This window comes from Mesoplodon mirus, assembly GCF_964341445.2.
Source record: "Mesoplodon mirus genome assembly, chromosome: 4".
Taxonomy (NCBI): Eukaryota; Metazoa; Chordata; class Mammalia; order Artiodactyla; family Ziphiidae; genus Mesoplodon; species Mesoplodon mirus.
Window position 1 is genome coordinate 53,627,249 of NC_138979.1, and position 236,357 is coordinate 53,863,605.

The window sequence follows — 236,357 nt, forward strand, 5'->3', positions numbered from 1 at the left end:
TTTGTGGTAATTTGTTTACAGCAACGATAGGAAACTAATACAGTTTTCACATTTGTATCTCTAGCCCCAGCCTCTTTCCAGAGGGCCAGACTTCAGTTGATCCGCCTACTGGACACCTCCCCTTGAATCTGCTACAGGTACATCAAACAACATGTCTGAAACTCCAACTCAACTCTCCATCTTTCCTCCTTCTCCAGCAATTCCCACCAACAACTCTAAATCCCAAGAGGAGAAACCTATTCTTTCTCTTCTTCTCTCCATCTTGATAGCACCATCATCTACCCAGATCCCCAAACAGTTAATCAACCTCCTAACTCCTTACTCTCTAATCTATCTCCTTGCCCATTATTTTTGCCTCTTTGTTCAGGCCTCCTTATCTTTTGCCTAGATTTCTGCAACCTCTCCTAACCAGTCTTCCAGTCTCTAATCTTATTTTCCTCCAATACAGTTTTCACAGTGCTGACAGGTTTTTAAAACTGAAGTCTTACACCCCTGCCAAATTTAATCCTCATAACCTTGGGAAAAAAAAAAACTAAACTCTGTAGCCTGGCAAAGTCCTTTGCGATCCCCACATCTTTCTTTCCTGCCTTAGATTTTGTCACTCTTTAACTCATATGTACCTTTTGAACCGCGCCAGTAATTGCATTTCCTGGAACATAACATGCTTTGTCATTCCTTTCCTTATGCTGCTTCTTCTGCGGACTCCCTGCCCCTTGTCTAACTTCTCCTTATCTTTCAGTAACTTCTACTTATCTTCATTCAGTAAGGGTTTCTCTGGAAAGACTTCAGCCACAACCCATCCCTGGTTAGGAACGCCCTCCTGTGTCTGCCCAAAGTGTCACTCACTACCCTGGATTCAAATCATCTGTTTACTTTCCTTCCCCACTAGACTCTAAGCTCTTGTAAGGTGGGGAGTCTTTGGTTTTTGTAATCACAGTATCAGGCAAAGAGCCTGGCACATAGTATGTGTTTAATAAATGTCGAAAGAATCAGTGAACTTCAGTAGTCATCACAATCAACACGTTGCTGAAGAAAGCTAAGTGTAATTTAGGAGCTGTTTGGTTCTCCATTTACTTGTAATTTGAAGAAAGAATGGAAGTAAATTCATCAGTGCCTCGGTAAGTTTGGCAATAAAAAGAGAAGCTTCATTATCTGGTTTTTATTCTAGCCTTCATCTTACACTATTTTAGTCTTTGTTATATATCTTACACTCTTTTATCCTTTATTAAATACAGAAGAATTTTCTTTTAATAAGATAAATCACCCAGAATGCTCTTTATGTATTGATAAATTGAGTAAACCCTCTCTTCCCCTTTCTTCATGTTTTCTACTCTCAAAATTTAGGTTTTTCAATATAGTTCCAGGGATATATGAGGATGCCCCCATAGCAAGTGTGGATGAAAAATGTCACATGCCATATCAGTAAACAAAGGATGCTGCGACCATCAAGCCCTCAGCCACTGCAGCTGCCCCCCAAAACTGCACCCAGACGGGACTCAGGATGAAGAAAAGCAGGATCCTGACTCTAGATAGCTAAGGTGCATATCAAAGGAATGTTTTCAATGAGCCAAGACTCTTGCATCTTCCCACACATAGAAGAGTGCTAAATTCATTAACTTGAGATGTCTGGTTTTTCTTTAATTAACCCAGTAATCATCAGCGCTTCTAACCGCTGGGTTTTGTTTTTGTTTTCAAAACTCCTGTATATCTGGCTCCTCCCTTTGGCTCTTTAGAGCAGTCCCGAGCCCTCAGCAAGTCGGCCGAATAAAACATAATTCTCAACTTTTAGGTTGTGCATTTTTTTCAGTCAGTACAAGTAAAATTAATTAATATTAATTAATTTTAGAATATATATACCTTTCCAGAAGTCATCACCCTTGATTTTTTCCCTCCCTCACTCCATGTAGCTCATCATGTCATTAAATTTTGTTTGCACAGTTCCTAAATCTCTTCAGTCTTTCTGCTTCTCTCCAGACTCCTGCTGTTTCCCTGATTCATCTGCAGATGCCAAAGACCTCTTATCTGAAATCCCATTTTCCATTTTCTTTACAAAGGAGATCTGAGCCTGTCACTCCCTTGGATAAACTCAGGACTTGAGGTAAACTCTAACCTGCTGGCCTTTTCTGTCTTATCTCTCCTCACACTGAGAGGACATCCTGAACTACTTTCTGTCCCTCAGAAATGCCCTGCTTTCTTTCACTTTGAGGCCTTTCCACTTGTCCTTCCATTTCTCCCCTACTTCCTAGCTTTGCTAACTCCAAAGCTGAGACCTGAATGAGTGGGTGTCATCTTTTTTAGCAACAGCTCACAAGTTTGGATTGGCTGTCCTTCCCCCTTCCTGTATATCCTCATAACCCCTCTGCTTGCCTGTCTGGCTTCTCCACTAGACTGTAAGCTCAGTGGAGACAGGAGCACAACTGTTTCATTGGTGTACTCCCAATCCCTAGCATCTTGCCTGATACTTCACACTCACGCAGCATGCATTTTGAATGAATGAATAAATGGTTGAGTATAAATCTATCAGCACTATCAGAAAATAAAGCTCAAGTGAATTCATTAGTATATTGTGAATTACTGGTAGGCATGTCCAAGCCTTATTGGATAAATTGCTAAAATGTGGTATTGCTTTTTGCACCCTCCCACTCCTCCAGGTGCATACCCAGCAGTCGATATCCTTATCCATAGTGTGTGCCAGCCTCTTTCCCCCAGGCACCTTTTAGAGATTTAACTCCCACCCTCACTTAGTATGTTTTCAAGTCTTTGGAGAAAACTCATAGTAAGTTCATAAAAACTTAAGGAGTCAATGGCACTGCTTCTTAGCCTCACATCCCTCACTTGTAAAAGAATTGTGGAAATCAGTGTAAAAGTGCTTTTTAAACAGCCATACATCATATAAATGTAATTCAGAGAAAACTTGAAATAAGTGTTTCTAGTAAATAACCATGAATGCTGAAGAAGTCTACCTTATTGGTGATTTTGACAGTTTGGTCTAGTTATTTCCTTTTCTATTTTATTCCAACAGACATCAGTTAAAGATGTCTTCATAGATAGGGGGGCAGAGTCATTACATTTTGCATTGCCGTCCCATTTTTTAACTGGACTTGGGGACTAAAATTGAACTGAGATATGGTCAAGATAACATAAGTGCAAATTCCCCCAATTTATAGCTCTGCATGTTGAGTTGTCTACTTCCAAAGTATTTGAGGCACCTTTAATGGAGACACAGATCTTGGTTAAAATCAGGATAGTCAAATCAAAATAGGGATAAAAGAATAAGCCATATTCTGAAGTCATGGCAGTAATTGTAATTTAAAAAAAGAATAGTTGCTACAACTGACTATTAAATTTAGCTCCAAGCTTCCTGGGAATTAAGATAAAGCCTGAATATGATGAGTTAGCTCTTCAAGCTGAGCATATGCATTTGTCAGGAGAAACAAAACTTTTTTCTAGCCCTGAACTCAAACAGTAAATTAGAGATATTGAATAATGATGATGAAATAGTTTATGAAATATGCAAGAAAAAATGTAGATGGCCATTTTGCTACCCAAAAAATGGGGTTCGCCTCTTGGTGGGTGTCGAGCCAAAAGACACAACCAAGCCAAAGATCAGGAGAAGGAAGGATTTATTACTTGCAGCAAGTAAGGAGCACACTGGGGATCTTTCCCAAAGAAGTGTCTCCCCAAACAGCAAAACTGGGGAAGTTTTAAGCTAAGGGTACATGCATATTTATGTAGGCGCTTGAGCAGAGGAGAATTCAGCATAGGATTGAGGCAAAGGTTGACAGAGTCCAAGCTTTAGTTGATTGAAGTCACAAGGGTCAGAAAAGGTCAACATCATCACCCCTTAGGTTCCAGTTGATGTGGTGGTTGAGGCTTCAGGCTAATCTTTACCATTGAAACAGAGCTGGGAGTCTTTATTACTGATATATTATCTTTGCTATTGTCACTTCTCTTGCCCAACAACAGTCCTACATTCTTTTGTTCCCGTAAGACTATTAATTACTAAGCCCTGTTCAAGGACAAGCATTGTGTCTAGGCTTAGATGACAAAATAGCTTAGGCCAGAAACAGGTTTTCTTATGTCAATGAAGCCATGCCTGGTTCTCTTTCTCTGGGGACCCCCTGTCCTATCTGCTTACAATTTCTTGTATTAAAAAAGCTTAATTTACACCAAGGATGTGAGTAAGATATGCCTCTGTGATGGCATTTCTGCATGGAGCTGAAGTAATATAATTGTATTTGACAAATTTGATTCAGGATAAAACCAGAAGAGTCTGTCTAATGGTGAGTCACTCTATCAGTTTCAACTGTTGTCTCAACCTGAGTTTTAACAGGTGATGGACAAGACATTTCAAAATGAAGAAAAATTCTGTGGAGTAATAGGAGAATATATATGTCTGTTTCAAATGGACAAAGGTGACATTTTACCATAAAAATTAAATACTTGTATTATCTGAAGGCCCATTTTTCAGAGGTGAGCTGCAAAAACATCTTCAGTCAGGTCCCAACTTTTGTCTTTTCAGTGTTGATTTCCAAGAGCTTTATTCACGATAGACATTAAAGAATAAGTAGGAATGGCTAACACTTACATAGGACTTACTGTGCAGGCACAATCCTCAAAATAACCCATGACGTATTATTATCCCCATTAGACATGGAGATAAATCTTAGATGTGAATGATTACGGAAATTAACCTTCTGGTTTTAACTTGTAAACCTTTCAGAAATTGTTTAATTAATATAAAATAGCAAATGTTCGTAAGTTCCACTTTTAAAATTATTTCATTCATTGAACAGATATTTAGTTCAGCACCTTCTTGCTGCTGCAAAAACAACAAAGAACAAAAAACAAAGACCCTGCCCTCCAGAAGTTTACATTTTAATGGGGGAGACAAATGAGCAAGTAAAAACTGAGCAGGGAGATGTTACTGTTATTACGGGGTGATCAAAGAATGCCTTCAAAAACAACTTTTAAAGACTTGGCGGGAGTGGGGTACAAATAAAACCAGCTCGCCAAAACAACCCCGAGATGGACAGCTTCTACTGTGAGTTATCGCCTGGGTCACTGCTCTCCCAGCTAGGGTTTTGTACATAGTTTCACGAAGTTCCCGCAACTATACAAATGGCATAATGTGCTTCAAAAAAAGACTCCTTTGTTTAGAAATGGAATCCTGCCTATGTCCTGCGCGGAGTTTTTCGTTAGCTGATCTGGACTCTTCCCCAGTTCTGGCTCCAAAGCGGGTTAGGGACCTCCCCTTCTCTTAGCCACCTCGTGGGCGGTGTCGTTGGCCTGATGGATGCGTACCAGTGGTGGTGGCGGGTGGGGGGGGGGCGGGGCGGCGCCAAAGCTCCTACCCTAAAGTCTCTAGCTACCGCCGCCTCTTTATCAGAAGCTGCTAAGTCTCCCGGGCTGAAGGCCCGGAGGTGAGCCCCGCCCCTCCCGCCCCTCCCGCCCCTCTCGCCCCTCCCGCCCCTCCCGCCCCTCCCGCCCCTCTCGCCCCTCCCGCCCCTCTCGCCCCTTCCGCCGCCGCCTCCTCCTCCCCACCTCCTCCCCCTCCCCCCTCCTCCTCCCCCCTCCTCCCCCCTCCTCCCCCCTCCTCCTCCTCCTCCTCCCCCCGCCCCCTCCGCCGCGCCCCGCCTCGCCCCCGCCTCCTCCGCCGCGCCCCGCCTCCTCCGCCGCGCCCCGCCTCTAGCCCCTCGGCCTGCCCCGCCCTCGCCGCGCGCTCTTCTCCGTTGTCGATCTGAGCCCCCGCGTCCCCGCTAGGCCCCCGCGCCGGCTTCTGCGGTAGCCATGACGGCGGCCGTTTTCTTCGGCTGCGCCTTCGTTGCCTTCGGGCCTGCGCTCGCCCTCTACATCTTTACCATCGCCACCGAGCCGTTGCGCATCATCTTCCTCATCATCGGGTAAGGCGGTTGCGCCGGGAAACCCGGACCTGGGCTCCCCTCCCCCGCCGGGGGTACCGGCGATACCTGGCGTCCTCACCAAACGGCTCGTCCTCGTTGGGCTTTGGAGCGGAGAACGGTTAGGAGGGGGGAGAGCGGAGACCCTACTCCCCTGGGACTCCTCGCCCTCCTCCGACGGTCGGCGAGAAAAGAACAAGAGCCCAGCGACCCCAGAGGGCGAGCTCTAGGGAAAGAGAGAACATCGTGGGTCTCAGAAAACCCTGACTCTTGGCTCCCGAGTTTTGCCTAGGGTCCGTGGGTGGGCGTTAGTGAGTCATACATTAAAACTGTATTTAAAAAATTGTGGATAACTTCAAATATCTATCTTTTATTTTTTTGGAGGGGGAGGTCCCTAGTTTCCCTCAGATTCTGATAGGCATCTGTAATCCCAAGCGAGTTAAGAGCCTTTAAGCACCTGGGGATCAGGTGCTTTAAAACATACCGATGCCCAACACCTACCCCTCCCTGAATCAACTGAATAGGAATGTCTAGGGGGTGGAATTCGGACTTTTTAAGAGCGTCCCAGGTGATTCAGGTGTGCGGCCAAACGGTAGAAACCTGTGAAAACTCCGCAGCACCTGTAGTACGTATCCTTGCAGGAGCTTGGTCAATACCGAACTCTGGTGGCGAATGAGATCATAATCCGTTTTCACCTGTCTGGCAGCTCTTATTGGAGCTCCCCTACGACCTTCTCCGCCACTGAGTCTCACTTGGCACCAAGAGAAACAGCCAGGCGAGGCCAGGCTGTTTTTTTGAGCTTCTCATCTCTCACAACTGTATTGAAAATGCTGCATCACACGTGTCATTTAAAAAACAATAGAGATTTGGGCAAGAGGTCTGTAAAGCTTGTTATAATCATTAAAATCCACAGGAATGTTGTAAAAACCAGGCCTGGAAGACTGATGTAGATCAGAGCACAAGCTTTCAACCTCTGGATTTTAAACCAATCGCTCTGTTAATAGAGATGTAGACATTTTCCTGGAAAAGACATTTGCACATCAATGGGCAAAGCTTTAATTAGGAAGCTTAGCAAATAACCAAGTTTCCAGACAGACAGTCTTTGGCAATTAGTCTGCAGATGTACTTACAAACAGCAGGGTCACTGAAAAAAGTGATTTTAAAGAAAAATCTCAAATTCTTCTTGGCCTGCATGTTTATTTCACCAGGGAAACTGCACCATTGATTAGGACCAGTTGGTTAAGAGCATCACTTCATGAACACTTTTTTTGTCAGGAAATCTCTTCCTTTGCAAGCAGGATTTTTTCTGCTTTTAAATCATTATTAGTCCTGTTCACTTGTAACTCCCCCCCCTCCCCAATTTTCAGAGCTTTCTTCTGGCTGGTGTCGCTGCTGCTTTCTTCCTTCATTTGGTTCATGGCAGCAACCCTTACTGATAACAAAGATGAACCAAGACAGAGAGATCTGCTGATCTTTGGAGTGTTAATCTCAGTCCTTATCCAAGAAATGTTCCGGTTTGCATATTATAAACTTTTAAAGTAAGTTAAATGCTTTACCTTTTTTCCCAGTTTTATTTGAATTATGATTTAGTAGTTTGAAACATTAATGTATTATTGTATTTGAAGATCCATGTCTTCCTACATAGTTCCAAGCCAAGGGATTGTACATTTCCAGCCTGAAAATATTGAGTATTTTAACTTGTGGACATTCATTCCTTCCTTCACTCGTTCAAAAAAATATGTCTTGAGAATTTGCTCAATGCCGTGCATACCCTAGGTACTGGGGATACATCATAATTAAAAGATAGCCTCATGGTGGTAATATTATAGTGGGAAGACATAGACAACAAATGAATAAACAAGAAAAGACATTGTATATTAAAAGATAGTAAGTGCCATGGAGAAAAATAAGCTAGAGAAATAGTCATTGGAACAAGAAGAACAAAAACTGTTACAGATCAGAATTTATACGCACTTCTCTTTGACATCACCTAAAATAGATAATTCTTATGGTGATTATGCCTGCCATTATTTTGACTGTATTAGGGAGGAACAGGGGTTCATTTTGTGATATGTCATTTGATTTCATGTCCAGAATAGAAAAATACATTAAAAAAAAAAAAAAGCCGTGGGCATGAGTTCCCTTTTTAGGCCAGAAAGTAGGTCATCTGTAGGATCCATCAGGATCTCACATGAAACCACTGTTTTGAAACACAGCTTGAGCTTGGAACCATATTTTCTTTCAGGTAGTCATGAGATTGGCTTTGATTATGTAGTAAGGCTTAGTTAAGGTGATAGAGTGATAAATAGAGTGCTATGTCTTCTCATCTCTGCAAATGAGATAATTAAAGCACTTTATGAATTTCATGGATGCAACCAAGACAGAACCTCAATAATATCTCTTATAATAGGCTTCTGATAATTTGTTCTTGCCAATATGCCAGGCCTTGTGTATTTTTTACTTGTTGCTTTTAATAACAGATATTGAAATTTAATAATGAAGCAATGTAAATCACAAGTAGAAAACCAGGAAGCCGTTGCTTAGAAGCAAAAGTCATATCTGAGAAAAAGTTTAAAAACGAAATTTCCATTAGTTCCTGGAAATATTAAGGAACAACAAATAAAAATCAAACATAACATTTCAGGTTCCATGGGAATACAATACCCTTAACAGATGGACATTCAGCTGTGGTTGAATGTTTCTGGTATGCAGCAGTTACTACTATTCCAAAATTTAATTTTAACTGTAGAATATATTAAGGTAATAAAAATCTCCTTCTTTCTGACCTCTGCCTTGCACAGGCAAATGCAGTCTCTGTCACACGGTTGTCATCTTGTCTCTTTCAAGGCTAAACATTCCTCATTTCTTCAGCTGGCCCTCAGGAGAGATGGATGTGGCTTCCAAACCTTTTCCCATCTCTGTTCTTTTATGTCAGTGGACACCCCTTTTTGTTGGTGCCTGGGATTTACCTGTGCCTGGAACCCAGCACAGTACCCTGCTGTGGTCGAAGCAGTGCAGAGAGCAGGGTCCTTCCCACCCTTGACAGGGCACTGTTCTCTTAACTCAGCCTCGGGTTGCACTGGATTTTCCTGTCTCCAACATCACTGGCTCATGTTGGTTTTGCATTTACTAATTTCAGTAGTTTTTCATAGATCAGGACGTGACTTTAATAACCCCTTAGGACTTGAGGTTGTAAAACCTCACTTACCTGGAGTGACTAAATGGGTATCTGCTGTTCTTCACTATTGTGTTTCTTCACGGTTTCCACCTGAAAAGCAACCCTTTATTGGCACTAACCTAAGGTTCCAAAGGACTACAAGCTGAACATGGGTTGCCTTTTTTTTTTTTGACTACGGCTGTGTGTCTGGTGGGATCTTAGTTCCTCCACCAGGGATTGAACCCGCGCCTTCGGCAGTGAAAGCACGGAGTCCTAACCACTGGACCACCTGGGAATTCCCCATGGGTGGCCTTTTTTTTTTTTTTTTTTTTTGGCTGCACCGAGAGGCATGTGGGATCTTAGTTCCCGACCAGGGATCGAACCTGCGCCTCTTGGAGTCTTAACTACTGGACCTCCAGGGAAGTCCCAGAGTTGCCATTTTCAATAGGGCAGTGAGGGCATAGGGCCACATGCAGGAGGAATTATGGCTATCAGTCTGCAGGCTCTCATGCCAGGAAGTTCACAGACGCCTCTTTGGCCTTCTGGGGAAACCATGTTTGCTTCTCTGAAAGGACATTTGGAGATTTGCAAACAAATAATAGGACAAACCTGTATTAACAGTTGCCTTTGTTTGCCTTTACAAAATGCATCTGCTACAAACCTTTGGAATATGGTACAGTATTTTCCTAGCACATTTTAGAATATTGGATGTTATGTAGTTACATGTTAAAACAAGTTTGAGAATTATTATGATATTTTATTCATGACTAACATTTATATAGATATATTTAAGTTGCTCTCTTAGGCTTTACTACATTCAAATATAGGAACTTCAGTTTAATCAATATTTTAACTATCTCCACTGCCAAAGTAGGTTTTGAACTTTTAAGTTTAAAGTACTGCCTCAGTCAGATTTTCACTATCTGAATTTGGTGCCAAGATTAAAAAGTGGAGAGCTTGCACCAGTTTTTTTACATATATGGAATTGAATCAAAGTATTTATCATTGTAGTCCAATATAAATTTATTTCATGGCTTAGGTCTTAGGACCAGTACTTCATCTTGAATGAATGAATTGTCACTTTCAGCCTAGCAAAGAGTTGCACTGTGAGAAATTGACATGTGGCCACATGTGATAGCCCTTTCTACGTTAATCAGAAGGAAAAAGAAAAATCCAAGTTATGGTCCTGCACATTGCCTAAAACATACATTAGAATTTTTTGGCTTGGATTGAAGCTTTTGTAATTTAGTTCAATTGTCTTATAATGCTGATACCATAAATATTTGGTAATTTGAGAAAATCATTTATAGAAAAAATAATAAGATAATCATTGCTATAATGTCTTAAAAGGCATAAGTCTATTTTAAAAATTTTCTAAAGTGGTGTATTTACTTTATATGCATATTCCTTGGTACTTTCTCTCTCTTACACACACGTATAAAGTGAATCAGAACAAACGAAAGCTGGTATGATTTATCATTTGTTTTTCAAAGTTTATATTTAAAAAATTGAGCTTTTTCTTTTTTGTTCTTGGAAACAATAATAAATGCAAACAAAGAATTTTCCACTTCAGTAAAATGGTCAGATTAAAATCACCGTCCCCCCCAAAAAAAATCACCGTCACTTACATTATCAGTTGTGTGATGTATCCGTCAGGAACACGGAAACTGATGGTGTTTTTTACTTTTTCACTTCCTAATGTTGGCCCTAGACCTTAAATTTATATCTTTAATATATTTGTGATAGCAGTACTTTGTTATACTAAATAGCAAAAATCTTTTATTCATTGCTGAGCAATTTATATAAAACAGAAATCCTCCAAAATTTATTGATTCTATTATACCATTATATCTGTTTGTTTATGGAAGTTATTGCTATTGTATAGGTCTCTAAGCATTCATTAGCCTTTAACAACATTCCTGTGACAGGTAAGTTTATTTAGGAAAATTGCACATTTCAGGTGGTTACTGCTCCAGAGAAAGAAGATGACAGTCACTTAAATTTTGGCTCATGTCCCTGCTACCAAATGATGCTTCCAAACGGAGAGCACTGAAATGGCAAATTGTTTCTTTTGAGTAAGACCTTTTTTTTTTTTTTTTGGCCGCATCGGGGATCTTAGTTCCCCGACCAGGGATTGAATCTGTGCCCCCTGCATTGGAAGCATGGAGTCTTAACTGCTGGACCGCCAGGGAAGTCCCAAAGACCTTCTTATGTTTATTACTATTTTGGTTGAATTCTGTGTTGCCTTAATGTAGTCAATAGTTATATTTATGTCATGAGATAGGCTCACTGTAGTGAATATACATACCTTAAAATTTAATTAACACAATACCCAGAATATAATTTCCATGTCCCGGTTAATTTTCTACTCTTAGAGTTAATTGAACTCATTTTTGTTTCAGCACTTGTTGAAAAATTCTTGTAAAATGTTTGGTTCCTTTATTGCTTTAATAAATATACTTTAAATATAATTTAAATATCCTTTGCATCAGGATTGTTGTTGCAGACTTTCTAGCCAACAAGGGGTAGCAATAGTGACAAGAGTGGAGCCGACCTGCCACAGTCCTCACACATTTGTGTGGGGTGCAGGGGCTCATAGTCAGCTGGCGAATTGTCCACGACAGAAGCATAGATATGATCACTCTGAAGATCATTTCTTATTGAGCAGTAGTCTAATGTTTCATTCAGGTATTCATTTATCTTCTTTTCTGAGGATAGCATTTTATTCTCCCCTGATTACTTCTCCCCTGAGGCCTGACTGGGGTTATGAAACAAATAATGTTTTCGAATCAGAAGACCATTTGATTAGGTATCCATATGAGAGTTCACACTGTCAGTGTTGTAGGATTTAAGAGTAAGGAGAGATGGGATGAATAATTATCAATCACTGGTAAAGGTGGCTTCTTTGAGCAATTGTTGCATGAACTAGACTTTGAAGAGTGAGCACCACTTACGTTCTAACGAGTGGAAGGTAGAAGGGAGAGTGGCAGAATAAGTCTAACCCAGGCGGAAATACAACAAAGTACCAAAGAAGTGGAATAGAAGATACAGTACTTTGGGAAGAGGAAAAATGCAGAGTGGTAGATGCCATATGATGTTGAATTAAATACTTCCTAAGCTTAGTCATAAGTATTGCTTTGTTTTGTATTATTAAACTCAATCCCTGATGGCTTGTTTATTATATTCTTCTTATTTTTCCTCCTCTTTGTGAATGTCAGATAAAAGGCAAAAGTTGGTTGGAAGTTTTGGTTGACTTTAGTTAATTGAAAACTTGCTGTGTTTGTTTAAATGGATTTTAGATTTAGAGTAAAATATCTTATGTGTTTTTCTGATATACTACTTAAAAAAATTATCTGTGTGGTTTTATTTTAGAAAATCCAGTGAGGGTTTGAAGAGTATAAACCCAGGTGAGAAAGCACCCTCTATGCGATTGCTGGCTTATGGTAAGTTAGAACTGCATAGCGTCTTAAAGATAAAAGATCAGACTTGACATAAAAGCCATCTTTATCTTTTAAATCTTTGTAGGTTTCAAGTAGTATTTTACTACCTCATTGGCCTATTGGTGTACATTGTTTATTTTTCTAGCTTTCCAGGGCCCTTATGTAAAGGAAAGTGATTGCAGGTGACCCTTATCTGTGTGTCCATTAAATATTAACCAGATTTGACAGTTAGGTTTTTTAACATGTATACCCTCTAGTTAACAATTTCTAAGTGATGTTATTGTTACCTTCTCTGGGTTGTTTCCATGACTTTGTCTGTACTGAGAGGACTCTTCATATTAATACAGTTAATACATCTTTGTATTTTTCTTTCAGAATTATGGTTTAAAGGTTGGATCCGGGTCCCTAAATTGAGTCACCCAGCTTGACCCAGGGATCCCTCTTTACAATACAGTCACCCCTCAAGCTCAGTTCCATCAAACTTAATTCTACAGATTCTGTTGTCATGAATTAAAGTCAGAGCTTCAGTATCGTATCCTTCTGTCTCGCCTGTCCCTTTGGAGCCTTGCTGGATCTCTTTCTCTCCTTTTTCCTTTCTCTGCTACATTTCACTGACCACTTCCTTTCCTCTTTTCTCCCCACTTCTCTCTCGGTTCATCATTTAGCCAAGTGCTTGCCTTTTCTGAGCCAGCTTTCTACTGCTTCTAACAGCATGTGCACCCTTTTTCCTTCAACAAAATAGTGTTCCTTAGACCTTGGGAATTTGATTTGAAGAGAAATCACAGCATGAGTAAGGTTTAACAGTGTTTTCCTTCCTCTTTAGTTTCTGGCTTGGGCTTTGGAATCATGAGTGGAGTATTTTCCTTTGTAAATACCCTGTCTGACTCCTTGGGACCGGGCACAGTGGGCATTCATGGAGACCCTCCCCAGTTCTTTCTGAATTCAGGTATGTGTCTGGTAGCTGTGAATGTTCAGATTTATGATCTAAATGATCATCCTTAGTGGAGTTCCCTGGCTTAGGAAATGAAGCGTATAGAAATTTATATCTTCTAAAGGCAAGATTCTGTTAGACACTGTGATGGAAAGGACCTAGGAAAATAAAAATTACAGTTAGAGGGGGCTTCTCTGGTGGCGCAGTGGTTGAGAGTCCGCCTGCCAATGCAGGGGACATGGGTTCGTGCCCCGGTCCGGGAAGATCCCACATGCCGCGGAGTGGCTGGGCCCGTGAGCCATGGCCACTGGGCCTGCGCGTCCGGAGCCTGTGCTCTGCAATGGGAGAGGCCACAACAGTGAGAGGCCCGCGTACCGAAAAAAAAAAAAAAGACAGTTAGAGCATTGTCGAATTTTAGAGTGGAACTAAGCTTGCATAAAATTTATTTTTCTGTTACTATACTAACAGTGTTGCTGTATAGCTGATATATTGTAAGTGAATTTTTATAGGCTATATGCTTTTTTTGTTTTTGTTTTTATTAGTTTATATTTCTCTTCACTGTAGCCCTAATCTTTAGTTCATTTGTCATCTTGGCCTCTTTTGGGAATGGGAAGTATAATTTAATCTTGAAATTGAGAGGAGAGAAAATAGTTCTTATTTAATGTGAGGTAATGTCATATATCTAAAAACATATATTTAAACATAAATATATTTAATTTTAACTGTAACAGTCCATCTTCCCTGTTCCTTAAGAACTGGGACTCCAGCAGGAACTTAGTCCCTTGTTCCTCCTCACTCCTCCCCCACAGGTAACTGTTGCCCTGATTTTGTGTTATAAAGTCCCTGGGTTAACCAGGTCTGAAAGTTAGGTTTTTAACATGTATCGATGTTTTACTTTGAAAGTAAAACCTGAAAGTTTTACCTTCATGTGTGTATCTGAAAAAAAAAGAAAATTTAATATTCTTGCTTTTGAACATTTAAAAATAAATTGTACTATATTTTTTTAAAAAAAGAAATTGAGAGGAAAAAAATAATAGATGAGTTGACCTTTATCCAAAGATGCAGGTAAAAGGACCAACCCATTTCAAACCGCTTTTCATCCACCAGATGAAAATTGTCCCCATGATGCAGTGGTTACACATTTGAGAGTTGGTAATATACATAATTAATATAAGATCTCTCCTAAATTACACAAGAAGAATCTTTTAAAAAATAGTTTCTAAAAACCCCACTGTATTTTTTTGTCTCCACAAGTTGTATTGTTGAAGTAAGTGACCCTATGCACAGATTCTTTTAATTAAATCATTATTAATTTATCATCTTATTAAGAATAAATAGAATCCTTTCAAAAAAATTTATCATCTTTACTAAAGTAATTTCTGTCTTCAAGGAGCTTATCTTGTAGAGGGAATAAGACCAAAAAAGTGATTAAGCATTTCAATGCAGTTTAACATAATAGAAAAGATATAAGGAGGTATGACCAAATTAAAAAAACAAATTGCTGCAGTAAAAACTTGAGAGACATGCTGCATGTTATCGTGATCCCCAATCCCAGTGGACCCTTGTTCATCATTTCAGTTCAGACCTTGGTATCTCCTGTCTAGATTACTACCATTAACTCCCACCCGGTTAGTCTTTCCTCAACACATTTTTCATGGGAATCCATCCTGTATACAGCCCCCCAAATGACTCGTCCCTGTACAAAAATGTATAAGGGCTTTTCAAGGCCTGCAAGTTATTCAGGGCCCTTCACGGCCGGCTACAAGTTAGAGGACAGGAAAGTATGTCAGTGGAATGGGTCCTACTTATTTAGTTGTGCCCCCAACATAGCAAATTATCTTCCTTTTAAACATTCCATAATTAGAATATTTCTGACAGTCTTAAAAAATGAACATAATAATGAGTATTCGATTTTTAGAACAACTGTAATATTAATGCTAAAATCTGTTAGCATCCAATATAAGTTAATAAAACATAACCAGGAGGGGGTGTTACTGCAGCAGTTTTCTATATTTTCTTAAATCAGTCTATTAGACTGCTACGTAAGCTTTTTTTTTTTTTGGTTCTCAAGTCTCCTAGTGGAACTTATTTTTCTACCAGATTCTGTCACTAGATGGCGCTAATTCCCTTTTGTGAGCTAGGCTGTTTTCATAAGATTGGCTTAAAATGATTCTTTTGGAAGAAAGTAAAAAATGTGCTAGCAATTTGGGGATTGTATTGTGATGTCTATAAATTCAAAGAAAATAAAGTGTTTTAATATCTTTAGCTAAGTTAGGAAGGCAGGCTGACCATGCTGTGGATGTGTACCTATAGAGTCAAGAATAGCTGTTACTTTATCATGTGCTAGAGTTTATTTGTTATAACATCATTCTTTGGAGCATAACCTTTGAATTAAACACTTAAGAAACTACTTATTGGGCCTCCCTGGTGGCGCAGTGGTTGAGAGTCCGCCTGCCGATGCAGGGGATACGGGTTCGTGCCCCGGTCTGGGAGGATCCCATATGCCGCGGAGCGGCTGGGCCCGTGAGCCATGGCCGCTGAGCCTGCGCGTCCGGAGCCTGTGCTCTGCAACGGGAGAGGCCACAACAGTGAGAGGCCCGCGTACGGAAAAAAAAAAAAAAAAAAAGAAACTACTTATTGCATTTAAAAATAATAACCCCAAATTTGCGTGTATTTGTGTTTATTGCATATATTATTTGTAACTGCTGCTGTTACCATGTACTTAGGCATGAGCTTCTTTTTAATTTTTCAGTTAAATAGTTTAACATACTCCATTATAAATGCCTAAGTAATAATCAGGAATATGGGGTATAATTAGTATGTCTATGTTAGTACAAGATGTACACTATATGATACCTGTATGTACATAGGTTTTCATGTGACAAGTCAGCATAGTTTACAAATTAAATGTATTATAAGTTAATTCTTTTTGTTTGTAGTTGTGTAGTAGGCTAACGTTAACTTTTATTAGAATCATTACTGTATCTTGGTTATTCTGTATAGAGGCAAGTTATAGGAATTGGAGTCTTAATTTTAAGTCTTACCCTGGCTCATTAATTTAGTATTTTGGGCAAGTCCATTTGATCATTTAATCACTCATTCCACAAATAATTAAGTATTTTTATTTAACAGCCCAGTTAATGTTTATATGTTCCACTCATAGCAGGGAATAAAGACAAACAGCTGATTACAACAAAGTGTGATAAATACTATGATGAGGAAGAGCCATGAGTGCACAAAAAAGCTGTAACCCCCTCGGGTGGTATTGTACTTCTCCTTTGGAGTACTTACCACATTTGGAATTAATTGATCAACTGTGTAGTTATTTGTTTATGTCTTTCTCCCCAGCTGGATGCTCAGCCATATAAGTGCAAGGACTGTCTGTCTTGTTCACTGCAGTATCCCCAGCACCTTGTGGAGTTCTTTGTTTCTAGATGAACTCATAAATATTTATTGAAAAAAAATGAAAGGCAGGGCTTCCCTGGTGGCACAGTGGTTGAGAGTCCGCCTGTCAATGCAGGGGACACGGGTTCGTGTCCCGGTCTGGGAAGATCCCACATGCCGCGGAGCAGCTGGGCCCGTGAGCCATGGCCGATGAGCCTGCGCGTCCAGAGCCTGTGCTCCGCAACGGGAGAGGCCACAGCAGTGAGAGGCCCGCATACTGCAAAAAAAAAAAAAAAAAGAAAGAAAAAGAAAGGCAATGCTTATGGAGGAAGAGCTATCTGAGTAGAGATTTAAAGGATGAATGGTAGGTGGCAGGCCAAGCAAGGTGGTTGTCAGGGAAGAATGTTCCAGGTAGAGGGAAGCAGTCTTCCTTGTAGTCCTGGAGGTTAGAAAGACATTGTTCACGGGGCACAGGAAATACTGGACTTCCATCTAACCCCTCAATTTCCTCATCTTTCAGCAGAGGCAAAAATAATACCTAGCTCAAGGTCGTAGAGAATGAAATGAAATTAGAGAGTATATATTTAAGTGCTCTATAAACTGTAAAATAGCCCAGGGGTAGAGAATTTGGTTCTCGAAATGAAGAATAGAATTTGGAGAAAGGATAGTTTCTCTAATTTATGTGGTATCTGGATTTATCACTCTGAATTGCCTCCCTTATGCTTTAGAAGAAAAATGTCTTTAGTACTCAGTAAGGATAGCTGATATTTTATTTTTAAAACTTCCCCAAACCATTCATTTGTATTGGGTTGGCCAAGAAGTTCGCTCGGTTAATGAATACATTGTTCAATGAAGTTCTTGGTGAAAATGAAAAATGTGTCTTTTATTTTTACTTGAAACTGAATGAACTCTTTGGCTAACCCAGTATTTTATTTTCTTAGCAGTGCTCTTATCTAGGTAAGGTTTTCAACTTTTCAGCCACTAAACCTTTTACTAGGAGAAATCAGTATGGGTCAGATCACATGTAGAGTATCGTGTTCAATTCTGAGCATTGTGATTTAATAGGAATACTGAAGAACTAAAGTTGGTATAGAAGAACATCGTTAGTATGGTGAAAGATCTACAAGCTGTATGATTGAAGGGAAGAGGAATATTGAGCTTGAAGAAAAATAAAAGTAAGGGGAATGTGGGAGATTTCATTTTTGTCCAAATTTGTCATTCTCCTGTAATAGAAGTATACATCCACACCCTTGCATTGACCTCATGCTGACTAGAACGTACTTCCCTACCCCTGACTTTGAGCTCAGCCCTGTGACACGAATTGGCCAAATAGTGAACGTAAGTCACTAATTGGATGTAAGTGGATGTAAGTCAGAGACATAAAAAGCACTTGCATGGTTGGTTCTGCCCTCTTGGGCTCTGATTATGTGCCAGAGAACATGCCCCCATAGTTAATGCCCCCTTAGCCTGGACCACCGAATGAACAAGTATAGAGCAGACCTGGGCCCAACCTGAAATGACAAGGCAAACCCAGCTGTACCAGCAGCCTGTAGCAGAGCTGTCCAGCTGACCCCAGCCTCACTTAATCAGCCAAAGCACAGTCAACCTCTAGACCAGTGAGCATGAGAATAAATCCTTGTTGTTGTAACCCAGTGAGTTTTTTTCATTCACTCATTATTTTCCCATAGTGTTTTAAGTATTGATATAATTTCTATAATACAATGTGGCAATTTGTTAAATGTTTAAACTTTTAAGTGAAAGCACTTTTCATGCAAGACTGTCTCAAATAGCTACCAATTCCAGAGAGGTAGAGAAACTATAGCATTGTTAATGATACAGAGAAAATGATCTGCAATAGAGCTTAATCTGCAATTCTTATCCTTTTCTGAATTTGTTAGAATCTTAATTTCTTATAATTATCACAACTGTCACTGCTTATGACACAAGGATGCTCCATATACTGTGTCATTGGTTTTGTCACCAAATATATATTTTCATTATATGTTTTCATTACATCAGTAGTGTAATAGTCTTTCCTTCAAGCTTCTCAAATAACTGAGAATGGAAAATTATACTTTTGGAATGTCTTTTCCCCAAACCTTGGCCTGTTACAGGCTCTAGTAGCCTATGATACATTATCAAGTGTACAGAGCCCAGGTAGCCATCTTTAGGCAGAGTGCAAACAGGCAGCTCATTGAATTGCTTCACAGAGTGACTGAAAGAATGACACAGGCTGTGGCTCTTCCACATGTGTTCTAGGTCACCTTCTGTGACACTGACATCTCTTTGCTCACATGGCTGGGTGGAGAGCCCCTGCTGACCCCTTTTCAGTTCAGGCAGCCTAATGCCTTGTGCTTCTCTCTCCCTTCAGGCCTTGTGTCATCTTCACATGTGAATTGGTCCTTATTTTCTTCATCCACTGCTGCCTTTAATTTTTGGTGGTTTCTTTTGTGTGTGTGTGTGTGTGTTTTCAGTGAATCTTACAGAGATTTTTTTCATAGTGTGATGAACAGGATAGTACCCTATAAAGATGATTTGCATTGGGAAAAGGTAATATTTTTTGAATACCATTCAGCATAGCATCTTCCTTCATTTAGCCCCATAGGAATATATGTTTACTCACTATACCCAACATTTATAATTTGAAAGGAGAAAAAATCCTGTCTTCAACTTTATTGATGAGCCTAGCCTTGCTCAGCAACCTCAGCTTGATCCTCTGCAGCTCCATGGCTGTGCTAGGAGGATGTGCTGGAGTCCCAGCATTTACTGAGTTGCTCCATGCGCGCTTCTCACCAAGGATGCTCGTCACTACTGGGGCCGCTCGTACCAGCTCACTCTTCTACCTCCCCTCAGCTCTGCTAAAGAGAATCACAGTGTGCACGTCAGTGCTGTGCATTGCACAATTTCTGGGGGAATCATTCATATTGTAACATGTTTCATTGGTGTACTCTGAGGTTTTCCAACACTATTCCTGGAACAGGTTTTAACTAAATTTCCCAAAACCACTTTTCTTACATGCATAGAAGTTTGGAAATCTTCATGGTTCTATGAAGGGATTAATCAAGGTTGAGGTTTATTTTAAGGCAGCGGTCCCCAACCTTTTTGGCACCAGGGACCGGTTTCAATCTTGAGAATGAAGTGCCTTGTTTCAGATGGTAGGCTGCTTTTCCATCTCTCAGGAGACTTTCTCCTTACATTCAGTGGAACAGTGATTTGCAATACTGCTGATTTACCAGCATTTCTGGAGGACAGAAGGCATGGATGGCATCTTTAAAGCAGGGTATCTCTGTGGTCTCCCTCATCTCAGTTGAAGCACTTCCATCCTTCCTGTTGCTCAGGCCCAAAACCTTGGGAGTAATTCCTGATTCTTCTGTTTTTCTCGTTACTCACATCTAATCCAACTGCAAATCTTACCTCCCACTTCCGTTTAAATCTCCATCCAAGTTCTTATGGGCTACCTTTTGCTTTATATATGGAGTCAGGCATGGATGTTTGAGAGACGCTTTGGAGCAAACTTTTAAAGAAAAGGTAAACCTGTTGGTGCTGAAACTACTCCAGGGCAGAGACAGACATGAGAAGGTCCTAGTTAATTTCGTGAAGTCTGTGAAGCATTAATACAAAGTAATAGAATCCTGAGAGCCCACACTCACTGAATTAGGGAATTGCACCCTAGGTTCCTGTGAGCACTGCCTTAGACCCCATGCTCCCAATGGCAGCTCTGGCCAGTGAGTTTGGCTTGGTTTGTTATGCAGCATTTTTGGGATAATAATTGACCTATAGAGAGAGTTTCAAGTATTTCTTAATGTGCCACTATGGAAAAAAAGAGTTGACTTTTGCTTCTTCCAAGGGCCTTCCTAGGCTTAATAATCAGGAGCTGGAGCAGGGTTCTCAACCTCGTTACTGTTGACTTTTGGGGTTCTTTTTTCGGGGGGGATCGTCTTGTGTACTGTAGGGTGTTCAGCAGCGTCCCTGGCTTCTATCCACCAGATGCCAGAAGCAGCCCACCCCCAGTGTGGCAACCAAAAATGTCTACAGACATTGACAAGTGACCTCTGGGGGCAAAATCCCCCCACTTGAGAATCACCGAGTTGAAAGACCAGATTTGGGTTCGCTTTTAGAGGGAACTTTCCCACAGTGACTGTTTTGATGAAATAAGCTCCTAAACTGGAAGTATTTGAAGTGGACCCTGTGGGATCTGCTTTTTCATTGCACAGGGGACTAGATCAGCAACTTCTAAGGGGCTTCCCAACACTGACTCTCCACACTGATGGGCTAATTGGGGGAGAGAATTTCATCATTCTTCACCATCTGCTAGGGGGACTGTAAATGTAACATTGCTTCCTTGGCAGTCTGTTCAGCTCATGAACATCCTTCAGGAGCATTTTCATAAATCTGAAATGATATTTTATATCATTATATTTGTTTATATTCAGATTGCTTTCAGGACATTTTCTTTTTGATCTGGTTGGTATTAAGGGACAGTACTATGCCTTTCTTATGGCTGTGTCATATGAGATGGTTTTCAAAATGTCTTATGTTATCTGGAGAATGTTACTTGCTTAGTAATATATGTACATCTACATTACAATAAACTAGGTCACAGAATCCTGTTACATTTTTTAAAGCAAAAATGTAAAGTTAAATCTTTATTGCAGGAAAGGCATTTTTAAAAACACTGGTTTAGTTCTGGGTCCTGAATTGGGCTAGGTCATTGGAGATCTCTCCAGAATTTGGTGAGTTTCTGCAACCAAGAGGGATGGAGGAGAGTCTGTCACTTCGCAGAACCTTGAAGTCCCAGACCCTTCTCTTCCTCGGAAAAAGCATCCAGAAGCCCTTTGGTAATCACATCCTATCTCTGGGCAGCTGAGGCTAAGCCTCGGCTTTGGGAAGTCCTCCTCTGTCGTTGCCACCATCCAGCAGCAGGCCTTGGAGCTCTCTGGCCTGGTTATAGAGATGCTCTGAAGTTGTCAGGGGAAGCCAGATGACAGCAGTTTCCATGCTGGCTGGATCCAGTATTAGGATCTGTAGCTATATTAGGCCATTGTCTTTGCAAGAACAGAAAAGTAGATATCAGGAATGAGGGAGAGAGGGACAAGCATGAAAATGAAGATATTTATGAATCTGTGTGCTAGAGTGTTTGGGCTATGTTCAGGAAAGGATTAAAGAACCAAATAGTAAATGTAGCATCTTAAAGATAACACTGAAACATTTTGCTTAGAAGTAGGTTGGATTGAAACATTCTCTACCAAGAGAATGTGTAAAAGATTATTAGAAAAGGAAGTCCATTAGCAAAGTATTGAAATATAATTTCACAAACAGATGTAAAATACTTGTTAGAACTCTTCAGCTTTCTGATTAATGTTCCAAAACATTAAAATTATGGGAGCTCTTTTTATTAATCTGGACTATAAAAGGGTATAATTTTGATATTCTCATGGTTAACTCAGAAAAGTGTTTTTGTTTTTTCTACTTTTAAGAATATTAGAACAAAGCAATGGGAATTCCCTGGTGGTCCAGTGGTTAGCACTCCGCGCTTCCACTTCAGGGCACATGGGTTCGATCCCTTGTTGGGGAACTGAGATCCAGCATGCTGCATAGTGTGGCCAAAAAAATAAAAATAAAAAATAAAAAAGAACAAAGCATATTTTAGGGTTAAACTCACTGAAGGACTTTGAGAATTTTATATATTTAGGAACATGACATGAGAAAGGTTTAGTAATTGAAAGATAGTACCCTAGAGATACTATTAACAAATCTTCATTTCTAGCTGCAGTTAATTCCATTTATTAGAGAGAAGTTTCAAAATAGTATGTGTGTAGCTCTAGCTACATGTATGTGACAGAATAGTTTAGATATCCAGGGCTCAGTTTCTGTTGGACCTCTAACCAGTTGCAGAGGAAACAAACAATAAATCCCAGTAATCTAAATAGCACATTGTAATAGTAAAGACTTACGACTATAGAAGCTAGCCAGAAAGTAGTGCTAGCTGAATATATAAGCAGTCAAGTAGGAATATACAATGTTTTAATAAATGTCTTGAGAGATCCTTTTTAGATATTGTGTTAATAAAACAGTAAACTGAAACGACGCGCTTCTTTTCTGAAAAGGAAGTTCCATGGGACTGTATTTTGTTCACCGTGATAGCCTTATTGCCTGGCCCATAGTGGGTGCTAATAAATCTTTGTATGGATTAATAAAAGAGGGGAGGAAGAAAGTAAATGTGCAAGTAATACAATGTCAGAGGAAGAAATAATCTATAAGAGTGAACAAGAGTGCATTTTAAAACATAGTCAAGTGCCCAGGAAGCTTGGATGAATGTGGTAATTGCGTGCTGCTTTGCTTCACTTTCCCGCCTGTTAGTACAGACTCACTAAATTCAAGGTCCTGGCTTACGTTCATCTTTGAATCTGGAGACCACAGCACATAGTAATTGTCATTTATTGAAAAACTGTGGTTTGCAAAGCACTGTTCTTCCCTGCACAGCAACCCAGGGGCATTATTTGCATTTTAGAAATAAAGGAAACAGAAGCTCAGAGGGGTTGGAATAGCTTGCCCAAAGCCGTACCATGGAGCTAGGATTCCAGCTCAGGAGTGTGTGACTCATAGCTCATAGGCATCATCTTCAGGCCAGACTCTCTAGGTTCTCAGTAAATGTGTGTGGAGTGTTTAAAAAAAAAAAAAAAAGTACGTATCAGGATGAATTCACCAAGGAGATGGCACTGAGCTAGATGTTAAATAAAAGTAAGATTTGGATGGAGTGAAATGGGTAGGCTGGTGGTGAGGGGTAGAGCATTCAGGCAAAAGGGGTAATCAGTTAAAAAACAAAAAGTGAAAGCATAGAGGCATAGACAGAGTATAAGTAAGAGTTCTGGTTTTCTTCCATGTAGGATATGTTTGAAGATTAGTAAAGGATAGTAATTTGGGTCTAGGTTGTAGAGGGCCTTCGATGCTAACCTGAGATGCTTGGACTTTACTTTGGAGACAGGGTCAATCCATCAGAGATAATTTTTAGCAGGAAAGAGCCTTGCAAACAGAAATATCCACCTAGAATTTGAAAGAAAGTTGAGGGCTAATGATATCTTGAGAATGTTTGTCTGAAACAGAGTAATGCTCTTTTGGATGAGAATGAACTGAAAAGTCCATAAGTAAGAGCATTTTCCAAGTAGCTGAACTCTAGGACTTGATCACAGGAGGATAATTGGCTGGCTTCAATATATGTGATAATGCATAGAAGAAAGGGCAGATATAGCTGTCAAACAAAAGATAATGCAGGAGGCTGCAAATAAGAAAAGAGTTTATTTGGGGTCTTAAGAATTGCAAGTCAGGGACTTCCCTGGTGGCTCAGTGGTTAAGAATCCGCCTGCCAATGCAGGGGACACGGGTTCGAGCCCTGGTCTGGGAAGATCCCACATGCCGCGGAGCAACTAAGCCCGTGCGCCACAACTACTGAGCTTGAGCTCTAGAGCCCGTGAGCCACAACTACTGAGCCCGCATGCCACAACTACTGAAGCCCGTGCCTAGAGCCTGTGCTCCACAGCAAGAGAAGCCACCGCAATGAGAAGCCTGCACACCACAAGGAAGAGTAGCCCCCACTCACTGAAACTAGAGAAAGCCCACGCTCAGCAATGAAGACCCAATGCAGCCAATTATAATTAATTAATTAATTTTTAAAAAAAGAATTGCAAGTCAGGAGACAGTTTCGTGTAATCTTGAAAGAGTGTTCCAAGGAAGAAATAGACTCGGGCTTGTAAAGACAAAAGGCGATGAGGTTGTTAAAAGTTGCCTGGTGAGAATTGTGATTGACCTAAGTTGGAAAATATTTGTCCTTAAGGAATCACAAGTTGTTTTAGAGTAGGGGTCCAATAAGTGGATAGACTGTCATGAGTTATTTTAGGGTAAAGGTTCAATAAGTGTCTTGAGTTTCTGGCAGGTGTCCTGGATGACTTCATCAGGTCAAAATGTCAGACTCCATCTCGGCTGAGCCATGCCTAAGTTACACTTCCTTAATGGCCACCGGGCTCCATTTGGAGAGTTCTCTTAGCAATACTAACTCCATTTTGATCTTCCTTTCACATAGCTCATGAACAGATGACTCATTAATGATGTCATTTCTTTCTCTTGACATGTAATTGACGTGTAGGCTTTAGAAAAACCTTAGAGTTTGAACATCTGTGTCTATAGATCACAATTTCTACTCTGGTCTTTTGTGACATAAAATTAACTCCTGGGTGTTTTCAGTTGTCTCACCTCTACACCATCACATAAACAGGCATCTGTCTTCAGGGAAACTGACCTTTGAGGGATCATCAATGGAATTAAAATGCATCGTTTTAGTTTCGTCTACCATTGTCCCAAAGTTTTTTCTTTTTTAAAATCCCTCCTCTGCTTTAAAGAATTTACCATCATTTTCTGAAACACTATCACTAGATGTAACAACTTGCTTTCCTCCAGCCTCAACAGTTACGTCTTTAATAGTTTGTTTTTGACTTTATATAACTGAAATAATGGTCATTTTCCCACAATATGCTTTTCCCTGACTCAACGTTATATTCTTAAGACCATTTATATTATAGAACATATAAGCATTCCATAGTGTGAATACACCACAGTTTATCCATTCTGGTAATGATGAACATCTTTTGTTATTACAAACAGTGCTGCCATTAATATTCTTGTATATATCTCCTTGTACAAATATACTAAAGTTTCTTTCTCTACAGCAGTGGTTCTCAAACTTGACCATGCATTAGAATCACCTGGAGGGCTATTTAAACATAGATTGCTGGGTGTATTGTGTCAGATTCAGGAGGTCTGAGGTGGGTCCCAAGAATTTGCATTTCTAACAAGTGCTCAAGTGCTAGTGATCTATTGATTCAAAAATTGCTTCAGAGTCCATACAGTGAGCCCTCCATATCTGTGGGTTTTGCATTCACAGATTCAGCCAACCATGGATCAAAAATATTCAGGAAAAGAAAATTCCCCAAAGCAAAACTTGTACTTGCCTGGCTCCAGCTACTATTTACATAGAATTTACACTGTGTTTACAACTATTCTCATAACATTTACATTATATTAGGTATTATAAGTAATCTAGAGATGATTTAAGGTATACGGTGGAGGATGTGCTGTGCATAGGTTATATGCAAATATTATGCCATTTTATATAAGGGACTTAAGCATCTGCAGGTTTTGGTATCCATGGGGGGTCCTGGACCCAATCCTCCACGGATACCAAGGGAGAACTGTATAGGTCTAGCTGTGGAATTGCTAGAGTGTGATAGAGAATGCAAATTTTCAACTTCGCTAGGTAATGCTAGATTGTTTGCCTACCAGCAGTGTGAAAGAGAATGGTCAGACTTAACTTTTTGCCAGATTGGTGGGTGTTAATAGTGGAAAAGGAAAATCTGTGTGCCTTTTTTCATGTTGAAACTTTCAGAATATGGGGAACCTCGTCTTTCCTTTTTTTTTTTCCCGCCACACCTTGTGGCTTGTGGGATTTTAGTTCCCCGACCAGGGATTGAAGCTGGGCCCTCAGCACTGAGAGCGCAGAGTCCTAACTACTAGACCGCCAGGGAATTCTGAAACTTGCTCACTTTAAGTAAGGAATGTTGTCCAGGATGCAGGACACACGCACACACATGCACACACACAGTATTCCATAGAAAAACCTGTGTGTGCCGATCAAGTTCAGTTTCAGTTGCTTAAGAATCTTGGATAAAAAATGGGCAGAAGACCTAAACAGACATTTCTTCAAAGAAGATATACAGATTGCCAACAAACACATGAAGGGATGCTCAACATCACTAATCATTAGAGAAATGCAAATCAAAACTACAATGAGGTATCACCTCACACCAGTCAGAATGGCCATCATCAAAAAATCTACAAACAATAAATGCTGGAGAGGGAGTGGAGAAAAGGGAACCCTCCTGCACTGTTGGTGGGAATGTAAATTGATACAGCCACTATGGAGAACAGTATGGAGGTTCCTTAAAAAACTACAAATAGAACTACCACACGACCCAGCAGTCCCACTACTGGGCATATACCCTGAGAAAACCATAATTCAAAAAGAATCATGTACCACAGTGTTCACTGCAGCACTATTTACAATAGCCAGGACATGGAAGCAACCTAAGTGTCTGTCGACAGATGAATGGCTAAAGAAGATGTGGCACATATATACAATGGAATATTACTCAGCCATAAAAAGAAACGAAATTGAGGGGGCTTCCCTGGTGGCGCAGTGGTTGAGAATCTGCCTGCCAATGCAGGGGACACGGGTTCGAGCCCTGGTTTGGGAAGATCCCACATGCCATGGAGCAACTAGGCCCATGAGCCACAATTACTGACCCTGCACGTCTGGAGCTTGTGCTCTGCAACAAGAGAGGCCACGATAGTGAGAGGCCCGCGCACCGCGATGAAGAGTGGCCCCCGCTTGCCGCAACTGGAGAAAGCCCTCGCACAGAAATGAAGACCCAACACAGCCAAAAATAAAATAAATGAATAAATTAATTAATTGAAAAAAAGAAAAAAAGAAACAAAATTGAATTATGTGTAGCGAGTTAAAAAACAAATGGTTCTGAAGAACCTAGGGGCAGGACAGGAATAAAGACACAGACGTAAAGAATGGACTTGAGGATACGGGGAGGGGGAAGGGTAAGCTGGGATGAAGTGAGAGAGTGGCGTGGACATATATACACTACCAAATGTAGAATAGATAGCTAGTGGGAAGCAGCCCACTAGTGGGAAGCAGGGAGACCAGCTCATGCTTTGTGTCCACCTAGAGGGGTGGGATAGGGAGGGTGGGAGGGAGACGCAAGAGGGAGGAGATATGGGGACATGTGTATATGTATACCTGATTCACTTTGTTATAAAGCAGAAACTAACACACGATTGTAAAGCAATTATGCTCCAATAAAGATGTTAAAAAAAGAAAGAATCTTGGATAATTACTGCAATTTCTAATATTTTTATCTTCCATTGTTCTTAAAAAATCCAAGGAGAAATTTCACTTTAATAAGAAGGCTTGCTTAAATTGAAGACACTTTTTTAAAAACAATTAATTAATTAATTAATTAATGGCTGTGTTGGGTCTTCGTTTCTGTGCGAGGGTTTTCTCTAGTTGTGGCAAGTGGGGGCCCCTCTTCATCGCGGTGCGCGGGCCTCTCACTATCGCGGCCTCTCTTGTTGCGGAGCACGGGCTCCAGATGTGCAGGCTCAGTAATTGTGGCTCATGGGCCCAGTTGCTCTGCGGCATGTGGGATCTTCCCAAACCAGGGCTTGAACCCGTGTCCCCTGCATTGGCAGGCAGATTCTCAACCACTGCGCCACCAGGGAAGCCCGAAGACACTTCTTTTAATTGAGAAAAGTTTCTCAGGGACCTCCCTGGCAGTCCGTTGGTTAAGAGTTTCCAATGTGGGGTTGGGAGTGTGCTGGTTTGATCCCTGGTCAGGGAACTAAGATCCCACATGCTGTGTGGTGCGGTGTCGGGGGAGGGTGGGAGTTTCGCAATTAGTGCAGAAGGCTAATTTGGAGAAAAGCTGATTAGATATCACAGTAATTTTATTGCATTCCTAAGAGAAACTCCTTGAAAGCCAGATCCAAGTTGACTTTTTTTTTTTTTTTTTTTTTTTGCGGTATGCGGGCCTCTCACTGTTGTGGCCTCTCACACTGCAGAGCACAGGCTCTGGACCCGCAGGCCCAGCGGCCACGGCTCACGGGCCCAGCCGCTCTGCGGCATGTGGGATCCTCCCAGACCGGGGCACGAACCCGTGTCCCCTGCATCGGCAGGTGGACCCCCAACCACTGCGCCACCAGGGAAGCCCCCAAGTTGACTTTTTGTTTCACAAGTTCACATTCTAGATGAGAAGCTGCTTCAGAGTTGGCCCCCTGGTTCAGGAATGCTGCTCTCACAGTTACTATTCAAGCAAATATGTGTCAGGGTCCCGCTTCTGTCAGATAGGGTTGAACCCTCACAGTAGTGTGGGGTACCCCAAGAGCGTTGTCCCAGGACTAGGTGTTTAGTGGGCTTTGGGGTTTGTTGTCCTGTGACTGGGCACTAATGGTTGCCTGTCTTTCAGCTTTCATGACTCTGGTGATCATATTGCTGCACACGTTCTGGGGCATTGTGTTTTTTGATGGCTGTGAGAAGAAAAAGTGGTACACCCTGCTTGTAGTTCTTCTGATCCATCTACTGGTGTCAGCCCTGGTGAGTATTGCTACCATGCTCAAACTGGTTTTTGGAGCTCAAGTCTGCATATCTAAAGTGGTAGATTCCACTCTGAATGAAATACATGCTCATAGGAAAATGAGGAAATTCAGAAAAGTCATTTAAAAGAAAGAATGAATGAATGATAGATAAATCATCTATTTCTTACCATAGAAAGATAACTATTAATTTGTTGGTTGGTCTCATAAAAGTTTTTTGGGTCTTTTTTTGGTATGTGTCTTTTAATGGGTAGAGTCAAACTGAAATAGGCTTGCATTATGCTTACGTTATGTAACACATCTTAAACAATTTCCATGTTATTATAAATCCTTTTAATATTTAAGTTTTAGTGGCTTTAGATCATTACATAAAGTTATAGTTTGCTTAACTGATTGATAACTTGTTTTTCTACTTTTGGTTATTATAATGCTGTCTGGAACAACTTTGTGTGTGAAACTTTTTCAATTCATTGTTTAGATTCCAAGGAATGGATTTTTGAAGTCAAATGGTGTGAATATTTTTAAAGCCCCTGATGCAAATTGCTAAAATACTCTGGACAAGGGTTGTACTATTTTTACGCATTCTGATCAATGTCAAGAGTGCCCATCTTACTCTCTCCTCACTGACATTATAATGCCAGTTTTCAAAAGTAATTTAAAAAGAATACTTGATGTATTGTTTAAGCACTGTTTAATGCTTTGGTCTTAGTTTAATTGTAATGTGTCATATACTTACATCAGAATTATCCCAGCCACTGCTTTGTCCAGACCTTTATCATTTCTGACCTACAGTATTGAAAAGCTTCCTTCTGATGGTGGCCTGCCTCATGTTTCTCTCCTCTCCATCCATTTAGAGTTCATATCAGGTTTTCTTATACTGGGCTTCTTGTTCTCTGTTCCATCTAAAAAACAATCTTATTGCCTTTCTTACCTAAAACCTTTCAGTCATACAGGATACTAAAGTTACCCTTAATATGACGGCAGCTATGTAAAGTCAAATCTTTTTTTTTAATTTTTTTATTTTATTTTATATATTTTTTTATATAGCAGGTTCTTATTAGTCATCCTTTTTTTTTTTTTTTTTTTTTTGGCGGTACGCGGGCCTCTCTCCCTGTTGTGCCCTCTCCCGTTGCGGAGCACAGGCTCCGGACGCGCAGGCTCAGTGGCCATGGCTCATGGGCCCAGCCGCTCCGCGGCATGTGGGATCTTCCTGGACCAGGGCACGAACCCGTGTCCCGTGCATCGGCAGGCGGACTCTCAACCACTGCGCCACCAGGGAAGCCCTAGTCATCCATTTTATACACATCAGTGTGTACATGTGAACCCCAATCTCCCAATTCATCACCACCACCCCCACCTGCCGCTGCTTTTCCCCCTTGGTGTGCATACATTTGTTCTCTACATCTGTGTCTCAATTTCTGCCCTGCAAACTGGTTCATCATCTGTACCATTTTTCTAGGTTCCGCATATATGTGTTAATATATTTGTTGTTCTCTTTCTGACTTACTTCACTCTGTATGACAGTCTCTAGTTCCATCCACGTCCCAACAAATGACCCAATTTTGTTCCGTTTTATGGCTGAGTAGTATTCCATTGTATATATGTACCACATCTTCTTTATCCATTCGTCTGTCGATAGGCATTTAGGTTGCTTCCATGTCCTGGCTATTGTAAATAGTGCTGCAGTGAACATTGGGGTGCATGTGTCTTTTTGAATTATGGTTTTCTCAGGGTATATGCCCAGTAGTGAGATTGCTGGATCATATGGTAATTCGATTTTTAGTTTTTTAAGGAACCTCCATACTGTTCTCCATAGTGGCTGTATCAATTTACATTCCCACCAACAGTGCAAGAAGGTTACCTTTTCTCCACACCCTCTCCAGCATTTATTGTTTGTAGATTTTCTGATGACGCCCATTCTAACTGGTGTGAGGTGGTACCTCATTGTAGTTTTGATTTGCATTTCTCTAATAATTAGTAATGTTGAGCAGCTTTTCATGTGCTTCTTGGTCATCTGTATGTCTTCTTTGGAGAAATGTCTATTTAGGTCTTCTGCCCATTTTTGGATTGGGTTGTTTGTTTTTTTAATATTGAGCTCCATGAGCTGTTTATATATTTTGGAGATTAATCCTTTGTCCATTGATTTGTTTGCAAATATTTTCTCCCATTTTGAGGATTGTCTTTTCGTCTTGTTTATGGTTTCTTTTGCTGTGAAAATGCTTTTATGTTTCATTAGGTCCCATTTGTTGATTTTTCTTTTTATTTGCGTTCCTCTAGGAGATGGATCAGAAAAGGTCCTGCTGTGATTTATGTCAAAGAGTGTTCTTCCTATGTTTTCCTCTAAGAGTTTTATAGTGTCTGGTCTTACATTTAGGTCTCTAATCCATTTTGAGTTTATTTTTGTGTATGGTGTTAGGGAGTGTTCTAATTTCATTCTTTTACATGTAACTGTCCAGTTTTCCCAGCACCACTTATTGAGGAGACTGTCTTTTCTCCATTGTATATCCTTGCCTCCTTTGTCATAGACTAGTTGACCATAGGTGCATGGGTTTATCTCTGGGTTTTCTATCTTGTTCCATTGATCTATGTTTCTGTTTTTGTGTCAGTACCATATTGCCTTGATTACTGTAGCTTTGTAATATAGTCTGAAGTCAGGAAGTCTGATTCCTCCAGCTCCGTTTTTTTCCCTCAAGAGTGCTTTGGCTATTCGGGGTCTTTAGTGTCTCCATACAAATTTTAAGATTTTTTTGTTCTAGCTCTATAAAAAATGCCATTGGTAATTTGATAGGGGTTGAATGGAATCTGTAGATTGCTTTGGGTAGTGTAGTCATTTTCACAATATTGATTCTTCCAATCCAAGAACATGGTATATCTCTCCATCTGTTGGTATCATCTTTAATTTCTTTCATCAGTGTCTTATAGTTTTCTGCATACAGGTCTTTTGTCTCCCTAGGTATTTTATTCTTTTTGTTGCAGTGGTAAATGGGAGTGTTTCCTTAATTTCTCCTTCAGATTTTTCATCATTAGTGTGTAGGAATGCAAAAGATTTCTGTGCATTAATTTTGTATCCTGCAACTTTATCAAATTTATTGATTAGCTCTAGTAGTTTTCTGGTGGCATCTTTAGGATCTCTATGTACAGTATCATGTCATCTGCAAACAGTGACAGTTTTACTTCTTCTTTTCCAATTTGTATTCCTTTTATCTCTTTTTCTTCTCTGATTGCCGTGGCTAGGACTTCCAAAACTATGTTGAATAAGAGTGGTGAGAGTAGACATCCTTGTCTTCCTCCTGATCTTAGAGAAAATGCTTTCAGTTTTTCACCATTGAGAATGATGTTTGCTATGGGTTTCTTGTATATGGCCTTTATTATGTTGAGGTAGGTTCCCTCTGCCCACTTTCTGGAGAGTTTATATCATAAATGGGTGTTGAATTTTGTCAAAAGCTTTTTCTGCATCTGTTGAGTTGATCATATGGTTTTTATTCTTCAGTTTGTTAATATGGTGTACCACATTGATTGATTTGCATATATAGAAGAATCCTTGCATCCCTGGGATAAATCCCACTTGATCATGGTGTATGATCCTTTTAATGTGATGTTGGATTCTGTTTGCTAGTATTTTCTTGAGGATTTTTGCATCTATATTCATCAGTGATATTGGTCTATAATTTTCTTTTTTTGTAGTATCCTTGTCTGGTTTTGGTATCAGGGTGATGGTGGCCTCATAGAATGAGTTTGGGAGTATTCCTTCCTTTGTAATTTTTTGGAAGAGTTTGAGAAGGATGGGTGTTAGCTTGTCTCTAAATGTTTGATAGAATTCACCTGTGAAGCCATCTGGTCCTGGACTTTTGTTTGCTGGAAGATTTTTAATCACAGTTTCAATTTCATTATTTGTGACTAGTTTGTTCATATTTTCTATTTCTTCCTGGTCCAGCCTTGGAAGGTTATACCTTTCTAAGAATTTGTCCATTTCTTCCAGGTTGTCCATTTTATTGGCATTGGCATAGAGTTGCTTGTAGTAGTCTCTTAGGATGCTTTGTATTTCTGCGGTGTCTGTTGTAACTTCTCCTTTTTCATTTCTAATTTTATTGATTTGAGTCCTCTCCCTCTTTTTCTTGATGAGTCTGGCTCATGGTTTATCAATTTTGTTTATCTTCTCAAAGAACCAGCTTTTAGTTTTATTGATCTTTGCTATTGTTTTCTTTGTTTCTGTTTCATTTATTTCTGCTATGATCTTTATGATTTCTTTCCTTCTGCTAACTTTGGGTCTTTGTTCTTCTTTCTCTAGTTCCTTTAGGTGTAAGTTTAGATTGTTTATTTGAGATTTTTCTTGTTTCTTGAGGTAGGCTTGTATAGCTATAAACTTCTCTCTTAGAACTGCTTTTGCTTCATCCCATAGGTTTGGGATCGTCGTGTTTTCATTGTCATTTGTCTCTAGGTATTTTTTGATTTCCTCTTTGATTTCTTCAGTGATCTCTTGGTTATTTAGTAACGTATTATATAGCCTCCATGTGTTTGTGTTTTTTTACGTTTTTTTCCCCTGTAATTGATTTCTAATCTCATAGTGTTATAATTAGAAAAGATGCTTGATATGATTTCAATTTTCTTAAATTGGCTGAGGCTTGATTTGCGACCCAAGATGTGATCTATTCTGGAGAATGTTCTGTGTGCACTTGAGAAGAAAGTGTAATCTGCTGTTTTTGGATGGAATGTCCTATAAATATCAATTAAACCTATCTGGTCTGTTGTGTCATTTAAAGCTTCTGTTTCCTTATTTATTTTCATTTTGGATGATCTGTCCATTGGTGTAAGTGAGGTGTTAAAGTCCCCCACTCTTATTGTGTTACTGTCGATTTCCTCTTTTATAGCTGTTAGCAGTTGGCCTTATGTATTGAGGTACTCCTATGTTGGGTGCGTATGTATTTATAATTGTTCTATCTTCTTCTTGGATTGATCCCTTGATCATTATGTAGTGTCTTTCCTTGTCTCTTGTAACATTCTGTATTTTAAAGTCTATTTTATCTGATGTGAGTATTGCTACTCCAGCTTTTTGTTGATTTCCATTTGCATGGAGTATGTTTTTCCATCCCCTCACTTTCAGTCTGTACGTGTCCCTAGGTCTGAAGTGGGTCTCTTGTAGACAGCATATAGATGGGTCTTATTTTTGTATCCATTCAGCCAGTCTGTGTCTTTTGGTTGGAGCATTTAATCCATTCACGTTTAAGGTAATTATCGATATGTATGTTCCTATGACCATTTTCTTAATTGTTTTGGGTTTGTTTTTTTTGTTTGTTTGTTTGTTTTTTTAATTAATTTATTTATTTATGTTTTGTGGTACACAGGCTTCTCACTGTTGTGGCCTCTCCCGTTGTGGAGCACAGGCTCCGGACGCGCAGGCTCAGCGGCCATGGCTCACGGGCCCAGCCGCTCCGCGGCATGTGGGATCTTCCCCGATCGGGGCGCGAACCCGTGTCCCCTGCATCGGCAGGCGGACTCTCAACCACTGCGCCACCAGGGAAGCCCTGGGTTTGTTTTTGTAGGTCCTTTTTTTCCTCTTGTGTTTCCCACTTAGAGAAGTTCCTTTAGCATTTGTGGTAGAGCTGGTTTGGTGGTGCTGAATTCTCTTAGCTTTTGCTTGTCTGTAAAGCTTTTGATTTTTCCATCGAATCTGAATGAGATCCTTGCTGAGTAGCGTAATCTTGGTTGTAGGTTCTTCCCTTTCATCACTTTAAGTATATCATGCCACTCCCTTCTGCTTTGTAGAGTTTCTGCTGAGAAATCATCTGTTAACCTTATGGGAGTTCCCTTGTATGTTATTCGTTGTTTTTCCCTTGCTGCTTTCAATAATTTTTCTTTGTGTTTAATTTTTGCCAATTTGATTACTATGTGTCTTGGCGTGTTTCTCCTTGGGTGTATCCTGTATGGGACTCTCTGCGCTTCCTGGACTTGGGTGACTATTTCCTTTCCCATGTTAGTTAAGTTTTCGAGTGTAATCTCTTCACATATTTTCTCTGGTCCTTTCTCTCTGTTTTCTCCTTCTGGGACCCCTCTAATGTGAATGTTGTTGTGTTTAATGTTGTCCCAGAGGTCTCTTAGGCTGTTTTCATTTCTTTTCATTCTTTTTTCTTTATTCTGTTCTGCAGCAGTGAATTCCACCATTCTGTCTTCCAGGTCACTTATCCATTCTTCTGCCTCAGTTATTCTGCTATTGATTCCTTCTAGTGTATTTTTCATTTCAGTTATTGTATTGTTCATCTCTGTTTGTTCTTTAATTCTTCTAGGTCTTTGTTAAACGTTTCTTGCATTGGTCTCGGTCTTTGCCTCCATTCTTTTTCCAAGGTCCTGGATCATCTTCACTATCATTATTCTGAGTTCTTTTTCTGGAAAGTTGCCTATCTCCATTTCATTTAGTTGTTTTTCTGGGGTTTTATCTTGTCCCTTCATCTGGTACATAGCCCTCTGCCTTTTCATCTTGTCTATCTTTCTGTGAATGTGTTTTTTTTTTCCACAGGCTGTAGTTCTTCTTGCTTCTACTGTCTGCCCTCTGGTGGAGATGGCTATCTAAGAGGCTTGTGCAAGTTTCCTGATGGGAGGGACTGATGGTGGATAGAGCTGACTGTTGCTCTGGTGGGCAGAGCTCAACTTTAGTCTGCTTGACTGCTGATGGGTGGGGCTGGGTTTCCTCCCTGTTGGTTGTTTGGCCTGAGGCAATCCAACACAAGCCTAGCTGACTTTTTGATGGGGCTAATGTCGGACTCTGGGAGAGCTGGTTTATCTGCAATGACTGCTAACCTAGGTCAGTTTGGAAAACTCCTGAGCGTTTCACCTGAGGCCTCCCTGGAAAAGGTGCACATTTCTGACTCAGCACTATCACTAGCCCTTATTTATAGCTGTGTTATAACCCCTCTCCCCAGCCAGCATTATTTTATTTGATACAGTTTTTACATCTACCTCTCTAATTAGAGTTTGATCATCAGTAATGGGACCTTATCTTGTCACTCTTTGTATCCTGAATCCAAGGGCATGTGCAGGCAGGGTGAGGGTGAGGACGGTGAGGTGCCTTGGAGGCACTCCCCCTGCTACCCCTGCTGGGCAGAGGTGACAGACTGACCCAGTCAGAGCCTCTTGTTTGTTAAGAAGAACCCATCTCCCCACCTTACCCTGGCCCAGCACAGGAAGTATCCTTTCTTCTATCAAAGGCCAGTCAAAAAACAAAAAGGCCAGTCAGTCCCTCCACTTGGGCTTCAGACCTAATTCCTTCCTACTTAAGGACTTTACTCCTTTGACTGTGCCCTCTCTCCTACATCACCAGCCTGTCCCTTTCTTCACCAGCATATAGACATATCTGAAATAAAACTCTTCATTATTGCCTGTTCTCCTTCGAGCTATGACTTTTTTTTCTGGTTCCCATCGCAGCAAAATTTCTCAAAGCGTTATCTCCGCAAACTCTGTCTCTGCTTCTTCTCTCATGCTTCTAGCGCATTTTGCCTTCTGTCCAACCACGCTTCTAAGACTGCTTTATTTTTTTTATACAGCAGGTTCTTATTAAGTCCAAGTCTTTTAAGCTTGGTCTTCCTCAAGTCTTTTTGTATCTCATTAAATAGCACCGCCATTTGCCTAAAGCCAGAAACATGGAAGTCATTCTTGGCCTCTCCCTTTCCCTCACATTCCATCCACCAGCAACTCCCATCACTTCCTATCATCTGCTCTCTCCATCTCTACCACCATTACCCCGGACTAAGTCACCAACCTGTACCCTCCTCATTCAGCGCAGAGTCTTCCTAACTAGTCTCCCTGCTTTCACCATAGCCTCCTTGAATCCATTATCTGCAGTTTAAAAAATCTAAAATCATGGGAATTCCTCGGTGGTCCAGTGGTTAGGACTTGGCGCTTTCACTTCCATGGCCCGGGTTCAATCCCTGGTCGGGGAACTAAGATCCCACAAGTGCAGGGCGGCCAAAAAATAAACAAATAAATAATCTAAAATCATTCAGCTCCCCGACCTAAAACCCTTCCGTGCACCTCCACTGCACTGAGGATAAAACTCACCCTCCTCACCAACATGCTGTGTAGCTGGCCCCTGCCTTCCTCTCCTGTCTCAGCGCTTGCCCTTCCATCCCTACACATCATTTATATCAACTCTCAGGTTCTCAGCTGCAATGAACTCTTTGCCCTCCTTTGGTTCCCTCCCTTGGTCTACACCAGGCTGGCTCCCTCCTCCTCCTGTAAGTCTCAGATTACATGCTGCTTCCTCAGCGCCTTCCTTGACCCCCCTAGGTAGATCGCCTTGTTCTTACCTATGCTAGCGCCATCTCAGTGGTAGTTATTCTGTCCTGGCACTCATCACAATTTGGAATTATTTGTTTCTTCATTCATCACCTGTCTCCCTTACTGGCATATAAGCTCCATTAGGGTGGGCACTGTGGTCTGCACTGGTACCTCACAGCATCGCATCAGCAGTGTTTAAATGAACGTTTGGAACCCTCAGCGATTGTGCAGCTGAAAAGGATGCTATTCCCTCACGTTCCCTTAATACTAAGGATGTTTACTAAAGTAACCTGGACTTGTCTCACTTTCTTGCTAGCTCTAAGAGCCAGTTAACACAGAAATGGTTAAAAACTGGGCCCTGGTTATGTAACATCTATCTTCTGTTGGGTATTTCATTAGGTCTGTCTGCTGATTACCTTCTAGGGTTGCCATTTGAATATATTGGATTGGCCAAAAAGTTCCTTCGGGTTTTTAAGTCAAAATACACATATTTCATTTTCACCGAGAACTTTATTGAACAGCGTATTCACTGTTTTGTTCCACTACCTTTTGCTATTTTTCAGGCAACTTTGTAATTCTGTCTTCCTAAAACTGATTATCTTTTTGAGCAAAGAACTGTTCCAGGTGCCTTTTACAGTCTTCCAGGGAATTGAAATTTTTTCCATTAAGAGAATTTTGTGAAGACCGAAATAAATGGAAATCCGAAGCTGCAATGTGTGGTGAATATGGTGGATGAATCAGAACTTCCCAGCCAAGCTGTAACAGCTTTTTGCCTGGTCATCAAAGAAACATGTTGTCTTGCATTATCCTGATGGAAGATTATGCTTTTTCTGTTGACTATTCTGGCCGCTTTTCGTTGAGTGCGGCTTTCAGTTGGTCTAATTGGGAGCGGTACTTGTTGGAATTAATCGTTTGGTTTTCCGGAAGGAGCTCGTAATAAAGGACTCCCTTCCAGTCCCACCATCTACACAACGTCACCTTCTTTGGATGAAGACCAGCCTTTGGTGTGGTCGGTGGTGGTTCATTTTGCTTGCCCCACCATCTCTTCCATTCCATACTGTTGTACAGTATCCACTTTTCACTGCCCATCACAATTGGTTTTAAAAACGGAACGTTTTCATTACGTTTAAGTAGAGAATCGCATGCGGAAATACGGTCAAGAAGGTTTTTTTCACTTATGTGGAACCCAAACATCAAAGCGATTAACATAACCAAGCTGGTGCAAATGATTTTCAATGCTTGATTTTGATATTTTGAGTATGTCAGCTATCTGCTGCGTGGTATAAAATTGATTGTTCTCAGTTAATGTCTTGATTTGATTGCTATCGACTTCAACTGGTCTACCCAACTGTGGAGCATGGTCCAGTGAGAAATCTCCAGAACGAAACTTTGCCCACCACTTTTGACACGTTCGATCAGTCACAGCACCTTTGCCATACACTGCACAATCTTTTTTGCATTTCGGTTGTGTTTTTACCTTTCTTGAAATAATAAAGCATAATATGCTGAAAATGTTGCCTTTTTTCTCCATCTTCAATATTAAGATGGCTACACAAAAAGTCACCAATTTTGATAAGTCTTTTTTTAAACGCATGCTGATATGACAGCTGTCACATACAATCTAACAAAATTGTTTTGAATGAAGTGAAAGACAACTAAGTGCTACTACAGCCAGCTTACGGAAAAAAAACGAATGAACCTTTGGCCAACCCAATATTTTCTCTCCACAGACCCAAAGAGAAGCTTGGCGGCCAGGTTACAGTTCCCACCTCTAAAAAGCTGTCCTTTTGCTCAAGGCAAATAAACTCTCCGCGTCTCAGCCTTCCTGCATCTTCACCAGCCGTGGGCACTTTCCTGCCCATCCTCAACTAGATAGAGATGCCCCCTGCCTCACTCTAGTCAAAAGCTCTCCTACACCCAGCATCTTTTCACTTTGGGAGCCAGATCTGGCTTCACTTTTCCTGGCTGCCTAGCCTGTCAGGTTCTTAAATCTGAGATTGTTCTTCTATGAAATGGGCCCTTAACTCACAGGTTATCATCGTGGGACTGGAATGTGTGACCCAGGTGATAAGTACACAGCACAGCACCTCAGGCACGCTCGCTGGCCCTTCCTGCTGCTGCCCTCAACGTGCCGCGTGTGCCGTGGAGACCAACACGGAAGACTTGGGGAAGCTGGGACAACACTAACTCTGCCGCACGTGGCAATGATTGTTATCAGGACTATTCTCAGATACCCTGTGCCAGAACCTGTCATAAGCGCCTTACTGGTGTTATTTTAGTTTTACCTCAGTCCCTTTTCACTTACACAGAAACAGACTTACGGGCTAGTGTCTGTTGACTAGGTTAGTCCTATGTGTCTTTGTGGGTGCATGACGTACATCGCATGTTTGGTGAAACACACCTCAGCTATTGAAAGTATTTCATATTTTCCTTTTTCTTTGGTTACTCCACATGTTTAATAAGCTTGCTGTTATTTTCCCCTTGCAGACCTTCATAAGTCCTTATTCTGGATTAAATCTGGTGTTGGCATACATCATCCTGGTGCTCACGGGCATCTGGGCTTTCTTTGTCTCTGGAGGCAGCTGCCGAAGCCTGAAACTCTGCCTGCTTTGCCAAGACAAGGACTCCCTCCTCTTCAACCAGCGCTCCAGATAACCTCCAAGGACCAGCGCTTCTCAAACAGTAAGCTGCCTCTTTAGAGGAAGCGCAACGGTGCCTTTTTCTAAAAATCCCTTTTCCTGGTGGAATTAGAAAAAAACAAACTATCTAGTTACAGCATGGCTTTCATGCAACAGCTTTCTGAAAGGGATTCATCAGTGGTGTGCAGCCAGGCTGCACATCAGAAAGAACTACCTGGGAAAGCATAAAGAATACTGATTTCTGGACTCCACCCTCCAGATTTAATTGGTCTGGGCATTTGGTGATTTTTTAAAGCTTCCCAGATGACTCTGATGTGCAGCCAGGTTGAGAACCATCGGTGTCCAAACAGGAACTTCCTGAGAACACCGTAAGTGAATAAGAATCAGATGTTTAGCTGTCTCTTAACTCGGCCTGTGTTGGGCAAGTAAGTATCTGAAGGTCAAATCCTGGTTAGCCTTTGTCTTTTCGAGTTTTGAAGTCACAGAAGGCTAAAGGGCTATTATCTCTGTGAACCAGTTTCACATCCTTCACTGGTACCCTGTTTTATGAGAACATGGTAGGCCGTGCTTCTAACTATAATAATACATTGCACTGACTAACTATGGTCATTTAACCAAAGTAAGCTATTGATTAATAGACTGTATTTTCCTCTAGTTTTTTCATTCGCGATTTTGCTTGTTTGAAGCATTACATTACATCACATTTTTGAGCATAGATTATGTTTCTTTAACTAAAAACCAATTATTTTCCAACTTCCTGGGAAGATGATATAAAACCAAGAATTTTTGTGCAACTTCTGTAAGTCTTTCCTGGGCTCAAGGCTTTCCATGGGCTCTGCCCCAAGGCAGTGTTTACCAGCTGAGTGCTTGCTGCTGGATTAGTTGAGGTGAAGCCTGTTGTTCTATCTCTGAGCAGCTCTGCAGGTTGCTGAGTGATGTACCCTGGAATAGGCTTCACTGGAGCTGGCAGAAGTTTACGAAAAGCAGGAGGAAAACAAGCTAGTAGGGAGGTGTTGACACTTATAATTTGCTCCTGTGATATTAACTAGTACTTCTCCCCAAATGGTGTAGTGAAAAATTGGACTTAAACTGCCAAATTCACACTTTTAACATAGCCCATATAATCTTTAGATCTTGTAAATGTCTCTGGGTTTTGCTGACAGAGCATTCCCTTTATAGGAATATCTAAGATGTTTGTTCAGCTTCCAAACAACGCTTTTGGTTTCCTTTGTAAAGAGCAATTGTTCCCAGTTGATGGCTTTTAGGAAGCTGATAGTGTGAAATGTAAATTCCCTACACATTTAAGTGAGAAGCTCAGTGAATCCCGTATGTGCAGTAGAACAGCCAAAAGAAATAGAAGCAGCAAATGAGAGGACTCACTAGTGATGTGACAGATGGGAGAATTTGACAGTACTGTGGTGGGGAAGAATAACAGACATGTTTAAAATGGAAACGCAGCCAGTATTTTGGGTTAGCCACACATCATTCCAGGGACCAGAACCTTACACGTGAACTAGACCTTTATCAGAGAAATCCCCTCTCATGTTTAAATTATTTGAATTTTTCAATCTAGGGATTCAGGAGGAATAGGGTTTCTAGCAAGGCTGTAAACAGTCCCATAAGCAATTATAGTTATTCCGCTAAAGCTTACTTCAGCACTAATACCAATGTTTTTGCTGGGGTTTACAATTTTCCACCTTTTTACAAGATTTTTTTTAAACTAGGTGAGTCATAGAAGAGCCAAGGACATAGAGACTGAATAGTGAAATCTATTGTGCAGAGTTGAGGGGGACAAGATACCCACTGAACTGGGCTTCATTCCTATTGGAGCATGGTATTCTTTGATGAACAGGTTAAGAAAAGTATAGAGTTGGTTATTACTGTTGACATACACATCTCTTAAACGGATAGTCTGGTTAAATATTTGCTGATCTGTAAAGTATAGAAATATCTGAGAATATTAATATTACTCATGCTTGAGCTCTGAGGATGTCCTGTGTGCATTAATAGTTTAATATTAAGTAAGGAATCTGGGATATTGTGACATCTCATTTATAAAAGCATCTCGGGCAGGAAGAAAATTGCCTTTGATGGTGAGACTGCTGTCTTAGTTTTATTTAATAGTTCATTTAATAATCCTTGATTACCTATGAATAGAGGAACTTTGTAATTCCTTATTTCTCTTGTGAGCATTGCCATAGTCAGCTTAGGCACTGTTACTGCAAGTAGCCTTGCTTGCCTAATGCCAAGGAAGCCCAGGGGGGGAGTAGTCTTCCTCTGTTGTGTGTATATATTGAGATGTGCTTTATTTTTTTAATTTTTATTTTTTGCGTTTGTTATCTCTCCTGAGCTTTCTGAGCCCTGATAGTATTTGGAGAGGAGCTGGTGGTGGTAGTCTTGTATGTTTTCCTCCACACGGGGCTTTCTCAGTTTGGAGGGAAGTGTGGCTATAGTTAAAGCTGACCTTGGAATGTGAATGCTGTTGCAGCACCTGACTCTGTTGCCATGTGAATAATTGAGATCGATTTTGGTTCTCTAATAAATTTGTGTTTAGTCTTTTTTTTTTTAATATAAATTTTATTTATTTATTTTTGGTTGCGTTGGGTCTTTGTTGCTGCACGCAGGCTTTCTCTAGTTGCAGCGAGCGGGGGCTACTCTTCGTTGCGGTGCACAGGCTTCTCATTGCGGTGGCTTCTCTTGCTGTGGAGCACGGGCTCTAGGAGCGCAGGCTTCAGTAGTTGTGGCACGGGCTCAGTAGTTGTGGCTCGCAGGCTCTAGAGCGCAGGCTCCGTAGCTGTGGCACACGGGCTTAGTTGCTCCGCGGCATGTGGGATCTTCCCGGACCAGGGCTCAAACCCTTGTCCCCTGCATTGGCAGGGGGATTCTTAACCACTGCGCCACCAGGGAAGTCCCTGTGTTTAGTTTTAACTCATCTGAATTAGCAGTTGTAATGGGAGGAGTTTTGTTACCCTTGATCCTAGCCTGTGTGACTGGCAATATAGTAGCAGCCTCTTTTCAAGCAGCTTAGTGAAAACATGGCTGAAAGGAATCTGAAGACTGTATAGAAGATGGCTTTTGTTCCCAATGTTAGTATTTTTCTTCTCAAGCACATTTCATTGTTTACTGAGAGTGGCAGGTACACGTCAAAAATGCTAGGTGTCCTTATCCTGTAGAGTTGGTACAGGATAAGGAGTCACGACAGAAGCTTCCTCTTACCTGGTCCTCTTCCCACTCGCCTCAAACTAGCCCCAAGACATGGATTAATGGTCAGAGTGGACCTGAGGGCTCCGCAGAAGCCAGGGTGGCAGCCTGTCTCAGGCATCAGCAGCCCACTCCCCGGGACGAGCTTCTTGAGATTGCTAGCTTTCTATTTGGCTAAGTTTTTCCTAGGCCACACCATTCCTAACTCCAGGTAGATAGATGTCACAACAAAACAATCTCAAAGTTCTTTGCTTAGAGCACTTTGTTTATGGTTGCGATGTTTACATTTCTCATTTAATAAAAGACTTTACTTCATTCCATTAAATTTTAGTGTTTAGAGGGGTGGGCACCGTCTCTATGTACAATATGTATCGTTTTATATAAGTTATACTGTTACGTCATGTATACTTGCAATGTCAGACCTTGTGTTCAATACACAATGCAATAGACTCTTTCCAGAGCTGTATTTTTCAGTAAACAATAAAAAGATTGTCACTACTTGTTTCTCATGTTTCCTCTTCTTTGGAATAGTGTATCCTGCAGTATTTGTTTTACAATTTTTGTCTCTTATAAAACTTGGCTGTACATTATGTTATTTGTCACTGGTCAACTCGGAGACTCTTTTCAAAGAGAAATCTTTGTTATCTGATTTAAAATTTATAAGGCCTGTTTCGTTCCTGTGTGTTCAGAAGCAGTTTGGTGCAGAGAAGTTCCTTGAGGTGTCATAAACCAAATGGAGGAGAATCCTCAAAGGTCCTGAAAGCCCTTGAAAAGTCTCCTAAGTAATCGTAAAATAGTGAATGTATAAACCATCATGGAATACTGGCTAAAGGTGGGAGTTGGTTGACTAGGAGAGTACAATTTAGTTTCTACCCAGTGACCCTGAGCAGCCTGTAGAGTCGTTTTGTTTTTTCTTCCCTTGGTGAGGAGTCAGTGCAACTAAGGGGCTGAGCTTGGCCTTCACCATCAGACATGCTACACAGAGAATTGTTAGGGCCTGAAACGCAAAACCATGTGATGCCTTTTCACTCTGGTTTGAAATGAGGCTGTTCCAGGTTTATGTTAATTGTATTATTAGATGAAATATCCTCAGGAATCAAGGACTCTTTGGTCTAACTTGTAATGGAAAAGGTGCACATTCCTCAGGTAACAGCCCAGATTCACGTACAATTTCTTTGGCCGTTCCACACTGAAATCGTGACTCTAGTTTAATTGTTATTTGTTTGATATTTAGTTGGAACAGGGATTTCCCTGTGACCAGCCTCAACATATGAGAAACCCCCAATGGAAAGAACTACATATTTTACCTTCGCCTTATTGAAAATGCTGAATAGAAGGAACCACTCACCTGGCTTATGGTCTCAGCCTTAGTAAAAGAATTGGGGATTTGACACATTCTAAGGGGACGACAGTAGATTATGAGCCCTGAGTGGGTCCTGGCTTTAAGGTTCAATAATTAGTAGGTGGTACTTGTTGCTTAAGTGTGGGTCACTGTAAATCCTGCTTATACCTAATAGTAAATCCATACATATTTTCTGTGCTTGAGCAAAATCAGAGGTGGAGTCTACAGCATTTAATCAGGGCTTACCATGCACAGAACATTGTGTTAGATACTTTATCTTGTGTGTGTGTGTGTGTGTGTGTGTGTGTATGTGTGTGTGTGAGAGAGAGAGAGAGAAAGAGAGATACTTTAAAAGGATGGAAAAGAAGAAGATGGTGGAGATCTTTGTTTTTAGGAAATATATAAGGCAGCTACAAAGGCACTACAAATTAGGAAAAAATATAGAATAGTTCGAATACATAAGATGATACTTAAAATTTTTGGAGTGGATGAAGGGCAGGTGGGTCATGGAGTTATGTTGAAAGGAAAAGGTGGGGACTGAGGGCTGAACCCTGAGGCACTCCACTTGACAGGTAGGAAAGGGCAGGTGGGGTCATCACTGAGGAAAGGAGGAAAACCAGGGGAGTGTGGTGGCCTGAGAGCCAGGGGGAAGTATGTCAACTGCTGCTGAGCAATGAGTAAGATGAGGAGTAGGAACTGATTGCTGCACATGGAGAGATGGAATTTTCTGGTGACTTTGATAAAAGCAATTTTAGTGTAGGGGTCAACATCTAAGTGGAGTGGGTTATAGAGATTGGGAGATAAGGAAGTAGCCACAGCATGTAGAGTACAGATAACCATATAACTAAGGGGAATGGGATGATAGCCTGAGGAGGATGTGAGGGCAAGAGACGGCATTCTTCTTTTCTTTTCTTTTTTCTCTGTAACAGCATGTTTATATGAAGATGGGGATGATTCAGTGGAAAGGGAAACATTGATGCAAGAGAGGGGATAGTTGCCAAAGCAAAGTCCCTAAGGAGAGAATAGAGTGGGAAGTTTTTTAGCATTAAATGCTTACATTAGATAAGTTAAAATGTTTAAAAGCAAGAGCTTAAACTTCTACTTAAGAAACTAGAAACAGAGGAACAAACTAAAGCTAGAATAAGCCGAAGAAAGGAAGTAATGAAGAGAATAGCAGAAGTCAGATAGAAGGCAGAAAAAACAATGGAGCAGTCAATAAAAGGAAACTCTGGTTCTTTGAGAAAATCAATACAATTGGTAAAGCTGTGTCCAGATTGATAAGGAAAAAAAGAGGGCACAAATTATGAGTATCAGGAATAAGTGGAGACATCAATACAGCCTCTACATTATTAAGTAAAAAGGGAATATTATGAATAGCTTAAAGGCAGTAAATTAAAAATTTAAATGAAGTAGACAAATTCCTTTTTAAAAAAGCTCACTCAAGAAGAACTAGAAAATCTGACTATCGCTATATTGCTTCAGAGTGTTTTTTCTTGCCTTGTAATATGCCTTGTGATTATTTATTGCAAGCTGTACATCATATATTAGGTAATAGGAACTGAAGTAAATAGGCCTTTAGTGTAAGTTTTATGTCACTCTGGGCAAAACCTGGACTGTATTTAATGTTTGCTGCAGCTCTAAGTACCAGAGGCTTCAAGTTCCTCTAGTGTCCTTGTTGTTGTCTCCCCTCTTGACTTTGGGCTTCCCCTGTGCTCCTTCTCAAAGAAAGTCTATGTCTTGCAGATCTTTGAACTGTAACCCACTGTTTTTATACTGGAGCCCTACTGAGGTGGCAATAAGGTTGGTGTGGGAGAGGGGCCATGTCCTATAATCTTAAGACTAAATCTCAGTTTTTTGGTGGGGCTACATCTCTTAAGTAAGTGTCTCTTAGTTCTATTCCTCCCCTTAGGTGAGACAGGAAGGCTAAAGTGGGCTGGAGTGGGAGAAATGCCCTTCTTCTAGGTGGGATAAGGCTCTTGTACTGTCTTTTCTCCTGGAAAGTAGGCCTTTGTTATGGAGAACGCTCTGGGCATATTTTACTTTTTTTTTCTTTTTTTAAAAATAAATTTACTTATTTAATTTTGGCTGTGTTGGGTCTTCGTTGCTGCGTGCAGGCTTTCTCTAGTTGCGGCAAGCGGGGGCTCATTGCGGTGCTCGGGCTTCTCATTGCAGCGGCTTCTCTTGTGGAGCACGGGCTCTAAGCGTGCGGGCTTCAGTAGTTGTGGCACACAGGCTCAGTAGTTGTGGCTCACGGGCTCTAGAGCACAGGCTCAGTAGTTGTGGCACATGGGCTTATTTGCCCCACGGCATGTGGGATCTTCCCAGACCGGGGATCGAACCTGTGTCCCCTGCATTTGCAGGAGGATTCTTAACCACTGAGACACCAGGGAAGTCCCTCTGGGCATATTTTACAATGATTATCCTTACCCTCTCCCTGCCAGAGCCACAGAGGGCTCTTCACTGAGAATTTGGCAGGGCTCCTGGAGGTAAAACCCTCAAAAGTGTGGGGTTCTTAAGACTCTGTTCTAGTCTTAGGAATTTCTCACTTTTAAGCTATTCTATCCTTAGGCTCTAGCAATTTGTCAAAATTAGCATTTAAGTGTCCCTACCTGTTTATGGCTCCACCAACTTCTGCTCTAGGTAAGCAAATCTCAGCTGTGGCTCTCTGGATTCATCTGTCTCTCCAGATTTCAGGATGATGGCTTGTCTTGAGACCTCAGTTCTCTAATGGGGGTGAGAAATATTACTGATTTTCTGTTTGTTTAGTGTTTTCTTTTTCTTTTTTTTTGACATCTTTATTGGAGTATAATTGCTTTACAATGTGTTTAGTGTTTTCTTATTGTAAGTGTGAGAGTGACAGCTTTCAAGCTCTTTACATGTTGGAGCTAACCAGAAATCCCCAAAATCTATTAAAGACATCGAATTTGCAGTTTATGTAAAGAAATTCCTAGAAGGCTTCACTGAAGAATTCTACCAAACTTTAATAAAACAAACGAAAAAAAAGGAGATATGTTATAAAATTGTAGTAATCAAAACAGTATGGTATTGGCATAAAAACAGACACATAGAACCATAAAACTTCTAGAAGAAAACATAGGCAGTACTCTCTTTGACATCAGTTTTAGTAGTAGTTTTTGGGATATGTCTCAAGGGAGACAAAAGCAAAAATAAACAGGACCACATCAAACTAAAAAGCTTTTGCACAGCAAAGGAAACTATCAACAAAATGAAAAGGCCACTTACTGAATGGGAGAAGATATTTGCAAATAATATATCTGATAAAGGGTTCATATCCAAAATATATAAAGAACTCATAAAACTCAACATCAACATATGTATATGTGTGTGTGTGTTTGTGTGTGTGTATGTATGTATGTATCACATCTTCTTTGCCCATTCATCTACTGATAGGCACTTGGGTTGCTTCCATATCTGGGCTATTATAAATGCTGCAATGAAAAAAGAAAAAGGAACCCCCCGCCAAACAATCCAATTAAAAAAACAGGCAGAGGATCTGAAAAGACATTTTTCCAAAGAAGGCATTCAGCTGGCCAACAGGCACATGAAAAGATGCTCAACATCACTAATCACCAGGGAAATGCAAATCAAAACCACAGTGATATATCACCTTACACCTGTCAGAATGGCTGTCGTCAAAAAGACCTCAAATAACTAGTGTTGGCAAGGATGTGGAGAAAAGGGAACCCTTCTGCATGGTTGGTGAGTGTAAATTGGTGCAGCCACTATGGAAAACAGGATGGAGGTTCCTCAAAAAATTAGAAATAGAACTACCATATGATCCAGCAGTTCTACTCCTTGGTATTTATCCAAAGAAAACAAAAACACTAATTAGAAAAGATATATGCACCCCTGTGTTCATTGCAGCATTTACAATAGCCAAGATACGGAAGCAACCCAAGTGCCTATCAGTAGATGAATGGGTGAAGAAGATGTGATACACACACACACACACACACACACACACACACCATGGAATATTACTCAGCAATAAAAAGAATGAAATCTTGCCATAACAGAGTTATAGATACAGAGAACAAAACAGGTGGTTAGAGGAGAGGGGGGTGGGGAGAGGAAGGAAATAGGTGAGGGAGAGTAAGGTATAAACTTCCAGTTTCAAAATAAATGAGTCATGGATATGAAATGTACAGTGTGAGGAATATAGTCAATAACTATGTAATATCTTTGGGTGGTGACACATTGTAACTAGATTTATTGTGGTGATTATTTTGAAGTGTATAGAAATAACAAATCACTACATTGTGTAACAGGAACTAACATAGTGTTATAGGTCAGCTATACTTCAAAAACAAGCAAACAAACATACAAACAAATGGAAAAAGATCAGATGTATGGTTATCAGAGGTGGGCAGTGGGGGGAGGGGGAATTGGATGAAAGCAGTCAAAAAGTACTACAGACTTGCAGTTTTAAGATAAATAAGTGCTAGGGATATAATGTACAACATGATAAATATAATTAACATTGCTGTACATTATATATGAAAGTTAAGAGAGTAAATCCTAAGAGTTCTCATCACACACAAATTTTTTTGTTTCTGTAATTTTGTGTCTGTATGAGATGATGGATGTTCACTAAACTTACTGTGATAATCATTTTCATGATATATATATCACATCATTATACCGTACATATTAAATTTATACAGTGCTGTATGTCAGTTAATCTCAATAAAATGAAAAAAAAGAATTGTTTAGCATATGGTAGAAACAGCATGTTGCTGTTTGTCATGTTTAGCATGTTGTAAGCAGACAAATCAGTACAGTCCTTTTGGGTGGTAATTTAGCAAAATTTATAAAATATCTATAAGATTTTGAGATGTGCGTTTTGTGAACCAGCAGTTCCTCTTCTAGGAATTTATCTTCCAGAAATACATCTGAATACATAGGATCTTGTAATAGTCTTGTAACTGTAAGGAATTTGCAATGAATGTCTTTCAACCGAGCTTGGCGTCCAATTGCAGAACGCTTTATAGCCATTAGAAAGAATGAGGATATTTGGAATATGTTAGAAAACAAAAGCAAGGTATAGACCATTCTTCCATTCAATAAATATTTTTTATGCCAGATATTGTGCTAGATACCAAGAATACAATAGTGAAAGTAGGTAAGATCCATTTATTAAATATTTAACAGTGAATGTTAACACACAGACATACATAACTATGACTATTTTGGGAGTTAGGATTATGGGGGACTTTTGGCTTTATTCATAATTAAATATTTGTATTTTTTAATGAGCATATATTATTTTTTTAATATGAAAACCTCTTATTTAAAAAAATATTGGTCACAGCATTATTTATAGTAGCAAAAAGCTAGAATAAAAATATTAATGTTTAACACTAAGGAAAAGTTTAGACCAACAAATCCATCCAAAGAAACATTATCCAGCAAATAAAAATTAGGTTTATAAATAATAAATAACAATATGCTATCATGTTAATTACTTAAAGACTTTTAAAAAGTATCAATACATAGAAAAAATATCTGAGAGAAAAACACAAAAACATTAGTAGAATCTGCATTAGAGAAGAGGTGACTTTAAATACACTTTCCATTTCTCTGCATTTCCGAGTTTCCTTTTTTTTTCTTCCACACACACACACTGTATTTTATTTTTACAAGAGATAAATAAACTGACACCAAGCATTGTAAATGGATGACCACAACAAAAGCAGCAATGATTGCAATTACCAAACATGAAACACACTCACACTAGGTCATAATATTGACATTCAGTCCAGTAATCCTCCACTGTAACAGCTCCTTTACTTTGCAGTGAAAATTGATGTGTATATTTTTTGCCTCTGAGTCCTTGTGGGATTTTTTTTTTATTCAAACAGAAAGTCACAAAAATTATAATCATCCTCATCAGTTCACTCAGTCACATGTAATTAATTTTTTTATCTTGATCTTTTGTTAGCATTTTTATGAATTCATCAGTTTTCCATTAGAGTTCTGAAAAGGCTTATGCATTCAGTTCAGCAGTATAGTTGGTTCCCAGAAACCTGTACTTGTCAGTCTTTTCCATGAATTCCTTGAAGATGAAACCCTTTTATAGGAACATTTTTGCAAAAGCATTAGAATACACCCAGAACTGTCTGTAAATGACAAAAGACTTAAAAATGACCACAGTTAAAGATTTGATGAAAGTTCACAATAATGCAATTGACAAGGAAATTTAGTTATTTCTGAGATGTACATTTTAAAGTAATAACTAGAATTATGACTTATAACATTATACCAGTACGTATAAGATTTTTAGAAATTTCATGTAATGTCTGAAACATTTATATTAACATATTTCCATACAAATAACCCAAAGAAAGTTTAGTATTAGTTGTTTTGTTGGTTTGTTTGTTTTTTTATACTGCAGGTTCTTATTAGTCATCTGTTTTATATACATCAGTGTATATATGTCAATCCCAATCGCACAATTCAGCACACCACCACCACCACCCCACCGTGGTTTTCCCCCCTTGGTATCCATACGTTTGTTCTCTACATCTGCGTCTCAACTTCTGCCCTGCAAACCGGTTCATCTGTACCATTTTTCTAGGTTCCACATACAGAGCATATATTATTTATGTAGTCAGACAAAACCATAATCTAACCACTTCTAGGATTTCTTATTGTCCTTATTAGAAAGTGTATATCATAAAAGCCCTTTCACACTCTGATCCCAACCACTTTCCTGCCCCCCACCATTCCCTGTCTTCCCTTCCCAGACATTTTCAAACACATCCCTGAGGCCTCTGTTGACGACGCACCATGAGCTCTCAAACCTCCACATCTTTGTTCTTGTTTTTCGCTCCAGATAGAAAACATCGTATTCCTCCTTCAAGGTTCTGCTCAAGTGTCAGTCTTTGTGAAGTCTTTCCTGATTAGACTTAGAAAAACAAGTGGCTTTTTCCACTGTGATTCCTTAACACATATATATTTTTAAATCAAGGAATAATTTACATACAGTAAAATGCACCGATCTGAAGCATACAATTGGGTGAGTCTTGACAAATGTGTACGCCTGTGTAACCACCACCCCAGCAAGCTATAGAACGTTTCCTGTTCCCCAGGTGGTTCCCTTGCTTCCTTCCTAGTCAATCCACGTACCTTCCACAGAGGCAGCTGCTGGTTCCAACTTCTATCACTGTGGATTAGTTTCACTTCTGAACTTCATAAAAATGGAATACCACAAAGTGTACTCTTTTGTATCTGACTTCTTTCCTCAGCATAATTTTCTGAGATTCATGTCTTGGGGTATATCAATAAGTTGTAACTTTTTGCTGAATGGTAATCCATCTAATGGACGTACAGTTTGTTTAGTCCTTCTTCTGTTAATAGACATATAGCATCTTTTCATACCACTCTTCTATATATTATGGTTAACGTTTTCTGTCTGTCTCCCTAAATGAGATTGTGATACCAATTATCTATCTGAATCATGGTTGCACTTAATTTGTGCTTAGCAAACAGTGGTTGCTCATTAAATCTTTGCTTTTGAATAAGGAGGTATGAGAAAGAAAGTCAATTGGAAATTACTTTGAATGACAGAAGAGAGATAAAGGAAAACGCTGTTTCCTTATAACACTTTTGACACCAGAAGTGTGGGTTTCTCCACACCAAGCAATTCTCCAGTCCTCAGTGGACACCAACTGGCTGTTCTACAATTTAACTCAATTCTGACACTAACTGTCCAGAAATATTGCAGATCCCACAGGTTAGGACTCAATCCCACAAGCCTGCCCCCACTTTAGACATCACTTGCAAGTCCCAGGTTGTTACTTGTACTTCTGACTGTAAATTACAGGTTCCCATGACTCCCTCCTCAGGTCTGATAATTTGCTAGAAAACTCAGGTAAACATTTACTTACATTTGCCAGTTTATTATAAAGGATATTAACAAGGAATATATTAACAAGGGATTATTATAAAGGATATTATAAAAGATATTAACAAAGGATATTAACATCCAGATAAAGAGGTCCATAGGTCAAGGTATGAAGAAAGGACACAGGGCTTCCATGCCCTCTCTGGGTGCACCACTATCCCAGCACCTGTGTGTTGGGAGCATTCTGAATCCCATTGTTTAGGGTTTTTATGGAGGTCCCATTATGCAGATGTGATTGATTAAATCATTCCCCATTGGTGATTTTTTTTTAAATAGATTTATTTATTTATTTATTTATTGGCTGTGTTGGGTCTTCGTTGCTGCTTACAGGCTTTCTCTAGTTGCGGCAAACGGGGGCTACTTTTTGTTGTGGTGCGCGGGCTTCTCATTGCAGTGGCTTCTCTTTGTTGCGGAGCACAGGCTCTAGGCATGCGGGCTTCAGTAGTTGTGGCACGCGGGCTCAGTAGTTGTGGCTTGCAGGCTCTAGAGCGCAGGCTCAGTAGTTGTGGCGCATGGGCTTAGTTGCTCCACGGCATGTGGGATCTTTCCAGACCAGGGCTTGAACCCTTGTCCCCTGCATTGGCAGGTAGATTCTTAACCATTGTGCCACCAGGGAAGTCCCACCCCCCCACACACACTGGTGATTGAGCTCAATTCCCAGCCTCTCTCCCCTCCCTGGAGGCTGGGGGTGGGGCTGAAAATTCTAACCCTCTAGTCACATGGTTGGTTCCTCAGCCCCCATCCTCCAAGCTTCATCACCTCTTTAGCATCAGCTGAGGTGTGCCTTAAAAGGGCTTCTTATGAATAACATTTAGGAGCTTTGTGCCAGGAACCAAAGACAAAGACCAAGTACATATTTCGTATTATATCCCAGTATCACAGGAGATTAATCCAGATTTCACCCAGTGGCTAAGAGGGAGTGATGAGCTCCTGACCATGCTTGTTCTCCATGAAAAGGATGTACCATATTCAGGAAAACTTTTCAAATGGTTATGTGTCGAGTGGTTGGGAAGGAGAGAAACTAAGATGCATGAGACCTGTTGTTGGATGTCTAGGTAGCTTGGGAAACTAGTTTCAGCAGATGAACTAACTGGTTACGTTACCTGCCTCACCAGAAGAGTCTTTGCTTCTTTCAGAGAAGCTGGTCAACTCTGTCATCACCAGCACAGAGTTGCTATAGAGGTCTCAGTGTGCCCTTGAACCCGTAGGCCCTGTGTTTATTGTCTTCATAGCAGGTGATTAAAAGTTAATATTTGAAACAAGTGAACTCGAGCAGAAATAATGACTTTGACTTACAGTGTGGAGAGGTCATAGTGGCTATGTGAGTAGAGATCACGCGCCTTCTTGGGCTTTCACCCACAGGACAAGTCCCAGAGAAGTGTGCCAGGCCTGGCAAGGCTTCTCCTTCTTGATGGACCAAGGGGATAAGCTCTGAATGAAAATGCCAGGATGGGGCAGGATGTTATTTGGCTGTGTGGTTCTTCTTCTTCTCCTTCTTCTCTCCCTCCCCCTCCTCCCTTTCTTCTTCTTCTTTTTTTTTTTTTTAAGGGCTTCAAATGCTTGGGGTTTTATTTATTTATTTATTTGCTTATTTATTTATTTGTTTGTTTATTTTTAGCTGTGTTCGGTCTTCATTTCTGTGCGAGGGCTTTCTCTAGTTGTGGCAAGCGGGGGCCACTCTTCATCGCGATGCGTGGGCCTCTCACTATCGCGGCCTCTCTTGTTGCGAAGCACAGGCTCCAGATGCGCAGGCTCAGTAGTTGTGGCTCACGGGCCCAGTTGCTCTGTGGCATGTGGGATCCTCCCAGACCAGGGCTCGAACCTGTGTGCCCTGCATTAGCAGGCAGACCCCCAACCACTGCGCCACCAGGGAAGCCCTTCTTCTTTATTGAGGTATAATTAATGTAAGATAAATGGCACCTATTTAAAGTATAAAATTTCAGCCGTTTTGACATATGAAGAGAAACCATCACCACAAGCAAGATAATGTACATATCCATCACCTCAACAATTTTCCATACCCCTTCGTAATCCCTTCAGCCACCACCTCATCCCCAGGCAACCGCTGATCTGCTTTCTGTCACTATAGTTTAGTTGGCATTTTAAAGAATTTTATACAAATGGAATTTTTATATGTGTGTGTTTGTTTATATTTGTGTGTGTATTTATTCCTTGTCCTCAGTTCAGCTTCAGGGAGAAAGTTCAGTGCACGTGTCCCTAGGAATTTGGTTCGCTGAATTAGAGGTGAGGGTAACATCCCAGGAGTTAAGCTGACTCCTTTGTCTGCTGGTAGTTAGCAGAACTTGCTCAGACTTTTCCTGAGCAGATGGCAGAGTTTAATGTTATGAAGCAGATTGGAGGCGGGAGGTTGTCGTTGATTTTCCAGAAATTGTTGGCACAAATGCCTTTAGGGCCTTTATCCTGTGGGGGTTTATGATGTTGTGGCATGATTATGATAAGCATATGGCAAATTCTATTACAAGAAGGTGTTTCCGTGGCAACGGAGCTGTGGAGGGCGGACCCTGCACTGCCGCTGGAGATCAGAGCACTGCGGGAGCTGTGTGGCCTTGGCTCAGCCCAGAGCTCCAGCCCGTGTTTCCTTTTCCACTTATAAGATATAGGGGCAGCGCTCCCTCTTTCCCTGGGTTGTTGCATAAAGGCGAGAAGGTGCGTCGAAACAGTCAAGGGTATACAAGCGGGAGGCATTACTGAATCCCTGGTTGACCTGCAGTCATGATGATATGCTGACCTGCAATAATTTTTTTTTTTGGTGAATAATTCCATACCACAGAGCGCTTTGGCCCTTGTGTCTGCCATCATTCTATAGTGACAGGGCATATGGGTGGGGCAGAGGGACCCTCCCCTGCAGTGTTGTCTCGGCCTCGCACCTTTCCCCTACACCCTGCGGCAGTTGAATCCCAGCCAGAGGACCACGTAGGGCCAGGCGTGCCTGCCCGCCGTGTCCAATGTGGATATGCATGGTGATGCCAAAATGGTACCCACTGCCCAGGAGGCACCTCTGCTGCCCGGCAGGTGGCCTGGCAGGTCTCATTTCCTCCTGTAAGTGGGTCTCGAGCTTCTCCCCACATCTCGAAGGAAGGTGGCTCCTTCTAACGTGAGGGACAGGGCACAGCTAACAAGTCAAGAGACTCGGGTTTCAGGCGTTCGCCCCCTTCAGGATGGCAGGTTCCAGTAGAGAATGTGTTCGCACCGCATTGTCCGGCGCGGGAATGTTCAGACTCCGAGGAGATTAGGAGGGGGTGTTGGGGGCACAGGGGGCAGGTAGCACCTTGGACCTGGCCAGGGTCCTGCAGCGAGGTCCCCGGAAGTTAACCAGGCGCCCTCATGCCCGCAGCGGGAGCTCCTGCAAAGGCAAGGACACCCTAGGCCGGGTCGCTGCTGAGCACCTGGACCCCAGGGCGTGGCTGAAGGGTGTGGCCAGGGCAGGGAGGGCTGGGGACCCCCGGAAGGGGCGAGGGGAAGGGGAGCCATGCCTAAGGGCTGCTGGCCTGCTTCCCTTGGGCCTGATTTTCCGTATGCCCTCTTTTCTCCCATCCTCCATATCCCCCCTCTCTGGATTCCCCCATCTCTGTATCCTGTCCCCCATCCTCACCTTCCAGAGCTTTCTTCCAGGGTTTATTTTGTGTGAAAGTCATCTAGGTTTAACCCTTCCAAAGGATATGTCAAAGGAGGTTAGGGTTCCATATCTGCACAGTGGCTGTACTGGCCACTGGCCACGCGTGGCTGCTGAGTACTTTGAATGTGGCTACTGAAACTGAGAAACTCCATTTATTTTATTTTATTTTATTTTAATAAATTTAAAAGCTGATAATTCAGTTATTTGGAAAACTTTGTGTTTGGAGCAACTTGGGTACGTGAATATGCGTTTTCAAAGGTAAATTTTTATGAAATCTAAATATAGATCAAATATTTTCAATGATAATTTAGAGAGTTGAGTGAAGGGGAAAAGAATTTAAGGTGGAACCTAAAATGGGATTAATAGACAATGCAGCAAAGTCCTAGAATGTTTATTAAGGAAATAAGTATAGGTTTTTACCATTTGACACTAACGAAACAGAGCGAAGAGACTGAAGACCTGCCCTTCGTGAGAGGCAAAGAAGCCAGGGCCTTCCCTGTGTCCCTGCCCCAGCCGGGGCCTCGTCTTTGTTACCTTCACCTGCCATGCGCCCAGCACAGCACCTGGCCCCTCCCAGGGGTCAGTGGGAAGCAGAGAAGCTTCAGCAGTGCTTTCCTGTAGAGGCAGCCAGTGTCAGGGAATGAGTGAGAACCTGAGGAAAGCTTTCCCAGCTGCAGGGCTGGGTCCTCAGGAGTCCCACACGGAGTAGCAAGGAGGGTGACAGTGTTGATCCTTGGAGCCCTCTCCCTGGCTTTGTTTCATCTGAGCCAAGAGGGCCGAGAGCCCAGGCTGTGCTGAGGAGGGAGAGGGCAGGAAAACTCACTGTTTTCACCTCCCCCATAACTCTCCCTTTTTATGAATAGCCATTGTGCCAGGTACGATGCTCTCTCTGTGCTCTCACAAAATCTGTCCCTAAAAGCTGTAGAGAGCTCTTTGAAAGACAGCCTCACAGCTCTGGAGTGGTTTTTGTTGGTTTCTGATTGGCAACTTTGGGACGAGGCCAAGAAAGCATCGTCTGATTCCCACTGCTCAGTCCTGAGGGCTGTCGCTGCTGTCATTTGATCAGCATCAGGCTGGTGTGCTAATGGCAAGGCCGGATGCCACCCCTGGCTCCAGGGCGGTCAGAGGTCTCATGCACGTGCACGCACGCGCACACACACACACACACACACACACACACAAGTCTCCATCTGTAACTCTGCCTAGCAAACAAGCTACAAAGACATAGAGCTTGCCACCACTAGAAAAAGTTAAGACAGTAGAGAAGAGAGAAGACTTCTCAGAGTCAAGGGAGGAGGAGAGGGAAAAAGACGATCTAAAGAAACCTTTGCTTCAGGAGGACATCTCATGCTGTCAAAATGAGAGTGGGAATCAGAAGGTTCTCTGTGAACTGCAAGATGTCAGCCAGGAGAGGTTGGTGGTGGGGGCCTCCTTCTCAGGCATGGAACTAACTGGTCTCTGCTGGGCTTACATCGGTGGGTGGAGAATAAAGGAGTTACGTCATCCCAGAAACTGTCTTTGTCACTTGGAGGGAAGACCATGAAGGATCTTTGTAACATTCCATTATTTCTGGTCCCTGAATACCATGATGCCAGCCCCTGCACGGATAACTTCCTGCTTTCATAGTTTGAAAATATACTTTAACTCAGCCATGGCTCTATATCTTCTTCCAAGTCAGAGAAGTTGGTAGGTCCCAATTCCAGGTTGACAGTAGGGACACAGACCGCAAAGGTGGTAGAGATAAAATTTGGGCAAGAGAGACAAAGCCCTTCAACCATTTTGCTTCTGCTTCCTTTAGACACAAAAGCAGCTTAGGTCACCTCAGAGTTCACGTCTCCTCAAGGAGAGAGAAGGCAACAACACATCTCCAAGGAATAGCCAAATTATTTATAAAATCTGTAAAGTATGAAACATAACGACACCCCTGACAGGAGGTTGGGTCAGGCTTAATATTCCGTCCTCACACTTAGGGCTTGACAAGCAACTTCTGATTCCAGTTCTCATTCCAAAGTGAGACTTTTCCAGATCTTACGTGTCTTCTCTCTCTCTGAGGTCCATTCAGTGCGTCTGATTCAGATGTAAAGCAATTATACTCCAATAAAGAAGTTAAACAGACATGCAAAGAAACAAACAAACAAACAAAGGGCAGGACTTGGAAAATGCCTCTACTATATTACAAAGAATATCTCTTATTTTCTTTTTGTCTCAGACACCTTGACCCTTCGTGTTACCCCTGTCCCCCCAGCTGTAAGGTCAGACTAAAGGTTTTGTCATAGCAGAAGGAAAGCAGACAACAAACCCTTCCCTGAGGAAGGAAACTGAATTTCAAGAGCAGAGCCTAAGTCTGAGTGCAGAGAGAGTCCGTGTTCTGGTCTGAAAGCATGGATAAGAAGCAGAATTCCCAGGACACTTGAAACCACATTCAAGTGAAGCCCTGGATGAGAGTGTTTTCTAACCATTAAGAGCCCGCAGCGGGCGACGTGGTTTGTGCTCCCCGAATCCGGACCACTTCATGGTCTCACACTCAGGAAGCAGACAGCTCAGACTTCCTACCTCCTAGGCAAGCTCTCCCCATCCATGCTCCCACTGGGGGTGGCATGGCATCAGATGGTGGGGTCCCCCAAGGGTCTGGGGTGCTTGTGGGTGGAACTCCAGAGAACCCTCAGGTATTTCAAGTGTCCAGGGAGCCACAGCAGGTTGTGTCCAAAGCCAGGTCCTTCCTTGGACACGCCTGGGCATGCCAGGGCCTCAGGCATGGGCCTCAGTCTCCTGCTTGATGGCCGGTTTGTAGATGACTCCTTTGTTGGCAACTTTTTTGCTGCTGGAACAGCAAGGACACATGAGTATTGTCAGTCAAAGTGGAAAGAGAGGCAAGAGCAGCCCAACTCAGCTATGGAATGAGGCAAGTCAGATTCCTCCCTTGGAGACCTTTCTCCAATTCTGTTGGTCTTGGGAGGAAACGCCCCCCAATAAAGCATTAACCAAAAGGGAACCTGTTCATATTTCAACTATTCTCTTTTAACGCTTGACGATACTAGACCTGCATTTTGACGAAGGTCTCATTACCACCCTGCTTCAAATCTCTGATTCCTACAGGGTTTCTGACAACCTCTTTTTTTCATACCAGGAAAAATAAATTAGTTTTTAGAAAAAACTAAACGTGACAATAAAAACACAAGCAAAGGGCATCAATGTGAATAAGAAATCAAAAAATTTCCCTCAGTTTTCTTCTGGGTTTAGGGAAGAAAAACCGGATGTCAAGATCTTAGAAAGAAGACAGCCTTGGTGCTTGTGTGTAGGTAAATGGGACCTCCCTTCCAAATCAAGAGGCTTGTCCAAGGTCTTAGCAGTGGCAGCAAAGCTGGCAGACACACCTCCAACTCTGAGTGCAATGACTCTTGAACCACCAGCATCCAGTGTCTCACTGGATCAGTGGTGTTTGGGAAATGGCACTCCTAGGATAAGTGTTGGTACAGGTGACAGGGCTCTTCGTTCTGCAGGCTGCCTTCCCGAACAGATCAATCCTCATGGACACAAAGCCGCCCACTCCCATCTTGGGCCCAAATCAACTCACCTCCTCTTCCTTCTGAAAAGCCAAATGGATACTACCAGGACAATACAGATGCCCAGAACGCCAGCCAGGGCCACAGAAAGGGCGATGCCTGTTGAGGGGTAGTGCACACTCATTACAATCCTCCCTTCCCCTTCATCTCATCCCCATAGCACATGTGTGCGCAGTCAAGTGACAGCTGCAGAATCATCCACAGAAAGGTGTAATTTCCCCATCTCTGTTCTTAGGTTCTGGTCTTTGGCCTAGCAGGATTGGCTGGAGTACTCACAGGGGGCCATTTGCAAACTGTAGCGATTCTCCAGCAGGGGTTCTCAAACTTGCACCAGCATCATCTGAAGAGCTTGTGTCTAATGTAGACTTTTTTTGAGCCCAACCCTCAGAGACTCTGATTCAATCTAGAGTTAGGCCCAGGAATCTGCATTTTAACCAAACACCTCTAGCTGATGCTGATGTATGTGGTCCATGAACCACACTTTGAGAAACCCTGGGCTACAGAATAAGAACTTATTCCATTTTTGCTTGCTGGATTTAAGCCCCCTTGAGATGCCTCTTTATCAGCTTTGGCCCCAAGTTCCATTACACAGTCCTAAGCAGTCCGAAACAACCAGGGCCCATTGCCAAGGTCCCTGGCTGGTCACCCAACCTCCATACTGGGCTTAGGCCTAGTTTTTAGGCAATGGCTTCCCATCCTGGCAAACAGAAGGTCTTGGATAGGCTTTTTGAATGTACACATGCTATAAAGTGATTAGGTTGTTCATTAGGGGAGCATTTGATTCGCAGCTCATCTTTGAATCAGAGAGTGACTTGAGGGAAAGACACACAGTGAGGGAGGGGGTCAGGAGTCAGAGTGATAGCACAGAGAAGCAGAGAGGATGGGCTTGAAGAATCACAGGCCCAGATCACACCGAGAATCACAGTGATCACCCAGCTGCAGCATGCACGGCCGGTTGGCCACATACCCAGACTCAGTCCTGTGTAGGTAGGGTCTGGCACTTCAAAGGGGAGAGGAAAAGACAGGAAATTAACCAAGTCAAACCCTGGCAGATTTGACCAGTGTGTTGAGCAAAGCTCTACCTTTTGTTTGGGTGGAGGTACAGGGCTGATGCAGCCCTTCTGGGGATGTTCACTTGGCTCAGGTGCCCCATGGGGTAGAGGGAATTGCACACCCAGGGAATTCACGCCGTGGTCCCTCCCTCTGGTGCTCCTTTAATCATAGCAGTCTCTTTGCGTGGCTAAGACTTCAGTTTTTGATACAATATGGCCAACTTGGAGGGTGAGGAAGGGTAAGAATCAGAGTCTACCTTGGTGAGCTGTCATCTGCTTCTCTGGCACCTACCTCTCTTCCTCAGCAAGGAAGCTGGCTGGGGCCAGCAGAGTTTGGTTGGAACCTGTCACCAGCCTTCTACACCCATCCCTATCCAGTACTGTTGTCATGGTTTTGTTCTGTTTTTGCTTTGGCCCCGGTGGACAAACTGGAGAAACCCCTCCACCATACCAGCCTCTCTTCCCTGCTACATGGAAACAGAGGAGTGTGGCTTCTTCAGCAAGTTATTGTTGGAGATGAATGGGGTGAGTTAGTGGGGTCCTCAGTGGGGCTGAAATAGTGCCCAGTGATCTAAGGTGAAATCCCATGGTCAGCCTGCTAGGAACCTCTCTGGGGAGGGCCCTGAGTGAGCCTGTCCTCCCGAGTAACACAGAGGAGCCCAGTCACAAAGCCCCCAGGTCACCCCAGCTGCTTCCAGGTTCTCAGAACTACTCCTCATTCTTCCAGTCAGATTCTCCATCTAAAGAAAGTCTCTGCTTACACACACCCGCCTGTCTGGTGCTTTTCTGATCTCAGTAGAAACTTCTAGCTTGTGGTGCGGGGGAGGGGATGGGGGGGTCGTTCCAGTTCACACTGGAAGCCAGAGTTGTGCAGATGGTGGCCACCCAGCCAGACACTCAGGAGACCCTGTGCCCATAGAGCCCACCATGGTGACGGAGACCCTGGGAGAGCCCTGATCAAATGTGAGATGCAGGCAGAGGGCCAAGGACCACCTCCCTTTGGGGCACTTGATACCCTGGGGAACCAGACCTGAGACTGCAGGGTGAGGTTTTGCTCAGCCCCTTCTCCTGCCATCCGGCCCCAGTCTGGCTGATTCCCTGGGGCCATCAGCCCCGAGTTCTTTCCCTACTGTCTTCCTTCACAGTCTAATATTGAGCCAGTAGCCTCCGTGGTCCACAGCTGGGCCCTAGTTGTCCCTGGTCTGGCTTCCCGGGTGGCCCCAGACTGTTGAAAGGATAAGCAGGGCAGGTATGGATAGGAGCCATCCACAAAGGGCAGGGTGGCCTGTTCTCTTGGCTGTTGCCGGCCACCACTGGCAGCCCACAGCCTCCCAGGTGGCAGAGAGCGTGGCTCCCCTCATCCGATTCCCTGCCCTGAACACAGGGACCAGTCTGTGGCTTGGGGAGATTCTCAGGACGTTAGTCTCCCCCTGGGGAAAGCATCAAGTGTTTGTACAGCACATGTTCTGTTCCCTGCATGGCCTGTGGCCTCTGCACACTATAATTTGTTTTGTTTTGTTTCTTAAGGTACCTAGAGGTAACCAAGGCCTCTAGGATCTTAAAAACAACAACCACTGAAGAAAAACCCGACTAGTCGTGATTTCTTTTCCAAGCCTTTTTGATGAAATACACTTTTTTGTTGTTGTTCCTAAAGCTCCAGATGCTTGTGGTACTAAACTAGTTCTCGCCACATAAGACTGTTACTGGTAAGCCTAACCACTTGACTAAGCCGTCCAAACTGGACGGTTTCTAAAGTCGCTTTCACAGTCACCTCAAACATCCTGAGAGCCACACAGGCCCCCAGACAACTGACAGCCCTGCTCTGGGGCTGGAGGAGGTGCCCTCAGGCCATGGGCTTAGGGAGCAGAGTGAAGGCTTGGAAGCAAGGCCCCAGGCATGAGACTTTTCTCATGCGCACGTGGAGCAGCTGGGTGGCCGATCTGGAGGGAGAGTCTGGCTTTCCTGTGTCACTGAGCAGTGTCCTTGGCTGTATTAGGCCCTACAAACAACAGCCTAAGTTAAGGCTCTAATGTGGGTTCCTTGCTCCCGAATGATGACTTCTTAGGGCCTAAGTTGCCTCTTCTTGGAAACAATGAAACAAGACCAAGCAGGTATGAAGACAAGGAAGTCCCCAGAGACTGGGACAGATGCTTTACAGCCCAGTGTTTGATGCAACAAAAAACAAAGCAGCTTGACTGAGCGAGCGAAGAGCATAAGCCCCTTGGGAAGAGGAATGGCAGCGAGGGCGGCGCCTCGTGGGACTTCTACCCGCCAGGAAGCCCAGGGCAGGAAGATGAGGTTGGGATGCAGGTGAGACGGCACCAAGCACCAAGGAGAAGAGCTCCTCTGCCGAGCTGGGTAAAGCGCAGGGCTTGGGCCCCACTGGAGGCGGATGCCAGAGCACCTGCTAACTAAAGGGAGAGGGCAGGTCACAAAAGGCATCAGGAGACCTGTTGGGGCGACGAGAGAACTAGTGCCCAGAGAGAGAAGCCGAAGCCTGCATTCCCACAGCGCCTCTGGGCTGTTGCAGAGAACAGGCATCAAAGATGGTGCAGGGAGGGGCAAAGATTCACTTGCAGATTAAACACAGAAATGGTTTCTGAATGGCAAATGAGACAGGGAGTTCCCACTGAAGCACAGTGGGCCAGACAGGAGAAACGAGACAGGCTGGTTGACAGAGACGGCCCATGAGAGGCACGGGGTGAGAACGCAACAAAGGGGCCCCTGAGCTGGCAGGTACGAGGGCACGTGCCACACAGACGCGGGAGAGCTGCCTGCTCTCCATACAAGGCTCCGGTGCAAGTCAGGGTCAACAGAAGGAGGGCAGTACGACGCACAGAAGGAAATCACACAGGTAGGGAACAACTCCAGTACCGCATGCCTCACCCGGGAAGGTACAGACCTGCGAGAAGATCAGCAAGCTGCTCGCCACAGGGCACTGCTACCTGTCTGGCTGGCTCAGGTGCTGCGTCTTCCACGGGCGTCTTGCTGGACCCGAGGGATGCTGGTTAACTGTGTCTGAGGTCTTCTGAAGCCTCAGGTGCACACACAGAAAAGTCCAGTGGGAGGAGCAAGCACCTCATTTACACAGCTTGCAGTTCCTGAAACAAGTCTAGCATTTTCTAGGTCGATTTGCAGTTCTGTTTATTCAAACAGAGTTTTGAATGAAAGGAATACAATCCTTTTCCTTTCAGTGTATTATTTTAAAGTATGGACTGTTTTAGTAGGTGACATGTTCCACAGTGATTAGATACGTATACATATAGGTGTTTGTCTTTAGCAGCCTCCAGTCTTATAAAAGTGGCAGGGAGAGTTTTGGTTTAGCAGGGATTTGAGAGTTTAAATATATAAAATCCAGTTTCAGATGGTAAAACTCTTGTTATTATGCTTAATACAAGTCATAGACTCAAGTAACTGAAATGCTGGTCCTCTCTTTGGATGATGCTTTGGTAAGAAAAGCAAGGAAGATGCCCTCCGTAACCACAGAGCATAACTATCTTTTTTTTGCGGGGGTGGGGGCTCCTGGGGGTCTTTATTAAGTGATGCTTTAGTCTCAGTCTCTGCCAGGGACTGGAAGTGGGGGTGATCCCACTCCCCCCAGGTTGTCCCAGACTTGCTGTCTTAGAGGAAGGAGGCAGGAAGCCTGTTCTCCTCCGAGAACAGTCTGGGAAGCTAGGCTATCGCTGGGGTGGGGAACAGCAGAGCTGAGATCCCCGACCCTCCACCCCCAGCCCGAGCTGTATGTGCAGCCCGAGGGGGAGGGGCCGAGGCAATCCTGGCCAAAGCCTCCCACACTCAGCCCCACTCTTGCTGCTCCACTCACTGCCCTGAGCTATTCACGATCTCTGCTCTCACATTCACCTCAACACTCCAGAAGCTAGCCCCATGCTCAGCTCCTCCAGGCCTTTAGTCCTGGGGAAGGATAAAAGTAGGGAAGCCCATCAGGGCAGAGGGTCCCTGGCCAGGCAGCTTCAAGGGGCCTCTCCTTTCTGCTGTCCAGCCGAACACAGGCCCCTCCCTAGATAGTAAGGGGGGTCGTGGCCTCAAACTTCACCCCCCTCTCCTCTTACTGGCATCCCACTCTGTCCCAGCACAGCAGCCCAGAGCACAAAGCGCAGTGACCATGGGGCTGGTGGGCACAGAAGCCCTCATTGGCGTACAGGCCAGACTGTCTGCAGCCGTCGTGGGCCTGCTCCCTGCCCTGGAAGCTGGACGAAGGGAGACAGAAAGCAGACGCGGGGCACGGGGTGTGCAGCCCCTGCAGCAGGCGGAGGGGCTCTAACCCCTGCCCTGCTGTTGGTGCAGGCAGCTCCAGGCCCCTCTTCCTCAAGAGCCCCCAGGGCTCCAGAGCTGCGCAGCCCCTGCAAAGGGAGATGAGAGGGGGATGGGTGATCCTCGAGGACAGGAAGGGTCTGCAGAGAACCACCCAGACACCTGGTGTTACCCAACTCCACCCCCAGGCCCAGAGGGCCCAAACTCCTGGCACCAACCACCCTGCGTCTTGGGTGAGGAAGAAGGGCCCCTTCTGCTGTCCCTTCCCCTCAGAGGTCCAGGAACCACTCCAACGAAACGCAGACACCCGTGCCTGCCACCTGCCCCTGGGGAAAGCAGGGGGGCTGAGACAGGAAGGTTGGCTAGGGGCCCACAGGCCTCTCCTGCTCCAAGCACTTTCCTTCCTTTCCTGACGTCGTCTTGGCAACAGGGGGACCCCGCCCTCCCAGCTGCCTCCTGGGCCCTCCCCGCAGCCTGTGTGCAACTGGGCTTCCTTCCTATGTGCGTGCGTGAGTCTGCGTGTGGTGGGGTGACTACAGGTGGTGGTCCTGGCTGCCAGGGAGGGCAGGAGAGATCTGGAGTCAGCCCCGCTGCAGGGCCTGGGGGTCGGTCTCAACCAATCTCCTTCCACTGCTTGTAGAAGTCCAGAACATTCTTGATGTCCACACTGGCATGTGCAGCGGCCTGCAAGGCTACCTGCATAGGGCCTGAGAGTATGCTGGGGTTGTCCAGTGGAAGGCCTGTGATGATGGTCACCGTGCCGCTCGGGTCCTCCTCACCTGCCCCCTGGGCCCGAGTCAGCTGTTTGCAGCTGTCCAGGATCTTGTAGAGCGTCCAGGCATCTGCATCCTGCCTCTTCAGCTTATGCCGCTCAGAGCTCTTCCCCACCTCTTTCTGGCAGCGAATGTACCTGTTCCCTTTTTTAAACTCTGCCTCCAGGTATCGGATCCCATCCCGGGCCCCGGGGTGTTCCTTCTTCAGCAAATCCAGGCCATCGATCACTGTCCTTGGGATGATGACAATGAAGCGGCCACTGGTGGCCAGCTGGCGGATGACAGGGAGGTGGTGGCAAAGGGCTTGGGTGTCAGGGACGAGGTAGGGAGACATTGCTGACTGGGCCTTGGGCTGCTGCAGGCTCCCTTCCAGCTGAGAAACCTCAAGCTGAAGTTGTAGCTGGGCCATGTCTCTCATTAGCCTGTTCCGCCGAGCTTCCTCCTGTGCCATGCGGAACTGGGCCTGGGCCTGCTGCAGCAGGCTCTCCTGCTCAGACTGGGCGATGCTGACGAAGATGCCGACCTCTGGGTTGAACTGCAGGATGCTGCCTTGCAGGCGGGCAACGAAGTGGCCAAAGCTGCGGATGCAGCAGATGCACACGACCATCTCCTCTGAGGTGCTGAGCAAGAGCCGATCCGTGTCAAAGTTAAAGCGTCTGTGGGCAGCCTGGAGGGGAGGCAAGTTGTGAAGTGCCATGTCCTCTGGGAGCAGCAAGCTAGACGGGAGGTCAAGCAGTTCACAACCTTCAAGAAGATCCTGGACCTCAGGACACAGGACCAGGCCAGACTCTTGGAGTTCGCCAGCAGCTGGCAACAGATTAAGCAACACAGACAGGCGGTTCCACAGACTTTGAGAGCTCTGCGCATACACAATGATGAGGTCGGGGTTAGTCCGTAGCCAGTCCAGAAAGACTTTCACAGCAGGAAGCAGGCCTTCGGCCATAAGGACTTGCAGCTTCTCCTGGATGCTGCACTCATTCCGACAGGAGCGCCCACTAAAAACTCACTTCCCTCCGACTCAGAGCCCTCTTCAGAGGCTGGCTCTGAGGGCTTGTCCATATCCCCATTGACACAGGGCCTGCGGCTGGCCAAGGTGGGAGCTTCGGTGGTGGGCTGGAGGAGCAGGTTGCTAAAGGTGGGGGCCAGTCGGAAGCAGCGTTTAGTCTGGAACATCTGGGTGGACATGGCTTGTAGATTGCTGGCAATGCTGGCCTCACTGGGGCCCAGTGGGCCGTTGAGGGATTCAGGAGCTTCTCACCTGGCCCGAGGTGGCTCCAGGGCTGGGGACCGTGTCCCTTCCTCGTCCTCCATGTCTTCCAGGTCTGATCGGGACTCTTGGCTGTTCATTTCTGAATCTGTCTCGGCATCAAAGGCCGTTCCCCCACCTTCAAGCCTCTTGTCGGAGCCACTGTCTGAGCCCTCACTGGCCCGGGCTGAGTCATGGCTCGAGTCTGAGTCAAAGCCTTCACTCAGGTCACTGTCATCACCAGCTTTGGGTGGGTGGCGCCGGTGGCGGAGGCAGGAGAGGCGGGAGAACTTCCGGCTCTTTCTGACCTCGCCATCTTGAGATGCTGCAAGAGGAGGCTCAGGACCCGGCTCCTCCGCCTTCTCCAAGGGTTCCTTGGACTCTGGTTCATCTGTGCCATCACTCTGGAATGCGAGGACGGGATTCTCGCCCTCTTCCAGCTCAGCTTGCAGCCATATGTTGACACGATTGACAAGGTGGGAGAAGAGGGCCAGGGTGAAGGCAATGGCTGCACTGTACTGCTTGGATCCTGCTCTCTTCAAGCTGTGCACACCCATAAGGCAGATGATGACCATTTGAAAGATGAGAAAGTCCGGGAGGAAAGCATATCCACTCTCATACTCCTCATCCTCACCGGCCAGGCTGAGGTTGGGTGAGGAGGGCAGGTAGAAGAGACAGAGGTTGAAATCCTCCAGGACTGACTGGCAAAGTGATGTCAGCTCTGAGTCAGTCCACAGAGCTGCTTTTGGGCTGCAGGAGGCTTTGCAGATACATAAAGTTCACCAGCAACCTCTTAATGTCTTTACATTGCTTCTTGCTGGGAGAGAGCTTCCGAGTCTCGCACTTCTTCAGCTGGTGGTACATTTTGGCTGCCTTGTCATACAGCTGCTTGAGGTTCCCATAGGCCCCCTCAAAGGGCACTTCTGACTAGATGCCGCGCAGGTAGCAATACATGGCTTCCACATTATAGTACTTGCTGCCGGCAAGGGTGCCCAGCTGGTTGAAGGGCATTCCGACCTGGGGAGCCACTGACAGGGCTTGGTAGTAAAACCTCTCAGCTAGCAGCTCAGTGTCTACGCCAGCTAATTCATTCTGAGATCGTGGCAAATCCCCCAGGTACACTAGACATCGGTGGCATGCCATCTGTGCCCAGTCCATCTCCTTCCCTGAGGCAGACACTGGTTTCTTGCATCCTGAGGACTGGTGGTGGCCAGAGCCAAATATGCATGGGCTGTCTCTTCTCCCTTCACCCAGGCAGCCTTGTAAGTTCAGAGAGCTTCAGCTACTTGGCAGGCAGTTTTCCCATGTGCCAGGTACTGTTCTATGAGGGGGTCAGTGACATGGGTCCAGTCGATGCCGCACTGCCATTCTAGCTGGTAGTGGGACTGGATATAAAGAAGGAGATGCTGGTAGAAGCCAATACCAGCAACCAGGTGTGTCCTGTTAGCACATTCCAAGGTGCTCCGGCTGTGGATATGCTTTTTGTTAGTCTTGATAAGCTGGATAACTTCGTAGTATACCTTTCTCCACAGCAGCTCCTCAGCTTCCCTCCCATAGTCCACCGGGTGCAGGAACATAAGCTTGACGCAGAGCTCACGCAGCTTGTTCCTCAGGCTAATGTTCTCTGGTTTGAACACTTCTTGATAAGCGGTTTTGTTGCAAAGGATGAGGTCAAGTCGATGCGCAGCCTCCACCACAGCCCGGTAAAGCCACTTAGTTTGGAGGACCTTTGCTTTGGGCTCGCTGCTCTCCCCTGTGCGGGGGGCCTTGGCTCATGGTGCCCGGGCCCGGGGGCGGATCCCGGTCATAGACCCCCGCCACCTACCGCTACCGCCACCACTACCGTCTCCGGCTGTAGCCGCAGCCGCCACCGCCGCCGGCCCTGCTTGGCCGCCATAGCTGCGAGGCGGCTCGAGCATAACTATCTTAAGAGGACATATTTTACTGGAGTTTTTCTTAACACTGTGGAACCCCGATGAAGAAATAATTTCTACAAATAAGTCTGCCCAAAAAATGCCACCAGATTACATGTGGAAACTGGTTTTCTATGACCGTGCTAGCGCCTGAGGGCTTTGCCTTCCAGATTGCAGGAATGCAGGCCCAGAAGAGAGAGCCGAGCTGCTCTGGGGCGGGGGGGGGCCTAAACCCTGGGACAGTGGGCGAGGGTTATTATGCAGCACTGGGTGCTTCATGCTCTCAGTTCCCTTTGGGGGTCAGGCTGTTTGTGCTGCAGGAATGACAGGTGGTGGGACCGGGGCTCTTACCCCTGTCAGGCCAGATGACAGAAGGCCTGATGGCATCCCTCAGCACCCCCATCCCATCCCAGACCTTTAACACTTGACAGCTACGTTCTGATCTTTACGTTTTCCTCAACAAATAGATTGATTTGAATGCTGTTGGCAAATTGATAACAAAGCAAAATAAGACTTAATAAAACTAAAACTTGACAACCGGTCAGGCTTCTGTTTAGATCGTTCTGCAGGGAAGACACTGGTCGGGAGAGGGGAAGGGAGACGGGTCGGCTCCATTCCTTCAGACTTGTAATGAGCACCAGACACGGTGCCAGGCACAAAAGGCTACTAAGATGCCCACAGCCCCTGCTTTAAGGGGCTCGTGGTGTGTGGGTAATAGAGGCATATTTTTTCTTTTTCTTTTTTCTGTGTGGGAATACATCATTACCCCGTGGTGTGCTAAAAACTATAACACAAATGAACAAGTTCAGCTGCACTGAAGCAGGAGACTGTAAATCACCCTCGGGGGGATGGGGAAGACTTTGGCAGGATATGGTTGGAGTTGGGTCTTGAAAATTTTTCCTGGTGGAAGAGGTGAGGGGCATCCCAGACAAAGGGACTCGTGTGTGCAAAAGTCAATAGCATGCACACATGAAAGCACCTGCCATGTTGAAGGAGGCCCCACAGGGCAGGATGGGAGCAGGGGAGACATGCTGGAAGGATCAGCTTTCCGCCTGACCCCTTCTCCCGCTGTCTGGCCCAGAGGCTTATTGCTGGGAGCAAGAGAACATCGCTGGTGGGCTTTTCTGTTCCCCGCAGTGGCTAACGTGGAGCGTGCTCAGTAACACTCAGTGTGTTGAACTGCATTAGGTGTGACTAGGACTCCACTTCTTAGCACATTTGACGATCATTCCTGACTATTCAGACTCTGTATCCGGGTAGGGGATTTTAAGGGGAACTCCTCTGGTCTTTCACTTGGATCCTTTGGAAGAATTAATCTTTTTCCCTCTAATAGACTTTATTTATAAATAGGGACTTTTAGAAAGTTGACAAGGTCAATAACCACAAAGCATACATTCTAGTCTCAAAAAATTAGATAATTAGCCATCTTAGCTTTGCAAGGTTTTTTCTCTCTCTTTTTTAAACATTTTATGAAACTACCCAGGTCCCTCAGGGTCAAGCAGATTCTAATCAGGCTACTCCACAGCTCTGCTGAGGGGGAAAGCCCTACCCCTAGACTGCCCAGCATTCTTGTCTAAGTGTCACCTCAGCTGGCTCCAGGCTCTGAGGCATGTGACATGCACTTGCTCAGAGCAAGCGCACTGAAGACACGACTATAGAAACTTTTTGGCTTCCTCTTGGCCTTCAAGTTTTCCTTGCCCTGACATGTTGAAAATAGAACTTGATAACATTAGCATTTGGGTTTTATTGGTCTGGCTTTATTACCCTTTGCCATCTGGACCCAGTGTTGGTGTCTTTGGCTGGGAAGAGGTCAACTTTGGGGAACCGAGAATTGGGCCCCTGAACTATATAGATGTGTCTCTACTGTCTTTCTCCTTCCTCACATCGGTCAGCTGACTCCAATGAGATCTGGACTGCTCCCAGGATGTGTTCCTCCTCTCCAAGACCCCACCTGGAGGACGTGAGTCTTGTTTCCTCTCTTCACCTCAAGACTTCCATTTGTGCCAGTTGGGAGAGGCACTGTTTTTTTTGTTTTTTTTTTTTTGTGGTACGCGGACCTCTCACTGTTGTGGCCTCTCCCGTTGCGGAGCACAGGCTCCGGACGCGCAGGCTCAGCAGCCATGGCTCACGGGCCCAGCCGCTCTGCAGCATGTGGGATCTTCCTGGACCCGGGCACGAACACGTGTCCCCCCGGATCGGCAGGCGGACTCTCAACCACTGCGCCACCAGGGAAGCCCTGGAAGAGGCACTTTTTGAGAGCTGAAAAAAAAGTGCCTGGCGTGACTTTCATCTCGCCACAAGGAGAGGGCATTTTAACCAAAGGCAACAAGAAACAACATACACAAGAGAAAAAAAGAAATCATACGAAAGGGAAGGAACAGAACGATGAGGGGATTCTGAAGAAAGTTGCTACCTCAGAGGCACCTGGACCCCTGTGAAGGAATTGGTATGCTTCTTTGCAGGGTGAATAGTTCTCTCTCGTCTGCTTCTCTTAGCCTTGGCCCTACCCAATTATACAAGAAGAGTACCTACTCAAATCCTAAAGGAAGATGGGAAACAGGGATAGAATAGCATAAAGACCAGGGCATGTGATATAAAACCCTAGAATCCTGTGATAGGAGTGGGAAAAAATAGTTCTGGGCCTAGGAAAGTCATCGTACAATCCGTAGGGCAGCGGTTCTCCATCAGGGGCAACTTTGCCCCTCCTCCCCCAGAGACACTTGACAATGTCTAGAGATGTTTTGGCTGTCACAAGGCGGGGATGCTGCTGGCATCTAGAGGGTAGAGTTCAAGGACACTGCTAAACATCCTGCAGTGCAAAGGGCAGCCCTCACAGTGAGAATTATCCAGCTCCAAATGTCAGTATTGACGTGCTGATGCCAAGGCTGAGAAACCCTGCCATCATAGACTCTATACCTCTTAAGGACAGAAACCAAGCTCTGTGTTCCTTTTCTAGCACAGTTGAAGAAAATACAGGGTCCAGTTAAGTGATTCAGTCCCAGTTGTTCCAATTTGGTTAAACCTCAGATGCCCCTCTCAAGGTCCGTGCACTTTCTTTCATAAAGAATTTCCTTAACATTACTTTTTTCCTGGCAGAAAACTCCAGAATTTTCATTTTTCAACCCCATAGTTCCTGTTAACTTTCAGAGAAGACCCTGAATTAAACCAGCCCCTAATTACACACATGCCTCAGTGGAAGAGCGTGCAAACAATTGAGTCCAAATTGCTCAAGGTTCCCACTGACAAACAAGCTGAAAGGGCATGTTACAGTCTGAGATCCGCTTCGCGTTGGTGTGAGAAGGCCCTTGTGAATTGCAGGCGCCCCTGGGGGGATGAGGCTTGGGGCTTCACTCCTTTGGGGCTGCCTCCTCCTTGTTTCTTAGGGGACAGCCCCATTTGCTGCCCGAGTCTTTGGGAAATGAGGGGAAGGGGAAAATTCTGGCCAAGTTTCTATAATCAGCCTCCAAATGAACAGGTTTGCCTTGGACTGCCACAGATTCTTACTCCAGGGAGAAAGCCCAGCCCAGCCTTCGGAAGCAGCAGCTCTGGGTAAGCCGTGCAGGAGGGGCAGCGGCAAAGCTGCATCTGGGCTGTGATCTCCACGTCCTGAGCTGGAGCCGGTCTGGGGGCTTCTGCTTAGAGGCCCCTCAAGTTCCCCCAGCCAGACTGGGAGGGTCTACTGAAGCGCTCTGTTACCAGCCTGACTGCACCGCCTGCTCTCCAGGTGCCAGCTTAGACCTGAACTGGTCTAAGAAGATGGCTAATTATCCCCGAGGCTACAGTTCATTGTACACGTGGGGGTTACTTTTGGATTTCAAGTTCCTGCATGCTTTCTTCTGCTCCTCTGTAACCGCCCTCACACACTGTCCCTGCAACGTAAACTCAGGATGGACAGTTGTTAGTGTCCACTTAGAATCAGAACATGTTAGCACCGAAAGGACGTTAACTCACCTAGTCCAACCCATCATTTTATGGCTGAGGAAACCAAGGCCAAAGAAGGGACATGATTTGCCTGCGTCATATAGCCAGGAGGAAACAAGGTGAGGCCTTGAACCCGGGTCTACTGACTGTTGGGGAGTATCTGTCACACCATCCCTGGTGACTTGTAGAGACTTAGCCCAGAGAACAGAGCTGACTATTATCCTTGAATCACAAGCAAAATTCTACCTGATCTGTGTGGGCAGAGTCCCTTATCTCCAGGAGGAGTTTTATTTTATTTAAGAGTTGAAGTATTTCTGTTTAACCCTTGACTACTATATACTTCATTTATATCCAGAATAGAACACCAGGGGATAATTCTATGCATTTGAGGTATTTCCTGGAAAAGGAGTTGGTATAGTTATCATCATGTACATCCTCAATTTTTAGGAGGGGCCATTGTTTATAGATTCAGTTTGCAGACCAAGAAACTGGTGAAAAGAGGAAAATGACCTTAACTAGTGACATCTGGAGAGGAGAACACAAAAGATAAATTCTTGGATGGTTCTTGATTAAGTAACTGACAGAGAAGGACCTAATTCTGACCATATGTGTGGGTCAGTTCAGAAGGGCATGTTTCTGGCAAGGGCCTTGAAATTCAATCTTCATGTGGTCCACTAAGCTTAGCAGGTGATAGTTATAATCTCACACACTATGAAAGGAACAACAACAGAACAAGGTGCCCCATGTGAGACGAGGAGAGCCGATTCTCTGACAAGTGGGTTAATGGTCATCCTTAAATATGAACCCTTGGCCCAGCTTGGCCACAAGTGATGTGAGAAAGTGAACTTAGCGATCTGAAGAGTGTGGGCCCCTCACCCCTTTCCCCGGGCCCCCAGCTTCCAGCTGGCTTGATGTAGATACCGAGCAAGTCAAGATGTTAACTGTCCATCTGGGGAGTTATGGTTACGGATTTAAAAGGAAGAACTGAGCTTCCATAACTCAGGAAGAAACCGAACTATTAAGCTTCATTCCGTATAGATCTCGGATGCCTGTGCAAGCTTCAAGGAGATGAGACAAAAGGCAGTTCTGAAGATACTTTTCTTTGTCCAACGGGCCCCGCCACATTAGACCGTGAGCTGCGTGTGGCTCGGATGTGGGCTATGCCCGCTTCCTAAAACCTTACAAAGGAGCGTCCCTGGACCTTGGTGGTGCTCATGGTGCCAGGACTCACCTGGCAAGGCCAAAGATGGGCCTTGATGCCAAGAAAGCCTGTAAGAAGTTAGAAGGTTTGATCTCATGAAAAGGGCCCTATCATGTATCTTAGGAGAAGGGGTAGGTAGTTCTTAAGGGCAGAGAGGCCCCCAGAGCATCCTCTCTTCCCCATCTGTGGGAGACTCCCAGACTTAATGATTGTTCTGGTCCATGTGCCTGGAGGCCCTGGCTCGTGCTTCTCTACCAAGGCTCAGGGAAGTCAAGGTCAGTGGAGGGAGACCTCAGTAAACCCACACACAGTAGCTCCTCATGCATCTGGTTCTCTTGGCAGCCAGAGTGCTCTTAACCCATCTCCTAAGGGTATCAGTGACAGTGCCCAAGAGCAGGGCACCCGATTTCATACAAAACAGACATCTCAGCGCCACACTCGGCACACACTGCATCTCCTCACCTTCACGTCGGAAGGAGACGTACACCAGCCTCTCACCAAATTTCTGGACCTGCCGGAAGTTGTTGATCATCTCTATAGGGGACGGGTCCTCCACCTGTGTGCAGTACAGGGCTGTCTCCAAATCCATCAGCTGCGGGGGAAGAGCAGAAACACCCCCCACGGGCAGAGTGACGCCCCCTTGCCTGACCTCGAGGGAAAGGACCACCAGATCTCACCTCCGAGGCCTGGCGGGAGACCCTTGAGCAAGCAGTGGGGAAGCCAGAAGCTGCCCCTCCCCTGCGGGTGTCTGAGTGATGGGGCTCGGGCGAGCCCGTGTGTCTTCCCACTGTCTTCCCACTTCCCGGGGCTGCCGGAAGGGTTCGTGCTGTCAGCTCCTGATTGAGCCTGAAATCTGCCCTGCAGGGAGGGAAACCTGGGGTGGTGAGGGGTTCCTCAGCCTCCCACGGAGACTGCATTCCTCTCCTGAGCCTCATTCAGGACCCAGTTCTGAATCAGAGGGGCCCGGGCCTTAGTCTGATGGTCCCGTCAAAAAGGAACCAAAAGAGGGAGGCAAGAGTCTCACAGGTCATCTGACTTCTAGTTCCATGGTATTTTCATACACCCACATAGGTCATGTAACTGTTTCCAAGGCAGTTTCTGGGTTAGGACATACTACTGCCTTTCTGATCATTGTATCTCTTGATTCATCATGTCTTTATTCCTGTCAGCCTACTTGCTGCCGTTTATCGAGGTTACTCAGATCAATAGCTCATAGTAGAAGGGAAGGAGCAGCAGTGAAAGCTGTGCTGGCTCATGAAGCAGGTGGGGGCCATGAACCAGTGTGCAGCGGCCCCTGGCCCCGTCTCCTGGGCAGCCATGTTTCCTCCTGATGAAATTCAGCTGCAGGGTAGAGACACCGGCAGGGACCTGGAACTCAGCTCTATCTTTGGGTCTTAGCTCTGTCACTAACCAGCTGGTGATCCCCGTTTCCTCAACTCTCTAACCCTTGCTTTCATCACCTAAGAAATGAGAGGGTTAGAGATGATTCCTAAGGACTCTGTCCCCCCCGTTTTACACTAGACTGTGAGCTGCTTGAGGGCAGAGATCCTCACTTCCTCATTGCTGTAATCCCCATCCCCCCGGCTTTGTTAAACAGTCTAACCTGATCCTATCTTTATTCTGCCCCTGTGAAGGAGCCATGCTCTTTCCTGCCTGGGAGGTAGACACTATCCACTGAGGGATATATTAGAAAACGCAGCTTAACAGCTCTTATTTAAAGAACTGTGGAGACAGATTCATTTTCCCCACTTGACTTGATAGCTCCACTTTTGAAGCTCAGCCTGTAATTTCTGAAGTGCTTCCAAGCCCCTGTGGTATTTGGAGAGGTTTTGAATAGCCGCCAGTGAAACTCTAAGCGAGGAAATCAAGTCGTTGATTATGATATGGGTGGTGGTAGGGTCTGAGGTACCACGTGCTCTCTGACAAGGAAGAGCATGACAGTTACCTGCTGCTGGGAAATTTCCACAGGGTTCCGGAAAACCGTCCAGAGCACGGTCGGGTAGCAAGGAGGTGTGGTCAGGGACCCTCGGTAGCGGTAGTACTCCTCAGGCCTCTTCGGCAGCAGCTCTTCAATGCTGAAACCCGGAATGGACACTTCTTGGCCTGGAGAGACATGTTGGGGGATGATGTCACCTTGCTCCCCAAGGCAGAGGTGCACCTGAGCATATGACAGACTAGGAAGGTGAACTAGCCCCATTCTGAGCCATCTGATCCTAGGACTTGGTCACAGACAGTACCCGGCCCCCTGCATGTGTTCTTCTTCAGATCACACAAGGGTGAATACACTCTTCTCCAACAGAGGGTGAATAAGCATCCAAGGACCTCTCACCTTTGTACTTTACATCTTTAAGGTGACTGAAGATCTTCTCATATGATGGATTGAAGGAGCCCATCTGCAATAAAGATGGGGCAGGTTGAACAGGGACAGAATTCAATAGGCTGAGCTTGGCTTGACAATTGTAAATGGAAGGGCTCTGCTGAGGGTGTGTAATCACCACTGCTGAGATCCTCCCCAAAGGATGCACTTTACTAGGACAGTTATGATGCATCACTAGGCTGTTGGGGGTTGGCGGAATGGTCCTGCCCTCTTGCATCTCGGGACATCCTATTTCCAGCTCAAGGCACTGGGGCTGGGGTGTCCCAGAGCAATAGGTATAGCTTGTGCTCCTGATTATCTGGCTGTGAGCTTGAAGGCCACAAATAGCATGTTCTCTAACCAGAACTTAAGGGAGCTTGAGTTCATGCAAGCCAAATCAGGCAAGTAAGCATGTTGAGAAACGACATACGTGCTGTCTCCTTAGGGGGAAATATGCAAGCAAATCAGGAGATGTTCCCATGCTCTGGGATTAAGGAAAGAACTTATGCTGGGGTTCCTATAAAGGATGGAGCTTGGATACTGGAAATTGTATCAGGCATGTGATGGGGCAGCAGTGAATGATTCCCCCACTCCCGACAGGTCCTGTCCAACTTGGCAATTCCTTGATTATGCAGTAGGGCTGGGGACTAGGACTCATTTTTCCAGTGTCACCTAGGACATGCCCATTCCTGCTGTCCAGCCACAGAAAGTGCTGCCTCCAGGCCAAGAGAGCAGGAACCCTTTGGGGAAATAGCCCCTGTTCTAGAGTCAAGACACAGCCGAAACAGAACAGACAGGTGTGCATGGAACCAAATGCCAAGTCTGATGTCATCCTGACTTCAAATTTCATGTAAAATGCCTCTCAACATCTCTTACCTCTATGAGAACAGCTAGGACCGCGAGGCCTTCTGGCTTGTCACTGGCGATCTTGGCATTGGGGTACAGGTCCGAGTTATAATAGACCATATGCAGCTGCAGTGGGAGAGGGGAGATGAGGTGCTGTCCATCAGGGGATAGGGACCCATGGGAAGCTTTCACTTTTGCAGGAGACTGGAATCCAATGGGAGGGACAGACCACCCCCATCCCCAGCTAGATTTGGCCTCTCAGACCCTTGCCTCATGGCCACCCCAGTGTTCCCTTTTCTCTCAGTCCTCTAGACTGCAAACTCCACCAGGCCAGTCTGTCCATCTTATTCACTCATGGTATCCCAGTGTCTGATATGGTGCTTGAAAGGTACCAGGTACACAATAGATATTGAATGAATGAATGAACAAATTGGCTTTTATACTAGCTGTGAAAAAGTTTGGTTACTTTGGAACACTTCTCCCTTCTGATTTGTCCTACTTATTCTGGAGCCTGGGGCAAAATGGACCCATGTGGCTTGCCCAGCTACTCTGCATTTGATCTGGGGGCCGGGGCAGTAAACCTCCAACTGTAACTTAATCATACTTGTACCCAGAGCAGGTCATGCATTTATCTCTCAGGTGGAGACAATCACAACGTGACTTTTTTTTTTTTTTTTTTGCGGTACGCGGGCCTCTCACTGTTGTGGCCTCTCCCGTTGCGGAGCACAGGCTGCGGACGTGCAGGCTCAGCGGTCATGGCTCACGGGCCCAGCCGCTCCGCGGCATGTGGGATCTTCCCAGACCGGGGCACGAACCCGTGTCCCCTGCATCAGCAGGCGGACTCTCAACCACTGCCCCACCAGGGAAGCCCACAACGTGACTTTTATAAAGGTTTTATCAACTATATTTTAAGAGACCATGAAACAAAAATGCTACTCCATGAATGTGACTCCAAAACACCATTCTAAACTCATTTTTTTTCAAAGCAGAAATTACTTATCATTATTAAAGTGAGGAAAAGAGAAGTTTTGAGAAATCTTGGGTTTAAAAAGTCTAGGTAAACTCTGATGAGTGATGTTGATAATGAGGGAGGCTATGCACGTGTGAGGGCAAAGGGTATATGGGAAATCTCTGTATCTTCCTCTGCATTTTGCTGTGAACCTAAAATGCTCTAAAAAAAAAAGTCTTAAAAAATTAAAAAAAACAGTCTAGGTAAGCATTAAGACATTGTTATGACAAGCTCTGACAGTGTTTAACCTGATTTTGTTTTTTCTTAAGCAAAAAAAATGTTTATTTGGATCAAAGAATGCGATTTGGGGCACACAGATTTGGGTAGCTTCCCAAACAGTGTCCTGCTAGGGAGTAAAAGGGGCTTTTAAAGGCAAAGAAGGGAGGTTTGCATTACAAAGAATTTTGTGATTTTCAAGTTGGAGGCAGAAGCTAGTCTTGGCTAAACATGGTTGAATACTAAGGCTGTTCCTAGAGGGAGGGAAGAACAGAGAAGAATGGTCGTGTCATTGTTTACCATGGGCTCCATTAGCTGATCAGTAGCGTTTATCCCTTTGTATTTATTGTCCTTTAAACATTCAGAACCACACCCCCAAGTGCAATCCCACGGGAACTCTGAAAAGGAGCAACTCAATCCCCCAGCCTCCACTGAACATTTGTAGTGCAGGAACAAAGCTCTGCGCCTCTTCCTGTTTTCTTCGGTATTTGGGGTAGCATCTCAGAGCAACGTAACGCTGTGATGATGTCCCAAGCTATCCTCAGTGAGTCTCTGATTGCCACAATGCCCTACGCGTTATAATGCCAGTCATCCCTTGATTTGTGGCCAAATAGAAGAGTGACCCTGGACCCGGGTCCCCAAGCTCCAAGCACAACCCATGCCCAGGGAAAGGAAAGATGGGATGGGAAAAACTTATGCAAGCAGCATGGCATATGAAGAAAACTGAAAAGTTGGGGGAGCATTTAGCCTTGTATGATTTGGCAGGGGGATGGGTCAGCCACACAAGCTGGTGGGATATTAATCTGTGCAAACAGAAGGGCGATGTGTGTCCCACTGTGCCCCCCTGGGAGCACTCACTGCCTTCTGAGCAGCATCACTCAGTAAAAGACATGGAAACAAACTCAGCAAGTTCAGGAGAGGAAGGGAAGCGGGATGCCACGGATGAGCTGCAGCGTGGCCGGAGTGGCCGTACCTTCCTGTGCTGCCAGCGGGGCTGGGGTGGGTGTGTAGAGCAAGACGGCACCCTCCACCTCACCCCCTGTGCTCTGATCTTATGTGCACACCAGCCAAGTGGAAGGGTGCCAGACCACCCACCCCCGGGAATCCTCTGCCAGCCGGGCCGCCCCACTCACCTCGGCAGCAAAGTGCTTCCCACCCACAGTGTGCTCCGAGCCGTGAGGTTCATTCTGGTCCCCCCAATGCAGGTGCAGCTGCGAGGCATTGTAGCGGGCCCCAAGGCCCTGGATGTGCATGTCCTTGGACAGCTTCAGCTTCACTGCAGGGAGAGGAGGGGCAGTCTTCAGAGCCCTGGCCAGCTGAGTGTTGCCTGAGAGCGGGTAGGCATCACCTGCCCAGGGCCTAGACAGGGGCGAGTGGATACAGCGAGGTGGGGACCAGAGAGATGCAGCCTGTAGGTCAGAAATCTGGGCTCTTTCTCTGAGAATGTCCCCCTTTCACTAAAGCTATTCCAGGCACAAGCACCTTCTTGGTTCCCCTTGGAAAATGATGGCAGGAACTAATTTAGACCAATGGATGAACGTTTGTTTATATATCCATGTATTACACACTTGGCTACGAAGATAGAACCTGTCATGAAGTATCTGCCAAGCTGTAGAATTATATACCAACAACAACAATAATAATCGCTATTTATTAAGCCCCGCTCTATTCTGGCTATTAACGTACATAATCTCTAGTCTTTACAGTACCCATCAATATGCCCATTTTCCAGATGAAACCTCAAGGAGTTTAAAATTCTTATCCAGAGTCTCATGACTCATAAGTAGTCAAGCCACGATTCAAATTCGGGTTGGTCTGACTCCAAAGACTGGGCAAGCCCCCCCTAGTAAACTGCATGGCCCCTTGAGTTGTTCCTGGTGCCCCAGTATTCACTCCTGCACCATATCCAATAGGCCAAGGGGCTCAGGCCTGTCCCCTCTCCCATCCCAAGAGATGTGCCGCTTCTGAGAGGTACCACCCCGGCAGAACCAGCCGAGCCCAGGACCTGCAGCATCCCCTGGAGAGAGTGGTCCAAGCATCCCTCAAGGCTCCCCTTTGCCCTCCTTCCTGGGTGCCTCAGTAGAACCCATCCTACCCCCTGCCCCGGCAGACAGAAGAGGCCAGGGAGCTGAGGAAAGCTCAAACACTCCTTCAGGTCTTGGGGGTCGCTCCCTCACCTGAATGGCCATTGTTGGTCAGGACAAATTGCTGGTTGGCAGACTCATTGTAGCCTTGGAAGCCAAGGGGCACAAGGCTGGCGTTGTACTGGAGGATGTCATTCTGCAGGTCTATTGGGGACTGCATCAGGCCCCCACATGATGGGTAGCTCTTGGACCAGCTCTTCTCCCCGTCGGGACCTGGAAGGAGAGATTCAGGTTGATGACTTAATCCGTTTTCCAGTAAAGTTTTTTCCTCACCTTCTAATTCTGTGTGCAATACAATTACTCCTTTTCTATTCTTTTCTTAATCCCCAGAGGTATACTCTTAAGGCCCAGAGACCCCAGCGTACAGAATCAGGTCATGCAAATGCCTCCAGACCATTTGCTTTTGAAGTGATGTGGGGAAAGAGGGACCAGAGCAGTACTGTGTCAGGGACTCTGCATTATTCTGTCCATTGTTCATATTTCGACCCGACGCACATCCATTCCACACAAAGACCTTGTGACTCTCAGCGATTTAGCATCTATGCATTGAACACCTACTATGAGCAGGAATTGCTCTGGGTCTTGGGGCTGCCCAAGCATACATTCTAGTGGGAAAGATTTTTTTTTTAATTTTATAGTTTTTGTGTGTTTTTGGAAGCTAAGGACATTTGTTGTTGTTGTTGTCCAAGTTCAGTTTAAAACCTATGGCTCTCTTTCCTTTGGTACTTTTTTAAAATTGAAGTATAGTTGCTGTACAATATTATATGTTACAGGTGTATAATATAGTGATTCACAATTTTTAAAGGTTATACTCCACATAGAGTTATTTTAAAATATGGAATATATTCCCCACGTTGTACAATATATCCTTGTAGCTTATTTTATACCTAATAGTTTGTACCTCTTACTCCCCTACTCCTATATTGCCCCTCCACCCTTCCCTCTCCTAGTGGGGAAGAATTTATTTAATCCACTGGGATGTCCCACATTGGAAAAATTGGAGTCTGTCTCCAACTCCAGGTAGGTCTTTGAGGTTGGTGATTTACAGGTATGATCTTCCTGATAGGAAACCCTTGAGGACATTGACTCTGAATACCCACATCTAGAGCAAGTAAAAACCCCCAACCTGATAGGGAAGCTTGGAAAATATCAAGTAATTATAAGCCCGGAATCACGGAGCTAAATGCAGTGTTTACACTGGGGAAAAGTATGACAATATTACAAACTAATTATTACAATATAAATGATAAACTAGCAGTGAGGAGGAGCAGACTTATCAAATAAAACCTCCAGGGCTCAGGCTTCTTGCTAACTACCAGGTGGTAGTCCTTCCCCTGGAAATGAAAATAAACAATCCAATCCCATGTTCACTTTGTTACTCCCACAGGGAAAAGTCTTTCAGGGATGTAAGGCTATGTTTAAAAGATTATCTCCCATGGTAATTAAGTGGATTTTCAAGCTGAGGTTTCTCCAGAAGAGCAAATAATTGGCAGGTCACGGCTCGTTAGAGTAGAACCATGGTGCCCTGTGGGCTCTCTAGGAGTTGGGAACCAAGGTTTGCCACCTGGAGTTCATTCATCAGTATTTCAGCACACGGAAAGGTGTCACCTAGTGCAGAAGGGGAAGGAATACCACGTCTTCTGGGCACCCTTGCCATAGACCATGGCACCATTTCACAGGAGTGCATGTGTGTACACCGGCCTCACAGAATCCCCATCCCCTACACCTTGTTCTCTAACTAGGGGACCTCACCTGAGAGTAGGGAGAGTCAGAAGCAAAACTTGGTGCCCACATTCATTTGAAATGCTATGACGAGTTGGACCTAGGTCTGGACACACACAGGAGAACCCTCTAACATTTCAGGCTGTCAACCTTCGGGTACACCTTTTCAGAAATGTTGGAGCTGGAAGGGATTTCAGACTCTCCAGACCAACCTCTCACTGGACACCAGTTTTCCCAACTCTCACATGTCAGAGTTTCCACTGAACTGTGTTGTTTTTCTTTCCACGGCCTCAAAGCCCTGGACTCAAGGCAACTAAACTACACCAAGATGGCGACTGGTGGAGAGGCAGGCTGGAGGACACCAAGGCAGTCACTCCAGGGGGCAGACTGGATTAGGGCAGTTACTCAGCTGAGGGCAAAACTGAATTCCTTAGAGACCACAGGGTTCAGTGATGAAGCAGTCAAGAGGTATCATGCCAACCCTGAGGGTTAGGAAGCAGCGCAGCTCCTAGGTGGCAGCCCTTCCAGAGTGAGGCTGCCAGCCTTTTCTCTGCTCACTACAGCATCTGGGCCCATAGCCAGGGTGGCAGAAGCTGCCAGACAGGCATGAATGGAAAAACTCAGGACGTGAAGAGGCGTGGCAAAGAGATCTCCCCCTGAACACATAGCTAAAGGGAACTGAGTAAGAAGAACTTTCTTTTCCCAGAGCCAGAGCTCCTCTGAAGGTTTCATGAAGAGGGGACTGGGCCATCCCATTTCATCTCTGTGAACCCATGTCGTGCTTAGGATCACATGCATAACAGGCACTGAGTAAACATCTTCCCCAAAGAATGAAAGACCCCCAAAGAACAGAGAGCTTGGGGAAGGGTTATGAGGAGGAATTTTCCTTTTGCCCTAAATACTTTCTTGGAAGTTGGCCAAATTAGGTATTTGGGAGCAGAAAAGACTAAGAATATAAAAGGCAACAGAGGGCTTCCCTGGTGGCGCGGTGGTTGAGAGTCTCTCTGCCGGTGCAGGGGACATGGGTTCGAGCCCTGGTCTGAGAAGATCCCACATGCTGCGGAGCAACTGGGCCCGTGAGCTACAACTACTGAGCCTGCGCGTCTGGAGCCTGTGCTCCGCAACAAGAGAGGCCGCGACAGTGAGGCCCGCGCACTGCAATGAAGAGTGGTCCCCGCTTGCCTCAACTAGAGAAAGCCCTCGCACAGAAACGAAGACCCAACACAGCAAAAATAAATATATAAATAAAATTAAAAAAAAAAAAAAGGCAACAGAGTCAGTGGTGGCAAAACCTTCCTAGGAAAGAGAAGCAGCTGTATTGGACCCGGAGACTCCAGATTCCGGCACCAGCCATCCCCCACCTCCACCTCCGTGAGTGACCTCAAGCCGGTCACCTTCCCTGCCTTAGTCTCCTTTGCCCTTTATGCAAATGGGAGGGGTGGACACTGTGTTCTGGAAGGTCCCTTCTGACTCTCAAGCTCTGAGATTTATTAAGATTACTAGGACTAAGCACCTTCGCCTCTGTATCAGGCCGGCTGGAACGGGTTGGAGAGAACTGCTCATCCAAAGGCAGCTCCTGGGCATGTGAGGAGGTGTCCGGTGGGAACCAGCTGTGGGAACGAGGGCACAGGGTGCTGCTGCTCCTGGGGCTGGCGGGAGAGTGGGCAGTGCTGCCGGTTTGGGCTGCTGACCACTGGAAGCACTCGTCCTGAGTGCCCATCCCAGGCCCTTTGGGCAGCAGGATCTAGGAAGCCTTTTTTATCCCTCCTCCTCCTCCTCATGATGGTGATGGTGATGATGGTGATGTTAGTAGTTTGGGTCCTTACACCTCTACAACTCCATGGGGTCAACAAGGCAAGAATTGCCCCATTCTGTAGACGAAAAATTGAGATGAAGTGATTTGCCCAAAGACAGACTTTGGCTTAGTAACAGAGTTACCTTGCCTGGGTCATAGGACCTCCATGCTTCTATTTCATTATTTATCCAGGAGATTTCGTGCACGCTTGTATCCTCCTTCTCATATGACCTCCTTGAAGGCAAGGACCATGTCTCATTCACCCCTGACTTGTCCACAATGCCTGGCATAGAGCAGGCCCTCACATGTTTACTGAGCTGGATTCTCCTACTAATTTTGTGCTTGTTCCTCTCCAGGGAAGCATGCACCTATATTAAACCCCCCAGTTTCTCTCTCTATTCCCCCACATAACTTTCTTTTTCCTATAAAAAGTAAAGAAAAATTATGTTACTTGCTCAGGTTCAAAAGTTACCCTCCTAGCTTTCTAGTGTACCTGCATGAGGTTTTGTTCTGTTTGGGGCCACTCATTGAAAAAGAAATCCGGTTGCTGGCCGGTAGCCTGGGAGACGATCTGCTGAGTATGGGGTTTCATTGCAGTTCACAGGACCCTCCGCCAGCATGTGATGACTGTGTCCCCTTCTTACATGGCTAGAGACATTGTCAGAGCAGCCTCTGATCTCTGTGGCTTGTGAGTGAGAAAGAGATGTGCCATGTGGCTAGGCACCAGGACACCCAGTATCAGGCACGTAGGCAGCAGGCTCCCTTCTGCCTTGCAGCCTCTGTGTGAGCAACGTGTGACTCATTGCTGCTCTAACACTGCACTTTCTTTCGCTGACAGCTACTGCCCAGGCTGTAATTTTTCAACTTGTTCTCAGCTTTCACACTCATGCCAAGCACTCTGCTGCCAGAAAACCTCTCCTGGGACTGACTCTTCCAAAAGAAGCATTTATTTCCAGCTACCGTCAACATGTGACTTTTCTCTTGGGCTGTGACTTTGCTTCTTCTGTGGATTAGATTCCTCGCATGATCATGATAAAGGAGATCATGTGTGTCTCCCAGTTTGTTTTTCCAACTAAAATCAAGGCATTATTTCTTTCCAGTTCATGAATTTTTCTGTTTGAGGCAAAACAGAAGTGGACCAAGTTTTTGTTTTGAATTGTAACAAGAGATTAACGTGGCACGGCTCAAAATGCCTCTCATGCCTTCCAGCTGGGCATTATTGAGGCCCAGAGTACAAGACTTGCATTACCAGAGGACCAGGATTCCTTTCAGGGAAAATGTCAAATGCGTGCAACCGTAGAGAGAGGAGCAAAATGAACCCCCCATCCCCGAGCTTCAACAACTAACAATCCACAGCCTATCCGCCTTCATCTCTACCACACCTGCTCTCCCCTATCCCTGGATAATTTTGAAACAAATCCAAATATATTTCATCTGCGTGTATTTCAGTATGTCTCTAAAACATAAGGGCTCTTAGAACGAAAGCACAATACCATTACCACACTTAAAAAGTTAACAATTCCTTAATGTTATTAAATCTAGTCAGAATTCAGAATTTTCCAATTATCTCATATCTTTTTAAAACATTTCTTTTTACAAACAATAAATGCTGGAGAGGGTCTGGAGAAAAGGGAACCCTCTTGCACTGATAGTGGGAATGTAAATTGATACAGCGACTATGGAGAACAGTATGGAGGTTCCTTAAAAAACTACAAATAGAACTACCATACGACCCAGCAATCCCACTACTGGGCACGTACCCTGAGAAAACCATAATTCAAAAAGAGTCATGTACCATGATGTTCATTGCAGCACTATTTACAATAGCCAGGTCATGGAAGCAACCTAAGTGTCCATCGACAGATGAATGGATAAAGAAGGTGTGGCACATATGTACAATGGAATATTACTCAGCCATAAAAAGGAATGAAACTGAGTTATTTGTAATGAGGTGGATGGACCTAGAGACTGTCATACAGAGTGAAGTAAGTCAGAAAGAGAAAAACAAATACTGTATGCTAACACATATATATGGGCTCTAAAAAAAAAAAAGAAAAAAGAAAAAAAATGGTCAGAAGAACCTAGGGGCAGGACCGGAATAAAGACACAGACCTACTAGAGAATGGACTTGAGGATATGGGGAGGGGGAAGGGTAAGCTGTGACAAAGTGAGAGAGTGGCACGGACATATATACACTACCAAATGTAAAATAGATAGCTAGTGGGAAGCAGCCACATAGCACAGGGAGATCAGCTTGGTGCTTTGTGACCACGTAGAGGGGTGGGATAGGGAGGGTGAGAGGGAGGGAGATGCAAGAGGGAAGAGATATGGGGACATATGTATATGTATAGTTGATTCACTTTGTTATAAAGCAGAAAGTAACACACCATTGTAAAGCAATTATGCTCCAATAAAGATGTTAAAAAAATAAAATAGGAATTTCAGAGTTAAAAAAACATTTCTTTTATTGAAGTATAGTTGATTTACAATGTTGCATTAATTTCTGCTGTACAGCAAAGTGATTCAGTTATGCATATATCTATACATTCTTTTTCGTATTCTTTTCTGTTATGGTTTATCACAGGATATTGAATATAGTTCCCTGTGCTTTACAGTAGGACCTTGTTGTTTTCATATCTTTTTAATGGTTGTTTGTAAAATTCGGGATTCGGAGAAGGTCCACATAGTGAAGCTGGTTGATGTGTTATGGCCTAGATCTCAATTTGATGGCACTAAGCCTTGTCAGAGGACAAATGGCCCCGCTCTTCCAAGGCTCAAAATCTCAGAGCCAGGCTGGCTTAGCCCATCCTTTGCCCTCGGGGTGGGTCATGGGGTCCCAAGTTTCCACCATCACCACCACCACCCCGTTTAGGCCTTTACCAGGTCACACTGCAGAGGCTTCACGCAGGGGTCCCCGCCCCAGCCTTTCCTGTTGCAGCCAGAACCAGGTGTAGCCCTGCTCCTGTTGTACCACCCATCCGTCCACTCCCTTTCTCCATAGCATGCCCTGCCCTGCCCTGCCCCCGCCCCCAATAAAACAAATCAGAACCGCAGCCACACCCACCGCAGTTCGCCCCCAAGGTCAGGCCAGCTCCCCATCCTCAGACCAACCTTCACAAATGTTCTTATGCTAAAAATCTGCTTACAATGCTGCCTTCTTTCCTCTCTACCTTTCCAAATCTTGTCCATCTCCAAAATCCAGCTCAAGTCCTGGGCAAGCTACTCCAGCACTTTCTTCCTGCCTTGAACTCCTAGGCCAGATTACCCAGCTTCCTACAGTGGTACAGTGCCTTGAATTGTCATTTAGCCATCTCACCTGTGACTGTTACTCTAAACCCGTTCCAGACTAGAACTCTGTAAGTTTTGAAGACCTTTGGAAGCCTAGAACTCTTGTCACGTCCCTCCCCCCGTGTCTGAGCATATAGTGGCATTTCCTAGACACTTAATGAATTGATTTGGAGGGTTTCTTAAGCTCATTTCAGAAATCTAGCCATAAAGGGATGGGAGAAGGGTGTGTGTGGGGGTGTGTGTGTGGTGTTTATAGGAAGATGAGGGTGACGAGAAGCATTTTTTATTCTTTAATGAAGAGACTTGAGCACACTTCCACGTAGAAGGAAAGGGGAATAGAGAAGGAAGGATGGTTCCAGGAGAAGGAGGGGCTGATTCATGGAGTGTGGCCCTTAGAAGACAGTGGGGGAGGGGTGGATCCAGCCAGCAGAAATTACCTCTGGGCTCAAGGAGGCACTCAGTAAGTGTTTGCTGAATGGATCAGACCAGAACACTGAAGCCTTCCTGGAAAGGAAGCCCATAGAGTAAAAAAACCCAGTCAGAAATCCTAGAATTCAGCAGGCCTGCAGAGGTGATCAGAGAAGAGGATGGGCCATGGGATGACAGACAGTCTCAGTTCCTCACATTCTGAGATGCGCACAGCCCAAGTACACCCATGAGCCTAAAAGAGTCAATGTGATTTTTAAAGTGAACCTATATTTGGCTATTTTCTTACTACGCCTTGTGTCTTGTTTTAAAATTGAATACAATTTCAAAGCAGGTACAACAGTAAAGAGCATAGTAGCATGGCCCTGTGTACCCATCTCTCCATGACTAATCTAGTTTCATCCATACCCCCCGCCCTATCCATTCCCCCTCCACTGGATTCCTTTGAAGAAAATCTATGGATGCTTATAGATAACTATAGGTAAGAACGCTGTAAAAATAACCACAATATCATCTTCACATCTAAAAACTGTTAACAATGATTTCTTTTTTTTTTTAATCTTTATTGGAGTATAATTGCTTTACAATGGTGTGTTAGTTTCTGCTTTATAACAAAGGGAATCAGCTGTACATATACCTATATCCCTATATCTCCTCCCTCTTGTGTCTCCCAATGGTTTCTTTTTTGTTGTTGTTGTTGGGGGTAGGAGTTTATTAATTTATTTTATTTATTTTTGCTGTGTTGGGTCTTCGTTTCTGTGCAAGGGCTTTCTCTAGTTGCGGCGAGCGGGGGCCACTCATTATCGCAGTGTGTGGGCCTCTCACTACTGTGGCCTCTCTTGTTGCAGAGCACAGGCTCTAGACGCGCAGGCTCAGTAGTTATGGCCCACAGGCCTAGTTGCTCCGTGGCACGTGGGATCTTCCCAGACCAGGGCTCGAACCCGTGTCTCCCGCATTAGCAGGCAGGTTCTCAACCACTGCGCCACCAGGGAAGCCCCCAGTGGTTTCTTAATGTCATCAAATATCCAGTGCAAATTCAGATTTTCCCAATTGTCTCATAAATCTTTTTGGGTTTTTTTTCCTATTTTTTAATTGAAGTATAGTTGATTTACAATGTGTCAGATATATAGCAAAGTGAATCAGTTATATATGTATATATATATATATATATATCTCTTTTTCAGATTCTTTTCCATTGTCGGTTATTATAAGATATTGAATGTAGTTCCCTGTGCTGTATAGTCTCATATATTTATGCAATAGTTTGTTTGGATCAGGGTCCAAATAAGGTCCATGTATGATGACTGGTTAATATGTCCCTTGAGTTTCTTTTAATCTACAGGTCCTCCTTTCATTTTTCTCCAACATGGGTGTATTTGCTCTGTACATACATACGTAGAGATTCACTACTGCCTTGGGCAAATAACAATTCATGCAAGTAACTGAAGGATAATTTTATTATTTTATAATCTGTTTGCAGACATGGTAATGGGGTAAGTAAAACACTTTATGGGTTGAGTAATTACTTATATTTATACATTTACTACATATACGTTACAGCATGTGTTGTAATAATAAAAGCACATAGGGCTCCTTAGAAGATCAGAACTACGTAATTACTGGTATAGTTTGATTGCTGTTTCTCACTGATTACTCTTTCTCACTGACTGCATCCTATGTGCTTAAGAATAACAAAAATTCTAGTGAAAATAAATATTGTTTGTAACTTGAATATATCTGACGAGTCTGGACAAAAAAAAAAAAGTATTCATTATTATCCTATTATGACGTTTACCTTTTTGGGCCTTTCTAAGTCTGTCCATCAGACCTACCTGGCGCCCCTGACATTTGTGGTAGCCACACTCTTGGGGTAGAGCCCTCAGTGTCTGTGTGAACGCCTGGGCAGCCCGTCCTGGGCCACCATCCCCAGGGCCTGTCTCTTTGGACTGGCTACCAAAACGCAGTCAGATCAAAACTTGCCTCAGTGGATAAAACTACAGTGGCAAGGTTTTACACATTCTAGATGTTGACACACCTTTTTTTAACCAACAGCCAAAATTTTCGTATAATAAAAGCTTTTGGTCAGTCCCCAAGGTTTGTTTTGTAAGGGGATCTGACTCTAGTAAAAATGCCCCCAGTCTGGGCCTGTATATTTATATGAAAATGATCACAGATTGTGTATCAGATTTGAATACACAATTAAATAGATTATATTTGCAATTTAAAAATGAGTATTCAAATGTTGAATAAAAGAGAAAATTGCTAAATACCCTCCTTGGAGTGCTATTTAATTTTGAAGTTAATTCATTCATTTCTTCAATAGATGTGCCTCCTGTGATCCAGGCACTGTATTTAGTATTGAAGATACAGTGGAGAACACAACAGATCTGGTCTCTGTCTTCATGAAACTTACATTCCAGTGGAAAAGACTGATACTAAATTACAGATAAGCAAACCAATACATAAGTAAAATAATTCCAGTCTGCAGTCAATGCTATGAAGGAAATAAGCAAGGGCTATGATGGAGAAAAATCGAGGGACCACTATGGACCAGGTGGTGCAGGCAGGCTTCTCAGAGGAGGCACCATTAACGTTGAGACTTAAAGGATGGGACTGAGCCCACCATGAGTCAAACCTGGGGAATGGCATTCCAAAGGGAGTGCACAGAGCACCCAGAGACCCTGCTGCAGCAGAGAGCTTGTATACTTTATGTGCATGTGATGTAAAGGCTGAGAATGAACCTAGGGTTCATCTGGCTTCCCCCTGGCCAGGCTGGGTGCTGCCCTACGACAAGGCTGAGTGGGAGTCATTCAGCACCCGCTCAGGTACACTCCTCCATCTGTTAGAAAGGTCCTCCTTTCAGGGGGCTGGGACCCAGCTCTCTCTGGGGGTCACCCATCCTTCGTGGTCCTGTGGCTGGAGCCATAGAGAACACAGCTAAGCCACAGGACCCCATGCAGAAGGGAAGGCAGCCTCTGTATCCTCTCTAAATCCATCTCAATACCACACATTCTCAGGATGTTGTTAGGATGCAGAAGTCACATTTTTAAAATATGTTTTATATATATTTGACAGCTCCTGCAGTTCACTTCTGAAGTTGATTAAAAGGTACATGGCTTCCCATAAAAGTCCAGTGGGTTCAGCTGATCAGCAATATGGGGTTCCCACAGCATCTGCCTTGGCTGGATTCTTGCCCCCTGAGCCCAAGGCCACATTGTGCTGACTCTGCCTGTTTCCCTGCCAGTCAAGTGGAGAGGCATGGCCATAAAGCCCAAGATCCTGCCCAAAAGGAGAGGAGGCTAGCAGAGGGGTGGGTTGATGATTGACAGGTGATGTCTCATGGTTTTATTATAAACAAACAGAGGTCAAGGAACCAAACTGGCGTTGAAGCCTTTTCTTTGTTAGTATTACAAGTGAACCAGAGACAGGGCAGAGCAAGGGCTGGAGAGTCAGTGTCACTTATTATTTAGAAAGCTTAAAGCTGGACTGCCATAGCAGGCCCATTCTGCTTCCATAGCAGGCCCATTCTGCTTCCTTGGTTTTTATTGTGACAGGTCAATAAAAATAGGAATGTTTTCTAAAGATGCTGTTAAGCCATCCTTTATATCGAACTTTTCTCTTTATTGTTTCAATTTTTGTTTGGGTCGACTTGAGAAGGAGGAGACTGGGAAAGGGTAAATTCCTCCCAAGCCACTCTTTGGCATCCTTTCTGCTTTAGCCATGGCAGTGGGGCCCGTAGTGCAGGCTGGGGAGCGAGAAGAGGTGAGCTGCAGGACTGGGGCCGCCAGCTCAGCTCTCTGCTAAACCTTGCGAAGTCCTTCCCCTCCATCTTGCCATACTTAGAGGGCCCCTCCCTCTCCAGTAATCCCCTTCCAATATTGCTGGGGTGGAGAGGAGAGGAGAGGTATGGGTGTAGCTAGAAGAAAAGGCTTTTCGGTCGTTTACCCTTTGCTTCCAGGCATTTGTCAGGTCCTTTCTGGAGGGAAGGCTTTTATAGGGAGGAGGGTGAGGTTTCCAGGATGCCAAAGATAAATGGTGACAACTGTTTGCTTTTGCTTCTGCATCTCTGGCACCCTCTTAGGTTCTGTTGCCTTAGAGAGCGTTCCTTGTGGTGAAGCTCTGCCCACCACTTTGGACTCCTGAGCCTGCTCTCCCCTCCCCTTTTTATTGCAGCAATGGTGAGACACACCAAGCTGCATCCCAGCTCCCAGAAACACCCTCTCCCTGCCCCTCTCACCCCCAAAAGGCAGGACCAAGTGTTTCCCCACCCTCGATGCTCCTGTGGAGCCCTTTACACTTCTCTTTCCTAGAGGCACCTACACTTATCAAAATAACATTTTATACTTTTCTACCCCAGTAGACCAGTGGTTCTCAAAGCGTGGTTCCTGGACAAGCATCACCACCACCATCATCACCTAGGAACCTGTTAGAAATGCAGATTCTTGGGCCTCCCCCCACCCCCAGACACCCTGGGGGTGGTGCCCAGCATCTGTCATTGAACAAGCCCAGTGGGTGACTCATCGCTCGCTGACGCTGATGCTGACGGTTGGGAAGCACCGCACTGGGCTCTCGGCTCGTCCCATTCATTCCTGTATCCCTGACTCCTCCCACTGAGCCTGCACATCAACGTGCTCAGCAAAGGGTTCCTGAACAACAACAGGCCACCAATAAGGTAGACAAGTTGCTAAGGGGGTAATGGCCTAACCCCAGTAGGGAAACCAAGCCAGGCCCATCACCTGTCAGTGCTCAGTACATGTTATTCTCTTTGATCTTCTTTGACTTGTTCACAAAGGAATTTTGGTCGATGTAAACACACGAAGGCCCCAGAAGAACCCGACATCCTGCCCTACCCTCCTAAAAAAAGAATATTAAAAATATTCTTTCTCCATGCTCAGGCAAAGACCACCTCTGAATAGTAAGAACTGCAGATACCATCTTTTTTTTTTTTTTTTTTTTTTTTTTAGCGGTATGCGGGCCTCTCACTGTTGTGGCCTCTCCTGTTGCAGAGCACAGGCTCCGGACGCGCAGGCTCAGCGGCCATGGCTCATGGGCCCAGCCGCTCCATGGCATGTGGGATCTTCCCGGACCGGGGCACGAACCCGTGTCCCCTGCATCGGCAGGCAGACTCTCAACCACTGCGCCACCAGGGAAGCCCGATACCATCTTTTTAATGCACTGTTACATGTGTAATTATGGAAACATAATTACGGTGTTTGAGGTCATTTTTCTTCAGTGTTGACCATTAGGAACATAACTTCCTTTTCTAAATCTGTTTTCATGGCTCATTTCATGTCTTTAATGTTATGTGTGTGTGTGTGTGTGTGTATGTGGTAAAATATACATAACATAAAATTTACCATTTTTAACCATTTTAAAGTGAATTCAGTGGTGTTATTACAGTCACGATGTTGTGCAAACGTCATCACTAGCCCTTTCCAGAACTCTTTCCATCATCCCAAACGTACATGCCTGGTGGTGCAGCCGCTGTGGAAAACACTTTGGTGATTCCTTAAAAAGTTAAACATAGCATTGTCATATGACCTGACAATTCTACTCCTAGAGTAGAATTTTGAGGTATATACTCAAAGGGATTGAAAGCAGAGACTCAAACAGATACTTGTACACCAATGTTCATAGCAGAATTATTCATAATAGCCAAAAGGTGGAAATAACTCATGTGCCCATCAAGACATGAAGGGATAAATAAAATGTGGTATACACCTACGGTGGAATACTGTTCAGCCATAAAAAAAAGCTCAGCTCATTTTAACATACAAATTCTTCTCCAGGAATCTAACAAACTAGATGTTTGAGGAGACCTGAGGTGACTTTCTGTATTTTCACATCTATCACAGAAGCAAACTTACAGTAGACGCTCAGTAAACACTCATTTGTTGAGGAAAACTCTCTGTATCTTACTTGGTCTAGACTCAGAACAGTTGGTGTCAGACTTTGGTGTGTATCAGAATCCCCTGGAGGACTTGTTAAAACACGAATTTCTTGTTAAAACACTCTTAGGGTTTCTACTTCAGAAGGTTTGGGGTGCAGTCCCAGAATGTGCCTTTCTAATGAAATTCCCAGGCGCTGCTGGTCTGGGGACCACACTCTGAGGACCACTGGTCTAGCTCAGTATTTCTCAACCCTAACTGCACATTGGAGCTTCCTAGAGCTTCTAAGTTTGCCCCTGGCCCCCGCCCCAGAGATCAGGTTTAATGGGTCTTGGGTGGTGTCCAGATACAGGAGGCTTTAAGAGGCTGCTCAGGTGATTCTAATGTGCATCTGAAGTTAAGAAGAGCTGGTAGAAAGCCTTCATTACATCACCGTTGGGGCTGGAGCCAGGGCTTTTTGTTCTCTGGTGTCAAGGTAGGGTTTTCTTTTTTCCAAAGTACTTAATGTTTTATTGTGGCAGAATATATATAACATAAATTTACCATTAATTACATTTAGTATATTCACAGTGTTGTACAACTGTCACCACTGTTTAGTTCCGGGACATTTTCATCATCCCAAAGGAAACGCCACACTCACTAAGCAGTCATTTCCCCTCTTCCCCCCAGCCCTTGGCAACCACTAATCTACTTGCTGTCTCTATAGGTTTGTCTCTTCTGGGTATTTCTTATAAATGGAATCATACAATTTGTGTCTGGCTTCACACAGTACAATGTTTTCAAGGTTTGTCCATGATGTAGCATGTATCAGTACTTCATTCCTTTTTTATGGCTGAAGAGTATCCCATTGTATGGATGTATCACACGTGTTTCTCATTTCATAGGGTTGCTTTTTGTTGTAGTTTAAATATTTGACTGCAGTTAACTTGCTATTCTCTGCTATAAAATAGCTGTTGACTGAAATAAAGCATTCACGTTCCTCTTGTGTGGGTTTTAGAAAGTAAACTGTGAACAGAGCTCACACGAAAGGAAGCTGGAGATAATACAGCCTGGTTTCCTGGAGACGAGGGTCTGGGGGCCAATGAGGCTATTATTTGTAACGAGCTTCTGAATGAAGAGATAAAACTTCAAATAATCATGATAATAAAGGCGTGTTCCATGCAAGGTGATGAAGCAATGTTCCCTGGCAGCAAAAGGAAACTGATGGGAGAGCAAATAATGTGAGGAGAGGCTGCCTTAGTGACCTGCTCCTTCCCTGGCAGAGAGAGAGAGAGAGAGCCATCCTGCATATCTAAGTTGGATGCGGCCCTGAACAAGCTATTTAGTTGTGGACTTTGATATCTGTTTACTAGGACGAGAACCTCCCCTCCCCTCCTGCTCTGATTCCTCACCCCCTCTTTGCAACCAAACATTGTCTGGTCACTTCTGCATCTCCACTTCCTGCTCAGATCTCACTGCTTCCAGGCCCACATCCCACTGGATTCAAATAGACTCTTCAGCCCTCATTTCTCTTGCAGCCCTTGGTCCCAGTACCTCCCCCGCTACCCCACCGCATTTCTGAACCTGTCCTCTCTGGGTTTCTGGGGGATACTGCTTTGTCTGAGTTATCTTCCCATTTCTCCTGCCCCTTCTCAGCTCTCTGTAGCTACCTGCCCTTAATGTCAGCTCTCCCTGTGGTTTTGTCCTTGGCTCTTCTCTTTCTCTCTCACTTACACTCCCCTGGGGTGAACTTATCCCCTCCCATGGCTTCAGCACCACCTCTGCCCTGTTGGGGTTTCCTCCTGAACTCCAGACCCACTGCATACTGGCCACCCCCATTGGACGCTCCATGGGTTCCTGAAATCAGACGTGGCTGGAGGGGGAGGCAGACGGGCAAACAAATAATTTGAAAAATAACCAAACCTACCATCCTTTCCTCTCTCACCCTCCTCCTTCCAAAACCTCCTCCACCTCCTTCGAGGTTCTCTATCTCAGCTGATAGTACCGCCCACCCCCCCAAAAGCTGGGAATCACAGTCCACTCCTTCCTTTCCTTTGCCCCATTTTTAGGCACAGAGATGTAACAATTTTACTCTTTTAGGTGTCTTTTTTTTAGGACAATATTTTTTCTTTATTTTTAATCTTTTTTTAAAAATTGAAGTATAATTGATTTACAGTGTTGTGTTAGAGTCAGGTGTACAGCAAAGTGATTCAGTTATATATGTGTGTGTATATATGTATACGTGTGTGTGTGTATACGTAGACGTGTGTGTGTATACGTAGACGTGTGTGTGTATATGTAGACTGTGTACATAGACGTGTGTGTGTATGTGTAGACGGTGTGTATGGAGATGTGTGTGTACATAGATGTATGTGTATGTAGATGTGTGTGTACATATACGTGGCTGTGTATGTGTGGGTGTGTGTATGTATACGTGTGTATGTATACGTGTGTGCATATATGTATACGTGTGTGTATATATGTATATGTGTGTATATGTATACGTGTGTGTGTATATATATACATATACATTCTTTTTCAGATTCTTTCCCATTATAGGTTATTACAAGATATTGAGTATAGTTCCCTGTGCTATACAGTAGGACCTTGTTGTTTATCTTATATATAGTAGTGTGTATCTGTTAATTCCAAATTCCTAATTTATCCCTCCCTCCCCCCCCTTTCCCCTTTGGTAACCATAAGTTTGTCTTCTATGTCTCTGAGTCCATTTCTGTTTTGTAAATAAGTTCATTTGTATCATTTTTTTGAAGATTCCACATATAAGTGATATCATATGATACATGTCTTTCTGTCTGACTTACTTCATTTAGTATGATAATCTGTAGGTCCATCCATGTTGCTGCAAATGGCATTATTTCATTCTTTTTTATGGCTGAGTAATATTCCACTGGGAATATATGTGTGTATACATATATAATATATAATAACAGTATATACTTCTGTATATACTGTACTCTTTGTGCCAAAATGGACAACCTGAATCTCATGAGAAACCCTCAGACAAACCCAAATGGAAGGACATGCTATGTGATATCTAGTCTGTATGCTTCAGAAATGTCAAGAGCAGGAAAGGTCTAAAGAGATGCCACAAATAAATGCAGTGAATTATCCGGATTGACTCCCAGTTCAGGAAAAAAAGCTATCAAGGACCAAATTAAGTTTCTTTTAAACTTGGCCTTCATCTGCCCCTACTGGCATAGCCCTGTTCAGATGCATAGCTCTGTATCTGTAGGCCTCACTGGCCTCGTTTCTCCAGCCCTCCACTCCCTACACTAGATCCAGATCCAGACATTTCTCTGCTGAAAGTTCTTCAGTGGCTCCTCAAACCTTCAGGCTTAATCCCAAGGTCTGGAGTGCAGCCCACAAGCCCGTCATGATCCCGCCCCCCTCTCTAGGCTTTGCTTCCCCTACTACCGTGTGTCACAAACCGGGGGTGGGAGTCTTAAGACTTCACCCTAACAAGTTAGTTAGGGTGATGTAACCAGGGTCTTGTAACGCCTCCACTTGCAAGCTGCTCTGCATAATGAGCATCCCTCTCAGCTTAGGAAACCCCAGCGTGTAAACGGGGGTGGTTAGCAAACTTACCCAACCTTTGCCTCCAAGAGAGACATTACTTTACTGGACAGAAAACTTGCCCAACCTTTGCCTCCAAGAGAGACATTATTTTATTGGAGAGACATTATTTTACTGGACACATTATTTACTGCCCTGGAAGGAGACACTGCATTTATCTATACAAGATGACTCGCTACATAAACATCTTTGAAAAGATAGTCTGGAACGAAAGCTGTCAGAGCCTCTGCTCACAGACGCAGGGAGAATCTTTTCCTCCTACTTCTCTGACACTGAGCTGCTGCCGTCCTGATTCTCTGATCGCAGCCCACACTCTCGTCTGGTTTCGGAGCTCTGCTGCCTGCCGTGGAATGCCATTTTCATCCCTAAAAGGCACACCACCATGCACGTAAACATGCACGCACTCTTCTTGCCCTGCTAACTCCTTTATCTTTCCAGAATCAGCTCCTCAGGGAAGCCTGACAGCCACCGTCACCCCCAAATGTAGGAATTCTGCCCCACCTTTGTGTCCCCAGGGTCAGTGTACGTTATCACAGGACTTAATCTGCTCCGTTGTCATTACCTGTTTACACGTCTGCTTGCCCTTCAACTCTCAGTGCATGGAAGGCAGGGGCTGTGTCCTGCTTGTCTCTGATCCCCAGTGACCAGCCCACAAAGGGAATTATTAAGGATTGGTCAAAAGAATAAGTGGATCAGTGAATAGACTGTTATTTTAAAGCTGCTAGCAGTTTCTTCCTGTCACTTGAGGGGGAGTAGAATGTAAAAAACGGATGAGGATGGAAAATCTTCATGTGGGAAGGGGCAGGACAGCTGGGGAGGTCCATAAGCATTTTCTGCATTCTGGGGGCGGGACCAAAACTTTGTCCCCCTCCCCCTGTTGCGGAACAGAGCGCTTGGATAAGCCCTCTTAGTGACCCAGACTTGAGGCAGGTAACTACCCAGTGTTTCTGTGAAAGCTCAGCCCCAGCTGTAACAGTCCAAATGCTGGCGTTTCAGGCTGAGGTGCCAAGTGTTCTGTCTAGTGATCCAGTGATACAAATTGGCTGCATCTTTAACTGGTCTGTGCCCTTGCAAAGAGCACTATTTTTCTAAAATAATGGATTTAGCTGTCCTGGACTGAAAGGTTGTTGCCTCACCTGTGATGTTATTTCAGACTAAGCCAGTGGTTCTCAGGAGTGATTTTTGTCCCCTCGGGATGTTTGGCAACGTCTGTAGACATTTTTGGTGTCACAAGGGGGAATGCTACTGACATTCAGTGGGTAGGTGGGCTGGCCAGGGATGCTGCTAAACATTGCACAGTGCACAGGACAGCCCCCAGACAAAGAATTATCCTGCCCCCAATGTCAACAGTACAGAGGCTGAGAAGCCGTGGACTATTGTGATTGTCTCGGCTGGGCCACACAGAAGGAAAGAGCAGATCACACATTGCAGAGGATGTTCTTCTAGAAAGAATGAGGTGCTCTCGCTGTCAGTCATCCTGGGGCAGGAAAGAGGAATGGAGGCTTAACCTCAGGGGAGGGGAAACACAGTCAGGGCTCCAGGCCAGGAGAGCAAGACTGGCGCCTACGACCTGATGGTAGGAAACCCCCAGGGACAGGGATGATCATTGCCTGCGGGGAGTACTGATGACAGAGACATCTGACTTTCCTCTTAGGCTGTAGTTGCCTGTGTCACCCCAGGACCTCAGTCAAATTTTGTTAAACTCCAAAGCCTAGTGAGTTGTTGTTTTTCTTAAAGCTACCATTTACTGAGCACTTACTACGTGCCAGGCATCATTCTATATCAAAGGTTGGCTAACATTTTCTACAGAAGGCCAGATAGCAAATATTTTAGGCTTTGTGAGCTGTATGATCTCTGTCACTACTACCCAACTCTGCTTTTGTTAAAAAAAAAAAAAAAGGCAGCCATAGAGAATATGTAAACAGGTGAGTGTAGCCGTGTTCCAAGAAGATTTTATTCACAAAAACAGGTGGTGGACTGGATTTGGCCGATGGGCCATAGTTCACCAACCCCCATTCTATATGCTTAACAGGTATTAATTAATCTGCATAACAGCCCTACGACAGAGGCACTATGTTCTCATTTAGCAGATGAAGTGACTGAGGCACAGAGGTTGAGTAATGTGCCCAAAGTCACAGTGCCAGTAAGCAGCCAGGCTGCCGCTGACCCTGACCCTCACGTTCTCCCCAGCAGCAGCCTTTGGAGGGTCCAGAGCCTGGGTGGCAGCAGCAGTTATGAGGTGGTGGGAGGGGACCAGCAGACAAGCCCTGGCGATGGTCCAGAGCTAGAGGGGAGAAGCAGCAATGGAGAGATCTGTGACCTTGTAAACATTCCTGGGGGGTCTGGAAATAACAAAAAGAGGGGATCTGGTAAAAGACGTGGGCTTTCCGCAGCTACCCACGGGGGAACCTGACCTAAGTGAAGGCTGACTAGTCTCTAAACATTGACCTGCTGTTGAGCCCCTTCTTCACTTACCAGCTTTCACAAAGAGGAAGTCCTTTCTGATATCTAACCTATAGCCCTTTTGCTGTTATCTAAAGTGGCTCCCTCAGTTTTCCCTTTTAGGGGGAAAACTTGCTGTTTGACGGTTCTTCTCACACCTGAAAGCCTTCATCCAGGCTACTTCTTGTTTTTAAATTAATTTCTTTATTTTTGGCTGCGTGCGTCTTCGTTGCTGCGCGCGGGCCTTCTCTAGTTGTGGAGAGTGTGGGCTACTCTTCGTTGTGGTGCACGGGCTTCTCATTGCGTTGGCTTCTCTTGTTGCGGAGCACGGGCTCTAGGCACGCGGGCTTCAGTAGTTGTGGCACACGGGCTCAGTAATTGTGGCTCGTGGACTCTAGAGCACAGGCTCAGTAGTTGTGGTGCACGGGCTTAGTTGCTCCATGGCATGTGGGATCTTCCCGGACCAGGGATCAAACCCGTGTCCCCTGCATTGGCAGGCAGATTCTTAACCACTGCGCCACCAGGGAAGTCCCCATCCAGGCTACTTCTGTCTCCCTTCCAGAGGGGTGTGAAGTGCAGTGGGAAGGTCAAGGGCTTTGGAGCCATTGACCAAGTTGCCAATCACAGCTCCACCACCTACTGGCTGTGTGACCTTGAACATATCTCTTAGATTCCCTGAGCTTCGCTTACAAAATGAAAGTGGCAGTACCTCCCCGGCAGGACCCCAGGACTGTTGGGAGGAATAAACGTGGTAGCGTAGTGTCTATTTGTGATGGACTTACAAGACATGCTGGTTACCAGGCCCTTCTGAATGGAATAGTCTCCATTCCTCCTTTCTGCCCACCACCACCCCCCGGCCCTTAGGGGCTGTTTTCCAACCTTTTAGAGCAAGTTCTCCCTTTCACCTCACCGGAAAACAAATCTAGGGCTCCCTGCGTGGCTCCTTTTACTTCTAATGAGATATGCATGGTGATGTGGCATTTCGTTTCAGACTGGTTTCACCTCTGAAATCCTGCCATCCCAGATCAAGTGCCACCTTCTCCCTGGTGCCTTCCGTCACTCCCAGAGCCAAAAGTAAATAGAGAAACAAACCATTCTTTCCTCGTTCACTCAACAAATATTTCCTCAGCACCTCTCCTGGACTGGGCTCTCTGCCTCTGCCCGAGCAGCCCCTTTGGGGAGGCTGTCACTCCCCACACGGTGTGCATGATGTTCTCCTTCTAGATAACTCCCCTTGGGGCTAGAAAGGGCTCCTGCTCAAACCTGTACCCCTCGAATACTGCCTTGCTTGCAGCAAGCTCGTGCTCAAAAACCACCAGGGAGGAAAACATTCTCCAGTGATAATTTAGCACATTAGCCTTAGCTGGAGAGCGAGCACTTGGTTATTAACCCCAGAGGTACCTATGCTTCTCAAGGCAATTAAGTGAAGGAAGAGCATTAAAGTCCTGCAGTTCTCCATTTTTTTCCCCACGGCATAACAAGGTTTCTGACCAGACATCTTTGCACACCCAGTCTTCCCTGCAGACCTTCCATGCTCAGTTTTACTCAGTGCTGGGGCATTCCCTGCTCCATCCTTGCTGATAGAGACGTTTAAGCATTACACCAAAAAGTTCATCAAGAGCTGGGAGGCTCTTGGGAAACTGCCAAAAGGAAGCACTGAGGGGTGGCTGTAAGTTCTCACCCAAGCACTGCTCCAAGCAGTGAGATGTCAACACACATTCCCGTAGCTCAGAAACCAGCAGAAAGACTCACTCCAAGTTCATGGTGTAGGAAATGGAGGTGTGAGTGTCGGGGGTGTGGACACATCTAAGAATGTAGATACACGTGAACGTGGATGCATGAGTGCACACATATGTGTGCATGTGTAAATGCGTGCTTACACCTCTTTCCTGAATCACCAGGACCGAGCACGGGGCAGGCAGCTCTCCTCATTCAGTCTCTGCTGGGGCTCCTGTCTTGCTGCGCTCGCATGGTGTTCCTCACCAGGAGCTACTTCCTGCTCCTCTCCCCACCCCCAGGCCCACCCGCTCTCTTTGATCTGCTTTTCTTCTTCACTTACGTGTGTCGTCTATTCCCTGTTCTTCCTTCCAACTCTCATCTTTCCGATTCCAACCACCACACTCCTTCAGCTGTCCATCCTACTCCCAAGAATCTGAAAACGGTATTGATTCATTACTGCCCCCGTAGGACCCCTGACATCTCTCCCAGCTGTGTGCTGCCTACAGTAACGATGACTTGACTGTATTGATTTTTTTCCCAGCAACCACACTGGTCTTTGATCTACATTTCCCTTGAGTGTGTCACAAGGAACCATATCAAATGTTTATTTATGTCAACAGGTATTAAGTCTATTGTGTTTTCTTTAACCACTAAGCCTTTTACTCTGATGTAGGGAAGAAAAGCAGGTTAATTTGGCATAATTTGTTTCTGGCAAGTCTATATTATTTACTTTTTCAAAAAAATCACCGCATTTCCTCAGTGGCTTTTGCACAGTGTTGTGATGCGTCGTGTAGGGTACACAATGCCTGGCATAAAATGAGCATCCACCAAATGACTGGGAAAATACACGAGACGGAAATCAGGAGACACAAATTCCAGTCTTGGCTCAGCTTCTCATGCTTGGGTCACTTGACAACTCTGAGTTTTCCTCGCCTCATCTGTAAATGAGTGTGGGGCTTGGCCACATCAGCGCTCCCCACTGGGGTCCCACCTAGGCAGCAGTGGCAGCCTGGATGCTGGTTTGAATACTTCACGAAGCCCAACAGAGATGGGCTCTCATCTACAATCAGGCTACTCCTGCCAGTTGCAACATTAGATGTCTTATGTTTCTGGCTGAGTTATATCAACAGGTCAGGACCCCCATTGCCTCTCCCGTGGTTCAGACCCCTATCCCCCTCTCCTGCATCCCTCTGGGCCCCTTGCTTCCATGTTTCACACTCAATTCACTCTACTTAGTAGCCACGATGATCCTTCTAAAAGGCTTATCTCAGCTTTCCACCTAGAACGCTCCAGCTGTCCCCCTGCTGTCTCCAGAATGAGGTCCCAACTCCTCAGCCAGCTCGCGGGCCCCTCACTTTGGCCCTGGTCCATCTCCCCAGCCCCTGCCCTCCTCACTGAGGTCCCTGGTAGTGCCCAGAACCTACCAGCCTAGGTGATCATTGCACAGTCTGTCCCTTAACCCCAAAGGCTCTTTCAGCCCCTGCCCTTTGCCTGGCTAGCTCTTACATGTCCTCCAGGTCTCAGCTTAGACATCACCTCCTCCAGGAAGCCTTCTCTAATCCTTTCCCAAGGCACTAGGTGAGGGCACCCTTTTCTGTGCTTCATCTCTCTGCTTTGTAAGGCCTAATTCACTGTCTCCTCCCAGATTCTTAGTCTTATTCATGCCTTATTCATCATTTCCTCAGCACCTAGCCTAATACTTGGCACTTTGTATTTACTCTATAAATGTTTGTGGAATAAATGTGAATCCTTATCTTGGGCTAACTAAAAACTTTGATTGGTTTTCAGATCTGTCTTTGATTAATAACAAATGGGAGAACTAACTATTTCATTAATAGATTAATTTGTTAAACCTTTTAAATAATGGTATCCATGGAGGAGGGCAGAATAAAAGAGTGATGCATGTGTAGGGTACCATTACTCTCAGGTCCCTTCTAGGTAATAATTCCAGAAATTTATTTGTATAACATTTTGGCTCAGGATCATGAAAAATACCTATAAACTAGAAGGGCACTATCAGTGAAGAACCTTTAGATTTGCAGGTCATAGGAGAATAGACAGTTACTCAAGTTGGAATCACCAGTTTGCCTCTGGGCTTCCTGGTGGCCAAAGCCAAAAGGGGAAACAGTCATTTGCATGACTGCCTCAGACCTGCTACAAAACCTCTTTGTTCCACAACCTTCACAGTCACCTTTTCTCCTTTCTCCAATTCTCATGCAGTTCCCAGAAGATGGAGTACCAAGGAGGGGCCTCCCTACAAAAGCACCAGGCACCATTTGCCAGTGTCACCATTCCCTGCTATAAGCAAATCTCACCCTCATCATAACCAAGGAGCCCCTTCTGAGCCAACTATCCCAAAAGGTGGGGGCAGCATGACCATTTGCCCTGAAGCTAACCACGGGCATCCTTACAAGATCTACATGGGTCTCCTATTCACCCAGAAGTCATACAGCTGATCTAGTCACAAGTTAATGATTACAAAATCATTTAAAAAGTTAAGATGAGCTAAATGAGCCATTTTATTTAGAGTCACGCCAGTTCTTTTTTTTTTTAATACTGCCATTTTATTTCAATCGCACAAATGAAGTTAGCATGTAGGAAATTTAAATGAAACAGTACGGTAAAAATAGCAGAGAACCAAAATCTCTAATAAGGAAGTCCACCTAAAGCATGAGAATTCAACATTCATTAGTGTTTCATCTTCAGTTTTGATTGACACTTGATGCTTACAAATTTTGAAACAAACTTTGAGATCATGATGACTATTCTGAAGAGATTTCAGCACCAGCACTAAGATTTGTACATTCAGTTGGTTTGCAGTTGACTTGTTAGCCATTTACACAGTGTATAGTACAGATTTGTCACAGGTCAGATCACAGTGTTGAAGGAAAGAAGTACCTTCCTGTAATTAGAAAGGATCCCTTAAACTGCAGTCAGCTTAAGACATCCAATGTACAAGAGCACGAAAACCATCATAATATTGTGGCTCCAAGGAACATAGTTTTCATAAGGAAAATAACCTAAGCTTCTGTTTCCCATTTTAATTACTGAAATCTCTAACAATGACAAAACTGTCACATAGGACAGTTACGTCAGTTCTGAGTCAACCTTTATGGACATGAGGAGGTGGCAGCTCGTATTTGTTCCTTCCTGGTTGGCAAAAATTAAATGCTTGCCAGGTCATTGGAAAGCTTGTTCCTTAAAGGAATACTTTTGTGAATTAAAAAAAAGAAGAAGAAGAAAAAGAGCCCGTCTATGGGAATTCCCTGGCGGTCCAGTGGTTAGGACTCGGTGCTGTCACTGCCGTGGCCCAGTTCAATCCCTGGTCAGGGAACTAAAATCCCACAAGCCATGTGGCTCAGCCAAAAAAAAAAAAAAAAAAAGCACCTAATTTATTTTGTTTACAAATACTTGTCATACTGGTCCAACACCACTAAAAAGTGTAAGTGAACTGTGGCTTGACTGAAAATTGAAAGAAGTTACAGTTCAAAATCTAATATGATTCCCCATCATTCCTATATGCTATGTTGGACAGCATGCATACTAGCCATTATTTTTACATTTTCTTGCTCCTACTGTTTCACTATTTAATTGTTGATCAATTAAATCATTTCAGCTCCTTTCTCTGTGCTCTTAGCATCTAACAGGGTGCTTCTTGCTGAGTATTTGTGGAACAGCTACCATATTTCATTGCTTCTAGATGCCATGGATTATAAGATATATCCCACTTACAGAGATGCTAAAATAAAGCTGCATCTGAGAATCAATGAAATACAGTCTTCGTCCACAGCAGGTCCTGGCTCTCATTTTTTTTTTTTAACATCCTTATTGGAGTATAATTGCTTTACAATGGTGTGTTAGTTTCTGCTTTATAACAAAGTGAATCAGTTGTACATATACATATATCCCCATATCTCTTCCCTCTTGCGTCTCCCTCCCTCCCACCCTCCCTATCCCACCCCTCTAGGTGGTCACAAAGCACCGACGAGCTGATCTCCCTGTGCTATGCGGCTGCTTCCCACTAGCTATCTATTTTACGTTTGGTAGGAGGCAAGAATATACAGTGGAGAAAAGACAGCCTCTTCAATAAGTGGTGCTGGGAAAACTGGACAGCTACATGTAAAAGTATGAAATTAGAACACTCCCTGGCTCTCTTTCTTGGCCATGCGGTGTGACCCTGGGAAGAGTCTGGCTGTGCTCTTGGGCTCCGCAGTTGTGCCTGCACCCTGCACCCCTGTGGCCACCCCTACAGAGGAAGACAGTAACAGACCAGGAGAGAGGGCCCCTGCTCCCTTCAAGGAGACGCGGAGCCTGCTGAGACAATCTCTGGTCCATTCTCTTCTTCATGGAAAACGAGACCTTCTAGTCTCTGCCCGGGGCGCCTTCACACACCTGCTCTGAATTCAGCCTTTTTGCTTTCAATCTTTCTTCTAAGCTGGTTTACCCCCACGGTCTCCTCTCTCTCCCCCTGCTGGGGATGGGCTGCCAAGGGCTTTAACTGGCTTCTGGAGGGCTGTGCCCTGCCCTCATCTGAATGCCTGGGGCTTGAGACCAACATGAAGCAGAGAGGGCAAGTTTGAGCACAGCCAGAGGCCTGACAGAGCCCCTGGCAGGACCCGCTCCCAGCTCTCGCCAGCCAACTCTCAGCCCGCAGTTCCAAGGCTTGTCTCTGCCCCAGGTGGGTGACAGTCCCTGCACGGGGCTGGACTTACGTAGCTCAGAGGCCTAGTAGCCCAGCCCCAGATTTCTTCCCATCTCCACTCCTGAACCCTAAATCAAGGCTCAACCCAGAGGCTCAGGGGGGAGTAGCACCCTGCCCCCGTGGGCTGGGCAGGGAGGCAGGGGATGCTCCAGTGACTTCAGCTGCGTGGCTGAGGTGACCACGGCTATGGAACCAGATATCTGGTCCCTAGATGCCAGGAAAGTGCCTGGGTGATGAGCTCCAACTCGACCCCTGGTCTGAAGGACAAGGCTGGGAAGAACTTTCTGGCCTGTGAGGCCCGTGGGACAAGGGCTTGGCGCCCTTGGGGTTTTTTGCTCAATCACATTTTTTCTCACAAGGGAAACTCCTTTTGTTTGTTCAGAATATAAAAAGAATACCTCCTCACTGTTAAAAACTCAGGCAATTCAGAAAAGCACGAAGAAGTAGATCCTTTCTAACAAAACTCAGGTTTGTTTGGTATTGTGGAATTTACCAGGCATTTTCCCATCTATTAGCTAATAGAATTCCACCATAACTCTGTAAAGTGGAGGGAAAGAAGATGATTAGCTACACGTGCTCACTGTTCGCCAGGCACTGCGAGCCTGTTTCTGTGTATTATTTAATCCTCGCCATGACTCTGAAGCAAAGCAGAGGTTCTCAAACTTGAGTGTGTATCAGAATCACCTGATGGGCTTGTTAAAACAGACTGCTGGGCCCAGCCCCAGAGTCTTTGATTTGGAGGTAAATCTGTGCTGGGCCCGAGAATTTGCATTTCTAACAGAGTCATATATGGTGCTCTTCTTGCTGCTCAAAGAACAGGAGGTGAAGCGTTTGGGTTTTTCCTCCCAGGCTCCTCCTATGAGTTTCGCTGGTTGTTCTGAGTGTTTGGGAAGGGCATCCTGAGCCCCAGGTGATGTTGGTGCTGCCCATCCAGGTGCCACTGAGGTAGATGCTATTACTGCTCCCATTTTGTAGCTGAGAAAACCGAGGTCCAGAGAGGTTGTTACTTTCCTAAGACCATTTATCCAGAAAGTGGCCTAGCTGCTATTTCCAGGAGGTCTGCCTGGTTCTGGGCTTTGTACACTTTCCACTTCTCCCTCCTGGTTTTCTGTCTCACCCGTCCCTTGCCCCCCATGACACTACACCCGCCTTTAGGAACAAATGCGAGCTTCCCTATCTTTTCACCCAGCTGGTAAGGCCAGCTGTGAACACGAAAATGCAGGCATTTGGGCAGCTGCAGACCAAGATCCTCCAGAACACACAAACCTCAATTCTGCAACTCAGGAAAGATGAGAAATAATGACGAGTGGGTAGACCACACCACATCCAGGCAAACCCTGGATGTCACAACTTCAATTAGAAGTAACTGGAACTATAGCACAGATTTAATAAATCACAGCGGGTTGGATTGCTAAGCCTCAAGGGAAATCCCCAAGACACAGGGGTTAGGGATTCAGTTCCCTGGTATGAAAAACATGTTCTGGCCTTTCTTGTTCCCTCTCCCTCTTTCCCATAAGAGTGCTTTGTGCCTCTTGTCCTTCATCCTCAGGATGGCAGTGGCAACGGGGGGAGAAGTCACTGGGGTATTGTGAGTTGGCCAGGCCTCTACCTTTGGTAAAGACGACAGTTCTCCTTAATAAAATCAGCCTATTAATTGCACACGCTCCCTAACTGCTGTTTTAAGTTCTCCCTTTAGCTCTAACTTAATCTGTTTTTTATACTGCCTTTGAGTGTGAAGGTCACACGGTGCCTTTGCCTACTACAAAAGTAAAGCTTCCTAGCGTCCTTGCATGTGTTCCATGTCTTGTTCTAGCTTGGGAAGGATGTCCCGAGCCCCAGAGAGAGTTTGTTTATAGTAACTTAATATTCCAGCAGATTCAGGACAGAAGGGGGTGGAGGTGGGAGCCTGGAGAACCAATGAGGTTCGCCCCAATGGAGGATCCCTTCCTAATTCCCAAAGGAAATTCTTTAAGACAGAGCGTCTATTGTCTGGGAGAAAGGAGAGCAGTTAAGGAATGCGGTGGCAGTGCCTGGTCACAGGGAGTCCTGACAGAGCCCGAGACCGGGAAGCTGGGCAGGAGGGCCTACGAGCCCGGTGCCCGGCACCCCGAGGCTAAGCCGCCATCTTTCCAGAGTCCCCGATCTGGGATAGAGGGGCTGATCTGGTGGATTCCTTGTGGGACCCTGACTTGGGGAGAAGTGGGACTCGTTCACCTGCCAGGAGGGGGTTTGGCTTCCTCTTCCCCTTACATCTCATCTCCCATGACGGTTTGTCTTATTTCTTCCAAATAATGAACAGTGGTATTTGTCTGTTTCTGAACTAGCTCACATTGGAGGAGCACCAGAGCAGTGTCTGGCCTCCTCTGGGATGGAGCCCCATGTCCATTCTCTGCTCACATGATGCGTTCTTGGGTTGTTAGTTTCATTACAGTCATTCCTTTTGGTTGCTCTGTTATTTTGAACACGCTGAGGGTTTTTTGGTTGTTTCTTGTGGGAGGGCTGAAAAATCTATTGGGGTAAGGATGACTCTCCCAGCCAGCTGGAATTTTTAAACTCTTTTATTGAATATAATATACATACAGAAAAGTGCATGTAAGTGAACAGCTTGATAGATTTTCACAAACTGAACACAGCACCCATGTCAAGGGACGAAACGACCAGTATGCCCTCCTTCCAGTCACCTACGCACCCCAAGGGCACCCGCTACCCTCCCTTCTAACAGCATAGATGCACTTGAGCAGACTGGAGTTCAGCCTTCTCTCACGTGTCAGCCTGACTTGCAGTTGCCCTCCATTTCAGAGTTGGTGGCTCAGCAGGATTGAACTGGGGCTGATTGCAGGGGGTAGGGCACTGACCCAGCACATGCCAACACGTACCCAGCTGCTGCTCCAGCCACCCGGGAGGAGCACTCAGGGGCAGGGTTGGCTCCATCCTGGCTGCCAGATGGTCCTCCTGTCTGCAGGGGGCCATCCGGGAGGTTAGCCTCGTGACTCAGTGTGGTGGGGGGATGGGGCTCGAGTTCTCTTTCCGTGTGCTTCTAGAAGTCCTATCATGTGTTCCTGGAAGCGAGAGGCCCGCGGAGCAGGATGACTCAGCGGCATCTATGTGAAAAGTAGCTGAGGTCTGCGCCCTGGGGAAACCAGCATGTGGCCTTGGGTTGGACTTGCCCCATTCGATGCAGCCTGTATTGTTTGGAAACCATTCTTCCCTCTCCCCCCTGGCACTTATGCCAGGCTCTCTGTTTACTTGTGTGACTCCAAGCACAAGTGCCAGCCTGGACCTGTTTGCCTCCTTCACTGGCCCCCACTGACCTGACTCCACATCACGTGTGCTCATTTCACTAATAAAAAACCAGGTTTGGGCTTCCCTGGTGGCGCAGTGCTTGAGAGTCTGCCTGCCGATGCAGGGGACGTGGGTTCGTGCCCCGGTCCAGGAGGATCCCACATGCCACGGAGCGGCTGGGCCTGTGAGCCATGGCCGCTGAGCCTGCGCGTCCGGAGCCTGTGCTCCGCAACGGGAGAGGCCACAGCAGTGAGAGGCCCGTGTACCGCAAAAAAAAAAAAAAAAAGGTTTGCCTCTGTGCTCGCCCCCATGCATGCCATGCATCTTTAGACTCTGACCTCTGCTTCCTCAGCAAAGAGCTGCTCTAACTGTACGCGGGAGGGACAGAGGGCTGGCCGGCGCTAACAGGAGGAAGTGCTCCTGGAGTGGTTGGTATGGCTGGACAGAAGGGCCCTCCCTTGGGGAGCACCATGTCATGCCTAAGTGGCAGTAAGGTTTTCCTCCTACACCTTCTTGACACCGTGTCTCTCTGTTCTCTGTAACTTCCTTGCCCTGCCCAGGGGCGCTGTCCCGCAGATGAAGGGAGCCCTGGGGAGATGTGACTCGTGTCTCCACTCCACCTGGGAAGCCAGTAGAAGAGGTGTGGGGCAAGTTACCTCTGACTCAGGCTAGAAAGGTCTTGGGAACCATCTGGTCAGAGGTTCTCTAACAGAGTACATAAGAATCACCTGAAATAGACAGGTTTTTCAGGTTCCCTCCCTCCCCCAGATCCAGGCTGAGGCTCAGAAATCTGTATATCTGGAAGGCATTCCAGGTGATTCTGATGCAGGTGAGCCCAAGCCATAGCTTGAGGAACACTGATCTGGACAACCCCTTCCCCAGGTCACAGATGGGGAGAGGGCTCACGTGCTTCCTCCAGACCATATGGCATAAGGTCCAGAACTTGAGTCCCGCCTTCCTTCTGTGCCTACACTGCTCCTGTCTCCTCCCACACACTGAACCTGCCCAAGGGGCCCTGATCCCCAGGCTGCATCGATTCCTTCTTTGTCAGGTCTCTTGCCCTACCCTTCCCTCTTACTGCCGCCACTGTAAACTGGACACGGAATGGGGTTTGTTCAAAGGCCAAACACCTTCCAGCCTCCCTCCCATCCTTCCTCTTCCACCACCTACCACCCCCTACTCTCCTTAAAATGCAAATTACCCCCTGCCCCGCCCCTCCATCCATGGGATAAAGTGGGAAGAGCCTGGCCTCCCCCTCCATGCTGCCCCTGTTTGTTTGTTTTTTTAATTAGAACAATATTAATGAAATATATTCACCTTAGAGAAGTCCATACAACACTCTCAGTATAATAGAATACTGTTGACACAATGCAATCATTATAGCTTTAACAACATGTTACCAAAAGATGGACATACATGAAGCTTTTATTTGTGGTAGTGAGGGAAATAACATTCAACTCCAAAAAATAATGATGAGATACACAGGCGTCAAATTGCCTCCTCATATTAAGAAAACGTGTAGACACAAAACTATTATTATTTTTGAGAGAAGTAAAACTCTATTCCAAGAAAACAATGTATCTTGATAATAATAGTCATAGTCTACTTTTATTGGGTGCTTACTGTAGAACAAGTATCAATACTATGCCAGCCCATCTCACATGGATCTCACCATTCGATCCTCACAGTAACCCTGTGGTTGGTGCCATTAGTAGAAAGTCTAATATAGGCCTTTAGAACAGCAACAGTGCCTTCCTGTTGCACAATGTTAGTGTTTTGGGGGGGAAAAAAAGGCCTGCTGTGTCTCATGTTTTTCTCTCTGTATTTTGGGATAATTTAAAGTATTACCTAAATATTGTTGGAAAAAATTTTTTTAGTATTTTGTTTTATTTTGCATTTTTTGGTAAGGCAAGCACAGGATAAACATTCAAACTTTACAGACAGTGAAAAGTAACTCTTTCCTCCCATAGCTGACCCCTAGTCTCTCAGTGCTCCTTTCCAGGGGCCATTACTGTTTCAGTTTCTCCTGAACCCTTCTAGAGAAATTCTGTGCAAACACAAAGTTACATTGTACACACATGGTACCACATATACACACTATATCTGGCCTTTTTCATTTAACAGCAAAGCTTGGAGATGGGAGCTGGGCCAGCATCCTTACGTACAGACCTGCTGCAGTCTTTTAATACATGACCCAACCTATCTTTCTGACCTTAGAGTCCATCCCTCCCCTGTAACGACTTCTCTACATGTTTTCCCTCAAATGCCATCTTGCTCTTTCTTGCCTCCATTCATGTGCTACCATCATCAACTTGGCCAATAGCACTTCCTTCCCATCGTACTGAATCCTCCATCCTCCAAGGTCCGGTTGAAAGCCCTCTTCCTCCAGGAAGCCTTCCTTGACCATCTAGCCCTAGACTCTCATCTTCCTCTGAACCATCAGAGCACTGAATCGTTTACTTGTTATCTGCTGTTATTACCTATTATATTCTGCTTGGAATTGTGAGCTTTAAATAATTCCCATCTACAGACCACAGCCTATGCTTCTAATTACCCACCCACTTAGCAACGTGCCTTGCCCATAATAAGTACGTAAGGGATGTTAGTAGCAGTGGAGCCATGCGATGCTAGAGCCAAGGAGACCTTGGCCTGGAGGTAGCTGGTTGATTAGCTCAGGGACTTTTCTCTGCCTCTTGGGCTAACAAACATCCAAAGGCTAACTAGCAAATCCAAGTCAGATCTTTCTCTGGATTCTGCTTCCTCTGTAGTAATCAACTTCTCTGCCTGTCACCACCCCTCCTGTGCCAGTGAGGCCAGTTCCACCCTCCTGCTCCCCGTAACAATCTCTCTTGCACATCCCTCGTCACTCAGTCCCAAACAAGTCATTATTAACATTCCTGCGCTTGCCAGTGGACCCTAGAGCTTGACCCCCATCCCCACTCCAGCTGATGACCAAATTTCCCATTCACTGCAATACATGAGCTAAGCCGATTTCAAGCTGCTTATCTCGAAACCTTTTTGCACAGTTGATGTCCCTGTTTCTCCATTTAAGACAAGCATTCCTCTTTCACTAAGGACTGACCATCACTGCTTGGTCCACTGCTTGCTTACAAACACGGCAACGAGAAGTTAATTCTAGACAAACTAGCAGCTTAAGTTCTCGGGCCTGAGCCTAACTTTCAGAAAGGAGCCCTTTATGCTTTGTTTACTGTAGAATAAATGTCCTACAGAGGAGAAGGGCACTCTCCTGTCTAGGGCCCTTGCAGTCTGAAGGTAACCTGGGCATCCTCACCTGGGTGGTTTGCAGGAATCTGAAAGCCTTACACTGTGACTCGCAGTTCAAATGCACAAAGCAGGCTCAGCTCCTTGGAGAAAGAGCTGTCTGAGACCTGTGTGGGGCAAGTCTTTAGAGAGGACGTTGTGCCCTCTTTTAACAATACCAGAACTGCTCTCCCCAACCCCCCCAAATAACCTCTACAGATCAAGAAGTTTCTGACTTTCTCATTAAATAGTCATCTCCTCAAAAAAGTATTTAAGATCTCTACTTACCTATATAGGTCCACTTGGATTCTGCAAAGAAGAAAAAAAAAAAAAGCAAGTAAGTACAACTGAGCTTGAACAAGTTAGAGAAAACATGACAGATTTTATTTTTAAATGGGTGAAATTAAAAGGAGGTGGATGCCCAGAACTTCTAACTTTTTCAACATGGAGAAAAGGGAATCCTTATGCACTGCTGGTGGGAATGTAAATTAGTGCAGCCACTATGGAAAACAGTATTGATCTATAGGTTGCTCAAAAAAATTAAGAACAGAACTGCCATATGATCCAGCAATTCCACTCCTGGATTTTTATCCAAAGAAAACAAAAACACTAATTAGGGGCTTCCCTGGTGGCGCAGTGGTTGGGAGTCCGCCTGCCGATGCAGGGGACACCGGTTCGTGCCCTGGTCCGGGAAGATCCCACATGCCGCGGAGCGGCTGGGCCCATGAGCCACGGCCGCTGAGCCTGCGCATCCAGGGCCTGTGCTCCGCAACGGGAGAGGCCACAACAGTGAGAGGCCCCACGTACCGCAAAAAAAAAAAAAAAGAGAGTCCTAAGAGTTCACATCAGAAGGAAAAATTTTTTTTCTATTTAATTTTGTACCTATATGAGATGATGGGTGTTAACTTATTGTGATAATCATTTCATGATATATGTAAGTCACATCATTATACCGTACATATTAAATTTATACAGTGCTGTGTGTCAAGTATATCTCAATGAAACTGTAAGAAAAAAATATTTTTAATTAGAAAAAAAAAAACTTTTTCAGAGTCTGTGTCAGAACAACTGCTTCTCAGAGCAACTGTGCTCGCACGGGAGACAAAGCACAAGGCAGTGATTTTGTGCAGGGGCCAAAGGGTTAGGGAAGGGGCTTCTTGATCAGAAGCCTCCCATATATCTTAGAGAAGCCAAATTTCATCACCTGAATGGGTAATAAAGTCACAAGGCTCAAAACTCAAAAGCCACCAAAAAGTACACAGTGAAAGCGATTCCTGCCACCCGAACTCCCTGCTTCATTAGTAGTCAGTTTCACCAGCTGATGGGAACGTTTGCACAGTGTGACTACACACACAGGTCTCTGTAGTGTGTCCCCCCGCCTTTTTGCACACAAATGTTGACATACGGGAAACCCTGTTTTGCATCTTGCTTTTTCCCACTTAACAACACAGCCTGGAGAAGAGTTCACCTCAGTACATAAAGAGGAGACAACTAATCCCCAAAGGAAAGTTTTTCTTTGAGGAAGCTGCCACCCTCATCTGAGTTAGAATTCCAGGGGCAGTGGCAATGTGGAGGAGAGGTCCTGCCAGGAATATAACGAAAGTCACCTATCACTTCCCACTCCACACCCTTCACTCATAGAAGTCCTTTGGGCTGACAGCAAAACATAGTTTTAAAAAGTTATTGCATAGTACACCTGAAACTAACACAACATTGTTTAATCAACTATGCTCCAATATAAAATGAAAATTTTTTAAAAAGTCGTTGCATAGATAACCAACAAGGACCTACTATATAGCGCAGGGAACTATCTTGTAATAACCTATAAGGGAAAAGAATCTGAAAAAGAATATATAGATATATGTATAACTGAATCACTTTGCTGTACATCTGAAACTGACAATATTGTACATTAAATATACTTCAGTTTTTAAAAAGTCGTTGCAGAGCTGTGCTCTCATTACCCTGCTGGCACACCTCCCTCTTCATCTCCAGGAGGAGCCCGAGACCCCAAACTGAGACTCAGGGTATCTCGGGACACATCACAATGAGGGGACTGTTCAACTCCTATGTCCCTCTCTCCCAGCTTCTCCCAGTGCCTCTGAGATTCTCGGCCCACCGGGGTACTGATGCAAGAGGAAGACTCACATCTCCTTTCTCTCTTGGGAATGATTTGCAGTAAAACTTACCTGACCAACCATCTGGTAGTCACTTATCACAACTGGGCATTTTCTACTCAAGCCAATGGTGGTTTTGAAAAGTGAAAAGAGGATTTTGTTTGTTTTTTCTTTGTAATCTGGTTTAATGTCCTATTTTTTTGTTGTTGTTCTGTTTCAATTCTTTGCCTCAGTCTTTTTAATTTTCAAATTCAGTTGGCAGTTTTTTCAAATTACACTTGTAATGGTTTAAAGAGTCAGATGGTTCTATAAGGCTTTTAATAAAAATATTGGTCCCCTGACACTCCCTAGTCACTTTCCTGCTCCCTATGGCAACCACTGTGAATTCTTTTAAAATGATTCTTTTGGCATTATCTCATCTCTATAAAACATGCCCATGTTGTGCCTTCATGGTTTGCTTTGGTTTAGGCATTATTTGTTGACATCCCACTTTGGAAGAGAGGGATTGAGGGCTCATTCACATACCTGCAACCCGACGCCTCGTTTTATAGGTGAGAAAATGAAAGTCTACAAGGAGAAGTGGAAGATCAGTGCCTGCTAAGAAGCGTATCTCCACATTTCCCATCACTTCCCACGAACTTAGAGAATCTTCGAGTCTCCTTCCCAATCTTTGGGGTAGAGGGGGGAGTCCAGACCCCTTAGAGTATTTGATCAGTACTATGGACCTTTCCTCATTAAAAATGCCCACTAACACAACATTGTAAAGCAACCATACGCCAATAAAAATTAATTTTAAAAATGCCCATAAGCTTGGACACAGAAAATTTCGTGTACAGTTAACTTCAGGAGGTCCATAGAACCATGTTAGGTGTTTTTTTATTCGTCTTGTTCTTTTTAATGTAAGCTTTGCCATAAACATCTTCGCTGCTGCATAATTAATTGGCATTAAGACAATTTTTCTGTGAAAGATCAAATAACTAGTTGACAGTTTTGGTTTGACAGTTTGGTTTCCACTGGTTGAAACGCATTAGCATTTCTTCCAGTTAGTAATGTTATTGATGGCTTTATCTAGCTGACCGATGACAATCATTTGCCCCAAGAGTTGGTTTCTTATTTTGAAACACACTACATTGGAGGAGAAAGAGGCCGAGGGCCTCGAAGGTGCGGAGTTGAGCCAACATTTCCCACAGAACTTTGAAACATCTGTCACTAGAGATGTGACAAGATGCCAAGAATACACCACAGGGTAGAGGCTTTCACAGTGCAACACAAAGCTCAGGTACAAACATGCACCCTTGTATTTGGAAACTGATACCTCTCTTAATAAAGGAAGAAATGTTAGCGAGAACGAAAAAGTGCACTGCCGAACGAGGAGATGAATCAACAAACCAAAAAAAAAAAAAAGAAAGAAAGAAAAAGGTATAAAATACTATGAATGAAAGACTTGGAAGACAAATACTTAGGTACAACCCACAAAATAAAATCAGTTATTTGCACAGTATTGCCATGAATCTACACACATTTTAAATGTATTCAAATATTTTGTATTTTGCAATAAAGTCTTTTAAATTGTTATTTATTTCTTATGCTTCACTATGTCCTTTTATAAAAAAAATTTTATTGGAGTCTAGTTGATTTACAGTGTGTTAGTTTCAGGTGTACAGCAAAGTGAATCAGTAATACATACATATATGCACTCTTTTTTAGATTCTTTTCCATATAGGTCATTACAGAGTATTGAGTAGAGTTCCCTGTGCTATACAGCAGGTCCATATTAGTTATCTATTTTATATATAGTAGTGTGTATTATGTTAATCCCAATCTTCCAATTTATCCCTCCCCTCTCCTTTCCCCCCAGTAACCATAAGTTTTTCTACATCTGTGACTCTGTTTCTGTTCATTATGTCCCTCTTGATATCCCTCTTTTACTTTTTATTATTTTATTTTCTACAGCAAAATTGCCTTATGGGTCAATTAGTTATGCAGCGAAAGTGCTTGCAGCAAAGATGCTTACAGGCGAAGAAAGTACACAGGGCCCCACAGACCCCCTGAAACTTGCTATGGACCAGATGGGAGTTAATAGTCCCCAAATTAACCTCCTCTGAACTAGCAATTGGATGAAGACATCCAGAACTGTGGGGAACCCAAACTTGTATATGACCCCCAAGTTTACTGCTAGCCTTTTACTGAAACAGTAGTGAAAAGGAACAAAACAGCTTGGCTTTGGAAACAAGCTACAGAAGACTTTGAACCTCTTTTCTGAACATTTTCCCTCAGCGTTCTGTTTGAGGGCTTCCATTAAAATAGAGTCATGGATTTCAGAGGCAAAGGAAGCCAGGTGATTGCCACTTAGCCAGGCAGACTTGGAGGCCCAGGTTGTAAAATCTCACAAAGAACGGGGAAGTTTGTCCTCACTGCTTCTCTGAGAGACAGAGTCCACTCAGTGATCCTGGAGGCCACGAGGAAAAACATCTGCTACCTCTGAGCAGGCCTGCCTTGGCCAGAAATTTTAATTGCACCTGCACCAAAATCAAATCATGGCCTTAATAACCTACATCTTCTGCTACTTTCCCCAAAGCTTGCTAAGCTGTGGTTTCCATGTTGTTGCAGCTCTCATCCTCAGATGAGGTATCAGCATAATACTCTGGTAAGCTCAGGGCCCAGTGTGATCGAGTGCATCAGGGACTGTAAGGGCTCAGATGGTGACACAGGACTGGGGAGTTCTTAAAAAGCAGCAGCATCAGAGCAATCTTTCCTGCCCTCCTTTCTCTGAGCGAACTGCTTGGCCCTCAGGACTTGGTGCTTTGGGTATAAAGGGCCGTGCCTGGAGGGGCTCAGAAGCTGGAGTCTGGGGAGGAGAAGCACGGTAAAATGAAGGAGAGGGTGGGCTGAGTCAGGGGTTCTCATTGGATGAAGGTCAGGGTCCAGCCTGGTTCATTCAGTTCAGCCAGAACTGAAGGCAGGAAGATTTTATAAAGGAAGTGTGCCCTTTTGCTTTTTGGAAATGTCCCCTCCTGGTTTCCCACCTTTAGCTTTAGGGGCAAGGGTCTTCACAGAATTAAACTGACCCCACAGGCAGGCCAGGCAAAGGCCCCTGCGGTTACACCTCAGTAGCTTCCTGAGAGCACTGTTCCCTTTCCAAGAAGGTCATCTGTTCTATCCGGAGCCTTGGGAGGCCCAGCTGGATGCCTGTTAGATCCTGCAGACCCAGCTTATACTGGGCAAGGAGAATGTCCTGGGTGCCTTCGGAGGAAATGATGTTTACAAAGATTCAGGTCAGGGGTTCAGGGCCCTGCCTGCTTCCTGTCCTGGGTGCTAGAACCCACATCCATGCAGCCCAAGGCCGCCCAGCTCTCCACACCAGGCTCAGGCAAAGCAGGCTCTGCAGAGTTCATTGAAATGTTCCCCTACAGCAACTGAGAATTCCTAGGTTATGTCTGGAAGATGCAAGGCTTCGCCTTATTATGCCCCTTCCCTCCCTAACCCTGATGTTCCCCAGTGCCAACAGCTGGGAGTTTAAGTGCCCCAGGCGGAGGGCGGACCGCACTCTCACCCTGTTGCCCAGCCTAACCCCACTCCACCCTGCAACCTTGGGTTTAATACTGACACTTTACACCTCAGTGAGTTTTGCTTTGACCTTGTCCCTGGAGGCAATTAAAAAGCCAAGAAACCTGCCTGAGGCATAACAGAATAAAAGCTGTGTTCTTAGAATCAAGGGGTAAGCAGGCTGCCTCCTCAGTGTGGGGTGAAAGTAGACTTTTTACTGAAAACTTTCCCCAGCCCAACTGGGAGAAGGGGGAAGGGAGAAGAGTAAGGGGGAGAGGAGGGTATGGAAGGTCAGAGGGGCAGAGGGGGGAGGACGAGCTGCCCCCAGAGTGAGGGGGGTAACAGGCTTTCAGGAAAGAGGGCCAGTAAAGGGCTTCTCTCTCGTCCTGGAGCAGCTTGGAGCTCTTTCAGGTCAGTCAAACTTTGGGTCTCAGGGCAGCTTTCTTCAGAGGGGAATCTGTGTCAAAGTTTGCAGTTTTATACATTAATTTCCACTTCTTTGTAACTACTTTCTTCCACCCACCTCTGCCCCACCAGATGAGGAAGATGCTACTCAGCATTTCATGCCAGCTAGTGGACTCGAACTGAATTCAGAAGAATGGCAAAGCTGCTGACAGCCAGGCTCCCCCTGCCTCCCCTTGCCTTGCCCCATGGGCAGTGTGACCTCTGAGGGGAGGGGGCTCCAGCTTTCATGCCACTGAGCAGGACCAATTTCCCACTGCCACCACCCAGCCAGGGAGGATGGATTGTCAGCCATTCTAGTCACTTTGGGCCCTTCTATAAGTGTTTCAGCCAAGCCTGGGTCCAGGAATGGTCACACCTACAAATGTCCGTACAACTTGGCACAAACTGTCAAGGGCAGGAGCCACCATCTGTTACTTGGGAAGTTTCCATAAGTCACCATCTACTCCCCCAGAAAAGCGCTCACCCAGCTGTGGAGAGGCAGGCAAAAGCCCTGACCTTGACTGCTCTCTGCAACTCACTGCCCAGACCTGAGCCTACAGATGAGGCCCCTCCATCTCCTTCTGCTACTGGCTGGGCACCACCAGCCTCCAGCCCTTCAGGGTTCAAAGCCCTAATTACACTCAGAAATAAGCTGTGTATGCTCGTCTGAGGGCACGTACACACACACGCGTACCAGAAGTAGAGCCCTTCTGGAGAAAAATAATGATTAAGGATGGGATGCATCATTCCTTTGACTTGGAGGTGAAACAGTGGTAAAGAGCCTCTCCTCCAAAGAAAAGCACCCACCACTGAGCAAACCCTCCCTGGTAAAGAGGCTGCTCAGAACACCCCGGTCACTCCACCATGTGCACGTGGATGGAGGCACAATACTTGAAATCCCGGTTCTGTTTCTCCTCCCCGGTTAGCAAATTCCCAAGCCACCTCTTCAGAGCTGGGGGTGCTCCGAGAACACACAAACATATTTTTTTATTAGTTTCTGCTTTATAACAAAGTGAATCAGTTATACATATACATCTGTTCCCACATCCCTTCCCTCTTGCGTCTCCCTCCCTCCCACCCTCCCTATCCCACCCCTCTAGGTAGTCACAAAGCACCGAGCTGATCTCCCTGTGCTATGCGGCTGCTTCCCAGTAGCTATCTACCTTACGTTTGGTAGTGTATATATGTACATGCCTCTCTCGCGCGCTTTGTCACAGCTTACCCTTCCCCCTCCCCATATCCTCAAGTCCATTCTCAAGTAGGTCTGTGTCTTTATTCCTGTTTTACCCCTAGGTTCTTCATGAATTTTTTTCTTAAATTCCATATATACAAACATATTTTAATGCGAAGACGACGTGTGCCCTGGCAACCGGAGCCGATCCTGCATTCCACAGGAAAACGAAGCATCCTTTGTAAAAATGTGCTATTTTGAGACCATGCAGGTCCTTCCCCGCTCCCCCCAAATGATTTTTATCCTTAACGAGCCCCGTGGAAATCCTTCTGCCCAGGTGTGGCTGAGCGCTCGGGATTGTTAGGAAAGAAGAAACTTTACCGTTGAGTGGGGTTGGGTTAGAAGGCTGTTCCTTTAAGACCACGAGTAGGAGGACGGCAGCCGCGTGCAGGCTGCGGAGGGGCATCTTCGGGCGGCTGCTCCGGGCAGGAGGTGGGTGAGAGCTGCCGGCAGCTGGGCTCCTCTTTCTCTGCCTCCGGCGCTGGGACCCGCGGGGCTTGCACCGGGACCTCGTGCGCGCAGCCGGGGCGCCAGGGCGAGCACGTCTGTTCTTTGGGCTCCTGGCTCCCCGCGGGCTGCTTTTATGGAAGACTCAGTCCTAAACACATGATGTCACCGGGTGGAGGGTGTCGGGAGAACGCCCTGCCTACGGGAGGTCTGGCGCCCCAGTTCCAAGGTGAGTTGTAACCCTGACTTCAGCAGCTCTCCGCGGGACAGTGGCTCGGGCGCTCCCCGGAGCGGGGGCTGACCTGGGAACCCACTTCTCCGTGGGAGCCGCGGGCAGGCGTGGGAGAGATCCGCCTGCCTTGGCCCCGTCGGGAGGGGGTGCGTCTAGGGACTCGCTTCAGTGGCCACGCCCTTGGTCTGTCATTGCCCTTACTGAGAAGCCCCCTTAGTACAATGCCATCTGAGCAGGAGCCTCCTCTGGGCCCCAATCGTGTGCCTGCCTGGACTGGGCACACTTTAGGGACTGAACGACACAGGTTGGGTTTGGCGAGGGCTGCATTCGAATTACGAATTTCTGTGGACGGTACAGTGGGTCCTGATAATGTCTTACCTTTGAAATTTAGACGCCAAGAAATTAACAGGTAAATAGCACAGTGGGGATACACTGTGAAATAGAAGTAGATATACAGATAAATAGACTAAATAAATAAACAGCTTTACTAAGCAATTAGACTTTCCTCTCATAACAGGTGAGTAGGCAAGGCTCATACTAGCTCATAATATCAATAGTTCTTTAGGAAGCCGGGAGCGGGGCGTCCCTTCTCTGGGGTAGCGGTGAAAGAAAGGGACTTATTTATTGAGGACCTATTCAGTGTAAGGCTCTGTTCCAGGCGTTTTGCATCTTGGCTTAGATCGGTATCTGAGTTCTGTTTTCAGTGCAGATTATCATCACCTGTTGCTCGTTTCTGCCCACTTTCCTCACGTATCCGTATTCTTTTTTTTTTTTTTTTTTTTTTTTTTTTTTTGCGGTACGCGGGCCTCTCACTGCTGTGGCCCCTCCCGCGGCGGAGCACAGGCTCAGCGGCCATGGCTCACGGGCCCAGCCGCTCCGTGGCGTGTGGGATCTTCCCGGACTGGGGCACGAACCCGTGTCCCCTGCATCGACAGGCGGACTCTCAACAACTGCGCCACCAGGGAAGCCCCGTATTCTTTTAAGTATGTACATACATCTAGTCATATACTTGCGGTTCTGATCCTCTTCGTATTTAGTCCATGTTCAGTTGTTAAGTGAAAGGTCTTACTAACTTGCTGCCCCCAATGCTCCCTAAATCTTCCTGCTGCTGTTCCTGCCGCATGCTGTTCCCACCACTACCCTTGTCATTTGTGCTTCTGGCTTCCCTGGGTCCTGCGAACGTGTCTGCCCTGCTCCCCACGCTGGGCTCTGTCTCCTTCCTGCTCTGTGACCCTGCCTATTCTCTTGGCTCCCTGCTGCCTACAGATATTGCTCAGACCACATGGTCTGCTGAAGGGTGCCCACTCCCAGCCCTGGTAGATGACCTTTGGTTTTGTTACCTGGACCATCCTGCCTTCTTCTCTTGGCCACAGCGGCCTGACCAGCCCACACCTCTCTGGTCTCTGCTGACCCTCAGCCTAAGTGGACTCTCAGGCTGGCCTCAGTGACCAGAGAAGCTGCTTGTCTGTGGTAGTTTTGGAGGGATAGAGCAGCTTGTCTGCTGAAAGCCTCCAGGAAGCACATGCCACCCACGTTTCAAGGGGTGCTACTGTTCTGTCCTGATCCTCTTAGCTGTCGTTTGGGTTAATAAAGGGCTTTGAAGTCTTCTTAAGGAAGTAGTTACAAAGACAATCTTGTTACAGGCACTTTCACAAGATGGTAGACTTAAGGATGACCTTTTCTGCCTGTAACTCTTGATCAAGAGCCACACCTGCGGGTGGTGAGTGAGCATTTCACTGTGGTTCTTGAAACATTCACGTCTCTGATTTGTCATCAAGGTCTTTAGAAGATGAAATGTACTAGAGGAACACAGAGGTTGGGGAGGAGCCACTGCAGGTTCAGAAATGCACACCATGGGGGTGAAATCACTCACCCCACATTTCATCACTGGTTCAAGGGAAACTGGGTTGGGCACACACATTTTGTTACTCCCACTCTGTTCTGTCTGGCTAAACAGTAAGTCCAATTTCTCCTTGAGCATGAACCTCTAAGCATTCCCCAGCGATTCCCCAGAGACAGAGAAGTCTAAAAATGGGGTGGATTTAATAGAATTTTGTAAACTGGGTTTGATGGAGAGAAAGGAGAGGGTTGGGTTGTTTACTGCATAACTAGATCAAAGACCCAGTTAATTAGTGAAGAATGGATAGCAATTAAAAGAGAATTGAGAATGTAAATGGAGACCCAATTGTCCTAAGTGCTTTACGTTGTTTTCTTCTAGTTTTACTGAGATATGATTGATAACATAGCACCATATAAGTTTCAGGTGTGCAGCGTAATGATTCGACTTACACACGTCATGAAATGATTTCCACAGTAAGTTCAGTGAACATCCATTGTCTGGTATACATACAAAATAAAAGAAAAAGAAGAAATTGGTTTTCCCTTGTGATGAGAACTCTTAAGATTTGCTACAGCAACTTTCCTGTGTAACGTCCAGCGGTGTTAATCATATTTATCACGTTGTACGTTACATCCCTAGTACTTATTTGTCTTATAACTGAAAGTTTGTACCTTTTGACTGCCTGCATCCAATTCCCCCACTGCCCTCACCTCTGATAACCAGAAATTTGATCTTTTTCTGTGAGTTTGTCTGTTTGAAGTATAATTGACCTACAAGAGTGATTTTTTTTTTTAAATCCTAGGGTATCAGAGGGGGGAAAAATCACACAGAAATGAATGGAATGACCAAACTTCTAAAACATTGAAGCTGAATATCAAGCCTCCCTGCCCCACTCCCCAGCACAGCACAGACCTAACCAGCTTAAGGCCCCAACTCTGGGAACCCTCTCTGCCAGAGGCTTCCTGAGGCCTGGGTAACTGAACATGTTTGGATTTGCCTTACCATCAGCAGATGAGGCTGTTGTCAGCTAATAAATAGCTCATTACTCAATGGATTAAGGTAGAAAGTGGACCTTCAGCACTCAAAAGATGGCACCAGGCCAACAAATGACACGCCCAGATGGAAGGCCCCAGGGAGGAGAGCTTCTCTAAAATGTTGCCATCTGGATCAACAGGAGGGTGAGGCTGATGAGTCAAAGGACAGAGGAGTGTGGAGGAAAGGAACACCGGATTTGGTGTCAGGAGGTCTAGACTGAAGTGCCTGCCCCACCACTTACTGGATGGCCTTGACAGTGATGCAACCTCTCTGAACTTCAGTATCCTCGTCCTCTCTAAAGTGCAGATTGTCATCCCAGCCGCTGGGGCATTGAGAGAATTAATATACGGCTGGAACGAGATAAGGTGGGTGGAAACTTTTCATTCATTCATTCACCCTCTATGTGCCAGGAACTGTGCCAGGCATAGTCCTTGCTCTTGGAGAGTGTGTAAACATAAAACAAATAATCTCATAAATAACCATGTAATTATGATTGTTATAAGCTTGATGGAAGGTTGATGTATAACCAGAAGGGGCCCACTCTGTCCTGGGTTTGTGAGGGAAGACATCATCAGTGTAAGGATTAGATTTTATGACTTCCTAAAACCTTTGAAATGCACACCTAATACCAGGCTCTTCTTTCTCAAAGCTGGTGCCATCTGGCAGTATTTGCCCTTTACACAAGCTAATCGTCGGCCTTTCAGGCATAAGGGTTAGAATATAGAGATTTTTATTTCTTAAGGTAAGAATTAACTCTTCAGATAAATAGTATCACTCAATTGGGAATGCAGCTTTTTTGTTTTTTTTGCAGTACGCGGGCCTCTTACTGTTGTGGCCTCTCCCATTGTGGAGCACAGGCTCCAGAGGCGCAGGCTCAGCGGCCATGGCTCACGGGCCCAGCCGCTCCGCGGCATGTGGGATCTTCCCGGACCGGGCACAAACCCGTTTCCCCTGCATCGGCAGGCGGACTCTCAACCACTGCGCCACCAGGGAAGCCGGGGAAGGCAGCTTTTGATGGGGCAAAGGAAAGGGCTGGTGGGAAGAGAACTAACATGTATTGAGTGCCTACTATTTGCCAGACACTGAACTTGGCACTTTATTCTTACAACAACCTGTGGGAATGAGTGTTACATTTCCCACTTTATGGATGAGGCACCTGAGGCTTGGAAAAGAGAAATACCTTCCTTGCACAGGTTCACGAGGCTTGAGTAGCAGAGACTGAATTGTCAACTAGATAATTCTCTGTCTCCAAGGCCCAGGCAAGCTCTTTCCATGGCCGCCCTAACACATGCCTCAAACGGGGACGTTGTGTTTCCGGAGCCCTCTGAAATGTGGATTCTCCAGTTTTCTAGATGCTGTGATTGTTCTTGTAGTTCCGGGGCACAGTGTACCACTTCTGGCAATCACATAATGCTCCACATGGGACATGGCTGTGTCCTTCTCCCAGAGCGCCATGGGGAGGGGTGCTGAGGGCCCCCGCACTCCGCTCACTGCGCAGAGCATCTGCCCAAATGGGATACGAAGAACCTGACACCACAGAGCTTTGATTTGATATGTTCTCCAGCAAAGGAGAATATGAGCCCAACCACGGAGTTCTTTGTTATATTAATGAGCTCTGCTTTGACCGGTGTGGGGTGGAGGGTGGTGTATGGAGGGAAGGTGAGGGAGAGGGAAGGAAGAAGGAAGGAAAAGACCAAGGGGTTTCCTTTGCCTGGGCGGTGACTGAGGGAACCGCTAGGCCAAGACGTGCATGGACCCCTTGATCCCCGTGTGAATGTCTAGGTCTTTGAAAAAATAGTCACTTTTGTCTCTTTCTTCACATCTGCTTCTTCACTTCTGCAGGTGTGGCTTAGAGTCATAACCTCTGTGTGAACCCTAGCTACTGTGCTCAATTTCAGGCAGGATCAGGTGGAGGGCAATGTGACCCACAGGAAAGAAGGCCAGACTTGTGGCTCTGCCAGGAGCCAGCTCTGGGCCCTTAGCAAGTCTCTGGCCTGGTGTATGCCTCAGTTTTCTGATCTGTACGTTGAAATAAGAATGTCTAACCCCACCCGGGGTTGTGAGTGTAGGATGAGACCATATATGGGAAAGTACTTTGGAAAACAAAAGCACTTGACATACACAAGATGTTCCTGAGAGTGGGCTTGAAACAAAAGAAAGTTGTCTTGATCTCAGTCTTGGTTTACTAACTTAAGAAAATGAAATCTGGATGCCAACCAGGGACCGTAAGTTCTTACCCAGCCCCTGCTACCAGTTTCCATGGTAACTTGTGACTCTGGTCTAATTACTTGTCCACGGACTCCAACTGCTTCTTCTGTTGAGTAGGGAATGATGGCTTGTCACCAGAACTTTTATAAAGCACTCTTCATGATCGATTAAAAACGACAATAAATCAAAATCCTATGCACGGGGAAAGTTAGCATTTTAAGTGAAAATAAACCTTGGTGCAATATATGTTATCTCTTTCCAGGTAAATTATTCTGAAAACCATGGTTAGCTGACACCAAGACTGCTTAGGAGATATCATTAGACTATAATAGCTTAAGGTTTCTCACATCCATCTATCCTTTCACACCTGCTGGTTGGATCCACTCTCCTCTAACCTCAGAGGTTTGGTCCAGATCCTGTTCTTGTTTCCAGTCTGAAGCACTGTCCTCTCTCAACCCTGTGTTTTAAACCATAGTGCAGTCACAGACCACATTCCAGCAAGTTCACAGTTGCCAACCTAAAGCAAATAGTCTTCATATCGATTCTGACAACTTCCACCAATGGTTAGGGAGGCCAAATGGTAGAGGGGAAAGAGCTTTGGCATCATATGAAACTGGACTTCGAAACTCAGCTCCACCACTCACTTCCTGTGTGACCTTGAGCAAGTCCCTTAACCTCTCTGAGTCTCAGTTTCCTACTTTTTAAAGAGATGAAAGCCACAGAGTAAGTATACTGCAAAGAGGAGAGGGGAGGAATAAATATAATGAGCTAGACATGTGAAGAACTTAGCACAGTGGCTCATAATAAGCACTATGTAAATGTAGTTCTCTGCTGTAGAAAGGTCTTAATTGGCTGAAGGGGGACTGTTTCACCCCATAGTTCCTAGTTTGGGCAACCCCACCAGCCTCCCTGGTTTGAGCTATCACACCAAATTCCGTGAACCCTAAGAAAAGAATGAGTGATTTCCAAGTAACACTGTCCCCCGCAATTCTACACACTGGCCTCTCAAAGAATGTAGTTTTTGTCATAACAAGCCAAACTCCCTACTGAAGCAATGATGCTTTCTAAATCAGTAGACTCAGAACCACTTTTTCACAGGAGATACCCAATCACTAGACTCTTCGGGCTGGGCGGTATTCCTGAGCTCAGAAAGGCCATGTACTATTGGAATAAGCTGGCAATTTCCTCTTGCTTGGATGCTCTAGTTCCGTGCAATAGCAGGAATGTATGAGCTTATCCCTCCTTTCAGTTCCTTTCAAAAAAACTGGCAAACAACCCCCAGATGCTTGCATTTCAGTTTGCATTGGTCTCCCCTGGTCTCTTATCCTTGAAATAAGAGTTTGGGGCTCACTTTGCAGTGGAATAAATTATAACTAGGTTACTTCTGTCTGCATCCTAGTTTTTTTTTTAACATAGATATGCAAAACTTCTCTTTGATATTACATATCTGTTTTCTCGTCTCGACAGGGTTTTGTGGCAGTTAGAAATGATGACAGGATACAGAGAGAGTCCTTAAAGGGTGTTCAAAGAATCAGAAAATGAAAACTCAGAAACTTGGGCTCGCTCTTCAAATTCGGTTTCCTCTGGGGGGCATGGGAAGGGAAAATCCTTCCAATACCTCAGTCATTCCATTTTTATCATAGAGACTTGATGATAAAATTAAGTGGCACTTAATTCCAATGAGAATTTGTAAAATTCTTTTGAGATGTTTAAGAAGAACACTAAACTCCAAAATTAGAAAGTGTACTTTGCCTGTAACTGTTGAGTTGGCTGTTTGTTTTTAGTGCAGGCAACAGATGCGTCTGTTATAAGAAGGATCCCTGGGCTTATTCTACCTCTGAGAGAACAAACAAGTTGACACAGGCCCACTTCATAGGAAAGAAATCAATTCAGAGATCGTGAATAAGAGAAATCCCATCATAATAGGTCTCATGTAACTAGCTGTCAGCAGAAGAGAAGTGGTAAGAAGTGGGGAAGAGGGCAGAGAAAAGTTATAGAAGGAGGAGTTCTAACTCGTAGCCATTGTCCAGACAAAAGGGGAGATGCAGGGAAGTGAAAGAAGGCACCATGGGCTTCCACCGGGGGCTGAGCAACTTGTGAAGACTCAATACAGAGTCTGATGCTGCACAAAGCATGCCAGGCAAGACTGGAAATGGAATATTTTTTTTTAATTGACGTATTGAGTTACAATATTATATTAGTTTCAGGTGTATAACAGAGTAATTCAATACTCCATTTAAATTTGTTATAAAATACTGGCAGTATTCCCTGTGCTGTACAATATATCCTTGTAGCTTATTTATTTTATACATTACTACGTTTGTGCCTCTTAATTCCCTACCCCTATCTTGCCCCTCCCCCCTTCCTTTTAAGGTTCCTGGAAACGGAACTTTAAACTAGAACCGGGAAACATCTCAGCCAAGTGATTTTTATATACAAAGCTATTTAGGGGGAATTCGTAAAGGAAAAGAATTGCCCACTATTCCATCCGACCTGACAATAACTTCATTCTTATACGTTCCATTTTTGTCCTTGTCCGTGTTAACAAAAAATATTTATCGGGGCCTCCCTGGTGGCGCAGTGGTTGAGAGTCCGCCTGCCGATGCAGGGGATACGGGTTCGTGCCCCGGTCTGGGAGGATCCCATATGCCGCGGAGCGGCTGGGCCCGTGAGCCATGGCCGCTGGGCCTGCGCATCCGGAGCCTGTGCTCCGCAACGGGAGAGGCCACAACAGTGAGAGGCCCGCATACCGCAAAAAAAAGAAAAAAAAAAAAAAAAATATTTATCAAGTTACTACCAAGTAAATATACTGTATTTTGTATACTACTTTTTTGGAAACTAACAGTGGGTCATAAGGATTTTTCCACATTCCTGCATAGTCTTAAAAAAATTTTTAACATCAACAACATCTTGAGGCTCATGAGGAGAACAAGGAGGCCTGGCGGAGGGAATGTTCCAGATGGACGAGAGCTGGAAAAGAAGGGACCAAGAGGAGCAAGGGGAGAGCAGTGAAGAGGCACTGTGGAAAACACTTTGGATTTTTTTTTTTTTTTTTTTTTTTGCGGTACGTGGGCCTCTCACTGCTGTGGCCTCTCCCATTGCGGAGCACAGGCTCCGGACGCGCAGGCTCAGCGGCCATGGCTCATGGGCCCAGCAGCTTTGCGGCATGTGGGATCTTCCCGGACCGGGGCACGAACATGCGTCCCCTGCATCGGCAGGCAGACTCTCAACCACTGCGCCACCAGGGAAGCCCAACACTTTGGATTTTTAAAAACTTTTATTATGGCAAACTTACAAATATGTATAAAAGTAGAGAGGGACTTCCCTGGTGGTGCAGTGGTTAAGACTCTGCACTCCCCATGCAGGGGGCCGGGGTTCAATCCCTGGTCAGGGAACTAGATCCCACATGCATGCCGCAACTAAGGAGCCTTCGAGCCGCAACTAAAGACCCAGTGCAACCAAATAAGTAAATAAATAAATTTTTTAAAGAGTTTTTTTAAAAAAAGGTAGAGAGTGTAGTTATAATGAGTCCCCACGTAGCTATCACCCGGCTCCAACAATAATCAACTCATGACCCACTTTGTTTCATCTCTACCCCCACCAACCCATCACCCCTTCCCCGGGTTATTTTGAAACAAATTCAAGACATCACATTATTTCAGTGGTTGTCAAACTTGAGCGAGCATCAGCGTCCCCTGGGGGACTTGCTAAGACAGATTGTTGAGCCCCACCCCCAGAGTTTCTGATTCAGCAGTTCTATGGTGGGGTTGAGAATTTGTATTTCTAACAAGTTTCCAGGTGATACTGATGCTGCAGATCCAGGGACCACACTTTGAGAACAATGGTATTATTTTACCTGTACGTATTTTGCTTTTAAAAAGGACTTCCTTTTTTAGAATAATTTTTTAAATTTTCAGCAGCTTTATTGAGATATACTTGACATACAGTAAACAGTACATATTTAAAGTGTCTTAATTTGGAGTTTTGACATATGTGTATATCCATGAAACCATCATCACGATCAAGATAAAGAACATTTTTAATAGCCACAAAGATTTCTTGTGACCCTTTCTAATTCCTCAGGCTGTAGTACCTACCCACCCCAAACACCCCAAGAACCAGTGAGCTGTTTTCTGTCACTATAGATTATTTAAACTTTTTTAGGATTTTATCTATGGGATCATACAATGTGTATCTTTTATGTGTGGTGGCTTTTACTTAGCCTAATCCTCTTGTGATTTATCCATGTTGTGTGTGCATACATAGTTCCCCCACCCCCCAGGACTCCCTTCTTTAAAAGGTAATCATGATGTTACCATCACTCACAAAAATCAATAGTAGTTTCTCAGTATCACATTTTTCTTATTGTCTTCTTGGTGGTTTTACTATCCATTTGTTTGAAATGGGCTCCAAACAAGGTCCATACACTGCAGTAGGTTAAGACATCTCTTTAGATGCTTTTGATCTAAAGGTATAATTTGAATTGGTAGCCTGAAGAATCATTTGAGCAGTAGCACAGAGAGATGTGCAGGTGTGTATTGTGAAAAGAGCACAGACTTTGGGTCTGCATCACACTCTACCACTTACTAGCTAAGAGAGGTTGGACCTGTCATCTAAGTGCTCTGAGCTTCACTTTCCACATTTGTAAGAAGATAATAAGCCTATCTCATGGAGAAAACTTGTGAGAATTATATGAAAATGAAGCCTGTGGCATGGTATCTAATACATAGTAGGGCTACGGAATCAGAAGATGTGGGTTTGTAGAAGCTTTGTGACCTTGGGCAAGAACTTAACTTCTCTAAGCTTCAGTTTCCTAATCAATAAAATGGAGCTAATAATAGTCTCTTTTATAGAGTTGTGAATGAGCTAATGGGTATAAACATCTTAAGCATAGTATCCAATATGCAATAAGCACTCACATTTTTTGTTGTTCTGAAAACACCAATTATTATTATTATTTTAAATTTATTTTATTTATTTATTTTTGGCTGCATTTGGGTCTCTTTTGCTGCACACAGGCTTTCTCTAGTTGTGGCCAGTGGGGGCTACTCTTCCTTGCGGTGCGCGGGCTTCTCATTGTGGTACCTTCTCTTGTTGTGCAGCATGGGCTCTAGGTGTGTGGGCTTCAGTAGTTGTGGCGCATGGGCTCAGTACTTGTGGCTCGTGGGCTCTAGAGTGCAGGCTCAGTAGTTGTGGCACACGGGCTTAGTTGCTCCACGGCATGTGGGATCTTACCAGAGCAGGGCTCCAACCCATGTTCCCTGCATTGGCAGGCGGATTCTTAACCACTGCGCCACCAGGGAAGTCCTCTTTCTATTGTTTTAATTTTCATTTATCTGTTAGCTAGTGAGGTTGAGCATTTTTCTAATAACTAGTGGGGTTGAGCAAAGCTAGTGGATTTTCTTGTGTGAGTCACATATTCATAGCCTTTGCCCATTTTTCTACCGGGTTCTCTGTCTTTTTCTGATTGACTGTAGAACTTTCTTATATGTTCTTGGTAAGAATCCCTTGCTGGTTTTAGAAGTGTCAATTTTTTTCCCAGTTTTTCACCCGTCAGTTGATTTTGATAATGATACCCATCCTTATCATTAATTTTTTTTTACATATACACATGCTTTTATTTTTACAAATAATAATGCGTATACATATGCAAAGATATTGTAATCTATATAATATCCCACATATCAATATTATTTCACATGAAAAGTTAGAAAATATTAGGAAGATTTTAATAAAGGTACTATGGTATATGATATCTGAACATACTAAATACAAAAATAAATTATGTTAACTAGCTATAGATAATAAATCTATGAAAGGAGAAAAAGCTATAAGTTTGGGGGTTTTTTTTCTTTTGAATTTTATTTTATTTATTTTTTTATACAGCAGGCTTTTATTAGTCATCCATTTTATACACATCTGTATATACATGTCAATCCCAATCTCCCAATTCATCACACAACAACCCCACCCGCCGCTGCTTTCCCCCCCTTGGTGTCCATACGTTTGTTCTCTACATCTGTGTCTCACTTTCTGCCCTGCAAACTGGTTCATCTGTACCATTTTTCTAGGTTTCACATATATGCTATCATTAATTTTAAAATAGTCAAATCCCTCAATTTTTTCTTTGGCCTATGGTTGTACTTTTTAGGTCTTGTTTTTTAAAAAAAAAATCCTTCCCCACTTTAAAGATCATAAATGTATTCTCCTATAAATATTTCTATTTGTTTTGTAGGGTTGCCTTTCACATTCATATCTTTAATGCCTCTGAAATTCACCTTTGTTTATGGTGTTAGGGATTCAGCTTAATTCTTCTCCATCTAGTGAACCAGTTTTCCCTGTACTATCTACTAAGCAACGTATCCTAACCCCACTGATTTGTGGTGTGTTCTTTTCCATACATCAGGTACACTCACACCCAAATGCATAAACACACACGTATACATTTCTGAGCACTTTCTGGTCCTTGGTCTATTTGCATGTTTTTGCACCAGGACCATAGCGTTTTGTTATACGGCATTGGAGCAGAGTGGGACAAGTGCTTTCTCTTTGCTCTTTTCTCAAAATAGACTCAACTAATTGTGGACTTTGGTTTTATTCTTCCACATAAATTTTGGAATATGCTTTTTCATTCCCTCAAAATATTTGTTGGAAGTGTATTGAAATTGCCTTGAATTTTTAGATTAACTTTGGGAAAATTGATAACTTTACAGGTTAAGGGGTCTTGCCCACCACCATGGCACCACCTCTTTGCTTATTCAAGTCTTATATTATGTCCTTTAATAGTTTTATATTTCTCTCTAAAAATTTATTTTGAGCCTTTTAAGTTAATTTTTAGGTACTTTGTAGTTTTTTTAATTTTTATTTTATATTGAAGTATAGTTGATTTACAATGTTGTGTTAGTTTCAGGTATACAGCAAAGTGATTTAGTTATACATATACATATTTTTTCCGATTCATTTCCCATGTAGGTTATTACAGAGTATTGAGTAGAGTTCCCTGTGCTATACAGTAGGTCCTTGTTGTTTATTTTACATATAGTAGTGTGTATGTGTTAATCCCAACCTTCTAATTTATCCCTGCCCCCACCACCTTTCCCCTTTGGTAACCAGAAGTTTGTTTCCTAAGTCTCTGTGTCTGTTTCTGTTTTATAAATAAGTTCATTTGTATCATTTTTTAGATTGCACGTGTCAGTGATATCATATGATATTTGTCTTTCTCTGATTTACTTCACTTAGTATGATAATCTCTAGATCCATCCATGTTGCTGCAAATGGCATTATTTCATTCTTTTTCTGGCTGAGTAATATTCCATTGTATACACGTACCACATCTTCTTTATCCATTCATCTGTTGATGGGCATTTAGGTTGCTTCCGTGTCTTGGCTTTTGTACAGAGTGCTGCAATGAACATAGGGGCACATGTGTCTTTTTGAAGTATGGTTTTCTCCAGATATAGTAAGTTAATTTTTAGGTAGCTTATAGGTCCGTTGCTCTTGTGAAAGGTGTCTTATTTTCTATTATATTTTCTGGTTGAGTATTGCTGATGTAGAAGAATGCTACTGATTTTTGTAAGGAGATCTTGTTCCTGACATCCTTGCAGACAATAAGTAGTTCTAAAAGTTTTTCTATTAATTCTTTGAGGTTTTCCACATAGGTAATCAGATAAGCTATAAATAATAACAGTTTTGTCACTTCCTTTCAAATCCTTACACGTATCGCTTCTTCTTCATGTCTTATCACATTGGCCAAGACCTCCAGTACTCTGTTGAGTTGTAGCAGCCCCTGTTCTTAGAAGGAACATGGGGCTGTCTGCACTATTATCTCCTCCCTATCCCCATGGGTTAAGCCTGCCCTAAGGTAGCCACAAACTCCATCTTCTGTTGGCACACAGGACTAATCATTCTGTTTTGTCTTGTAGTGGAATTGGTGTAGACAACAATCTGCCCATGAAAATATGAGGGAAAAAGAAGATCCCAAGATAAAAGCCTCCCCACATGTGGCGTCTTTCCCCTTCCTCTGTAAACTGCTGTCACAGACACACATACTGGAACCCAACTGTTTCTTGTCCTTCTAGAGGCTTCTCACAGTTACTGCATTAGGTACTCAGATCCAACAACTGCTCCATTTCTGAGGTACTCCCATAGCTGGGTTGAAGGAAATAGCCAGTAGCCTAAAATGGGTTGCCATTTTGTCAGGATCCAGAAGCCAGAGCGATACTTCTAAAATAACTATGATCATGAGAATGCTTTAATCAGAAGCCATTGAAGACCCTCATTGTAAGCTCTTTAATAAGAGCATTCAAAGGACTTGACAAGCTGGCCCTACCTCCTTTTCCACTTACACAACTTATCCCACATTCATACCACTCTGGGTGATCTCCTTTTCCTGAACAGGTGTACTTTAAACCTAATCTGTTTACCATACATAGAGTTCTCTTATCCTTTCTCCACGTTGAGAAATCCTACTCATTGATCAAGGCTCATCATTCTTATGAAGTCTTCTCAAGTTCATCCCATGGGGGTGCATCATTTCTTCCCTAGCGCCCCCCATAGCACTTCTGTGTCAGACTTGCCTTATAGTTTGTTGTTAGTTATCTAACTGTCCCATTAGATAGTGACCTCCAGGAGGGCAAGGACTGTGTTTGATTCATCTCTATCTCTGCAGCAGTTCTTCACACATAGTAGATGCTCAATAAATTTTTATTCATCAAATTAAGTTATAGAGGCCACAAATTATAGGAAAAAGAAGTCATTTGTAAGGGTGAAGTAATGCTCTTGCCCAGTCTTGGCACCAGTAGGATTCAATGTGAATTTGCAGAGGTGTTGTTACCTTCAGTAATACTCAGCAACGTGCAAATAGGAATGAGAACAGACACTGTAAACTCTTAGTCATTCTCTAATGACTTATTTATTACCTAATAAATCATTTGAGTGCTATACCAACAGGTGTTCAACCTGTGTAGCGCTGAGCAACTATTTAGAACAAAATGTACCTGCAAAGTCTAACATATAGGGGCAATTGTGGAAGTTAGCATGAGGACAGACATTCCTGGGTCTCTGTTCTTGAATAATACTCCTACTTACACTGTTAGGTAGGTATTCTTACACACAGCCCTTGAAATGTACCTATTTACAGGTGAAGCTTATGACACAAATGGAAATTTATTTTGAAAATAGTACCTTTACTTTCAATAGGAATTTCCAATAAGTGGGATAGATTAGTCATGTTATGGAGGAGACATGAGAAAGGTAAATGAAGAAACTGAAGTAAAATTAATAATGTTTATATTGTTCCTTTTCTTTGAATGATATATAACAGTTTCTTTTGTGTGTTTATTCCTTTTGCATCCCTGGACAATGGGTAAAGGAGGTATTATTATCATTTTGGTGAAATCTGAGATAAAGAGAAATTAAATTAATTTTCTTCAGTAGATTTTTGCAACACTGGCTCTCAATTTGTTCAAACCTCCCTGGATCCACCCTCTTGAGTCACACCTTTCCCACTGACTCAGGCTTGGCCATGTAACTTGCTTTGGCCAATGAAACAAGAGCAAATATGACTCAAGCAGAAAATTTTAAGAGCTTGCATATTGGAGTTTGCCCTCTCTTACTGCCCTTTGGTACCCTGAGACCACCATTGGTGAGACCACCATGTGAAGCCTGGGTTAGCCTGCTGGAGGATGAGCGATCATACAGAGCAGAGTTGGGTCATCCCAGCTGACTCCCCCTTGACCAACCAGCCTATCAATCTCCTGATATGTGAGTGAGGCCAGCCAACTCCAGATAAGCCACCTACAGACCTCAGAGATCCACCACACCAACGTAGATCAGATGAACTGTCCAAATGGCTTATGGAATCATGAGAAATAATAAGTGTTTGCTATTTTAAGCCACTTAGGTTCCAGGTGGTTTGTGATACAGCAAAACCTAAGAGGCCTATTTCCCAAGAACACCTGCCTAATCAGGCTAGATCTCCAGGTCCTGGTCCCTAGGTTCATGTTCAATTGCTGCTACCCCTCTTCTAGTCAAAGGTCGGGTTGAGATATACAGATCTTAAGGATATTATTTTGTATCTTAGGTGTGATCAAGCCTCTTCTTGAATTTCTCAAGGGCAAAGGCCATGCCTTGATTTTCCCAGTACATTGCTTTAGTTGTAAAATATGCTCTGTGAGGGGTATAACTTTTCTGAAAAGGAATGAAAGTTTAGTTTTTATGAGGCTGGAAGATAAAGCTATATGTGGTATGTTTAACTCCCAAAATGTATATGGGGCACAGATACTTCTAGTTACAAAGAAGATTTTAGACTAACATTCTTTCCTGAGAGAGAAAACAGAGAGGAAGGGAACAGCATGGACCGTCCTTTTGTTCCTGAACCCAGACCCAAATCTTGCAGAGCCTCTGGGCTAAACTCTTCAGGCAATCACATTGACATCTATGTGAGGAGCGCCCCACCAGAGTTGTGCAGTATACAACTTATGCAGCTGTACATGAGACCCCCTACTTGGCACATAGTAAATGTTTAATGAATGAATGAGCAAGCAAGCAACTGAGCATGCATGTGTGCATACACATCATGTTTGTGGCATTTAGCAGAGTTTTAGCTGGAAAGAAAAAAATATATATATATATGACAAATAAGAATGAGTATCCCTCTTTAGTGGGCCCCCAGAGCACAAACCATCTTGCTTTTGGTGTGACAGAGTGAGAAAATAACCAAATAAATTGTGTAGATCAGATATAGATTCAAAGAAGAAACTTTCACCGAATTTTGCAGGGCAAAAAAATAAAAACTCATTTTGGTTAATGGTGACACCTAGTGGTGTATCAAAACTGTGGGTTTTCCTTGGAGTAAAGTATTTTATTGTACAAGTTAGGGTGAAGGAGCCCTTGGACCCCTGCACCCTTCACAGATTAGGTAGTTGAGGCCCCCAGGCCTCCCAAGGTCAGTGCGGGTAGGATGTTGCTCTAGAATTTAACTCTCCAGAGGCCGTTCCAGTGGTGCTGTTGCAGAGACCTCAGAATAAATGCCAGAAGTGGTGGTAGCAGGGGGGTCCTTCCAGTAGTACAGGGTTACTTATCGTCACTTAAGACAGTTGTTCTGAGCTGTCTACCTTTCCACGACATCTTACTCTTTTTTCCATCTTCCCCGGCTTCTTCTACTTGTCCTTTTTTTCTCCTCCCTTCTCCTTCTCCTCTGGCAAGACCCAATGCCTTCTTTCTTCTTTCTCCTCCTCTCTCTCTCCCTTCCTTCTTTTCTCATCTGCTTTTACTTTCCCCTCCTTTATTCTCTACCTCTTTTTCATTCTCTTTTCTCTGTGTTCATTTGATGCCTCCCAAGGATGTTGCACTGTCTACTCTGGTGACCACTAACCCATGTGGCTATTTAAATTCAAATGAACTAAATGAAATGAAAAATCCAGTCCCTCAGTCATGCTAGTCACATTTCAAGTGCTCAGTAGCACCAGTGGCTGCCCTATTGGACATGGCAGAACATGACCATGTCCAGCATTGCAGAAAATCCTCTAGGAAAGCACTGGCCCAGGGCTTGGCTGACCTACCTCTCCAGTCTCTCGTCTCTTTTCCTTCTCAGCACCTCTTCTCTAAGTAGAAGAACAGTCTGCGTTCTGCTCCTCTCCCTCCCTTCCTGATCACTCCACTTTATTTGGTGACTTTCTGTTTTCTGTATATTATTATATAAACTTGTCGAGGTGACCTTGCCAAGTAAACACAAATATATATAATCATATTGGACAGTTTATTTGGGGCAGTGAGTGATTCACAGCATCTTGTTTTCCATGCGTTGGGACACATCAAAATATTTTTAAACTCAACACATCAACACAGTATTTAAAACAATTATACCTCAGACCTTTTTTTCTTCTTTTTTAATCCACAGGTGTCTACCTTTCTGCCTTGTCTTGAGTTCAAGTAGCTTTAAAAGTAAAAAGTACAATTTTTTAATGCCTGAAAATATATACATTTTAAGTATAAAATGGCTTAGAAGTACACAGGAACCTAGTTACAGATTGGTATTTGGCTGGGATGGAATGGACATTTACTTTTTGTTGAATGCCCTTTTATAGTACTTGATTTTTTACAAGATTTGTAAGTGTGTGTTCAGAACTTATTAAATTGAATTCTAAATTACTTTTGAAATTAAAAATAATGTCTGAAAATGTCATGACACCAAGAGGATCAAACCAAAATAGTCCAGGAAAATGAGATCTCAGAGAAGGTAGTTTCTGAATGAGCCTGCAGGGTTTGGGCGGTGATGTGTCTCTTTAAAGAGATAATGCAGGGGGCAGAGCCCTGTGTTAAATTTAGATTTATGTCCAGTGATAATTTGCCAAGAATCAGAATGCCCTGACAAGTGTCCCCTCCTGACCGTTGATAGAGATTTATATCAGAGAACCATCCTTTTCCTTCCCACCCATCACTAAGAGCCTGTCCCTTTGGTGCCCACCTCCAAAGGGATGGAAGACGCTAACAGCCTTTGAGTCTCCTTTCCAGGGTCCACTCGCCCACCTCTCTTCAATAAGGTCTTGATGAACAAAATGAAAGTTACCCTTTCTCTTCCTTTTCCTCGGCTCTCCCGGGCTAATCGCGGTCGCACGACCTCCTTCGCACCACTGGATCTTCAAGGAAGAAAAGAGGGTGGAGCCTGAGATCTTGCCTGACTTCAGAATTGGTTTCAGACCAAAGGTGCTTCAAAACTTGGATTTATGTAGCATTTACAGTAGAGACTCGGGGTTCTTTAGAAAGGGATTTGAGGACGAGGATAGTACGATCATACCTACAAGATAAGTGACAGCTGTGCTGCCAATTTGAGAAAAAGGGAAATTGAGGCAGGGCACATTGGTGCAAGCTGGGATTCACAGCATTCTTGACGTCCCGTAAGACCACATGGCATCCAAACCATACAATCATATGGCTAGACCGAACTGTTACATCTCTGTGTGCATTCATCTAAATAAAGCGCCACCCTGACCATGCCACCCAGGGGAGTTGGTTTGTGGTTCTTTCCCACTGTGGACTTCTATGGTGCCAGCCTGACCTCGGGCGGAATCATGGTTCCCCTAAAAGAACAAAGGTTTACACTTTAGCTCCGTGGGGCATGCAGGAGTCAGTTTCTAATGAAAGGCTCTCTGGTGCTCTATGTTGGGAAGACAAAGTTGGTGTTGGGTTCTCACCCTGCAGCAGGGTTGACTGGCTTCTTTATATGACAGTCTCAGGACAGCATTACAAGTGACAAAGGCAGAAGCTGCAAGTCCTCTTAAGTTCCTTGCCCCTGAACTCACAGGATGCCAGTTCAGCCAGCTGTTATTGGACAGAACAAGTCATAAGTCCAGCCTAGATTCAAAGGGTAGGAAAACAGATTCCGCTTCTTGGTGGGAGGAAGTGCAAAGAATCTGTGGCCAGATTTCATCCACCACACACATATATTAAAATATTCATTTAATACTGAAATATACATAATATACAGCAAACCTAGAAAACATAGCCTAAATTTCCACAATTTCCCTTAACTGGTTGAAAGAAAAAGCATCTATCACTAAACTGTTCTTCCAAATGCAGACGTTTTCACTCTTTTTAATCCTAGATAATGCTTTTTTTTTTTTTTTTTTTTTTTTTTTGCCGTACGCGGGCCTCTCTCTGTTGTGGCCTCTCCTGTTGCGGAGCATAGGCTCCGGACGCGCAGGCTCAGCGGCCGTAGCTCACGGGCCCAGCCGCTCCGCGGCATGTGGGATCTTCCCGGACCGGGGCACGAACCCGTGTCCCCTGCATCGGCAGGCGGACTCTCAACCACTGCGCCACCAGGGAAGCCCGATAATGCTCTTTTTTAAATGCAAGAATAAAAGGGGAAAACCTGACTATCTTTTAGGGGGAGTGATAAAACACAGTCCTGGAAATTGAGTCTCCAGCAGGGAACATCTGTTACCACTTAATGTTTAACTGTATAAGCCCCAGACAATGAGAATGGGTGAGATTCTGTAGTTTGGGACTTACTAAGTACCATCTATTTCTCAGTTAATTTTTAGTTGATATGGAATTTTGTGTTTTAGGAAGCCAGTTTGAAGGGCACAAAATAAAGCTAAGAAGAATAGAAGTGAGCAAAACAGGAGGTAGTTCTAACAGGAAAGCAGGTGGAGGGGGTTCTGCCTCTGCCCGAGGTTAGCTGGATATTACATCAGATGTTACTGTTACTCACATTAAGAGAGACTGAAAAAAAATGGCAGTTTTGCACCACAAGCAAAATGCATGGAAGAAAAAGAGGAAAGGGAACACAGTGAGAGTAGGAGGATAGTAAATGCTAAGAAGTACAATTTGTGAAAAAGCTTTGCTTCCAAGAAAAAAGAATATTCATATAATTTTGGAAGAAACTGTCCTGGAACAACTGCTGTTTTAATCCCCAAACCCTGTCCTCAATATGTGAGACTGCAGTCGGCTAAAGAAACATGTCCCAGAAACGATTTATACACTCAGGCATCAGGAAAGTCACTGATAACAGGTAGTTTGTGATTTTCTTAAGGAGAAAATGACTGATGACCACTGCAATTCAAAGAGCATGGAGTAAAATCAAGAGTTCAGTGAGTCAGGATGAAAACAAGAGAAAAAACATAAGCGAGGTAAAAATAGTCTGATTTGCAGGCTGCAAGAAAGGGAGATATCTGTAAGATATCTACACACTGTGCAAGAATCTACCCACTCCCTCCTCACCACAATCCTGGAAAAATTTTAACTGGTCTTCTAAAAATGAGAAAAAAAAAGAAAAGAAAAAGGAAAACCCTGAGACTTCACTGACCTGGACAAACAGCCAAAATGGGGCTGTTCACAAAGGAAACCATAAAAAAGACGAAAAGACAACCCTCAGAATGGGAGAAAATATTTGCAAATGAAGCAACTGACAAAGGATTAATCTCCAAAATTTACAAGCAGCTCATGCAACTCAATATCAAAAAAAGCAAACAACCCAATCCAAAAATGGGCAGAAGACTTAAATAGACATTTCTCCAAAGAAGATATACAGACTGCCAACAAACACATAAAGAATGCTCAACATCACTAATCATTAGAAAAATGCAAATCAAAACTACAATGAGGTATCATCTCACACCAGTCAGAATGGCCATCATCAAAAAATCTACAAACAATAAATGCTGAAGAGGGTGTGGAGAAAAGGGAACCCTCTTGCACTGTTGGTGGGAATGTAAATTGATACAGCCACTATAGAGAACAGTATGGAGGTTCCTTAAAAAACTAAAAATAGAATTACCATATGACCCAGCAATCCCACTACTGGGCATATACCCTGAGAAAACCATAATTCAAAAAGATACATGTACCACAATGTTCATTGCAGCTCTATGTACAATAGCCAGGACATGGAAGCAACCTAAGTGTCCATTGACAGATGAATGACTAAAGAAGATGTGGCACATATATACAATGGAATATTACTCAGCCATAAAAAGAAACGAAACTGAGTTATTTGTAGTGAGGTGGATGGACCTAGAGTCTGTCATACAGAGTGAAGTAAGTCAGAAAGAGAAAAACAAATACCATATGCTAACACATATATATGGAATCTAAAAAAAAATGGTTCTGAAGAACCTAGGGGCAGGACAGGAATAAAGACATAGACGTAGAGAATGGACTTGAGGACACAGGGAAGGGGAAGGGGAAGCTGGGACGAAGTGAGAGAGTGACATGGACATATACACACTACCAAATGTAAAACAGATAGCTAGTGGGAAGCAGCCACATAGCACAGGGAGATCAGCTCGGTGCTTTGTGACCACCTAGAGGGGTGGGAGGGAGACTCAAGAGGGAGGAGATATGGAGACATATGTATATGTATAGCTGATTCACTTTGTTATAAAGCAGAAAGTAACACACCATTGTAAAGCAATTACACTCCAATAAAGATGTTTAAAAAAATTAAACACACACACACACACACACACACACAAATGGGGCTGTTCAGAGCGAGTTGCAAGGCATGCTGGGTAGGGAAGGTTAAGAGCCTGTGGCTGCTTTGGGGTCTTGCCCTCACTACCTATTTGACCCTGGGTGAGTCATATAATGTCTCTGAACTTCAAGTTTTTATCTGTAAAATGGGAGCCTAAAGTATTGCACACAGCGTGCCTGGCACTGAATAAAGCCTGGGTACTTATAAAAATAGTTTCTCAGTAAATTTCTGTTATTCTCTTTGGGAGGGATAAGCTCCGGCTAGTTTGTCCCATTTCCTGTCTCCTGGCCAGTCCTAACATTTACGCTCATATGAGACTGGACCTGATTTAAGCACAGTAACTTTGGGGCTCCCAGCGGGAGTGGTGAATCGTTCTCCTTCTGGCCAGGATCCACCTAGCCCCAAGTGGCAGACCTCAGTATGGTTTCAATTTTTAAACATCTTGTTGCCTTAAGAGCCTCAGTAGATTTTCAAGTGTTGCCTTTATTGTTGCATCTATGTTTCACTCCAAATATAAAATGCTAACTTTTCAAATGTGCATTTTCCTTCCCAGGAAGCCTTTAAAAATAATATAGATATCTATTCATCTGAGTGTTTTTTGCCAGGAGACGAGAGTGGAGGAATGATCTGCTTCATTTTATTTTTAAACAAATATAATCTTTAGCAGTGGTTGAATTCACTTAATATTTATTGAACGTTTAGTACGTGCCAGGCAAATACAAGTGCTCAGGTGAGACAAAAAAGTAAATCATAGTCCTTGCCCCTTAAGAGTTTATGGTCCAAAGGGGGCTAAAACTAGTATACTGTAATAATTACATTCAAGGTATAATGTAATAAGGATCACAAGCCAGGTAGGGACAAGGTGAATCAGGGATTTTGAAGGAAGGGTAACATTTTCTTTCTCTCTTTTTTTAAAACATCACACTCTTTTTTTCCATAAATTTATTTTTTTTAATTTATTTTTGGCTGCATTAGGTCTTCGTTGCTGCGTGCGGGCTTTCTCTAGTTGTGGCGAGCAGGGGCTACTCTTCCTTGCAGTGCATGGGCTTCTCATTGCGGTGGCTTCTCTTGTTGTGGAGCACAGGCTTTAGGCGTGTGGGCTTCAGTAGTTGTGGTGCGCGGGCTCAGTAGTTGTGGCTTGCGAGCTCTAGAGCACAGGCTCAGTAGTTGTGGTGCACGGGCTTAGTTGCTCTGTGGCATGTGGAATCTTCTGGGACTAGGGCTCGAACCTGTGTCCCCTGCATTGGCAGGTGGATTCTTAACCACTGTGCGACCAGGGAAGTCCCAGCATTTTCTATAGGAGATTTTTATGACATCAACAACATTCCAATAAAAATGATACCCTATTGAGTAGTGATTTTCCTTTCTCTGTGTTCCTTTACACATCCTTATTCATACCTTTATGTGATTTTTATAGTATCTTCAGAGTACAATTTTGTGCTCTCATAAGCGTTACGTGATAAGCATTTCCTTTTGCTAATAGTTTTCATCATACTTTCCATCTGGTGGTGAATGTAATTTCCTTTACAGTCCCCTGGTGTGGGATAGTTGCGCTATTTCTCCAGTTTCTTCACAGTTAACAGTTATGGTGTAAGGGGAATCTTTATTATACATGTAGCTTTTTTTCTTTTTTGGTATCATTTTCTTTAGTTTAGCTCTACAAGGTAGGATTGATGAGGGTCAACGGGCATGAAGATTTCTATCTCCTTTGAAATATATTGCTCCATTGTTCCCCCCCCCAAAAAAGGTTGGACCCATTTACACCGTCACCGGCAGTAGATGTACTTGTTTCATCAAAAGCGTGACAATGTTGGGTGATTTCTCGTTTTGTTTTGTTTTTGTTTTGTAATCTGCTAATGTCATAGCTATGCCAAGATGCCTCGTAATAAACTTTTTGTGTGTGTGATGTTGGGGGTAGGAGTTTATTAATTAATTAATTTATTTTTGCTGTGTTGGGTCTTTGTTTCTGTGCGAGGGCTTTCTCTAGTTGTGGCAAGTGGGGGCCAATCTTCATCGCGGTGCGTGGGCCTCTCACTATCGCGGCCTCTCTTGTTGCAGAGCACAGGCTCCTGACGCACAGGCTCAGTAGTTGTGGCACACGGGCTTAGTTGCTCCACGGCATGTGGGATCTTCCCAGACCAGGGCTCGAACCTGTGTCCCCTGCATTAGCAGGCAGATTCTCAACCACTGCGCCACCGGGGAAGCCCCTCATAATAAATTTTAATTCTCATTTCTCTGATAACTATGTTTCCCTATCCTTCCTGGCTGTAACTCTTACATGACTTGCCTGTTCAGGTGGGATGATCAGGGAGTTCCACAGGCAGAGCGCTGGTGAGCAGGCACTTTGAGGGCAGCAAACGGCTTACTCAGGTGTTGAGGTAGGAGAGAGCCTCATGCCAAGGAACACAGGCTTTTTGACTGAGGCATAGGGTGGATCAAAAAGAGAACTGGTGGAGGTGAGGCCAGAAAGGAAAGTGAAGGCCAGCATGTGCAAAAGCTTGTTTTGAGTCCTCTAGGATTTTTAGTTTAACTTGGACAACGTGCCTCATAGGAGCGAACAATTGGGACAGGCTGTCTCTCTCCTTGACCTCTGATGAATCCACAGGCCCAGCAACCAGAACTACCAGCTCCACGTGCCCCCGTCGCCTCTAACTCTTGCCCCCTCGCTTCTTGTCCACCTGGGGCCTGCTGGTTCCCACGGCTCCTGCCCACCTGCCTCCCCTCCTCAGGTGCCATCCGACCCTCGCTGTTGGCACGTGGCACAGCTCAGCCTACTTCCGATTTGCCCTCTGTTCTTCTGAACCAGCCCAGGACCCAGCATCAGCCCAGGGCACTGGACCCCCAGTTCTGCACTCCCCACCTTGGCCCCCTCGGGGATGTGTTCTCTCTGTGTTCCCAGAGGATTAAAAACCACAGGGCTGGGACGGAGGCATCCACAGTGTCTTTCCTCCTCTACCAGGAAAAAGCGAGGCAGCCCACAATAGAACTACAGAGGAGATGGATGTGGTCCTTTGGGAAAACCCCTAGGCCTTGCTTCCCGAGAGCTGTTTCTGCCCCACAGAGCTGATAGCCAAGGCTTTCCAAGAATCATATTTCTCCTGGCACATCCCCAGCTAGAGTCCCATGTGCTGCTGAAAGAGGCAAAAGCTGACAAATAGCACTTCCTCAGGCTCAGTCTTGGTAACCACAGGGAAGCTTCCAGAAGATGTGGAGAAGGCCCTGGACCAGGAGCCCCAGACTGGAAGTAAGCCATGCCAGGTTAGGCTGTGATGCAGGACAGTTGCCTCAAAGTGAGTTCGGTGGAATCTTAAGTGGTATTGCTTGGAAGTATGAAAGTCTCTGATGGGAAAATAAGTTTCCCTAGACAATACCCTGGGAGCACCCTCAACCCAGGTGCTGCACTTCTGACTTTCCATAAGCAGACTTTTTGACAGAAAGCTCTTGGTTCCACCACTTCCAGCTGCATATCTTTGGGAGATTTCTTCACCCCACTAAGCCTCATATTCCTTATCTGTAAAATGGGAATAATGAAACCAATACAAGGTATCCTGAGGATTAAATGAGATAATGTATATGGAGAGATTAGTGCGTGGAGGCCCTCCATAAATGGTAGTGTGATCTTTTGGATTACTTTGGCCAGCTGCCTGCCTTTGCAGCTCTTCTGAGTGCATCAGCCTGAACACCCATGAGGTTGTTGAGCATCTGGCCCCAAGCCCTGAGAGGTACCACATGTCCGGTACCATTTCCTCCTACTAGATCTGCAGCCCAGTGCTCCCTTTCAGACATCTGTGGCTCAAAACGTGGGTCTCCAGATGCCGACATGTGTTAGGAACGTCTGTTCCTCCAGGGCAGGCAGAGGAGAGACAAAACCCCATATCCATGGGCACAAGCACAATAGCTTCCCCATTACCTAGACCTTGATGGGAGGGGCTGCACTCAGGGGTCCAGGGTTTCCCTGAAGTCATCGTGACTTCCCCACTGGTTAGGGGTCTTGCAGAGAATGGCACAGCTGAATCCCAGCAGCATCTGATGGGCACTTAGGTCTGTTCTCTGTCCAGCCCCGATAGCCGATGTCATTGTCTCCAAATGCTCTCCCAATGGGAGTTTGGGGAATGCCGAGGGTTCCATCCCTGGGTGCTCTGTGTGGCGGGCACCACTGTCTCCATACGAGGATGATGGGAAATCCCGTCTACCACAACCCTGTGGAAACCATGAAATGCTACATGAGTGTAAGTCAAGATAACTGTGATTTCTGGCATGAGTCACATCCCCTAAACCTCACCAGCCTTTGAAGACTATCCACGGGTAGCGTGGTTTGATATTTTAGCAGATTGCGTGGCTCCTCAGCATGAGTTTTCAGCTCTTCCTTTCTTTTCAGACAAGACAAGTTAAATCACACCCTCGTCAAGCTGGATAGATGCCCCCAGCTGGTGTCTGGCATGAGCTGTGATGATGAGATCATTCAGATTCTAAGGTTGTCCGCACACTCACCCGGTAGAGTGAATTCTCAGGAATTCTGGCTGCTCTGAAAAGTAGAAAATCAATTGCTTTTGATCCTGGAATACAGTTTGCTCTCATATTGTGGGCAAGCAATTACTAACTTGGCTAACTTGACGTTTAAAAACATCTTAGTGTCTGTTTTTTATTAACTATATTTGACCAGACAGTATAAGCCAAATGAAGAAAAAGGTAAAACTTTGAGCATTATCTTAGGGACTAGCTGGAGGAAAATAGAAACAGAACAATCATATCAGCATGTACTAAGTGCTTCCTGCCACTAGATACTGCCTGCCTTCTCATCTTATCCTCACACTAACACAGGGACCTATTTTTGCCATTTTTTTCAACAAATGAATCTCAGTTATTGGAATAATTTATTTTTTTCTGACTTTTTTATGCTTTTTTTTTAATGTCTTCTATTTATTTATTTTCGGCTGCATTGGGTCTTCATTGCTGCGCGCGGGCTTTCTCTAGTTGCGGCAAGCAGGGGGCTACTCTTCATTGCAGTGCGTGGACTTCTCATTGAGGTGGCTTCTCTTGTTGTGGAGCACGGGCTCTAGGCGCACAGGCTTCAGAAGCTGTGGCACGCGGGCTCAGTAGCTGTGGCTCACGGCATGTGGGATCTTCCTGGACCAGGGCTCAAACCCGTGTCCCCTGCACTGACAGGCGGATTCTTAACCACTGTGCCACCAGGAAAGCCCCTTTTCTGACTTTTAACATGAAAAATAAATTAAGCCTTAAGTCCAGGTTTATCAATGCAGTGACTTTGGGGATGCTTTTCTCCCTACACCAAAACAGGTGTTCTAGTAAATGTGTTGGTTTCATGATTCTCATACTTTCTCTGGTTGTTTCCCATCCGTTCTTCTTTGGGCAGGCCCACTACTAACATTTGCAGAGACCAAGGCAAGAACTTAAATGAGGGCTCCCTGGCCCACAGTTCATAATGCTTCTCTCCACACCTCTGGTTCTGTTCCTCACGACAGAGGGCCTTGCGGACATGGGTGCAAACTGTCCCAACTTCATTGGCATGCTCCCACCAGAGCCCCCTTGGCCATCTGTTGGAAGGATGGGTCTGGGGAAGAGTTCATTAATGGCCTTAGAAGAGGGCTTGGGGTCATTTCAGCAGAGAATTCCAGGGCCCAGGTATCCAGAGCTGATCTGGCAGGTCCTCCTTGTCCTTGGCTCCCCCTGGCTCCTTGTTCTCACTCCGTGGGGAGGGGCCCAGCCACAGGAAGACCTGAGCAGATGGTCCTAAAAGCAGAAGGTATGGGACAGGCACCCTGACTGCCCAGATCTAGGGGTAATACTGCCTTTGTATTTAGTGCTGGGTGCCAGTGCCAGCCATGTCAACTGGGAAGCCAAGAAGCTGTGGCTGCCCTGGGCCCAGAGGACCAAAAAGCATATCCCTGGACCCAATGACAGGCCTCAAAATGGAACTCAGAAGTACTGGATGCCCTCTCCACCTAAAAATTCTTCCTCTGTTGCCAAAACTTTGTTCTATGTTTTGTTTTCAAAATGATTTTTTTTTGCCAAAATAATTTTTTATTGAAGTATAGTTGATTTATTTGCAGTGTTATGTTAATTTCTGCTGTATAGCAAAGTGATTCAGTTATACATATATATATAAACATTCTTTTTTTCTGTATTCTTTTCTATTATGGTTTATCACAGGATATTGAATATGGTTCTCTGTGCTATATAGTAGGACCTTGTTGTTTATCCATCCTATATATAAAAGCTTACATCCGCTAACCCCAACCTCACTCCACCCCTCCCCCAACGCCCTCCCCCTTGGCCACCCCAAGTCTGTTTTCTGTGTCTGTGGGTCTGTTTCTGTTTCATAGATAAGTTCATTTGTGTCATAGTTTAGATTCCACATATAAGTGATATCGTATGGTATTTGTCTTTCTGACTTACTTCACTTAGTATTGATATGGTAATCTCTAGTTGCATTCACGTTGCTGCAAATGACATTATTTCGTTCTTTTTTGGGGGTGTGTGGCTTAACCTTTATTTCTCACAGTTCTGGAGATTGGAATTCTAGGATCAAGGTGCAACAGATTCTGTTCTTGGTGATGGACTACTTCCTTGCTTGCAGACAACCACCATCTCACTGTATGCTTATACAACTTCTTCTTTGTGTGCATGTGGAAAGAGAGACATCTCTGTCTTCTTCCTCTTTTTTTTAAAAATTGGAGTGTAGTTGATTTATACTGCTGTGTCAGTTTCTGCTGTACAACGAAGTGTTTATTTCATTCTTTTTTATGGCTGAGTAATACTCCATTGTATATATGAACCACATCATCTTTATCCATTCATCTGTTGATAAACATTTAGGTTGTTTCCATGTCTTGGCTATTGTGAATAGTTCTGCTACGAACATAGGGGTGCGTGTATCTTTTTGAATTATAGTTTTGTTTGGATGTATGCCCAAGAGTGGGATTGCTGGATCATATGGTAATTCTATTTTTAGTTTTCTGAGGAGCCACCATACTGTTTTCCACAGTGGCTGCACCAACTTACATTCCCACCAACAGTGTAGGAGGGTTCCCTTTCAAAATGATTTTTTATGTCTGAAATTCCATGGCTCTTGCTTTGCATTCACAAGGCAATTAAGTTGGAAAATCTCAAAGCAACTAGGAACAATTTCATAAACAGACAAATCAGTTATAAGAGAGGCTCTCCAAGTTCAGAGGTTGGGGAGAGGGACAAGGGGCCGTGAGGCTAGATGTCCCTCTTTTCAGCCTCTGATGATGAGGCCTCACTCCCTGGGAAAGGTTGAACAGTAACTTCGGTGTGTAGGTGCATGGTGAGCTCTGTGTCTGGAATACCTAAGACCTGAATGAACAAAGCAGATCTGGGGTGTATAAGGACCGGAATTTCCAAGAGAAAATAAGCCCTTACTCTTTTAAGGAGAACCATTGTGTGGACATGGCAGCAAGCTAGAGTTTTCCAAGTGGAGAAGCCTCAAGCTTCACATCAGTTGGGGAAAGTGAGGATGGGGTTTCAAAAAGAGGGTGAGAACTCATTTAAATTGGCCACAGGCAACCATGTTTGACACTAGATATGCACTTTCTAAGAAGTCTGGGCATCCATGCTAAATCAGAAAAAAGAACTTAATTCAGGGCTTCTCAATGTTTTCTTCTGACAGAATATTTTCTCTAATGACAGAAGCCAGTGGCCTTGTACCCAGGAACCTGAGACCATGGCCCAAAGCTACTTGGGGCAAATGCACATTTTCTTCCAAGCTTTATGCTTTTGAAATGTGTTAAAACGGTACATTCGCTTCCATTAAAATCCTGATTCATTTAATGGAAAGCTCTAAGGATTTTCAGTTCTTCAGGGCTGCAGGTGTGAGGCTTCTACTTCTGAAAGGAGATCAGAAACAGGCAAGTGATCCAAATCCAAGTGTTTCTGACCTAATGTTGAGACTGGTTAATAACAGAAAAGGCTGACTTCAGCCAAGGCACACGGGACCAGTGATGGCTGATGTAAGCTTTCCGTTTCTGAGCTGTGTTTCTCTTGTTGGCCTCAAGCCTCAGCCAGGTCTAGTACACCTGCTGGCCTTGTCTGAGTGGTACCTTGGCATCAGGAGAGAGACCTGACTCCACCCTTGTGGACCAGGGGAGCATCCCAGAGAAGGAGTTCCAAGGCAGCCAGTGGTGACTAATGGAGAGACAGCAAGCCATCACCTGGCAAACAAGCTAAACATCACCTGGCAAGCAAAAACTGTCCCCAGGACCCTGAGAAGTACTGGAGAGGAAGACAGCTCCTGGGGCCACATTAGAAGGGAGTGAGAGTGTATCAAGGCTGTCATGAGCATGTATGGTACCTTCATGCAAACTACAAACCAAGGGCCCCTCTGAGCAATGAATTATAGAAAGGCTGGTACCAACCCCACTTGTCACCTTGCTTAGGTGCCTTTGTGCATTACACAGCCTGCACTTAGAGAATGGCACTGGCTGGATGTTCAAGAGAAGGTGACCCTAGAGATAGGGGACCGTATAAGCACCTGGGTAGCAAAAATAACATTTCCCCCAAATCTTCCAGCAAAATTGGTGCTCTAGATTAGGAGTCAGCAAGCCATGGGCCGTGGACTAGCTTCACGCCTGCTTTTGTAAATAAATTTTTATTAGAATACAGCCACGCTCCTTCAGTTAGAGATTGTCAGGCTGCTTTCATGTTCCAACAGCAAAGTTGAGTGGTTGCTACAGAAACCACATAGCCCGCAAAGCCTATTTACTATCTGGCCTTTTACAGAAAATGTTGGCTGAACCCTGCTCTAGAGAGAGATGCCATGTGTCTCCTGTGGCTTTTGCTCACCTGTTGGCTCACTGCTGAGTACCTTTAAAAGTTAACTAGCCCCCTTTGAAAAGCTGGGAATCTATCATTGAATCTCAGAGTCAATAACAGAAACACTGAATGTTTCCTGTTAGGACTCCCTCTCTTGAATAAAGGACTGATGACTAGAGAAAGAGTAAAGGAAAGTGTTTGCTGCAGTGGGTTTTGCTAGAAACCATTAACTTCCAGGCTTTTCCCTCTCACTCCCGGCCCCTCCCCCCACCCAAATGTTGCAAAGCCTTGAAGCGTCTTCCACATCCACCCGGTTCATTCTGTCCCACTTCACCAGCCAGTTCAGGCCTTAGCACGCGTCTCCCTGGACCATTTCCACAGCCCTCAGACTAGTTCCCTTGCCTCCAGTCTTCTTCCTCTCCCTCCCACAATTGCCAAATTAATGCTCCTAACATGATGCTATTATTGCTTCCTTCCTTCCATGCCTGCTCACTGCCTACAGCAAGAATTTCAACCCTCTGAGGCATCTGAATGACGTGCAGTTTTAATTCAAAGGCACATCCCCAACCCGCATAGAATCTGATTCTGTAGAACTGAACTTGGACCCAGGCTATGTGTTGTGGGGTTTTTTTACAACTTTATTGGAGAATAATTGCTTTACAATGGTGTGTTAGTTTCTGCTTTATAACACAGTGAATCAGTTATACATATATATCTGTTCCCATATCCCTTCCCTCTTGCGTCTCCCTCCCTCCCTCCCTCCCTATCCCACCCCTCTAGGTGGTCACAAAGCACCGAGCTGATCTCCCTGTGCTATGCGGCTGCTTCCCACTAGCTATCTACCTTACGTTTGGTAGTGTATATATGTCCATGCCTCTCTCTCGCTTTGTCACAGCTTACCCTTCCGCCTCCCCACATCCTCAAGTCCATTCCCTAGTAGGTCTGTGTCTTACAGATAGTTCAGAGGCACAGTCAAGGTTAACAACTACTTGCCTACAGGATGTTTCAAATTCCTTAACCTGGCCTTGACCTACTCCTCCCAACTTGTTCCTAGCACTTTTCCAACCTGTATATACAAAATCTTTTCAATCTATCTTAGACAACAGAGTGTATATCCACACACACATTGTGTATATACAAATATATATATTTGTATGTGTGTATATATATGAGATTTTTTTGTGTGTATGTATGAGGTATATATATATTTGCGTATAGGTATATATGATATATGTATATTTGTGTGTGTGTATATATATGAAGTATACTTAGATCAGTGAGAGATAAATGATTATACATATATATTATATGATCATCTTCTATATGCTCCTATAAATATGCTTGTAAATGCATAATTTAATTTTGAAAGAACACATAAAAAACTGGTAATAACAATAAAGTTGTTATTGTTACTTGTTTGTGTTTAACCAGGAGGTAAAATGGAAGCTCAAGATAGTGTTTAGAGTTAAATTACAGAAAACGAAAATTAAATTTTCTTGTTTAGATACCCAAGGTTGTAACCTGGGAAATATAGTACCCACACATGTGTTATCTGGTTTAGTCCTCTCAACCACCTCGGCAAGGTTAGTATCATTCCCATTTTACAGAGGGAAAAACCAAGCCTTAGAGAAGTTAAATGACGTAATCAAGATTATACGACTTCTCAGGGTTAGAGCTGGGATCTGAACCTAGAGTCCAAAGTTGATGCCTCTTCAGGACTCCAAATTCCCTTTTAAGTGGGGTTTGTCTCCGCACTTCTAAGAGAGGTTCACACATCTGCCAACTAAGAGGGTGGTTGGCTTTTAAGGACCAAATTATGCTCTTGGGTTGAGGGTAGGAGAGACAGAAACAGGGGATGAATGGGAGAAAATAAAGGGAAAAATGTGTACCCCCCACTCCCACCCATCTCTCTTTCCCTTCTTGGAGAAGGGCCTCTTGTCTGACTGGTTCCCTCTCCCTTCAACACAATTTGATCCAGGTGTGTCTCCCACTCTACCCTAATTCCTGGCAAACCAGTGTTTGGGAACCTGATTTGGGAAGGCTTGAGTTGACAGCATAGGCCATGGTTTCATGCAACAGGATGTCTGTTATTGCCACAGTGTCCTCCCAAGGGACAGTTATGATCTGGGTGTGCCTTGGTGGTAATTTCCCCTGAAGGCAAATGAGCTATGAGGTCTCAGTTACTTCTAAATAGGACCAAGGAACCACAGGTGAAGCTGCCACCCAACCCAGGATGTGACTACTTATTGTATGAGTGAGGGAGTGAGTGGGTGGATGGGTAGATGGATGAAGGATGAATGGTAGATGAGTGGAAAAGTAGAAGGATGATGGATTGATAGGTGGATGGATGGATGGACAAGATGATGGATTGTTCTCAGGAGCTCTGCCCGTTCTTCACTATCCTCTAGATGTGGTGGCTTACATCACTTCCTTCTACGCTTGGGGTCCCTCAGAGATGCATCTAGGACTGGATTAAAAAGCAGGTCTCCACTCTGTCATAGACTGTTCTCTCCGTTTGACTTCATAAAATTCAAAGGATTCTACTCCAGACTGGTTCTGTGTGATTAAAGAGCAACAATATTCCCTGCGGCAAAAACTTACAGATTGTTTATACAAAAATAAAAAGGATGACTGAGACTCTGGAAACTGGAGGTCTTCTGACCTAATTATGATTAGTAATAGGAGAGCTTCATGTTTACCCAACACTTCTTTTCCCTTGGTGCCAGAGTTACTGAGTCTGTCTTCCCTGTTTTCATGTTTTTTCCTGTTATCTCCCTCCAGGGTAGTTAACTAATTTCCCCCTCACTCCTTTCCTGCACCTTCCATTCTGGCTGAACTAAACCATTTGGGTCTGATTTTTCTACTTCTTCTATGAAAGACAGGTTTTAAAATTTCAAACAATAGTTGTGGATTTTTCTATAACTCCTTGCAGTTCTATCAGTTTTTGCTTCATGTATTTTGAAGCTCTATTATGAGGTATACAAATGGTTAAGATTAATATGTCATCTTGATGAATTGACCCCTTTGTCATTATGAAATTACCCTCTTTATCCCTGCTAATATTGTTTCTCTGAAATCTACTTTGTCTGGTGTTAATATAACCACTCCAGTTTTCTTTTGACTGGTGTTAACATGGTATATTATTTTCTATCCTTTTACGTTTAACCTACTTGTGTTTTTGTATTTAGAGTGGATTTCTTATAGATAGCATGTAGTTGGGTCTTGGCTTTTTTTTTTTCTTTTTTTTTTATTAGTTTCTGCTTTATAACAAAGTGAATCAGTCATACATATACATCTGTTCCCACATCCCTTCCCTCATGCATCTCCCTCCCTCCCACCCTCCCCATCCCACCCCTCCAGGCGGTCACAAAGCACCGAGCTGATCTCCCTGTGCTCTGCGGCTGCTTCCCACTATCTATCTACCTTACGTTTGGTAGTGTATATATGTCCATGCCTCTCTTTCGCTTTGTCACAGCTTACCCTTCCCCCTCCCCATATCCTCAAGTCCATTCTCAAGTAGGTCTGTGTCTTTATTCCCGTTTTACCCCTAGGTTCTTCATGCCATTTTTTTTTTTTAAATTCCGTATATATGTGTTAGCATACGGTATTTGTCTTTCTCTTTCTGACTTACTTCACTCTGTATGACAGACTCTAGGTCTATCCACCTCATTACAAATAGCTCAGTTTCGTTTCTTTTTATGGCTGAGTAATATTCCATTGTATATATGTGCCACATCTTCTTTATCCATTCATCCGATGATGGACACTTAGGTTGTTTCCAGCTCCGGGCTATTGTGAATAGAGCTGCAATGAACATTTTGGTACATGTCTCTTTTTGAATTATGGTTTTCTCAGGGTATATGCCCAGTAGTGGGATTGCTGGATCATATGGTAGTTCTATTTTTAGTTTTTTAAGGAACCTCCATACCGTTCTCCATAGTGGCTGTACCAATTCACATTCCCACCAGCAGTGCAAGAGTGTTCCCTTTTCTCCACACCCTCTCCAGGTTATTGTTTCTAGATTTCTTGATGATGGCCATTCTGACTGGTGTGAGATGATATCTCATTGTAGTTTTGATTTGCATTTCTCTAATGCTTGATGATGTTGAGCATTCTTTCATGTGTTTGTTGGCAGTCTGTATATCTTCTTTGGAGAAATGCCTATTTAAGTCTTCTGCCCATTTTTGGATTGGGTTGTTTGTTTTTTTGATATTGAGCTGCATGAGCTGTTTATAAATTTTGGAGATTAATCCTTTGTCAGTTGCTTCATTTGCAAATATTTTCTCCCATTCTGAGGGTTGTCTTTTGGTCTTGTTTATGGTTTCCTTTGCTGTGCAAAAGCTTTGAAGTTTCATTAGGTCCCATTTGTTTATCTTTGTTTTTATTTCCATTTCTCTAGGAGGTGGGTCCAAAAGGATCTTGCTGTGATTTATGTCATAGAGTGTTCTACCTATGTTTTCCTCTAAGAGTTTGATAGTTTCTGGCCTTACATTTAAGTCTTTAATCCATTTTGAGCTTATTTTTGTGTATGGTGTTAGGGAATGATCTAATCTCAAACTTTTACATGTCCCTGTCCAGTTTTCCCAGCACCACTTATTGAAGAGACTGTCCTTTCTCCACTGTACATTCCTGCCTCCTTTATCAAAGATAAGTTGGCCATATGTGCATGGGTTTATCTCTGGGTTTTCTATCCTGATCCACTGATCTATCTTTCTGTTTTTATGCCAGTACCACACTGTCTTTTTTTTTTTTTTTTTTTTTTTTTTCCGTACGCGGGCCTCTCACTGTTGTGGCCTCTCCCGTTGCGGAGCACAGGCTCCGGACGCGCAGGCCCAGTGGCCATGGCTCACGGGCCCAGCCGCCCCGCGGCATATGGGATCCTCCCAGACCGGGGCACGAACCCGCATCCCCTGCATCGGCAGGCGGACTCTCAACCACTGCGCCACCAGGGAGGCCCCACACTGTCTTAATTACTGTAGCTTTGTAGTATAGTCTGAAGTCAGGGAGCCTGATTCCTCCAGCTCCGTTTTTCGTTCTCAAGATTGCTTTGGCTATTCGGGGTCTTTTGTTTTTCCAAACAAATTTTGAAATTTTTTGTTCTAGTTCTGTGAAAAATGCCAGTGGTAGTTTGATAGGGATTGCATTGAATCTGTAGATTGCTTTGGGTAGTACAGTCATTTTCACAATATTGATTCTTCCAATCCAGGAGCATGGTATATCTCTCCATCTATTTGTATCATCTTTAATTTCTTTCATCAGTGTCTTATAATTTTCTGCATACAGGTCTTTTGTCTCCTCAGGTAGGTTTATTCCTAGATATTTTATTCTTTTTGTTGCAATGGTAAATGGGAGTGTTTTCTTGATTTCATTTTCAGATTTTTCATCATTGGTGTACAGGAATGCCAGTGATTTCTGTACATTAATTTTGTATCCTGCTACTTTACCAAATTCATTGATTAGCTCTAGTAGTTTTTTGGTAGCATCTTTAGGATTCTCTATGTATAGTATCATGTCATCTGCAAACAGTGACAGCTTTACTTCTTCTTTTCCAATTTGGATTCCTTTTATTTCCTTTTCTTCTCTGATTGCTGTGGCTAAAACTTCCAAAACTATGTTGAATAAGAGTGGTGAGAGTGGGCAGCCTTGTCTTGTTCCTGATCTTAGTGGAAATGGTTTCAGTTTTTCACCATTGAGGACAATGTTGGCTGTGGGTTTGTCATATATGGCCTTTATTATGTTGAGGAAAGATCCCTCTATGCCTACTTTCTGCAGGGTTTTTATCATAAATGGGTGTTGAATTTTGTCAAAAGCTTTCTCTGCATCTATTGAGATGATCATATGGTTTTTCTCCTTCAACTTGTTAATATGGTGTATCACATTGATTGATTTGCGTATATTGAAGAATCCTTGCATTCCTGGAATAAACCCCACTTGATCATGGTGTATGATCCTTTTAATGTGCTGTTGGATTCTGTTTGCTAGTATTTTGTTGAGGATTTTTGCATCTATGTTCATCAGTGATGTTGGCCTGTAGTTTTCTTTCTTTGTGACATCCTTGCCTGGTTTTGGTATCAAGGTGATGGTGGCCTCGTAGAATGAGTTTGGGAGTGTTCCTTCCTCTGATATTGTTTGGAAGAGTTTGAGAAGGATGGGTGTTAGCTCTTCTCTAAATGTTTGATAGAATTCGCCTATGAAGCCATCTGGTCCTGGGCTTTTGTTTGATGGAAGATTTTTTTATTTTATTTATTTTTTTATTTTTTTATTAGTTTCTGCTTTATAACAAAGTGAATCAGTCATACACATACATCTGTTCCCACATCCCTTCCCTCATGCATCTCCCTCCCTCCCACCCTCCCCATCCCACCCCTCCAGGCGGTCACAAAGCACCGAGCTGATCTCCCTGTGCCATGCGGCCGCTTCCCACCATCTATCTACCCCACGTTTGGTAGTGTATATATGTCCATGCCTCTCTTTCGCTTTGTCACAGCTTACCCTTCCCCCTCCCCATATCCTCAAGTCCATTCTCAAGTAGGTCTGTGTCTTTATTCCCGTTTTACCCCTAGGTTCTTCATGCCATTTTTTTTTTTAAATTCCGTATATGTGTGTTAGCATACGGTATTTGTCTTTCTCTTTCTGACTTACTTCACTCTGTATGACAGACTCTAGGTCTATCCACCTCATTACAAATAGCTCAGTTTCGTTTCTTTTTATGGCTGAGTAATATTCCATTGTATATATGTGCCACATCTTCTTTATCCATTCATCCGATGATGGACACTTAGGTTGTTTCCAGCTCCGGGCTATTGTGAATAGAGCTGCAATGAACATTTTGGTACATGTCTCTTTTTGAATTATGGTTTTCTCAGGGTATATGCCCAGTAGTGGGATTGCTGGATCATATGGTAGTTCTATTTTTAGTTTTTTAAGGAACCTCCATACCGTTCTCCATAGTGGCTGTACCAATTCACATTCCCACCAGCAGTGCAAGAGTGTTCCCTTTTCTCCATACCCTCTCCAGCATTTATTGTTTCTAGATTTCTTGATGATGGCCATTCTGACTGGTGTGAGATGATATCTCATTGTAGTTTTGATTTGCATTTCTCTGATGATTAATGATGTTGAGCATTCTTTCATGTGTTTGTTGGCAGTCTGTATATCTTCTTTGGAGAAATGCCTATTTAAGTCTTCTGCCCATTTTTGGATTGGGTTGTTTGTTTTTTTGATATTGAGCTGCATGAGCTGTTTATAAATTTTGGAGATTAATCCTTTGTCAGTTGCTTCATTTGCAAATATTTTCTCCCATTCTGAGGGTTGTCTTTTGGTCTTGTTTATGGTTTCCTTTGCTGTGCAAAAGCTTTGAAGTTTCATTAGGTCCCATTTGTTTATCTTTGTTTTTATTTCCATTTCTCTAGGAGGTGGGTCCAAAAGGATCTTGCTGTGATTTATGTCATAGAGTGTTCTACCTATGTTTTCCTCTAAGAGTTTGATAGTTTCTGGCCTTACATTTAAGTCTTTAATCCATTTTGAGCTTATTTTTGTGTATGGTGTTAGGGAATGATCTAATCTCAAACTTTTACATGTCCTTGTCCAGTTTTCCCAGCACCACTTATTGAAGAGGCTGTCCTTTCTCCACTGTACATTCCTGCCTCCTTTATCAAAGATAAGTTGGCCATATGTGCATGGGTTTATCTCTGGGCTTTCTATCCTGATCCACTGATCTATCTTTCTGTTTTTATGCCAGTACCATACTGTCTTAATTACTGTAGCTTTGTAGTATAGTCTGAAGTCAGGGAGCCTGATTCCTCCAGCTCCGTTTTTCGTTCTCAAGATTGCTTTGGCTATTCGGGGTCTTTTGTTTTTCCAAACAAATTTTGAAATTTTTTGTTCTAGTTCTGTGAAAAATGCCAGTGGTAGTTTGATAGGGATTGCATTGAATCTGTAGATTGCTTTGGGTAGTACAGTCATTTTCACAATATTGATTCTTCCAATCCAGGAGCATGGTATATCTCTCCATCTATTTGTATCTTCTTTAATTTCTTTCATCAGTGTCTTATAATTTTCTGCATACAGGTCTTTTGTCTCCTTAGGTAGGTTTATTCCTAGATATTTTATTCTTTTTGTTGCAATGGTAAATGGGAGTGTTTTCTTGATTTCATTTTCAGATTTTTCATCATTAGTGTACAGGAATGCCAGAGATTTCTGTACATTAATTTTGTATCCTGCTACTTTACCAAATTCATTGATTAGCTCTAGTAGTTTTTCGGTAGCATCTTTAGGATTCTCTATGTACAGTATCATGTCATCTGCAAACAGTGACAGCTTTACTTCTTCTTTTCCGATTTGGATTCCTTTTATTTCCTTTTCTTCTCTGATTGCTGTGGCTACAACTTCCAAAACTATGTTGAATAAGAGTGGTGAGAGTGGGCAACCTTGTCTTGTTCCTGATCTTAGTGGAAATGGTTTCAGTTTTTCACCATTGAGGACAATGTTGGCTGTGGGTTTGTCATATATGGCCTTTATTATGTTGAGGAAAGATCCCTCTATGCCTACTTTCTGCAGGGTTTTTATCATAAATGGGTGTTGAATTTTGTCAAAAGCTTTCTCTGCATCTATTGAGATGATCATATGGTTTTTCTCCTTCAACTTGTTAATATGGTGTATCACATTGATTGATTTGCGTATATTGAAGAATCCTTGCATTCCTGGAATAAACCCCACTTGATCATGGTGTATGATCCTTTTAATATGCTGTTGGATTCTGTTTGCTAGTATTTTATTGAGTATTTTTGCATCTATGTTCATCAGTGATATTGGCCTGTAGTTTTCTTTCTTTGTGACATCCTTGCCTGGTTTTGGTATCAAGGTGATGGTGGCCTCGTAGAATGAGTTTGGGAGTGTTCCTTCCTCTGATATTGTTTGGAAGAGTTTGAGAAGGATAGGTGTTAGCTCTTCTCTAAATGTTTGATAGAATTCGCCTGTGAAGCCATCTGGTCCTGGGCTTTTGTTTGATGGAAGATTTTTAATCACAGTTTCAATTTCAGTGCTTGTGATTGGTATATTCATATTTTCTATTTCTTCCTGAGTCAGTCTTGGCAGGTTGTGCATTTCTAAGAATTTGTCCATTTCTTCCAGGTTGTCCATTTTATTGGCATAGAGTTGCTTATAGTAATCTCTCATGATCTTTTGTATTTCTGCAGTGTCAGTTGTTACTTCTCCTTTTTCATTTCTAATTCTATTGATTTGAGTCTTCTCCCTTCTTTTCTTGATGAGTCTGGCTAATGGTTTGTCAATTTTGTTTATCTTCTCAAAGAACCAGCTTTTAGTTTGGTTGATCTTTGCTATCGTTTCCTTCATTTCTTTTTCATTTATTTCTGATCTGATCTTTATGATTTCTTTCCTTCTGCTAGCTTTGGGGTTTTTTTGTTCTTCTTTCTCTAATTGCTTTAGGTGCAGGGTCAGGTTGTTTACTCGAAATGTTTCCTGTTTCTTAAGGTGGGATTGTATTGCTATAAACTTCCCCCTTAGAACTGCTTTTGCTGCGTCCCATAGGTTTTGGGTCGTCGTGTCTCCATTGTCATTTGTTTCTAGGTATTTTTTAATTTCCTCTTTGATTTCTTCAGTGATCACTTCGTTATTGAGTAGTGTATTGTTTAGCCTCCATGTGTTTGTATTTTTTACAGATCTTTTCCTGTAATTGATGTCTAGTCTCATAGCATTGTGGTCGGAAAAGATACTTGATACAATTTCAATTTTCTTAAATTTACCAAGGCTTGATTTGTGACCCAAGATATGATCTATCCTGGAGAATGTTCCATGAGCACTTGAGAAAAATGTGTATTCTGTTGTTTTTGGATGGAATGTCCTATAAATATCAACTAAGTCCATCTTGTTTAATGTATCATTTAAAGCTTGTGTTTCCTTATTTATTTTCATTTTGGATGATCTGTCCATTGGTGAAAGTGGGGTGTTAAAGTCCCCTACTATGATTGTGTTACTGTCGATTTCCCCTTTTATGGCTGTTAGTATTTGCCTTATGTATTGAGGTGCTCCTATGTTGGGTGCATAAATATTTACAATTGTTATATCTTCTTCTTGGATCGATCCCTTTATCGTTATGTAGTGTCCTTCTTTGTCTCTTCTAATAGTCTTTATTTTAAAGTCTATTTTGTCTGATATAAGAATTGCTACTCCAGCTTTCTTTTGATTTCCATTTGCATGGAATATCTTCTTCCATCCCCTTACTTTCAATCTGTATGTGTCTCTAGGTCTGAAGTGGGTCTCTTGTAGACAGCATATATATGGGTCTTGTTTTTGTATCCATTCAGCCACTCTGTGTCTTTTGGTGGGAGCATTTAGTCCATTTACATTTAAGGTAATTATTGATATGTATGTTCCTATTCCCATTTCCTTAATTGCTTTGGGTTCGTTATTGTAGGTATATTCCTTCTGTTGTGTTTCTTGCCTAGAGAAGTTCCTTTAGCATTTGTTGTAAAGCTGGTTTGGTGGTGCTGAACTCTCTCAGCTTTTGCTTGTCTGTAAATGTTTTAATCTCTCCATCAAATCTGATTGAGATCCTTGCTGGGTAGAGTAATCTTGGTTGCAGGTTTTTCTCCTTCATCACTTTAATTATGTCCTGCCACTCCCTTGTGGCTTGTAGAGTTTCTGCTGAGAGATCAGCTGTTAACCTGATGGGGATTCCCTTGTGTGTTATTTGTTGTTTTTCCCTTGCTGCTTTCAATATGATTTCTTTGTGTTTAATTTTTGACAGTTTGATTAATATGTGTCTTGGCGTATTTCTCCTTGGATTTATTCTGTATGGGACTCTCTGTGCCTCCTGGACTTGATTAACTATTTCCTTTCCCATATTAGGGAAGGTTTCAACAATCTCTTCAAATATTTTCTCAGTCCCTTTCTTTTTCTCTTCGTCTTCTGGAACCCCTATAATTCGAATGTTGGTGTGTTTAATGTTGTCCCAGAGGTCTCTGAGACTGTCCTCTGTTCTTTTCATTCTTTTTTCTTTATTTTGCTCTGCATCAGTTATTTCCACTATTTTATCTTCCACCTCACTTATCCGTTCTTCTGCCTCAGTTATTCTGCTATTGATCCCATCTAGAGTATTTTTCATTTCATTTATTGTGTTTTTAATCGATGCTTGATTCATCTTTAGTTCTTCTAGGTCCTTGTTAACTGATTCTTGCATTTTGTCTATTCTATTTCCAAGATTATGAATCTTGGAAATAGAATCTTGGATCAGCTTTACTATCATTATTCTGAATTCTTTTTCAGGTAGACTGCCTATTACCTCTTCATTTGTTAGGTCTGGTAGGTTTTTATCTTGCTCCTTCACCTGCTGTGTGTTTTTCTGCCTTCTCATTTTGCTTATGTTACCGTGTTTGGGGTCTCCTTTTTGCAGGCTGCAGATTCGTAGTTCCTGTTGTTTTTGGTGTCTGTCCCCAGTGGCTAAGGTTGTTTCAGTAGGTTGTGTAGGCTTCCTGGTGGGGGGGACTAACGCCTGTGTTCTGGTGGTTGAGGCTCGATCTTGTCTTTCTGGTGGACAGGTCCACGTCTGGTGGTGTGTTTTGGGGTGCCTGTGGCCTTATTATGTTTTTAGGTAGCCTCTCTGCTAATGGGTGGGGTTGTGTTCCTGCCTTGCTAGTTGCTTGGCATAGGGTGACCAGCACTGTAGCTTGCTGGTCGTTGACTGAAGCTGGGTGCTGGTGTTGAGATGGAGATCTCTGGAAGATTTTCGCTGCTTGATATTATGTGGAGCTGGGAGGTCTCTTGTGGACCCGTGTCCTGAAGTTGGCTCTCCCACTTCAGAGGCACAGCACTGACTCCTGGCTGCAGCACCAAGAGCCTTTCATCCACCCGGCCTTTTGCGGGGTCTGAGGTCTTTTGTCAGCGTTCAGTAGGTGTTCTGTAGGAGTTGTTCCACGTGTAGATGAATTTCTGATGTATCTGTGGGGAGGAAGGTGATCTCCGCGTCTTACTCTTCCGCCATCTTCCTCCAGGCTCCTTTTAGGACCTGCACCTGAGAGACGAGCCCCCACAAGCCCTAACTTTGAAAACCAACAGGGCTCACCGGTCTTGGCTTTTTTGTCCAATATGACTATATTTTAATTTGGATGTTTAGCCCCTTTAAATTTGTTGTGATTTTTACATGGTTAGGTTTAATTCTACCACCTTGCTGTTTGTTTTCTATCTTTCCCATCTATTTTTTGGTTCATTTTTCCATCTTGTTCTAACTGTTTCTGGATTAATTGGATATTTTTCATGATTCCATTTTTATCTCCGTTGTTGACTTATTAGCTATAACTCTTTGTTGTGCTACTTTAGTGGTTGCTTTAAGGTTTATAGTATACATCTGTAACTTATCATGGTTTGCCTTCAAGAGATATTATACCACTTCATGTAAAATATGAGAACCTTATAATAGCTATTTCTATTTCTCCCCTCCCAGCCTTTGTGTTATTGTCATCATACATTTACTTCTATGTAATGGCATTGTTATTATTTTTGTTTTGAATAGTCAATTATCTTTTAAAGAGGTTTAACTAAGAAGAAAAAGGTCTTTAAATTACCTATGCAGGGAATCCCCTGGCAGTCCAGTGGTTAGTACTCAGTGCTTCCATTGCAGGGGGGCACAGGTTCGATCCCTGGTTGGGGAACTAAGATCCTGCAAGCTGCCAAAAAAAAAAAAATTACCTGTGTAGTGTCATTTGTGATGCTCTTTATTCTTTATGTAGATCCAGATTCCCCTCTGCTATCATTTTCCCTCTGCTTGTCAGACTTCCAATAATACTCCTTATAGAATAAGTCTGCTGGTGGTGAATTCTTTCAGTTTTTGTATATCTGAAAAAATATTTCCCCTCACTTTCTTTATTCCTCTTTTTTTTAAATATCTATTTATTTATTTGGTTGCACTGGGTCTTAGCTGCGGCAGGCGGGCTCCTTAGTTGTGGCATGCGGGTTCCTTAGTCGTGGCATGCGAACTCTTAGCTGCGGCGTGCATGTGGGATCTAGTTCCCTGACCAGGGATCGAACCCGGGCCCCCTGAATTAGGAGCTCGGAGTCTTACCCACTGCGCCACCAGGGAAGTCCCTCTTTTTTCCTCTTATAATTCTTTTTTTAAAAAGATATTGGTTTTTTGGAGCCATTTTATGTTCACATCAAAATTGAGAGGAAGGTACAGAGATTTCCCATATACTCCTTGCCTCCACACATGCATAGCCTCCCCCATTATCAACACCCCTGATTAAATGGTACATTTGTTGCAATTGATGAACCTACACTGACACATCATAATCACCCAAAGCCCACAGTTTACCTTAGGGTTCGCTCATGGAGTTGTACATTGTATGGTTTTGGGTAAATGCATGATGACATGTAACCACCATTATAGTATCATACAAAGTATTTTCACTATTCTAAAACCCCTCTATGCTCTGCCTATTCATCCTTTTCCCCCTTCCCCAACCTCTGGCAACCTCTGATCTCTTTACCATCTCCATAGTTTTGCCTTTTCCAGGATGTCATGGTTGGAATCATACAGTACATAGCCTCTTCAGACTGGCTTCTTTCGCTCAGTAATATTCATGGGGGTTTTTTATGGCTCAATAGCTCGTTCTTTTTAGCACTGAATAATAGAACATTGTCTACCTGTACCACAGTTTATTCATTTACCTTTTGAAGGGTGTCTTGATTGCTTCCAAGTTCTGACAACTATGAATAAAGCTGCTGTAAACATCCATGTGCAAGGTTTTCTGGACATAAGTTTTCAGCTCCTTTGGGTAAATACCAAGAAATAATGATTGCTGGATCATATGGTAAGACTATGTTCAATTTTGTAAGAAACCATCACACTGTCTTCCAAAGTGCCTGCACCGTTTTTACATTCCCACTGGAATGAGAGTTCCTGGCGCTCCACACCCTCACTAACATTTGGTGTCATCAGCATTGCAGATTTTGGCCATAGTAATAGGTACATAGAGGTATCTCATTGTTTTAATTTGCATTTCCCTTTTGACACGTAATGTGGAACATCTTTTCAAATGCTTATTTGCCATCTGTATATCTTCTTTTTTGGGTTGTTTGTTTTCATATCGTTCAGTTTTAAGGGATTTTTGTGTGTGTGTGTATTTTGGATAACAGTCTTTTATCAGTTTTGTCTTCTGCAAATATTTTCTCCCTGTCTGTGGCTTGTCTTCTTATTTTCCTGACCATCTTCATTTTTGAAAGATATTTTCATTGGGTATGGAAGTCTAGTTTGACAGTTGTTTTTTTTTTCTTTTTAGTACTTTAAAGATGTCATCTACTGTCTTCTAGCTTACTTTGTTTCTAACAAGAAGTCTGTCATCTTTATTTTTGTTTCTCTGGAATAATATGTCTTTTTTTCTCAGCTGCCTTTGATTTTATTGCTGGCTTTAAGCAATTTGATTATGATATGCCTTAGTGAAGTTTTCTTCATGTTTTTGTGCTTGGGGTTTATTGAGCTTCTTTGAGTATGTCCGTTTATAGTTTTCATCAAATTTAGAACATTTTTGGCTATTACTTCCTCAAATATTTGTGGCCCCCTGCCCATCCCACGCCCCATTTCAGGGACTCCAGTCTCTAAATTACATGTCTGTTAGGGCACTTAAAGTTATCCCAGAGTTCACTGATGCCCTAATTTTTTTTTTTTAGTCTTTTTTCTAAGTTTAATCTTGAATCGTTTCTATTGCTATATCTTCACATTCACTGTTCTTTTTTTCTGCAATGTATAATCTGCTATTAATATTAGCAAGTGCATTTTTCGTCTTGGACATCACAGTTTTCATCTCTAAAAGTTCAGTTTGGGTTTATTTTATAGCTTTCATGTCTCTACTTATCATATTCAGTCTTTCCTCTAGCTTCTTGAAATATGGAGTATAGTCATAATAACTTTAAAAAATATTATTGTATATGAATTCTATCATTTGTATTCTTTCTGAGTCAGCTTTGATGGATTGATTTTTCTCTTCATTCTGGATTATATTTTCCTGCATTTTTGCATGCCTGGTACTTTTTGTTGGGATGCCAAACATTGTGAATCTTACCTTGTTGGATGTTGAATATTTTTGTATTCATGTAAATATTCTTGAGCTTTGTTCTGGAATGCAGTTAAGTTACTTGGAAACAGTACTGTAGGGGAGCAAAACTTGCCACCCCAAAATGTCTCTTTGGCATGCGGACTGTTTTGAACAAAAACAATCAAGACTCAGGAAGAAATTTTGACCCCTCCCTGAGCTCCCTAAAAAATTTTAGATAAAGGGTCTGCTTCTGGAATAGAGCTATCACCAGAGATCTCTGCAAAGATACGGGCTAGGATGGTTGGGGAAACTCTAGGCAGGACCTAAAGATCAGAGTTCCATTGTCTCCGCATGACTTTTCCAAACAGTTGCTTTTCCATCTTCATGTCGATTGCTTTCCTCGCCTTTGAAGTCCCAAACCACTACTCCCAACATCCTCTTTTGTCTTTAGCTGAAGATGGTATTTAAGGTGAGGGCTTAGGCCATTTTGGTGAGTTACTCAGCTTTCCTGGGTCTCTCCCATGTATACATGTTACAAAACTTCTGTTTAATTTTTCTCCTCTTAATCTGTCTCATGTCAATTTAATTCTTAGACCAGCCAGAAGAACTAGAAGGGTAGAGGAAGATTTCTTCCTCCCCAACAGTTTGATAATTTCATGTCTTATTTTTCACTTTTGTTAGGCCGGGCAGGTCAGAGCTGCATTTAATTTACTTTTTTATATATATATATATATTGGTTGTACTGGGTCTTAGTTGCTAGTTGCAGCTCACAGGCTCCTTAGTTGTGGCTCACCAGCTCCTTAGTTGTGGCATGTGAACTCTTAGTTGCAGCATGCATGTGGGATCTAGTTCCCTGACCAGGGATTACACCTGCATTGGGAGCATGGCATCTTACCACTGAGCCACGGGGGAAGTCCCTGCATTTAATTTAGAGTTAATTTTTTTCCCCAAGGCAAGACCCTCCTTGGTACTCTAATCAGTGCCTCCTGAATTATGAGATTTTCCACTCTGGCTGCTGGGAGCAGGCATTGTTCTTGGCCCTATGAGCTCTGAGCACTGTTCCCTCAAATCCTTTTGGGTGGTTCTTTCCCTGGTTTCAGCAGGAGTCTTCACATGCCTTGGCTAGCCAGTACTCAAATGAATACTCAAGGGGGACCCTCTGCATATCTTCATAGTTCTCTCTGTGTGCAGCTTTCTCCTCTGCTACTCTGCCCTGTGAGGTCTAGCTGCCATAGCTGCCCTGCACCCCATCTCTGTTCACTAAACACAAGGAGACTCCCAGGCTCCGCCTGGGTTCCCCTCCATATGTCACAGATGAAAAACTTTCTTCAGGCAATCAGCTAGTAGGGCTCACCTCACGTGTTGCCATTGTTTCAAATATTTTATCCAATTTTTTAGTTGTTTTGCATGGGAAGATAAATTCAATCCTTGTTACGTCATCGTGAATAGAAACAGAAGTCCTGTTTAACTGATGTTAAACATCAGTTAAACAGGACTGATGGGAATGAACAGAGGACCTTACCGAGGACCTTCCCATATAGTGGTCCATGGCTGTGAATCCTCAAAGCGGCCCAGCAGGTCTATCCCTTTGGGGACTCAAGTGCAAACCCACCTGACCTGGGCACTTTTTAGAGGCAAATGTTATATAGCACCCTCAAATTGACGGCCAAACATGGTGCCTGGAACAACAACAAAAAAAGGGGTGAAAATCAGTTGATATTTAACAAGACAGACCTACTCCTGTAAGACTAGACTGGTCTATATCCTTCCCCAAGACAAAAGTGGGGTATAACCTGGAATTGACAGTACCCCAAAAAGCTATCAGTGGTGAATCCCTAGACCCTTAGTAGAATAATATCCCACACTGTAGTATCTTAATGGTTTAGCCCACAGTCTATTCCCCTTTGTTAGGACATCTCTTTTTATCCTATTCTATTGGCAACAATCAAAGAGAATCATGGACCTTTTACTTTGATATTCTGATAACCCCTAATCAGACTCATTCTCTAGAGCCTGATACTCAGGGTGAGGTCCACGGAGTAGCAGCAGCACCTAAAAGCTTACACATACAGAATTTCAGGTCCCAACCTAGACTTACCAGATCAGAATCTACACTATAACAAGATCCCCAGGGGATTTGTATGCATGTTAAAGTCTGAGACGCTCTGCTCTAGAGGAAGGATTCTGAGGGTCTGTCTGTGATGAAGTCCATCTGGTACAAAACCTTTTCGGTATGAGGCTGTCTCCCCAGTACATCCTTATCCTCAATCTTAACCTCAGCTAGAGGGACCTGATCCAACCCGTGGTAAACTTGAAGACGTGTAGCCCTGTCTTCCAAGAACTGTAACCTAAGAACTCTGCCTTTAGGTATTTATCTTAAAACCTCCACAGCATGTACAAAAGGAGACTGGTATAAGAAGGTCCAGTGCAACCTAGTTTGCAGTAACAAAAGATAGCAAACACTTGGATGTCCATTAACAGGCGAATGGATACATGCATTGAGATACATTCATTGTCTTAGTTTGGGTTCCCCCAAAAGCAGACCCTAAGACAGGATACAAGTAGTTATGTGGGAGGTGATCCCAAATGTGTAACAGAAGAACAGAGGTGTGTTCTTGTGGTGTACATGGGCACACTGCCCAGAGCCCCCTGCAAGGGAGGCCTTGCTGTCCAGCTGCTGGGGTCGGGGCCTCCAGCTGTCAGCTGCTTCAGGGTCTGCCTCAGCAGCCCAAGGTCACACTCTCCCCAGGGCAGCCCGCAGCCAGGGACTGAGTAAGGCAGAGGTATTGAGAACCAGCCCTTTGGGTCTTCCATGGGACACTCTGCAAGCCACCACGCCCTCTGGGGTCCCCTGCAGGTTGGCTGAGGCTTCATCAGGCCCCCATTGCAGTTCTGTTTCTCCCTCTGCCTGATCCTGCTTCCTCCACCCTTCCTTTTGCAGATGTTGATTCCTAATAAACACCTTGTGCCCCAAGTTCTGGCTCAGCATCAGCTTCTGGAGAAGATGGCCTGAGACACTTATCAAAGTAGTTACTGCTGTGGGCAACCACCCAGAGCTGAATTGCACATGGCAACTCCAGGAGACAGTGCAGAGCACGTGCCTCAGAGCGGTCCTGCCTGAGGAGTGAGGGAGCACAGGAATTGATCTACCAACGCCCCTCAGACATGGGTGAGGGCTGCTCCTGGGGGCTGTTAAATCCAAGCCCTCTGGACCTCCCCAAGTGGGAGCAGCCCGGGAAAGCCCTCAGGTGATGATGATGTGGGGTGATGGCCACAGAGAGCCAGGCCTGTGGTCAGGGAGATGGAGAGCATGGAGAGGATGTAGGTGGTTGAGACACTTACAGGGATGCTACATTCACACACAGGAATATTAAACAGCAGTGAAAAATGAATGAACTATTTGTATCAATGTGGATAATTCTCACAAAAATTATATTGAGCAAAACAAGCAAGTTGGGATTCCCTGGTGGCGCAGTGGTTGAGAGTCCGCCTGCCGATGCAAGGGACACAGGTTCATGCCCCGGTCCGGGAAGATCCCACGTGCCACGGAGCGGCTAGGCCCATGAGCCATGGCCACTGAGCCTGCGCGTCTGGAGCCTGTGCTCTGCAACGGGAGAGGCCACAACAGTGAGAGGCCCGCGTACAGCAAAAAAAACAAAAAACAAAACAAAACAAAAAAGCAAGTTACAGAAATTTATAGAAAAATTTAAAACGTACAAGACAATAGCAAATTGTTTTTTGAGAGCTATATATACATAGTAAACGTTGAAAAAGATGATGAACGGTCAATTCAGGAGAGTCATGACCACCGACAGGAAGGGAAGGAGAGATGGGATTAGGGAGGTGTATACTGGACGTCTTAAAATAAAGCTGTATTTTAAGTGTCTTCTTTTTATACTGGGTAGTAGGTACACACATGACCATTACTTTATATTCTAATTTTTTGTATGTCTGAAAATTTTTCAAATTAAAAAATGTTAATAACCAAAGTTAAATTTAATTAAAAGAATCCAAATGATCTGAAAGAAAGAGGTACTAGCTATTGTGAAGGAAAGGACTTTCTTTGCTTGGTTTATAACTAAAAATAGCATTAAGGATCTTTTTAAATTAAAAAATTCATCTATGAAATGAGCACAAGAAAATGTAATAGGTGGGACTTCCCTGGTGGCGCAGTGGTTAAGAATCCACCTGCCAATGCAGGGGACACGGGTTCAAGCCTTGGTCTGGGAAGATCCCACATGCCGCGGAGCAACTAAGCCCGTGCGCCACAACTACTGAAGCCTGAGCTCTAGAGCCCACGAGCCACAACTACTGAGCCTGCATGCCACAACTAGTGAAGCCCGTTCACCTAGAGCCCATGCTCCGCAACAAGAGAAGCCACCGCAATGAGAAGCCCGTGCACCACAATGAAGAGTAGCCCCCGCTCGCCACAACCTAGAGAAAGCCCACACGCAGCAACAAAGACCCAGTGCAGCCAAATATATAAATAAAATTAATTAATTAATTATTTTTAAATTTTTTATTTTTTTTTATTTTTTGCGGTACGTGGGCCTCTCACTGCTGTGGCCTCTCCCGTTGTGGAGCACAGGCTCCGGACGCGCAGGCTCAGCAGCCATGGCTCACGGGCCCAGCCGCTCCGCGGCATGTGGGATCTTCCCGGACCGGGGCACGAACCCGTGTCCCCTGCATTGGCAGGTGGACTCTCAACCACTGTGCCACCAGGGAAGCCCAAATTAATTAATTTTTTTAAAAAGAAAATGTAATAAGAACTACCTTTGGAGAATAGAAATACTTTCAACTTCACACCTTCTTTATTGCTTGAACTTTTTTTAAAAAACATGAGCAGAAATTGCTTAAAAAAAATAAAAGGACCTATGATTCTACCAATCTAACAACACTATTTTCATTTTCATTAATTCCTTTTCAGACTTTGCTCACACACATATATACTGTGCTTAGTCACAATCATATTGCACATATATTTTATAGTCTACTATTTTCACTAATCATGTGCGATAATATCCGTAAATGTTTCTCCATTTCTATATAGACTATAAATAGTCATCATTTTAACAGCTGCATAATGTTCAGTTGTGTTGATGCATAGTGGTCCACAGCAGTTCCTTATTTTAGACATTGATGTTGCTTCTAAATTTTAGATATTGAAATAACTTCATGATAAATATACTCGTGGAGGTTTTTGTTTATGTTAAATATAAACTTAGCAGAATACCAGGGGTGCAATTACTAAGTCAGGGGGCGTGACCATCCACGTGGCCTTTGCCATGTAACCCATAGAGCTGTCCCTTTGTCAATAGCTATTTACTTAAAGCCCTGGGTCCTCCCAAATGCCTAGGAATCTTCATTTTAGAAATAATCTATTTTGGGCTTGTTTTTGTTTTACTGGGTTGTGGGGAGGCTAAAGAAGACAGCTGGGAGGAGATGGGCCAACCCCAGTTTGCCCAAAGAAATGTCTATTTTCTAAGTGGCACAAAGAATTTAGGAGTAAGACAGACAACTCCTTTCTTTCTTTCTTTTTTTTTTTTTTAATATTTATTTATTTGGTTGCGCCGGGTGATAGCAGGCAGGCTCCTTAGTTTCGACAGGCAGGCTCCATAGTTGCAGCACGTGGGCTTCTTAGCTGTGGCATGCGAACTTTTAGTTGTGACATGCATGGGGGAATCTAGTTCCCTGACCAGGGATTGAACCCAGGCCCTCTACATTAGGAGCACAGCATCTTATCCACTGCGCCACCAGGGAAGTTCCCAAGGAAAACCTCATTTCTAATCTTGACTGCTAGTGGCATGGTGTGTGACCCTAGCAAAGTGGCTGGCCCTCTGTAAGACTCAGTTTCTTCTCTGAAATAGAGATATCAACTGTATCTACCTCTCAGGTCTGCTCTGAGGATGAGATGAGAAAATGCACTGCAGTGCTGGACGTAGTCCTTGGCCCATAGTGAGTTCTCTGAGGATATGAGCTGATTTTAAGATCAGCAAAAAATGTTCCTCCCAAGACCACACCTCAAGGGCACAGAGCCCAGCCCTGATGAGGCAAAGGCTGCCGAAGCTGGACCCATAAAGCTTCCTGGTAGCAAAGTAGGTTCCTGGATGAGGGGCTGATATTTTCAATGGCTCTGATGCTGGTGAAAATTAAGTGATTGAAGGAAGCCAGGGGGCAGGGGTAGAATGCAAAGAATCTTCTCTGGACCTGTGAGTCTGTATTATCTGTTTTAGCCCCAAATGAAGAAAGTGGTGTGCATTGAGCAACTATTATGTGCCAGGTGTTTTACATGCACTTTCTCCCCCAGGTCTCCCTGCAGTGATGAGGAGAACTTAGAGTCTTCTGGGTGACCTGGGCTTGATCCTAGCCCTGACCCAAAAGCTGGGGAACAGCACTGAACTATATGTAATGTTTCCTAATGTGTAAAATGGGGGTGATTATCATGATGGGAAGACACCATTTCTGTAAAGCGCCTGGCACATAGGCACACAGTGGTAGCTATAATCGGAAACTTGCCCCCGGTCGCACAGCTAGAAAGTGGCAGTGCTGGCATTGGGGCCGGGTCTCCTGCCTCCAAAGCCCACAGTCTGTCACCACATCACATTTTATCTCTTTGCAAATACTGTGTGATACAAAATACTCGAGAAATACTTTTACGGTGATTCAAATATAGGATTCTTCTGGGCTTTTTGTATTCTGTTCAGAGTGTTCTATAATCATGAAATTCATCTCTCCAGTCACTTCTGAAAGTTTCCTTTCTTATACAAGAGCTTAAAAAGGATGGAGTCCCCAAAATGTAGGAAAACTTCCTTGAGATCAGAGCAGCCAGCCAGGAACAGAAATGCAGCCACCTGGAACTCTCTCCGCCTCTTCCTGGAATTAAGAGACATTCACAAGAGGGAAAGCAAGTTCAGAGAAAAGGGAAACTTCATTTTAGAGGCTTGGGGCTGTTCACTACACCTTACTGAACCTGTTTGGCTAATAGATAAGGAAACTGAGGCCCAGTCAGTCACGTTGGTCATAACTACTCCATGCTTTTGTGTCTGAAACAAAATTACTAACCACCCTTGGGTTTCTGGTAAACCATGTTTAAGGTTTAGCATCAATATGAGAGATTATGTATAAGAACGTCTCTTGGTCGTGCAGTTAAATTACCACCTTTCTAAAGTAATCCTTGCCTGGACTACATTGTGACTGGAGCAGTCCATTGCACGTGAAATGCCCATGGGCTCCACAGGCGTGCAGAGGTCTGAGTTAGGGGAAAGATGTGCCACTTGTCAAGATGCAAGGGAACTTCATGTATTTCATCCTTCTGGTACCAGACTCAATACAGGGTCAAATAACTCCTCTTTTCAGTGGTCCCCATGTGAGGGGCTTGATTCATCATACTAGGTGTTTTTTTAGCCTGTTGGACCAGAGTAGGGGCTGCTTAGGAGAGGAAGTCAAGGCTTAAAGAACTGGCTCTGCCCATAGTAGGTACCTGATCTAGAAGATGGGTGTAGTAATATTTACATCCAGTCCTACGGCTTTTATACAGTCTATAGGCTGATGCCTCCCAAATTTGAATCTCCAATCCCAGCTTCTGCCCTGAGCTCTAGATTTGTTTATATGACTGTCTCCTGGACCTCTGCTCTTGGATGTCCAATAATCAACAGACTTCAAACAGAACTTTCCATTCCCCGCCCCTCCAAGCCTGCTGCCCCCGCCTGCCCCGTCTGCCTCTTCTCTGTAACACCATCAGTTTTCACCCACCTGCTCAGGCCAAAGACCCAGGAGTGCTGACTTCTCTTCCTTTCCGTTCCACACTTAATCCATCAGCTAATTCTGCCAGCTTTCCCTGCAAAGTACATGTAGAACCTGACCATTTCTCACCACATCTACTATTTCCACCTTGTCCCAGCATCTCTTTTGCCAGAACCTATGAATCCCTGTATCCAAATAATGTTTTTAAATAAAATAAAATACTGAGGATTACAAAGGAAACCAATCATATTGAAATACAGTTATCAAAATATTGTAAAGAATAAACTTATGATATATTAATAGATATGCTTTATTATTACCACATGAAATGAAAAGATCTAGTGGCAAGTCTAATAACTATTATAATTCCAAGGTAGTGTTGAATATAGACAATGTTTCTAGACCTGCAGTAACTGTATATAATGTGATATAAAAACATCTGTGATTTCTAGTGGTGTCAAAGTCACAGCAATGCTCGTATTGTGATTTGTTGCTTACATTGATCATTGAAGGAAAGGATAAATTTAGTTAGAGAATAAAGATATAATAAAGATAAAGATATAATAAAAGATAATATAAATATAAATATATAATAACAATAAAGATATATATACATATATATGTGTGTGTATGTATATATATATACATACACGTATATATATACATATATATATACACATACACGTATATATATACATACATACATACATATATATATATATATATATATATATATATATATACACTATCCCCCCTCTTCCCCACTCCCATCCAAGTGCATGAACTCCCTGAATTCCGGATGGGAACATCTGATCAAGTCTACACTGCCAGCGTCTCTGGCTTGGAGTTTTGCAGGAGCCTCCAGGCTCCAACCTGGCCACCCTCTGTCTCCTGCAGTCTACACAGCCGTCCCAGGGATCCCTTCCCTGTGTGTCATATTAGATCACTGCCCAGCTTCAAACACTCCGACAGTGTCCTGCCACCAAAAATAAAACCCGAAGTTCTCACCACAGCCAGCGTGGCCCTGCGTGATCCAGGCCCTGGCTATCTCTCTTCTCCGAGAACAGGGCACCAGGCCGGAGGAAGGCCTGTGGGTGCCGAGCCCACCTCCTTGGAAGGCATCAATGAATCCGCTCTCACAGCACACTCCCGGGGCTCAGCTCCCACCCCAGACTGAGGACCCCCTCCCACGGCCCACAGTGCCCCCCACGAGAGGCATGTTGGGAAACTAGCTTAGTCCATTTGGGCAGCTATAACAGGATACCACAGCCTGGGTGGCTTCTAAAATACAGAATCTTATTTCTCAAAAGTTCTGGAGGCTGGAGGTCCAAGATCAAGGTGCCAGCATGGTCATGATCTGGTGAGGGCCCTCCTCCTGTTCATGGCCGGCAATTTCTCACGTGTCCTTGCATGGAGGAAGGGGCAAGCAAGATCTCTGGAGCATAAGCTCAACTGCGAGGGCTCTACCCTCATGACCTAATGACCTCCCAAAGGCCCCACCCCCTAATACCATCACCTTAGGGGTTGGAACATCAACATGTGAATTTTAGGGAGACGTAGACATTCAGACCATAGCAGGTACTACTGCCCATAAGCAGCAGTGTTCTGCAGCTCCTCCCGTAACTGGCTCTGGAATGGGCTTGGAAGGCCGTTCTGGTCTTGGCCCGGTTCTGGGCCTTGTTCTCTCCCGGTCTGACTCACCTGATCTCTCAACTTTAAGTCTCTGCAGAGTCCTGACCACCTCCAACTCCCTCCACCCGTCATGCTGCCTGGGCCCAGGTCTCCTAGGGAGCCGCCTGAAGGGCCAACCTGTCGGCCACAGGAGAAACCAGCCCTCCCCTTTAATGGCCTCCTACATCTTGAAGCAAATAAAGGCAATGATCTAGCCCAAGTCCCAGCCTGATTCACCAGGTTCGGTTCCCAGTTGTTGAAATTTCCTTTCCGGGGCTCTCAGGAACCAGGGCTGTATGGAGTGGTTGGATGGGGCTTGCCCTGGGCCGTGTGGAGTCATAGATCAGGATCTGGGGTGAAGCTGGGCGTCTTCAAACAGGGCCGGGCTGAGAGGTAGATACTAGGCCAAACAACAGGCCTGCCCCAGCTCAGGCCACCTTAACATAAAAAGGTGAGAGTACCGACAGAGGCCACAGACCATATACCTCAGCATTTGAAAGTGATAAATCAAGCTAACAAAACGTGAATTAAGATATGTTCTGTCCTCCTACCTTGACACATACACCTTCATAACAAGAAGGAAAGCCAGGCTCAGATTTAGGCTGTTTACCCTCTTCAATGTTTGAAGTCCACATAGGGCAGTACGGCCCCCAGCCCCCAACCTGTAGGTCCCCCTGCCCTGCTTTCCTTCCACTGCCAGCTCTGTCTCACACCATGCGGGGGGGCCTTAGGTGAATGCACCTCCACACCCCGCCCTGCACACACACAGCACCCTTGCCCCCGCCAACACAAGCCGCTGCCCTTGGCCCCCTCCCAGCCAGAGGTAAACGCAGCTGCTGTGCAATCTGAAAAACAGGTCATGCAGGCCCTGCAGTTGCACTTGGAGACCGTTGGGCAGGGAATTTGGGAGTTCCTGGTACCCTGAGGATGGTCTAGTAGGGAGGTGCAGTTTCCGGGGGGGGAATAGCCAATTGACCCCATGAACTTCTCAGCCCATGGGAAGGGGGAGGACCAGAGCAGTCCCATAAAGTGTAAGGCCCAGGATGAGTGCCCTCTTCCCCTGGTCTAAGGGCAGTCCATCCCTGAGCCCACAGCTGAGCAGGCAGACCTGGGAGGGTACTGGAGAATGGAGCCTAGAGAGCTTGCCCCAGGCAGGGAAAAGGATGTGAAAATCTGTTCAGAGGGTGCTAGGGACAGAGCTGCTAAAGCTTCAGAGGCAAATCCAGCTCATTTTTGGCTGTTTCCAAAAACCTGCCCTTAAAGATTTTGCTCTCATTGAGGATCTAAAAAAGAATCCCCTGCAAATATTGGATTGGCCAAAAAGTTCTTACAGAAAAACCCAAACGGGATGTATGTGTATGTATAGCTGATTCACTTTGTTATACAGCAGAAAGCAACCACACCATTGTAAAGCAATTATACTCCAATAAAGATGTTTAAAAAAAAAAAAAGAAAAACCCAAACAAACTTTGGGCCAACCTAATAGTTTCAGAACATTCTGTTGTAAAAATTCTAGTATGTTGGTGAAAAATAAGTTTTGTTGCTTGATGATTTCACCTTTCATAAAATATTCTATCCATCCAATTTAAAAATCAGAGCAGGGTATTTAAAACTTTCAATAAACACAGGCAAGAACAATGAACCTCGAACTGTTGTTGTTAATCTTTTTTTTAAATTGAAGTATTGTTGATTTACAATGTTTCAGGTGTACAGCAAAGTGATTCAGTTATATATATATATATATATACTTTTTCATTATGGTTTATTACAGGATATTGAATATAGTTCCCTATGCTATACAGTAGGTCCTTGTTGTTTATCTATTTTATATGTAGTAGTGTGTATCTGTTAACCCCAGATTCCTAATTTATCCCTCCCCGCCCTTTCCCCTTTGGTAAGCGTAAGTTTGTTTTCTATGTCTGTGAGTCTATTTCGGCATTGACGTTAACCTTGTTTTTAAATTATGACCAGTTCAAGGGAAAAATACCAAGGGAAATGGGAATAAAGAGTTAAAGTAATTTTGAAAAAATAAGTGAAGTGAGATAAATATAGGAAGAAACAGAGATGTATGCATAGACTATGAGAAAAAGAAGCACAAAAGACCTTTATATACAAATGGATATTCTTACACTGGTGCCTTTTAAGACACTGTTGCTAAAGATTTTAAAACCATGTTGCATTTTTACAACCAGAGGCAACAACAGCCATATCATCCCTCATCTCTAAGTACTTGCCCTGTGAGTTGTATGAACTTGTGTGACAGGTTTCTGGTTTCTCAACCCTTTCTAGAACTGTTTGGGCATGAACCTCTAGCCCCAGATCATGGAGGTGGTTCATCTTATTTCATAGTCACATAAAAGCATTAAGCAGGTGATAGGAGTTAGGCTTCTAAATCAGCAGGACTCTCTTTTGCCCCTATAACAATCTGTCATCCATAGTAACTAATTTTTAGATAGGACTGGAACTTTTTTTTTAATAAGTTTATTTATTTATTTATTTTTGGCTGCGTTGGGTCTTCGTTGCGCACGGGCTTTCCCTAGTTGTGGCGAGCGGGGGCTACTCTTCGTTGCGGTGCGCGGACTTCTCATTGCGGTGTCTTCTCTTGTTGCAGAGCATGGGCGATAGGCACACGGGCTTCAGTAGTTGTGGCACGAGGGCTCAGTAGTTGTGGCTCATGGGCTGTAGAACGCAGGCTCAGTAGTTGTGGTGCACGGGCTTAGTTGCTCTGCAGCATGTGGGATCTTCCTGGACCAGGGCTCAAACCTGTGTCCCCTGCATTGGCAGGCGGATTCTTAACCACTGCACCACCAGGGAAGTCCATGGACTGGAACTTTTTAACACGTGACATCATACTCTCTCTGTTGGTCCTCCCTATAGCCCTATAGCTAAGGGCAGTTGCCCATCCTTGAGATACAGATAAACTGAAGAAGAGAACAGTGAAGCTGCTTGCCTGGGGTCTGAGAGCAAGTTAGTTACTGGCAGAGCCAGGACAGGAACCAGGAAGCTCCCAGGTCTCTGCCTCCTGGTGCTGTGGGCTCGCCCCTTTGCCTGACACCCTCCTTCCCCATCGTCCACCTTCCCCTCCTGCTGTCAGTGGAGAAGAGCTCAGGCTATCCGACAGCCACATGACTTGGGTGTGGATGCCCAACAGTGGCCACAGGGAGACATCATTCTGGGCTCTTCTAATGGGGGGGTGTGAGTGTAACCAGCTGTATGTGGCAGGGGAGGACCTAAGAGGCAGCTCTGGGAGGACCTGTTTCCAAGAAGCAGAGAAAAAACGGGTCCAATGGTGCTTTGAAATTAAACACATGACATCCAGGTGGGCTGAATATGGAAACAAAATAATAGCCATGCTTTAGGAAATCACCAGCCTCGCCATGTCTGAAGACACTGGCCCAGATTAAAAGGGAAAGAGGGAGGGAAGGGGCAAACCAAGGAGGCCCAGCTACTGCTTTGAGCCAGGATTGCCCCTGAGGAGAGGCACCAGGCCACCGTTCTTAGCTGCAGCTAACTGTGCCTGCTGGATGAGCCACAAGTAACTCAAGAGGAGGCCTTAAGAGAGTCAGAGCTTAATAGATGCGTGTCGGGTGGGAGAATGACTGCTGGGTGGCCTGATGGATGGCGGGAGGGACCAGAATGAAGAGTCACTGCTTTGCCATCAGTGTTTCCACAGGCAGAGGGATCTGGCTGCACTTGCTCACCTGTATCTCTGGAACTGCATTTTCAGGTTGGGATATTGGATTCTGCCTTTAACCAAATTTTTTAATTTTTTTTTTTTTTTTTTTTTTTTTTTTTTTTGCGGTATGCGGGCCTCTCACTGTTGTGGCCTCCCCCGTTGCGGAGCACAGGCTCCGGACGCGCAGGCCCAGCGGCCATGGCTCACGGGCCCAGCCGCTCCGCGGCATATGGGATCCTCCCAGACCGGGGCACGAACCCGTATCCCCTGCATCGGCAGGCGGACTCTCAACCACTGCGCCACCAGGGAGGCCCCTAATTTTTATTTTTAAGTTGAAGTGGGCATTGAATAAGAGCAGCTGAAATCCGGTGAAGAAATTCCCTCAGTACAGCTGGGTGAATGAAGTCATCTGACCTCTCATCTCTCTCCAAACCCTCCTATCCCCCAGCAGCCCAGAAAAGGTACAGACTGTTCTCACGAGTCCTCTTCGGGGAAAATTTATCCTCCCTCTGAGGTCATATTTACAGAACCTTAGTCACCTGGCAGGTCATACCTACCTTAGCAGCTCTGAAAAGCTACAGACATTAGGGTAGGGAACCCACCACTCAAAAGCCACATCTAAAAAAAAAAAGCCACATCTAAACCTTTGTTTGATTTTATCTAGCCCTTGACAAGAAGTTACACAAATATTGACCTCTGACTTGGGTATCATGGGCCTTTGTTGTTTAGTTTTTTTTTTTTTTTTTTTTTTAATAAGAACACTTGTTACTTTTGTTTTATTTAAAAGGCACTTACAAAACACCTACCAGGTTCCAGGCACTTACTATGTGTTAGGGCTTAACAAATATTCACATTTAGTACTCATAACTACACCATTACATAGACACAATTATTTTCTCCTCTTTATAGATGAGAAAGCAAGGCACAGAGAAGTTACAAAATTGGCGCAGGGTCACACAGCTAATAAATTCCAGAGTTGCAGAGCTGGGATCAAATCTGGGGATGGAACCATACTTTTAATCCCTATACTATGCATCCCCTTTGCAATATACAAGGGCCAGGGTCATCTTTCTCCATATCTTCTAAGGGCAAGAATAAGTAATATCAACAAAAATCTGTAGCATTTTTTCTGGGAAGTGAGGCACTGAACAGTTACTGTAGGTTAGGGAACCTGTTCTTCGAGGAAATCTTCTGGGATTACCACTAGTGTATTATTATCTGGCCAGGATGCTAGATACTCCTTTTGCAATAGACAAGATGATATCCCAAGATCCATCTCTGCTCTCAGAGTCTGCTGTTACATTCATATTCCAAAGCCAGCATCAGTAGATTCAGGGGTATGTTGTTCAGTTTTTAAAAAGATTTCAAAGTTCTACGTAAATCTTTCAGCTTTAAATCATTTTTCTTTTATTCATTCTTCTGAGGTTTCTGAGGGATTGCCAATACTTGACTTTGCTTTGACAAAGTTATCCTTGGATATCAGATTAGATAAGACAATGAATTCGACTTAAGACTCCACGTAAGTTAAAAGCCCAGGAGTTTAAGTGGAAAACTTTCTCAATCACAGTTAAATCTCAAAGCCTGAACAATGCAACCTTCTTTCATCACCCTGGGATATATATTTACTGCCACAGAGGGGCAAACGAGGTCACAAGCTCTCCTTTAATCCTGGGGTTGATTTTAAGAAGAATATCAGAGGGACTTCTCTTGTGATCTCATGGACAGTTTCTTCAACTGTATCCTATTTCTCACGATTCTGTTGACCGACTAGAAGGTTCTTCTGCTTCCCATGGTGTTGCCTGGGGTGCGGCGATGGCTGGAAGGTCCAAAGCGGCCTCCCCAGGTGGCCGTAGTGGGTGCTGGCGGGGAGCTCGACTGGGGCTATCAGCCTGGGGCTTCGGTTCTCACCCACATAGTCCTTTCCACGAACCTTCTAGAGCTTCATCCGCATGGTGGCCGGGTTTCAAGGAGTGTTCCGAGTAGAAAAGACGGTAACTTCGGAGCAGGGTCACTTCTGCTTCATTCGGAAGCACCGCCGCAGTGGGAACCGAGGGCCTCTCTGGGAACGGAAAACGACATCCCCGCTGGGCCTTGGGCCCTCCACAGCGTTCCGGGCACACCGCCCAGGGCCTTGTTGTTTAGTTTTAAGAGTACTTTTGTCCATGTGGCAGAAGAAGAGTACTGGTCTTGGAGTCAGAAAACCTGGGCTCTGTTCCCAGGTGAGACATTTCATCCATTTGAATCTGAGTTTCCTTACTCATAAAATGATATGATTCTCTAAACAAATAACGCATCTGAGCATTCTCTTCAGATGCTGACTACTAGTTATCATAATACTTACTGAATGCCTTCTAGATGCCAGGCACTGTTCCAAGAGCTTTACATGAATCAACTCATTTCATCTTAATAACATCACTGTGAAGGGGTGGGGCATTGTCATTACCCTTACTTCTAGATAAGGGAACCAGAATGCCAGCCCAAGGCCACTCACCCAGGAAGTGGAAGCCTTCAGATACAAGCCAAAGAGTCTGGCTGCAGAGCCTGCCCTGCACGTACTATACACGTGCTTATGAGTATCACTGCCATCACTGTCTGACTGTAACTTAGTCAAGCCTGTTGGTATTGGAGGGGGTAGCTGGGTGGCATTAGCATTGACATCACCACCAAAGGCTGATTTCAAAACTTGTACAAAGCCCACCATGATTGCTTGTATCTGTATTTGCTGAAACCATTGGTAGAGATGTTTTGTAGGTTGGTGGCCCATGAGGTTGTCACAGAAAAGGAAACTGAGGTTCAAAGAGGTGAAGAGCCTTAGACCATGGTCACCCGGCCAGGGAACAGCACTGATGGGATTCCAACCAAGTCACCAGAACCCCTGCATCTGCCCTCACATCAGGGCACCTCTTCTTGTCTGTGCATTCCCACTTAGATCCTGAGCTCAGGCACACTGGACACTGGGACAAAGTGAGGAACACACTTTTCTCCTGTTACTGGGGTTCTACATGAATAAAAAGCAATAGTTTCATGAGATGGGTGTGGTGAGGCAGAGATCATTTTGGAGCACAGGGTACTGTCTGGGAAAGGAAGACAGGGACAGGACTCAACAGTGGGGTCCGGGTAGGGGGCTGTGCAGTGATCAGAGGGCAGCACAGGACACCAGAGGCAAACCTGCCCCATTCCGCAGGCTTCCCTCAGGCCAGCCTGGTGTTGAGAAGAGGTTTGAAATGAATGTCTTTACTCCACCGTGGCCCTGCCACGTGGCTCCTCTCCCCAAGGGAGTGTGTTCCTGGTACACATAGCTCAAGTGGTTCCTCAGGTGGGATCTGGTCTCTGGGCTCACCTTGGTATGTCTGCACGTTCCACCTTCTCTGCTTTAGAAAGCTAGAAACACACTTTGCTTTGAATGGGCAAGTCCCACCCACACTATTTAAAAATAAGAGTGGGCAAAACCAGCAAGCTGGGCTCCCAGACACCAGTGTTTTTCATCCTGGCCCCAAAATCCAGGGGGATGATTGCCAAAGGCTCTTTCAGTTGCCTAAACGTGATGTCCACCTCAGACCATCCCAAGACATTGTTCAGAATAGCTCCAGACAGGAGCCCAGGGCGTTTTGAGCCACTCAGGAGCTCAACTGAGTCACAGCTTTGACTGTGGTCAAGACTGGTTTTTTTTTAGGTCAAGACTGTTCATCTAAATAAGGCACAAGAAAAGCTCGTGTTTTAAGCCATTGGAACAAGATGAAAATAGCTCCCCAGCCTCCCTCTCCCTCACTTTTCCACCTCCGACATCTGACACAGAAGTCACCGGACCCGCCTCCAGGGCTCCGTAATCCAAACTGTGGGGAAGGGGATACCCTCCAAGGAGGCTCCTCTGTTAGCTTTGGATCCACAAGAGAGGACGGGCCTTGGACCGCTGGGCCTTCAGATCCAAACGTCTAAGACGTGAAAGACAGCCTGTGTAGGGCTCTGATCACCCCCTATGAGGGCACCAGCTGACCAAACTGAATGACGTGCCATCAGCCATGGGCTGTGTCTGGCTGATGAGCAAAAGTAGCTGCCTTTTCTGGAGCATATGCGCAGTAAAGATTTACATTAGACACTCATTGCTAACGTCAGGTTGGAAAGAGCAGCCACCCTGAGCAGAGGAACAAATTGGAGACGGACAGTGACTGTACTCATCAAACTCTATTAAACTGTGGGCTCCATGGGGACAGTGCCACATCTACCCCATTCACTGTCCTTCCCAGCACTCAGTGCCTGGCCCATAGTAGTAAATGGTGAGTAGAAGCTGTAAATAGTTACTGAGTGGACTCAATCTCTCCTCTTGTAGCTACTGGAATCAGTGTGCTTTCTTGGAAATATGAGACATTTCAGACCCAGCTCTGTTGAATACCTTTAGTCCACAGTTTCTTTATCTGCAAAATGAGTATAAGGCTCCCCTGCCTTTCTTCCAAGGTTACTGCATTGAATATGGGAAGTTCTTTGAGAACTAAAGCAGGGACTTCCCCGGCGGTCCAGTGGTTAAGACTCCACACTTCTGCTGCAGGGGGCACGGGTTTGATCACTGGTCAGGGAACTAAGATCCCACATGTCGCACAGCATGGCCAAAATAAAAGAAAAAATGGTACAGAAAACGAAAGCATCTTATACAGGTTAGGGATTATGACTATTGTTGATGGGGGCTCTCTTCCTCTGAGCTCTGTCGTGCCCGACTTTGAAAGCAGTCAGAACCTGAAAGTATGTCAGAGATGTGAGTTTCGGGCTTCCCTGGTGGCGCAGTGGTTAAGAATCCGCCTGCCAATGCAGGGGACACGAGTTCGAGCCCTCATCCAGGAAGATCCCACATGCCATGGAGCAACTAAGCCCTTGTGCCACAACTACTGAAGCCCGTGTGCCTAGAGCCCGTGCTCTGCAACAAGAGAAGCCACCACAATGAGGAACCCACACATTGCAATGAAGAGTAGCCCCCGCTTGCTGCAACTGAAGAAAGCCCGGGTAGCAATGAAGACCCAACACAGCCATAAATAAATAAATTAAATAAATAAATAAATAAATAAATAACATAAAATAAAATTCCCTTTAAAAAAAAAGATGTGAGTTTCTTTGGATCATGAAAGATGTTATCTTAATAGATTTTTCCGCTTTCCGCTTTCTGTTATGGCACTGAAATGTGGCCCTCTCTATGAGTGTAATGTTGAATCAACATCCACCAGAGGAACATTAGCATCATAAGTGGCTAACTGTGAGCTGGGTACTCACATCTGAGCAGTTGAGTTAAGACGTGGAAATTCTTCACCTTTCCTATGCACATTAAAATAGAACTGACCCGTAAAGTATCCTCTTTAAAAACAAACTTTTTGAGTCTTTTGTATTATCATGCCAATCAGTGAATACAAACATTAGCTATTCAGTGAGTGGCTTTTCCAGGGTCGGGCACTGGGCCAGGAGTTCGACCAACACAATTTCATTTACTCCTTTCTTCAATGCTATGAGGTCAGTATTATTCCCATTTTACAGGTAGGAATAATACCCACTTGTCTGCTGGTAATCTTGGGAAAATTGTTTATTGTCTCTGGGCTTCAAAGCCATTTTCCCAAGACCACCAGCAGACATCTGGATTTCTCCAGCAGTAACAATGAAGAGGCAAAGAGAGTAATGCTTGGGACCAACCAATGGAATGACAGCAAGACCCTGTCTTGTTACAGGCCACTTCTCTCCTGCTTTTCCACCTCAAAGCCATGTAACAGGCTATAGCCATCTACAAGCTACCATCCAGGAATGTTCCACCACGGTGCTGGGTCTGGCTGCACCTGAATCAAATCAGATCAGTGAAATGTACCCACGTGTGCCCCACTGTGGGGGGTTAACTGACCAACAAGGTGCTTAAGGATAGTTTGGAGCAATCACGTGGGAACTTAGCTCTCCAAACCACTGCTGTCCTTTCCAAAGGATGCCACGGGAGACTCCACTAATTCCACCAAGGGGTCGCAACTGGCCATGTCGGAACCACCTGGGGAGATTTAAAGTACTGATGCCGGTGGACCTCCAGAGGTTCTTACTGAATTATGCAGGCAGGGCCAGGGAAGGGGGAGGTTTTCAAATTTACCAGGTGGTTCTAACAAGCAGGGGGTTGAGAATCACTGCTCCAAGGCTTTTGGGAGCTCTTCCTGTAGAAATGCCTTCAAAGTCTATGGCACTTCCCTTGAATCTTGTCAACAGTAACCAATCTTCTTACTCTAAAGATAGACTGGATTTTTTTAATATAAATTTCTTTATTTATTTTTGGCTGCACAGGGTCTTCGTTGCTGTGCGTGGGCTTTCTTTTTAGTTGTGGCAAGCGGGGGCCACTCTTCATTGCGGTGCGCGGGCTTCTCATTGCGGTGGCTTCTCTTGTTGCAGATCATGGGTTCTAGGCGTGTGGGCTTCAGTAGTTGTGGCACAAGGGCTTCAGTAGTTGTGGCTCGCAGGCTCTAGAGCACAGGCTCAGTAGTTGTGGCACACGGGCTTAGTTGCTTGGCGGCATATGGGATCTTTCCAGACCAGGGCTCGCACCCGTGTCCCCCTGCATTGGCAGGCAGATTCTTAAACACTGTGCCACCAGGGAAGCCATGATAGACTGGATTTTTTTTAAAAAAACTGCTAAAGTCGTTCAGAACTGAATCTGTGGAATAAGAGTGAAATACTGTTCTCTGTCCCCAACTGGAGGAGAAACCTCAGAAACGCACCTGGGTTCCTCATGTGGCTCCCCAGGTGGTTTCAAAGGTATAATTCACTGAGCACACACCAGGGGCTGTGCTGGGGCCAGAGCTCTCAAGATCAGAGCTGGTTCTCCAGGCATCTGGGGACCAGGACCCAGGTCTTAGATTCCCCTGCTACTGGAGCTTCCTCACAGTGGCATCTATCTGAGGGGCTTTGCTAAATGCCCTGTCCCCCTCCTGCCACATGGAGTTGTGCCCTCAAAATGTTCCCGGTTTCTGAGGCAAAAGTGTTCTGTGACCAGCATCTCCCCAGGCTGCATTTGATCCCAAGCTGTGGCCTGGGATTGAAGGTGAGTGACCTCCTGTCCCCTTTGTCTTGCCCGCCCACAGGTCCTGCCTACTTTGCCTCATCTCTTGGTGGAGGAAGCCCCAGAAGTAAGTTCTAGAAAAGCAATCAAAGTGTCAGAGAGGAACGAAACTCTGGGATAGACTGACAAGGGGAAAGGGATCATGTGACTTAATTTTTCATGGTAGTACTGTGCTCTGACCACTGATTTCACGTTGTAACCTTAGCGGGTATCTAAATAGTTCTAGACCTCAGTATCCCCGACTGTAAATAAAGGAAACATAAATGGATAACCTTTTTTTTTTCTTTTTTTGTTTTGTCTTTGTTCTGTTTTTTTTTTTTTTGGAAGTATAGCTGATTTATAATGTTGTGTTAGTTTCAGGTGTACAACAAAGTGATTGTTGTACATATACATATATATATATTCTTTTTCAGATTCAATTATTTTCTATTGTAGGTTATTATAAGATACTGAATATAGTTCCCTGTGCTATACAGTAGGTCCTTGTTGGTTATCTATTTTATACATAGTATGTGTATATATTAATCCCAAACTCCTAACTTATCCCTTCCCCTTCCCTTTCCCCCTAGGTAACCATAAGTTTGTTTTCCACATCTGTGAGTCTGTTTCTGTTTCGTAAATAAGTTCAATTGCATCATTTTTTTACATTTCACATAGAAGCAGTATCATATGATATTTGTCTTTGTCTGACTTCTTTCTTCACTTCGTGTGATAATCTCCAGGTACATCCATGTTGCTGCAAATGGCATTATTTTATTCTTTTTATGGCTGAGTAATATTCCATTGTATAGATATACCACATCTTCTTTATCCATTCATCTGTCAGTGGACATTTAGGTTGCTTCCATGTCTTGGCTATTGTAAATAATGCTGCTATGAACACTGGGGTGCACGTATCTTTTCTAATTAGAGTTTTCGTATTTTCTGGATACGTGCACAGGAGTGGGATTGCTGGATCATATGGTAATTCTATTTTTAGTTTTTTAAGGAACCTCCACACTGTTCTCCATAGTGGCTGCACCAATTTACATTCCCACCAACAGTGTAAGAGGGTTGGGTTCCCTTTTCTCCACACTCTCTGCAGCATTTATTATTTGCAGACTTTTTGATGATGGCCATTCTGACTGGTGTGAGGTGATACCTTGTTGTAGTTTTGATTTGTATTTCTCGAATAATTAGTGATATGGAGCATCCTTTCATGTGCCTGTTGGCCATCTGTATGTCTTCTTTGGAGAAATGTCTAGGTCTTCTGCTCATTTTTTGATTGGATTATTTGTTTTTTTTATTATTATTATTGAGCTATATGAGCTGTTTGTATATTTTGGGAATTACGCCCTTGTTGGTCATGTCATTTACAAATATTTTCTCCCATTCTGTAGGTTGTCTTTTCGTTTTGTTTATGGTTTCCTTTGCTGTGCAAAAGCTTGTAAGTTTGATTAGGTCCCATTTGTTTATTTTTGCTTTTATTTATTTTGCCTTGGGAGACTGATCTAAGAAAGTATTGCTGCAATTTATGTCAGAAAATGTTTTGCCTATGTTCTCTTCTAAGAGTGTTATGGTGTCATGTCTTATATTTAAGTCCTTAAGCTATTTGGAGTTTATTTTTGTGTGTAGTGTGAGGGTGTGTTCTAACTTCACTGAGCAAACGCAGCTGTCCAGCTTTCCGAGTACCACTTGCTGAAGAGACTGTCTTTTCTCCACTGTATGTTCTTGCCTCCTTTGTCAAAGATTAATTGACCGTAGGTGTGTGGGTTTATTTCTGGCTCTCTATTCCATCTAAATGGGTAATCTTTAGCATCCTTTCCAGCTTTAAAATTCTGTGCATGTAAGAGCCTATGAGCCTGAATTTTTAAAATCAAGACTAGATTTTAAGTTAAACTCATTACAAGTCTGACCTCTGCTGACCAGGGGGACCAAAAATGGTTGGACACAAGAAGAGAATGTCCATATAGAGCGTGAAAGCCAGAGATGAGCCTTGCTGGCCTGTGGTGTGTTCTAGATGTGTCCACACAATGAGTTTCCAGAGAAGGCTGGGAACAGTGCCCTGAGGCCAGTGTGAAAGAAATGCTTTCCTTGCTGTCTGTTATGTAATTGTCATTTCTGCTGGTGGTGGTCATAGAGGTAAGAGGAAATCATTCTGGAGGGAGGGCAGGACTTCTACAAGTACTGCCTCTCAGCTTGATGGTTTTGGGGAGAGGCAAGACTTGCTCGTGAATCCTCACATTTCTGTAGGCCAGAGGAGGCGGTGGAGCCGATAACTTGGACCTTATGGAATAGTGTAGTTTAATGTTGAGAGTGGAGTCTGTCAGTCAGCCCTGGTTTCTAATCTTGGTCTTGCCATTTACTAGCTGTGTAACTTTGGGCAACTTATTTCACCTCTCGGGGCCTTGGTTTTATCATTGGAGAATAAGTAGGGATAATATCCACCTTGCAGGGTGTAGGGCCATTGGGATACAACAAACAACGCACACAAAGCACCGGGCACATGGTAGGCGATCAGTGCACAGGAGCTAAAAGAGCGCCCAACCTCCAGGTGTTCTGTCACCTCGACAGTTCAAGACCCACCTGCACTATTTACTGCATAATCTACCCAGCTGGCCTCACTGCAGGTGGAACTAGGCATTTACCTGAGGAATGGAAAGATCTCCAGAAAGCAAAGACATCTGCTCAAGGGAGGAGAGAGGGACCCTAGTAGCTGTGACCCCTGGATCTTTCTCTGGCCCTTCCTGCCACCCCTTTGACAAAACAAGGAGACACTACCCCCCATCTTTGGGGGTAGAGACACTAAATGATAGCTGCTCCAAAAAACGTGCTAGCAAGAACATAACATAAACACAGAGCTTCATTGTAATCCCCAAACCCAAATTATTCAAATGTGGGCCAGGGACCAGCCCAGCATGGGAGGGTGTGACTGCGGGGCACCCATGTGGTCTCCTGGAAGCCTCTGCCTGACAGGATAGCATGTGATCAAGATGACACGTCTCTGGCTAACTCCAGGTTGCACGCATAATGTGCTTATTATACATTTAAGTATATTGTTGATGTTTTGAACAGGCAGCTTCAACATTTCGGTATATCACTATTATTAAGGAGAGATTTGGGTTTTTTTGTTTTTTGCGGTACGCGGGCCTCTCACTGTTGTGGCCTCTCCCATTGCGGAGCGCAGGCTCAGCGGCCATGGCTCACGGGCCCAGCCGCTCTGCGGCATGTGGGATCTTCCCGGACCGGGACACGAACCCGTGTCCCCTGCATCGGCAGGCGGACTCTCAACCACTGCGCCACCAGGGAAGCCCAAGGAGAGTTTTTAAAAATAAGATCCTTTGTACTTGGGGAGGGGTGGTGAGGGCGGAGGGCATCAACATTGTGCTGCAAGCAGACCTTTTTAGCTTTCAAATGATGTCACTTAACAAGTTCCACCGAAATACACTCAGGAAACAGCCCCAATGCACAGCTGCTTGTGTCCGAGGGGATCTGAAAAGTTTGCCCATTCTGAACTGTCTTCCTCACCACCTTGCCCCAGACCTAGTGTTGCCACCTTTAGCTACCCTTTGGGGTCATAGTCCCAAAGGAAGAGAAGAGAAGGGACAGCAGGAGTTAGGTTTATTAGCTCACTTAACATTGGAATCACGTGGGGAGCTTTAAAGATTAGGGATGCCTGGTCTCACCCCCCAGAGATTCTGATATAATTGGCCTGGGGTGCATCCTGGGCACGGGGAGTTTTTAAAAGCTCCCCACGTTATTCTAATGTACAGCCATGATTGAGAATCACTCTCCCACGCCCTCTCGCCCCAACACTCCACCCTCACTCCCTCCCAGAAAGCAAAGACATCTGCTACTACTCCAGCCCTGGTCAGTACAGCAAAGCCTGTGGCTCAGCTGACACCCAGCAACAAACTACAAGGTAGGTATTGTTATTCCCATTTTACAGATGAAGAAATCGAGACCCAGAGAGGCTAAGTTTTCCACAAGGGCATACAACTAATTAATGGCAGATTGGATCTCTCTGGCTTCAAAGTGGTTCCCAGTTCTTCAGGCTGCCTTGATAACTTGTGAGCATTAACTCACGAAGCTATTAATACATCAGAGGATTTCGTTTATATTAATAACAGCCACTCACATTTTTATGGAGATGTTATGGATCACAAAGCACTTTCATTTTTTTTAAATTTAATTTTATTTATTTTTTTATACAGCAGGTTCTTATTAGTCATCCATTTTATACACATCAGTGTATACATGTCAATCCCAATCTCCCAATTCATCACAACCCCACCCCCACCCCCAGCCGCTTTCCCCACTTGGCGTCCATACGTTTGTTCTCTACATCTGTGTCTTAACTTCTGCCCTGCAAACAGGTTCATCTGTAGCATTTTTCTAGGTTCCACATATATGCGTTAATATACGATATTTGTTTTTCTCTTTCTGACTTACTTCACTCTGTATGACAGTCTCTGGATCCATTCATGTCTCTACAAATGACCTGATTTCGTTCCTTTTTATGGCTGAGTAATATTCCATTGTATATATGTACCACATCTTCTTTATCCATTCGTCTGTTGATGGGCATTTAGGTTGTTTCCATGACCTGGCTATTGTAAATAGTGCTGCAATGAACATTGGGGTGCATGTGTCTTTCTGAATTATGGTTTTCTCAAGGTGTATGCCCAGTAGTGGGATTGCTGGATCATATGGTAATTCTATTTTTAGTTTTCTAAGGAATCTCCATACTGTTTTCCATAGTGTTGTATCAATTTACATTCCCACCAACAGTGCAAGAGGGTTCCCTTTTCCCCACACCCTCTCCAGCATTTGTTGTTTGTAGATTTTCTGATGATGCCCATTCTAACTGGTGTGAGGTGATACCTCATTGAAGTTTTGATTTGCATTTCTCTAATAATTAGTGAAGTTGAGCAGCTTTTCATGTGCTTCTTGGCCATCTGTATGTCTTCTTTGGAGAAATGTCTATTTAGGTCTTCTGCCCATTTTTGGATTGGGTTATTTGTTTTTTTAATATTGAACTGCATGAGCTGTTTATATATTTTGGAGATTGATCCTTTGTCCATTGATTCGTTTGCAAATATTTTCTCCCATTCTGAGGGTGGTCTTGTTTATGGTTTCCTTTGCTGTGCAAAAGCTTTGAAGTTTCATTAGGTCCCATTTGTTTATTTTTGTTTTTATTTCCATTACTCTAGGAGGTGGATTAAAAAAGATCTTGCTGTGGTTTATGTCAAAGAGTGTTCTTCCTGTGTTTTCCTCTAAGAGTTTTATAGTATCCAGTCTTACATTTAGGTCTCTAATCCATTTTGAGTTTATTTTTGTGTATGGTGTTAGGGAGTGTTCTAATTTCATTCTTTTACATGTAGCTGTCCAGTTTTCCCAGCACCACTTATTGAGGAGACTGTCTTTTCTCCATTGTGTATCCTTGCCTCCTTTGTCATAGATTAGTTGACCATAGGTGTGTGGGTTTATCTCTGGGCTTTCTATCTTGTTCCATTGATCTATGTTTCTGTTTTTGTGCCAGTACCATATTGTCTTGATTACTGTAGCTTTGTAGTATAGTCTGAAGTCAGGGAGTCTGATTCCTCCAGCTCTGTTTTTTTCCCTCAAGACTGCTTTGGCTATTTGGGCTCTTTTGTGTCTCCATACAAATTTTAAGATTTTTTATTCTAGCTCTGTAAAAAATGCCATTGGTAATTTGATAGGGATTGCATGGAATCTGTAGATTGCTTTGGGTAGTATAGTCATTTTCACAATATTGATTCTTCCAATCCAAGAACATGGTATATCTCTCCATCTGTTGGTATCATCTTTAATTTCTTTCATCAGTGTCTTATAGTTTTCTGCATACAGGTGTTTTTTCTCCCTAGGTAGGTTTATTCCAAGGTATTTTATTCTTTTTGTTGCAGTGGTAAATGGGAGTGTTTCCTTAATTTCTCTTTCAGATTTTTCATCATTAGTGTATAGGAATGCAAGAGATTTCTGTGCATTAATTTTGTATCCTGCAACTTTACCAAATTCATTGATTAGCTCTAGTAGTTTTCTGGTGGCATCTTTAGGATTCTCTGTGTATAGTATCATGTCATCTGCAAACAGTGACAGTTTTACTTCTTCTTTTCCAATTTGTATTCCTTTTATTTCTTTTTCTTCTCTGATTGCCATGGCTAGGATTTCCAAAACTATGTTGAATAATAGTGGTGAGAGTGGACATCCTTGTCTTGTTCCTGATCTTAGAGGAAATGCTTTCAGTTTTTCACCATTGAGAATGATGTTTGCTGTGCGTTTGTCATATATGGCCTTTATTATGTTGAGGTAGGTTCACTCTATTTCCACTTTCTGGACAGTTTTTATCATAAATGGTGTTGAATTTTGTCAAAAGCTTTTTCTGCATCTATTGAGATGATCATATGGGGTTTTTTGTTTGTTTGTTTGTTTGTTTTTTGTGGTACGCAGGCCTCTCACTGCTGTGGCCTCTCCTGTTGCGGAGCACAGGCTCCGGACTTGCAGGCTCAGCGGCCACGGCTCACGGGCCCAGCCGCTCTGTGGCATGTGGGATCCTCCCGGACCGGGGCACAAACCCCTATCCCCTGCATCGGCAGGCAGACTCTCAACCACTGCGCCACCAGGGAAGCCCGATCATATGGTTTTTATTCTTCAATTTGTTAATATGGTGTATCACATTGATTGATTTATGTATATTGAAGAATCCTGCATCCCTGGGATAAATCCCACTTGATCATGGTGTATGATCCTTTTAATGTGTTGTTGAATTCTGTTTGCTAGTATTTTGTTGAGGATTTTTGCGTCTATATTAATTAGTGATATTGGTCTGTAATTTTCTTTTTTTGTAGTATCTTTGTCTGGTTTTGGTATCAGGGTGATGGTGACCTCATAGGATGAGTGTGGGAGTGTTCCTTCCTCTGCAATATTTTGGAAGAGTTTGAGAAGGATGGGTGTTGGCTCTTCTCTAAATGTTTTCTAGAATTCACCTGTGAACCCATCTGGTCCTGGACTTTTGTTTGTTGAAGTTTTTTTTTTTTTTTTTTTGTGGTATGCAGGCCTCTCACTGTTGTGGCCTCTCCCGTCACGGAGCACAGGCTCCGGACACGCAGGCTCAGCGGCCATGGCTAGGGCCCAGCTGCTCCGCGGCATGTGGGCTCTTCCTGGACTGGGGCACGAACCTGTGTCCCCTGCATTGGCAGGCAGACTCTCAACCACTGTGCCACCAGGGAAGCCCTGTTAGAAGATTTTTAATCACAGTTTCAATTTCATTACTTGTGACTGGTCTGTTCATATTTTCTGTTTCTTCCTGGTTCAGTCTTGGAAGGTTATACTTTTCTAAGAATTTGTCCATTTCTTCCAGGTTGTCCATTCTATTGGCAAAGAGTTGCTTGTAGTAGTCTCTTAGGATGCTTTGTATTTCTGCGGTGTCTGTTGTAACTTCTCCTTTTTCATTTCTAATCTTATTGATTTGAGTCCTCTCGCTGTTTTTCTTGATGAGTCTGGCTAATGATTTGTCAATTTTGTTTATCTTCTCAAAGAACCAGCTTTTAGTTTTATTGATCTTTGCTAATGTTTTCTTTGTTTCTATTTCATGTATTTCTGCTCTGATCTTTATGATTTATTTCCTTCTACTAACTTTGGGTTTTGTTTGTTCTTCTTTCTCTAGATCCTTTAGGTGTAAGGTTAGATTAATTATTTGAGATTTTTCTTGTTTCTTGAGGTAGGCTTGTATAGCTATAAACTTCCCTCTTAGAACTGCTTTTGCTTCATCCCATAGGTTTGGGATTGTTGTGTTTTCATTGTCATTTGTCTCTAGGTATTTTTTGATTTCCTCTTTGATTTCTTCAGTGATCTCTTGGTTATTTAGTACCGTATTGTTTAGCCTCCATGTGTTTGTGTTTTTTACGTTTTTTTCCCCTGTAATTCATTTCTAATCTCATAGCATCGTGGTCAGAGAAGATGCTTGATATGATTTCAATTTTCTTAAATTGGCTGAGGCTTGATTTGTGACCCAAGATGTGATCTATCCTGGAGAATGTTCTGTGTGCACTTGAGAAGAAAGTGTAATCTGCTGTTTTTGGATGGCATGTCCTATAAATATCAAGTAGATCTATCTGGTCTATTGTGACATTTAAAGCTTCTGTTTCCTTATTTATTTTTATTTTGGATGATCTGTCCATTGGTGTAAGTGAGGTGTTATAGTCCCCCATTCTTATTGTATTACTGTCGATTTCCTCTTTTATAGCTGTTAGCAGTTGCCTTATGTTTAGAGGTGCTTCTATGTTGGGTGCATATATATTTATGATTGTTATATCTTCTTCTTGGATTGATCTCTTGACCATTATGTAGTGTCCTTCCTTGTCCCTTGTAACATTCTTTATTTTAAAGTATATATTATCTGATATGAGTATTGCTACTCCAGCTTTCTTTTGATTTCCATTTGCATGGAATATCTTTTTCTATCCCCTCACTTTCAGTCTGTATGTGTCCCTAGGTCTGAAATGGGTCTCTTGTAGATGGCATATAGATGAGTTTTATTTTTGTACCCATTCAGCAAGCCTTTGTCTTTTGGTTGGAGCATTTAATCCATTCATGTTTAAAGTACTTATTGATATGTATGTTCCTGTGACCATTTTCTTAATTGTTTTGGGTTTGTTTTTGTAAGTCCTTTTCTTCTTTTGTGTTTCCCACTTAGAGAAGTTCCTTTAGCATTTGTTGTAGAGCTGGTTTGGTGGTGCTGAATTCTCTTAGCTTTTGCTTGTCTGTAAAGCTTTTGATTTCTCCATCGTGGAATCTGAATGAGATCCTTGTTGGGTGGAGTAATCTCGGTTGTAGGTTCTTCCCTTTCATCACTTTAAATATATCATGCCACTTCCTTATGGCTTGTAAAGTTTCTGCTGAGAAATCATCTGTTAACCTTATGGAAGTTCCCTTGTATGTTATTTGTTGTTTTTCCCTTGCTGCTTTCAGTAATTTTTCTTTGCCTTTAATTTTTGCCAGTTTGATTACTGTGTGTCTCGGCATGTTTCTCTTTGGGTTTATTCTGTGTGGGACTCTCTGTGCTTCCTGGACTTGGGTGGCTATTTCCTTTCCCATGTTAGGGAAGTTTTTGACTATAATCTCCAAATATTTTCTCGGGTCCTTTCTCTCTCTCTTCTCCTTCTGGGACCCCTATAATGCAAATGTTGTTGCGTTTAATGTTGTCCCAGAGGTCTCTTAGGCTGTCTTCATTTCTTTTAATTCTTTTTTCTTTATTCTGTTCTGCAGCAGTGAATTCCACCATTCTGTCTTTCAGGTCACTGATCCATTCTTCTTCCTCAGTTATTCTGCTATTGATTCCTTCTAGTGTAGTTCTCATTTCAGTTATTGTATTGTTCATCTCTCTTTGTTTGTTCTTTAATTCTTCTAGGTGTTTGTTCTTTAATTCTCCTAGGTCTTTGTTAAACCTTTCTTACATCTTCTTGATCTTTGCCTCCATTCTTTTTCTGAGGTCCTGGATCATCTTCACTATCATTATTCTGAATTCTTTTTCTGGAAGGTTGCCTATCTGCACTTCATTTAGTTGTTTTTCTGGGGTTTTATCTTGTTCCTTCATCTGGTACATAACCCTCTGCCTTTTCATCTTGTCTGTCTTTCTGTGAATGTGGTTTTTGTTCCACAGGCTGCAGGATTGTAGCTCTTCTTGCTTCTGCTGTCTACCATCTGGTGGATGAGGCTACCTAAGAGGCTTGTGCAAGTTTCCTGATGGGAGGGACTGGTGGTAGGTAGAGCTGACTATTGCTCTGGTGGGCAGAGCTCAGTAAAACTGAGCTCAGTCAACTGCTTGACTGATGATGGGTGGGGCTGGGTTCCCTCCCTGTTGGTTGTTTGGCCTGAGGCAAACCAACACTGGAGCCTACCTGGGCTCTTTGGTGGGGCTAATGGCAGACTCTGGGAGAGCTCACACCAAGGAGTACTTCCCAGAACTTCTGCTGCCAATGTCCTTGTCCTTGTGGTGAGCCACAGCTGCCCCCAGCCTCTGCAGGAGACCCTCCAACACTAGCATGTAGGTCTGATTCAGTCTCCTATGGGGTCACTGCTCCTTCCCCTGGGTCTCGATGCGCACACTACTTTGTGTGTGCCCTCCAAGAGTGGAGTCTCTGTTTCCCACAGTCCTATCGAAGTCCTGCAGTCAAATCCCGCTAGCCTTCAAAGTCTGATTCTCTAGAAATTCCTCCTCCCTTTGCTGGACCCCCAGGTTGGGAAGCCTGATGTGGCGCTCAGAACCTTCACTCCAGTGGGTGGACTTTTGTGGTATAAGTGTTCTTCAGTTTCTGAGTCACCCACCCAGCAGTTACAGGATTTGATTTTATTGTGATTGCACCCCTTGTGCCCGTCTCATTGTGGCTTCTTCTTTGTCCTTGGATGTGGGGTATCTTTTTGCTGAGTTCCAGTGTCTTCATGTCGATGATTGTTCAGCAGTTAGTTGTTATTCTGGTGCTCTCGCAAGAGGAAGTGATTGCACATCCTTCTACTCCACCATCTTGACCCAGTCTGTCTGGATTGGGTTGTTTGTTTTTTTAATATTGGGCTGCATGAGCTGCTTATAAATTTTGGAGATTAATCCCTTGTCAGTTGCTTCATTTGCAAATATTTTCTCCCATTCTGAGGGTTGTCTTTTTGTCTTGCTTATGGTTTCCTTTGCTGTGCAAAAGCTTTAAGTTTCATTAGGTCCCATTTGTTTATTTTTGTTTTTATTTCCATTACTCTAGGAGGTGTGTCACAAAGGATCTTGCTGTGATTTATGTCAAGGAGTATTCTGCCTGTGTTTTCCTCTAAGAGTTTGATAGTGTCTGGCCTTACATTTAGGTCTTTAATCCATTTTGAGTTTATTTTTGTGTATGGTGTTAGGGAGTGTTCTAATTTCATTCTTTTAAATGTAGTTGTCCAGTTTTCCCAGCACCCCTTATTGAAGAGGCTGTCTTTTCTCCATTGTATATTCTTGCCTTCTATATCAAAGATAAGGTAACCATAGGTGCGTGGGTTTATCTCTGGGCTTTCTATCCTGTTCCATTGATCTATATTTCTGTTTTTATGCCAGTACCATACTGTCTTGATTACTGTAGCTTTGTAGTATAGTCTGAAGTCAGGAAGTCTGATTCCTCCAGCTCCGTTTTCCTTTTTCAAGATTGCTTTGGCTATTCGGGGTCTTGTGTGTTTCCATACAAATTGTGAAATTTTTTGTTCTAGTTCTGTGAAAAATGCCATTGGTAGTTTGATAGGGATTGCATTGAATCTGTATATTGCAGTAAAGCTATTTATTAAAAGCAAGAGAATGATGAACACAAAATGAGGACAGTGGAGTGAAGAGAGTGCAGCAGCAAAGGATAAGTGGGAGCATTGCAGGTGACATTTTTCCTTAAGCTTAGTATGCGATTTGTTTTATTATTTTTTAAATTGTGCTTACATGTTATATATATATTCTTGTATGAGTGAACTTTTTGCAAAAAAAAATTTAAAAATCCTCTCTTTTAAGAACAAGACCTGGGTCTTTTAAAGGGCAATCAGACCACTATCAGAAGGTATTTTCTATGTAGCTGAAATTCATACTAGCTGAGCTGCAGGTACAACAAGAACAGGGGACACTAACACGGGGGGCTTTCCCCATTCCAGGTTTTACTGCACAAATGCTGCCAACAAAATATAGCGAAGAACAAACTGAGGGGCTGAAATTCTGCATGACAATGAATTAGAACTTACTGCTATACCCTAGTAGCCCATCTGTGAAATTTGCACAGTGTTTCACAATTTATAAAAACTTTGATATAAGTAAACTCTGTCAGTTCCCATAATGCCCCGAGAGGTAGCCAGAGAAGGTTATTTTTATGCCTGTTGTGAAGAGAAAGAAACCATGTCACAGAGAGGTAACGTGACTTGCCTGAAGACACACAGCCAGGATTGTGTCTAAGAACTCCTGGTCAAGTGCTCCTCTTACCTCAGCTACTGCCTCTCTGTTGAGTGTGGTAGACAGAGATTCTGCCCCAAGTCCTGCACCACACCTCCCTCCCACCACATCTTTCCTGGGAATGGGTCAGCCTGCCCTGGGCCCTGCCCCCTTGCACCCCCCTTCCAAGACTACTCTCTTCTCTGGTCCTGAGTTATAGTCCCCTGTGTCCCAGTCGTTAGGAGTCTTCTATTTCTTCTTCTCTAAGGAATTGTTCCAGACACTCATTTTCCTTGTCTTTGTTACAGCCCCTCTACATGGATTTCTATCTCCCGCCTACTACAGTTGACCCTCAGTATCTGCAGGGGATTGGTTCTAGAACCACCATTCCCCCACCACCAGAATACCAAAATCTGCGGATCCTCAAGTCCCTCATATAAAATTGAAAAGTACAGTCAGCCCTCTGTATTGGCAGATGCGGGACCCACAGTGGCAGAGTGCTGACTACAATATGTCACCAGTTTGTTGACACCTGTCCAGGCTCGAACATCTGTGGGATGGCACTCTGGGAACACAGATCCTACAGATGGCCCTATAGGATGCAGTTGTTCTCAATGGGAAACATAAATGAGTAGTTTGAAAAAGCTCCCAGGTGATTCTGATTGGCCGTTCCATTCCTCATTGAGAATCAGTGAGACAGTGACATCTTCGCTTTGGGAGCTGGTCGAGTTAGTTACTTAACCTCTCTGAGCCTCCTTTCCAAATCTGTTACTCCATAGGTGTTTTTAAGAAATTAAATGAGGTAGTGCCTACTACAGGGTATGTGTTAATCAAATGTTATTTCCCGTCATCTAATCATCCCAGAAAAAAGTAGTGAGATATTAAACCGAAAAGCCTTACCGACAGAGTCAGAATAGCTCACCCCCACAGAGGTCCCATTTCTAACATTTGCTGTCTTCTTTCAGAAGAAGGACTTGTGCTCTGGAAAAGTATTTTAGCTACTGCTTAGAACCCTGCATGGTGCAATACTTTGAGTTCCCAGAGAGGAAAGGCCCAGAGTTCTTGTTGGAAGCTATGTAGAAAAAGGAAACCAACTCCCAGCACAGAAAGCATTCCCAGAGCTGTGCTCCAGAAATCATCCAGGCTGGGAGGTGGCCAATCTCCATGCAGGGGGTAGGGGCAGGGGCAGGAAGGAGGGAATCACAGGTTCATTTATATTCACATTCAGGGCACAGGAAAGATGCAAGGGAAAGTCAGTAGCTGGGGGTCTAGTTTGCCGTGTGAGTTTAGGCAAGTCACTTCACTTCTCTGGGCCAGGGGTTTGGACCATGGACTCTTCCAACCTCAAGGACACTCTGTATTTCTTTAGAGTCACTAGGAAACAGATTAACTCTCCAGTCACATAATTTTCATTTGCATTATTGTAACCTAGGCTGATGTCCAACTCTTTTTCGTAAACAGTGGGAAATTGTCATTTCCACTACCGAGTCAAGCACAGCCAAGGGTTACAGAATCCCTTTTCTCACTTGAATCTCTGGGCAGCAGAAGAGACTTGCACTTTAGATTCTGAAACAGCTGAGCTTTCTTAGGAAGATTCCATTAGGAGTTATTAAAACAGTAAGTACCTTTCTCACATCCTGGGCTGCAATACTGCAATCTTCTATTGCTGTTCTCTAGGAAAAGACATCAAACAAGATACTCATTCAAAATTTTAACCACGATATGAACAGACATTTCACATGAGCAATTATAAATAGTCACGTGCAAAAAAGAACCTGCCTACTGGTATCCAGAGAAATGCAGATTAAAGGAAATTTGGGACCCCATTTAAAAATGTAATTCTCAAAAATGTGTAAAAGCAACAATATCCAATGTACCTGATGTTGCAGCAAAAGTGACTCACGGATATAATATTGGTGGCATTGTATTGTAAATTAGTAACAGCTTTTTTGGGAAGCAATATGGCAACACATAGGATGAACCATATTCATGATCATTAAGAAGGAATGCAATAAAAATCTGCATGAAGAAGTTAACATCAGCAATATCTATTATAGCAAGAAAAGAAAGAAAAAAAATTAGGAGTCTAAGCTTAGGGGACTTGCTACATAGATTATGATACAGGCACACACTTGTCTCTTATAGAGCTATAAGGATAATTATGAAGATTAAGTAGCAACATAGAGAAGTGTTTATTGGGAGTGAAATGTATCCAACTTCAGAATACCAGGTGTTATGATTATAGCTCTGTAAAAATGTGCACACAAGTGTACAAGGGCTGGAAGGTGTTGAAATAAAAATAGCTACAGTGTTTGGAAGGTGAAATACTATGTTTTAAGTTTTTCAGCTTAGATGTCATTTTGTCTTCCATTAAACAAAGAGAAGAAAGTATATCAGTTACAAAAGAATCTTATTCCTAAACTTCCCCACTAGACAAGGAGAGCAGGGACCCTGCCTGTCTTGTTCAAGGTTGTTTATCAGAGCGCATGTCTGGCACGTGGTAGGTGCTCTGTAAATATTTGTGGGCTGATTGACCACTGCTGTCAGCCTTTCTAAAGAGGGTTTAATAAACCACTGATAAAGGCCTCCTGCTTTTGCCAAGATGCCTTTACCAGCACCTTCACAGTCTCCAAAAGCAAAAACAGCTTCCTTTACAGGCAGCTTTTCAAAACCCTGCATCATCTCTCCCCCAGAGTTGCACTGGCAGAAGGAGGACGTCACTTTAAAGCCAGCACCGACACCAGGGCCAGTCTAGGTGGGAAGAACCTTCCTTTTCCTTGGCAGCTTCACCCTTGGGGCAGATCCTCACAGGAACACAAGGGGGAGCAGCTTGATTCCCCAAAGTCATCTGGACACTAACTCTTTACACCAGGAGGTGGCAGCCTACGCGCTTCCTTACGGCGAAGGGCCCTTTGACAGTTCATCTTTCAGAGGCCGCCCACGGTGAGGGTGTGACAGGGGTGGCCAGGCCTCAGGCCAAAGTCAGGAACAGATGGAGGCAATCAGTGCCTGCTGTGCCTGGTGCTGTGAGAGATGGCATCTCCCCCATTTTACGCTTGGGGAAACCAAGGTCCAGACAAGCTAAGAGACTGCCAAGTCCCCAACCCCTAGTAGAGTAACATTGCCCAGAGCTGAGTCCAGCTCTCCTTACTCCAGTGCCCACCCTCTTTCCATTACACCATGTGCCTTCCGGTTCCCTGGCAACAGTAGTCTGTGAAAAAGTAGGCAAGGATGTTTCTAAACCTTTGGTTAAATGCTGTTTATTCATTCATTCATTTATTGTTGTTGTTGAAAGTCTGCTTATTTCCCAATTTTAATTCTAATCAATTGCAAGAACTTCTTAACCAGAAATATAGTTCCTGCACTAAGGAAGGGAATTTCTGCATAATGATGCCTAATGATTATTAATTTCCACCATTTATACTTGTCAGGAGTAACCAACAAATAGGCCTTCATTTTTTGAAGTTTTGTGAACAAGTCTACAGTGCAATTTCTGCTAAGTTAAATGCTTTTTGTTTACTTATTTTTAAATTTATTTATTTATTTTTGGCTGCGTTGGGTCTTCGTTGCTGCACACGGGCTTTCTCTAGTTGCAGCAAGTGGAGGCTACTCTTCGTTGCGGTGCGCGGGCTTCTCATTTTGGTGGCTTCTCTTGTTGCAGAGCACGGGCTCTAGGCACGCAGGCTTCAGTAGTTGTGACACGTGGGCTTCAGTATTTATGGCACACGAGCTCAGTAGTTGTGGCGCACGGGCTTAATTGCTCCACGGCATGTGGGATATTCCCGGACCAGGGCTCGAACCCGTGTCTCCTTCATTGGCAGGCGGATTCTTAACCACTGTGCCACCAGGGAAGTCCCTTAAATGCTTTTCAAATCACCATGCAAATTATCAAATTGATCCTACCCTTTGACCTTGAAATACCACTTTGGGAAATGTGTTCCAAGGAAACAAAAATATGCGATATATATTTATAAATATATACATTTTATGTATTGTGAAATATAAAAAAATAAAAGGTGCATACAGAGATGTTTAAGTATGAGCTTCATATTGCATTAAAACTGGAAGTGGCCCAAATGCCTGACCACGGGCAGAAGCTGGGAGGATCTTGCTATAGTCATTACACTGACACTGAGAATGGTCATTGTGAACATTGGAGCCGATGTCCAGCACATCACATGGGCACTATCATACTGGACATTAAAATAGCAAAAACAATAAAAGCAAAAATAAACAAGTGGGACTGTATCGATCTAAAATGCTTCTTCACAGCAAAGGAAACAATCAACAAAATGAAAAGGCAACCTACTGAATGGCGGACAATATTTGCAAATCACATATCTGATAAGGGGTTAGTATCCAGAATATTTAAAGAACTCATACAACTTAATAGACAAATGCAAACAATCTGATTTTAAAATGGGCAGATATGAGTAGACATTTTTCCAAAGAAGACATACGGGTGGCCAATGGAAAGATGCTTCACATCACTAATCACTGGGGAAATGAAAATCAAAATCAAAATGAGATATCACCTCACACCTATCAGAATGGCTGTTATTAAAAAGATAAGAAATAAGTATTGGTGAGGTTGTGGAAAAAAGGGAGCTCTTGTGGACTGTTGGTGGGAATGTAAATTGATGTAGCCTCTACGGAGAACAGTATGGAGGTTCCTTAAAAAACTAAAAATAGAACTACTATATGATCCATCAATTTCACTTCGGGGTATATATCCAAAGAAAATGAAAACACCAAGTTGAAAAGATATTTACACCTCTATGTTTATTGCATTACTTATAGTAGTCAGGACATGGAAGTAATCCAAATATCTATTGATGGATGAATGAATAAAGAAGATGCAGTATATATATATAAAATGGACGGTCATTCAGCCATAGAAAATGAAATCTTGGCATTTAGGACAACATGGATGTAGGACAACATGGATGGACCTTGAGGACATTATGCTAAGTGAAATAAATCAGACAAAGACAAATACCACGTGATCTCATATGTGGAATCTAAAGAACAAAAGCAAAAAACCCAAGCTCATGGACACAGAGAACAGATTGGTGGTTGCCAGAGGTGGGAGTTGGGGGCGGTGGGCAAAATGAGTGCAGGAGGTCAAAAGGTACAAACTTCCAGCTATAAAATAAGTCACCAGGATGTAACACACGGCATGGTGACCGTAGTTGCTAACATTGTCTTGCATACTTGAAAGTTGCTAAGAGAGTAGATATTAAAAGTTCTCATCACAAGACCAAAAAAAAAAAAAAAGATAAAACTAGTAACTAAGTAAGATAACACATGTTAACTATTCTTATCGTGGTGATCATTTCACAATGTATACAAATATCGAATCATTATGTTGTACACATAAAACTAATGTTATAGATCGATTATACCTCAATAAAAATAAATTTTAAAAAATTCTTAAATAATTCCATATCAGTTGGCAAATAGTAGGGACTGAGTGTCCCCCCAGCCTCCCTGACCCCTCCACTAGGGTCTTCCTAGATCTCCCCATCCATCAACTAAATGTGATTGCCTGGTCCAGAAGGACCCTCCAGGACCCTACACTGTGCAGTGGTCAGTACACATCCTAGAACCAGTTATTAAATATTTTTAAACCTCCCCTGGCTAAGATTCTGTACCTTTACAAAAAGGGACCTTATTTTGGAATGAGACAAGAGATACAGGGATAGATAAAGAGAGAGAGACATTATATGACTTAGTAAGGAAAATGAAGTAGAACTTGATATAATGAATACAGTTGGCCCTCCCTGTCTGTGGGTTCCAAAGTCAATTCATTTTATGTAAGAGACTTGAGCATCCTCGAATTTTGATATCCATGGGGATCCTGGAACCAATAACCTGTGGATCATGAGGGAGGATTCTATAAGGAATAGCAATGACACAAACTTGTATTTGCATAAACAAGACAAGAGTCTGTAAATATTCTGTAAACGAGGGAAACACCCTTTCCCCCTCTTTGCTTCTTTAAAGAAAATTGCAATTTTTTTCACTCTCCTCCTACTCTTCTGACAATGAAGTAGTTTGGGGAAGGCTGAACCTGGAGGTGATCTGGATGGTAGCAGAGCAAATCTAGATTCCCTGAGTCAGGCATGGCAGCTTATTCCTCTGGCCAAGGGGTGGATTTGCATCAGCTGGCGTTGTAGTTCTGGCCGGGGAGGTGGAAGGGAAGTTGGCTGGGAAGATTATAGCAAGGCTTTCTTTTCCCATCTAAAGCGACCATGACAGGAACATCCCCTTTGTTTCCTTTGAGGATATCTTGCTTAAAACTAAAGGCAAGGGCTTCCCTTGTGGCTCAGTGGTTGAGAATCTGCCTGTCAATGCATGGGACACGGGTTCGAGCCCTGGTCTGGGAAGATCCCACATGCCGCGGAGCAACTGGGCCCGTGAGCCACGACTGCTGAGCCTGCGCGTCTGGAACCTGTGCTCCGCAACAAGAGAGGCCGCGACAGTGAGAGGCCCGCGCACCGCGATGAAGAGTGACCCCCACTTGCCACAGCTGGAGAAAGCCCTCGCACAGAAACGAAGACCCAACACAGCCATAAATAAATAAATAAATAAATAAATTTATTTTTAAAAAAAACTAAAGGCAAACATCTTGCATCCCCAAAGGGAAAGCTAAGGGAATTTCAGAGAATAAAAATCTTAGCCATGACATCTTTGAACTGCTAAATGAATCAACCCTGGAGCTGCTCTACTACTAGCCTTCTTGTTGTTATTCAAGCACTTTAGCTGGGTTTGCTGGTATTTGCAGAGTCCCACTAGAATGTAGGCTATTTGTTTACTACTATATCTGTATGATCTATGAAACTGCCTGGTACATAGCAGACCCACCATAAGTATTTGTTGAAGGGATAATTGAATAAAATGCATCCTCATTGATGTAGGAGGGTATTCAGTTTTCCAGTGGTCTTGGTGTTAGATTTTTCTGTTTAAGTTTAAAAAAAATCCAGTCATGTTGTTGACCATCTATTGTCTCCAGTGCCTAAATGTTATGGGAAGAGGAAGACCTGGATTTGAATCTGGATCTGCTGCTTACCAGTCAAGTGTCCTCGGCAAATTCTTCATCTTCTCTGAGCACAACTGTAAAATGAGCACAATAACTACTAAATTATAGGGTTGCTGCGAGGCTTAGATGAGAAGTGGTCACAGAGAAGGGCACATGGGAGGGGATCAGTTGGTGTGTGCTTCTCACTTCCCTATATCTCCATATCCTCACGTGCCAGATGCCAGGAAGGCTGAGTTCCTCCTTGACCTTGAGAAGGGCCTCATGGGCCAGGGGAGGAGTCAGACATATCAACAAATCAACCAACTGACCGATGTTAACATCGCCAGAAATGGGACAAAGTGACATCATACAGCTCCTGATATGATACCCTGAGATGAACCCAGCATCACCTCTGGCTACCCTGGCCAAGTCTGTACAGCATGAACCCAACGTAAGGAGATATCAGACAAACCTAAAATGAGGTACTTTCCACAAAATAACTGGCCTAGATACTTCAAAAATGTCAATTGTCATGAAAGACCAAAAAAAAGAACAGGGAACTGTTGTAGATTAAAGAATACTAAAGAGACATAACAACTAAATGCAATGATGATCTGGGAATTTTCTTTACTATTAAGGACATTATTGGGATAATTTGTGAAATCTGAATAAGATCTGTATATTAGATAATAATTAGTATCAAAGTTAATTTCCTAACTTTGATAATTATTCTCTAATTACGGAAGAGAATTTCCTTGGTTTTAGAAAACATACACATTGAAGCAGTAGAGGGGTATAATGTCTGAAAATAACTCATAAACTGTTCAGAAAAAAATAAAATTATACACCCGGGGGGGATAGAGAGAGAGAATGAGGAGAAGATTAAAGCAAATATGGGAAAATATTAATATTTAGGGAATCTGGGTGAAAGATGTACAAGAATTCTTTGTCCTATGCTTGCAACTTTGCTTTAAGTTTGAAACTATGTCCAAAAAAAAAAATTTTTTTTAAATTTAAAGCAATACTAGAGCCATGTCCTGAAGGACACTAGGAATTTCTGGGTTGGAAAAGGAGACTTCCAGGCTAAGTAAAGACTTAGGAAAGTATTCAGGAAGCCGCTAGGTGCTGGCGGGTCCATTTCATAGAAAGCTGCATTTAAACAGGTTCTGGAAAGATGTGTCAGAGTCCTCCAAGCAGACAACAGGAGGAAAGGCCTTTCAGTCAGTGGCCAGACGTATGAGAGAGCAGGGCACTAGCAGGCAGAAGTTAGGTGTGGCTGAGGGCAGTAAAGCTGGACATTCAGATTGGGGACAAATTGCAAAGGATGAATGCCCTGCCAAGGCGTTGGGGACTTTATTCTGCAAGCAGGGAGTGGAAGATAAGATCTATGTTGGAGACAGAGGGGAGGATAAATGGAGAAGAGCAGGACGGCAGCCAGGCCACAGGTGACTTGTGCAGTGTCTGGGGAGTGAAAGAAGATGCCAAAGGCCCAAATGATAGCCCTTTGGCCAAAACGAGAAGGGCGATATGTACATTCCCCCCACCCCCCAACCCATGGGGAAGCAAACTGGCACACCAGTTTTGGGGCTCTGATTCCTGTATGCTCTGCATTGCAGAGGCCACAGGACATTTGACTCTCTAGCATGGGCAAGCCCCCAGCAGGCTTACTGGGTGGACCAGACACTGACACGTACAGCAGGGGATGGAGGGCCACTAGCCATCTCATAGTGAAAGGCCTTTGCTAAATTCAGAAAACCACCTCCATTGCCTGTCCTGGCCAGCATGGTCTCTTTCCGTCCCTTCAGTGCCTGATTTCCTAAGATTCCAGTGGGCTACCCAAGTGATTGTTATGGCCGGTTCTGCCATGTTTCCACCCCAGGAGGCTAAAGGCCTGGCCACAAATTTGGTTCCTTTTATTGCACAACAGTTGGGCATTTTCAAATCAAATTGAGCCAATCCATTCATTCAACATTCAACAGATATTTGCCGGGTGCTACTGTGTGCTTAAGGGACTTATCTAAGTGGAAAGGGGAAGTGGGTAGGGCGGGAACATGGCTGGGTTATATTGTAACGAGAGTGGTTTTTCCCCTTGGTGTTTCATTTGGTATATCCGAATTAGATATTTGTTTCTCGTCAGATTTGAGAGGAATTGTTATCTTTAAGTCACTCCTAGCTTAATGAGGATGCAGCCCAGCAACAAGTGGCACCAAGGGGCATTCTGAGCAGCATAGTAAACACTCACGGAGCAAGATGATCCCTGTGTGGCCTGATGATGGTCCTTAATGCATGTCCACTTCTTCCTCATGCCAGGGCCTCTTCATAGTCAGGGTGGTTCTGATGACAGTGATGATGATGGTGGTGAGCACCTCCTATGTGCCAGGCACTCTGCTAAATGCTTTCTGCACGTTCTCTCCAAACCTAACCGCTTAATCCTGAGAGGTAGATATTTTATGCTTGAGGAAACTGGTTCAGAGAGATTGATGCATCTGTCCAAGGCCACACAGCCACTTAGGGGCAGAGTCTGGATCTGAACTCAGACCTTCTTGTCTCTAAAGTTTAGGACCATTCCAGTGTTGCGCCACTTCCCACCGCTTGGAAATGGGAAGGGAGTTTCAGGTAAGTGACTAAAAGCATCCCCCAAGGCGTCGGTTCTCACACCTTAGCAAGAATCAGCAACACCCAGAGGGCTTATTAGAACACAGATGGCTGAGTCCGTGTTGAGGTGTCTGAGGTGGGGCCTGCTGATTTGTATCGCTAACAAACCCAGGTGATGCCCACGCCGCTGGTGCTGGGATCGCTCTCAGGACCACTGCCCCGAGGGAGAGCGGCGAGTTGACGCTACTGGCCCCCCACCCCTCCCCCACCCCTCTGTTCAGTTCGGCGCCTGCAGAATCGTGCCATTTCCCCTGTCTGAAGAGGAGGCCGAGGCTAGTGCTGCCTCCCTTCTGCTGTCACCCTGGGAGCCTGTGTCGGGCGGCAGGAGCGCAGAGCGTCCCTGGCTGAGCCCTCTGGTCCCAGCTGCGCACAGACTCATTGGCTCTCGGGTCACTGCCCTCTCTCTCTGAGCCCCACCGTCGTTCCCAGGCTTGCCGCGCTTTCGCTCACTTGTTGATTCTCTGCGAACCGACCCTGCGCTCCTCTCCTTGGTCAGGTGTGGTGTGTGAGCTCTGATCTCCTACAGCACCCTCTCCTGAGCTGCAGGGAATGTGGGACGCAGAGATTGTCTCTGTCACCTGAGATCCTTGTTCCTCTGGGAAGATAAACTTTCCAGCAGCTTGGTAAACTTCCCAAGTTATAGTTTAACATGGGAACATGTGTTTCAAAGGCTCATGGACTTTTAGACTTGGAAAAGCCTTAGCTGAAAGGAGGAAAGGAAGGAAATGAACACTTACTGAGAATCTGCCATGTGTCAGCACAAGGCCAGAGGCTTAGTGTGTGTCACAGTATCTACTCTTCACAGTGATCCTATGAGTTCTGGGTGTGTGTGTGTGTGTGTGTGTGTGTTTTAATCTCCATGAACAGTAGAGAAAACTGAGATTCTAAGAAGTCCAGCAGCTGGTCCTGATCACACAGCTAGTTAGCAGCTGAGCCAGGATGTGACCCCAGGTCTGCCCTGCTCTTTCCACCCCCACTGACCCGTCAGTTCACATCATTGGTGTTCTCTCTAACTCTGAGATAAATTTACTGGGCTTTGGGCTTCCCTGGTGGCGCAGTGGTTGAGAGTCCGCCTGCCGATGCAGGCGACACGGGTTCATGCCCCGGTCCGGGAAGATCCCACATGCCGTGGAGCGGCTGGGCCCGTGAGCCATGGCCACTGAGCCTGCGCATCCGGAGCCTGTGCTCTGCAATGGGAGAGGCCACAGCAGTGAGAGGCCCGCGTACCGCCAAAAAAAAAAAAAAAAAAATTTACTGGGCTTTGAGCCACACATGAGGCCCAAAGGCTGGCCTTCTAAGACAAACCCTGGGTCAGTCATGCAGTGGTCAGTGCTGGGGATGCTGCCAGGGGGTGGCAGGAGGAGGTGAGGAGAGAGGCCACGATCAAGTGCTGGGTGAGCAGGGGGAAGCTGCCAGGAGTCTGGAGGAGTTGGTAGCAACTCTTCGCCTGGGAGCAGGCAAAGGCAAACAGGACTGCAGGAGTCTCCAAAGAAGAAGCAGCAGCCAGACCCTCAGCTCAGGCCAAGCTAATTGCTGTGCTGCTCTGAAGAGCCAGGTGCCAGCCTTCCTGGCCAGGCTGTGGGCCTGTGTAAAGGCAGCTTCTGCCCGGCACATCAGTCCAGTGCCTACTTTTGTGCCCAGCATGGTGAGGTATTGAGGCTACACTTTAAAAAAAAAATAAATAAAGCATCCTTGTCATCAGAGAGCTCACAGTTTGGGAATAGGTGCAAACAACTAATAAGACCCAGCCAGATAAATATGGTTTTTAATATGGTGCTTTGTAGCTTAGAACACCTGTCCGCATACACATATGATGTCCAGGGACCCTCACAGGGACACTGCCGCAGGGGAGAGAGGAAGGGCGCTATGCTAATCGTTCGGCCCTTCCACATTCGATGCTTCATGGACCCTTGGCACACCCCATGGGGCCCACAGAAGAGGGAGTCCTGACTGCCCCTTGGTGCGTGGGTGAGGCTCCCCAGAAGGATAGTATTCAGCTGGGCTTGGAGAGATACATAGGAGTTCTTTATGCAGAAAAGACAAAGAGGGGGTTACTGCACTGCCATTTCTTATACTATGATTTTGGTGTTGCAGGCACTTTTAGACTTAGCTGCCAGGAGCAGGGCTTGAGATGGGCCTCTCAGCCTCTTCCATTCCGATCTGAAAAGCCCGAACTCTTTTATCTGTCTTCCTGTGTCAGCTCCCTTCAGAAGAGCCAGAAGGTCTACGGTGCTGGCCAGTAAGCATCTCAGAGGCTGGTGGGTGTGCTTTCAGCTGACGAGGGCTGGCTTGGGAACAAAAGTTAAGACTGACTCTTCTCTCTCTCTCTCTGCCATCCATTTTTCTACAATGACTGTCTTCCTAGAGTCTGTCATGTAATGACTGTGACAGGACCAGGGACAAATGAGGGAGGAGCCATCAACCATGCCTGTCATCTGTCCTTTTTAAGTCCCCGAAAGAAAAACATTAGCTGTGAATCAATGAAAAATCAAGCACAAAGCCAGCGGAGAGGAGATTTAAATGTGTCTCTTAACTAGTGGCGAATGAGAAAACAAGTTCTGGATTGGAATTCGGCAGAGTGGCTTCATCCTAGGTAGCTGGGGGGCCAGGAGCTAGGAGGACACAGGGAAGGACTCTCAAGAGGATGCTGGACATTAGTTGGGTGGTTGGGAGGGGGAGGGGAGAGCCTCAGGCTGCCAAATGGTCACCCAGCTGAGCTAGCACTAAGAAGAGCTTTGGAATGAGGGACAACCAATCCTCCACCTCCAACAGACCTGGCTGCCCTCTCGGGTCCTCCGTGGTGCGGCCGGGCTGAATGCTGCCCAAGGAAACCTCATACAGCGCCTGCAGGGAGACCAGCTCTTCAGTGGGGCACTGACAGAAGCAGGTGGAGAGCCTTGCCCCCCCACTGCCAGCAGCAGCCACATGAGGCCGTGGCCAGGAGCCAGATGGTGATGGCTCGGGCTAGGGGAGTCCCGGCAAAGTTACTGCGAACCAGTTATGCAACCTCCCGCTGTAATCAACCACCGTTTGTCTCCTGCCAAGCCCTCACGCTGCCTAGGCTGGCACAGACACCCTCTGTGTGGAGAAGGAATGACACTGAAATTATAAACTACACCGTGACTGAGATTTTAATAACCAGGTTGAACTGTAAGCCTGGAAAACCTTAAGGGAACCCAAATAAGTTGCTGGCTCTGAGACTATGGAGGGATCTGGGCCAAGAAGGGTTAATGCAGTTATGGGAAGAAAGCTAGTTTCATGTTGGCCCACATAAGGGTGACTATAAAAACTAACCCAGGGCTTCCCTGGTGGCGCAGTGGTTGAGAGTCAGCTTGCCGATGCAGGGGACATGGGTTCGTGCCCCGGTCCGGGAAGATCCCACATGCTGCGGAGCAGCTGGGCCTGTGAGCCATGGCCGCTGAGCCTGCGCGTCCAGAGACTGTGCTCCGCAACGGGAGAGGCCACAACAGTGAGAGGCCCGCGTACCGCAAAAAAAAAAAAAAAAAAAAAAAAAAGATTAGAAAAACTAACCCAGCAGACTCAATCTTCACAACAACTCTTGGGGTTATTTTCTTTTTTGCCTTTTAATTGAGGTGACATGCACATAACATGGAATTAAGTATTATAATTGTGTACACTTCAGCGGCATTTAGTACATTCACAAGATTGTACAGCCATCACCTTTAGCAAGTTCTAAAGCATTTTCATCACTCCTTGGGGTGTTTTTATGCCCTTGTTATGGGTGGAATATTGAGGCCCAGGAAAGTTAAGTGAGTGATCCAAGTTCATCGATGGTAGAAACCAGACTTGAACCCGATCCACTAACTCCCCTGGAAGGAGGGAACATTGTCTTCAGACTTTAGTAACAGCCTCTGAACTGACTTCCTGTCCTTTAGTCTCCCCTGCCTCCAGTTGCCTTAAACATAATTAGTAGATGCATCTCCTACAGCCAGGCTCTGACAGCATCATTCCCCATCTCAGCCTCCCAGTGGGTCCTCATTAGCATCGAAATAAAGTCTGAGCTCCTTTATCCACTGTAAACTTTATGTTGATGCAGTCACCAAGCAACTTGTTTCTTTCCAGCGTGTGGTCCATGGGAAACGCTCTTGCATCCTCACCTGGCAACTCCGGAATTAGAGACTGATCCCAGCACAGTCCCTCTCCTTTATCTTGTCTGTCAGCTGCCAGCCACCCTACATTTGTCCTTTAGGCTCTTAGGCAGGATCTGACACCAACGCTGGCTCCCAAAACTGTAAGAAACACATTATCAGGTTCTCTGAATGTTGCCATTGGAGCCCCCCTCACTTGACTCAAGGGGAAGGACAGGAACCCCCATCTCTCCACCTTCTTATTATTAGCTAAATTATTTTAAATTCAAATGGTGGATGTAATGCAGATATTAAATATGTTGATGCCAATATATACGTGTTAGTTGAAAAGATACTCATGGTGTATTGTGAGATGCCAAAAGGTAAAATCCTATATATGGTGTATAACTCTGTCTCAGAAAAATATCTATCTGTATATAGAGAGAACATATATATGTTTTGAACCCATGCATATATTTGCAGAAGAAAAAGGTCTGAAAAGGTATACTCCAAAATGTTAATGATAGTCCTTTCTGGGTGGTATAATATAGAATGACTCTAATTTTTTCCTTTTGCTTATTATTTGCTAAGTATTTTTTCTGTAAAAACATGGCCTGTAGAAGGAAAAGAATACCAAAGAGGAAAAGGGTTCCTGTAGTGCTTTGTTCACGCACCTCAATGTGGCTTCTGTTACAGCTAATTGTGTATATGCATCTGCTTTCCCCTTACCTTGGGGACATGGATGTCATCTCATTCATTTTGTCTTCTCCATGACATCTCCATGACAAACTCAAGAGTTATTAGCCAGCTAATGAGTGGACTCAGCCCCTTCTCTCTCTAACCCCTCCTGAATGATAGGGCTGGTGTAAGTCTCTGATTTAAGCCCCTCAGGCACCCTCCAGGGGGTTACCCTGATACTTGCAGTCCTGGGTTCCTGAAGTTTCCCCTAGGCAATGGTGCCAATGAGTAAAAGACATACACACAACTACCTCACCTGTTTCCTACCTTCACTAGGCCAAAGTCAGAGGGAGAAACAGCAAGTCTGTAGACCCAGAAATTCTCCTGTGCTTGTGGGTTTCTTCTCAATATGATTGCATTACTGTAAGGCGATGTCTCATTGCCAGGGCGACCAGGAGGGGGATCTGCACAGAGCAGCCTCCACCTCAACCTTAACTCTATATTGTTAAACTCCCACTGGCTTCTGAGCTCACTTCACATTTGTGGTTGCAAGAATGTAAACATTCTTCAGTTCTGCTGGGGTTTTTTCTTCATCTTGCTTTGTCTCTCTTCCTAAGGAATGGCTGACATGTATAGTTTCTCTTGCATTTTACCAACTAACCTTGATATCTTTCACTCTTCTCATACTGTCTTGTGATCAATATTGTTCAGTCAAAAGAGATGAGTATGGGGACTTCCCTGGTGGCGCAGTGGTTAGGAATCCGCCTGCCAGTGCAGGGGACATGGGTTCGATCCCTGGTCCAGGAAGATCCCACGTGCCGTCGAGCAATTAAGCCCGTGTGCCACAACTACTGAGCCCGCGTGCCACAACTACTAAAGCCTGCACGCCTAGAGTCCGTGCTCCACAACAAGAGAAGCCACTGCGATGAGAAGCCCGCACACTGCAACAAAGAGTAGACCCCGCTCGCCGCAGCTAGAGAAAGCCTGCACACAGCAAAGAAGACCCAACGCAGATTAAAAAAAACAACAACAACATAGATGAGTATGTATTTTCAAGGTGTGAACCAGAATGTCAGAATTGGACATTTCCAGTTGAGAGAATGTTGGCGGGAACAGCTTTAACTATGTTTGTTTTTCCCCCTTGATTTGCATTTTTTCCCTTGGTTTTCCTTTTCCAGCTCCATAGCGGCACAAACACACGTTTCTAAACTACACTGTAGGAACAGCTCTCTGTGGCATTGAAACTGAGCGGGACCTTGCAGGGCCCTCCCGGGTACAAAAGCCCCTCCATGTCCCCCGTTTCTTGCTTGTAAGAAAAGGCTTTAGTCTCCTAGGCCTTTCCTGAGTTTCAAAGAGCAGACTCAAGCAGTTACTAATTAGGGAAGAGAGGGAATGCAGAAAGAAAAGAAATGCAGTTAAGCAAGAAAAGTAATGATAATAGTTCAGCAATAAAAGAGTCCTAGTTTCTCCTCAAGGGCTATACATAATCTGATACACATCTTTGAGTTGTTCTGTAGGAACTAAGACACCCCTCACCCCAACCCACGTGGGCTACACACTGAGCACAAGCATGTAGACCCCAGACTGGTTAGAACCAAAAGGCTGATGATTGAGATTCCTGAAATATAACCCTGTTACCTTCTCACCACCAACCAATCAGAAGAAAATCATGCACCCTGCAGCCCTCACCCCAAATATCACCTTTAAATACCCTTCCCTGAAAGCCGTTGGGGAGTTTGGGTCTTTTGAGCATGAGCTGCCCGTGCTCTTTGCTTGGTGCCTGCAGTAAACACTGTACTTTCCTTCACGACAACCTGGTGTCAGTAACTTGGCTTTGCTGTGTGAGGGGTGAGTGGACCCAAGTTCGGTTCTGTAGCAGCACGGCCTATTTGGGGTGAGACGTGAATGAATTATTCCTCTCCCTGGTGAGGCTCAGAGGTCTTATTACTGAACTGAACTTAGGTCAAGGCAAGGCATACAGGCAGCTCGTGCTCAAAAGACCCGAACTTCCCAATAGCTTTCAGGGAAGGGTTTTTAAAGGCAACCTTTGGGGTGAGGGCCGCAGGGTGCGTGACTTTCTTCTGATTGGTTGGTGGTGAGGTAGCAGGGTGACGCTTCAGGAATCTCACTCATCAGCCTTCGGGCTCCAACCAGTCTGGGGTCTACATGCTTGTGTTCAGTGTGTAGTAGTTGCCATCCACTTGGGCTGGTGACTGGAGGGACGAGGGGTCTTAGTTCCTGCAGAGCAACTCAAAGATATGTATCAGATTGTTATGTATATCCCTTGTGGGAGAACTGGGACAAGGAACTAAGATAATAGTTTCATTGCTGAACTGTTATCATTACTTTTTCTTGTTTAACTGCTTTTCCTTTGTTTCTGCATTCCTTCTCTTCCCTAATTAGTAACTTGAGTCTGCTCTTTGGAACTCAGGGAAGGCCTAGGAAATTAAAGTCTTTTTCTCCGAACAATAAATGGGGGCCTTAAGGGGTTTTTGTACCCAGGAGGGTCCCATAGGGTCCTACTTGGTTTCAGTCCCCCTTTTCATTGATACTCCTCAATCCTGAGAGGAACAAATGTGGGACAAGAAAGGGAATAAGTTTTTGGATAGAGAGGTTAATCATAAACTCAACAGGGGAACTCGGTGTCAGGGGGACTCAGTCTCAGTATGACGGGCAGAGAACTAGACTCCTCAATAATAAAACTCACATAGCCTCCAATTCCCTCTCATTCCATCTCTTGTCCTAGTTAAAATATCTGTGAATTAGACTCCATTTCTGGAATTAAGTCCCTAACAAAGTTGCTCTGTGGGGAGCCGAACTTCTGCAGGCTGAACACACTAGCCTTGCCCAGCATCTGGCACTTAACTGTTGAAAGGAATTAAATCTAATTAAATAGAATCAAACCAAAAGGAACAGGTAGATGACTAACCAGCCTTTCAAATAAGAGCCACTGGCCCTTTAAATGCAGCTCTGTTGAAGCCACAGTGTCTAAGAGGAGGCAGGTGCAGTGCTAGGGCCCCTTCGATAGTTTGGGGGGCAGGGGTTCTCTTAGCTCATTGCTCTGTGAGTCTGCTGTGGTTTCTCATAGTCACTGCCTGTGGTGAATAGCTGGCTTTGAATCAAGTCAAAAGTGAGAGTCTCTGCTGAGAGCCATGGTATGAGCTGGGCCTGGGTGTGAATCAGCATGAATAGAGGAGGGAGGGTGGGAGGGAGAGAGGAAGGTTTGTGCTCCCTGAGGTCAGTGAGGCCAACACTGTAACTATCAGAAACATGAGAGCATTAATGATGTGAAATGAGCCGTGTAACTCATGGCCTAGCCCTCTCTGGATAGGTCCCTGTCCTAAAAGTAGCTGAGAATAGCCAAACCCAGAGAGGTAGATGAGCCATCTCAGGGTGTGGCCTGACCCTGCACCTGGGGCTTGAAGGGCAGGGAGGGAGGAGAGTCAGCCTCTGTGCTCCTTTATGCAGTTAGTCTTCATGAGGAATCTGGGACATAGATGTTATGCCCATTTTATAGAAGGGGAAACTGAGGCCCAGAAGGGTGATACAGTATAATGGAAAGGATATCACCTTGAGAGACAGACAGAATTGGGTTCTAGCATCCCAGGCACCATCCCCTACCACCTGCATGACTTTGGGTAACCCCTTACCCTCCCTGCCCCTCAAACTCCTCATCTGTGAATGGGAGATATTAGTGCCCACCTCACAGAGTTGCTGTGAGGATTAAACACAAAGAAAATGGTGCACAGGAAACAAAACCCTGATACACAGGAGGGAGGTTTTTGGGGTTTTTTTTGCGGTACGCGAGCCTCTCACTGCTGTGGCCTCTCCCGTTGCGGAGCACAGGCTCCGGACGCGCAGGCTCAGCGGCCATGGCTCACGGGCCCAGCCGCTCCGCGGCATGTGGGATCCTCCCGGACTGGGGCACGAAACCGTGTCCCCTGCATCGGCAGGCGGACTCTCAACCACTGCGCCACCAGGGAAGCCCTGGAGGGAAGTTTTCACTGGGTGCGACTCCTCTTGCCCCTTGCCCAAAGTCAAGCAACTGGCAGGCTGCCAGATCACAAACCCAAGGTCACCTGTCCCCCTGGGCGGTGAAGTGGGGACTCTGCTTTAGGGGAGGACCCCTGTGCCAGCCCAGGAATCAGCAGCTGGAAGGATTCTCCCGCACCTAGGGAGGAGACAGGGGGAGTCCCTCCCGTCCCCCAAACCTGCCTACTCGCCCAGCCTGGCGACCCCCCTCTGCTAAGCTCAGCCTCAGGTGACACACCCTTAATGTCCAGAGAAGGGCCATTTCTGTCCTATTACAATCAAAGAAGCCCCAGTTCAGACCTCAGCCCACTGACCAGTCTTGCCATTTCAGCCTCTGTGTTTATATTCACCATTTCCCCCTTCCTGGCCCAGATTCCACCCCATTTCATGTGGAGGCAAAATGTTTGTGGCCTTCTCTGGGAACCTTTCCATCACAAAGCTTCAAAAAACTGTTCACCGCAAAAAACTCTACCCTTGCACCGCTCACCTGCTCTTGGCCCTCTTACAGCATTTGTCACCTCCTGCTCGGTGACAAATGCCAGTGGTTTGGGTGTGCCTTGTCCAGGAGACTTCTACTCTGCTCCCTGAGAAGGGAGGCCCCCTCTCTCCTTTTCCCTTCAGTGGTTTCTCTCCTGCCACCTCCTCCACCAGGGTGGCCCTGCCACTCAGGAAGGGCTCAGCAGAGTATCTCCAGTTTGCATCTGACCACCTGGATCAGGTGAGAAAGGAGGAGAAACCATTTGGCTTCCACTTTCTCAGATCCAGCTTTGCTAACAATAGAGCTGATGCTTTCAGCCCCAGGTCAAATTCTCAACTGGTTGAAACCCCATAGTGGAGAAGAGTAGGACCTCAGCAGCAGATTGGAAGCCCCTTGAGGGCAGAAACTGTTTCTTATTTTTAGAGAATAGAAAAATTACATAATACTTAATATATATAAAAGAATATATATAAAAGACAAATGCAGCATATCTGTAAGTTATAAAGCACAATAATAAACACTGGACCTAAGAATCCATGCTGCGGATGGGTGTAAATTAGGAGTTTGGGATTAGCAGATACAAATTACTATATGTAAAATAGATAAACAACAAAGTCCTGCTGTATAGCACACGGAACTATATACAATATCTTGTAATAAATTATAATGGAAAATCATTTTAAAAAAGAACTAATCCAATCTGCTTCTCCCACCTATCCCCCTGCCTTCTCACAAAAGGTAACCACTAGCCTGTATTTTTTTTTTTTTTTTTTTTTTTTTGCGGTACGTGGGCCTCTCACTGCTGTGGCCTCTCCTGTTGTGGAGCACAGGCTCCGGACGCGCACGCTCAGAGGCCATGGCTCACGGGCCCAGCCGCTCCACTGCATGTGGGATCTTCCTGGACCGGAGCACGAACCCATGTCCCCTGCATTGGCAGGTGGACTCTCAACCACTGTGCCGCCAGGGAAGCCCTAGCCTGTATTTTAAGCATAACATTGGCCTCTATTTTTTGTTTTCAGTTTTAGCAAATATGTATGCATTTCTGAGCTATATATACTTTAATTTTGCTGGGTTTTGGGGTGCTTCTATATAAATAATATCAAATAAAATTTAATGTTTAGTGATTATGAGATTTATCGTTTAAAGCTGGATATGCACCTACCCCGCAATTCATCCATTCCACTCCTAGGTCTATACCCTAGGGCAGTGGTTCTCCAACTTTTTGGTTTCAGGACTCTCTTATCCTCTTAAAAATTATTGGAGATCCCATACCAAAGACCTTTTGTTTATGTGGGCTACATCTATTGATATTTACTATATTAGAAATCGATACATTTAAAAATATTTATTAACTAATTTTAAAATAAACCCAGTACATGTGTTTTTTAAATTGAAGTATAGCTGATTTACAATATTGTGTTAAATTCCGCTGTACAGCAAAGTGATTCAGTTATACATATATATACATTTTTTAATAGTTTTTCATTATAGTTTACCATAGGATACTGAATATAGTTCTCTGTGCTATACAGTAGGACCTTGTTGTTTATGCATTCTATATATAATAGCTTACATCTGCTAACCCCAACCTCTCACTCCATCGCTCTCCCAACCCTCTCCCCCTTGGCAACCACAAGTCTGTTCTCTATGTCCATGAGTCTGTTTCTGTTTCATAGATAGGTTCATTTGTGTCATTTTTTTAGATTCCACATATGAATGATATCATATGGTATTTGTCTTTCTCTCTGACTAACTTCACTTAGTGTGATAATCTCTAGTTGCATTCACGTTGCTGCAAATGGCATTATTTCATTCTTTTTTATGGCTGAGTAGTATTCCATTGTATGTCTTCTTTATCCATTCATCTGTTGATGGACATTTAGGTTGTTTCCACGTCTTGGCTCTTGTGAACAGTGCTGCTATGAACATAGGAGTGCATGTATCTTTTTGGATTAGAGTTTTGTCTGGATATATGCGCAGGAGTGGGATTGCTGGATCATATGGTAATTCTATTTTTAGTTTCCTGAGGAACTGCCATACTGTTCTCCATAGTGGCTGTACCAACTTACATTCCCACCAACAGTGCAAGAGGGTTCCCTTTTCTCCACATCCTCTCCAGCATTTGTTATTTGCAGAGTTTTCAATGATGGCTATTCTGACGGGTGTGAGGTGGTACCTCATGGTAGTTTTGATTTGCATTTCTCTAATAATTAGCAATGTTGAGCATCTTTGCATGTGCCTATTGGCTGTTTGTATTTCTTCTTTGGAGAAAGGTCTATTTAGGTCTTTTGCCCATTTTTTGATTGAAACCCAGTACATGTTAACACAACATATTTTATGAAAAAGAATTATATATACTTGAAAATTTAGGGAGATGAGTGGCATTGTTTACATTTTGCAAATCCTTTACTGTCTGGCTTTAACAGAAGACAGCCTCATATAGATACATAATTGGATATGGTAGGAGTATTTTAATGGCCTTTTCTGATAATTAGGTACATATCATGCAGCCTCCGGAAAACTCCTGTGCATATGCCTGACAGAATGAAAGTGAAAATTATTATGAAAATAGTTTTGACCTCACGGACCCCCTAAAAGGACTTCAGGGACCCCTGTGGGTCCTTGGATCACACTTTGAGAACTGTTGCCTGAGTGAAACTTGCACATGTGAGCAAGGGATGTGCTAGGAGGGAAGGATGTGCTAGGTTGTTCACTGCAGCATTGCTTGTAATAGAAAAATCTGGAAACAACCCAAACATCATTCATCAGCAAGAGAATTAGTAAATGAATTACGGTTCATCCACACAATGGTGTATTTTACAGCAGTGAAAATAAGGCCTCTTTTCCTATCTTTGTACATAGGAAGTCTATGTATTAACAAAGTTCTTGCATTTTGACTGAGTAGCTCATTTGATTGGTGTAGACCAGAATATAAATGAGGCCATGCACAAAATAGGTATGTAAGAAGTGGGCAAACAATGAACAAACCCAAAGACTGAATGAAGAGGCAAAACCAGAGTCACTTACCTTCCTTTTGTGACTTTTATCATGTTAAATTCTCAGGCTTGAAGCCTTTTTATTTTCTGAAGCACTTGACTTTAGCCTAATGATTAAAAGCTAACTTCCTGTTTTAAAATGATATGTATGTCATGGCAAAGTAGCCTGCAAACAGTGGGACTTAATAAACACAAGCTCACAGAGAATTCAGCAAATTTATAAAAGACCTTCTTTTTGGAAGTTTGAGAGCACAGGGCTAATACAAGTACATTTTGTGTTTAAAACTGAGCCTTCTTGCTGGAATAAAAACATTTCAAAGCAAAATCTTCCCACACATCTGATCCCCAGTTAAAGGGAAAAAGGAACAATTGAGAGCTTTATAGAGGCCAAACAGGCCACTGAAACGATACTCATCAGCACAAAATCCTAAAGGTTGTAAGGAAGTAGACCCAAGATTCCTATGAATGGAATTGTTGCCCAAAGGGCGTCCCCCTCCACCACCACCGTCCTATCCCCTCAACACACACACACACACACACACACACACGGGCTCTGTACAGTGTACTCTTTCAGATTAGAGGTGCAAGTGTTAGCCTTACAGTGGCCAGAGACGACCGAACTAAGAGGGGTTCATAAAGGATACACGTTGTATTTGTCTTTCAAACATACACTTATATTAGCAGGTATTAAAACAGGGACACCTTGTATATCCAGAGGTCCTTACCCAGCAAACTTACTGGTCTTTTTTTTTTTTTTTTCTTTTTTTGGCTGCGTCGGGTCTTAGTTCCAGCATGTGGGTTCTCTAGTTGTAGCACGTGGGCTCAGTAGTTGTGGCGTGGGCTTAGTTGCCCCATGGCACGTGGGATCTTAGTTCCCTGATCAGGGATCGAACCTGCGTCTTCTGCACTGGAAGGTGGACTCTTAACCGCTGGACTACCAGGGAAGTCCCCCAAACTTACTGGTCTTGAACATAGGGAGTTTTTTCCCCCAAAAGGTTTTCCCATTTTGTAGTATCCCTGTATTGCCCACCAGTTTTTTCCCTAGCTTAACTCCCAGGGAGCAGGCAGGCAGATATGGACCCACCAGGCAGGAGACTGGAGATTTCTTCTCATGTGAAACTTGCCCAAGGGAAATGGCTTAAGAGATTGACAGTTGAAGGTCACCTAAATAAACAGTGGGGTCTCTGCCTAGTTATCCTGCCTGAAGCCTTTTAATCAATAATCCTCTTCTCTCTCTCTCACTCACTCACACACACACACACACACACACACACACACGGATTTTCCAATTAGCTTTTTCATGCTTCACTCTTAAATAAGGTTAATATTAAAATAATATTAAATAAGGTAAAATTCAAATAATTGAGGAAAAGTCTCTAAAAGATAGCAGCTAATACACACAAAACAATGAACTCAAAGAAAATAGAGAAATACAGAAAAGAGGAGGAAAAAAGATATATTCTATGGTTTATCTTCAGGAAGAGAAAATAATGTATCCATGAAAAAAGAACAGGCTGCTAAAAAAAAAAAAAAGGAGCATTTGTAAAACAATAAAGAGCCCTTGGGATTAAAAATATGACAGCTCAGTAAAAGAGAAGATAAAATTTAGGAAATCTCTCAGAAAGTAAATAAACAAGACCCCCCATAACTTTTTGTTGAAATCTGGCATTTAAATGCACTTACTTTATCAATCAAAAATTATTTAGGAAGCCTTGGTTTAGGAGATCAATTTTTCAGTATTTCCTTCTCAATCAACATCTTTGGCTTTTCAGACATGAAGAGAATCCACCCTCCATTTCTTGTTTTTGACTTCCAAGAGTTACTTACTTCAAGTGTAGAGGTATTTTTATGGATGAGTCCATAAAGTCAAATGCTGGTGTCTGGCTAATAAGTAAAGTATAACTGACTAAGAAATAGATAAGCCAATAAAAAAGTCCAGAAACAGACCCAAGTATATATTTGAATGTAATACTTGATAAAATTAGCATTTCAAATCAAAGGAGAAAGGAAGGGCTATTCAATAAATGGTACTGAGACAATTGACTAAACACCATTTTCCATTTGGGAAAGCCACTTAAATTATATTGCTACCTCACTCCTTACTCCAAAATAAGTTCCAGATGAATAAAAAACTAAACATGAAACCATAAAAGTATAGAAAGAAAATATAGGTGAATATGTTTATCATCTTAGAATGAGGAAGGCCTGTCTAAGCATGCCATGAAATATAGAAACTGTAAAGGCAAATACTGATAAATTTGAGTACATAAAATTTTTAAATTTCTATAAAAGAATAAACATATTTAAAAGGCAAAATAAACTAATAAAAATAATTTCAACATGTATGATAATTGGTTAATTTCCTTAATGTACAAAGTGTTCTCACAAATGAATAAGAAAAAAAACCCCACCCAAATGTATCAGTCAGGATCCAGTCAGAAAAACAGAAACCATGCTAAGTAATTCAAACAGGGAAAATTAATGCATCTGGTTACACGAATGTTGGAGGGTCAAGAGACAATTGGGCAATAGATTCAAAATTAATACCATAGAGAGCTCATAATGTTAATTTATAAAGAGCACCTACAAGTCAAAAGGAAAAAGACCAACAACTTCACATAAAAATGGGCAAAGTATATGAAAAGGAAAGTCATAGTTAAGAAAATACAAATGGGGGACTTCCTTGGTAGTCCAGTGGTTAAGAATCTGCCTTCCAATGCAGGGGACTCGAGTTTGATCCCTGGTCAGGGAACTAAGATCCCACATGCGGTGGGGAAACTAAGTCTGCGTGCCATAACTACTGAGCCCACGTGCTCTACAGCCCACGCGCCACACCTACAGAGAAGCCCACACGCCGCAGTGAAAGATCCCGTGTGCCTCAACTAAGACCTGATGCAGCCAAATAAATTAATTAATTAGGGAGGTGTGTGGTGCTCCCGCAGCTGAACTTTGGGGGAAAATAAGTGAGGCCTGCTGGGAACAGGACTTCTAAAACAACAAATATGTCTGGAAGGCTGTGGTCCAAGGCCATTTTTGCTGGCTATAAGCGGGGCCTACGGATCCAGAGGGAGCACACAGCTCTCCTGAAAATTGAAGGTGTATATGCTCGAGATGAAACTGAATTCTATCTAGGCAAGAGATGTGCTTATGTGTACAAAGCAAAGAACAACAGAGTAACTCCTGGTGGAAAACCTAACAAAACCAGAGTAATCTGGGGAAAGGTAACTCGTGCTCATGGAAACAGTGGCATGGCTTGTGCCAAATTCCGAAGCAACCTTCCTGCTAAGGGCATTGGACACGGAATCCATGTGATGCTGTACCCTTCAAGGATTTAAACTTACTGAAAAGTAAATAAATAAAAGTGTGGATTTGTTCCCTTGTATTTTTGTTTAATTAATTAATTTATTTATTTATTTTAAAAAAATACAAATGGGTTTTAACACATGAAAAGATGCTCAACCTCATTCAAAAGAAAATAAAAATTAAAACTATAATGAGATGATATTCTTCATTTATCATCTTGGAAAGATCAAAAGCCATTAAAAACAACAAGTACTGACTCAGAACCATCCAAAACAATTGAAGTGGAAAAAGCAAGTTGCAGAATGGTATGACAACTTGTGTCCCAAAAAAGGGAGAATAAGAATATATATTTACAATACATACAAGCACATATATAATAAACACTATATATGCACACACTATATATACACACACACATACATACATACAATAATAATCTCTGGAAGAGTAGAGAAGGAAAAGTGCTAATTGTTATTTTTGTCTGCAGGAAGGGGACCTGGAGAAAGGGGAACTTACTTTTTACAGAATACCCTTTATTTACTTATTTGTATTGTGGTCAAATACATGTAATACCCTTTATTTATTTATTTGTATTGTGGTCAAATACATGTAACATAAAATTTACCATTTTAAATATTTTAGAGTGTACAATTCAGCAACATTTAGTACATTCACAATGTTGTGCAGCCATCGCCACTATCTAGTTACAGAACATTTTCATCACCCCAGCAGGAGACCCCATACTCATTAGCAGTCACTTCCCATTCGCCCTTTCCCCTAGACCCTGGCAACCACTAACCTGCAGATAAGAAAATCTCTATGGATTTGCCTCTTCTGGATATTTCATATAAATGGAATAATATAATACGTGGCCTTTTGTGTCTGGCTTCTTTCAGTTAGCATAATGTTTCAGGGTCCATCCAAATAGTAGCATGTATAAGCACTTCATTCCTTTTTATGGCTGAATAATGTTCCACTGTATGAATATACCACATTTTGTTTATCTAGTGTCAGTTGATGATATTTGGGTTGTTTCCACTTTTTGGCTATTGTGAATAGTGCTGCTATGAACATTCGTGTATAAGTTTTTATTTGAACACCTATTTTCAGTTTGTGGAGGTATAGACCCAGGAGTGGAATTTCTGGGTCATATGATAATTACTGAAAACTCTGTAGTGACTTTTTAAAAATTAATTAATTAATTAATTAATATTTTGGCTGCATTGGGTCTTCATTGCTGCAGGCACATTTTCTCTGGTTGCAGCAAGCGGGGGCTACTCTTCGTTGCAGTGCATGGGCTTCTCATTGTGGTGGCTTCTCTTGTTGCAGAGCACGGGCTCTAGGCACGCAGGCTTCAGTAGTTGTGGCACGTAGGTTCAGTAGCTGTGGCTCACGGGCTCTGGAGTGCAGGCTTAGTAGTTGTGGCGCACGGGCTTAGTTGCTCTGTGGCATGTGGGATCTTCCCGGACCAGGGCTTGAACCACACTGGCAGGCAGATTCTTAACCACTGCGCCACCAGGGAAGTCCCTGTAGTGACTTTTGAATGTTGTACCACATGCATATATTACCTAATCAGAACTTGACTATTGTAATAAAAATAACTAAGTAGAGACAAATATATTGTTTTATAATCACATTTCGGCAGCTCTGCAAAATCAGTACTGGATCAGTAAAGGGCCTCACAGTCCTAAAAGAAACTGAGGTGTAGAAAGTTAAAATATAATCTAATTTTTAAATATGACTCATAGAACCAGTAGGTCTTCAGGCTACAAAAGTTCCCCATCATTAAATGTTCCAGCAGCATTGCCCTGGTGAGCGTGGGAAGGGCTGTGAGAATGTTTTCTAAATCCATTTTAAAAAAGGTAAAGCGGTAATTAAAGTTGGCTTCAACCCTGTGATTGTTTGCTGCCTGGACTCTCAGTGGGAGCCTTGGCTCCTGCAACACCACCAATGTCCTCTAGGGGGCGATCCCCGGAGAGACCGGAGTTCCTGGCGTTGCTCTGCGCTGGTGACCCGGGAGTGTTCCTCCTGCAGAGCTTTCACAAAGACAAGGAGAGGGAACACTGTGACAAAGAACCAGCGCTGGAAGGACACTTGGAAAACATACTTCTCAAGCCCTTTATTTTTAAACAAGGAGACTGAGACCCAGAATGGCTGCTGATAGTCACACAGACTTTAAGCACCAAGTCTGGAAACTTCTGCTATGTTGCTTTGTAAAGTGCGGGGAGAGTGGGTTTCCAGGTCTGATAGAGCTAAGTTTGGATCCCTCCTCCTTCCCTCTCTCTACTCCCCAGTCCACCCAACTCCCACCACTTAACTTAAATGTGTGACCTAGGGCCGGTTAACTTTTCTGAGGTTCTTCATTATCTGTATAATGGGGATAATATCATGAAGAAAGAAATGATGAAGGAAGGGAAAAATGATATCATGTATGTATAGGACCTTGCTTACACTTGGTGCCTGTTGGTTTTCGATAAATATTTGTCATGTGAGTGAACATGTCCCTCCTCTAGCCCTCTAGAGGCAATTCTTCCACTGCCCAAATAAATTTTTATTGATGACATTTTAGTCAGTATCCTTATGGGCTTTCTCACATCTAGAAAGCTGACCTTGGGAGGGAAAGGAAAGGAGAGTTTGGGGTGGTAGCGCCGCTCCTGTTGGGGTGAAAAGCTCCTTCGTGAAGCCTGAGCAGTCCCAGTTACTGCCCTGCTCTGCTGCCAGCACTTGGACGCCTGCACATCTGTCAGCCGGAGGTCCCCAGAGCTCCCAGGTCCTGACAGACTCTGCCAGAAAAGTGGGGTCCCTAGTGAGGGCAACAGAGTCAAATCCCCCTTGGCCCAGTTTCTGCCTCCCCTTCCCCAGCGCTCAGACAAAAGACCCAATTTGGCTATTTCAAGTAATACTAATCAAAATGTTTTATGGGAGCTGTTGTTTATGCCTGGCTATAAATGATCATGCATATCAGCAAACACATCAGAATAATGTGGTGATAAATTATAGTTGGTTGCATTATAAAATTCAGGTCATGTTTTCTCAGTCTTCATAATTTATATGGTACAAACAATTTTTTTCAATTAGGTAATAAGTTGTAAGTCTCACAGTTTGGGTCGGGGAACAGGGGGGATGGGCTAAAATATATTTTTAGATTATAAAAAATGCTGCTGCAATATACAAAATGGGGGAAATAGAGAAAAGAAAGTCTCCCATAATTCCATCATTCAACCACTGTTAGTGTTTTTCAGTAAATTTTTAAAAGATTTTTTAAATGCACTTTTTACAGAGTTGTAACCAGGCTAACATTTCTTTCCCTTGGCAGTGAAAGTGCAGAGTCCTAACCACTGGACTGCCAGGGAATTCCCCAGGCTAACATTTCTCATTAGAAAAATTTGGCTTCCTCAGTGCCTCACAGTGATATTCATTCATTCCTCAAACATTTCCTAAATGCCTACTATGTGCCCAGCACTGGGGTGCAAAGATGAATTAGACAGGGTCCTTGCTAGGATATTGTTCCTTCTCCTGTCACAGCTTTTTCAGTTTGTTTATGTATCTGCTAAATGGTGCTATTCATTGGGGGGAAGCCCTCAAAAGAAGAGGACACTGATGTATTAAAGGCAGGGTAGGGGAGTGTGTCTGGTGAGGGCAAGGAACAGCAAAAAGCCTGGCATAGCCAGAAAAATAGGAAGTGCTCAGTGAGTACTTGCTGAGTGAATGAATTATCCCAGCATGCAGTTCAAACACTTTGATTTAGTCCTTCGAGTGCCAAAGTAGCTCTCAAATTGTATCTCTCTCTGCCTCCTTTCTTTCAGGTTTTCAAAAATGTTATCTGTGCAGATGTTATCCTCTTGAAATCTCTGGCCAACCTTGTAAGATCTCATTCCTCCCACTATCCTCCTCTAACCTCACTTTCCATTTAACTGAGAATTTGTCCATGACTTTGAGTTTTCCTCTTCTGGGTCACTTGCTTGGGTCTCTGTATCCTTCTTGGTCTAATGTGCCCAGTGCATAGAACTATACCTGGTTAAATTAAGTGATCAGTTAAAGATTTCTTGAATGAGTCAATGCATTTACCCTTGTGAGTTTCATCAATCCTTTTGACATCCCCCTTTCTTTAGGCTTAATTTACTTGTGCTTTTTAAAAAAAATTTTTTATTTGAGTATAGTTGCTTTATGATGTTGTGTTAGTTTCTGCTGTACAGCAAAGTGAATCAGTTATACGTATACATATATCCCCTCTTTTTTTGGATTTCCTTCCCATTTAGATCACCACAGAGAATTGAGTAGAATTCCCTGTGCTATACAATAGGTTCTCATTAGTTACCTATTTCATACATAGTAGTGTATATATGTCAATCCCAATCTCCCAGTTCATCCCACCCCCCCTTCCCTTCTTGGTATCCATAAGTTAGTTCTCTACATCTGTGTCTCTATTGCTGCTTTGCAAATAAGTTCACCTGTACCATTTTTCTAGGTTCATCTGTACCGTTTTTCTAGAATCCCCATATAAGCGATATTATACGATATTTGTTTTTCTCTTTCTGACTTACTTCACTCTGTATGACAGTCTCTAGGTCTATCATGTCTCTACCAATGACCCAATTTTGCTCCTTTTTATGGCTGAGTAATATTCCATTGTATATATGTACCACATCTTTTTTTTTATCATCGTTATTGGAGTATAATTGCTTTACAATGGTGTGTTAGTTTCTGCTTTATAACAAAGTGAATCAACTATACATATACATATATCCCCATATCTCTTCCCTCTTGCATCTCCCTCCCTCCCACCCTCCCTATCCCAACCCTCTAGGTGGTCACAAAGCACCGAGCTGATCTCCCTGTGCTATGCGGCTGCTTCCCACTAGCTATCTATTTTACATTTGGTAGTGTATATAAGTCCATGCCACTCTCTCACTTTGTCCCAGCTTACCCTCCCCCGCCATGTCCTCAAGTCCATTCTCTAGTAGGCCTGCCTCTTTATTCCTGTCCTGCTCCTAGGTTCTTCATGACCATTTTATTTTTTTAGATTCCATATATATGTGTAAGCATACGGTATTTGTTTTTCTCTTTCTGACTTACTTCACTCTGTATGACAGACTCTAGGTTCATCCACCTCACTACAAATAGCTCAATTTCATTTCTTTTTATGGCTGAGTAATATTCCATTGTATATATGTGCCACATCTTCTTTACCCATTCATCTGATGATGGACACTTAGGTTGTTTCCATCTCCGGGCTATTGTAAATAGGGCTGCTATGAACATTTTGGTACATGTCTCTTTTTTTTTTTTTTTTTTTTTTTTTGCGGTATGCGGGCCTCTCACTGTTGTGGCCTCCCCCGTTGTGGAGCACAGGCTCCGGATGCGCAGGCCCAGCGGCCATGGCTCACGGGCCCAGCCGCTCCGCGGCATATGGGATCCTCCCAGACCGGGGCACGAACCCGTATCCCCTGCATCGGCAGGCGGACTCTCAACCACTGCGCCACCAGGGAGGCCCCATGTCTCTTTTTGAATTATGGTTTTCTCAGGGTATATGCCCAGTAGTGGGATTGCTGTGTCATATGGTAGTTCTATTTGTAGTTTTTTAAGGAACCTCCATACTGTTCTCCATAGTGGCTGTATCAATTTACCTTCCCACCAACAGTTCAAGAGGGTTCCCTTTTCTCCACACCCTCTCCAGCATTTATTGTTTATAGATTTTCTGATGATGCCCATTCTAACTGGTGTGAGGTGGTACCTCATTGTAGTTTTGATTTGTATTTCTCTAATAATTAGTGACGTTGAGCAGCTTTTCATGTGCCTCTTGGCCACCTGTATGTCTTCTTTGGAGAAATGTCTATTTAGGTCATCTGCTCATTTTTGATTGGGTTGTTTGGTTTTTTGATATCAAGCTGCGTGAGCTGTTTGTATATTTTGGTGATTAATCCCTTGTCAGTTGCTCATCTGCAAATAATTTCTCCGATTCTGAGGATTGTCTTTTTGTTTTGTTTATGGTTTCCTTTGCTGTGCAAAAGCTTTTAAGTTTAATTAGGTCCCATTTGTTTATTTTTGTTTTTATTTTCATTGCTCTAGGAGGTGGGTCAAAAAAGATCTTGCTGCGATTTATGTCAAAAAATGTTCTGCCTATGTTTTCCTCTAAGCATTTTATAGTGTCCAGCCTCACATTTAGGTCTTTAATCTATTTTGAGTTTATCTTTGTGTATGGTGTTAGGGAGTGTTCTGATTTCATCCTTTTACATGTAGCTGTCCAGTTTTCCCAGCACCATTTATTGAAGAGACTGTCTTTTCTCCATTGTATATTCTTGCCTCCTTTGTCATAGATTAGGTGACCAGAGGTGTGTGGGTTTATCTCTGGGCTTTCTATCCTGTTCCATTGATCTACTTGTGCTTTTTTAGAACTCACGTGAGTTACTGTCCGTTTTTCACTCAGTCTGTTCCTTTCCCCGGGAGAGGGGCCACGTGCTACCTCCCAGGGGTGTCTCCTTGCATACCAGCCTCTTTTGGACTTAAAGAGGACGGAGACCTTTTAGGGAAGGGAGGAGAGAATGCCTGCCTGCCTGCCTGCCTGCCACCCGGCACTCAAAAGAGCAGGCCGATCAAGCCCAAACTCTCATGCCTTGGACCTTGCCCAACTCCACCCTAAGAGTCTATCAGAGTGTGAATCTAGAAACCATTTACACGAGTTCCCCATGGGAACAAGAAGCTACAAGAAGGCAGGCAAGGAGTAAGGGCTGTAATTTAAGATTAGAACACATAAGATTCACATGTTCTAGTCAAATCCAGATTTATCATTTTCAACCATGTGGTGATGCCTGTTTCACACCACACCAAAACATCTTTATGGGGCTATCATAGAGAAACAGGATAGAAACCCTGAGCTGGGGATGAGGAGACCTGGTTCTCTTCCTGGCTTGCCTTCTTTTTTATTAATTTTAATTTTAGTTTATTTTTTCAGCTTTATTAAGGTATAATTGACAAATATATAAAACATATAAAGTCTCCATGGTGGTGATTTGATACGTGTATACATTGTGAACTGGTTTGGCCTCTTTAGGTGTCAGTTTCCTCATCGGTAATAGGGTGGTTGGACTACGTGACCTCCAAAAGTCATTCAAGTGCCAAGATCCTAACCCAGGATCCTGTCTCCAAAGGAAAGACAGCCACCTGGCATTCAAATCTTCCCACCACGACAGCTGTGCAAACTAGTATCACCCTCACCCGCAGACACACAACACTGTCCTATCACAGGGAACTCAGTTTTGGACAGGCTGCTGGTGCACAGAGGGAAGTAGGAGATCAGCGTATTCAAGGGAACTCAGCCCTGAGAAGAGCTGATGGCCCTGCCCAAAGTCTCGGGAGGCTGAAATGTATCAAAACTCCCATTTAATAATGTGTACTGAGAACCACAGTTGCCACATGGAGGACATTGCTGTTCCCATCCCACCCTTCTCCACCCCACTCTGAATCCTGTCCCCTTCACCTGTTTCCAGGATGGCTGCCCCTGGACACCAAGGTACAATCAGAAGGCTGTTTGGCAAGTGTGAGTGTCTCTGTGACAGGTGGGGCTCCCTGGTCCTCTGGAGTCCTGCCCTCCTAGGCCTCTGTCCCCCCCACCCTCAGTGCCAGAGACACACTGGCCAAGTTCCTTTGCAAATGCCCTTTCTCCATGCTCCTGGCTGCTTTTCCTATTTCTGATTACTCAGGTTCCCATTAAAGTGTGGGGATGGCTTTGGGGAAGTTCTGTAGTAGATGCTAATTTAGCATAAATGAGATTGGAGGAGCTGATTTCCTGGGAAGTGTCTGACTTTATTAGTTGGGAAGGGTGTGGCCCACCTCCTACAGGGCCTGGGGCTGCCCCCTTTTGCCACCCCTCCCCCCCACTCTTTCCTCAGAATCCTTTCAGTCTTTGCCAACCCCTCTGACCTCCCAGGCCCAGGTTGCAAGGAGGGCATTTTTGTCTTCCAATGGGAATATTCTAGTAGGCTTCTCCCCAGATACCCACTCTAGGGCATCCAAGGCAAAAGTGCGAGCTTCAAAAATGTGTATAGGATAAAGCTGGTGACCCATGTTTATAGGAACCTGCTTTATGAATGGCAAGAGTTACATGTTCTACACATATTATCTCAACCATTCTTTACCACTCTATGGGGTAGGCACTAGTGTGACCCCCATTTTACAGGTTTTGGACCTAAGCGGTTCAGAGAGAGTACACCACTTATCCAAGATCACACAGTTATTAACAGGCGGAGGGGCGCTCAAACTCAGTTCTGTCCATTGCCAAAGCCAGGTCTCTGTCCATCAAGTCACTGTCTTCAAAGCCCAAACATTTGTTGAGAACCTACTATGTGTAAAACCCTGGGGCCAGTACTATGATAAATATCCAGATGAATGAAGATGGGTAGCTCTTGCATTCCAGGGAGACAGTTTCTAACTGGGAGGTAGTGTAAATGTGAGGAATTCTGTTCCAAAGCAGATTGCAATAAGTGCTCTCTCTAAGGACAAGTAGAGACCCATGGGAATGTGAATAAAGGAGGGAGATTAATCCATGCTGTGTGTGTGTGAGAGAGAGGGAGAGAGAGGAGGAAAGAAGAGAGGAAGAGGAGAAGGAGGGAGTGGGAAAGAGAGAGAAAATATGAATGAGATGGGTGCTGGGCAGAATTTTTCTAAACATGGGCTTTGTGTTGCGCCTCCGTGGGTTGGAGGGCTTCCACAGGCTGGGGTGAAAGAGACCGAACAAAGAGCTTGAGCAAGAAGGCAGGGCAAGAGCACTGAGAATCTGCTCAGCAGTGAGGCCTGTGTGGTAGGTGGAGAAGCAAGGCTGGCAGGTCAGTCAGGACCAAATTAGGGGAAACTTGATGCCATGGAAGGGTCTAGGCTTGCTTCTGGGAGCAGTGGGCAGCTGCTGACAGCTTCTAATAGAGCACAGGCAGGAAGTGATGATGCAAGTTTGCAGTGAGATCTGGCAGTGGGAGGTGGGGAAGTGGCCTTTGCGTGGTTCCTCCCTTCTTTGGCCAACACCCACTGCCAGGCTGGCCACTCAGCGGGGACACGAAGAGAACTGGTTCCAGCCGTGCAAGCTCCCAGTCTTAGCACAGGCTGAGCGCAAGGCCCCTTCAAGGCCTATGGGAGGGGTTCAGAGAAGGGAGTGTCCTGATTTTTTTTTTTTTTGGCTGTCGGGGAAGGTGTGGTCCAGTAGGAAACATTGAGGGTCCTGGGGTAGGAGATGGCGGGCATGGGCAGGGGAAATGGAAAGGAAATGTATTCTGAGACATGGTGAAGAAGTCTTTTCAACTCAGCCAAAGCAGAGTAAGTGCCCTCGCCCCTTACAAATTCAGGCTAATTTCTGACTTTGAAAATCTTTTTTAAGGAAGTACAGATGAATTTGTTTTTCAAGTGCTGTAAAAACTCAGTGAAATCCAGAAACCAGTTGCCAGGCCATTCAATTCACCAGAATTATTTTTTTGATTCAGTTATAAGAAAAAGTGGTAAATGACTATAGCCAAGTTAATATCAGGACGTTGGGCTTCCCTGGTGGCGCAGTGGTTAAGAATCCGCCTGCCAGTGCAGGAGACACGGGTTCGAGCCCTGGTCCGCTAAGATCCCACATGCCGCAGAGCAACTAAGCCCGTGTGCCACACCTACTGAGCCTGCGCTCTAGAGCCCGCGAGCCACAGTTACTGAAGCCCACGTGCCACAACTACTGAAGCCCACGTGCCTAGAGCCCGTGCTCCACAACAAGAGAAGCCACCGCAGTGAGAGGCCCGCGCACTGTGACGAAGAGTAGCTCCCGCTCTCCGCAACTAGAGAAAGCCTGCTCGCGCGGCAACAAAGTCCCAATGCAGCCAAAAATAAATAAATTAATTAATTAATAAAAAAATAAATCAGATGCAATAATAACCAAAATGGGAAAAGAATTTGAAAAAGAATAAATACCTGTGTATGTATAACTGAATCACTATGCTGTACACCTGAAAGTAACACAACATTGTAAATCAACTATACTCCAATATAAAATAAAAGATTTTAAAAAATCAAGATGCATTTTCTACAAGATTAACGAAGAGTAGCCCGCGCTTGCCGCAACTAGAAAAAGCCCGAGAGCAGCAATGAAGACCCAGTGCGGCCAAAAATTAAAAAAAAAAATAAGCAGCTAGTTTAGCTCACAACTCAAAAAAGTGCTTTAAAAAAAAAATCAGGATGTCAACCATAAAACTACCCACTGTGGATGACCACAGGCAGAATCAGCGGTGCACGCAGAAGGTGACAGTCTAGGACCCATTCGAGGGGTATGGGGGAGGCAAGCCTGCCTCTGTAGCCATCTTTCTCCAGGAGAACCAGCTCATGCATCCTGCACACAGGAAGGGCCGAACGAGAAGCATGAAAAAATCCTTTTGCAGCTTCGCTTTGCACAGACTCTGGCAAGTGAGGAGCACTCTGATGTCAAGAGCTGCCCAGAGGACTCTGTGTTGCTGGACAAATGTGTCACCTCTCTAGGACCAGTTTCCTCCTCTGTGAAACTTCTGGCCCTTCCAGTTCTCTCATCATTCTGCCCTAAGGGCTCTCAGGGTAATCTTCCACAAAGCCTTGCTGATTCTGAGCTCCATTTCCAGCCTGAAAGCACCAGCCGCTCCACCGGTAACTGAGAAAGGCCAAAATGGCTCTAAAGCCCTCTCCTTACTTTTCCACTGTTGTTCTTCAGATGGTAATAATGTGAAATACCTTTTTTCTCCTGCTGCTGCCGCTGCTACCAATTTATAACTGGGTCAACCACAGCAGAGCTTTCTAGATGATGGAATTATAAAATATGCTTATAACCTTTGGTGTGATTACATAAATGCATAAATTATGGGTGTTGGCAACTTCAGAAAATGGGTCTGATCGTGACATGTGGATCCCTGTTCTCCCTTTCCAAACATTAAGTATTTAGCTAAGGGAGACAGAGCAGGGGAACCTCCATTTTGGAAGCAGCTATTATTATTCCTATTTCATAGACACAGGCTCCAGAGAGGTCAGGCTGCTGGCCCAAGGTCACACAGCAGGCCAGTGGCAGAAGCAGGAACCCAGCCTGATTGGACCCAAAGCCTTGCTTCTTTACAGTGCATCAGACACCTCATGGAAGGGTCTGGGACTATGAAAATCTACGTTCTGGTTGGGTGAGAAATTCATTTTCTGGTTAGCTGGATATTCCTGATAGCTGAATTGTCAGGTTAGGTTAGGTTAGGAGGAGGGGGGGAAGGCAGAGATGGAGGTTCTCTAAAGCCTAGGATTCTTTTCCCCACCAAAATCCTACTTCATAAAGTGTATGAGCCTCTCCCCCTCAGTGGTTTGCAAGCTCCTCATGGACACAGTCTCAGAGGTCTGGTCATGATTATGGTGTGGGGCAGTCACCTCTGCATTCGAATCTCTCCTATTTAGTTCTTCTTTTTTAAAAAAATATTTATTTATTTATTTGGTTGCACTGGGTCTTAGTTGCGGCCGGCGGGATCTTCGTTGCAGCCTGTGGGCTCTTAGTTGTGACATGCAGGATCTAGTTCCCCAACCAGAGATCAAACCCGGCCCCCTGCATTGGGAGCATGGAGTCTTAACCACTGGACCACCAGGGAAGTCCCTCTCCTATTTGGTTCCACCTAGGTGTGTGCTGTGGTTTTCACTTGCATTTCCCAGATGACTAATGCAGTCAAACATCTTATAGATGTTAATAATTGTTAGTGGTACCTTTTTTTCCTCTGTCTTATCTCTCATCTTTCTGCATCTTTGCACCCTTAACCCCTCTCCCAGGACCTGGCAAAGTGCAACCTTGAAAGAGTCCCGAGTCCTGGGAACCCAGATTTCTCTATGATGGCAGTTCTCTGCTCCAGAGCGTCAGCTGCCCTTTAATGTCCTTCTGCCCTCCTTGCCAGCCTCACCTCTCAGCTTTCTACCTCCTTGCACGTGACTCTCCAGCCAGACTGGCAGTCTCAGACCCTCTCTGAGTCTCTGAGCATTTGCAGATACAGTTCCCTCTGCCTGGGATGCTATGGCCCCCTCCCCCACTCTACCTGGTTAACTTCTTTTTTATTTTTTATTTTTTTTATATTTCAATAAATTTAACCAGAACAAACATAACATAGCGGTAAAAAAAAGATTACAAAAACTTAAACTACATCTTGATGAAGACCTGTAGGAAATAATGTACAAACCAGCGCTGGTCCCCAGATACACTTTGCATTAAGTTTTTTTTTTTCACACACACACACACTGTATTTTATTTTTACAAGAGATAAATAAACTGACACCAAGCATTGTTAATGGATGACCACAACAAAAGCAACAATGATTGTAATTACCCAACACGAAACACTCACACTATGTCATAATATTGACATTCAGTCCAGTAATCCTCCACTGTAACAGGTACCTGGTTAACTTCTATATACCATTCAAGTCTCAGATCATATGTCACTTCCTCCAGGAAGTCTTGCTTGATGCTTCCCCCACCCTCACCCACCAGCCTGGGTTAGTTGCCCCTTGTTTGTGGCTAAGTAACATCCTGTACTTCCCTTCATAACACTTATCACACTGGGTTGCAATTGCCTCTTTGCCGATCTGTTTCTTTTGCTCCCTTCCTCATCCCTTTGAGGATGAGACTTTGTGTTGTTTCACTTTTATATCCCGTGAGCCTTGGGCATCAGTAATATTTGTTGAATGAACAATCTGGCCTGGATCCCTTTAAAAAGGATAAAAATCTGCCCTTCTGGCCAGCTATCCTAGAATCAATGATTTCAGGCCATCATCCTTCATTCCCCACGTCAGCCCTCCTATTTGACAAGGTCTCAAGGAAATGGACATTTATTGAGGGTCTACTGTACACCAAGCACCAAGCCAGGCCCTTTTTGTGTAAAGTCATTTTCACAATTTAAAGGCTTAAGACTCCATGTCTAGACAGCACTTTGAAATTCAGAGGCTCTGATGTCCAGTCAGTCAATGAACAAAGGGGAAAGGAGTGATATTACACTTTCCATCTTGACAGTGGCAAAGAGATGTCAACAGAGGAGGCCCCCACGTAGTGCAGAGCTCTAAGTCCCTGTACCTTCAGTGCCTGGCACGTGGCAGGAGTGCATACAGTATTTGTTGGGTAAATGAACAAATGGTTGAAGAGGAAGCACAGAAAGAAAGAGCAGACTGGAAGCCTAGAAGACCCAACATTTCTTTCTGGACCTGACCTAATATATTTCCCCCATGTGTTGATAAACAAAACTAGACACTGAAGTATTTTTGTCATGGGCAGCTGTCCACAGTGCCAGCAAAGGCTGATCCTTGTGATTTCTGCTCACTCAAAAATGACTGCACCCAGCTATAAAGGGAGCTGAGAAATTTCTTTTCTGAAACCAGGAGGAAAAGAAAACAGATTTGGGGTGAACAGTTAGCAGTCTCTGCTGCCAGATACAAGGGCGGTCTTGCCTCTGCCATTGTCACTGGGTGGCCCTGAGCTATC

The 236,357-nt window shown here is 44.1% G+C and overlaps 4 protein-coding genes across 6 annotated transcripts; 2 read left to right on the forward strand and 2 right to left on the reverse strand.

The window, feature by feature from the left end:
- Positions 1 to 5,713: 5,713 nt before the first annotated feature.
- APH1B (aph-1 homolog B, gamma-secretase subunit) lies at positions 5,714 to 43,683 on the forward strand. The gene is made up of 6 exons (XM_082617314.1): positions 5,714 to 5,903; positions 7,268 to 7,438; positions 12,430 to 12,500; positions 13,321 to 13,443; positions 28,896 to 29,023; positions 39,778 to 43,683. Exons 1-6 carry the CDS (start codon positions 5,791 to 5,793, stop codon positions 39,943 to 39,945), a joined length of 774 nt encoding a protein of 257 aa, XP_082473440.1. The 5' UTR covers positions 5,714 to 5,790; the 3' UTR covers positions 39,946 to 43,683.
- Positions 43,684 to 57,902: 14,219 nt separating this feature from the next.
- On the reverse strand, positions 57,903 to 120,552 carry CA12 (carbonic anhydrase 12). Of its 3 annotated transcripts, XM_082619832.1 has the most exons (11): positions 120,306 to 120,552; positions 112,935 to 112,955; positions 80,582 to 80,761; positions 79,538 to 79,680; positions 77,210 to 77,305; positions 76,307 to 76,370; positions 75,923 to 76,080; positions 74,440 to 74,569; positions 60,567 to 60,593; positions 59,611 to 59,698; positions 57,903 to 58,857 (listed from the first exon to the last, which is right to left on the reverse strand). In XM_082619832.1, exons 1-11 carry the CDS (start codon positions 120,388 to 120,390, stop codon positions 58,785 to 58,787), a joined length of 1,065 nt encoding a protein of 354 aa, XP_082475958.1. In that variant the 5' UTR covers positions 120,391 to 120,552; the 3' UTR covers positions 57,903 to 58,784. The 3 variants fall into 3 exon arrangements, with proteins under 3 accessions (XP_082475958.1, XP_082475959.1, XP_082475960.1); XM_082619833.1 differs by lacking the exon at positions 60,567 to 60,593; XM_082619834.1 differs by lacking the exon at positions 60,567 to 60,593 and having other exon boundaries at positions 74,416 to 74,569.
- On the reverse strand, positions 64,420 to 68,914 carry LOC309803511 (nonsense-mediated mRNA decay factor SMG5-like). Its single transcript, XM_082619831.1, is given in 7 exon segments — positions 64,420 to 66,696; positions 66,699 to 66,950; positions 66,954 to 67,670; positions 67,672 to 67,869; positions 67,873 to 68,173; positions 68,260 to 68,699; positions 68,701 to 68,914. Coding segments are annotated over 7 exon segments (3,087 nt in total). The 5' UTR covers positions 68,719 to 68,914; the 3' UTR covers positions 64,420 to 65,535.
- Positions 120,553 to 222,557: 102,005 nt separating the features above from the next.
- LOC309802422 (large ribosomal subunit protein eL33-like) lies at positions 222,558 to 222,918 on the forward strand (the record flags this gene model as incomplete). Its single annotated transcript, XM_082617981.1, has 1 exon — positions 222,558 to 222,918. Exon 1 carries the CDS (start codon positions 222,586 to 222,588, stop codon positions 222,916 to 222,918), a length of 333 nt encoding a protein of 110 aa, XP_082474107.1. The 5' UTR covers positions 222,558 to 222,585.
- Positions 222,919 to 236,357: the final 13,439 nt, after the last annotated feature.

Coding starts and splice junctions, on each gene's coding strand:
- APH1B (XM_082617314.1), top strand. CDS start 5,791: ATGACGGCGGCCGTTTTCTTCGGCTGCGCCTTCGTTGCCTTCGGGCCT. Junction 5,904..7,267: donor ATCATCTTCCTCATCATCGG/GTAAGGCGGTTG, acceptor CCCAATTTTCAG/AGCTTTCTTCTGGCTGGTGT. Junction 12,501..13,320: donor TATGCGATTGCTGGCTTATG/GTAAGTTAGAAC, acceptor CTTCCTCTTTAG/TTTCTGGCTTGGGCTTTGGA.
- CA12 (XM_082619832.1), bottom strand. CDS start 120,390: ATGCCCCTCCGCAGCCTGCACGCGGCTGCCGTCCTCCTACTCGTGGTC. Junction 77,306..79,537: donor GGAAGCACTTTGCTGCCGAG/GTGAGTGGGGCG, acceptor CTCCCACTGCAG/CTGCATATGGTCTATTATAA. Junction 76,371..77,209: donor TCCTAGCTGTTCTCATAGAG/GTAAGAGATGTT, acceptor TCTTTATTGCAG/ATGGGCTCCTTCAATCCATC.